Raw genomic sequence first — 243338 nt, 5'->3', positions numbered from 1 at the left:
GGGAGTCTTCACAGGGTCACATCTTGACCTCACACAAATCACACACACACACACAAAGGCAAGGTACTCTTTGTGTGTATGTAGACGTCATATGTTAATGAACTTATGCATATTCATGTAACCTCAATAAAAGAGCAGTGTTACGGGAGAACGGACGAGAGCAACTGGGGTCAAGCGAAGGAACGGCGTTTGTCCGGTTCTCTCCCGTGCACGAGAAACATGAAGAACTTTGCCTACTTCGTGTCTTGCTTTGCAGTGTAATTATATTGTCTTCAACGTTCCAGCGGATAGGTTCAAGCTACAAACCTATCAGAAACCCGATCCGTACCCCGCATGTCCAAAAGGCAGAGGTGTGGACTCGAGTCACATGACTTGGACTCGATTCATTAATTTTATGACTTTAGACTTGACTTGAAAAAATGTTCTAAGACTTGTGACTTGACTTGGACTTTTACACCAATGACTTGGGACTTGAATTGGACTTGAACCGGTTTACTTGAAAAGACTTGATATTTTACCCCAAATATAAAATTTAACATACATATTATATAGAGATTGAAAATGTGACGTCATTCAGGGGTAGAACCGCAAAGGATTCTGGGAACTCGTGGCAAGCGGTACTAGCGCACGCAGGCTTTCAATTAAAATCAGTCACACAGCGATAAAAAGAAACACAAAAATGTCAAGAAGCCGTTGTATTATTAACTGCAATAGCCGGTCGCATAACAGCCACGGGAAGCCGACGGGTAAAGAGATCGGTTGTTATCGGATTACGTCGTTGAAGAGAAATTGTTCGAGCCATGTTTCCGAAGTAACAAAGACGCGACTGGATTGCAGCCATTCAAAGATCAAATATAACGTCCCAGAACCCTCCAGCTCACAGGTTAGTCTGCTCCAAGCATTTACACGAAGGTCAGTCTGCTGTTGTAGTTAATACGTCATTTTTCTTAACATAATTGGTGATATAGGTTACAAGCAAGTCTGGTGCTGAACAGAAATTGTCGCGCTATGCTCCTTTGTTTATTGTGCATAAATAGTGAATTGTCCTGACACAATATTGCGTTTCACTTCTGTTATTATGGTACATTGACAAAAACATATACTTTTATTCACAGGATAAAACAGTTGTTTTGTATCACTAATTGCCCAGTACGATTACAGCATACAATATTATTGTCACTGCTACATTTCTGTGATGCGAACCAGAAATTATTTCCACTACTAATTAATTACCGTTGAGCTCAAAGGTTATATTAATAAACGGTTAACGAATCTGTATTTATGACGACGATTTGTGAGACTGGTAAACTTATGATACGTACGATGGTCTTTACTTTCTACACGGTGCATTTCAAGGTCCTGCACCCATCCGTCGGTAAACTGTACCTGGGCTTGTTGCAGTGACCTGAAGTTACTAAACTTCATGAGTGTATGCACTCACTCCAAGAACCGTATGATTATAAATATGCATATAAATATGCTAAGATGAGATAGCTGACTTCATCTAACTAGCAAATGTTGTCCAGGCTATGTTGGTGATGCAGTTTTTTTAATATGTATGATAATTTTGTCATGCGATTTTAAAGCCGGTCCTACAACCGCATCCAAGAATAACATGCAGCTTATCTCAGAACTGTCGGTGAAAATTATTCTTGGAGCTAGGTTTAATTGAGCTGCATTTTAAAGAGGTGCAATTTCACAATTTGTGTATATTTTCTAAGTTCACTATTTTGTCATGTGTTGAGAAAAACACAGATTTAAAAATTACATGGTCTAATATTTACATTTAGCATAACTGCAACATTATTTTTTCGTTTTGTTTTTTTTAAAGACTCGAAAGGACTTGAAATTCAAAATTTCAGACTTGTGACTTGACTTGGACTTTTACACCAGTGACTTGAGACTCGACTCTGACTTGCCTGACATTACTTGAGACTTGACTTGAGACTTGAGGATAAAGACTTGAGACTTACTTGAGACTTGCAAAACAATGACTTGGTCCCACCTCTGCCAAAAGGCCACTGCTTCCACTCGAAGCATTTTACAATAGTTACAGGTCAGAGTATCTGTTAAGATTTTAAGAATAATAAATATGTCTTAAAATGTTTCCAATAATGAAACATTTCAATATAATGTAGACAAAAACGAAAAATAAAAAGATAGTTACGGATCAGGACTCCCAATCCTTACTGCGCATGTGCAAAGTCGGACCGTACAAATCGGGTCTACCCGATCCGTACCGTGCATGTGCAGGGGTTTTCTTCTTCTGTTTTGTTTAATGGCAGTTTACTAGTGATAGAATTTCCGGCTCTTTCGGTTGTTAGGCCCTAAAAAAATGCACCCTTTAAAGGCTCTAAGGGACAGAAACGGCCACGCCCCAAAAAGTGCAATAAAAATATTATATATTCATATTTTTTTCCACTTTAAATTGGTCAGTCTTTTAAAACTACTTCTCCCTGAAATATTCATATAAATTTTTAATTATATTTTCGTTGTTTTAACCCTCTAAATCGCAGTTTTATTACATGAGCGCACTGTTTTTTTAGCCCCAAAAAACAAAGAAACTAAATATTTTCCATAAAAAACATTTGAAGTAATATTCGTTTGTTATTATAATTAGGCCTTTAGATGGACCAAAGATTGGCACCAACATTCATTCTGATCAATTACTATTTTTTCTAGGAGCACAGTAAATGTAATATAATGGTGATCATGTTTTCACTTTTTGATTATGTTAACTGCTTATTAGCACTTATTATTTACTTATTGCTTATTACCACTAAATACTATTACCTTGTTGTGTTCTAAAATAAAAAATAAATATATGAAAATAAAAATACAAGATCACTTTGAACCACAAAACATTTATTTTTAGAACTTTAGAACAATGAACATATACTGTTTGGAATGGGGAAAGGTATGAGAGATATGAGAAAGAGATAAAGAGTGAGAGATGGGGGCTGGGGGGGGCAGTCCTGCTCAGGTGGAGCAGTTGCTGCAGATGGTCAGGCTGTGGTCCTTGCATGTGGCCTTCCCACATTTGCAGCAGGTGGTAACGACCCTCCTTTTTCCTGCGCAAAGGTCACATCGCTTCCTCACCTTAGATTTGATGGCTGCAGAGGGGCCTGGAGAGGGACCTGCAGCAGCAGCAGCAGCACCCTGCGCATTTTTCACAAATGGGAAGAGCGGGGAAGTCGCTCTCTCTTGGCAATATGCGGTTGAACTAAGGTTTCTCCAACCTCCTCGATGTAGAGCCTCCTTCTGTAAGCTTTGCTTTGCTGCCAGGCTGGGTCAACCGCGGTCCACAGGACGTAACCATTATAGAGCGAAATGTCAATCAGATGGTGGAAAAGGGCTAACGGCCACCGCCTCGTTCGCCTTCTACAGGTGTAGGTGGCAACAGCCTAATAAAAAAACAAAACACACACACACAAAAAAAACATTAAACCTACGTATATTTTACACAAGAATATATGAGCAAGAATGAATAAATTCGTGCGCAACTGATGCGTAATGACACCTACCTGATCGAGTTTGTCCACACCTCCCTTAGATTTGTTATAATCCTTTATTATGTGGGGCTTTCTCTTCGGGTCGTCGCATACTCCTGGAGTGCGGTGTTTGGAGCTCAACAGGAGGACATTTCTGCCGCAGCGGGGGACGTATGACACGGCCGTGTGCGTTGTAGTGAAAGCAAAGACGGAAAACACTCCTCTCCCCCTTGTCTGCAGCAGTTGTGGCGGAAGCTCGGGCTTGTTCTTCCTAATGGTGCCAACCAGGGTATTTTTTCGCCTGAGCAGCTCCTCTGACAGAGGGAAGGAAGTAAAAAAATTGTCACACGTGACGCTGTGTCCCTGGAGCCCCTCTGTCAGCTCCAGAACCACTCGCATCCCCTGGTTGATCTCGCTCCCACCGACTGCTTTGCCCGTGTAGAGCTGCAGTCTCCAGGCATAAGACGTCTCTACGTCGCAGACCGCCCATACCTTCAGACCATACTTTGCTGGCTTTTTGGGCACATACTGCATGAAGGCGCACCTCCCTTTGAAAGGAATAAGTTGTTCATCCACACAAATTTCCCTGTTTGGGCAGAACATCATCTGGAGGCGATGGGTCCACATATCCCAGATTTTGCGAAATGGACCCAGTTTGTCATCACGGTGTCTTGGTCTCGGAAGTTTGTCATCGAATCGGAGAGCGCTGCTGATGTAGCGAAACCTTTTCTCGGACATGGTAGCCCGAAACCCACCCGGCCGGATTTCTCACTCCAGAGACTGAGTGTTGATTCGTTTCGGGAACGGTAAACACCAGCCAGAATTAGTAGCCCCACATACGCACGCAGTTCATCGCTGTCCACATCTTTCCAGTCAGCGATAGTACGTCTCCCCTGGATATTGGTCATTGAGACGATATGCAGGATAATTTCATCGGTGACAAAAAGAGAAAAACTGGATTGTGGGTCACTGATCCCGGCGGTGGCATGAAAAGTAGGTCCGGTGTGTCCCGTGGCCGCTGGAACGTAGCGGAGCGTCTCAGCGTTTGTCGGAGAACACTTTATTCCATTTTTGGAAATCCACCCTGCTGATTCTTCCTCCATCTCTCCGCTCTCATTTTCAGACTCTGATCCATATGAGTCGGAACCGGACTCCAGCTCCTCCGTTTCCTTCTCCGAAGAAATCTCCGCGTCATCCCCCGAATCCTCGGTGGATGATGAGGCGCTATCCTCGCACTCGGGGTCCAGGATCATTTGCAACGCTTCCTCCGTGTTGTACCGTCTTGCCATTGTGAAAAAGACTACTCCCGCGCTACTGCTCATTCTTATAACCACGGCTTTAGTGCAGCTGCATAAACAACCTGAGCTTGCAGACAAAACAAGTCTAATTTGGCTTTGGTATTAGTTTTATATTTGATTTGTTTGCATTGCAGTGTGGACTTCAAAAGGAGAAAAAACGTTTGAAATTAGACACACACTCTTTGATTCTGAGGTTAGACACACACTCCTTTATTTTATTTTAAGACACACCCACATTGATAGTGACCCAAACTCATCATTTGAGCATAAAGACACTGTGGTAAATGTGGGATTTTCCAGCTGTAAATGTTGTATTTTCCAGCAGGTGTCAAATGTGAAACAAGGGCGCCACCTGGTGGACAAATAAAAAAGAATTACAATTCTAAGACCCCTGCTTCAAAGTCACAGTGAAAGTAAAAAGATGACATTTAACTTGATGGTAATGATTGGGCAGTGAAAAATAGCGTTTATAATGGGTTTCAATGGGGCACAAATGGGCCACTAGGGCCTTAAGAGGATGTGCATTATTAGCTTAGCCACTGAAGCTAATTTAAGGAAGTCAGACTTAAATTTTGAAATAAAATTATACCAAACTTTTTTTTGTAAAATTTGGCTATATTCCATTCAACACAGTGCAAATGGCTTGTAACCGGAAAAAGAAAGCCAAAAAAGTCCCCAGGGCCTTTTTATTTATACATGTTTATATATAATATATGCGGTGGCCCCTACAGACAAAGCACGTACAAACTCCAAAAAGGACGTAAAAATTCCAAAACACATTTCTAGCGTTAACTGAACTTCCAAAACAGAGCTACCTAGACACTTAAATTACACAATTGAAAGCATATGTGTTTGTGTATTTATACACAAGCACTCATATATATTCAAATAATTCAAAAACATTTTCATTTACCTGTTACTACCACACACTAAATCCGATCGTTGGTACTTGCTGGCTTGTGTAGCCACTAGGTAACAAAAGCTCAACACTGCCCCCTAGCATCCTGGAGCACTTCTGTTGTGTTTTGTACGTGTTTCGGAGTTTTTACGTGTTTTAGAGTTTTTACGTGTTTTGGAGTTTTTACGTGTTTTGGAGTTTTTACGTGTTTTGGAGTTTGTACGTGCTTCTGGGTTTGTACATGCTTTGTCTCTAGGGGCTACCGTAAATATACTTTTATTTATTCACTCCACATAAAATGTAATAAATAAATCATATAATACAAAAACCAACTAGTCACAGTTCAACTTAAACAACACAAAACACTGCAAACCACAACACAATTAAATATAAATTAAAATATGAAAACAAAAAGAAGATGCATATTTTGTCAGATGGGCCTGCATGAATAAACTTTCTGAATCCTTTATCATCTGCAACTGAAAATAGTTGTGGATGATTACTATACCTTTCTAATGTGACGTTGTTGTCCCTGGCTCTCTCTCCCTCCAGCAGAGTGAAGCTGACCCCCCACCCACTTGAAACGTAAAGGCAAATAGCAGTTAGTGCTACGTTTGTGCAGATTTGTGCAGGTAAAATTAGCGTTTGTGCTGCTACGGTTTTTGAGATATTAAACATTATTTTATAGGTCATTCAAAGGTCACCATCCCCCCAGACTGCTCCAAAACGGGCCAAAATGGTCTACTTTTTTAGTGCTACGTTTGTGCTGATTTGTGCAGGTAAAATTAGCGTTTATGCTGCTATGATTTGAGATATCCTGTTATGGTTTACTGCTGAAAAATGTCTTTTTCATATGACCTTTCACTTTGTGTGTTCACTTGTTCAATAAAGTTCTGTTAAAAAAACCCTCTTGTTGTATTTAATCAGCTAAATTTGTAATGAGTGTATTTTTTTTTAACTTCAATTTCTTTACTCACTTTTTGTTCATAAAAACACGATGCAAATGCTTGAGTATTTATTTTTTTCAGAGTGGATTAAAAAAACTTTTTACACTCCCATGAACACTTTTTGAGAAACGAACAAGCTAGCAGTCTTTTGCATCAAATACACATTTTCTGGCAGAAAAAATATTATTTGGCATTACTGTGTCTGAAGGATTCTTAGAACAGCGTTCATCTGATTTCTGAACAAGGTAAGCTTACATTTAAAATACTGAGGTTTTAGTTACTGAGTTAATACATGATATAGCTAACTGGATCAAAAGGATTTTTTTTCAATGTTAAACATTTTCAAAAATGCCCAAGAAAAAAGTTTCTAAGGCTACGTTCACACTGCAGGCGAAAGCGCATCAAATCCGACTTTTCTGACCCTATGCGACCCATATCCGATCATGGTATGACAGTGTGAACGGCACAAATCCGATATTTTCAAATCCGATCTGGGTCACTTTCGTATGTGGTACTGAATCCGATACATATCCGATGTTTTAGAAAGCGACTGCTGTTTGAACGGTCAGGTCGCATTAAATCCGTCTTTTACGTCACCGACACAAGACAGACACCAATTATCAGCGCCAGAGAAGACATCGCGAACGCTTCCCGTGTAGATGTCAGTGAAACTGTTGGGAAGACAATGTTGGAGAAACGTGAACATTTTATTTGTACTGTATAATCTGCAGATTCTGACAGGAATCTGCAACTATCCTTTGAAGCACCGCTCCTCTAAAACAGCAATAAGGATCATTATTAGGTTATTTACATTATTATGTAAATAACAAAATAACTTAAAGCAAAAATTGGGAAATGTAAAGTCTTTATATTAAGGGCCATCTATCAAACAATACTGTTTGCTCTGGGTCTAAACAGAGCGCGTTGTGTGTGACGTCTTCTTTTGCGCATGCGGCCGCTTTGAGCGTTCACACTAGAGCGCGTTTGCTGTCGCATTTTATTTGTAGTGTGAACACACAGACAAAAAAATCGGATTTGATCAAAAAATCGGAATTGAGCATTAAGACCTGCAGAGTGAACGTAGCCTAAAGCTCTTTAAAACATGTAGCACACTGGACTAAAGTGCTGTACAGTACATGGGTTAAATACTCAGACTCAATTTAATAAACTCACAAATTCAATAGCTCCATCTTAAAAACAAAAATTCCACAAAATATGAAAGTGTAGATTGGTGGAGAACTTGGGGGAGGGGTTGCTCCTGGCTGTATACAGTGGGGCAAAAAAGTATTTAGTCAGCCACCGATTGTGCAAGTTCCCCCACTTAAAATGATGACAGAGGTCAGTAATTTGCACCAGAGGTACACTTCAACTGTGAGAGACAGAATGTGAAAAAAAAAATCCATGAATCACATGGTAGGATTTGTAAAGAATTAATTGGTAAATCAGGGTGGAAAATAAGTATTTGGTCACCTCAAACAAGGAAAATCTCTGGCTCTCACAGACCTGTAACGTCTTCTGTAAGAAGCTTTTCTGTCCCCCACTCGTTACCTGTATGAATGGCACCTGTTTGAACTCATCATCTGTATAAAAGACACCTGTCCACAGCCTCAAACAGTCAGACTCCAAACTCCGCCATGGCCAAGACCAAAGAGCTTTCGAAGGACACCAGGAAAAGTATTGTAGACCTGCACCAGACTGGGAAGAGTGAATCTACAATAGGCAAGCAGCTTGGTGTGAAGAAATCAACTGTGGGAGCAATCATCAGAAAATGGAAGACATACAAGACCACTGATAATCTCCCTCGATCTGGGGCTCCACGCAAGATCTCATCCCGTGGGGTCAAAATGATCATGAGAACGGTGAGCAAAGATCCCAGAACCACACGGGGGGACCTGGTGAATGACCTGCAGAGAGCTGGGACCAAAGTAACAAAGGTCACCATCAGTAACACACTACAACGGCAGGGAATCAAATCCCGCAGTGCCAGACGTGTTCCGCTGCTGAAGCCAGTGCATGTCCAGGCCCGTCTGAAGTTTGCCAGAGAGCACATGGATGATACAGCAGAGGATTGGGAGAATGTCATGTGGTCAGATGAAACCAAAGTAGAACTTTTTGGTATAAACTCAACTCGTCGTGTTTGGAGGAAGAAGAATACTGAGTTGCATCCCAGTGGCTGGCTAAATACTTTTTTGCCCCACTGTATACCAGTCACATCTGTGCCAAATTGAAACTCCACTCCCAAAACCTAAACTCTGCTGTCAAAACCTAACATTCCTTTGTCAAAATGTAACTCTGTTGACAAAATGACACATACTTGCATCATATGCAAACACTTACAGAGCAGGAGGAACACACTAGTCTTCTTTACATAAAGCACTGCAGTCCTTGATTTCCATTGTTTATTCAGAAGGCACATTTACAGGAGACACATTTTCAAACAACCAAAAACGCAAATAGACCTACTCAATATTGTACATTGCAGTACCATGAATTCAGATAAAGCAAAAAACAACAACAACACAATAATACTGCAATAGAAAAAACACTATACTGTAAACACAAAAAACCATGACAATTGTGCATAAGTGGGCTCATGGATCCCGCCGTCTGTTGGGGTCTGGCCACAGGACCTCATCAACATCGCAAGCAATGTCCTCTCCCGCTAGGCACCGGGGAAAATATCCTCTTGCATGTCGAAACCATCCATGGATTGCTGTCACCTGAATGTCGCCGCAGGCCTGTTCCATTGCCTGCAGAAGAGGCATGCGGGCATGTGGTTGGCGGTCATATACTCGCCATCTCCAAGCCGAAAAAAATTCCTCTATAGGGTTCAAAAATGGTGAGTAAGGGGGCAAGTATACCACTTCAAATTGATTGTGGTTGGAGAACCAGGCCTGGACCAGAGCAGCCCGATGGAAACTGACATTATCCCATATCACCACAAACCTGGGCTGATCTGGTCTGTTCTGTACAACTATATCATGGAGAGCATCTAGAAATGTGAGTATGTGTTGGCTATTGTATGGACCTAGTTTTGCATGATGGTGCAGAAGCCCTCGAAGGCATATGGCGGCACATAATGTGATGTTTCCCCCGCGCTGCCCGGGGACGTGCACAATTGCCCTTTGGCCAATTACATTACGACCCCGTCGTCTTGTTTTGCTCAGGTCGAATCCAGCTTCATCAATGAAAATGTATTCATGAGGCTGTGCAGCTCCATCCATGGCCAAGATTCTCTGGAAAAAAGGGGAACATATCACTGTACTACAGTGCTACACATACAGCACCCTCACCCCATCACACAGGTACCTGTGTAGCTCTCAGAATAGATCCATGTGGTACTGATATGGTACATATTCAGCTGCTACTGGACTTCACCAATACTCTATTGTAAATGTAAGGGACAGTTACACGTACCCGTACATATTCAGCTCGAAGTCCTTTGACCCCGTCACTGTTCCTCTCGAATGGGACTCTGTAGAGCTGCTTCATGGTGATGCTGTGTTTACCCAAGATGCGTCTGATGGTGGTGATGCTCACATGGTCTATGTTGCTGAACACTCGCCTGTCTGCAAGTATTTTCCGTCGTAGCTGGTGGAGACGGATGGCATTGTCTGCCCTCACTAGGTCCACAACGGGAAGTTCCTGCTGTTGTGTGAACAGGCGTTGCCGTCCTCCCCCAGAAGGTCTTCGAGTCATTCTGGAGGAATACAACCACATATTGTCATCGGTTTGCTTATTTTTCTTACAGTACTTTACTGTATGTACTGTGTCATCCACTGTACAACACTGTACTTCAATATAAGTAATCAGCCACTTTGGCTGCAAAAGGAGCATTAGCACCCCGTACACTTGATATGGTAATGTGATATACTGTAGAACAGTGCTATAAAACCATCTGAGTAGAGCAGAAGGTATGGAGGTGAAGACAGACCTGCTTTCTAGTCTGAATGTTCGTATTACAGATGCCACTGTGAAGCGGCTTAGATGTGGGTGGACTCTCTGCCCAGCTTCCCTCATAGTCAGGCCATGGTTGATGACATGGTCCACCAAAGTTGCTCTTATTTCGTCAGAAATATGGGTCCGTGGATGGCCTCTTCAACCTCCTCCTCCTCTTCCTCCTCCTCCTCTACCTCTTCCTCTTCCTCTTGGTCTCCCTCCATCCATGCTTGCAAAGTTCTTGAAATGGCTACGCTGAGGGCTTTTTGTGGTTGGCTAATTGGTGTTCGGTTTTGCAAGTAAGTGCCTTCAGGTGTGTATTTGAGTGGTTGCAATTACCCGATGTGTTTTGTATTTTGGATACATGTGTTTTCCAAACGGCACCCGGAAATTTCATTTTGTGAGCGAAGTGTCTTATGTATGAAATAGAGTGTAGCATGCAGGACCATGTGTGTTGCATAAAGGAGTAAGTGTGTTGCATAATTGCAACTAGGGTGCAAAGCAGCGCTTTTGTTTAAGGTATGGGTACATGTGTTTGAGGTATGGTAACAAAAGCTTCAACTTGTGTTACTTTAGTCTAGGCATGGGTTCATGGTGTTCAAGCAACGGGCAAAAACTGTATTACAGATGCCACTGTGAAGCGGCTTAGATGTGGGTGGACTCTCTGCCCAGCTTCCCTCATAGTCAGGCCATGGTTGATGACACCAAAGTTGCTCTTATATCATCAGAAATATGGGTCCATGCATGGCCTCTTCAACCTCCTCCTCCTCCTCTTCCTCCTCCTCCTCTACCTCTTCCTCTTCCTCTTGCTCTGCCTCCATCCATGCTTGCAAAGTTCTTGAAATGGCTACGCTGAGGGCTTTTTGTAGTTGGCTAATTGGTGTTCAGTTTTGCAAGTAAGTGCCTTCAGGTGTATATTTGAGTGGTTGCAATTACCCGATGTGTTTTGTATTTTGGATACATGTGTTTTCCAAACGGCACCCGGAAATTTCATTTTGTGAGCGAAGTGTCTTATGTATGAAATAGAGTGTAGCATGCAGGACCATGTGTGTTGCATAAAGGAGTAAGTGTGTTGCATAATTGCAACTAGGGTGCAAAGCAGCGCTTTTGTTTAAGGTATGGGTACATGTGTTTGAGGTATGGTAACAAAAGCTTCAAGTTGTGTTACTTTAGTCTAGGCATGGGTTTATAGTGTTCAAGCAACGAGCAAAAACTGTAATCAATAAAACTGTTTTTTAATATCTTGCTGCTTTTTGTACAAGTTAATACTCAAGTTAAAAAAACAACAACAACAACAATACTAAAGCTATTCTGTTATACCTGTATGCAAAAAATACACTGCACCCAAAATATTTCTAGTATTTTAAAGAGTACTTAGCAGAAATATTAAGCAACCTAACCAATAGGGTTGCAAACTCTCAGGAAAAAAAATAGGGAACCACCCCCACCCCATGATAAATGGTAAATGGCCTGTATTTATATAGCGCTTTACTAGTCCCTCAGGACCCCAAAGCGCTTTACATATCCAGTCATCCACCCATTCACACACTGGTGATGGCAGCTACGTTGTAGCGCACTGACACATGATGCTTAATCAACGTAATCAACTTTAATTTGATGCAATGTGGGAAAAAAATGCACAGAAATAAATTATTTTTCAAGAATAATTAAATAGATTCAACATCTTTCTTCAACAGAACTGCAGACTGCACAGATGGTACCTTTCAGCCACTGTTGAAGCTGAGTTCAAAAACAAAACACGGCCTTTTCAAACATGACAACTTGCCTCTTCGAGTCGATCGCTTCATTGCTCGTCATCTTTCCTTCATCGAGGGAAATATGCGTATTTGTTCTGCAAAAGAAAAGGTCAAAGATGAGGCAACAGTGGGATCACTGAAAGTCACAGATGCCAATTCTGGATCCATGTCGACTCACAATGCAGAAGACAAAATAAAAATGGATCCTCACCCGTTTGTGGGATCTGATGCTGCCACAAACATTCTTCCGGCTGATGGGGATGCAGTTGAGAACTGGAGGGGCCTAGCTGTTCCACCCAAAAAAAGGAAGAGGACTTCCTACCTCTCTTCATGTACCGAATGGCTCCATGCAGATGTTCATATTGAGAGCAGGTACACGGATTCTGCACAGAGACGTGAACACAAAGCGGACCTGACGCATCAGAATTAGCTTTGTCTTTCTCAGCTGTCTCACCCGACCACCCGTACACGGACGCGCCATCGGGGCTGAAAGCCGACAGCTCATGATTCTGATGCGTTGGGTCTGCGCTTTGTGTTTACATCTTTTTTGCGCTCGATTCTGAAGCTGCAGGTTTTGTCTCTCTCCGACCAAAATTCACTGAACCAGCAGCAAAAGAAGCAGCAAACTACGCTTCACATTTGATAAATACCGTCATGAATTCCCTCTGACTTTTACTATTTTGCTTCCACCACGATAAAAATCACACTTCCTGCACAGCTCTGTGTGTACTTCAAGAACAGTTTCCCATCTCAAATTTCTCTTTTCAGCATTATTCATTCGCTTATTACCCATCAGTCTACTGTTGTTCACAGCGCTGTCTGCTTTTTTTCATTTAAATGACCTCGGACAAGAAAGCCTCCTTTCTGCTGTTCAATACTGAAGAAATTTAAACATTTTAAAATGATGCAAAACTGCAGAATATTTTTATGGTTATCTGCCACAAAGAGCCAGACCAGGAAAATCTCCTTCATGTTTTTCTGTGTTTTATTCTGTTACTTTCACACAAAGGTCTCTGCTGTGATGTTCACAATGCTGATGAAGTCTCACATGTATCAGTACTGATAAATGTTCAGAATTATAATATTTCTGACTGTCTGAGGCTAAGTTGAATTGAATCGAACCGGGACCTTGTGAACCGGAATCGAATAGATTGTAGAAATCAGTGATGATCAGTGAGCCCCAGTGAGCAGCCTGAAAAGAACTATTGATAACTTTTTTGTTAAGGCCTGATCCGTCTTAAATTCATAGCCAGCTCTGACACGGAGCCATCAATATTTGAATGCTGAAAAAGCAGCAGTGTATCCAGAAACACATTATATGCTGCTATAAATGCACTGGCCAAGTCTCCCCTCTCTCCACTGCCTTTCAGCAGCAGACAACAGCAAACAGGTTGTCAGAGGAGGCCAAGATGATGATTAAGTTTAACATTTTCTACAATATTACCAAAGAGTGCCAAAGAATTTGTGACTCTGCTCTGGTACCTCAGGGGGCAGAAACCCAAGAAAGAGGAGGAACCATCGTGGAAGAACAGACTCCTGTACGTCTCCCGTCTTCCCAAATAAGGGAAACTGTATCAGACTAAATGTGTTTGTGGGTAAGAGTGGAGTTACATCAGAACCACCCCATTGCCATTTTAGTCACTGGATCGTTTAAGCTCTCTGTGACAGAGGATTATGAACACACGGTAAGTGGATCAGAAGTGAGAGGACATGGCTGCAACCACAGACACACAGGTTTGAGGAATAACAGGTGAAAAGACCTTACATAGTGAAATATGAAACGTTATTGTTTCAGCCATTATAGTAAAAGATGCAGACGCACAGTCAGCAAGTATCAATGAGTTCATTCCAGACGAAATGTCAAAGCACTACCTGCAGATGGCGCCACAGGAACATAATTACAGCAAAAGCAAAAGGGCTCAGCACTGTTTACTGGGTGTGCATAGGTTTCTATTTATTTAATGCATTAAAAAAGGATCTATTTATTTATGGATAGTCAAACAGAAAACAGTTACATGGGGAACAATAAATGTTCCAGTACAACAGACCTCTTTAGGACCCTTCTCAGAAGCATCCTGGTGATACGAACCTGCTCTTCTAATCCAAACTTATAATTAAACATAACAAAGTTTATTAATAGCTTCCTCCCATGAAACACAGAAAAAAAGGTCTGGGATTCATTGCAAATTAGCCTGGCTCTCTCAATTAGGAAAGCAACATTTAATCAGCTCAGTTTTCTTCCACTGGGATTTCTGCCTAATTCCATCCAAGAGCCCGTGGTTAGCAGGATAGTGTGTGTGTGTGTGTGTGTGTGTGTGTGTGTGTGTGTGTGTGTGTGTGTGTGTGTGTGTGTGTGTGTGTGTTTTAATGACTGCGTTCCACAGTTGTGAGACAGAAGCTGAAAGTACAGCACGACCTGTACACAGAACTAATTCCCTCACAGCTTCCTTCAGGGCTGGACTTCTAATCACACTGAAAGCATTCTCAAAGCAGTTAGAGCATTTATAAAGTGGATGTATGTGGAACTGAAATGTTTCAGTCAGGTCTTCTTATCTTCATTTGAAGATATAATCGACATCATTTGTTGAACTTTTGTTAAGTGTGTTTTTAACACAGTGGATTTTTGCTTTTGTGCTGTGTGAAGGAGTGTAATGAATAATTCTTGCTTAGCTGGCTGTTTAGGTCCCTGTGCAGAGATCAGCTAGTGGTTCTGATGTAATGCAAGCTTATATATTACATGTTAGCAAAAACATGAAAGAAAAAAAAGTACTGAGTTAATATGCAATGCATTAAAATTTAGCTAACTGACGAGTCAATATTCCAGCCTCATGTGAATTCTGATTGTTCCGTTATCACATCAAACACAACAACTAAAAACCTGTTACTTTTACATAATGAATAATGAAATGTAACACAAAGTAACCTGAAGCTATTCAGATTTTTTATCTAGCCTTTTGTTCACATGCTAAGTGTGTTTTAGGTCACTGAAAACAGAATTTTGAAGCTTTTCAGAAACTCTGTCTCTACATTTACATGCAGACAAAGGAACCAGCCGTGCGCCTGTTTCCCCTTTTTGACATCAGACTGTGTTATTGTCCGGAGGCTTCTGAGTGGCCAGCGATTAGGGTCATATCACCACCTGTTATAAAAACTACCTGTGTACATGTGGATGTAGTCTTGCTTCATTATTTCCCAACACTGCACCAAACTGCAAACTTTGAAAAATTGACTGTACGTGTCGACATCTGACCTGGAACGAATTCCACCTTCGATAATGTTACAGCGTTCCACTATTCCAGCTTATTATATTATTATTATTATTCCAGCTGTCTTAGAGGCTGTTGGTTCTGCTTTCAGTCATTTTTGTTCTTGGTTTATCCGTTTGTTAGCGGTCTAGTGTCCACAGATTTCAAGAAATCGATTTCAGCTCTGATGTCCTTTTAACAGGAAGAAACCTCCAGCAGAACCAGGCTCAGGGAGGGGCGGGGCCATCTGCTGCGACCAGTTGGGGGTTTAAAATACACCAGGAACAACAAGTAGGCCTGCAGTGTGAGAGTGAAGTGCTCTAATAGGGTGATATGGTACTACAAGGTCATTAAGATAAGATGGGGCCTGATTATTTAAGACCACACACACTTTTATGGATCATCTTCAAACTTCACAGCAATATTCTGGGTCTTGGGGGACATGAGTACCTAGGTTGGCTAAGTATTTCATCTGGACACTGACTAAACCGTATTGAGTATGTGGTATAAAAGGGCATGGAGAGAGCTGAACAACCACGTCTTATCTTTTCAATACGGTGTCTTACATCCCAGTGACACCATAACAAGCTGACGCCAGCATGTTGTCATAAAACATCATAAAATGCACTGTGAGCTCTTTGGGAGTTTAGAAAATATAAAGATGAATCATCCATTTACCATTTAGCCTCCAAAACATTCAAGTTTTTGTGTCCTCGTCGCTCTTGCTGTGTTCGTTTTTGGTGCTTCTGTACCGCCTGAGCTGATGGCTGTGCGTCTCTGGCTTTTTTCTCCCATCCTCATTTTTTCCACATAATTTAATGCTGTTCCTTTAACTGCTAGTTAAATGCACCTGGGAATAATTGAATGTGTGACTGCTTGGTAGTAAAGACAGATGTTTATGTTTTCATGCAGCGCGCACGCTTACTGATAGCGTTAGGTTCACCATATTTACATCCTGTGATCACATCTCTGTTTCCTACAATACAGAGGAAATACTCCAGCATGACTGACCTCTGACTGTTTCCCATACAGACTCCCAAGTTGCTGTTAATTGTAAGCTGGCTACCATTACCATAAATTAATACGTATAAATAAAAAAATGAATTTAGTATATTTGTTCTTTGGCCTCCAGGATAAAAGCTGTTTTGAAGGTAAAGATAACGTTGTTTGTGAGACACGCTGCTTCAAATGAAAATTTCTGCCTTTTGTCACAGAAACATTAGAGACTTACACACTTCATCAACCTGAGCCTGACTCACAGTACGGATGTTCAGCAAGCAGTGAGGATCTGCATAAAGAGTGCACTGAAGGTGATTATAGGAAATGTGTTCATGCTAGAAACTAACTGTCAGCTTCTTTTTCCTCCTTTCTGTCTCTCCTGAGTCTCTCAGCCTTAAAAAAGCTCAAAGACGAGTACCAGTTAAAGCAGATATATGACAACGGCATGCGGTGTTTTGGCTGAGATCATTTTGCACTCCTGCGGTGCAGGTCACCGTGTCACATCAGAAATAACACAAGCTTGCAAGCTTCATTTTGTTGTCATCATTTGAAGCGCCACTTGAAATGGCAGTGTTTCTATTTTAGGCTTCAGACAGAGACGTTTTCTTTTGGTCCCAGGATGTGTTCAAAGGCAGCAGGATGGTGCTGTCGGAGCTTTGGGATGGAGGCAGAGGTGCTGCGCTTCATCAGATATGATCGCAGCAGACAGCACTGAAAGTTCAGAGTGAAAGGGCAGAAAGCTCTCTGTCTGACTGGACCGCTGCCTTTGTGGCGCCAGTTCAACGACACAGCGACCCTCGTAGTTTCTTTGAAACTCACATTGTGCTATTTTGTATTCTATGAACTGTTCAGCTTTACATTTCTGTTGCTACTGTCCTTTTTATATTCCAGTGTTGTGTTTTCAGAGACGAGACTTCCTGCTGCTGTTGCCTTAAAAATGTCTCTCTGGGATTATTTTCAAAGCAGGTGAAAAAATGAGACATTAAAACAAATTCTTTAATTTTCTTTGCTAGAAAACAGAAACTGTAACCATACCCCGAGGCTGGGGGGCGAGCCCCGAGCAGGTCGGATTCTGCAGCTGAAGGACGCTGGCCTTCCAGGGACCCTGTGTTTTTTTAACTGTCCAGTTCCTGATAAAGATCAGCAATCTGGCTGCTCTATTTTTAGTAAAGATATTACTGGCAAGGAGGGGATGGAGACTCCAGCTTTGTATGCTGCTTGCTTCCTGCATCATCAGGGATGGCTGTTCATCAGCAAGCACTGTCTGAACCCCACTGCTGTGCCCGACGCTTCAAATTATATGATGATCGGCCTCATTAGCAAAACATTAAAGGGTCTCAACTCCCCACATTCAGAACTCAGTCGCCTGTGTTTAATTGAAATGGGATAAGGCACATTGTGGAAAATGAGAAACGTTATGACAGAAAGAGTTCGTGACCTGATCCGACCTCTGGTGGTGATCAACAAGAATTCCAGGCAAAGCCGACGCCCACTGTCCTAAAACCACATTCACTATATGGTGTACGGTACTGTGCCCCGCATTTCTTTTTGTTTGCCAGTCTTCTTGAGCCGTAGTTCTCAAATCTTTCAAAGTTTTCCTTTGGACATTGGCTGCTTTTTCACCCATTTTGAGTCCTTGTGCCTGAACATTTCAGAGGATTATTCTTTGTTTGGTTTTTGGTAGTTGAACTACTTAAAACTGACCTCCGAATAACTGAAATATAAAAAGACAGCTAACTCAAGAGATGAACCAGAGTTGTGTTTACAACATAAAAAGAACCTATTTTAAATTGAGCACCTTAGTTTTTAGCAGCCTGTTGCAAAAATATAATTTGCTCCCTTTTTTTTTTTTAAATCTATGCAAAATATCAAAGACTACATAATCTGACAGGCAAAAAACAGAAGTAGCAAAGTGTTTCCCAAACTGCTGCAATGTGTCCTAAAGAAAGTTGAGGAATGTAGAGGACAAAAATAAGTGTCAGGCCTAAAGAAGGGAGAAAATCTTGCAAAGCCCCTTGAGCTGAGAAATGATCGTTTGCATGAATTAAAACACTTTACAGTAAACACAGTTACTACTTCGCTCCTCCAAACACCTTGACTAGAAGCAGTGTGATTCTCTCCTCACAAGTTGTTCAACATGATTAACCCTTTGATTAGGATTGAAAATTCAAGTCCACCTTAAAACTGGTGCATTACATTAAAATCTGTCATAATTCATTATTCTTAGGTCATCCAGCTATTTAAGTTGATTTTGAAGGTAACATAATCCTGAAATGAGGTTTGCAAACATTTGATAGTATACTATGGAATATCCTGTACTATGTAGAAGTAGAAGTAGTAAGTAATTAGTAGTAATTATACGATGAGTGGGGCCTATTTCAATTTTCCCAGAACAATATAAAGAAATGAAGGGTGAAACGTGTCTGATTGTCCTGTGGTGTTTGTGTCTGACTGATGTGCTACAGTGTGCTGAATGTTTTGCTGCTGTGGGGATCATTCACAGGGGTTCGTAAAGAGCTCTGTTGGAGCTCTGTTCGCTCCACTTCCTCCCTCTCTATCTGCCAGTGCAGTTAGAAGCTAACCAAGACCAAATGAGAGACCAACATCAGCCCCACTAAAATACTCTGTGTTTCATTCTGATCCCAGATTTTATAGATGTGATGAAGAGGGAGAGTAACTCGGTTACTCAGAGTTTCACTGAACAGCCGTACGTCAGGGAATAATGATGCATGTAATTACAGACAGATCAGCTGCTGTGTCTACTTGTTGATTGAGCTGTGCTTGGATTGCTGAGAGATGTCACTGTTTCCTGCTCGTGCACTCTGGGGAGACGGCGACGGGCCTTCTGGTTGGCAGCGTCTCAGCTGTAAAACCTGCTGGCTGAAAACCACGCAAATGCTGTTAAATGAGTTTCACTGAGGAAAAGGAAAGTTCTTGGTTTTGTCACTGACGTTTGCCACCTGATGCAAAAACATCACAAATAATTTGTGAATAAGCAACACTTTACCTTGACACTAAAGTACATATACAGCTTATATTTGAACTGCTGCTATGACTTCTGTTCACACCATGAAGTACTTTATGGTACTTTTGTTACAAGTTGTACTACTGATGTTACCACTCCACGCATCTGAGACTCGATGGCAGCCTGAGTAAAGTGGGCTGCTGTGGTTAGGTCTCAGGCCTTTGAGGTTCCTTTTTTCAAAGGTTGAAGATGGGAACGGATGCATCGGTCACACAGATACACAGCTGCAGTGGTAACCAGTTCTGTGTGTTGGTTTTGACATGGAAGGATGCTCAGACTGGTGAGTCTGAGACAGCTCTGCAGGGCCTCGTTTGCTTTCATCAATAAATAAAGAATACATCAAAAACATAACAGTAGTAAAGGAAAATGCTACACAGAGTTTTATATCAGAGTAAAGAAAACTACATGCAGAGTTGCACGATACTGGCTCATCTGCAACCACAGTTATCCCAGACGATTATAGAATATGAATTTTATATTATAACTGTATGTCACTGAATGTTGTCAAGTATGATTTGCACTTTAAAATGTATATTAAAAAAACAGAACCCAATTTTTATGACACCTATTAAGCTGATTGTGAAAGGAAGTTACTGCCTTCAGTTTTCTCGCTGGTCACTTTGTTTCTTCGTCGGGATTGTGCAAAGATTTTCTTGTCCTTTGTAAAAAAAACATAAAAATGCTCCTTTGTGTGATATAAATGTGAAGTCTTTACTTTGGCTTTTCATTTACAAACATACTAAGTGCTGCTGTAAACAAACACTTTCTATGCAGGTTTTATTCAGTATCTGAGCCATAATTGTCTCTGTCCAGCTAGATTTTGTAATGCACTACCTGTACAATGCAGAGACAGCTGTTGTTGCTTCTTCTGCCACTGTTAACACAGTTTTGGTTTTGTGGTGGCAGAGGACGGATCAGCTCCTCCGTCCCAGCCTGCCCTTTACGCACTAAAGCTTTAATCGGTGCCCTGGTTACATGATTACTGTCTGTGTGTCGGCCCCTGTTATTCTCCTGTTTAGTTGAGCGTTATGACTAAACTAATACTTACTTTATTGTCACGTGTTTTCGCTACTGTGCGTGTGATGTGCTGTCAGGAGGACAGATGTCTTCTTTAAGGTCAGTATTTCATTCATCTGCAAACCTTTACAACAGGTGTCTCTGTGGTGTTGCCTCTGCATGAACACACATGAAGTCCTCGTAGATGGGAGTATTTAAACCATCACTCACAGCGAGCTGTGCGATCTGTGCTGAAACTGGAGCCTCCTGGAGGCTCTTTTTCTTTCCTGGGTGGAAATTTCCTCTTCAGATTCTTTGATCGAGTCCAAACCGTGACGGCACGGAAGACGGGCGCAGATCAACGTCCTGATTTTCTGAAGCAAAGAGTGAGGCGGTGCCACAATGGGTGACTTTAATCATGTGATAATATGTAAGGTGTCGACACGTTACACATTTTAAGTAACGAGCCCGACGATGACGAGCGGCTGTGCGTCTTGGACGCCGGAGACGCGCAACGGCATGAGGAGCTCAGTCTGTTTGGAGCCACCGGCTGAGATCATTCATCACTCCCAGCACTGACCGACCGGCCGACTGAACAGATAGCGGGATACAAACAGACTCCTTATGTCTCTGTGAAATATCCGTCAACAAAAGATGGATGTCCTCCTCGCCCCCCCCAAAAGATACGACAGCGACGGGTGAGTGAAATCGGAGATGCTGCGCACGGCGGCCAAAATCCCGGAGCTTTTGTGAACAGGGCTGTGGGTGTGTGCGCGTCAGGCTCGCTGTTAAACCTTCAGACTGCACTCGCCAACTTCCCCCGCTTTCATCAAGTCATGTCTGATACAGAGCGATGGGCAAGTTTGACGACAACGAGAGGATAATCCTCAACGTCGGGGGGACGAGGCACGAGACCTACAAAACCACCTTAAAGACGCTGCCGGGGACGCGACTGGCCCTGCTCGCCTCCGATTCGGACATCGACTCCGTGCTGGATCAGCTGCAACAAGTCCCCGGCTTCATCGAGTACAACGCGCGGACCAACGAGTACTTCTTCGACCGTCACCCGGGCGTCTTCGCCTACGTGCTCAACTACTACCGCACCGGCAAGCTTCACTGCCCGGCGGATGTGTGCGGACCGCTGTTCGAGGAGGAGCTCTCCTTTTGGGGCATCGATGAGACGGACGTGGAGCCCTGCTGTTGGATGACATACCGACAGCACCGGGACGCGGAGGAGGCTCTGGACGTGTTCGAGCTCAACGTGGACAACGGAGACGAGGACGACGAGATAGGGAAGAGACTCGGCATCGAGGACGTGGCTGCCGACGGGAATGTCAGCCTGTGGAGGAAGTGGCAGCCGGTAATCTGGAATCTGTTCGAGGACCCCTACTCATCCAGGGCGGCGAGGGTAAGAGCGCACCGCTGCGTCTGAGGCTCTCCAAAACACACAATGAGCTCCACTCTGCTAACTCTTTGCCTTTCATTCACAGAAACAAACAGCAGCTCACGCTGTTAAGGGTAGCTCCACAGTTTCACTGCATGAGTCAAATTCACAAGTTGGCAAGTTGTCTCGAAACTTGTCCACCTCCCCAAAATGTGAGCGTTGCGCTCCTGAAGTGTTTTCTTTGCAACCAAAGCTTTACTGTGAATAGGAAGAACCCATTGCTTTATAGCGAGTCCTGCTGATTTCCAGATTTAATTATGCCACTTTAAAAATAAGCAGATTTTTCCAGTCATGATCAAACAAGGTGCCAACACCGTCAGGGTGGATATTCATAGCAGCAGTGTTGTATCCTGTATCTGTCTCTCAGTGCTTCCTGTTTATCGGCCCCAGCTTGGGAAATATCACTCCATCACTGACACTATTTAGATCACAGCCAGCCTTTTCTAATAAACTGCATCTCAGCACTGCTCCAAAGAAATGTGTGGGACTTTCATCTTTTCTAAAATTAGAGCAGTGCCTCGTGCTGGGAATAATAGTGATGTCAACTTATAGGCCACATGTGGCATCTTCATCTTTCCTTTCTGCTCATCTTTTAGTTATTTTAGACTCGAGCACAATGTGAAATCAAAGGATTTAACCACCCGGCTCACGAGGCTTGTTGTTTACTGAATGTGCAACACCAAGATGTTAGAACCAACCCAGACAAGCACACGCTGCCCTCAGGTGTTATAAATCAATCAGCAAAAGTTTGGGAATAGTTCATTCAGTCTCTCTGCAGAAGTCCACATCTGGAACAGCTGCCTGTCTGCTTTCAGAGCAGGAGCTGTGGTAAGCTCGCCTCAGGCTGCTGGTATATTCTGGGGCAAATTGTTCCCTCATTGGCTGATTGATGTGCTGTAAGAGGGAATATGAGCAAGTTGTGATGTCATGTTGTGTAAATGGAAATGATGCCTCACAGTCTTCAGGATGTCTCAGACAGCATGCTGCTGCTGCACAGGTTTGAGTGATGTAGGTGATTTGAAGGGTAATTAAACACAAAGACAGCGACGCAGGAACAAAGCGCTCTGGCGAGGTTTGATCTAAGTGTCAGGGCAACGAACATCTGACCTGACATCACTGTTCAGGGTGTGGTTAGAGGTCAGGGGGGCTGGAAGAGCTCCTGAAGTGCTCATAGCTGAGGCCACATTTATGATATATATACAAACCAGGGCTCAAATCTGTCACATAGAAATGAACGGCATCATGTTTCACTGTGCGTGGTTAAAGGAACGTGCCAGTATCACATTATTCTTCCTCCACTCGTACCTGAGTGACCTGGCATAATTTACAGTTCAAATGAAACCTTGTTTATGTCGTGCTGGGACTCTGTGCAGTCTCTCTGCTCATGCACTGTCTGACATTTTTAACTAACTGTCTTCTGATTCGCTGTCTCATAAATGTAAGGCAGATAGTACTATCATGAGAAGACTACATCAATCATATCGGATGTGTTTGACATCAGAGAGCCACAGATAGAGAAGAAAACTGTCTGAAACGAAGCTTTTACAGTAACAGTATATTGTTACTGTTACATGCATATATTATGTATAGAAAAAGGCATGATAAATTAGGTCCACTTTGTTGTAATGGAGCTGTTTGTTGTAACCACAGTGAATGAAAAAGAAACATAAATAAAAAAACGCAGTGCTAAAACGAGGCTCCCACTGTGGACGTGAATCAGAGTTCTGCTTGACAGTATTGTGATATTTTGCAATGCCAGCGCCACTCCTCACACCTCCTTCATCAGCCTTTCAAAAAGAGCATTTTGTCTTGGTGTCCATTGTTGCTGCAGCTGCTGTGTCAAAGCTCTGATGCCAGCTTGTTTCTCTCTGTGACACCAGCGGCACTACTTGATCATCCATCTGTGGATTTAATAAAACTATTTGTTTCAACACACTGTGATCTTGATGTTAGTACAAGATTAATATTTCTCTTAGCATTATTTAAAATAAATACATTTTGAAAAAATACAGGCAGCGCAGTAAGCACAGCAACAAGAACGTCCTGGGTTTGAATCCCCACAGCTGTGAGTGGTTGTGTCTCAGCCTTGTGACAGGCTGGCCACCTGTCGCCTCGCGCCCTGAGCTAGCCGGGATAGGCTCCAGCACCCGCCACCCTGGAGAGGTTGGATGGACTTGAATATCTGTTAGCTGATATTGTTTTTATTTCTTTCTGAAGTTGGTTTTCCCACATTTGTAAGTTTTTACAGCATATATAATATCCAAAATGTCAACAACCACTGGTCTTTAAACCGGGGACAAAATCATCTCAGAGAAGATCGGCCAATAGAAAGGTGGTGAAGGCTCCTGCAGTGCCACTTGGAAACTGAATATCCTCACCACGGCACGATTGTTGCATCCAGTACAGCTCTTTAGCTTTTTCACCCATAATCCTCGGAGGCTCTGAAGGTGTCCGTAAGTCAGGCACAAATGCTCCGCCCACAGGCTGATATTAGGCTAGATATAACCTACAGCTGAGGGAAAATATGCTTTTATCTTTTTTGGTGAAAACATGTAAGCACAAAGTAGATTTCTGTGCTTCGAGCATTTATCGTACCGCGTCTGTACAGAACAATAAGAGCTGCTGTTATATATTCACCACACATCCTGCTCATTGATAAATTTCCCCTCAGTATGTTTGAGCGTTTGCTTTTCCTTTCATCAGTAAGCTGAATCAGGCTCTGCCTTCTTCACGCAGCAGCTCATCCATCTAAAAAGAGAACAGCAGAGTCCGTTTTCACCATTATATCATTCCTCCTCTTCAGCGTCTGCAGGACCACCATGAGGCTGATGTTTAAATAAAGAAAGCAGAGTTGTTGCCTCGCACAACAACTCATCAGACAAAGTTTGCCGTAACAGCAGGTGATAAGGCAAACATACATTTCTTAATTATGTTGTACTGATACGCTAATTCTATCATAATTCTGTGGTGAGATAAGAATTGTTCCAGTTCTGAAAACTGTGAAAAATTGCAGAAAAGCCAGAATATCAGTGTAAATTTGTTCACTCGTGGAATTGCTACGAGCCCATGTTCTCAGGTCAGAGGAGTCCTCAAAGATCAGCAGGAAATGTAAATGTCCTTTCACTCGTCATTTCAGAGTCTGACTCTATAATTTTACCAAAGTGGAGGTGCTGGGCAGGATGAGAGTGTGTGGGTGGGCAGGTGACCTCGCCCCAGATTGCTTGTCCTCCTCTTTCAGTCCATCAACAGACTTTGAGCGAGGATGACGGCAGGGAATTTTTCCTGTGTGTGAAAAGGCTGACGTTCCCACACAAATTTGAGCTTGGATTTATTTCATATCATTAATCTGTAAATGGAAACTCTAACTGATGGGGACAAAATTCAATCTTTCCAGCCTTTTGTTCCTCCAGACGTGGCTGCTAATTTCTTGGAAGTGTTTCTTGGCGATTACCCTGCTGACAGAGGAAGGAGCAGACGTGTAAGAGGTAAATATTGAGTTAGTCTCCGCGTCGCTTTAGTAGCAGGACGGAGTAGATGGAGATGAATGCTCGTGTTTACAACACGCATACGTCTGTCTTCCTGTAGCAACACTAACCAACCGTATTTTCCTGCCACCAGTACAATAGAGAAGCATCTGGCTTCTTGAAGTCCAGACGCCCACTCACATCCTGGGCCATCTGATCTCAGGAATTTGCATGATAAGGTGGGGCCAGGTTTCACAATGAGCTCACCTGAAACCAGGGCTGGACTGGGACAAAAAATCGGCCCGGGCATTTTGACTAGAGACCGGCCCACCAAAATTGTGATGTCATTCAGGGGTAAAATCGCAAAGGATTCTGGGAACTTGTGGCAAGAGGTACTAGCACATGCAGGCTTTCAATTGAACTCAGTTACACAGTGATAAAAAGAAACACAAAAAATGGCAAGAAGCTGTTGTATTATTAACTGCAATAGCCGGTGTTGTGCCAAAAAGTGATTGTCTGCCAAAAACTGATTTCCGGTATTTGCCAAAAACTGATTGCTCGTATTTAAATTGCTATAAGTAACTTGTTGGGCTATAATATGTGAAACATATGTCAAATGCATCCCTCACGGATGACATAAAGTCATCTCTCCATCTCCATCTCTCTCTGCTGCTCTTCTGTCTCCTCTGTCACAGACTTCTCCACTTTTGATGATAAATCAGCCTGGTGCAACATGTAAGGATTGGCACAATTTGTTAAGATTTTGAGGAGTTTGAGAAACTAACCTTAAGCATAAAATAAAATGTACTATCAGTAACTTCATAGCACCCGCCCAGCAGTATTTAAACTCCGTCATGCTAGCTAGTACGCAGTACCGGTTATTCTAAGCGACTGTAAAAAGTCAGCACAACGAAAACAAACTACAACTAAAATTAGTTTATATCTGACACAGATAGACAGCAGGTCATAACTTCTTACCTGAAGTTCAGTTCCTCTGCCACTATGACCGGCGGCCGCCTCGGTCTCTCCTCCTCTTGCCTCCCCTTTCCCTTATCCACCTGCTGGCCTCCACCACTTGCTGATGTTGCTAAATCTGTGGAAGCTATGCCATAGCTACCGCCAAACAATTCAGTTATTTTTACACATTTGGCAGCATCTGCCTGAAGGGCTTGTTTCTTTTTGGCCCTAATTTTTTCTGCACCTCCTTTCCATTTTGTTCTCCATTTTCTTTAGTTCGTCTATAAGATTGCTAAACAAGGGGGAGGGTGCAGCCGACCTCCTCGGCTGTAATTGGTCCAGCCCAGAGTCGATCATGACCAATTGGCCAATCCAACACCTTTCATTATTTATACCCTTCCAAAAAAAAAAAAAAAATCGATCGGCCCATAAAAACAAAAAATCGCCAGCGGCCCACCGGGCAAATGCCCGGTATGCCCGATGGCCAGTCCAGCTATGCCTGAAACTCTGGCTGATTGGGACCCACACCCAGTTTCACACCTTGGCTCAGGCGATTAGAGGATCATCAGGGGTCCTTTTGTCCCTCCGTGGGGGAAACTCCCACTAGGTTTATATCTGGGACTCTCCACCATTTGACCTTAGAACTGAAGAAGCTTCTCGGATGAGAGGTGAAACGTCTTCAAGCAACTTAAAGAAGTCCAGACGCTTGTCTTTGCAAGCTCCTTTGACTACGATGACCTGGATGACTGAGAACCTTCACAGATATATACAGCAGTAGATGATTTCCACATATTTTTCCTTTTGTAGTTGTATGTGATAAATATTACCTGCTGAGGAAGTTGTAAAACGTCTCAGGGTTGTGATCTGCTGCAGTCCCAGTTTTCTTTCTAACTCACTGTGTTCAGGGACCCATAAATCAAAGACAAGCTGAAATCCATCCTGCGACAGGGTTCACCTCTGTGCAGGGTGCCGTGCACGGCGTGATGTTGTAAGGATTTTCAGGGGGTAGCTTTGGCCAAACGAAGTGCACAGCTAACAACCGAACACTTTCTTTATATCCAGGGAACATGTCAATAATGTGAGTTATAACTAGAGATGGCACGATACCACTTTTTTATGTCCGATACCGATATCATAAATTTGGATATCTGCTGATACCGATATGAATCTGATATAGTGTTTTTTAATCAATAAAACAGTTTTTTTAATATCTTGCTGCATTTTGTATAAGTTCATACTCAAGTTTAAATAAACAACAACACTAAAGCTATTCTGTTATACCTGTATGTAAAAAATACACTGCACCCAAAATATTTCATAGTTCAGCAAAACTGATCAATCAAATGAACTTAAACCTGCACCATTCTCCCTATTCTGGTATTTTAAAGAGTACTTAGCAGAAATATTAAGCAACCTAACTAATAGGGTTCCAACTCCCAGCAAAAAGAAATAGGGAACCACCCTCCACCCCATGATGCTTAATCAACGTAATCAACTTTAATTTGATGCAGTGTGAAAAAAAATGCACAGAAATAAATAATTTTTCAAGAATAACTAAATAGATTCAACATCTTTCTTCAACAGAACTGCAGACTGCACAGATGGTACCTTCCCAAAGGAAAAAGTACTATAGCTTACTAGGGTATATTAGACTTAACAGTTACTATATACAGTAATTGACTTCTATACATTTTACATCAGATTAAAACTTTGGGTGTAAGATTCAGATAATTATTTATTAAATAGCCTTTGTCGTCGCTGGAGGGTCCATGGGACCGCTCCAGCCTTCATCCGCCTTCGCTGGAGGGTCCGTGGGACTGCTCCAGCCTTCGTCGTCTGCTGGAGGGTCAGTGGGACCGCTCCAGCCTTCATCGGCTTCGTCTGTCTGGATCAAACTTTTCACTTGGTGTTAAATGTTTGATTTTTGGGTGGGGGGAACTGTTACGTTTTGGTGTTGTCGGTGTGTTGCTTTTGGCGTGACTGTTATGTGTTTCCTGTTTTACTTTGAAAGTCTGTGTTATCTTAGTGTTTTCAGTTTACGTTTCCCTGTCTCGTCAGGTCTAATTTGCCCCAGCTGTGTTTCCCTCCTGTTGTCCATTCCCTGATTGCCCTTCTATGTATTTAAGCCTTGTGTTTCAGTGTGTCATGGTCGCGATCTTCCCCCCCGTTGTAAATAGTTTGACGTCTGGTGTTTGGTGATGTAAATAAATGTGGTATTTTGCTTTAAATCTCGTTTTGGGATTATTTTTATTTTCCTTATTTTTATTTTCCTGCGTTGCACCCCGGTTGCCTAGGCCGGGGTGTAACATATGGGGGCTCGTCCGGGATCGCTGGAGGGTCCGAAGGAGGGACAGCTTCGGCCTTCTGTCTTCGCTGGAGGATCCGAGGGACCGCTCCAGCCTTCTGCAGCTGGTGGGCTGCGTGTCCGTGTGTGCAGCTGGTGGGCTGCGTGTCCGTGTGTGCAGCTGGTGGGCTGCGTGTCCGTGTGTGCAGCTGGTGGGCTGCGTGTCCGTGTGTGCAGCTGGTGGGCTGCGTGTCCGTGTGTGCAGCTGGTGGGCTGCTCATCCGCCTTCGCTGGAGCGTCCGAGGGACCGCTCCAGCCTTCATCCGCCTTCGCTGGATGGTCCGTGGGACCGCTCCAGCCTTCGTCGTCCGCTGGAGGGTCGGTGGGGCCGCTCCAGCCGTCATCAGCTTCGTCTGCCTTCGCTTCAGCCATCCGCCTTCGCTGGAGCGTCCGAGGGACCGCTCCAGCCTTCATCCGCCTCTGCTGGAGGGTCCGGGGGACCGCACCAGCCTTCGTCGTCTGCTGGAGGGTCCGTGGGACCGCTCCAGCCTCCATCAGCTTCGTCTGCCTTCATCCGCCTTCGCTGGGGGGAGGGTCCGTGGGACCGCCCCAGCCTTTGTCGTCGCTGGAGGGTCCGTGGGACCGCTCCAGCCTTCATCCGCCTTCGCTGGAGGGTCCGTGGGACCGCTCCAGCCTTCGTCGTCTGCTGGAGGGTCAGTGGGACCGCTCCAGCCTTCATCAGCTTCGTCTGCCTTCGCTGAGGGGAGGGTCCGTGGGACCGCCCCAGCCTTTGTCGTCGCTGGAGGGTCCGTGGGACCGCTCCAGCCTTCATCCGCCTTCGCTGGAGGGTCCGTGGGACTGCTCCAGCCTTCGTCGTCTGCTGGAGGGTCAGTGGGACCGCTCCAGCCTTCATCGGCTTCGTCTGTCTGGATCAAACTTTTCACTTGGTGTTAAATGTTTGATTTTTGGGTGGGGGGAACTGTTACGTTTTGGTGTTGTCGGTGTGTTGCTTTTGGCGTGACTGTTATGTGTTTCCTGTTTTACTTTGAAAGTCTGTGTTATCTTAGTGTTTTCAGTTTACGTTTCCCTGTCTCGTCAGGTCTAATTTGCCCCAGCTGTGTTTCCCTCCTGTTGTCCATTCCCTGATTGCCCTTCTATGTATTTAAGCCTTGTGTTTCAGTGTGTCATGGTCGCGATCTTCCCCCCCGTTGTAAATAGTTTGACGTCTGGTGTTTGGTGATGTAAATAAATGTGGTATTTTGCTTTAAATCTCGTTTTGGGATTATTTTTATTTTCCTTATTTTTATTTTCCTGCGTTGCACCCCGGTTGCCTAGGCCGGGGTGTAACACTAGATATTTTAAATGAGAATAAGAAAGAAAAGTATGTCTTTGTGCCCCCTTTTCCCTGTTAATGCCCTATCGGCCCCCCCGGCTCCCGGTGGCAGTCGTCCCAGGCCTCAGTCAGGAGGAGAGGGCGCTGCTCTTGCGGCGACCAGCAGGTTGTCTTTGTCTGTCAGTGTTTTTACTTTTTTTATTTCATTCTTTTATTCCTTTATTTTATTTTATCTTTTTTTTTTTTTTTTTGCCTGAGGAAATCCTATAGCATCGGCTTGTGCTTTGTGGAACTTCTTTTAATGAAGATGGGTTTTTTATTTCGCATGGTTTTATTATTGGCAATCCTGACGGTTGTTTGGAGTCAGTGCTACTCTCAAACAATTACACATCATTGCTTGGTACGGTAATATGTCCCTGAATAATAAGACCAGACTTAACAACCTGGTTAAAGTGTCTGTCAAGATTTCAGGGAGGTCTCAGGTCCAGCTTGTGGACTTTTATAACAGGCCGGTGCTGAGCAAGGCAGCCTCTGTCCTGTTGTGTTCAGATCACCCTCTCTTTAATGATTTTCAACTGCTTCCATCAGGTCGTCGTTATAAAGTGCCTGCAGTGAAGACAAAGAGACATAGACTGTCTTTTGTACCTAGTGCTATTATCATGGTTAATAACACTAAACCATGAGTGTTGTTGCCATTGCACATTGTGCTTTTTTGATGAAAAATCTAGGTTGTTTTATCAGGCTTATATTATATTATTTGATTTGATTTTTATTGATTAGCATTCAAATATCTCAGTGAAAACAGAACAAAGATCTACCACCAAGCAAGAAAGCATGAGACAAGGCTAATCAAAAGGTATTGGCTGAAGCATTTGCTTATTACGCCAACCCTTTTAACAAAATATCTTTTTGCATGCAGCTCCTGTACACAGGGCTCTTGGTGAGGTGACGTGTTGGTTGTCTGTTTGTTTGTTTGTACGGACATACTGCAAATCAATTTCCCGTTAGGGACAATAAAGTTACCATTGACCATTGGCTAAGCTTTGCTAGATCGCCCCTGCACAGTTACGTCAGCTGCGTAGAAAAAGATCCTGGTGTAGAAAGTAATATAAAATAAATTCTAACAACAGCTTATCAAGCTTAAACGTTCTGCTGTTGTTCAGCTGCTGGTTTCCTCTTTCTGGCGCGAAGTGAGCAATAAACAAACAAGAGAGACGGACTCACGACGGAAAAGCTGATCAGCTGATCATTAAGCAGTTTCATGATTGAAGTAGCAGCAAGAAGACGCAGTTGCTCCATATATCGCTTGTTAAGCTTAACGCTGGAATGCTTTACAAACATTCAGAGATGAACTTACACACTTGCTTTACTTCTCTCTGGGGTAACTTCATCGGAGATGAAATGCTGGTTTGGTAGCGAGGCTACAAATACTCACAGCTGCTCTATCAGGTGAGCACACTGCTCCGACGTGCTACGGTTATGAGCCGAGTTACGCCGTGTCGCAACTTTTGTGAGATGCTTTTTTGATATTTAATGGATCGATTACATTTTTTATTTCTCTCCGATATCCGATCCAGTAATTTACGTCAGTATCGGACCGATACCGATACGTAATATCGGATCGGTCCATCTCTAGTTATAACACTGACCTCAGACCTCTACACTGCATTTCAATGAGCAAGCTGGATGAAGAAGCAACAGCTGGATGTGAACTGGGATTGTTTCTGATCACAGTCACTGAAACCACAGAGGTGAACCCTGTCACAGGAGCATATCTGCTTTACCTAATTTTATGCCCTTACATTTGTAGATGTTATTGAGTTTTGTGCTCTTGGAAGTAACTGACCTCTCTAGTGTGCAGTATCATCGTCTTGTGACAAAAACAGGAAAACTGATAGAAAATGCAAATTATATTCAATTATGTTGAACTGTGTGTTCATATGATATGACCTTCAAAACTGTTGTGCTTTCCTTAATAATCTCAAAAAATCTCAGTCCTTTTTTTTTTATTGAACAAATACGTTTTAATTTCTGATTGTCCCTCTACAGACACAAACTTAGAGATGTTCCCTAAACCCCGAGTCCGCTAGGGTGACCTATTATATATTCAGTACTGAAAGTAACTAAAGGTAATACTGGATCTGTGAAAGAGTGATAAAAGAACTATCTGGGCTTTAAGTGATGACGTATGAACCCTGCTTCTGGGTCCAAACTACTCAGAGTTTATTAAGGTTGTTGTGTTTTTAACATGTTTTAGTGCTTTGTATCTTGTTCTATTTAATCTCAAAAAGCCCCTAAAAACAGTCGGTGATCACTGTCGGCCTCTCTCCGTTTTTAAAGCTCAGTTTGTAAGCCCTTACGATGCAACTACAGCCCAGCCCATGCAGCAGTATATGAATGACTAACCTCGTATTGACCCTGTGCACGAGACAATGCTAACTTCCTGGTTTGAGACCGGATGTGGGGTTGTGCATTTCCGGTAGCTTTACTTTGCGGTCAATCGCTACTGCGAAGATATCCTCCAAAATCATGTCCAAAACTCGAAAACGGAAAGATGGCGTTAAGTTACAAAGAGCAGAGGTGGGAAAACTCACCGCTGTTGTGTCATAAAAAATCTAATGATCAATTTTGACGTTTAAAGCGTTTAGATCGATCAGTTGTTTACATCACTCAGCACAAGCAGAACTGCATCACTGCAGCAGAAGACACCTCGTCCACACTCAGAAGCACATCTCTGTATAGTGACTGGTCTTATGATTTAAACAGGCAAATGTTCAGCATTCAAACTACAGGTGAAGAACAGTCAAACCAGATGTTTCCCCATTATGTCGAGATCAGCTAGTCAAGTACACACCTACACAGCATGTTAACAAACCGTGAAAAAAGCCACACAAAAAACGAATGATTGCTGGTAACGGTTTCTATACATTAGTATGTACGAAGGGTATGTTGTGACTTACCTTCCAAATTACAGCGGTCCCTCGCTATAACGTTCACCTTTCACCTCGCTGTTTCACGGATTTTTTAGTGCAAGTTTGCATGCTTTTTTTTTACGTCACATTGTGTCCTGATCGCTGCAGACGATCTCCTCCGTGACGTCTCTCCTGTACAGTACAGAATTGCTGCATCGATCGTTAGCAGTGTGACCTACTTGATTTCACCTATCGCTGGTTATTTTTAGAACATAACACCTGCGATAAATGAGGGACAGCTGAGAAATATAACATTTGAATCCCTTTTCTCTTTTGCTCTGAGGCGCGGGGGAAAAATATCGACAAGTCGATGAACATCATTTACAGATATATTGGGTAAATGCCCGAGACATCTATAGAAATGTAAATCGCCGCTTGATTCATTCATTTGCTTAACTTGTTTTGGACCGTAAACCAGGCGCGAATAGGACACCGGAAACACAGCTCCCCACAGGAGTTTCTGCACCGGAAGTAGCATATGCTAACGTGCACATAGTCAATTGTGGATGGATTATCTCAGTTGTTCTCCTGACTGAAGTCTGGTCCGTTTACAGCATCCTGCCATGCGATTGCATTTGTCTCTAACCATCAGGAACCTTCACGTTAACTTTTATCGAGTGGAAAAAAGTTAGCGTTCATCCTCCAGCTTCACAGTTAATGTTATGCTAACATCCCTCTGTTAGCATAGCTAGCGATCACGTAGCACATCATTATATACCAGCTAGCTCAACTTCAGTGACCCTACAAACGTCACTGCTGTTTAGTTTTATGTCTCCATGCTTTACAAATACAGGCCATTTTTCATTTATGTTGGAAGTGATAGCAGAGCTGTACGTTTGAATTTTTTCAGAAATCTCTCAGTCAGAACATGCTATATCATGCTTAGGTGGAAACTAGCGAGCTAACTTCCTGCTAACTTCTAACTCCGTTAAATTTACTAAATTCTGTTTTCATGGATGCCTGGATGTTAAACTTAATTGTTACACCTGGTAGAGCAGAACGCTGATCATTCTATTACAGATGAAAGAATTTAGACGACTTTCAGTGATGCCGCAGTGTTTGTTTGACTTTGGGACCTGAAGCAGAGTTTGGGCTCAGGCACGGCTAATGATGTCACACTTAAAGACTGGATAAGCCACTGGGGAGATATTTTGGAAAAAATTTGTGATTGCTCACCGAGCAAAAGTTCTTTCCGATCATTCAAAGTCTTTAATGCTCGCAGATGGCAAATGCTGTAAAAGCATGCCCCATAATAAATGCACTATTTCACAAATGGACCGACCAAAACATCCACCTTGCAAACAGTGCTACAAATTTAAGGGTAAATTGCTCGATGTTTAGCTGATAGATTCAGTTCTATTCAGTTTTATTTATATAGCGCCAAATCCCAACAATAATAATAATAATAATAATAATGGATTGGATTTATATAGCGCTTTTCAAGGCACCCAAAGCGCTTTATAATGCCACTATTCATTCACTCTCACATTCATACACAATAGTTCCCTCAAGGTGTTTTATATTGTAAGGTAAAGAGGTACATTTTCAGATGCTATAGTTTTGTCTTGCACAAGATCATTTGTTTACAATGATATCACAACGAGTGTGGCAATTCTCCACATGACAGCTTCATTAACAGCAGAATGAGTGGCACCAGGGCATAGCTCTGTGTCAGATCAGCCGTCTATAGCTGTCAGAAAGCCTTTCATGTGTTTGTCTCTGCAGGTAAGCTCAAATCCCAAAGTCTGAGCTGTTCCTTTAACCAGCTCGTATGCGAGTGTTCATGTGCCAGCAGTCAGTGGTAGCAGGCGTGTTTCTCTGAGCTCCCCACACTGTTTCTATTGTTGTAGCCATCCTGTTCTCTTCTCACTCTCAGTGCTGTCTCTTTAATCTGCATGCAGTGTGTTTTAAGAGTGACTGTCAGCATGTCCACTGGTGTGTGTGTGTGTCTCTAATAGTAGGAAGTCTGAACATTTCTGGTTGATTATGATTCTGAAAAGGAAAAGTGAATGTATTTTGGTTGTGTGTCTCTGTGTGTATTTGTGTTAACCTGTTTGTTTGTCCCTCTCATGTCTCTGTAGTTGGCCATGGCTGGATTAGGAGGGTAACAAAAAAAAAGAACAAAACAGAACAAACAGCCCACCCACTAGCTTTTCCATTTCCCCTGTGTATGCTTTGAGGCACAGTTTTAAATGATGCCTGACTTTGTTGTGCCCCCCACCGACACCCCACACCCCCAATTCTTCACAAACGCCTCACCCATCCACCCACGCCCACAGCCCCCATTTTTCCATGATCCCATCTGAAACCGCAGCTTGCTTTCTGCCACTTAAAAGGTTAAAAACCCAAACCGTCTGGGTGCCGCCTGCCGCACGCCTGAAGATACCGAAGCCAGGCTGCACGCTCAGCCTTCCTGTTGTCATGGCAACATCATTGCTCATCACCACGGCCTGTTTTCATTGAGATGTGTCTGGTCCGTGAAACTGATTGATTTCAGAAACCTGCTCGACCGTGAACCCTTAATGTTCAGTAACCCCTTGCGTGCTGGCTTGTTAGTTCTGTGATGCCAAAAAAAAGGGTGTTTGAGAGTCACTTGCACAACAGATCTGCATTTGCATGTCTCTTTAACTGTTTTCTTATCACTGTGAGAGGTGACACATGTTGATTGTGATGTAGCTTCTTAACTTTTTGTCACTCTCTGTCTGAGCTACAGGTGTACAGGCCCTTGTGCCTCATCAGAAACACTTGTTGAATCCTGTTATGCAGAGTTTGAGGCTGTAAGACAGGAAATTTTCCTGATCCACTGCAAACAGACTGCAAGGCCACGCTGAGTAAATAGAGTCTGACATGTAAACAGTAGCAGACCTGACACTGGGTAGGAGAACAGGGCGAATGGCTGCCCGAGTGTGGGTGGTGACGGCACGCCGCTGGGCATGTTTGTAGCCGCTGCCAGTCACGTTAATCTGCCCCGCCAATCATCATCCTGCGCTGCTTTGGTGGACTATAATAGCTTGTGTGCAGGGGGAAGCGTGGGGGGCTGCAGCTGTGGTAATTAGTTTAGTATGAGTAAGATTAGGCATATAAAGGAAACTATCCTAAAATCATTGAGGAATATTAGATTTTTCCGCATTTTTATTCAGTATCCCATGATCCCATCTAAGGAATTATGTTATAAGTCACAGGTGTTACACAGTCACCCCTGAAAAGTTTTGGCTTTTGTCCTGATCAATGGGGGCGTGTCCACAGGGAGGTCATGTGATGGTACCGCCCTCCAAACTATGTCTGGACCCTCACTAGCCCATCTCAAATGGCTTTGGGCTAGAGTCGTTTAGTCTTACGATGCATCAGTGATAGAAAGTACTCAAGTACTTTACTGAAATGCAGTTTGACTATATTCTAGTATTTCTACTTATGATATGTGCTGCTTCTTTTACATTTCATAACATTCACTTTAAATCATTGTTTACTAATTTGTTTGAAGATTATAAATAAAAACACTTCTAACATGTTATATTATAAAATGCCACATAACTGTATATAAGCACATGAGATACTGCCAGGAGCTGAAGACCCATCTATTGTTTGCTTTATCACAGTCAAACAGAACATTTTGTATCCAAACCCACCAGACCAATCAGAATATCAAGCATTTGATAAATAAACACCTTTTTGTGCTTGGATAATAAAGTGGCTTCATTACTTTTGTGTTTTATGAATTGGCAAATAGATTAGCAAAGCGAGTATTTATCCTTTGTGAGAATGCAGTGAGCATTCACCACCAAAAAGATGATTTGGAGGATTGTGCTGTTGTGCACAATCAAAAGCAGAGGTAAGACAGAGCCTTTTGGATAGTTTATGACAGAGAGTGTTCAGCATGCATGGTTGGATCCCTTACCTCACAGGTCTCGCTGTTTGCTATATGCAGGTCTTGCACTCTCGGTCTTTCTGACAGACTCACCCTTTCTCACATATTCACAGTCACAAGCATTTCACTGAAGAACACAGAGACTTTTAAATTATTACCTCGCAGATGAAAGTGCCAGCTGTGGCATACATGATGACTGTCACTCTAAGACGCTAATGTGGGTTTCCGTCATTCTCTCTCTTTGTAAGAACTGTTGAATATTCACGGGGCGATTTGAAATCACTTTTAAAAATAATGTTCTTCATGAATTTTTTTTATCACATTTTGCTTGGAATTATTTTTAGTAACTGTTAGTTCTGACATATTTGTCTTTAATCTTCACGCTTTGCAGTCAGTTGTTTAAAAAAAATCCCAGTTGATGCAACGGCAGTTTGAATGAAAGAGAAGTAGTGGACTGTGCGTAATAACTTCGGTGGAGATTCAATTCAATTTTATTTATATAGCGCCAAATCACAACAAAAGTCGCCTCAAGGCGCTTCATAGATACAGAGAAAAACCCAACAATCATATGACCCCCTATGAACAAGCACTTTGGCGACAGTGGGAAGGAAAAACTCCCTTTTAACAGGAAGAAACCTCCAGCAGAACCAGGCTCAGGGAGGGGCGGGGCCATCTGCTGTGATTGGTTGGGGTAAGAGAAGGAAGACAGGATAAAGACATGCTGTGGAAGAGAGACAGAGGTTAATAACAGATATGATTCAATGCAGAGAGGTCTGTTAACACATAGTGAGTGAAGAAGAAACACCAGTGCATCATGGGAATCCCCCGGCAGCCTACGTCTATTACAGCATAACTAAGGGAGGATTCAGGGTCACCTGGTCCAGCCCTAACTATATGCTTTAGCAAAAAGGAAAGTTTGAAGCCTAATCTTGAAAGTAGAGATAGTGTCTGTCTCCTGAATCCAAACTGGAAGCTGGTTCCACAGAAGAGGGGCCTGAAAACTGAAGGCTCTGCCTCCCATTCTACTTTTAAATACTCTAGGAACAACAAGTAGGCCTGCAGAGCGAGAGCGAAGTGCTCTAATAGGCTGATATGGTACTACAAGGTCATTAAGATAAGATGGGGCCTGATTATTTAAGACCTTGTATGTGAGGAGCAGGATTTTGAATTCTGGATTTAACAGGAAGCCAAAACAGGAGAAATCTGCTCTCTCTTTCTAGTCCCTGTCAGGACTCTTGCTGCAGCATTTTGGATTAGCTGAAGGCTTTTCAGTGAGTTTTTAGGACTTCCTGATAATAATGAATTACAGTAGTCCAGCCTGGAAGTAATAAATGCATGAACTAGTTTTTCAGCGTCACTCTGAGACAGGATATTTCTAACTTTAGAGATGTTGCACAAATGGAAGAAAGCAGTCTTACATATTTGTTTAATATGTGCGTTGAAGGACATGTCCTGGTCAAAAATGACTCCAAGGTTCCTCACAGTGTTACTGGAGGCCGAGGTAATGCCATCCAGAGTAAGAATCTGCTTAGATACCATATTTCTAAGCTTTTCAGGGCTGAGTACAATAACCTCAGTTTGATCTGAATGTGTTCGCCCTCAATGGAGCAGCTGGGAAAAAAGACCACAAGGTTCCTGCATTTCATGTAAAATACATACAGTATGTGGAAGGCAGTCGGCATGATGTGCATTTGATTGTGAACGTAGAAGCATTTTGCAGCATGACACAATTACTGCATGTTTGACTTCCATGATTGCCACACTCCTCTGTGTCCTGATGGTAGTTAGAGTCTTCCATTAAAAACCAGACTTGGATTTAAGCACACACCTCAGGTGGGTGGGATGGGTTGCTGCACACAGCCAGTTTGTGTGACAGTCACCACAAAAATGTGGTGGTTTTCACAGAAAGCGTATGGCTCGATGTCGCCCAAACTGGAAGAGCTTTAATGTTCAATTTGCAAACAAAAAATGATGCGACCATGGGTGGAGACTGCGAGGAGTGCTGCTGGAACTGGAACGGATCAAAGCGAAGGAGATAGGTCTTGTTCTTTGATGTCTGTATCAGCAGGAGGACACCTTGAAAGATACTCAGTTATACAGTAGAAAGACATGCTTCAGAAGTGCACTTAGGAGTGGGTGAGATACAAGCTATGTATCATGCATTTATGAATGTAATGCGATGCATGCTAAAGGTGTGCTCCTCCTGTCTGCGTGTGCTCTACCCATCGACTGCCAGGAGGGGCCCTGACGCAGGCACCGAGACACTAGATGTGCCATTTGTTTGGGCTTACTGCTGAATAATTAATGCTTATCCATTCACTCTAAGAGACTGAGCGCTTCCCAAGGACAATGGATTTACTGAAACTTCTTTCCTCTGGCACCATTTGCACAACCTCAAGGCTCATGCATTAAAAGGTAATTAATAAATCAGGCTTTTAGTCTGATTTGTGTTCAAGTCTGTACTCCAGTTGGCTGACTGTAGCTCAGGTGCTCCTTACATAGCATAGCACGAGTTCACTGGGACCAGCTTAAGCTTGGTTTGATGATCCTGTTTTGTCCCTTAAATCTCAGCAGTTACTAATTTTGTGTAAATTGTGGGTCATAAACCCTTGACTCGTTAATTTAGCCAAACACATCACATATTTGTTGTTAGTAAATCGAGTCATTCATCAGCTGATGCAGATGATACTGAACATTTATGAATCTAAACAGTGTCTGAGAACCTGAGCTTCTGTAACAAAAGGGGTATTCATTGTTTTGACCATGTGTGGGCGCCACAACAAGAAATCCTCTCCATGCAAACATCCAGCACGCAGAGGAAAAGACGAGTATGATTTTGTATTTATTGCCACGACAGTGGAATGTGTAACCTTTGTACTGTAGCTGATGCCCCAGGGACAAAAGGCCACAACACTGAATATTGGATTTCTATTATAAAAGAGACATAAAGTGGTCAAAAAATTAGACCTTTACTTCTTCCTCCTTCAGCTGCTCCCTTAAGGGAACAACCTATTCATCCTCCATGTCCTCTTACATTACATCCATGAATCTTCACTGTGGTCCCTCTTTTCCCGTGTTCTACATGATTTGTCCAGTATATCCACAGTTCCTCCTTTGCAGATGTCCAAATCATCTCAGACTCACTGCTCTTTGTCTCCAAACTACTCCACCTGAGCTCTACCTCTAATCCTGTCTCCAAACAAGACCTCATAGCACATCTCACTACCATTATATAAATCTTCCCTTTCACTTTTGCTGCCATCGCTCTGTCACGCATCATCGCTTGCACTCATCTCTACTCAGTCCACCCTCCATCCATGTTTGCTACCTCTGCACCAGTCTCCCTCTCAGACATGTACTTTGTCTTGCTTCTGCTGACTTCCATTCCTCTTCTCTCCAGAGCGTACCACCACCTCTCCAGGCTCTCTTCCACCTGCTCTCACTACAGATCACAATTTAATCTGCAACCATGAATAATAACTTCATTAATGGTGGGATAGCTGAGTGAGAACAATGTGACACTGCCCATGATAATGGTGGTATTATAATACAACAGTTCTAAAGGGGGGGGGGCATGGATTCGATCAGTCTGTGGCACTGCTCCGGTGTTATGACAGACTCTCTGATAGGAGTCTTCAGCTGTTAGGTCTGGCATATATCGCATCTTCACAATATCCCATAGATTTTCAACGCGGTTAGGGTCAGGCGAGTTTTCTGGCCAATTAAGCACAGGGATACCATGATCCTTCAATCAGGTACTGGTAGCTTTGCCAATGTGTGCAGGTGCCAAGTCCTGTTGGAAAATTAAATCTGCATCTCCATAAAGTTGGTCAGCAGCAGAAGGCATGAATTGCTCTAAAACTTCCTGGTACATGGCTGTGTTGACCTTGGACCTCAGAAAACACAGTGGAGCAACACGAAACCATCACTGACTGTGGAAACATTTCACCTCTGGAACTCTGGGACCCTGATTTCCAAAGGAATGCAGAATTTTCCTTCACCAGAGAACATCACTTCACTGCTCAGCAGCAGCAATATTGAATCTTTTCACAATGATTCTCTGAGATACTGAATTTGGGGTTTTTATTAGTTGTCAGTTATAATCATCAAAATTAAAAGAAACACACTTGAAATACATCAGTCTGTGTGGAATGAATCACATTATACACATTTCACTTTTTGAATGGAATTAGTGAAATAAATCAACTTTTTGATGATGTTCTAACACCTGTATATATATCACAACAACAATCACCCCAAGGTGCTTTATACTGTAAGGTAAAGACAGTCAAACCCCAACAATCAGACGACCCCCTTTGAGCAAGCACTTTGGCGACAGTGGGAAGGAAAAACTCCCTTTTGTCACAGCTGCCGAGGCGAGCCGTGTGGTGTTGGAGGGAGAAAGGACTCAAAATGCAGGCAGTAGATGATAATGCTAGTGATGTTTACAAAGTGGTGTAGTGGCAAAACAGGCAGTGAGGGATGACAAAACTAAAGAAACTGGGAAAACTAAATAACAAACCTGAGAGGGTACCAGCAGGGGGCAGCAGGGGGGAGCGGCAGGGCGCCACGGACGAGGGCCAGGACACCGTGGACCACAAACGAACCGGCAACAGGCAGGAGAACACAGGGCTTAAATACACACAGCAGCAATCAGGGGATGAGAGACAGGAGGGAAACACAGCTGGAAGCAGTGGCGTCATTAGGCTATTTTAGGGGTGCTTAAACCTCCCTAAAATATTCTTAAGCCCCCCTAAATAATTTGTTTGTTTTTTTTTAGTTTTTTTTTTTTAATTCAACTTTTTTTTTTTTTACAGAACTTGCAGACAAATTCAATATAAAGATGCAGGAATATGAGTTTAAAGAAATAATAATATAAACCTGTCGCTATTCACATAAATATGATCATAACTCGGTTGGTCCCTTTCACTTTACACTGTTAAGGTAGCGTCAGTGCTTCGTTATGCAATCCGTTCCAGTTGTTCACAGGGGACATCCACATTACTGAAAATCCAGTCCTCGTTTTCACTGCTACTTTACACTCCGCTCGTATACACCTGCAGACACACTAGCGTGCATGCGCCAAACAGCAAGAAATCATGGATATACGCAAGTTTTTCAAGAAAGTAAGTCTTCATCACTGGCTGGTAGTAACAATTAGTTAGCTCCAGCTAACAGCAGAGAGTCCCATGTAAATAATGAACCAGGTGCTCCCCATTCTGATAAATAAAAACCTGGCTAGCGCATTAAGTTAAATTGTTAGCATAATGTTAATTTCTGTCACTCGTTGTAGCTCTGAAAAATCGAGCTGAGCTCATTCAGGTATGGTTATCATCAGTGGAAATAATAATAATCACTCCTCCATCCCCATTAACCTGTAGGAGTCAGGGCAGAGGAGCACAGAGAGGCAGAGGGGAGAGACGTCTGCTGGAGAGGTGGGTCTAAGATTTCGGTTGATCTGATATCCTCGTGTCGGTGTTGTTCCCAGATCATCATACTAAATGTTGTTCCAGGATCAACACTGCAAGTGACCAATCAGAATGTTGTGACGTCATACTTTTGCGTAAAAAACCGGCGTAAAACAAAAAACTGTACTAAAGCTGCATGAAACCGCCTCTGTCCGCCGATCAACGGACCCTGACCCTAACCCTAACCGTAACCCTTTAATAAACAGTAAGCAGAATTGATATTGTCCTTGCAACATTGGAATTTCATAAATTCACGAATGGCTTGGCGCGCAAAAGAATAACGTCACAACAATGTGATTGGTCACTTGCAATGTTGAACCTGGAACAACATTTTCATGATGATGTGGGAACAACACCAACACGAGGATATCAGATCATCCCTAAGATTTCACAGGATGGAGTCATTTGTGATGCAGACAGTCTGATTAGAATGTTATGGGACTCAATATGGATATGAAATATGAAACATTTCAGTCACGGTACAACATATAAGACCTGTTTAACTTGAGCTTTTATTTAGGAGAGTCAAGGTTAGAAAGTGGAGAGAACAAAGAGAGAGAGATATGTATATAAGTCAAATTAGCCTGACTCACATATTTTGAGGGTTCTATTTTAATATTACTTCAATTCAAGTAATTTAGTAATATTTTTCAGGGCTTTAAATTGCAACCATTTTAGTCACATGCGTGCTCAAAATGTAATGTTTGTAACTTCAAAATATTTGGGAGCAACAAATTACTGTGGCGCGTGAGCAGAACTCATGATATTAGCAATTTACATTACAATTCAGTATGTTTTAATGTATCTTGAAGGGTGAGGCAGAAGGAGTGGCTGAGGGAGAAAAAGGTCAACAGGCAAGTTCAAGTCAGAGAGAGCAAGGAGAGACAGAGGAGCTGCAGCAAATAGATCGAGAGGCAGAGGAAGATCAAGTTATTACAGAGAGAGGAGAGCAAACAGGCCAAGAGAGGGAAAATGATGAAGCAGCTGCAGCAACTCATTCTACTACAGGGTTTGATTTAGGTGACAAAGACACAGGGCCCAGACAGGTGAAGCTGAAGAGCTATCCACATGATACTTTTGGTACACAGAAGCGAGCATTTAACCACAGCTGGTTTGAATATTCAGTCAACCAGAATGCAGCTTTCTGCTTCCCATGTAGAGTGTTTGGCAAAAACATCAAACATGATAGTTTGGTCAGTAACGGTTGCAAGAACTGGAAGAAAGCTTTAGTCATCTTTGGCAAGCATGAGATGGCACAAACACATAAGGACAGTGTTGTTACATGGAAAAGCTACCAGGGAACTAGCAAACAGGGAAACGTTGCACAGATGATAGCAACTGCAAATGTGAGAGAGATAGTCGAAAGAAGAGAGTATCTCAGACGAATTGTTGCAGTCACATCATAAACACGATGATATGAAGCATCGTTAAAGTGTCACTTCAGTAATGTTGACTCATGTTTTTAATAATGACTTTAAAACACTAAACTCTAATTTCTGTGGTTATTTTAAGTTTACAGAATATAACATGTGGTAAGACGACGAGTTTTACTTCTCACTGTCCGTGTTATGTGTATCTATTTATCATGTGTGCTACTTTGCTCTGTGGACTGTAAAATGTTTCATTGTGTTCATGAAATAAACCAGACTTTCACTGTCTGCATCTTTTACTGTTTTTCTGCTTTTGTTCACTCCAAGTTTGACAAAACCTACAGATATCCAGAGTTAACTCACTAACAATGTGGAGCAGTCTCAGTGTATTTAGCTGCTTTTTCCCTGAACACAACCAACTGAGAGAAACGCCTGTAGGCCTCACTTTGGTCATTTGAACGCTGAAGGAGATTTGTTCCATAGACACATACTAGTGTTTCCTGCACTACTATGTTCTATATAAATCCAGATTCCTTTTATAGTTTGCAGTGAAATTTGTTAAACCATTGCTTAATGGGACAGAAGTACAAGTCGCTCTTTACTAACACATTTGTAGATGAGTTTAATGCTGAACAACACAGCTAGCAGTCTCACACACTCTTTAGGTTTTTCACGTTATGTGTGTGTAAGGGTTTAGTCTATCAGACCTTACCCTTTTTCCCCAGTATCACAACAGTATGACTCCCAAAGTACGGCTCAGTAAACAACCAATGATTCTAAAGCCAGAACAGAAAGATACAGTTGGAAGATGAATGATTGCGTTTTTATGATGCGTAGTAAAACGACCCCCTCTTCTTCTTCTCTGTGTTGTTGTTGTTGTTGTTCGTGTATGTGTGTGTGTGTGTGTGTGTGTGTGTGTGTGTGTGTGTGCCTTAGAAGTCAAATAATACATTAGCCATACTTAAAAAAACATCTGAATTTCATTTAGAACTGAGATTCTAAGTTGTAAGCAGAAATCTTATGCACAGCCAGAAACATGTTTCCCCACTTTCACAATGCTGAGGTGACAAATCCACAACCCCCAACAAATGGTTTGTTACACGTGGGTGTGAAGGGCAAGCTTTACTTACACAGCCTCACACACAGTAGATTTTTAAAGTTTTTGGGTACAGGGGTTTAGCCACAGATGCAACATCCACTTTTGATAAAGATCACTCCACCTGTTTATTTCTTAAGAAATTAAGCATCTTTATTAAGCTCTTATTTATAAAAGTCTACACAATAATAGACACCGTGTGCTCTGTGACATTATAGTCTTCTACTTCTGCTTCCATCGGTTTGCATTTTAAACTCCCGGCCTTTCAGTTTGTTATGAACGACTTATATTTCTAACATTTTGTGATATAAAAGAATTGTAACTTCACAATTCATCACCGATTACGTGGGTACATTTTCTTTTTAAATGCACTAAATGTAGAATACATTGTTTGGTAAAATGCTGGTTACACGTTCTAAGAATGAAAAAATCAGTCTTTCAGAGAAAAAATCAGACAGCGACGGTTGGTCGCAGAGTGTTACAAAGGTGGCTGCTAATGTTTTCTCTGAAAGACTGATTTTTTCATTCTTAGAACGTGTAACCAGCATTTTACCAAACAATGTATTCTACATTTAGTGCATTTAAAAAAAAATGTACCCACGTAACCGGTGATGAATTGTGAAGTTACAATTCTTTTCTGAAAAAGCATTTTTATTTTTGTATATAAATAAATGTTGATGTTGTGCTATGGGATTGTATGTTTCAATTTTACTTATAATGTACCAAATCACTACAACAGGCGGCTCAAGGCGATGCCATCCAGAGTAAGGATCTTGTTAGCCGCAGTGTTTCTAAGATTTTTACGCCCCGTTACAATAACCTCAGTTCTATCTGAACTTAGAAGCAGAAAATTAAAGCTCATTATGTGTCTAAGACATCCCGGCGGTTTAACCAATAAAAGCGGGTATCATATGCATAGCAGTGAAAATGTATGCTATGCTATGCCTTCTAAAGCGCGTATAATGTAAACAAAACTGGTCTTTGCACAGAAGCCTGTGGAGCTTCATAATTAACCTCAGTGTGTGAAGAGGACTCTCCATTTAATAATAGCTGTAATAAAATGTTATGGCCGACGGTGTTAAACGCTGCACTTGGGTCTAGCAGGGAAGATTTCAACTTTTCAATATGAATGAAGGCTGAAAAGTGATTAGATTAATGTCTGATGATCTTTTCTGTGCTTCTTCAAGTTTGTAACACCGAACATATTAAAGGATGATGTAAGGCTCACAGGAAGAGTTTAATTAGACACACGTTTACTATTTTTCTTTATACTCTTTCTTTCTTGACATGTTTAATATGCTTACTATCAGAGGAGAAAATGACCCTTGTGTAGTTTAAAAACTTTTTATTGAATCAAACTGTAATGTTGTTGAACTCTGACGGACGTGTCTTTTAATCTTGTCAACAAATCCTTAATCACCTACAGAGGGGCAAAAAAGTATTTAGTCAGCCACCGATTGTGCAAGTTCCCCCACCTAAAATGATGACAGAGGTCAGTAATTTGCACCAGAGGTACACTTCAACTGTGAGAGACAGAATGTGAAAAAAAAATCCATGAATCCACATGGTAGGATTTGTAAAGAATTTATTGGTAAATCAGGGTGGAAAATAAGTATTTGGTCAATAACAAAAATACAACTCAATACTTTGTAACATAACCTTTGTTGGCAATAACAGAGGTCAAACGTTTACTATAGGTCTTTACCAGGTTTGCACACACAGTAGCTGGTATTTTGGCCCATTCCTCCATGCAGATCTTCTCGAGAGCAGTGATGTTTTGGGGCTGTCGCCGAGCAACACGGACTTTCAACTCCCGCCACAGATTTTCTATGGGGTTGAGGTCTGGAGACTGGCTAGGCCACTCCAGGACTTTCAAATGCTTCTTACGGAGCCACTCCTTTGTTGCCCGGGCGGTGTGTTTTGGATCATTGTCATGTTGGAAGACCCAGCCTCGTTTCATCTTCAAAGTTCTCACTGATGGAAGGAGGTTTTGGCTCAAAATCTCACGATACATGGCCCCATTCATTCTGTCCTTAACACGGATCAGTCGTCCTGTCCCCTTGGCAGAAAAACAGCCCCATAGCATGATGTTTCCACCCCCATGCTTCACAGTAGGTATGGTGTTCTTGGGATGCAACTCAGTATTCTTCTTCCTCCAAACACGACGAGTTGAGTTTATACCAAAAAGTTCTACTTTGGTTTCATCTGACCACATGACATTCTCCCAATCCTCTGCTGTATCATCCATGTGCTCTCTGGCAAACTTCAGACGGGCCTGGACATGCACTGGCTTCAGCAGCGGAACACGTCTGGCACTGCGGGATTTGATTCCCTGCCGTTGTAGTGTGTTACTGATGGTGACCTTTGTTACTTTGGTCCCAGCTCTCTGCAGGTCATTCACCAGGTCCCCCCGTGTGGTTCTGGGATCTTTGCTCACCGTTCTCATGATCATTTTGACCCCACGGGATGAGATCTTGCGTGGAGCCCCAGATCGAGGGAGATTATCAGTGGTCTTGTATGTCTTCCATTTTCTGATGATTGCTCCCACAGTTGATTTTTTCACACCAAGCTGCTTGCCTATTGTAGATTCACTCTTCCCAGTCTGGTGCAGGTCTACAATACTTTTCCTGGTGTCCTTCGAAAGCTCTTTGGTCTTGGCCATGGCGGAGTTTGGAGTCTGACTGTTTGAGGCTGTGGACAGGTGTCTTTTATACAGATGATGAGTTCAAACAGGTGCCATTCATACAGGTAACGAGTGGGGGACAGAAAAGCTTCTTACAGAAGACGTTACAGGTCTGTGAGAGCCAGAGATTTTCCTTGTTTGAGGTGACCAAATACTTATTTTCCACCCTGATTTACGAATAAATTCTTTACAAATCCTACCATGTGGATTCATGGATTTTTTTTTCACATTCTGTCTCTCACAGTTGAAGTGTACCTCTGGTGCAAATTACTGACCTCTGTCATCATTTTAAGTGGGGGAACTTGCACAATCGGTGGCTGACTAAATACTTTTTTGCCCCACTGTAAATGTGCCATTTATCATCTTGTAAAATGTTCCCTCTGCTTCTGTCGCACATCTCCCCGGACACTCTCTGCTTCACCAGCCCTGTGCAGCTGGTTCAACCCCTGCCTGCCTCCTTAAACTGGGGTGTTTAAATCTCTTTACCTCTGTTGTGAACTTCACACAAAGTTTGTGGTAACAAAATCAAACTGACGAGGATCTCGTTTGAAAAAAAAAACCACACAGTCACGAGACAAAATAAAAACAGACTGCTCAAAGCAAAAGCAGAGCCCTCGCAGCTGGTAGTACAAAAACACAGTGACAACATGCGTATTAGATACCCTCAGTGCCAAAAGCCTAAATATGAAAAAGGTGGGATCACCAAGAATATCCTAAAAACGGCGTTGAGGTGCGTGTTACAGTGAAAAAAACAAAAAGCAGCCAAATTTTCATCTGAAAATGTTGAATTTTAGTAAAAACAATGCTCTGTAGTTTGATACTGTCGTTACAGACAAAGCAGATGTTTAAAGCCTTTGGACGCTCATTTGAAATGCACTCATTCTCCTTATCAGCTGGAAACATTAAAGCCGTAAAATGACTTTTTCGAACGGATAAAAACTATTGAACAGCAGCAATGATGAGCCTGTTCCAAAATTTGAATGTACATGTGTTGAAGGTGCGGGTCTTGTTGAATTATTAAACATACTTTCTTTAATTTTTCGAGCCACAAAAACAACAACTTTTAATTTTCTTCTGCTTGAGTCTCGGCCTCGGGTAGCTCTACTTATCATTGCTCAGTCTGTTGTCTGTTTGTGCTACTTTTTTCAAGGAGCAGTGGATTATTGGTTAAGGGTGACTTTATGTGTTTAGCTACTTAAGTGGAAGTACTGTGGATAGTTTTACCTTACATACATAGATCTACCAGTACAGCTTCTGAGGTAACTGTTTACAAAATGTTATAATCTATCCACAAGTTCTTTGCAATTTTACATTGATAAACATTATCCTTAACACATTTGGCCCACATAAAGTACTATGGCCATCACACGGTCATTTAGAATTGTTTAAATAACTCGTGTCTTAAGTCCTTCCATCAAACAGAAAATTAAAAAAAAAAAAAAAACATGGTTCACTTTTATATCACAAAATGTTAGAAATATAAGTCGTTCATAACAACCTGAAAGGCCGGGAGTTTAAAATGCAAACCGATGGACGCAGAAGTAGAAGACTATAATGTCTCAGAGCACTCGGTGTCTATTATTGTGTAGACTTTTATAAATAAGAGCTTAATAAAGATGCTTAATTTCTTAAGAAATAAACAGGTGGAGTGATCTTTATCAAAAGTGGATGTTGCATCTGTGGCTAAACCCCTGTACCCAAAAACTTTAAAAATCTACTGTGTGTGAGGCTGTGTAAGTAAAGCTTGCCCTTCACACCCGCGTGTAACAAACCATTTGTTGGGGGTTGTGGATTTGTCACCTCAGCATTGTGAAAGTGGGGAAACATGTTTCTGGCTGTGCATAAGATTTCTGCTTACAACTTAGAATCTCAGTTCTAAATGAAATTCAGATGTTTTTTTAAGTATGGCTAATGTATTAATTGACTTCTAAGGCACACACACACACACACACACACACACACACACACACACACACACACACACATACACGAACAACAACAACAACAACACAGAGAAGAAGAAGAGGGGGTCGTTTTACTACACATCATAAAAACGCAATCATTCATCTTCCAACTGTATCTTTCTGTTCTGGATTTAGAATCATTGGTTGTTTACTGAGCCGTACTTTGGGAGTCATACTGTTGTGATACTGGGGAAAAAGGGTAAGGTTTGATAGACTAAACCCTTACACACACATAACGTGAAAAACCTAAAGAGTGTGTGAGACTGCTAGCTGTGTTGTTCAGCAATAAACTTATCTACAAATGTGTTAGTAAAGAGCGACTTGTACTTCTGTCCCATTAAGCAACGGTTTAACAAATTTCACTGCAAACTATAAAAGGAATCTGGATTTATATAGAACATAGTAGTGCAGGAAACACTAGTATGTGTCTATGGAACAAATCTCCTTCAGCGTTCAAATGACCAAAGTGAGGACTACAGGCGTTTCTCTCGGTTGGTTGTGTTCAGGGAAAAAGCAGCTAAATACACTGAGACTGCTCCACATTGTTAGTGAGTTAACTCTGGATATCTGTAGGTTTTGTCAAACTTGGAGTGAACAAAAGCAGAAAAACAGTAAAAGATGCAGACGGTGAAAGTCTGGTTTATTTCATGAACACAATGAAACATTTTACAGTCCACAGAGCAAAGTAGCACACATGATAAATAGATACACATAACACGGACAGTGAGAAGTAAAACTCGTCGTCTTACCACATGTTATATTCTGTAAACTTAAAATAAACCACAGAAATTAGAGTTTAGTGTTTTAAAGTCATTATTAAAAACATGAGTCAACATTACTGAAGTGACACTTTAACGATGCTTCATATCATCGTGTTTATGATGATAAAACATGTTCTCTCATTAGTAGTTGTCTGCGCTGTCACTTGTCATGAAAATGTCCTGAGTCAGGGTTCCTCTTCAATTATCATTGATCATTAATAGGACGCACAAAAGATTTGTTACATTATCCCCATAAACAACACGCTTTTATAGAAATCATTGTGACACAGATATTTAGATTCTTGCTTCATAATGTGCACGAACTCAAAATCTTTAGCTTCATATTTATAAAGTATCGCAAAGAATACATTTATACCATTGTATGAGCTACACTTCTTGTAAAAAACTGATTGGTAATGCGTTTGAGAAAAGCTCCTGCTGTGACCTTCCTTCTGTGAGGGCACACACACACACACACACACACACACACACACACACACACACACACACACACTCACACACACACACACACACACACACACACACACACACACAGAGAGAGGGGGGGGAGATCATTAATACAAAGGATTGGAGCCGTTTTTGGATTTTCACTTGTTGTTGGCTTTAATATGAACAGTCACATAAAATTCATTCCATTTTTTTTTTTGCCTTTGCTTCAATTAAGATGTTTCTTTAAATCTACAACAGCTTCCTTTTCAAAAAAGTTTACTGACATAGTAAGGAAGTAGCTAGGGACCTCAGTAAGTATGAGCAACAATAGCTCAGGGACAGTTTCTACAATAAAGAGGATTTCATCATCTGCTGTTCGTCAAAAAGTGCCGTATTAAAAACAATTCAGCAGCCCCTCAGAGTGCGGATACAAACTGTTTTCAGCTGTAGAGGTAGAGGTACGCTTCATGTACTTATCAACATACAGTTTAGCGGAGTGGATTAGAGTGCATTGGTGCTTGGGCCTCTTTTATTTAGCACGGTTATACCATTGTGAATTTAGCTATACGAATATGCTCAAGAGTCTATCATATGTTTGACATGGAACTAAAAATTCAAAATATATATTTTTTAAATCAGTAACTTTGCAAATTTAGAGGAATTGTTTTCGGACAACATATGTGTCACATTTTAAACAATGTTTGAATAATCAGCACTGACATACAGACATTTATGCCCTGGGTATAACAGACATGCTTACCTTGTGAAAGGCCCTCGGATTTCTTGGAGCAGAGAAACACTCTGTATTGTTGCTTTTCTCTATTGTATAAGCAGCGCCCGACTGCCAGAAACGCTCTGTGCGGGTAGCAAAGTCGGCTCCAACGCACATTCAGGTGAAAAAATAACAAGTTAAAACGCTATACCTTGCGGCAGTTGGGAAGTGCTGAGGAAAATACTGTGTGTCTGATGGGGTGTTTTTATATAGGTGGGGTTACTTTCAGTTGACCTCTGAGATGTAGAGATAAAAGAGCATGATGTAAGGAAGAAAGGTGGCAGGCCTTTGGAGACTCTGTTGGACATGGTTTCTGCTGGCCTCTGACATGATAAGACTAGTTGCATTAAAGCCATTAACTGTTTGTGAAGAAACACCTTTGGGCTGAGATGCTCTTGATAAGGAGCATCTTTTGTTTGCTTCATGACTTCTTTTGCAGACTGTTGGGCCCCTAACTGCACCCCCTCTGATCAGCTATGTGTAATCATCGGGTCTAACTGTTGCAGAGTGTGGGAATTAACTATTTGTGAAGAAACACCTTTGGGCTGGGATGCTCTTGATAAGGTCTCCTCTTTTGTTGCTTCATACCTTTTTTACAGACTGTTGGGAGCCTAACTGTACCCCCCTCTGTCTAACTGTTACAGAGTGTGGGAATATGTGTTTTTTAGAAGTATCACAGTTTATTTCTAAAAGAATACATGTTGTTTGCGGTGCTCTATTTAAAACTATTGGCCTGTGAAACTTTTAGAAAAGTGAAATGCCCCTAAAGTAGTTAAATCATCTATGTGTAATCAGCGAGTCTAACTGTTGCAGACTAGTAGATAATTATAAGACTAGTTGCATTAAAGCCACATTGAGGTTGATACAGCTCTAGTGTGAATATGTACTTTTAGAAGTATCACAGTTTATTTCTAAAGGGATACATGTTGTTTGTGGTGCTCTATTTAAAAAAAAACTACTAGCCTGTGAAACTATTAGAAAAGTGAAATCTTCCTAAACTAGCTAAATTAAATGCTGTGTGGGAATACACGGTTTTTAAAAGTATCACTGTTTATTTCTAAAGGGATACCTGTTATTTGCTCCTAAATAGCACTGAAGAAAATGCAAAAGACTCCTAACTAGTTAAAATACCCCTAAAGTAGCTAAATTAAATCACCTATGTCTAAATAACAGAACTCTGAGACCTATACAATCCTTTAAAAAGAGTTGAATTAAAACACATAATGGTTTCATTAAATAATACTCTATTAAACACATGTGAACTCATATGACCCCTGGACACACACGCACATGCAAAAAGTCCGTTCTCGCGCACGTGCACACGCACATGGACGCGGCGGGGGATAGGGAGGGGGGAAAATGCCCTCGGGGTGGGGGGTGTGGGGGGAGAGGGGGGTGTGGGGGGGTGGGGGGGGAATGCCCTCGGGGTGGGGGGGGGGGGGGGAGTATAGGTATATTACTACTCACCTCCATGTTAGGGAGACAGGGACTCCCTTTTCGTGGCCATGATGAAGGTGAAGACAGCACCAACAGAGGGAATTTTCTTGCGTGCATGGAGCTTTTGAAGGAGTTTGATCCTTTTCTTCAAAAACATAATCCCCCATCAAATGCACAGTATATCTCGCCAACATCCCAGAATGACATGATTGACTGTTGTGCCCAGGAAGTTACTGGTTACTGGTGTCATTGTATCTGAAATGACAAAGTCTAAAGTCTATGCCATCATGGCAGATGAGGCAAGGGATGAAAAGGCAGAGCAGTTAGCTGTTTGTGTCAGGTACGTGTCAGAGGGGGCAGTGAAGGTTTCCTTGCACTAGCAGAGATAAAATCGTTTGATGCCCAGTCCATTGCAAATGAGATTCAGCAGCAGATCCAAAACTATGGTCTTGCAGAGCTTAAATGTGTAGCACAAACATATGATGGTGCAGTTTTTTTCTTGTTATTGATGCAGCAAACACATTTCCTGTTTTCTTGTTGCACTGTATTATAAAACAGACTGAAATAAAACAATAGATCTATTGGTGACCTAGGATGTTTAATTTATCCAAAAAAGTACGAAAACAATTTCTCAGTCTTGTTTTCTGTTTGTGAAATTTTGTGCTCATTCACTACGTTCGTTCATATCGTGTGCATCTCTTGGGGGCTAAGCCCCCCCTGTCCTTAAAACATAGTGACGCCCCTGCCTGGGAGAAATCAGAGCCGACGGGACAGAGGAAGCGTAATCTGAACACACTCACATGAGACAGAGACCTTCAGAATAAAACAGGAAACTCACAGACACAGAACTGGACAAGACGCTGAACTGAACAGACAGATTCACACACAGTGTGACACCATAGACAGAAGTGGCACCAGGACAGGCACAGAACAGAAACCTAACAAATGGCAAATCATAACAGAATACATGCTCAGGATAAACAAAAGCATGAAGAAACACAAAACACTGAGTCGGCAGACTCAGGACCATGACACCTTTTAACAGGAAGTAACCTCTAGCAGAACCAGGCTGAGGGAGGGGCGGGGCCATCTGCCTCAACCAGGGGTGTGGGGAGGAAGACAGGACAAAGACCATTCTGTGGAAGAGAACCGGAGATGAATAATAACTAAGGCTTAAATGCAGAGTGGTGTATAAACACAGGGTAAGCGAGTAAAGAAGAAACACCCAGTGCATCATGGGAATCCCCAGGCAGCCTACACCTATTGCAGCATAACTAAGGGAGGATTTAGGATCCTCTGATCCAACCACAACTATAATATTTAAAAAAAAAAAAGTTTGAAGCCTAATCTTGAAAGTAGAGATAGTGTCTGTCTCCTGAATCCAAACTGGAAGCTGGTTCCACAGAAGAGGGGCCTGAAAACTGAAGGCTCTGCCTCCCATTCTACTTTTAAATACTCTAGGAACAACAAGTAGGCCTGCAGAGCGAGAGCGAAGTGCTCTAATAGGGTGATATGGTAACATGAGGTATTTCGGATAAATGGACGCTGTTTATTTCCAGTACTCAGATAAAAAATTATATGCAGAACTGTTCTTTCTAATCTATTAAGCTGTGATGATGATCCCCCAGACTTCGGTGTGAGCATGTCATCTGTGGGTTTGGTTAAAGTGTAACTGTGTGAGACAACGAGGCCTTTTTAAAAAGCATTATAATACATCAATGTTTTATCATCAAGTTAAAACATCATCAAATAAAATGTAGCTCAATAAAAAGCTGGACATCCTGGTGAAGCTAATGTTTTGACCCAATAGTGAAATGCTTTCAGTCATGTAAAAGAATATTTCTGTCTGTCTGCTTCTCCTACCCAGGGTTTGAAATCCAGTCACTTAGCAACTGAAGGCTGATGAAATCTAATAAGCTGCACATCCTTCAGACCTTTTTTTTTTTAAGCCAAAGTAAGTGTTGAAGAAATGCTTTCCTGCTGCTTAGATTAACTCACATCTTGTAGGAGCGCACCATCAGAGCCTCTGACTTTAGGCAAAGGTCAGGCTGCATTTCTAAAGACGTGTTTATGCTCAGTGGCATCTTATTTATCTGCCAAGAGTCACAGTTGTTGCACACAGGCTTTTGGCTGACAGCACACTGCTCAGCTATCCTCACAGCTTTGAAAAAAGGCCAAATATCCATTGTACAGACTGTACACTGTCAGACACACAAGGGTCAGGCTTCAAAAATATCATACAAACAAGGAAAAGACAGACGTGTATGAAACGAGCTGCCATCTCCTAATAATGGAGCAAGCTGACCCCGTAACAGCTGAAGGTGTTGTTGGTGTTTATTTCTGTCCCTACAAAGTGAAGCGCAGTAACGTTGGTGACGTTTGCTTGGTCATTTTATCTGATGCTAACTGAGTGCCTGGTTACTCGGCAGCATCAGCCCCTGGATCTCTCTGTCTGTCTATGCTGGCTTAAAGGGGGTCCACTGTCAAATGCAGCCACATGTGAGCGAGCAGGTGTTCAGTTACATGGCGAGACAAATCCACACCTCAAAAAGACCAAAGTGACAGACCGCCAGACAACTGAGGACAAAACAGTCCTGTAACAAGTGTGTGGAAAGAAGTTGATCTTGTGAATCACACATATGTAGCTTCAGTGTTGATTTGAAGGTTTTCGCTTGTTTTCCAGCCTGTGGTTTCAGACAATGCAGAGAAAATATTTCATCATTTTGTGTCCTTGGACAAAATCAACGATTCACTTGGTCAGCAGCAAGCTTAATGCTCCAAATGAGTCAAATGTAAACTGAGCTATTGCTGGGACTGTCTCGCCGATAGTGTCACAGAATCCATCACAAGACAACACAAGGACAAAGACTGCAAAGCATCCACTGATTGGGCATAAGATTCACACCACTGACAGGTGAAGTGAACTCAAGACTTCTCGATGCACGTGGGGAGCAAAAGCTGCCCCCATGTGGTCCAATCCAACAGACGAGCTACTGTAGCTTTGTCCAAGTTGTCAAAAATGTAAAGCTGGTTCTGATAGGACGGTGCATCACAGTTTGTGGCTTATGAAGCTGCAAAGCCACAAAGCACTCTGGGTGCCCATGCTGACACCTGTCTACCACTGAAAGCACCAACAATGGGCCTGTGGGACCACAGAGCAATGGAAGAAGGTGGCCTGCTCAGGTGTGTGTGCATTGCTTATCCTTGGGAACACCTGGCACAAGGATACACAACGGAATAAAGGCAAGCTTTGGGTAACGTCCTGCTGGGAAACCTTGGGTCCTGCATCCACCTGGGAGTTACTTTGATTGTCTGAGTTCACAGTGAGTTATCAAACAGTAAAGTCAGACACAAACACCTTTTTTCTTTTTTTGGTAATTTGGCAACAGTTTATTAAAGGGATCAAATATCTTTATCTTAAACTACGGAACTTTTAGAATTAATTCTAAGGTGTAAGGTGACATGAGTGTGCCGGCTCGGTGTCCACTCAAAGTGTGAATTGTGCTTTCTACCAAAAGTCAAAGAGAGAAACAACAGTAAACATTCAAAGCGCTCTAAGGTACCGTGGAAGGTACCAGTATGGAAAAGAAATAGATTCATTTTGCATCGACTCCATCAGTCATGTTTGTTTCATAAAAGCAAAAGTAAAAATGTGTTTACATCTTGTCTGTTTTCCTGTTACCATTTATTCCATGTCTTTTCTCTTGGGCAGACTCAAGAACTGTAACCAGTTACTGTAAATACTTTTAATGAAACTTCTGTCATCATCATCAGGAGTCTCTCTGGCTGGTAGTAATAATACAGGGTGTGACTGCAGCCAGTGAAAGAGTCCTCCCAGTGGGTTGTTTCTCTGAAAGTCGACTACACGAGGCGTCTGTGCAGAGCCTCTGCCCTCTGACAACATCACAGTCAGGCCTGAGGTGGAGCTGCAGAAAGGTTTTTTATTTCATAGCTTCCTCCAGGAGGAAATCTGCATAAGATGTGAAATGGATATTGTTGAGTACGTAAGAAGGAATTGGATAAAAACACATTTTCACAATAATGTAAATAATGACTCAGATGTATAGCTGAGGCTTCAATCGCTGTATGAATCAGAGCGAAGACGTTCTCTTCTGCCTCTGCTGATGAACCTTCACCAGACTGCAGACCTCTACCACTTAAGTCTGTTTCCCTCCTGGGATCTGCAGCTTGTTTGATTTGAAGCGGAAAATGTTGTTGGGTAGATGTTACGCTCGGCTGAACAATCCACTCTCTTCTTACTCACTGCACACAGTGATAGGACGTCTCTCGTGGTATAAACCCTGCTGAGAGTGTAATTACTGTATGTATCCATACAGAAAAAGCTTTATGGAAGGCAAAGGCAAAATTTAATTTTACGGTACTCGATCTGTTCAGTGGTCAGCTGTCCTTGGGTTAGAATTAAGAGTACAGATTATTTTTGTTATTGTAAGGTTTTGGTTTTTTGTTTTTTTTTTTACAAGCTTTCACATTTAGATGTTCTCTAATTAGGAAAAAACCTGATTGGAAAAGGATGGATGCTAAACCCAAATCTACAAATCCTTTGGTTTGTCAGTTATTATCAACCATTTATTTTGTGCTCACTGATGGTCAATATTTCTATATTCTATTTATGTTTCTGCTGAACAGTTATTTCTGCACAGGGGCAGCCCGGTGTCATTGTGAACATCTCTGAGCACTCGGCTGCTGATCAGCAGCACATTCTTTCCACACGACGGTGGAGATCATGTGATCAATTGATCTCAAAGGTAAATGGGCTGATTCTGACATAGAGCTTTTCTACCCTCAGAGCACTTTATACAACAGGCCTCATTCACACCCACTCAAACAAACACTATTTAACACTGGAATAGCATGTCTGTACTGTCTGACCAGCCTGTTGCTGAAATAACAATACTGCTTTAAGTTTAGCCTTCTACAGTAGACGTATACATTTAGATCGAAACGCTCGAATCCAGCGATCAGCTTGATTAGTCAGTTATTCATCATAACAAGTTAACAGGTTTCAACGTCTTCAACCAAGAACATATTTGATGCATCTTGCCTGCATTATAAAGGAACAGGATGCAGCACATGTACGGACACAAAGTGGTGAAATTAAAGGTTACCAGAGAAAAGCTGAACTGTGCATGTTGGGATCAGTCTGAGGACAAAGTGTGCTGAACATATTAAATAAACAATATGCCTCAGATTTATTTTTAATGCAACCCTAACCCAACAAACCTAGCAGTGATGTTGGGTGGATCTGCAGCTCTGAGAGTAGAAGCATTCATGCAGCAGACATCCAAACGTTTGAATATTTTTAGGTACATTTAAAAATTCCTCATTGTTGAAGCTCACATGTGATGCTTGAGTGATGTTGGAAAATGATGACTTAAGCTTCAGTGACAGAAAAAAGAACATTTCTGTTGTTGAATCAGCTTCGTGGCTGAAGTGAAGGCGAGCTGACCCTAGCTTCTCAGTTTGCATTCTGTGGTTCACTGACACAGACCTGACACAATCCATCCCATTAGTAATTCTCTACCGGATTCAGGTTCCTGTGGTCTCAGAGGAGCCCTCTACTCACACAATCCTCTTCTCTCTGACGGGCACCAGGACAGAGGATATTCATGCCTGAGTGCTGTTCAGTAACAACCACACAAGCTTTGCCGGTACAAAGTTGGAGTCCTGTTTGTGAAGAAGGACTTTAAGAGGCCGCTGCCGGGGACGCTCTAGTTCTCTCATTGTGTTTGCAACATCCTTTAAACGTCTTTTATCCTCATTCATGGCAGCTGGTGGCCAGCTGAATTGCTCCTGCATCCTCTTGTTGATAAGACTTTTGTTGGAAGATGCATCATCACTGCGTTTATTAAGGAAAAAATCAAGATAAAACAGGACTAAGAGGAGTTGAACATATATTTCCCTCATGCTCTTTAAATATGTCAGATGTCTGCAGGTTATTTGAAGCCTCGGCATGTTTGTAAAGATTGCTATCATAGCTGAAAGGCTTAACGATGCCTTTGTAAATGATACGGGTGATCAATTGAATGTTTGGTGCATCACCACAGTCAACACGTTCTCACTCCCAAAGCGTAACATTTTACGCTAGGTGACAAATCGTCACCATATTACGTTTTCGGCTACCCACCACGTTCCTAAATGACGACCTCGGAAAAAAGAGGAAATATGAGAACCGTCTGGACTCCATCTACACATGTTCGCTCTTTTTCTTCAAATCGCTTAGAAACACGCAATTTAACATCATTATAGTCCTGGATAAGATCAGGAATAAGGTTAGGTTTAGGGCTGGAACGTCTATTACAACGGGAGCGTCATTGCACTGGATTCCAGCCATAACCCGCCGCGTACCATAAGAACGCCGAAGGTCTCCTTTCGTGTTCCTCAGGAACGCCGCGGGACGTGACAAAACGTCGACATGTTACGCCTCGGGAGTGAGAACGGGCTGCCACAGTAGATGGACTCTTTCCACCTGACGGGGATTTCTCTTCAAACCACAGATCTGTCACTTGTTAGTCAATGTGTTAACTACACTACACATCTACGTGACACAGTTGTGATTTGGTAGCAAAAAATACAGCAGCAGTCTTCTTTGTTTCGAACTGATGGTGCAGTGTTTGGGAAAGATCAGACCGAGCTTCGGGCAGGTGGATGGCAGGATGGTAAATATTTAATGATTTTTATGACGCCTTTGGTGAAATCTGAGCCTCAATCACAAGCCTCACTTTCCCAATTCAACCCAGAGATCAGTGTCACGGCCTGCTACAGAAATTCATACTAATTAATGCAAAGCAGGGAGTTTCCAATGAGACATTTAGTACTAATTATCCTTGATCGTTTGGCACCAATAAACATGTAAAAGATGTAAAAGAAGAAAGAAATATTATTTGAATTCTGCTCCTGAAGGAGAGACTAACATTAGCCTTGAAACAAAGACAGAAGCTGTGGACGTACAGTTTACATGTCTGTAGATCAGTATGTCATCAAATTTAGATTTCAGCATCCGCCCAGACTCCAGCGCTCTAATAAATGCTTAAATGCTTTAAAAAAACAACCATGGCAGCGTTTATAGGCTTCTACCTTTCAGAGTTCATTTTGGGCAGCTGCCCCGGGGCTTCTCAGCTGACTCCGCTCACTACTTGTCAGTTGGACGTAAGTGTCACCAAAATGCAATACTTTGTGACAATGTTGAATTTGAGTTATGATATCAGCAGGCCGCTCACTCTGACACACTCATTCCTCAGTTATCAGCGATAAAACCTGAAATTCAGCACTAACAGTCGGTTCCTTCATTTATCCAGGTAAAAATCTCACTGAGATTAAAAATCTCATTTCCAAGAGACCTGGCGTCATGGCAACAGCAGTCAAAGTACACGTACTACATAAGAATATAACATTTAAAACAAATACAATATCCTGTACAAACGTGAAAAATATACAATAACAAATCATTAAGAGCGACATTAAAAACAATCACACTGAGTAAAAGAGTCGTTCTCTCGTTCCTTTAAGATGGACTTAAACTCCTCCAAGGTAACCAGTTCTGATCATTTCATTCCAGGAAACAGGGGCAGTGTATTTAAAGCCTTTTTTCCTAATTCTGTTCTGATTTTTGGGACCATCAGTTGTATGATATTGTGCGAACGAAGGCTTTGTTGGTTGTGGTTTTTACCCACATCAACACATAATAAGAGGGAACCAGCCCAACTACAGATTTATAGATAAAGACCAACCAATGGAAAAGTCTGTATGAGGCAAAGAATACAAAGTAACAGCAATAACGAGCAGCATTTACACATGAACGACTTCATAAGAGTCATAAGCCCTGGAGCAAAAGTCACACTTTTAAAAATATGATCCATAACCTGAAGTACAATTTATAAAAGCCATATAAATGTAACAATGACCACTAAATGTTTTTCAATTAAGAGTTATTCTGTGTATTTTGAGAACATAGAACTCACATTTACTTTGGTACTTTCATACCAAAGTAAAAGAGCTCTAGATCAGAGGTGTCCGACTCCAGGCCTCGCGGGCCGGTGTCCTGTAGGTTTTAGACGTGTCCTCGATCCAACACAGCTCATTTAAATGTCTCGAAGTTCTCCAGAGGCCTGGAACTAATGAACTGATTCAGGTGTGTGAGATCCAAGTGACGAAGCGCTCTCCCACAAAACGCTACGTCCAGATGAACAGAATCAACTTTTGGAAATCTCAGTTTTAGTTTTGACTGGAATCATCTCCTGATTAAAAGCACAACCTCACAGATTGACTGCAGCTGTGTGCAGTGAGTTGGTGATCTGGTTGCTTTGCAGGTCTGTGATCCTCGTCAGAGCTACTTTGGTGCATCGAGATGACATGAAATAGATGTTGAAATAGTTTGTGACTTCATGGATATAAACTAAATGCATATAATGGGAATTATTTATTAATAATAATAAAGATCTGCAAACATCCTTCTGTCCAGGATGACAAAAAGAGTACAGCCAGCTGCTGCATGCACACACACACACACACACACACACACACGCACACACGCACACACGCACACACACACACGCACACACACGCACACACACACACACACACACACACACACACACACACTGCAGATGTGCACACATTAATACAAACTGACTGCAACATGACAACATTTTGTCTCTGTGTGTAAATTCTAATTATTTGCCCTGATGATGAGCTCGTAATGTTAAAACGTTATAAAGTTCCTGACACTGCAAACGACCGTCTACATGAATCTGAACACAACACAGCATCAAGTAGACCAACTAGTATGACAGTATTATTATTATAAATCCAGGTAAATAGTTCATATGACTTATGAAGGAAGGGCAAGTACGATTTATAAATGGTTGATATGGGACTAAATGGGCCAAAGAACACGGTGTTTGTGACTAACTGTTATTTATTTCATCATCAACAATGTGAAACTCAGTGTTTTAAAAACATTTACTGAAATCAAGTTACATTAATGAAGTCAACTTAATAATATAACTTAATTAGTTTATTAGCAGAGATTTGATTTATAAGCAAAGACATTATTTATATTTCTGCTCTTTAACTTATTTTGTTTAGGATTGGAAATATTGATGCGGTCATCTGTTGTTGTTTTGTCACTATCCACCACAGAGTCCTTCCCAGTATGTTTCCAGCATCATGATAAAAAATCATTTGCTCTGAATACACTATGGCCCATTAGTTATGATCACATTTTGAACACACCTGGAATGAAAATGTATTAAATTAAAGGTTTAGCAGCAGTTTAAGCAGTCTAATACAAGTGTTATAATGCTCCAGTGTGCGACTGTCCCACTGTTATCTTGGTGTTCGGTTAAAGATGAACTTATTGTGTTGATAGGCAGCACACGGGGCACCATGTTTGTAGTCTTCTTACATACAGTCCAAACAGCACCTGTTTATGCAGAGATGATATGGATGGGAGCCTTGATATTATCTCAGCCGGAGAAAAACTGAGTGTGAGTGAGGTGGAGTCGATCCATTTGGAAAAAATATTCTGCATAATTTCTGTGTAAATGTTCCAAAAGAGGAGCTTTTTTCTCAAAGGACATCGCTGATTCACTCCCACGTCAGTGTTGCAGGTGTGAGGCTGGCATGACATCACTGCCCCCGGCCGTTTCTATAAATGACTCCAAAATTCAGCTGTTTAATGATAACACTCTGAAAGTCATTTATGGTGCAAATGCCTGTGTCAGTGACGCGTAACCATGTGGCACAGAGAGAAGCACGCCGCTGCTGCAGGTCAGCTCACTGATTGATTGCACCTGGCAGACGGTTTCATAATCAGCCCGTCCTCTGAGGAAACGTTTGATGGTGGAACAAGCAGAGGACCTAACTGCTGCTGTGTCTTACTTTGTGTTGCATGATAGTGGCCGTGTCCATGTTGGACAGCAGTGTACTTCAGAGCTTCTAATACCTGTGTTAACGATTGAAAAATTATTTTTAACTCTCCATCTTTGATGTTTTTGGAGAATATCAGATCTCTATAAATAAAAGTGACAGGGAAAAGTGCATAATTAAGGTTGCAGTTAGCAGAGCTTTTGATTTTTCTGGTTTTATGGAAAGCCTTCACACAGACTGTGAAGAAACAACAGATGAAACCATTGGTGATGCAGTCACACATTTAAGCATTTCTTTGACTTTGTAGTGAATGACTGAAAGAACTGCTAATGCAGGGGTGTCCAACTCCAGGCCTCGAGGGCCGGTGTCCTGCAGGTTTTAGATGTGTCCTTGATCCATCACAGCTGATTCAAACGGCTAAATGACCTCGTCAACATGTCTTGAAGTTCTCCAGAGGCCTGGGAATGAACTGATCATGTGATTCGGGTGTGTTGATCCAGGGTGAGATCTAAAACCTGCAGGACACCGGCCCTCGAGGCCTGGAGTTGGACACCTCTGTGCTAATAGGAGTGAAGGATGCTTCCTGGTATTCTGTATATTTCAGAGGTTTTCTGTGACTCTGGAGCTGCACACTGTATGTATTGGAGTTTGAATACGATGAGGCACTTTTCACTTTTGAGTTAGTCTAAAAATGAATTTCAGCAGATTGCTTGATGCGCACGTCTCTATGAAACTCACTTCCAGCCTGAGCGCTCCCACCTGTTCCTTGAATGCTCCTCTGGAACAGTAAACTGAATGTTGTGGGATTATTTTCCCACATATGGCTCGGTGTAGAGGGTCACCGGGCGTCTGTTCCTGCAGGCCGAGGAGCCATTAAAGAGTTTGACTTCAAAACCACTCAAGTGCACCAAATGCAGCCTCTCGGCATTATGCCTACTGTTATCCAAGGACAACTGCATCGGTGCCAGGCTCCCAGTGTGTGGTAATCCTCACCTGACCAGGTGCATGACACTGTTTCACAGACGCTAGTGCCTCCTGCTGTGTCATATATCTTAAATTGCCACTGTTGTTTGCTGCCAGAAGAGCTGTAATGTTTCAGGCAGCAACAGAATGCATGCAGACAGTATTATGTGTGCATGCCAATACAATAGGAGTGTCAGTCAGCACAACTGCTATGGCTCAGTATGAGCAGGCTGTCTTTATGTCTCTGCTTTTGTCTTTTGTCACCAGTAAATAAAAGTGACTTTGGAAATTAGAAACCATCCATCACTCTGCCTTTGGCTTGTTTTACAGGTGTAATATGTCCTCACTATCCTTCTCCATATGTGAAAAAATGAAATAATTTTGACATCGTTTTATCCAAGTTTCTTTTGTCCAGAAAATACTCTTCTAAAGCTGCTTGGTTTAGTCTGACTCCGGGTGATTCTGTTCTATGAACTGGTCACAAGTTAGCACGTCGACTCGAACCTCTGCTTGTTTTCTTAACTTGGGTCGATGTTTCACAGGGTTTTTCTCTGCCATGGAAAAGATGATGTGATCATCCCCCGCTAAGAACCAGGAATTAGCTTTGCTTGATGCCCAAAAAAGTCTGTTTCATTTCCACTGAAACTTTATTTAACCACTTGTTTAATACGATTTACAGTCGTAATGTTCAACTGTTATTTTCTTTTAAAACCATGTTTATTGTGTAAGTGCGGGTTCCCATCTGTTCAAAAAGATACATCGAAGAAATAGAAATAGAAATAGAAAAGAATGCACTCAGTGCATGACAGTCAGGACTCGTTCCCCGACCCTAAGGCGCAGGGAACAAACCCTCTCATCCACCGGGAAGAACCCCAACGTACCGGCAGCAAGCCGAGGGGATATTAGAATACCCACCCCAGCCCGCCGCCTCTCACCAGGGGCAACTCCAGACTGAGACAGAGTCCAGCCCCTCTCCAGGAGACTGGTTCCAGAGCCCAAGCCATGTGTAGAGGTGAGCCCGACTATATCTAGCCGGTACCTCTCAACCTCACGCACTAACTCAGGCTCCTTCCCCACCAGAGAGGTGACATTCCATGTCCCAATTTCCAGTCTTGGTTGCCGGGGATCAGTCTGCCAGGGTCTCCGCTCCTGGCCGCCGCCCAACCCCTACGGCGCCTCCTGCGGGTGGTGGGCCTGTGGGAGGATGTGGCCCATGTCCCCTTTTCGGGCTGTGCCCGGCTGGGCCCCATGGACTAAGGCCCGGCCAGCAGACGCTCGCCTTCGGGCACCCTCCCTGGGCCTGGCTCCAGGGCAGGACCCCGATAACCCTATCCTGGGAGACCAATAATATTATGTTTAAAATGATGTCACAGCTTTGTGAAGACCAGTCAGCAACATTTCATGTGGTCTTCACCTGGAGCGAGGCATGTTGTTATTGTGCTGGTGCACACACTGATGACTGCGTGAGGCTTTCTTTCAAAATCTTCGCACATCATTCATAATTCTTTCCACCTTGACAATAAGCAGCGAATCTTCTCCTCTCAGCGTTTTCCTCGCTTCCTCTCCCTTCTTTCTCCAATCAGCTCTAGTTTCAATGACGCACTGTCTCTGTCCAGGTTGTCCCCAACATACTTCAGTCTGGCTTGAATGTGTCTTCACTTGTGTCTTTGGACACATCTCTCATTAGATTTCCTTCCTAAGTCTTTGAAACCATGCTTGCTCTGTGCTGTGTGGTTCTCTTTCTTCTCACGCCAGTTCTCGACACTTGGAAAAGCTATGAAAACTTCATATATGTGTTTCCTACTTTGTGAACATAAATCATTTGTTTTTCTCAACTGATGTCTTTCTGTTTACATAAATGACAGCTTCAACAAACAAGCAAACAAACAAACAAATAAACTTTATTATTTGCTGAAGTTTTTATAGTGTGTATAAATTGGGGAGATAATTCTCAGCTTGAACTTAATTTTAGAAGCAAAGCAAGCACAGCAGTGGTTTGTCAGCTTTTCAGGAGGTGAATGGTTTTGATTTTAACTCTGGAAAAGTTTCTGAAATCATTTTGTTATTGTGTGCAAATATAAATAATGGATGCTTTCTAAGGAAAACTAGCGTGTTAGAAATACTATGTTGAAAATCCCTTGGCCAATTACAACAGCTACTCCATAGTTTTATCAGGGTATAGAGCATCATGTGCACAGCAACACAGTCTTGTGAATATAGCTGTGATGAAATGTGTCCAACTGAAAATACTGTTGAAAGCAGAAGAGCCTGTGTGTAGCCTGTAGTCCGGCTGGACTGTGTGTATCTGTTTGTTTAGTGATGTGAGGTTTGTATGTCACACATAGTCACGGGTTTAATGAACACATTTATGTATGCATGCAGTAAGAATCAGCATACACTACTTAAAAATCTTATTTTATCATTTAGCAAGAAGATAAGAACTTTCGTAGTGCAACTGACAATATTAATATGTAAAATGACCATGTTTGTGAGAGCCCAGGTCAGTCAGAGACATGAGAGAAAAATGTGGATCCATCAGCCAGCGCTACCATCTTCATTTGGAAGATATAATAAAAAAAGAAATGGGTTATTTTACTAAAGCACCAACCTAAAATACCTGCAGCCTGTTGGCCTTTTATGAGCACTAGATGAGAAAGAGAGGACAGCAGGCAGGATGGTTGCTGTAAAAAAGAGAAAGAGCTAAGTCACTGCATGTCTGGAGTTTTATTTAAATGACCTCCGGTATCACATTCACCCAGATGCTGAAATGGGTCTGCTGTTCAGGTAAATGGCTTGACTTTGACGGGATTACACTTTTAAGTTGAGGTAGCAGAAAGTCAGAAGCCTTGCTAGGATAAGCCTTACTCAGGTGTGGGTCACTGAAGGACAGCAGACTATTTAGAAATCTGCTGCTCAGAATAACAGTCAACATGCTGAGTTCGTCCCACTGCACATTTAATGGTCTGATCTTCATAAAAACGTTGACTCAAGTCAATAAAAGGCCAGCGGTATATGCAGCCACGCTTTACAAGTGCATACTATTAAGAATACTGAGAAAGAGAAAAAGCTTCAAGACTGTAAATATTTGGGATTATGTTTTCAAATTCATCAGACATAAGCAGTGAGCGGTTAGCAACAAGGTTCTTGGTTCCAGCCGTTCTGTGTGGAGTTTGCATGTGCACATGTGGCTTTCCTCTCCCACAATCCAAACATGTTAGGTTCAGTGGTTAATCGAAGTTCACTGTAGGGAAGACTGTGGATGCAAACTGGTGTATGTTTCTATGTTAGCCCTGCAATAGGCTGACAACCCGTCCAGGACCTCCAGTGTTGGATAAGCAGGAGAAATAAAAATATAATCTCTTTAATCTGAAAGCTTAAGAATTGCATTGTTCTTTCCTTGAATAGTACCATCCCTTCACTACTCCAAGGTTTGTTTATTCATTTACCCTCCAGGGTTCTGATAAATAGATCTTTCTAGATTTTGTTCATCCCAGGCTTTTGTGATTTAGAAGCACAATAAAATCTTTCTGTGTATGTTCTCAGTCCTCCAGGTGACAGCAATCTAAGCAGCTCCTCAAGTCTTTCTTTGACTTGTTGGGGTCAATGTACTGGGAGGCTGTGGAGCACAAACTGGAGCTAAACCTTCACCCCTTAATCATTTTCTGAAGTCAGTGATGTCATCAATGAGCAGCGCAAGTTCCCACGTGTTCTACCGCAGCATGTTTGCACTAAAGCCATCCCACTGTTTATGCACCGAGCAGTCATGGGAGTAAAACACAACGAGGTGCTGTGTGAGATCTACAGGTCTGTGTGACGTGCAGTGTCAGATTTAAATGGTGTGTCTGCGCACCACCCAGCATGTAAATATAACCCTCTCCTCTGTAGCACCCTCATATCCCCACCCTCCTCAGACACAGGCAATTATGCTATTCATTCTCTGCCAAGCTCTACCTCCATCCATGACTCTCTTCACGTTAGAAGTCACTTAAGCTTGTTGAAGGAGGCTAGTGTGTTTGTGGAGAGGGTCTCTTTTTCACTTAGACCTACACTTAGAGTGTGCGTATAAGTAGCTTTCCAAACACTAAGACATCCTAATGAGGGTGACAGCCAATAAAGCTCCAGCTTCATCTCCTGCCCACTTCAGCTTTCAGCACTTGGTTAAATTGCGCTCAGGAAAGTTTTAGACATCCAACTTTTAATTTGCTTCGTTCTCATTTAGTTTGGGGCTATGCTTAAAGTTGCACCGTGCGCAACTCCTGTGAGCTAAGAACAGGAAGCTACAATTAACACAGGATCAATAGTATTGAACAGCAGAAGATTGGGAAAGAGTTTCCTGGTCAGGTGAGTCTCGATTTTTGCAGCAACATTTGGATGGTAGATGGTGGATGGTAGCCACGAAGCACCCTACCTCGTATCACCAGTTTAAACTGCTGCTGATGGTGCAGTGGTGTGGGGGACGTTTTCTGTACCTACTTTGGGCCCCTCAGCAAATGTCACAGACTACCTGAGTACTTCTGCTGGCCATGTCCATGCCTTTACAGCTTCCATAATTATTTGTGCTTAGCCTCGTTTTGGTAAATGGACTGGTTCTTATATAGCACTTTTCTACTCTTCTGAGCACTCAAAGCATCACACAAGTTGTGCATTCACCCAATCACACCCATTCGCACAAGCATATTTTCTTAGTGCTTTCTAACTAACATTCACACACACATCCATACTCCGATGGATGCACTGGAGTTTGGGGTTAGTGTCTTGCCCAAGGATATTTGGCATGCAGAGTGGAGGAGCCAGGGATTGAACCACCAGCCTTCCAATCAGTAGGTGACCTGCTCTACCTCCTGAGCTACAGCACCCCTTAGCAAGAAACACAATGAAAGATCATGAAATGTGACTTATGTTACATTAAATATTATATTCTCAAATTCAAATTCAGCCACTAGCTTCACAAATGTCCAAAATCACTAATCTTCTGGACTGGATCAGAAACAGCGGGTAGATTTTTGATAGACTGGTCTAGCCCGAGTACAGAGACCCTCAGAGTGAAGCAGGCTGAACAGAATCACCAAGCAACTGTTGAATTATGATCATAGCAGAGAATCATTAGAGGCAATGCAAAAAAAATTAAAGGATCTAATAGGCGCTGTTAAGGATGTTTACATCCTGAACGGTTCAACTGGTTTAAGTTCATCACTACATGAACTTTCTTCTTGTCAAGTCTAACAGTTTTGTGCTTTTTGTACTACTCAAGCTTTTGCACACTCATAAAGGATGAAAGTTATCACAAAAGGCAACACGTTCTCATCCCGACACTATGTGACAAATCGCCGCTATGTTAAGCGTTCGGAGGCACGAGAGCCGTTTGGAATGAATCTATACATGTAAATGTGTTTTACGCTCTGATCACTTTGGAAAACTCTATCTGATGGTTATGGTTAAGATGGCTGGAGCGTGTGTTACCGCTGCGAGCAGCATTCTATTGGATTCAGTTGAGAGTCTGGAGCGTATCACAAGGATGCCGAAGGGCACCTTTCGCGTTACTATGAGACGCCTCGGGACAAATCGTCGGTATGTTGCGGGAATGGGAATGCTCTGTCCTACCAAATAGTGAAATTACTTCTATTAATGTTTATTTGCCAACCAGGGTTCTCCCAAACCCTGATTACCGCTTCGCCTTAGCTTTCATCGGGGAGACCAGTCTAAAATCAGTGGATGGAGCCTTGTTTTAAAGACCCAAGAATGTGAACACGGTTAGCAGTTTCAGTCATGTGACGTATCTCTGCCATCCCTTTTGATCTCTTGCTCACCGTCTGTGAGCACAGACGGCAGCGGGGCCACGACACTGGAGGAGCCCTGCCTCGACACCATCTGTGCAGCTCTGGCTCTCCACGATCAACATCACATGATGACACTAACGTCACTGCACCACCTGCTGCAACACACATGCATTCATACACATTAACGGCATACATGCTCTCAATCTAACCAGCTCCCAGCACAGCAATGAAATTCATGCCCAGCATGTAAGTATAAGGCTGCTGTCAGAACTTCCTATCTGACAGGATGTAGTCTGGTTGTCTACATGTCTGTCTTGTTATCCTTCACATGAAATCTGCCCTCATGGACTCTCAGTGTATATCTTTACTTTGCTGTCATATGTTGCTATGTGATTCAGAAACATGCGTGATATCTAACTGGGTCCAGCTGAGTATGTGTTTCAAAGGCATATTCTCTAAATGTCATGGGTAAGCCATTTCATCACACTGCGTCCATGGAGTTGTCTCATTAAGGAGACATCACACTTTCTCTGTCTCTTGCTTTGCTGTGGAGCAGCCTCAGCTCACACATCTTTAAACCATTGCTTCAGTTCACTGAAGATGGTGGACATTTGTTTATGCACAGCTCTCTTAAGTTCCCATCACAGCTTCTCAGTTGAGTTCTTGGCTTTGATTGGGTCACTCTGTTGAACTATCCTGTTGCATGATCCAGTTCCTGCAAAGCTTTAGTTGTTATAGAGTTAGAGCAGCTGTATGCAGTCATGCAAAAACAACCCCTTATTCTTTTCTATGTGTATTATGCAGCAATTTTGACACAACTCTGTAAACCTGTCCTGTTTCTTTGTCGACTGTTGGTGACCGTTGCCCTCGTGCAGTTGGACCAAGCTTTATTAAAATACCTGATCTGAGTCCCAAGATTCTGCTTTGTTTATTTAACTGCAGTAAGAACTCGGTTCAGTTCCTCCAACCTGTATCCCAATAACCTCACAAATACACAAATATCAACTGAAATAAGAAAACACTGAGTCATTATGCCTTATATTGTTAAGAAAAAATCCCAAACAAAACCAGATTCAGATATCCTTCTGTATCCAAAGACTTGGCAGAAATATGGCAAGAAGTCAAAGTGTGCATTGAGTTTGGGTTTGAGTTTTACCGCTCACATATAAACAGGTGAGGTCTATGTCCGTGTTACTTTCAGATGCCATTAAAGTTTAAAATGGCTTGGGTGGCTGGTTTTTGTAATCCATGTATACAGAAGCCTTACATTTACTGGCTTGCATGAAACAAGCTGGAAAAAAAACCTTTTCTAAGCCCCGATGGGGAAATGAAAACATTAGAGGCAACTTTCAGTGGATCTCACCTATTCAGTACTGTGCTAACACGATATGGGTCATTCTTCTCCGATCAAAATGTAAAAAAGGAACAAGCTAAAGCAGCAGAGTCCCTTTGTTGTTTGTCTGATATTTCTTTATTGAAGTGAAATATACCCCAGTGTTTTCCTCTCACTGAGTGTTTCCGGTGAGTCATCTTCTGTGCCTTACCAACTCTTAAAATATGACTCAGGTTTAGCATCCCGTTATAGTCAAAATGCTGTCTCAGAGGTGCTTCCACACTAAGAAGAGTAAAAATCTGCAGAAAGCACTAAATGCTTTTAATCGAAAAATATCTGCAGTGCTCTTTTAAGTCAAACGTTCTGTATGGGCAGAAATCTGTGTCATCAGAAACTGAATCTGAATAAGTTAAATTTAAATTTGAATCGCTTGGATTGAATCTGAATTGTAACTTGAATAAATGCTTTTAAAAACTGAATATGAATTATCCTAATTTGAAATTCAATTTATTGGTTTGAAAATGATCATCACTAAATTGAAATAGAATTTTATATTTTTAAAATGAATTTTTTGCTTTGAAACTGTATTTTATCCTTTAAAAGTTTAGCTCTCGAATAATTTCAGATTCACTTCTAACATCCAGTTCCGGTTCAAGAGAAAATCGAGCTCAGATTAATAGAACTACGTTTTACTAGCGGACAGAAAGTGTTACTGACGGGAATCTACAGCGTCTTGAGCTGAATTAAGACTTCAGAAGTCATTCGTCATGTCGAATCACCAGCGGATAAACTCTCAGGTTGGTAATAAATGTATTACATGTATAAGAACAAGCATCATGTTAACAAATGATAGCCGTACACAGGGGCGATTCTAGGATCAGAGCTTTGGGGGTGCTGAGCTTTACCATCTCTGTGAAAGTAGGCAAATTTCTTTATTAAATCATAAGATTCTTAAATTCATCAAGTCTCTCTGTGCCTGGGTTAATTTGAATCTCCCCAATCAATGATAATGTTATGTTGGAATGTTGTTAAAGAGGGTCAAAATGCTTCAACCCAGTTTGTTTTGCAGATTCTGTACAGCAGCTTTAATATAGGGAGGACACAACTTCCAGATTGTGAGTAAAATCAGGTTTTTTGTCTTTGTCAGTTTAACAGTTTCTGCCTGTCACTGGTCCCTGTCTGTTTGCTTACCTGGTTCTTCCTGACCTTGTACTTTCTCCTCACGTTCCCTCTTTCCTCTCTCCCTCTTTGGACTGACAATCATACACAAATAGATTGTATTCAATTAGATGAAAAATTACATTAACATGAAAAAAATACTATTAAGATCGCTAACAAAAAGTCCTCTCAGTCTACTTTCAACCTATGAACCTGGCTCTCTCTGTGCACAACCACACACACACACACAACAGGAGTTATAAGGTTAATGGACATCCAGTCAGTTAGCTAGTTAGTATCCATTTCAAACAGGACAGTGGTAACAACAGCAGGCTACGGACAATTTTAAGTTTTAGATTTTAAACAGGCTGTATACATTTCAATGGGAGCAACAGGACGGTGAAATGTTAATGATTTTACTACAGAGCAGGACGGATTGTAGGGCAGCAAACATCGTTGGAAAACATGTTTCCAACACTGCAGGTTACCTGGTGTAATGTTTTCATGGCCTGACTCCTACCCAACTATATAAAGAGTAACTGAAGGTTAAATGCAGCTAATATGTCCTGTTTTAAGCCAGGCACTTACACCTCCACTCCGCTGCGTCTCAGCCACCATCGCTCTGGCAGCAACGGCGCTAGAGCCAGAGCAGGGGAGAGCTGGAACAAACCATTAGGGGGGGTATCTATACTTTTGTTGTTAAAATGTTACGTCTCAACCAAGTACTGTATGCTTTTTATATTTTTAGTAGTGTGTCACACAAACAGCAAATATTGTCAAAAAAGTAAGAAATCTTTGGGGGTGCTTTGATTCATTTTGGGGGTGCTGAAGCACCAAAAATGGGCTAAAATCGCCCCTGGCTGTACAGTAACTTTTATGCTTATTGTAGCTGTTAGCTAAAAACGCTAATTTAGCGTAGTTTGCCCTGGATTCAGCTTCGACAAACAAATATGATCGACTGTTTCTAGTAGAAATCCAAAGTTGTCATCTTATACCCTCTCAGAGTACCCCCTCTGTATGCTTGCAGAGACCCCTACAGTAGGGAAACATGCAAAACGGTGTCCAAACCTTTGTGTTTTAGCTTTATTTATGTCTTACACAGCATCCCAACTCTTTAGCTAACTTAATAACTTTAGCTAAAGTGAATAGTTGGTCTAATTCATTAGTGCAGCATTACTGGATCACCTGTGTTTGAAGTGATATGATATGTGACTATCACTGTGTTTAACTACCATAATAATTCTTAGGGTACTGAGGGTGTTGTTAGATTTGTATTGTTGATTGTCATTTATGCTTAGAAATATTTACTTATACGTGCTTAGAGTTTTGTAATTAGTTGTAGATTGGTAGAGGTTTTGATCCTTGATAGTCTGCAAACCTTGTGTGTATTAGACAGCACTCTGGGAGCATGAGAGGTCGTACCGTGTCTTATTGTTTTATGGTAGGATTAACGTAGTTGCGTCTGTTCTAGTCTAAGTGCTTTAACTGCTTGACTTCCTCACCGTGTTATCTAGGGTGAGGGGGGGTCTAGCCTCTTCCTGACCAAGGATGTTTGCCTTCGTGCTTTCATGTTATATGACCCTTTGAAAAGCAGTAACACACACACACACACACACACACACACACACACACACACACACACACACACACACACACACACACACACACTCACACACAGTATTCTTTGTTCACATGTATACCTATGTAAGATGTTATATGTTAATGACCCTATGCATATTCATGTAACCACAATAAAAGGAGTGCTATGGGGAGCCTGGCTGAGAGTCTGATGGAGGTCAGGTGGTGGGACGACGCTTGGCTCCAGCCAGATCTCCCATCATGCATGAGTAAACATGAAGAACTTTGCCTACTTGTGTCTTGCTTTGCAGTGTAATTATATTGTCTTCAACGTTCCAGCGGATGGGTTCAAGCTACGAACCTATCAGGTGTAGACATTGTGTGTAGACATTGTTGATGAATGGGAATTAATATTTGGATGACAAATGACACTTTTACAAGCATCTCTTAGCAGTTTATAGATTTTTTTGTTATAAGAATTTGTGCTTAGACACATAGAAAGTCAGATATTTGATTGGCTGCCACATTGTCCCTTTTATGATATTTATGTCCTAGAGCAGGTCATGTGCTTATGTAAGCCACTTCACCCAAAGGTTTCCTCAGGTCAGAGTGTCCAAAGCTTTTTCAGAATTGTTGGTTATTGTGTTGTTTATAGGTGTTGGCATGTAAAGTCACTCACATACGGGTGTTCTTGCCACCCCAACGCTCACACACTCAGCAACCTCACGACCAAGGCCACAAAGTGCTGATGGGTTTCCCAACAACTGCTTAAAGAGCTCAAAGCCTGCGGTATGACAGCCATGACAGGCACACATGTCAGACTTTTGTTTTTCCAATTCTTACACTCCAAATAAATAGTCCTTTATCTACCTATACAACTGCTTAGTTCCTCTATATTTAGAGGATCACTTAATTATTATTTATATACTTTCCTGGTCAGTGGCGTTGGTATCCTCTCAAACTGAAACCAACCTGCTAAACAACATAGGTATTTTGTGCCGTTATTCAGTGCCTTGTCAGTCCTTGTTCTTTAGGTCTTTGAAAAAAGATTTCCCCCTTCAACATTTAGAAAGCTTGCCATGCAGAAACACTGCAGATGATGTCACAATACGGCTGTGTGCAGGCAAAAGTAGGACCCAAACGCAAACTCACAGAGACAAAAGGTAAACTCAAAAAACACAGCTTTATTGCTGGCGTGGAGTGGGACACGAAAAAACAATACAAAGTAAACTAAACTGGGAAAAACTAAAGCACAAGGAGCCACAGGGAAAAATCACACAGCTATGAGGGAGGACGCAACACTGACAAAGAGAAACATGGGGCTTAAATACACTGAGGGATAACGAGGGGGAATGAGCCACAGGAGGAGAGCACAGCTGAGAGTAAGCAGGACGAGGCAAGGGAAGCAAAACTAGAAACATTAACATAGAACAGACTGTGAAAGTAAAACAGGAAACACACTGACGGAACTCAAGACATGTGGACTTAACAGACTGGGGGAGACAGAACATAGGGATCTGAAACATGGAACAGAAAGGCACAGTAGATCAACATGAACATAACAACGCCACAGGGGAAGAGTAAAACTGAACACGATGAACACAGAAACACCAGACCTCTTCACAATAAAACAGGAAACATAATGAGACGTAGACATGACAACCCAAACTTCACAATGTAAGACACAGACATGAAACACATGAAGAGCAGGGGAGATTTACCATAGTTGGAAACACGAGGGGGAAATAATAAGAACTAGAAACACTTAAGCATGATAACAAATGAACTTAGGAACCTGAAGGGCTTACATAAACTAAAACATCAAAATGAACTAAAACTCAAAACACTGGGTCATAAGACCCAGGATCGTGACAGATGAACTCTTGAGTACACACTTATGTCACTGCAAGCTTCTAGTTTCTCACTAAAGATCTCCTCAAGTTAAAGTGTATGGTGAGACTCTTGATGCTGGACTGAGTACTGTTAAATTAATGCAGTTTGTTACTATGCTTTCTTCTGGACATTGACCAGTTCCCAACTGTGCTCCCTGAACTAAAAAGAACAGATTTCCTATCATGGCTCATCTCCGAGCTACAATCTCAGAGAAGTTCATGTTAAGGAGGTCTCCATTTGTTACAAAGTACATCTGAATTAGCACCCTAACCCGTTCACTCCAGAGGAAGCCAGCCACTCCTGTCACTGTTGAAACTGTCAGTCACGATGAGTCGCACTGGATTCATGTTAATATGGAATATAAGAGTGCGGCTTGTATAACACATGACCATAACTCACCCATTGGTTATGGACTTTGCATTTTGAAGCCTTAATGGTAACATTTTGCAGTGTTGTTTTTGGAGCCGACATTTCCTCACTTGGATAGCAGGCCAGAGAAGTTTGCAGGTACTGTAATACTAGGAGAAAACAGGCTACAGCCATAATCCACCCATATTAAAGCTGCAATGCACTAATTAGAAATTATTGCTAATAATAACACACTAAACTTTATTGTCTGAAACTCAAGCACAAGTGTCCTGGACAGGATGTACCAGCCATCATATGGGGGGGGAGTATCCATACAGCCTGGATGCAAACATGGGTGTTTGTGGGAACTGTCTCACTTTGGAGGCAATGTAAAGCAGCCATAAGAGGAACTGCAGTGTTTTATTGTCAGCACTGGTGGTTGAAGCAACATGCTTCATCGTTTTCTCTTGTTCACTGAAGTGCTCTGACTTTATCGGCCTTTTACCGTCTCACATGTCACACATCTGTTTTCAATGTGAGAAATGTCTCGGCATATACAGAGACGACCAAAAAATTATCATCACTTCATGTGTTTCACTTACAAGTGTTACCTTTGCTTTTACACTGTAGGCTTTCACTTTCACATGAATGCAGTCATAGCAGCATTGAATGAATGATATATACAAGGTTTGCTGAAATCTGCTCAAAGACAAAGATGGTTACGGTGAGCTGATAGGAGGAGATATTGGCTAAAAATGACAGTGTTAAAAATAAATTAGCTGGACCAAATTCACAAATGTTTTTGAAAGGGTTGAAGTATGGTGGCCCTGAGAGGTCAAATGCACTGCAACTTTAGAAAAATAACAAAAACTCCCAAAACACAGCAGAATACATACAGAAAACGTGCTGGATAAAGGAAGTGTTTCAGTGCGTCATCATGTTTGGCGTATTTTTGCAGCATTTTCTATCAGCTGGTGTTTTCTTAAGTTGGCCACCATATTTAAGACATGAACTAACACTGCTTTTATTCTGTAAGTAAAAGAAGCAAACACTGAGCCAACACAACAAAAAACTTCTGTAGATGGTGGTTGATGACTGCTTTTAAGTACACTGTACATATGCTGGCCTTTATGTTAGTACAGGCTGTTCCTTTAGTCATTTACACACTAAAGTTTAGTGTGTAAATGAAAGATGACTGTTTATGTAATGGAGGGAAACTGAACCAGATGCTTGTTGCTAATCAGCATCTTAATCTCTCTGCCTTCTTGATGTTTGTCATAGTGCCTTAGACCATATGTCAGGAAGTCCTTCTATTGCCCTTCACCCCTCCCCTCCTGTCATCCCTGACTGTGTTAATCCGTAGTTATCCATGTTTAGTGACCATGAACACAGTCAATGGTGTCAGAAGGGACTTGTAAAAGCGTCACATTCGGAATAGCCCCAAGGACAGAGATTAGAGCCTTTGGAAAGGTCATGTTTTATGGCCCTTCCTTTAACCCCTCCAAATAGAGGTGATTATGGAGGAGAGCACATAGCCAGCGGCCTGCTGTCATGTGTTCCCTCTAACCTTATGCTCACATAACAACAATCACAGGGGCCTATTAATGCCTCAACAGTCATGGCTCTAAAATCGACAGTATAATGTCCCGAGTCTTGAATGGCACTCAAAGACCAACCTGCTGCATGCAGTAACCTGATAGGCTTCCATTATGGTCCCACTCCACACACGCCTCGGCCTCAGATGGCGAGCAGAGATTCTGCTCCATAAAAGGAAATTTGAACACAAACGGATAAATATTTGTAATCAAACATTTATGATATCTGTGATGATATTACTAACTGTCGCTGTCGCAGTGTTCACGATTTAGTGTCTTTATTTTCTGGCTGTTGGGTTGAGTTTTGATTCCTTTCTGATTTCTGATTATTTAAAGAATTGTGTGAACTCTAGTCTTTGGTTCAGCTTTGCAGCTACTTCTTGTTGGACTTTTTTATCAGCTAAAATGAATCATTTTCTTAAACACAGAACGACGTTGCTTTGAATACCAACAGTATCCACTTTGTTTGGATAGAGTTTCCTGTACAGTGGCATCATTTCTTTCAAGAAGCAGATAATTTCACTTTGAAACTTAAGACTGAACCTTATCTCACAGGTCAGTTCAGTTCAGTTCGATTTTCTATTTCAAGAAGGGCACAAAGGATCAGTTTGGCATTTAAGCCTGAAAAAGAATAGGGTAGGCAGAGTTCCTGTCACTGGGACAGACAAAGATAGCCACAAGGATTGGATGTGAATCACGTCTGAGCCACCGTGTACCTGTGCCAAAGTGCTACCACAGAATAACACTCCTCACTTAAATCCTATTCCTGGAATCATCATCTGTCTGCACCTTCTAAACTTGCCCTCTTTCCATTTAATTCAGGGTCATTTTGTGTTTAATCACATGCTGGACTACAGACGTTTTTTTCCTACAATGATGGAACCCTATGAAAGTGATGTTAGGTAATCAATGAGTAATTTACTGGCCTGTAAGAAGTGCCAAAAGCATCAGTTGAGCCAAACACCGGTGACTTCTACTGAATGTTAAGAGCAGAACAGTCGTTGATGATACTTGGAAGCAGCCACAGTTCATAGATGATCAAAGCTGTGTGGAAAGCGGTCTAAATCAATAGGTGTTAGAGAGCAAAGTCTAATGTTTAAGTGCTTTAAATGGCAGTAGAGCTCACAGTCTAAGCTGCTGGGGGAAAACAAAAGGAAGACGTGTCTATCATTACAGCTCAACGGTTTCCGGGGAAGCGCTGGCCTCCGTAAATCAGCTGACAGGTTTAATGGTCACAAAGAGAAACCCACAGGCCTAAGATGATTACCATGGGACAGGCAGCCATAATGACAGAATAATGTACACTGCTGTGACAAGAAAGATGACTTTTCCTTGGATTGAGAAGGCTGGGTGCATTCCCAGTCATTTTGGTGTGTCCTCTCCTCAAACGTGTCTGTGGAATAAATCACTTTGTGGGAATGCCACGAGAACATCGCTCAACAGCATCCCGAGTCCAAACCTTGATAACAACAGAACGTTATTGGCAGGATTTCATGCATGAAGTTTGTCACGGAGACGATGTTAATAACTGCTCTGCATTATGTGTTTGTCAGGCACAGCAATGATGTTCCTGGGTTAATCTGACCCAGGGCAGCTACACACAAGTGGGTTTATAGCTCATTATTACCAATCATGTCAATCAATATTTAATGAATACTGTTCTGTACCTCTCACACATCACGGTTCGATCAGTACGTATCACTCATTTTTCAATAAAAAATGTATAATGTAACATTTTTATTGAAACTTTAAATAAAACATTTTTCGTGACATTGATTTTTTAAAATACATTTTTATTTTTTTAAGGAATAATCATAGCTACAAGCTTGACGCCGCTCGTCTGTCAATGATCACCTCGATTACTCTTCAGAAAATATGAAGCCTTACAGACGTCGTGGCACAAAATACACAGAATCCCACAGACTGGCTGTCCGGCTTCCCCGGTCAGGAAGAGGACCCCCAAATATCCATTCCTCCAGTTCTTCCCCAAAACATGCGATCATTTGGAGAATGATTTTCTGTAGTGAGTTCATGACCAGCTCAACACCTTCGATGTCTGTCACACGACTCACTGCCACTACAGACTCGGAGACAAACAGAGTTAGGGCCACATGCACCTGCTGCATTATTTGCTTTGCCACCTGCATTATGCATGCCGTTATGGCACATGCAGCATTCTCCTGAAAGACAGGTGTCACCATTCATTCACTTCTCCTTGTTAGTACAGGTAGTAGCAGAGGAGAAGAAATTCAAACTGCTGCAACATCTCGCTCTGTCCAATCTGTGAATGTCTGCGCTTCTGATGTCACCAAAGCGGCACAGTAAGACGTACACGACTGGCAGCAACGGCGGCTTTGTCGTACGGCACCATGCACAACAATCTCAGCACTGACAGACAGGACAAACCTCATGCAGCCCTGATATAAGATAAGATAAGATAAGATAGAACTTTATTAATCCCTCGGGTGGGTTCCTCTGGGAAATTCGATTTCCAAAAAAGCACAGCACCGACAGAAGTTACAGAGTTATACACACACACATATATATAAATACAGAGACAATATAACCCTGAGCCTGGTTCTGCCGGAGGTTTCTTCCTGTTAAAAGGGAGTTTTTCCTTCCCACTGTCGCCAAAGTGCTTGCTCATAGGGGGTCATATGATTGTTGGGTTTTTCTCTGTATCTATGAAGCGCCTTGAGGCGACTTTTGTTGTGATTTGGCGCTATATAAATAAAATTGAATTGAATTGAATTGAATTGAATATAAATAAAATATACGAAGGGGATAAATAGAATAAATAGGAATAAAAATAAAAATAAAAATAAAACAAATATATATAACATATAACAAAGGATGCTGCACGAGCGCTCTTAGTTTTTAGTTTTTATTAAACTTTAATTTGATTTCTTGTAGCTTTTAACACAAGAACAAAAAAAGAACAGAAGTTATCAAAGACAGTAGTATTTTACCCTAAAGTATGATAACCTGATTTTACAAGCTGTGCACTCTTCAGTCTGTATGTACCCAACCAGTCACATGACATAATATTGTGCTAACGTCCTGTGTCTTTGATTCTGTTTTCAGTCATCACATCTCCCACTGTCCCCTCCTGTTGCCTGCCTGTCGGGAATATGGACAATCTTCCAGGCTTCAGTGAAACTAAAACTTCCAGTCGGCCATTTTGATTTGTATAAACAATGAAGCAGGTTTGCGCGGTGACTGGCTGTAGAAAGTTTCACAGGTATCTCAGTTGACTGAGCGCAGAATTGCTCTCTAACACCGAGCTGTTGCCAAACGTCCTCTTGGGTTCAGATTCTCAGAACTCCCTCGGCTCTGCAGGCAGCATCTATTCCCAGCTCAGGTAGCAGCGAGCAGCGGAGCAGGAAGCCTCACCTGTAGAGGAAGCAGGGTGATCAGTCAGGAACAGGAAGAACACAGACACACCAGGGACCAGTTTGAACCTCTGTTCTCTCTACGCTCTGTCTCTGACTTTGGCCCACATTCACAGTGTTCTTAGATGTGCTCCATCTGTAGAGTTCCCATGTTTAGGAGCTAATTTTGTGTAAAATGAAATGATCCCTGTCCTGTGTTTGCTTGGACTAGGCCTGATCTTTGATCTTTTTCCGTGTCTGTGTCAAAACTGGACGTCAGACGTTCATTCATGCAAACATACGTCATTATACAGAATCCATTGCATTCGTTCCTTCTGAGTTTAAGTCGGGTTCTTTAGCCTTCACCTCCCCAACATTCATGAACACATCCTTACATACATTCCACATCACTTTGCTTAGAGAGTAGCTTTCCCCCAACCAAGGTGACCTATGACCTGGAAGTGTTTACCTCAGCTGCATGCTCTCTGGTTATGTTCTCACAAAGCCCACAGGACCATGTGACCTGCTAAAAGCCTCCCATCCCTGACTACACTCACGGGCAGAATATATGGAATCACTATCATTAGATGACTTTCAGAGATTTCCTGTAGCTGTCTGAATGCTGTCTCTTATCACTGAGCATCAGACTCTAAACACATCTAAACTCCTGCTGCACTTTATCTGGTGGATGTGTTTGTGCACAGCATGCACCCCACGACACCAGCAGTAAGACTGATGTTGGCTGATCTGACCTCCCATTTGATCTCAGTCATTATTTTATTTTATATTGTTTCAGGTATGGTTTTAATGGCATTACTGTCAAAGCCATTCCTCACACAGTTTTCTAATTTCATCTTTTGTTATTTACAAACAGCCGACTCAGCGTTTTCATTTGGTACAAATGGCTCCAGCCCTGCAGTCAGCCAGCGTTTGACTTTTCCTCCACGATGTTTCTGGACAGGTCAGGGTCACGTAGTGTTTAAAGTGCTGAAGAATTAATAGCATTTAAAAACAAAGACCCAAAATAACTGACACGGGACACAGCTTTGACTCATTCCCCAGCCCTAACTTGATGTGTGCTTGTTTTGTATCTTCAGTTTTATTCTGAAGGAAAAGGTTTTTGCATAAGAAGACAGCATAGCTCTGCTTACCTCTGTGGCCACGCAGACACATCCTGGAAACACCAAAGTGTGTTTTCCAGCTACGCATAGCCGAAGTTCTCGATGCATATCCACTAATCCCCCCTTTTTTTCCAAGTGTTTGTTGCTCAGGAAAACACGGTTTTACATGGTTTCTTTGTTTTCCAACCTTCAGACATCTGGAGCTGTGCTGCTGTTTGAATGTTGGTATTTTTAGAGCATTAATGAATTGAGTTAAAGTGTAAAATGGCCTCTATGGGAGGTCAGACTTTGGCCATTTGTCATCAGAATGAAGTAAGCAAGCTTGAAAGACAGAAATAGCTTTGTTTGGAGTGCCACGTCATCTCAAGCCAATCTACTGGAACCAGTAGGCCAGTTTGGGGAGCCAGTTCTTTGAGGCTCTCCTTCAACTTTCCTGTCTCACATGGCATTCAGGCATTTTCCACCAAATGCAAAGGCATCAATATCTCCACCATGAGCTCACATCTTCCCCAACTGTGCAAAAGTGCCTGTGAATGCTGTGGATGTAAGTTGAATCCAGTCCCCAAGGTGTAAAACAGGCCGCTGGCAAAACATGTTTTCCTTTTTGTCCCACAGTTTGCAGGTATTCTCTATTTTTCATGCTCTAACCATAAACTTCAATTTCCCAAAAACTGGGTTCCATTATAAGGCAGATTCACCCAGATCGGTAATAATAAGACATTCGCTCTGAACTCTGTTATCACCTGCAAAGCAGTGCATGAATGTTGAAGCTGCAAGCAGCTGAGATTAGCAGGAGGAGGTCACTTTCTCTGTGCATGAAAAACAAGACAAGGCCAAACAAGATGCTTCTTGGTTTGAAATATTAACTGTGTATGGCATCCAGGTTGAGTGTATATTAGTATTCATAACTATTAAAAACCAAACAGTTCTTTTCCCTGTTTGCTCCTCAGACTGTGTGGGAGTGGAAGACCACTGACATCTTCATCAGTAGATAGAAACAAAAAACTGAAAGGCCACATCCTTAAATTCAGGGTACTAACCTGCTAATGCTAATGCTGCTTAATGAAACAAACAAAGTTCAGGAGATAATCCTAATCTCCAAAGACCTGAACTGCATTTTTATTTTCTCTTTGCTCTTTGGGCTGATTGGGACCTGATGAATGTAAAAACAAAGAATGATATTTTTACCTGATGTAGTTTCTGAGAAGATGACATCAGGGCCTTGTAGAGGAGAATTTAGTATTGTGGTCTAGACAAGCCAAAATGTGATGTCCACATATGTGTACGGCAGGTGCTAGGAGGTTAATGCTGGGCAGGAAAACTTATTTCTAAAGCAGAAGTTTTGTTCATGGTTTTCAACATGAGCTGGAGCAGGCTCAGGCGTACTCACACAACAGTATAATAGAGAGAAAGTAAAGGTGACACCCCATTATCTGTACCAATCAATCAAGTGATCAGGCACAGTGTAGCAGAAAGCCTGGCTGGATGGAGAATATTTCCTAAAATGTGAAACTTGTCCTGAGGACTACAGCTGCTCTGATGCCTATGGAGTCAAAATGCAACGTTCAGAATATGCCAGCAAACAAAACAACAAAACAACAAGCAAAATGTATTGTGCAGGTATACTTGCAATGTACATTACCAGATCGGTCCAGGACCTCAGACTACCCCCGAGGGTAGAACAGCATGTTGGCTCACTGCAGTTTTTTTTATTGTAGCTGCCAATAGGCTGACTTGGACACTGAGTGTGGTTTCACCCAGTGTAGAAGGACAATTCTCTATAAGTTATATGAGAAGGCAGGCAGCGGTGCAACTCTTTATTAATGCTTCCATACTTGTGTTAAAGACGTCAGTGTCTCAGGGCAGACAGCGGTTTGTCCTAAAATGATGTAGCTTTGTGATGATTATCAGCCGAAGTGCAAGTGGAGGAGAGTTTGTGCAGCGGCAGCTCTGATATCACTGGTTACAAAAATACAGCAACACTTCTCACCGGAGTGAAATACAGCTCTGCTCATTAACACTGGAGTGTTCATTAATTAGCAATAAAATGTTTGTGAGGCATGCTAGCTGCTTTACATAGCTCCTGGTTGCCATGAGTAACTGGATAGTCACAGACCAATTGTCTGCCTCAGATTGCTGTGGGTTAAATGTCAGCACAGTAAAGATCTGGCTTAAAACAGCACGTGTCTCTGTGTACGCTCTCTCTGCCACTGTGAACACAAATGTGAACCTTTGCTGTTACTGGGGTTGGTTTTGGGGCGGGGATAGGAATGATAAAGGATGGTGTGTGAGGTGTTTTTAACTCCATGTGCAGTGAATCGTTGCATGAACTGCCCTCCAGCACAAAGCCTCATTGGTCACCATTTACTCCAGACATTTATGTTGTTATGAAGTGATATAGAGTTGGTGGCAAAATCACTTTGTATAACAAAGAACCCACTGACACCACATCTGCTGCCTCTACATCTAAGGCTTCTACACTATGGCAGTTACATCAGTGGGTAAACCAAAGTAATGCTGGATTTCTAAAGATGTATATTTATGGTTTCACCTGACTGAACTGGCTCGGGCATGCATGTGTTCAGGTGCAAAAATGGGTAAGGTGCACCAGTAACTACCTTGTGATTGGTTTGTTGGAAAGAAGAAAGATGGGCAGAAACAATCAACAGGGTCAATCTGCACTTTGTACTGGACCCTAGACATACTTCTTAATGCTCTAAATTTGGGATTTTTTGGGAAACCAGCAGCATCTGGAGGAACTGCAGGTTTTGCAGCTGCATTTTTAAGCTCTATAAATTAGCTGTTTGTAAGTTCCTCTACATAAACAGGAGCTTACAAAGCTCACAGTCACAGCCCCTTCCCTCCTCCTGGATGGCAACGACCTTGAGACATTGGAGAATTTGGAAATCACAAACCCGTTAGACAGTCAAGGGAGGGATGGATGTCGATGGCAGATCCCAGGCCTCATTTGGAAGCTGGGTAGTGTGAGCAGGGGAAGTGTGTGCTTTCATTACGAGAAGCTGATACTCGGACCCACCGGTGAGAGGGAGACAGACTGGAGCTACAGACAGTCAAAGGAGGGGAAAGGGGCACAGGATCCCAGATGAGAGTACGTGTCCATTTTTGGTGTTCTCTTTCTGACTGTCTTTCACATTTTCTTGTCTTCAACTTTCTTTTCTCTCGCACTCTTTTTGCTCTCTCTACTTTCCCATAAATGCAGCGGAGGTGCATTTGGATACTGCCGTTGAATCTCACACGATGGTTTGCCGTTTGCTCTCAGAGCTGCTCATTCACAAACAATTCATGTTCCCACACACGCGTACGAATGGTGACGCACATGCCCACAACCTCCATCTCTGCTTGATCTCTTATCATATCTCCAAACACTATACAGCTTCCCTCCCTCTGGCAATTCATTTCATGTTAACACAACATCAATCTGCAGGGCTGCCCTCTCGCTCCACACATCCATCGCTGGGCTGCTTATCTCAGTCACCTTCAGGGAAAACAAATGATGTTTATATCCATCCTGCCTCAGCGCTTAGATCACCTCCACCTCGCAGTGCTTGTGAAATCCCTGCACACTGAAAGCAGTCTGGTTCGCTCATGCTACACACAGGTGCTGTAGTTGTCTGTCTGTGAAGTGCTGTTTGAAATCTGCAAGGGGAGATGGGAACAGCAGACATACTGTACTTATGGTAAACATACAGGACAAGAATATTGTTGTATCCTGGTTTTTTATTAGAGTTGTAATTCTGAGGCCTGTTTCTTAAATATTGATTATTGCCATTATTATTATAATGTATCATAATCAAATCCTGTTGATCCTGACACGTTTGACACACTCCTGGGGTGATAAATGCATTTGTCTGTTTGTGGCTGCAGTATAGGCGGTCCATTGGCTGGTGCTGTGACACAAAGGTTCATGGAGAGAGTATAATCTTATAATCTGACTTACCTGCGGAGCATATTTATAACAGGCGTGACAAACTTCAGTTCATGGGCAACATACGGACAATTGTTGTCTCAGAGTGGATCATTTACCATTTTTTAAAATATTTCAACTCTAAGTTTATTTATGAAGAACAAAATTTTCGGCCTGACATGTTGAGTGCATTTTCAACATATGACATCCAACGATGTGGTCTAAGGAGGCATCCTCGTCAACCACCACAGCTGGCTTCTTTAGATGAGGAGGAGTAGAGTAGAGACTTTGACTCGGTCTCACCAAAGACGTTTTTATGTTTTGGTTTTTGGGCCATTCAGAAGTGGACTTGCTGGTGTGTTTTCCAGTCACTTTCCTTAAGGGTGCTTGAGTTTCGGGGTGTGAATACTTTGAATTTTCATCTCCACCACATCCAGAAACACCAACGGCATTCCACAACTAAGTTTTTGAAAAGAAGAACATTCTAGAAGCTGAAATGAGTTACAATCTGCATGTAGCACCTGCACACCCAATCCATGGCCTGGAGGTTATCCACAGTAGCACCTTCAGTCAAACATTGATTTTTGTGAGCACAACAGGAGGTTATGTATATTAGCTTCTACAAGCTTTTTATCTATCTATCTGTTCAACATAGAAGATTAAGCTTGGACTTCATGGTGGGAAACAGTTCATTCTAATCACTGCCGGCTCCTCTGCCTTCCTACACCAGAAAGGTCCATCAGTGATGCCTGTGTTGATCTTTCTGCTGGGCAGGGAGGCTGCTCTTTTCTGTTTCAGCAAAAGCACCTCACTGCCTCAGCGTGAGACACAGACAGTGGAGAGGGGGGGAGTGAGGTAGTGGTGGCTTGCGTGTCTGCTTGTGCACCAGACTGTGTGTGTGGTTGCAATATTGTGTGTCTGTCTGCAAGTGTGTGCCAGATATCTCCATGGTACAGCGCTAACATATCGAATGGCTGCTCTGAAATGTCAGTTTGTGTTGTGCATGTTGCCTGGCAGAATGTTCAGGTTGACTGAGCACGTTAATTGGAGAAGCTGTAGTGAAATCGCTGCGTATTTACTCACTCTTTAGCCAGATTATCATAATTCCAAACCTCATTATTTAAGCCTAATACTGGAAATAATAACTCATCATTGTAATTGCTGTAGTCTGGGGGCTGTGAGAGTCTTAGTGAAAAAATAACAAACCTCCATGTGAAATTTGTTAAAGATCATAAAATAGCAAGCATGGGTGTTAGATTTGAAAGGGTGCCATTCTTTATTTATTCTTTGCAAGCTAAATAAAGTATGGGAGTGAAAGCTTCTGCACTTAAAGTGACAGTAGCTTCTGAAGCACTGAAATAAGCTGAGATGTCAGTAAAAGTCTTTCTTTGTTATGACTCCTGTAGAAGATTATTTTGTTCATTTTTTATCAAGTGCTGAAAGTAACTGAATTCTTGTTGAAAGGTTTGGGGTAAAGCCGGTCATTTGGTCGCTCAGTTATGTATCTAAAAGCAGATTTTGTGCAGTGCTGTTTCTGAGCTCTCTACCTAAATACCAACTGCACTGCAGTTCAGTTTATTCATTATCGCAGTCACATTAACAGCAAATCCAAAATCTGCCTTTCATTCTGCATCTGGCTTTCTTCTCATACAACTTTTGACTTTCTGTTCTCAGGTCCCATTGTCTGTGATTTAGTGCTCTCTCCTTGATAAACCTTCTGCTGTATAGCACCATCTATAAATACTTCAGTTTTGCATTGTTAATATGCTGGTTTTTAATGGCCAAACTCCCAGCAATCACAGTCACATCTCAAAAAGGGCTGAAAAGCTGCCGACTTGCTGGACAGAAGTGTAAATATTATTATTACATTGGTGGTGTAATACTAACATACACCCTATAACATACACCACCAGCAGTCATTGCTTTAGCTTTGCTGGGCAGCGAGAAGAAAGTGAGGACTGAAGGTCAAATGTTCGATCCATCATCTGCCACATACATAGTATGCATACTTTTCCACCTGCTCACCAACCCTGTTCTTTCTGTTAATGAAAGTCAAGCTTCATATTGCTATAGTTCAGCTCCTCACACGTCCTTTACTGAGGCTTTCTTAGGAAGTTGGTGTGATTGTAATGGGAGCTCATGAATCATTAAGCACTTTTTTCCCAGCAATACAGGGCGATTTCACTAAATTGATGTGGACAACAAGCTGCTTTCCTCTCTTATCTATATTATTTAACACGGAGCAGTTGGACCATGGAGGGTTAGGATTGTTCTGTGTGAGCACAGCCATCAACCCCGTTCATTATTATCATCACCCTCTGCCTTTCTTTGTTTTCCTCCTTTGTTACTTCTGATATCTTATTTTTCCCTCAGTCTTCGTGCCTTCCTTTTAGCATCACTCACTGTTACTTCCTGTACTCACAGCCTTTTTATCACTGACTCGATCTGTGTCTTTTTCTCTGAGGGTTTTAATCTAATTACAGAAATGTAATTATTGAATTAACTGTAAATTTTATCCCTGAGAGCTTTCTGGCACACTGCTATTACAACTAGGCAGGAAGAAGTTGTAACCATGGTGTAGTAATTTAAATTTAGAACATGTTTACCTCTTTTTAAAACAAGTATAAAGCTTTTTTTTACATTTTTAAGCAGTATGGCTACCTTTGTAGCATAACAATACATAACGCAATAATTTGAGGCCATTGTTCGAGACTAACTGACGTTTAAAGTAAAACAAAACAGTTCTGAAGGTTAAATTATGTTTCTGCATATAAACAATATTGTATGTCTGAGTATCTAACCAATCAAATGATTAAATTTGACAACATGTGCTCTCGTAACCCAAATCTCACACCGGTACCGAGCATGGAAATAGTAAAATAATACTACTTTATCTCAGACATACAGCTGATGCAGCTCCAGGTCAGTTGGCTCTCTGAAATGATTTCACAGATTGTCCCTACTCTGCTAACAAGAGCTCAAACTGCCCCACTAACTGAAATATCTACAAAAGTGGTTGTAATACAGCTTCAACTCCTGATAAAACCATTAAATCCTTTTGCCTTGCAGCTCCATCTTTAAAATCCTTCACCAAATTTTTATTTACAACTGCTCGAACTGGGGTGATACTCCTGTTTCTTGTCGTCCAGCCTGGTCACTTCTTATGAAAATATGAAAATCAAATTTCCCTATTTGAGAAATGGACTGGTTCTTTTACAGCACTTTCCTGCTCTACCTGAAACCTCAAATCACTTTCTAAAAAATAATATACCTATTTATGCAAGTACTTTTTATGCTTAAGTGCTTTCTATCTAGCATTCACACTCTGATGGATGCATCAGAGGTTAGTATCTTGCCCAAAGTATTTGGCATGCAGACTGGAATGGCCAGGAACTGAACACCAACCTTCCTGAGCTACAGCCACCCCTATCGACTAACCCCAGAAAATTATAGAAACAGGAAGACAAATGGCCAGATGCAACAAAGGGGGTGTCCAAATTCATGGGCTTGATCCTCCTGAGGTCACAGCGACGCGAAGGCTGTCCAAATGCGGCCGACATCCATTCCCCCAGATTTGAAGGATGGGTCAGGTGTATCCTTCATCGCCCACCATATCCCAGAATTCATAGCGCGGCTCAGCCAATTCCAGTTTTCAACAATGGCGGCAGCTACTTGTTTTAATATTGCTCTTATTACTCTTTCTAGGTAACAAAATACACTTTTAACATATTTTCAGGCGAGAATGTAGCTGTGTAAACTTCAAATATCTGCTCGGTTTATCAAGACACCACATATTTGCAAAAGTGCTCCGACGTTTTCAGAGACGTCTGTTACCCACCAGCTCCATAGCTAGCCGGGAGCTCGATGAGCCGGCGAGAACATCTGTGGCTGTATCTCAGGTGGTAGAGCAGGTCCGCTACTGTTTGGAAGGTTGGTGGTTCAATCCCTGACTCCTCCAGTCTGCATGCCAAGTATCCTTGGGCAGTCCAAGGATATGTGTCCATCGGAGTGTGATGTGTATGTAGTTAGGAAGCACTAAGAACCTTAGAAGACTGTGAATGTGGCATGTTGTATAGAGTCCTTTGGGTACTCTGGGAGAGTAGAAAAGCGCTTTATAAGCACCAGTCCAGTCCATTTAACATCGAGCTCCTGGCACAAAGTTTCAGACCCTCGCGGTCTTTCCCTACACTGAAAAAAATGCAATAGGGTGGTTGTTGAATTTGCATAGAATTACTTCATATATCCAGCATGACTAATTTAAATTTCACATCTAAACATATTTTTGTCTTTTAATTTTCACATATTCTTTAAGAATATTCATTCTTTTAGAACAAATCATGTTGAAAAGAAACAAGTTAGTCGTGTTTTATCCTCAAGCTCCGCCCCCTGGAAAGGAAAAATCGGCTGCACTGTCCGCCATTTTTGTCTCTCGCTTTGGAAAATCTACTACCATCTGGAGTTTTACACTTGAAGGTAAATAAGATTTTAAAGCTAACACACCAGTGAGAAAGAGTGTAGACCCTTTATGTATGTGGACTTTTACTGGGGTGTTGTTATTTTACAGGTATGTGGGCTGTTTATCGAAAACCATGAAAGGCTAATGTTAGGCTCCAGTTAGCTAATGGTAACCGAAATTATGCGATAAGCAAATTTAACCTGAGTATACTCAGGTTAAACATGATATACAAGTCACTCAGATAAGTTAAAATATTATTGTTTAGCTTTTTTCAGGGTCTTATTTGTTCCTGAGTAAAGTGTGAGTGTGAGATGGTCGAGAATTTACTCCAGTGTCCTGTTATACTTTAGATAGCAGGGAGCAGACGGATGAGTTTATTAAACTCCATCGAGACAGCGGTGACGCTAATCTTGAAGGCTAGACCGTCCCATTTCACTGCCTCGCACTTGTGGCCTTCTCGGCCTACGTAGAGGATGCAGCCTCTGAATTGGGACGTAGCTATTGTTTGTAGTTAATATTTAATAAGTCAACTTCTGATTATCTGATCTGAACCCGAGCGGTGCTTTGTTATTGGACTTCTGTGCTAATCACAGTTTGGCCACAACGAACACCCTGTTCGAACATAAGAGTGTCCATAAGTGCACGTGGCACCAGGATGCTCTAGGCCGTAGGTCGATGATCGATTTTGTAATCGTATCAGCAGACCTGCGACCATATGTTCTGGACACTCGGGTAAAGAGAGGGGCTGAGCTGTCAACTGATCACCACCTGGTGGTGAGTTGGATCAGGTGGCGGGGGAGGACGCTGGACAGACCTGGTGCACCTAAACGCGTAGTGAGGGTGTGCTGGGAACGTCTAGCAGAGGCCCCAGTCCGCGAGATCTTCAACGCACACCTCCGGCAGAGCTTCAACAGGAGACTGGGGACATTGAGTCCGAATGGACCATGTTCATGCCGAAGCTGCTGCATTGAGCTGCGGCCGCAAGGTGGTTGGTGCCTGCCGTGGTGGTAATCCCCGAACCAAATGGTGGACACCAGAGGTGAAGGGAGCCACCAGGCTGAAGAAGGAGTCCTATCGGGCTTGGTTAGCCTGTGGGACTCCTGAGGCAGCCGACAGGTATCGACAGGCCAAGCGGAATGCGGCTCGGGCAGTGGCTGAAACAAAAACTCGGGTGTGGGAGGAGTTCGGAGAGGCCATGGAAAAAGACTTTCAGACTGCCTTTCAGAAGAGATTCTGGCAAACCGTCAGGCATCTCAGGAGGGGAAAGCGGTGCTCTACCTGCACTGTGTATAGTGCTGGCGGAGCGCTGCTGACGTCGACTGTGAAAATTGTCAGGCAGTGGAAGGAATACTTCGAGCACCTCCTTAATCCCACTGACACGTCTTCCGAGGAGGAAGCAGAGTCTGGGGATGAGGGGAATGACCCGCCAATTTCCGGGGGCGAGGTCACTGAGGCAGTTAAACAACTCCTTGGTGGCAGAGCCCCTGGTGTTGATGAGGTCCGCCCCGAGTTCCTGAAGGCTCTGGACGTTGTAGGGCTGTCCTGGTTGACACGCCTCTGCAATGTTGCGTGGAGATCAGGGGCAGTACCTGTGGACTGGCAGACCGGGGTGGTGGTCCCCATCTTTAAGAAGGGGGACCGGAGGGTGTGTTCCAACTACAGGGGGATCACACTCCTCAGCCTCCCTGGGAAAGTCTATGCCAGGGTGCTGGAAAGGAGAGTTCGTCCGTTAGTCGAACCTCGGATACAGGAGGAACGATGCGGTTTTCGTCCTGGTCGCGGAACAGCTCTTTATCCTCTCCAGGATACTTGAGGGTGCATGGGAGTTTGCCCAACCAGTCTACATGTGTTTTGTGGACTTGGAGAAGGCATTTGACCGTGTCCCTCGGGGTGTCCTGTGGGAGGTGTTGCGGGAATATGGGGTGTCTGGCCCATTGCTACGGGCCATTCGATCCCTATACAACCGTTGCAAGAGCTTGGTTCGCATTGCCGGCAATAAGTCGGACTCGTTCTCGGTGGGTGATGGGCTCCGCCAGGGCTGCCCTTTGTCTCCGGTTCTGTTCATAATTTTTATGGACAGGATTTCTAGGCGCAGCCAAGTGGCGGAGGGCTTTCGCTTTGGTGGCCTCAGAATCTCATCTCTGATTTTTGCAGATGATGTGGTTCTGTTGGCTTCATCGGGTGAGGGCCTCCAGCTCGCACTGGAACGGTTCGCAGCCGAGTGTGAAGCAGCGGGAATGAGGATCAGCACCTCCAAATCTGAGGCCATGGTTCTCAGCCGGAAAAGGGTGGAGTGCCCACTCTGGGTCGGGGATGAGTTCCTGCCCCAAGTGGAGGAGTTCAAGTATCTCGGGGTCTTGTTCGCGAGTGATGGGAGAAGGGAGCCGGAGATCGACAGACGGATTGGGGCTGCAGCTGCAGTAATGCGGACGCTGCACCGGTCCGTCGTGGTGAAGAGGGAGCTGAGTGTAAAAGCGAAGCTCTCAATTTACCGGTCGATCTACGTCCCTACCCTCACCTATGGCCACGAGCTGTGGGTAGTGACCGAAAGAACGAGATCGCGGATACAAGCGGCAGAAATGAGCTTCCTCCGAAGGGTGGCTGGCCTCTCCCTTAGAGATAGGGTGAGAAGTTCAGCCATCCGGGAGGGGCTCAGAGTAGAGCAGCTGCTGCTCCTTCACATCGAAAGGAGCCAGCTGAGGTGGTTCGGGCATCTGACAAGGATGCCCCCTGGGCGCCTCCTGGGTGAGGTGTTCCAGGCATGTCCCACCGGGAGGAGGCCCCGGGGCAGACCCAGGACACGCTGGAGAGATTATATCTCTCGGCTGGCCTGGGAACGCCTTGGTATTCCCCCGGATAAGCTGGAGGAGGTGGCTGGGGAGAGGGAGGTCTGGGCCTCTTTGCTTAGGCTGCTGCCCCCGCGACCCGGCCCCGGATAAAGCGGATGAAGATGGATGGATGGATGGAACTTCTTGCTTGTGGGGCTCGCACACAAGAATTTCACTCGCATGTGCTGTGCCAGTGTGCCTGCACATGTGATGTGACAATAAAAGTGATTTGATTTGATTTGATTTCAAATTCAAATTCAAATTCAAATTCAAATTTTATTTGTCACGTACACAGTCATACACAGTACGATATGTAGTGAAATGCTTGGACAACTGCTCGTGACCTAAAGAGAACAAAAAAGGAAAAGGCTATGAATAAGATAGGAAATAAATATGAAAAATTAAAAAGGGTAAATTTAACTAGGAAGGAATAAAATATAAATTAAGGTTAAAAATGAAATAACTGTACAACACAAATTAGAATGAAGGGTAAATTTAACTGGGAAGAATAAGATAAAGATAAATATATAAATTAAAGTTGAAAATAAAATAACTGTACAACAAAATACACAATACACAATATAGAACTATATAAGAATGTATGAAGAAATCTAAATATAAATAAATATATATAAATATAAATTTGATTTGATTATTTGGTTCAATTCAATTTTATTTATATCACAACAAATCAACAACCAAATCACAACAACTGTGAACTATTAAAAAATTGCAAAATCTACACAAGTAAACTGTTAAAAATGACTTCATGAAATAAAGTGTTAGTAATACTTTGATCTTAGCCAAACACTTTAATTCCAAAATTACTTCTGAAAATCATCTACACCTCTAGACATAACTGTTTTAACGTGACCCTGTTTAAAGGTATCAGATATCATCTGATATTAATAATTCTGTTTGTTTACATTTACAAATTTGTTACTTATTTAAGACTAACTGGCAAAAAAAGTGTTACAGTTTAGACACACTGTGAGTGGAGGTGACACTAGAATACAGTAGCTTAATTTGGGTTTGTCAACATTTAGTTACAAATGGCAGGAATATATTTCAATTATTGCTCACTGAGTGTCGTCCATGGTTTATCACTGAGACATAAAAGCAGATGGACAGAAGGTGGAAAACAAGAATGCTTTCTGTCATACCGTGTCAGCACAAGGACTTTAAACATTACATGGATAAATAATTGATCTCCTTTCCAATTATTTTGCACGTAGCTCCCACGAGTAGAAATAAACCGAATGCTATATCTCCCTGTGACATGGCAAATGGAGTACATCAGATTGAAAAGGAGGTGTTCACATTTAGCCGGGGGACAGTCATCAGTCAAAAGGCCTAGATCCCCAGAGCAAAACACACTGCCGTGACCTTCATCTGCATTAACATTCAGGTTTTGTGTGTGTGTGTGTGTGTGTGTGTGTGTAGAGGTAAAAGGGGGATGTGATTGCAGCTACATCAAGCATGAATTTATTCATTGCTGAGGTTGTTAAGCCCAGGGGGACCTGCAGAATGAGCCCAGATCTACTCCATTTGGCAGCGACATCAAATTCCACTTCAGGGGAACAATGATTGTTAACAATCAACATTTGGGTCGTATTAATTGCTGTGCCTAAATCTAAGCAGATGTGACCCTTGGGAACTCTGATAAAAGACCTTGTTCTGTTTTAATTTTATTTTCAAAACTAACTTAATGTTAGTGTCATATATTTGTATTATAAGTTCAGAGGGAGCACATAGGCTGTCCTCTGCAGTTGTCTTGTTTATGCTACAAGTTGTCTCTTCTTAGCTAACTTGCTAATATTAGCTACTCATACATTCAAAATTCAAGAAATTTATTGTCAATACAACAATATACACATTATACAGCGTACTGAAATGCTGTTTCACCTGTATAAGTTCTTTTATTTATGTATTATTCACATTATTTTATTGTATAATGCCTTGGTGCCACTGGATTTTAACATGTCTCTTGTTGAGTCTTTTGTCTCTTAGGCTACGTCCACACTGGCCTGGATAGATACCAAAATGGTGTTTTTGTCTGAAAATGCTTCGCGTCCACACTCGCATTTTCAGTTGTTTTCACAGAGTTGAGCATCCACATTGAAACGCTGACGTTCCAGTCCTGCGCAAAAGTGAGTGAGAACTGTCAAAGAGCTGTCAAAATTGAGAGCAAACAAAACAACTGTTGTATAATGCACTCCGCTATCTTTGTTTAATTGGTCACATGACTGCATCACATGACTAAAATGCGTCATCGTTTTAGAAAGTCTGCATTTTCGAGTGTCCACACTGCGACGGGGCAGCTCCGTTGTATGCGTTTTCAAGAGCGTATATGAAGCGCCTTGAGGCGACTTTTGTTGTGATTTGGTGCTGTATAAATAAAATTGAATTGAATTGAAATTCAAAATGTTGCGTTTTTCCTTGAGGAAAACGCCATCTCAGTGTGGACGGGAGGCCAAAATGGAGAGAAAATGATGCGTTTTCAAATGAAAACGCATCATTTTGTGGACGTGGCCTTAGACGTGTACTGCCTTTTGTTCCTGGAGAAGGTATTTAACTGAGAGCCATGTTAGGCTCAGCGAGACTCTGCTGACCGTCTGCCCCGCAATCATGCATGCTCTCCCCCAAGCTTGGTTTTCTGCTCTTTGTTATAATAATAATAATAATGGATTGGATTTATATAGCGCTTTTCAAGGCACCCAAAGCGCTTTACAATACCACTATTCATTCACTGGGGCGATCATGGCTCAAGAGTTTGGGCGTTCGCCTTGTAATCGGAAGGTTGCCAGTTCGAGCCCCGGCTTGGACAGTCTCGGTCGTTGTGTCCTTGAGCAAGACACTTCACCTGTTGCCTACTGGTTGTGGTCAGAGGGCCTGGTGGCGCCAGTGTCCGGCAGCTTCGCCTCTGTCAGTGCGCCCCAGGGTGGCTGTGGCTACAGTGCCATATTGCGCCCCTCTGGCCAACACCAGTAGGCGGTAGGGTAAAGTGTCTTGCCCAAGGACACAGCGATCAGGACAGAGAGCCCAGGGATCGAACCGGCGACCTTCCGGTTACAGATGCGATTCCCAACCCCCTGAGCCACGGTCGCCCCATAACATTCGTTATGATTAAAGAATGTTGGCTATCGCTCATTGCTTGTCTGCAGGCTTTATTTAATGGAAAACTTCCATAACACACCCCAAGCCCCCCATGGTGCATTTATAATAATGTAAATGATATATCTCCAAGAGCTATAAAACTAAGAATTACAAATAAATAATAACTTGCTAAATTTGGGTGAGAATTAAGAGATAAAAATGTGCTATTATTAACTATATCAATGTATAATAAACAAAGACAGGACAGAGACGAAGTGGTCATGCGCAATTACAGTAAAGTGAGATGATTGAATACCAACATGCATGTCGTTGTTTTTTTGCAATGTTGCATGGAGGATGGGACAGTGAAGCGCCAGAGGAAAGTCTAGTGATTTTGTGCAAAAGCCAAAAAAGAAAAATAGATGAGATTAAAATAAGCGGGGAAAAAAGGGGGGACAGTAAATGATAAAAAATAAATTATTTTAAAAGAGTAATATACAGCGTGGGTCATTTATATGGATACATCGTAATAACTTAGGATTTGTTGGTGATATTAAAGTCCTGTTTGTGGCACATTAGTATATGTGAGGGGGCAAACTCCTCACGATGGGTGGTGACCATGGTGGCCATTTAGAAGTCGGCCATCTTGGATACAACTTTTGTTTTTCCAATAGGAAGAGGGCCATGTGACACATCAAACTTATTGGTAATGTCACAAGAAAAATAATGGTGTGCTTGGTTTCAACGTAACTTTATTCTTTCATGAGTTATTTACAAGTTTCTGACCACTTATAAAATGTGTTCAATGTGCTGCCCATTGTGTTGGATTGTCAATGCAACCCTCTTCTCCCACTCTTCACACACTGATAGCAACACCGCAGGAGAAATGCCAGCACAGCCATCCAGTATCTGTAGTTTCAGGTGCTGCACATCTCGTATCTTCACACCATAGACAATTGCCTTCAGGTGACCCCAAAGATAAAAGTCTAAGGGGGTCAGATCGGGAGACCTTGTGCGCCATTCAACTGGCCCACGACGACCAATCCGCTTTCCAGGAAACGGTTCATCTAGGAATGCTTGGACCTGCACCCATAATGTGGTGGTGCACCATCTTGCTGGAAAAACTCAGGGAACGTGCCAGCTTCAGTGCATAAAGAGGGAAACACATAATCATGTAGCAATTTCAAATATCCAGTGGCCTTGAGGTTTCCATTGATGAAGAATGGACCCACTATCGTTGTACCCCATATCAATCAATCAATCAATCAATCAATCAATCAATCAATCAATCAATCAATCAATCAGTCTTTATTTACCGGTATAAAGCACTTTTCATACAAAAAATGTAGCACAAAGTGCTTTACATAGTTAAAAGCAGCCCACCCCACCCTCCAACTCACTCCCCACACTGTCATTAACATAAATGATGTGAATATACACATATCCCCCCCCCCATCCCCCCCCCCCCCCCCACACACACACACACACGCACACTTAAAGAGTAAAAATTGGGCTGGGTTCGCATGAGCCAAGTGAGGAAACACTATCACAGGGAGCCGTTTGCACCGGGAGCCGGTCACAGACCGCAGCCTCCAGGCTGGGCACACAGCAGGAGGGAGGCAAAGGAGCCCCCCAGCCAGGCTGAGAGGACCCCCAGAGCCCCAGCTGCCACGGTCGATCACAGCCCCGGTGCAGAGACCCCCTCTGAGGAAACACTGGAGATATGACACAATAAGATATATACAGGGTAAAATGATAAAATAAATAAGAACAGGATACAATATAAATATAAATATAAATAGAGTAAGAAGATTAAAAAATGGATAAGAATAAAATCAATAAATATTAGGTAAAGCCTAAATTAATAATAGAATAACAGGATAGAATAAATAAGCATAAAATAAATAAACGCTAAGTAAAAGCTAAATTAAAAAGGTGGGTCTTGAGCCTGTTCTTAAAAAAAAAACAAAAAACACACCAAACCGTCACTTTTGTTGTTCCAACAGTCTTGGAGGGATCCATCCAATGTGGGTTAGTATCAGACCAATAGCGGTGGTTTTGTTTGTTAACTTTACCATTCACATAAAAGTTTGCCTCATCACTGAACAAAATATTCTGCGTGAACTGAGGGTCCTGTTACAATTTTTGTTTTGCCCATTCTGCAAATTCTGTGCGCCGATCTGGGTCATCCTCACTGAGATGCTGCAGTAGCTGGAGTTTGTAAGGGTGCCATTTGTGAGTAGCTAATATCCGCCGAAGGGATGTTCGACTAATGCCACTCTCCATTGACATGCGGCGAGTGCTACGCTGTGGGCTCTTGCTGAATGAAGCTGGGACAGCCACTGATGTTTCTTCATTAGTGACAGTTTTCTTGCGTCCACATTTTGGCAAATCCAACACTGAACCAGTTTCACGAAACTTAGCAAGCAGTTTGCTAACTGTAGCATGGGAGGTGGGTGGTCTCGTAGGGTGTCTTGCATTGAAATCTGCTGCAATGACCCGGTTACTGCGTTCACCAGATATCAACACAATTTCGATCCTCACGTGTTAACCTCTTCGACATGTCAATGGCTGTGAACAAAGAGAAACTTGTAAATAACTCATGAAAGAATAAAGTTACGTTGAAACCAAGCACACCATTGTTTTTCTTGTGACATTACCAATAAGTTTGATGTGTCACATGGCCCTCTTCCTATTGGAAAAACAAAAGTTGTATTCAAGATGGCCGACTTCTAAATGGCCACCATGGTCACCACCCATCTTGAGGAGTTTGCCCCCTCACATATACTAATGTGCCACAAACAGGACTTTAATATCACCAACCATTCCCATGTTATTACGATGTATTCATATAAATGACCCACGCTGTAGATTTTCAACTCACAGAAGAAAGTAGAGTGCAGGCAGTACTGTGCAATAGTCTTCAGCCAGCGCTCATTATCTGCATTTTTGTCCCAAGGAGCCAGGAGCTCCCCAGGCTTTCAACGCCTTTCAAATTATTTTTTGTTGGATATTAGCTGAATTTTCACTCCAGTCCTTGCAGTTGGCTATTTTCAGAGGAATTTTGCTTTGTTTCTTTGTTACCAACTTGCACTGACCTTTGAATCATTCATGCATTTAAGGGAGAAATCAGTGGCAAAAACCACATTTTAGTTGTGATGTATCCCAGGGTGATGCTCTTTCTCTGGCAGTGTTTACTGAACTATGGGGGTGGCTTGGACTTCGATATAAGCAGCTCAAATTGACAAGGAGAGAGAAGTTTATACTCCTGCAAAAGAAAGAAAGAAAGAAAGAAAGAAAGAAAGAAAGAAAGAAAGAAAGAAAGAAAGAAAGAAAGAAAGAAAGAAAGAAGTGTGTTAGTACTGTGATAGAAAAGTTGTCTGATACTATGAATGGAGATACCATAATATAAATCCTATGGGGAAAAATACTTTTGGTACTAAATGAAACTGTTCTTATCTGATTAGTTCTTCAATAAATGTCTGGTATTTACAGAGGTGGGTCGAGTATCCAAAAGTTGTACTCAAGTAAGGGTAGCATTACTTTAAAACATTATTACTCAAGTAAAAGTGAAAAGTAGTTGTCAAAAAAGTTACTCAAGTAAGAGTAAAAAAGTACTTGGTGAAAAGACTACTTAAGTAGTGAGTAACTGTTTGAAATGTCCAATTTATTTTTTAAATAACTGCTATCAAACAAAAATAAATAAATACACACATTTTACTATTTTCAAAAGGAATATATGTAAAAACAACAAAATAAGGCACAACAATTCTAATTTCCAGGTTTCAGTTTTTCACAACATAAAGCTTTTTTCACCAATACCTGCAGTAAATAATATAAATATATAAACAGTGCAAACAATTTCCAGTGACAAGATATACTGCAAACTTTATATTCATCTTTGCTCCAAATGGCACAGCAGCCTCAGAGAAAACAGAACGAGGCAGCTTCAAAGTATGTTCATACAAGGCAGCTCAGTTTACCATAAGTTGTATGGGTGTGCATCTATTTCTGCATATTCAGCAAAAATGTGCCATTTCTTCACTCAGTGAGGTGATGGTTAAGCTTCAGCAGCAGTTTGCTCTCAAGGTTCTTTCTGTGAAGCTGTGACTGTTCAGCAGTGAACAGGAGTCCTGCATGACTGAGAAGTCCTTCACAAGCTCCAGATGCAGGAAGAGCTGTACTGACTTTGATCGACAGCTTCTTGATGTGAGGAACGCCATGCAATAGAGCCACACCTCCAGTGAATGGACATGAAAGGTACCTCTCCAGCCCTGCTTCTGGCTTTCCTGACCCCATGGATCCATCATCTTCGTCGGTTAGGCCGCTGTTTGTGCTGGTCTCATCCAGCTCTGTGTCTATGTGATGTCTGATGAAGTGGAGACCTGTGGAAAGATGTAAGGTTTTCAAAAGAATCAGGTCTGGTCATTATAGTGCTGTATACACTGCCAAGCTGCAGATGTTTGGCAAGACTTCGGACTTAAGTAAATACCGTATTTACTTAAGTCCCCTCCAAAATGTGAAAGTTGTATAAAAGCAGCTGCTCACCTCTGATGAATCCAAGCAGCATGCAAAGCAGTTTCCTTTTTGAACATTTGCTATTTTTGCCAGTAAACACTGTTCTAATTTTATCCTGTTTATTATGCATGGATCTGCCAAAGAACTGTCAAATGATGGATGTTGGAACTTGTTAAGACTGTTTTTGTCATCCAGGAATACATATTGAAACTGGAGGCTGCAGAGAAACTCTATACCTCACCTGTATTACATTCTGTGTGACCCTCAGCAGTCCCACAGGGGACTGGATCACTGGCTGGATACTCTACAGGGAGTGCAGAATTATTAGGCAAGTTGTATTTTTGAGGAATAATTTAATTATTGAACAACAACCATGTTCTCAATGAACCCAAAAAACTCATTAATATCAAAGCTGAATGTTTTTGGAAGTAGTTTTTAGTTTGTTTTTAGTTTTAGCTATTTTAGGGGGATATCTGTGTGTGCAGGTGACTATTACTGTGCAGAATTATTAGGCAACTTAACAAAAAACAAATATATACCCATTTCAATTATTTATTTTTACCAGTGAAACCAATATAACATCTCCACATTCACAAATATACATTTCTGACATTCAAAAACAAAACAAAAACAAATCAGCGACCAATATAGCCACCTTTCTTTGCAAGGACACTCAAAAGCCTGCCATCCATGGATTCTGTCAGTGTTTTGATCTGTTCACCATCAACATTGCGTGCAGCAGCAACCACAGCCTCCCAGACACTGTTCAGAGAGGTGTACTGTTTTCCCTCCTTGTAAATCTCACATTTGATGATGGACCACAGGTTCTCAATGGGGTTCAGATCAGGTGAACAAGGAGGCCATGTCATTAGTTTTTCTTCTTTTATACCCTTTCTTGCAGCCACGCTGTGGAGTACTTGGACGCGTGTGATGGAGCATTGTCCTGCATGAAAATCATGTTTTTCTTGAAGGATGCAGACTTCTTCCTGTACCACTGCTTGAAGAAGGTGTCTTCCAGAAACTGGCAGTAGGACTGGGAGTTGAGCTTGACTCCATCCTCAACCCGAAAAGGCCCCACAAGCTCATCTTTGATGATACCAGCCCAAACCAGTACTCCACCAACACCTTGCTGGCGTCTGAGTGGGACTGGAGCTCTCTGCCCTTTACCAATCCAGCCACGGGCCCATCCATCTGGCCCATCAAGACTCACTCTCATTTCATCAGTCCATAAAACCTTAGAAAAACCAGTCTTGAGATATTTCTTGGCCCAGTCTTGACGTTTCAGCTTGTGTGTCTTGTTCAGTGGTGGTCGTCTTTCAGCCTTTCTTACCTTGGCCATGTCTCTGAGTATTGCACACCTTGTGCTTTTGGGCACTCCAGTGATGTTGCAGCTCTGAAATATGGCCAAACTGGTGGCAAGTGGCATCTTGGCAGCTGCACGCTTGACTTTTCTCAGTTCATGGGCACTTATTTTGCACCTTGGTTTTTCCACACGCTTCTTGCGACCCTGTTGACTATTTTGAATGAAACGCTTGATTGTTCGATGATCACGCTTCAGAAGCTTTGCAATTTTGAGACTGCTGCATCCCTCTGCAAGATATCTCACTATTTTTGACTTTTCTGAGCCTGTCAAGTCCTTCTTTTGACCCATTTTGCCAAAGGAAAGGACGTTGCCTAATAATTATGCACACCTGATATAGGGTGTTGATGTCATTAGACCACACCCCTTCTCATTACAGAGATGCACATCACCTAATATGCTTAATTGGTAGTAGGCTTTCGAGCCTATACAGCTTGGAGTAAGACAACATGCATGAAGAGGATGATGTGGACAAAATACTCATTTGCCTAATAATTCTGCACTCCCTGTATATCGCAAGTAGCTATAGTCACTGACTGTTAGTATGTGGGCATTCATCCTGCACAGCATGATGGCAATGTGGGACCTGCAATTTCAACTTTCCTGGGGTGGGGGAGAGAGGTAACACATGAGGCAGCAACCAGACTCGATCAGGGGCCTCCCTGCTCTCCAGCTGTAGACAGATAAGAAATGATAAGCTGCAGGGTGGTTCCCTCTATGTGACTGCCGAAGGATCATTTTTAACTCATTCACTGCCAGCCATTGGCAGTGAATGAGTTAAACCCATTGACTCATTCACTGCCATTGACGGCTATAGCCGTCAATGGCAGTGAATGAGTTAAGTGTATGCAGACACACTTCAGTCATAAAATCATCTTATGACAAAGGATTTGTGACATCACTGCCAAATGAGTTATTAAATCTAAATAAGTTTCATACAGGCCATTGTGTTTTGTAATTAAGCCTCTGTCCATTGGTAGAATTATACCTGTACAGCCTGACTGGAACTCCTGTCCTAAACTGGTATTCTGTATTCTGGCTTCCTCCAAAGTCCAAAGACGTGCGGTTAGTGGGGTTAAAGTGTGATTCTGAATTGTGTGAGTGTGTTTGTGTCCTGGTAAAGTAGATTTTGATGTGAAATAAGCTGCTGATGCTCAGCAACAGATTTGTGCTGATAGTTATTTCTGAAGTCTTTGCAGAAACCTCAGCACAGATCAGATCACACGGCCGGCCTTCAAAGGAACCAAGTCTGAGTTTGTCATTCATAAGCAAAATGTCAACATTTGCTTTTCTGATGAGTGATTTGAATTTTTTTTATTAAAATAAACTCTTGTTGTGTTTTCTTTTATAACAGCAAATCGAGCAATGCCAGCTTCACTGTGTTTGTGATAAGTCTCTATTGTGTTATTATTGAATTAAACATTGTTAAGCAACATCTGCAGCCTGACAACAAAACGAGCTATGGCAATACAGCAGTCTACACCGTATGATGTCAGTCGGTGTACACTGTGGTTTAGGTATTTTTTCTGAGATTATTTTACTGCAGTCTGACATAATGACATGCAATCAGTGTGTAAATGTCTAAATATCTGCTGATTTAGAGCATATGCCATGAGAGTAAAGAACCCGAGGTATGGCACTCCAGTTGGATGTTAGTTCAACACGGTGACGTGTAAAAACACATTAGCATTCAGTGCAGTCGTTGTTGGATTTCGCCTCGTCTTTTGTCAGAGTGCTCCTGAGCCACCGTGTTCACATTCCTCATCGCCATAGCAACAGTGCCTTTCCCTACCTCATCTCTCAGTTAGAGCCATGACCCTAAAGATGTTGAATGTTGCTGATCTGCTGTGGGAATCAGTGAATGGGGCAGATGTGATGACTTTGTCTTACATATCCAACAATTCAGACTTCCTTCATGACTGGTAGGATGTGACTCAGACGATGATGTCATAAAGTCATCATTACTCCTGGTATTCAGAATTGCACATTACCTTTGTGTGTCAGTGGAAAACACAAAACAAATCAACAAGTCAGAACCAAGTTTCAATAGTCGTTCTGAGACATAAAACTGCATGTATGGCATCACAAGTTAAATCAGACGAGCTTCAAATATGACAGAATTGCACAAAACATTGTTTAAACATTCCTTCCATTAGCTGTGTGCACACGCTCTTTCAATCTTAAGGTTTTATACACTAGTGAAAAAAAGGAAAGGAACACTTTTTAATCAGCTGTAGCATAAAGTCAGTTTCCGTTTCCATTAGTACTACTTGGATCGTCTTGCCACGGTTCACCACGACTCAACTTGGATGGACTGGTTTCCCATTACAATACCTCCAAACGTGCATGGTGACGTAATTAATATGTAACATGAACACTATAACAAAGGTGGACACCGAGGCAAGAAAATACCTGCTGCTTGGTTTGTGTCTTTTCGTCAGACTCGGGGACCACAGCGTCGGGTTTCTTTTAGCCATTTCCCTCATTGTCTTGTTTTTATTTCCAGAAATGAGATGCTCTCATCGAGTGACGCTACTGACCAGCCTATCTGAGACATGCAGTCTGACAATGTCACATTTTACTACCTGCTCATATCGCTGGGAACCTCAGCTGAGCAGGCTGAGCAGGTACTATTTTAGTACCTGGTACTATTAACTAACGGAAAACCCTGAAAACCATAGTGAACCGTCGATCCGAGTAGGTCCTAATGGAAAAGGGGTTTTACACTTCAGGGGTGTTGATCTGGTCACTTGTTAATCAGTTTCAACTGCTTCAACAGGGACACTAGAGGGGCAACAATGATACAGCCCCCAAAACAAGAATGGTTTTATGGGTGGAGGACACTTTTCCCTTCTTATGTTTTTTCACTGGTTTTGCATTTGGCTGCAATCACATTGACTGCTACTGTAATACATGGATATTATAGAGTTTGCACAGGCACTGCAACTCCTCCAGGATGCCAGATCAATACATGCCATTGCCAGCATGTTTCCTGTGTCTCCCAGCACGGTCTCAAGAGCATGGAGGAAATTCCAGGAGATAGGAAAGATCAAGATCAAGATTATCCACGAGGGGCAATCTGATTTGTAGCCAGCAGCATAAATATCACACATAACACATACACCCAAAAACCCACAAATCACATTATAGAATTTAAAACATTAATAGTGGTAGGAACAAATGTGAATTTAAATCTATTTGTTTTACAACAAGACAAAGAATAACTCCTCCCTGAAGGCAACTGCTCATACTCACACAGGATGTTTGCTCTCACCCCAACTCCTTTCTGCCTTCAGGGTCACCCTCCCTCTATACAGAAGGCAAGATCATTTAGCGTTATGCCTCACACTTTGAAACAAAATTTAACAATATGCTCCAACGTCTTTCTATTCCTCAAACTAAGAAACCCAAACCAGCAGATTAAAGGAAAGTTTAAAACATTTTCATAAACACTTTATTCAATTCGGGCTCAGGGAGGGGCGGGACCATCTGCTGTGATTGGTTGGGGTGAGAGAAGGAAGACAGGATAAAGACATGCTGTGGAAGAGTGGAAGAGAGACAGAGGTTAATAACAGATATGATTCAATGCAGAGAGGTCTGTTAATACATAGTGAGTGAGAAAGGTGACTGGAAAGGAAAAACTCAATGCATCATGGGAATCCCCCGGCAGCCTACGTCTATTACAGCATAACTAAGGGAGGATTCAGGGTCACCTGGTCCAGCCCTAACTATATGCTTTAGCAAAAAGGAAAGTTTGAAGCCTAATCTTGAAAGTAGAGATAGTGTCTGTCTCCTGAATCCAAACTGGAAGCTGGTTCCACAGAAGAGGGGCCTGAAAACTGAAGGCTCTGCCTCCCATTCTACTTTTAAATACTCTAGGAACAACAAGTAGGCCTGCAGAGCGAGAGCGAAGTGCTCTAATAGTGTGATATGGTACTACAAGGACATTAAGATAAGATGGGGCCTGATTATTTAAGACCTTGTATGTGAGGAGCAGGATTTTGAATTCAATTCTGGATTTAACAGGAAGCCAATGAAGGGAAGCCAAAACAGGAGAAATCTGCTCTCTCTTTCTAGTCCCTGTCAGGACTCTTGCTGCAGCATTTTGGATCAGCTGAAGGCTTTTCAGGGAGTTTTTAGGACTTCCTGATAATAATGAATTACAGTCGTCCAGCCTGGAAGTAATAAATGCATGAACTAGTTTTTCAGCGTCACTCTGAGACAGGATATTTCTAACTTTAGAGATGTTGCACAAATGGAAGAACGCAGTCTTACATATTTGTTTAATATGTGCGTTGAAGGACATGTCCTGGTCAAAAATGACTCCAAGGTTCCTCACAGCGTTACTGGAGGCCAAGGTAATGCCATCCAGAGTAAGTGTCACGGATTGCCGAGGCAAGCCGTGTGGGATTGTAGGAAAGGACCAAAAAGGCAGCAGCTCTGGTGCAGGTGAGTGTTTATTTACAGTGGTGGGTAAGTACAAACAGCGGTGGCGACAAAACATGAAACTGGAGACCTAAACTGGGTAAACTAAGAAGACAAACCAGAATGAGGATGCAGGGAGGTCCGGAGAAATATATACGGGAAGACGCAGGGAGACCAAGGGGAAACAACACAGACGAACCAGCGATTACCAAGACAGAAAATACAACTTAAATACACTCAGAGAACACAGGGAGATTACACACAGGTGGGAGACACAGCTGGGAGTGATTAACATGACGAGACCAGGGAGGCAAACTGAAAACACTCACATAAGACGCAGACCTTCACAATGACAGTACCCCCCCCCCCCCCCCCCCCCTCAAAGGCTGGCCCCAGACAGCCCAACAAGAAAAAAAACAGCCAGAAAAAACAGAAAACAACCCGACCAGGGCGGGCGGCGGGGGCCCAGGAAGGAGGGCTCGAAGCAAAACAAAACCGGAGCACCAGAAGGCAAAAAGACAAAAACAAAAAACGAGTCCAAAACCAAAAGAAACGAAGCACACCAGAACACAGGAAAAAACAGAGTTCAAAACAGAAGAGCTCAGGGGGCCGACAGCACAGGAGTCCAAAACAGTTCGGGGGGCCGACCGTGCGGACGGCAACGGCGGCGACGTGGACACAGTTCGGGGGGCCGGCCGTGCGGAAGGCAACGGCGGCCACTCAGGCGTCGGCGGTCCGGGGGCCGGCCGTGCGGAAGGCAACGGCGGCCACTCAGGCGTCGGCGGTCCGGGGGCCGGCCGTGCTGAAGGCAACGGCGGCCACTCAGGCGACGGCGGTCCGGGGGCCGGCCGTGCGGAAGGCAACGGCGGCCACTCCTTGGGCCCTCCAGCTGACGTGGCATGAGGCTGGTGTGGTTCTCCGGAACCACCAGCTGACGAGGAAGGCTGCTGGACGGGCACCTCGGGCCCCCCAGCTGAAGCAGGAGACAAAGGCCGGAGCGGTCCCTTGGACCCTCCAGCGGAAACAGGAAACAAAGGCCGGAGCAGTCCATCGGACCCTCCAGCGGAGACACGAGACGAAGGCCGGAGCGGCCCCTCGGACCCTCCAGCAGAAGTCATCACTAAGCCAGCAGTCATGGAGTCCTCTGGCAAACACGAAGGCAACTGGCAATGCACTGAGCACGGGCTCTGCACAGGCAATGCTGATATGGCGCAGTTCTCATGTAGCTGCTTAGACTTCAGGGGTCCAGAATCAGCTGGGGACTGAGACCTAGCCTCTGGGGAGGCCCTGGAGCGGCAAACTGTGCCAATGGCGGCTGAACCATGAAAAGCACCTTGAGGTGAAATTAAACTTTCTCCCTGCACGGAGTGAATGAGTGAAGCCGATGATACTGGAGCCAGAGCTACGGGTAGCGGGGGCACTGGAGCTACTGGGGCCTGCGCTACAGGCGGCACTGGAGCTACTGGGGCCTGCGCTACAGGCGGCACTGGAGCTACTGGGGCCTGCGCTACAGGCGGCACTGGAGCTACTAGGGGAGGCTCTGGAAACTGAACTGAGGGAGGCTCTGGAAACTGAACTGAGAGAGGCTGCGGGGGAGCTAACTGAGCTGAGGGTGGCTGCGGGGGAGCTAACTGAGCTGAGAGAGGCTGCGGGGGAGCTAACTGAGCTGAGAGAGGCTGCGGGGGAGCTAACTGAGCTAACTGAGCTGCCGGTAGCTGCACAGGCGATAAGCAGCTCGCGTTGACATCCGCCACACAAAACACAGCCCCTGAATGAACAGTCACAAAGTCTGGAACCGACACAGAGTCCTCACTCACCACAGCCAGCGAATTAGAAGTCTGAACGTCCGGCTGTGGGGTGGCGCGCCCGCGGAGCGATCGGCGTTTCTTCCCCGCAGATGGCTCCGACGGGCCGGGCAAGACCACATCCGGCGAGTCGGGCAGCGAGGCAGGAGTGGCTGAGAGAAGGTGGGGTGTGAGCCGGAGAAAAGCCTGCATGGTCGGAGGAAGCGAAGTTAGAAGCCATGGCAGGCCGGAAAAGAGCCGTTGTAGCCGACTTTCCACGGCGCGGCGAAGCTCCTCTGGAGGGTTTTCAAGCCACAGCCCGAGGAGAATCTCCACGTTATATGTAACGTCGTCCCGGAGCTCCTCGGACGGATTTACTGCTGCAGGGTCCATGGTGGCTGGTTCGTACTGTCACGGATTGCCGAGGCAAGCCGTGTGGGATTGTAGGAAAGGACCAAAAAGGCAGCAGCTCTGGTGCAGGTGAGTGTTTATTTACAGGGGTGGGTAAGTACAAACAGCGGTGGCGACAAAACATGAAACTGGAAACCTAAACTGGGTAAACTAAGAAGACAAACCAGAATGAGGATGCAGGGAGGTCCGGAGAAATACATACAGGAAGACGCAGGGAGACCAAGGGGAAACAACACAGACGAACCAGCGATTACTAAGACAGAAAATACAACTTAAATACACTCAGAGAACACAGGGAGATTACACACAGGTGGGAGACACAGCTGGGAGTGATTAACATGACGAGACCAGGGAGGCAAACTGAAAACACTCACATAAGACGCAGACCTTCACAATAAAACAGGAACACACGGGGGGAACAGGGTAAACACCAATTAGAGAACAGAACCAAAATCGCGAAGAGAAAACACAAAACGCTGGGTCAAAAGGACCCAGGATCATGACAGTAAGAATCTGGTTAGATACCATATTTCTAAGATTTTCAGGGCCTAAGACATTCCTGCAGTTTAACTAATTGGTGTGTGTTATCTGGCTTCATGGACAGATAGATCTGGGTGTCATTAAAAGTACATGGAAAATCCAAAAAAGTAAGCAGGAAAAGTTTTGCATGCCATCCAGGTGCTTCAGAACCATCTAGAGCAAGGTGCACACAGCATCGTCTACCCCTCTACCTGTTCTACCTGTTCTGTTCTCTAGCAAATTGGAGGACGTCTAGGTTTTCCTGAGTGCCATGTAAAAGTTACGTTTTTGCTAGTTTCAAGTTTTCATCACAAGGGAAGTCAAAGCAACAGGCTGAAAATCATTTAGCGTCAACCTGGAGCCCTTCCAGGTTGAAGGGACTGCGAAACTCAAGAGACTTTGAGAAAAGACGAAAGAAAAATCCCAGCCAACTGCTCAACACCGTTCTTAAGGATTTGTCCGTCTATTTTATCTGGACCTTCATATTTAAGACTTTTAATATTCCTTGACACCCTAAGTGTGCATTCCTTGGATTCATTGCCTGGATCCACGTGGATCCTGGATTCCTTCTGGTGCAACACAAGGCCTGGACTTCATGTGACACAAGTATGCAGGCAGTTCCTGGAGGATGACGGAATCGATACCGTTGACTGACTTCACACTCCTCCCGACTGAGGGTCACAATCAGCCAGGGTTTCAGGTGAACTCATTGTGAAACCTGGCCCCACCCTATCATGTGATTTCCTGAGGTCAAAAGGCCCAGGATGTGAGTGGGCGTTAAGGCGTCTGGGAAGGGATCTCATCACTGGATTATAGATGGCAGACAGTTGGTGTCGTAAGCCCCACCCTCTGTTCAAAGATGGTCGTTCCATCTTGGACCTCAGATTGTCCAGGAACTCAAAGACGCCCTGGTTCAGGTCTGGGAGGAGATCACCCAGGACATCATTCATGGTCTCATTAGGAGCATTCCTCACAACACTGGTGTCCTTTGCATGTATACAAGTATGTGAACGTGTACTATAGAAACTCCTGAGTACCTTGTTAGTGAATAAATGATCACTAGAAGCCATGATGTCAGAGTGAACACAGAAGGGAACAAAATATGATGAGTGACAAACAGCACCTCTTTCTGCAGTTTTTCTGTTAGTGCACCTCTAAAGTCTTAACTAACCTGCAGTTTTGGTATTCACTGGATGAATCGCCCCCTCCCAGTCTTCCTCCCTGTCCTTCATGGTGCCCTACGTGTGCAGTATATCATAATTTCAGGCTGCAGTTGTCTCACATTTTAGGATTTTATCAAAGCCTGAAAATGAAGAATATTCTAGTTTTGGGAGGCCACAGTTAGGATGCTTGGGGTTATGAATTTTCCATAGTGTGGTATTAGCTGTTCCATGATGGAGTGACAGAAATCTGTACTCAGGCTGCTCTGTTTTGGACACTGCCAGCTGGGCTATTTGTGTGTTTGTGATCCACTTCAGTGTAGTTTTTGTCTAAATTAAGCTGATGAAATCTGGAGCAGGAAACTTGTCACAACATAAATAATAGCAAAGTGACAGATAAAAGTATGTATGTGACGTAAAGGCTGTTTTTAGCAAAATGAGATTGACAGGAAGTGGTGCAGAAGTCAGCAGTGGGTACTGTCTGTATGTGTGTGTGTGTTCAGTCACACTCAAAGAGGGTATGTAGAGCCATTTGAATAGGCCTGTTTCTCTTCTTTATTCTTATCCTCCACATAATTGCATGTTTGTTTCTTTTAAAAGACAATAATGTATTCATGAAATCTTGGGAGGGACGAGTAAATGCCAGCTAGGCTTTTAATCACAACAGAAAAGAGGGCAGATACTGACATGAATTTTTAACATTCTATCACAAAGACAAACACACAAATCATATGTTCCTTTTCGCTCATCTATAAACTGACAACAGGAAAAAGGCACATAATCCATATTTATTACATTGCTATTCAATGTGTTTGAAAATCCTATTACACTGAACAACACAGTCTCACAGTGTGAAGGAAACAAAGTCTAACCTTGGTCATTGCAAGTCCTCAGTCAGTGCAAGCAAATTAGTCCCAAAATATGAAGATTTAGTCAAGTTTAAATGCAGCCCACTTCCAGCGCTGCTTATTGAATGAATACCATGAGCTCTCACAGTGGTGTGTAAGGAAATGTGCTTCACTGTTTGCTGGGGTTTTTCTCCAGTTAAAGTCAAGTGACAGATTCATCAGGATGATGGTCTCATGTCTTAAGTCAGGTGAGCAGACTCCAAGTTAATTTTCAAGTCTGGCAAGTCCAAGAAATATAGAGTCTCAAATCAGTGAAGACAAGTTTTCCTTTAAGAATCAAATTTGTTGCTACTGGACATCTCTACACTTGGGTCAGATCTTAAGGGAATCAGAACACGTTTAAATAATGAGTACTGCAACACCCCGCTAGACTTTAGAGTAAACATGTTGTGTCAATAACAGCTCCATTAGTTAATTCATAAAAACCCCATTTGAATATCCAGGATAGACAGACACTACTTTTGCTGTCTGACCTATTTCTTGCTTCCTATGATTTTGGAAGCATTTCTTAAAGTCTGTCAGTGGTATTTTTATTTGTCTTGCTGTTCCAAGGTAGTCAAAGGAGTGTGAAATTAGTTTTTCTGCCAAAAACGATTCCCTTCCAGCTCTGACTTTTCCAGCTCTGACTTTGCCAACTTGTCAGTATTTCTCCTGACAGAAGCAGGTAGTGTTGAATAAACCTGGAATAACACACGTCAAAAAAATCTGCTTCCTTTTCAGCAAAAACAGGAGTTCACTCTGTGGGTGGGGGAGAGATATAGGAGAGGTGGAGAATGACCCAACCTGGGTGTCTATTGTCTTGTGTAGTCTGGGAGAAGATTGGATGATGGGGTGGGTGCAGTTTTCTTTGCGGTGGGGTCAGGTGGGCTGCCCCGGACTCTGTGGGGTGGGGTGGTGCTGCTGCTGTGGGCCCCGATCCGGATGGGCCTGGGCCCTCTTGCCCTGGTGGATTCCAGAGTGTGGGGGTGCCTCCTGGGGTCAGCGGGGGAGCTGGCCCCAGGGAGGGGCCGCTTCCCCCTCCCTTTCTTCCCTCCCCACCCTCAGCTGCCTCCCTCTCCACCACACCTACACACACGCAGGGCTTGGGGTGCAGGTGTGTCACCAGGGTGCAGGCGAGGCACTCCCCCTCTGTCCCCTTCTGGCCGCCTGTGCCTCAATTTTATTCTGCAACCTAGACATCCACATTACTCACACTCTCACATAACACATACATATAGGGCCTTGGGGGTGAGCACGTTCTACAGCATCCAGAGGATGTTCTGTGTATTCAAACCCACCTCTGGCGCTGGTGCCCTACCCTCAATTTTAAATGCATATAGACACTGAGGGTTTTCGGGAGGAGCCGTGCTGCTCTCTGAGAGGAAGCTAGTACCATGCCCTCCTGTGTTTTAAATGCACTTTAGAACAGCACACAGCAACACTACATATCAGCGGGCGGAAGGAGGTTTGGGGTCTTGTGGTCTTCACTCACCCCCTTTCTGTTAACCAGAACGGGGGTGAGTTCCAGCTGGGGGGCTGGGAGGAGGTGCTGGCCGTTGAATTGGGGTCTGAGATGCGGGGCCTCCCTGCTACTGCAGATAAGGAGGCGGCCTGCTTTCCACCCCAGAGAGAAGGGTTACATCTCCTGGGTCTGGGTACGGTTTGCCCCTCTGGGGACGGGGGTACCTGGACCTGGGATATAGAGTATGTTTGGGGAGTGTGAATGTGTGCACAGTGTCTATTTGTGTCTGTCTCCACGTCGGGTGAGTGCCGAGTATTTTTTTGTGTATATGGGGGTGGGAATGCACGTTTGTGTCTGCGTGCGCCTGTTCGTCTGTGTCTATATGTCAGGTTGGGTCTTAGACTCGACCTCTCTGGGTACATCTCAGGCCCTCCAAAGTACGGAGGCCTAACTCCCCTCACCACACTCCATGCCGGTGGCTGACGCCCTCAGACGTTGGTGTGTTGGTGGTCCTTGGTGTCTGGGGCTGGGCGCTCATGCATGTACCGGCTCATTTCTGGTGGCCAATTGGCGGGGCCTGGGGCCTGGCTGGGCCCCTTCCGGGGGGTGGGGTGTCCTCAGGCCTCTGGGCATGAGGCCCGGTCCTCTTTGGCACAGCTGGCTGCCGGCAGAGCACGCCACTGCAACCCCCTCTGGCCTCTGCTCCGTGTCTGCTGGGTGACCTCTCGTTTGGGGCTCTACTCAGCTCTTCCCAGGAGGGTGGCATGGTTGCCCCCCTGGTGGTCCTCCTCGGGTCTTCGTATTCTGAGGCCTCTGGATGTCTGGGGCCTGGATCTCCTCCATACCTGCTTCATGCCCTGGGGGACGAGACTATGGCTCCCCACACTCCCTAGCAGATTGTTACATGGAGAAACCTTTGGAATCCAAGCGTGCTGATCCACACAGGTGTACACAGACACAAACTACACCTTTCTTGGCTGCTGCTCAAAGCACATTGTGCGTTGTCGATCTAGCTTGCTGCACAATGATCCAATTGGTAAAGTAAATCCGCTTGGCATCTTTCTTGGCTTTCAGACAACAATTCTGATGGCTAAAGATCCAAACGGGAAAGGCAAAAACAAAACAAAAGAAACACTGGCTTGTATGTCTGCCTTTTTCCACTGTGGCTCCAACCCGTTCTCACTCCCAAAGCGTAACATTTTACGCTAGGTGACAAATCGTCACCATATTACGTTTTCGGCTACCCACCACGTTCCTAAATGACGACCTCGGAAAAAGAGGAAATATGAGAACCGTCTGGACTGAACCTACACATGTTCGCTCTTTTTCTTCAAATCGCTTAGAAACACGCTATTTAACATCATTAAAGTCCTGGTTAAGGTCAGGAATAAGGTTATGGTCAGGGCTAGGGATAAGGTTAGGTTTAGGGCTGGAATACAGGGCTGGAACGTCTACTACCGCGGGAGCGTCATTGCACTGGATTCCAGCAATAACCCGCCGCGTACCATAAGAACGCCGAAGGTCTCCTTTCGCGTTCCTCAGGAACGCCGTGGGACGTGACAAAACGTCGACATGTTACGCCTCGGGAGTGAGAACGCTCTGGTGGCTCACACGACAATCCTGTTGTCAAATTGAGGCTCCTCAACTTACCAGACAGCCAGGCCCAGAGCGCTCTGTGCCATCCTGAATCAGATGTGTTGTGGACCACGAAACATCAAGGATGTTAAGTCAAATGAGGCTATTCGTCTTCCACTGGAGCCTCGTCTCTGATCCTGGTCTGTTTCACATGATCGTGTAGGACTTGTCCAAGCAATGAAATGTTGTTACTGCTGCTTTTAAGTTAAAGGAAAAGTATACATTTTTACTTTTTGTAAGTTTCTATTTTTTTAACTGTTATTTATTTATTTTGTCAAGATTCCAAACACAGCACAGTAAGAGAATCATTTGAATCCACAGGATTTTGCACCTACACAAGGCTGGAATGGGCTACAAGACCATCGTCAAGCAGTGGGATGGTGTCAACAGCTGGTGTGATTTGCAAATGGAGGAACCATAAAATATCCCCCTCAGTCTGGAATTCCACGCAAGATCTCACCTGGTGGAGTTTCAATGAAAATGAGAACGCTGTGGAACCAGCCCAGCACTACTCGGGAGGTGATGTCAAGGCAGCTGGGATCACAGTCACCAAGAAAACCACTGGTAACACACCATGTCGTGAAGGACTGAAACTCTGCAGTGCCCGCAATGTCCCCCTGCTGAAGAAAGCACAAGTTTGCCCCTGAACATCTCAACGATTCAGAGGTGAAAGTGTTGTGGTCAGATAAGACCTGCCTAAGAATGCTGCCCCCACCGTCAAACATGGAGGTGGAAACATTAAGTTTTGGGGTAGTTTTTCTGCCAAGAGGATGGGACAACTGCACCGCATCAAAGGAGGGTGGATGGGGCCATGTACCATCAAATCTTGGGTGAGAACCTCCTTCCCTAGGCCAGGGTATTGAAAATGGGTCGTGGATGGGTATTCCAGCATGACAGTGATCCAAAACACATCGTTAAGGCAATAAAGGATTGGCTGAAGAAGAATATTAAGGTCTTGGAGTGGCTGAGTCAGTCTCCTTAATCCCAAAGAAAATCTGTGGAGGGAGGTGAAGGTTCGAGCTGCCAAACATCAGCCACGAAACATTAATGACATCCTCTGCAAAGAGCAGTGGGACAGCATCCCCCCTGAGGTGTGGGCAAAATTTATAGCCGACTACGATCCACGCCAGACCTCTGTGATTGCCAACAAAGGTTTTGCCACCAAGTATTAAAGCACAGTTTGCAAAGGGATCAAATACTTATTTCATTCATGAAAATGTATAACTTTGTATAACTTATAACTAAATTTATCACTTTCTTGAAATGCATTATTGGTGCTTGTTCTGCCTCTCACTGTTCAACCATTGAAATCATGGACTGATCGTTTCTTTGTTAGCGAGCAAACGTATAAAACCAGCAGGGATTCAAATCATGTTTTCCCCAGCTGAACCTTTTTTTGTGACATACGGGTTCTTAAATACATCAGCACCATTATGTCTACTGTTCATGCCACTGTACTGTAAACGTGCTCAAATAAGTATCAACATTCATGAGTCAGTGATTTGTCTGAGGCAAAGAGCTGAAATATTGATGGTTAGATGAACAGATGAAAGAGCAAAGCAGTAAGAGAGGCTTGTTGGTTATATTTAGAAGCACATTCTCACTGGGATCTTCAAGCAGGAGTATTTTTGTCTGACTGGAGAGGTTGAATACAGCTTTTGTTGTAGGTTTTTGAGTGATGTTACGATAAGCGTTCACATGCTGTCTGCCTGCTGTTCACTTTAATCTTTGTCTTCAATTCTTTGTTTTTCTTTTTTTTTTTACCAGGCATTATTTGGGCCAGCTTTGACAGGAAACAACAGCTGAGAAATGTGCTTAGTTTAAGATACAAGGAACATTGTGGTGACACACAGTTTTATTAGCTGGTTTGCTCATTGTTCATGTAAGGGATGTATACGGGCATTTCAGCACCAGTGCTTCATTCTTAACAGGTTACACACCTCCCTAATCCATACTGCACAACCTATGGAGCCTATAGGCTTTAAAGAAATGAGTTAAAAGGATGCAACTTGGACTGTTTAGATATTTGTCCGGGTACAGTGAAGAGATGGCACGTTACCACTTTTTTTTATATGTCCGATACCGACACCAATATCATAAATTTGGATATCTGCCGATACTGATATAAATCCGATATAGCGAATTTTATAATCAGTAAAATGTTTTTTTTAATATCTTGCTGCATTTTGTATAAGTTCATACTCAAGTTTAAAAAACAAAACAAAACTAAAGCTATTCTGTTATACCTGTATGCAAAAAATACACTGCACCCAAAATATTTCATAGATCAGCAAAATCTAATAAACTTAAACCTGCTCCATCCTTCCTATTCTGGTATTTTAAAGAGTACTTAGTGGAAATATTAACCCTTTAAGACCTACCATAGAACCAAGTCCGCCAGAGCTTATATCATATTTTTACCTGCTGTGGAGCCATTTTTGGGAGCATTTCAAGTTGCTATACATCAATACAACCATTATAGCCCAGATTTTAATAATATGTGTTCATTAAGTGCATAGTAATTACATAAATTGCAAAAAAGTGCAATAAACTACAAAAAAAATTGAAAATCGTTTTTGTTTTTTTAACATATATTTCTAGTTAGAGAAATTTAAGAGGCTTATCCCTCAAAACTGTAAATACAAAAAAGTTGCACAAAATAGTTTCCCACCACAGGAAATTTATTTTGAGTGTCTTCATAGTTTTATTTTTGAAATACACCAATTTTTATACACTGCAGGAAAAACGAAAATAAATATTATACTGCAAATTTGCAAAAAAGCAGCATATGCATCAAAATAAACTATTTCCAGCAGTGCAATATGAGTCCTAAGCATCCCAGAAACGACACAGAAAGTCATAAAGTCAAAGATAACTTTTAAAAAGACGAGTATAGGCTCTGAGGGCCTGATAGTAAAAAAGACTACATTTCCGCGAAAATGACGTCACTTCCGGTTTTGGGCAGGTAATGGCGGAAATGCAAAAGTTCGCGCTGACGTCTATTCCAACGTAGGAAGTGTTATGAACAGCTGATCGGACCGGCACAGCGTGTTTCTGGAATATTATGTTTTTGTTCCTGCAAGCGCTTTTTATGCAGTTTTTGCAAAGCTTTATGTGGAAGGAAACTGTGACCGAGGACAAGCTGATGGCATAAGATGTGAGTACAACTCCTCCGGTTTCATATGCAAAAAATTTTTTTGCGCTAGCTTACGTGGTTGCAGTGCTACTGGGATTTAAAAATAGTTACGCAAAACAGAGCGTGCCCGCTCCGATCGGCTGTAAAGGGTTAAACAACCTAACTAATAGCAGGGCTCTAGAGTGCGACCAATTTGGTCGCAAATGCGACCAAATTTTTCAGTGGTGCGACTAAAAAAAATATTTGGTTGCACCTGTGCGACCAACTGTTCAGGTAACAAAAAAAATAAAAAATCTGCAACCTTCCCTGTGGTCAACAACAGACACACATTATGCCCCTATCGTGGACTAAACCAATCAGAGATAGTCAGGGGCGGGACCTCTCTGATTGGCCGTGGTCCAGTTGAAAGTGCAGGTGGAAGTGGGAGGTGAGTAGCTTGAATAAAGCGATATCGATTCATTAAATCCTGACTTTTAAATATTACTGTGTTTTGCCAGAAACGCCAGATTCTCAGATTAAAGCTCACAAAACCATTTCAACAACAACCAAACAGCAAATGAGAGCAGGTACACGGATTCTACACAAAGACGTAAACACAACTTTTTAAAGTTAGGCGTACTGGTACGCCCATGGCAAAAAGTTAGTCTAGAGCCCTGAATAGGGTTACAAACTCCCAGCAAAAAAAAAAAAAAAAGGGAACCACCCCCACTCTTCGCCTCGTGATGCTTAATTGACGTAATCAACTTTAATTTAATGCATGTGTAAAAAAAAAAATAAATAAATAAAAATGCACAGAAATCAATTGTTTTTCTACAATATTAAATAGATTCAAAATCTTCTTCAACAGAATTGCAGACTGCACAGATGGTACCTTCCCAAAGGAAAAAGTACTATAGCTTACTAGGGTATAAATTTGACTTAATAGTTCATATACAGTAATGGACTTCTATATATTTTACATCAGATTAAAACTTTGGGTGAAAGATTCAGATAATTATTTATTAAAAGCTAGACAATTTAAATGACAATAAGAAAGAAAAGTATTTCTTTGTGCCCCCCTTTCCCTGTTAATGCCCTATCGGCCCCCCTGGCAAAACTTTGCTAGACCCGCCCCTGCACAGTTACCAGCCGGTGTAGAAAGTAACATTAAATAAATTCTACCAACAGCTGATCAAGCTTAAACGTGCTGCTGTTGTTTAGCGCCTGGTTTCCTCTTTCTGGTGCAAAGTGGGCGATAAATAAACAAGAGAGAAAAGCCAATCAGCTGATCATTGATCAGTTTCATGATTGAAGTAGCAACAGGAGAGGGAGGGAGAGAGGCAGTCGCTGGGAATGCTTTACAAACATTCAGAGATGAACTTACACACTTGCTTTACTTCTCTGGGATAACTGTCTCGGAGATGAAATGCCGGTTTGGAAGCACGTAGTGAGGCTCCAAATGCTCAACCAGACCGCCGACAGGTCTCGCATGCCACAACCGCTCTATCACGAGACGCATACTCCTCTGGCGCGCTAAGGTTATGAGCTGGGTTACACTACGTTGCAGGTTTTGTGATATTGAATGGATCAGATTACATTTTTTATTTCTCTCCGATATCTGATCCAGTAATTTAGGTCAGTATCAGACCGATACCGATACGTAATATCGGATTGGTCCATCTCTAGGCAGAGACTCACAAACACGCAACAAGTAAAAGCTGTTGCAGTAAATGAAGGTACGCATTATTTGGTGATTTCTTTTGGTTCTAGACTTCAGCCATTGATTTTGACTGTGACGGATCCAAGACTTCAAACAGTCCTTATGTATAAAATTATATTAGTTTTTCCAGTTACTTATATAAATACTTTGTATCTAAATAAACAGATTAATATAGTGTTATGCTCAATAAGTTGAATTAAGTCTGCACTTCAGTTATATCTTGATTATTTGTGATCCACTGTGGTGATCCACGTATACAAAAATATGCAAAAAAAACCCTTTCTGTATGTAACACCGGCCAGTTTCTTTGGTTTTAGCTGTTCTGATTCCTTAAATGGAACTATTACTTCAGCTTTTGTTATTTTAACTTTTCACATCAGATGGTTTGTCACACAGTGCAATGAAAAGGCTTGGAAACAGGGCAAGCCCTACAAAATGCAGGCAGGTGACTGGAAGTAGCAAGCTATTCTGTTTGTATTAAAATAAAAATGTCCATGTAAAGGCTCTAACAGGCTGTGATTTTCCAAAAATACAGCCACTGTTGTGACCCTGTTGATCAGCAGTTCTCTCGAGATGCTGCCTGGTTTGAACTAGATGTGGTTTAATGGCAAACACAGGCTGAATCCTATCAACATAATCTATCTTAAATGCTCCATGAACCTAGCTTTGTCACATCGTACTTTTTATTGCACAATTGGCAGCACGGTGGCACAGTGGTTAGCACTGTTGCCGCACAGCAAGAAGTTCCTGAGTTCAATTCCAACATCAGGTCTTTCTGTGTGGAGTTTGCATGTTCTCCCCGTGTTTGCGTGCGTTCCCTCCGGGTACTCCGGCTTCCTCCCACCGTCCAAAGACATGCAGCTTGTGGGGATAGGTTAATTGTTTAATCCAAATTGTCACTAGGTGTGAATGTGAGTGCGAATGGTTGTCTGTCCCTGTGTGTTGGCCCTGCGACAGACTGGCGACCTGTCCACGGTGTACCCCGCCTCTCGCCCTATGACAGCTGAGATAGGCTCCAGCGCCCCCCACAACCCTGAAAAGGATGAGCGGAAGTGAATGGATGTATTGCACAATACCAAAGAAATCATATGAGCATAAATTAGGCCTTGTGCTCATTAAAGCTGAATCTCTCTACATTTGTCTTGACCCTTTGAGTCAACAGCAGGGGCTGGCAAGGATTCATTTGTCTCTACCTCAGCTCCCCAACATTTCCTCCAACGCTGACTTCATCCACTTAAAGTGACAACGAATTATTCAAATTAGCATGCCTGGAAAAAATGTTGATAGGCTATTTTTAGCCCCAACAAGTGGCTGGTTGCCAAAATCTGTGGATTTAGAAGGGTTCCCTCTGTGAGCTGGCTGTCATGTCACAGCGAGCAGTATAATGAGGGAGCTAATGCCAGAGAGAACATTCTGTGGTTTTCGGTTTGCAGTGTGGGGTTGGATGTTGCTTGCTAACATCTGTCCTGCATCATCTGTTGGTTCTCAGTAAGCGCTGAAACCAGTCTCTTAGGCTGAGAGACAGCAGCTAATGTTGCATTGTCATTAGTCTGTGCTAACAACAACAAAAACATGTTTTTAGTTCAGGGAGACCGAGGCAGGAAGTGACAGTGAGGGGAAACCCTCTCCCTGCTAAAGAACATGAGCATTCATTTACCCCTCTGCTGCCTCCTCCGCCTCCCATTCTTCTTCCCTTTCTCTCTCCTCATTTGCGATTCACCATCGTGAGCGATCACAAAAAGGAAAAAAGGAACGGTGCTGTTTCCATGGTGGCAGCTGACATGGATGAAGAAAAGTGCAGTCCTGTGTCTGACAAAAACATGCGTTTGGGGAGGACTTTACTGTAATGTAAGATTAATAGACTCTATTTTTGCCATCTCTGATATTCCCCAGGACTCATCACTGTCCTCGCAGCCCCTTGCTCTATTTTTCCCCTGCTTATTTTATAGACACAGGGCTTTCTTTTATTAAATAAAGGCTGAGATGGAAATCAGTTACTTGGCGGTTTAATTATGTATGTGGTACGATGATCTTTAAATGGTCCATTCAGTTAACTACACTGATTAAAGTTGATTTAGCTGCTGTTTGATTTTAGATTGGGAGCTGAATGCGACAGCATGCACAGTGCTCCTACAGGGTGGCCCAGCTAGCAAACAGCAAGCCTAAGAACATACACGAACTGTGTATACAGCTAACGGGCTGGACTCTCCGGATGCAGTCACCCAAAGGTTCTCGATCCCCACAGGGCGAGTGAGCTTTACAGAACTTTAGCTTTAAACTACTTCAAGATTTCAAAATCTTCTATATCGGTGCCAGTTTTCTATACTCTCTCCTTGTCTACTCAGTTCACTTAGCTTTCAGTGTTAGTATTCAGCAGACTGACTACACAGAGTGGACAGCAGCATGTTCAGCGTTTGAAAACAGCATCATTGGAGGATTGTGTCAGTCACTTGGCCTCTTATTCACACTTGAAAGGTCAAACAAGTGAAGAATATCTTCATGTAGACTGAGCCTGTCCTTAAAGAAAGGGCTGCCATCAAACTTGATGTTTCAATTCAAATCAACCCATATGGAAAAGAAATAGTAAAAACTTATATGTGATTACTCATGAAAGTGGCCACTTTCTCATTACTTTCATACATCGTTCCAGTAAGTATCCAAAACATACAAGTTTCATTATATAATTTTTCAAGGGATCTTATATCTGTTTTCACTCTTATATGCTTTTCATACAAGTTTCACACAAGACAGATACAAACTTTATACGATTTATAAATATCTTTTCCATGTGGGAATTTTCACATGAAAGCAGAAAAAGCTGAAATAGAGCCTGTTTGTGATTTGCAAGGGTTGTTTTTCCTCGTCTGATTGTCTGATGTCAACACTAAAACATTAGTTACCTGCATATGTGTTGTGTATATTATTACAAATTCGACAGTGAGTACTGTAACAATACAATCAATGATAATCATGTTTACGTTTATTATCAAGATTTGACCCAAATACATTTGGGATGAAACAGAATTTCTGTTTTTTGTTTTTTTAAATGTGTGTGGACACAAGAAGTAACGCAAATCTGACTCTAATGGGATCATGTAACTGGAAGCTCATTGCAAACACGTTTACAAGCTTCTTCCAAACTTTATGAAAAGTGTTTATAGCTCACTAGTTTAAGTTTCAGTAAGGCTACTGACAGTAGCTGCTAGCGGTCTGCTAGTCCTACGAATAAAATCCTAGTGTTAATTGTTCACTTGTTTGCACCTCTTTGCAGGCATCAGTGTAGACCTGTCCACACATGCAGAGCATCAATGTGTCTCGCTGATCAAGCTAACCAAACTTTTATCCAAATATGTTTTTGTTAAATAAACAAATGAATAAAAAAACAAAAAAAACAATGACAGTTAAAATGTCAAATGTGAACAACTCTTTATAATTTAATTCTCTGTCCATAAAAGACACTTAAAAGTGATTTGTGGCATAGATACATGGAGGTTTTCTAGATATGGAGACAGCTAACGGTTCATCTGGAATATGTGGTCCATCTGTTTTGTCCGTCTCTCTCGCTAGCTGCAAAAATCCCTAATCTGCTCGGATTACAGACTTCCAAAAGTCAGAAAACAAGCAGCTGTGGAATCGGTTTGATTTATGTTTACGAGACTCACTTCATTGGTTACTAGGCAGCGCAAAGAGAGGAAGAAGACAGGGTTAGATACAGCGCTAGACGCTCTCGTCATTATGTAGGTGATCAGTGTCGCTCCCTGGTGTGTTGTCAGAAAAGTGGGTTGTAGTGATGTGAAAGCAAGGAGGGGGAGTTGCTTTGAAGAGACACAACACTACTGAGTGACAGACGGAGGGATGTCTCTGCCCGGGGGTCTCTGCTTCCAGCTGGAGCTAAGCTCAGCGACTGAAGGAGCAGAAAGCTTTGGATGTCTGCACGCTGATCTCTGCCTGATCCAGCTAGAGTAATGCAAGGTAGCAACATATTTACACTGAGAGGATCTGTTTGAACTTTGATCAATTAAATTTGTGTTTAATGGAAAAATGCTTTTATTTTTACATTTTTTTCAACACTGAAATGAAAATGTTGTTGTTGTTGTTGTTGTTTTGCTCACTTCAGAAATAACAAAATATTTAACCATCACCAGCTCACCGAGCTCGAACACACGGAGCAGTTCTAGTATTTATTTGGGAGTCGTGTTTTTGGCTCTCTTTGAGAAATGTCTGGCTCTTTCAGCTGCGAAACCTTCAGTGTGCTCAGCATCTACTTCTGGATGCTGTGTTGTTATGAGTATTATAAATGAAGTATAAATTGAGTTCATCAGAGCTTTTGAAATCTGACTCTAAATGAATCTAATGACTGCAGCAGGTCAGTGCAAGCAGGTGCAGCACATAGATCCGTGTTTCCGTGTGACTTTCACCCAAACTGAAGAACAGACTTCTTGCACAGTCTGCATCACACAGACAGCCATATGATAGTCGTAGCATTCATTCAAACGTTCTCCAAATGCTGATAGGTCCAGTTCAGTTACTCCAGTTGGTGGGGGCGGAGCCTGGCAGACATTAGTTACAGCTGCTGGTGTGAAATGGATGAATCATGAATTTTAAAAAAGACCAACCCTACAGCTGGTCTGAAGTCTGAAACCATTTATGCAGCAGGCGACTGACTCACCTGAAGCCAAGTGGCCATTAGACGAACTGCATATTTATCCCTTTTTCTTCATTACAGTTGGTCACCAGAGGACTGTGGTGCTCACTCCCAGTGGTAGCTGTTATTCTGCCCTCACTGCTACACTCCATACAGTTATGCAGATAGATAAACTCCCCGAACACTGACAGGTGTATCGTCCCTTTTATTGACGCTGCCTTCAATTATCAACAGAGTGAAACTACAAACAGAAGAAATAAGCAATATTCAGTCTATATATTCACACGATAATGCAAATCAGTTGACTGAACTAGCTAACATTGGAAAGAAAGTAAATCTGAATACAGTACACCTTTAACCATAAGAGTGCATAAATAATAGCAAATATAGTTGCATTAACTCTTGTTCAACTTAAATACTCATAAGCGATGCTTTCTGTAAAACAACGAAGAGGATGGATGTAGATGTTTATCAGAACAACATGCTGAGTCAGTCTTTTCTCAAAGTATGCTGCATTACTAACTCTACAGCTAATAACAAACAAATCTTGGCATGAAAGAACTGTAGTGACTCTTGCTGGTGGGAAGAAGAACTACACCAGCACAGCTGTTCACCACTGGGATAAAGTTCATTGACTTGGTAACTGCCCATTTTGTGTTACAATGTCATAAACCTCATGTAATGTTGGATTGGACTAAAGAGCTAGTGGAGTAGCAGCAGAGCCAGAGGGATCAGGTGTCTCGAGGTGAATGCACCCTCCCAGTACATGCTATCTTTGCATACTGGGAGTTAGGGCTGCGACTATGTGGACGTGCAGTTTAAGCTGAGACATGGAAAAGCCCTGAAACTGAAATTATAACCAGACAATCAGAAGAGAAACACAAGACAGCTCACATACAGGCTCAAACCCCACAGGTTTCATCATGTCAGTGTGCACACGTGTGTGTGCATGTGTCTGACTTCCTCTCAGACTGTGTTAGCACCTCCAGGGTCCCCTTAGCTTCATCATGTCATAACAGCTTTACAGGGGCCTTCACCATCACAGTGGTGGATGGTGGTCTCGGGTCCAGGGACCGAACACAGAGCTTCCACTCATAGTGTCAAACAGATGGTGGACGTGAGGACAGCAAGCGTGCTGATTGGCCAAGCCAGCAGGGCAGTTTCTGAAACAGAGCCTGAGCAGCGCGGTGAGCTGGTTGTGTCTGTGCATGTGAATGTGGGGGATTTTTCACTGGGAGACTGCCAAGATTTGTCCATCCTACGTGTTGCTGTGCCAGTATACAAACAAATGTATTGTCCATTAGAGTCGTTCTGTTTTTAGCTCTATGACTGAGACCCAAAGCTACCGGGATTTACAGAGAATATCTCAAATCGTGGGGTTTAAGACATTTATCGTCACAACGGACTGTAAATGTCTTTCCAGACTGGCAGCTAATAATCATGGATCTCTCCATGACAGTTCAGCAGTACTGCAACCTCTGACACACGTTGAGCTCTTGCACTGTAGAGGATGTAGTTTTGTCTCTGTGGTATTTACTACATTTCCGCTATAATAAATCCAACTGCTGTCTGATCACTATTACAAATGGAAGCACCTGACCCAGTATGCATAGATGGAGGTGGTGAATCAAACACAGTCCAAAGTGTTTCTGTTTTTTAAAACCATGTACTCGAGCGAGAACACAGCAGATGTGATGTGCAGAGTAGACGAAGCCTTGACTTCATGTTTAAATCAGGACAAGGCTTTCTTTCATGTATCAACCCTGACTGCAGAAAGCTGTGGAGTCCACACACACTGGTGTTGAATGTGACATCTGTTGTGCTACTAGGCCAAAGGCAGTTGTGATGCACTGGAAGCTGGTGTGTTTGCAGCAGTTTGATCTGGCATTTTCCTCGTGTCTCTTCTCCTGGCTGTGGACAGCGAGAAGAGACACGAGGCAGAAATGTCAGGTGAAAAATTGTGTGATTATGTGGATGGCTTCCACGGTTCAAGTCTGACAACTATCAGACCCCATCAGGGTTTGGGGAGGTGATGGGGCTGCTGACAGAAACTCCTAATGAATCACTCTGTTTGTACAGTGCGTCTAACAGAGGTACTACATGGATGACTTGACATCTCCTGCTTTTCATTTCTCAGTCATTATGAAATCCTGGTTTCATGATGCTGCTTATGGTTTTTCTGAATAATCAGAGTTAACACTAGGGATGGGTATCGTTTAGGTTTCATCCGATACCGGTGCCAAATCGGTACTTTTGAAACGGTGCCGGTGCTTAAACGGTGCTCAAACCGGTGCTTAAAGAATGGAGAACACAAAATTGGTCCAAAAACCTCTCATGTTCAGCTGTTTTTTGTAAAAAGATAACAATGTTAGCCTTTTCTGCAGCTATGGGGCATATATGGTATCACTCTTGGCTGGAAGCAGTGCTTAAACAATGGAAAAAACACAAACTTTGTCCAAAAACCTCTCATGTTTAACTGTTTTCCACTTTTTCTTTGGTCATTTTAGCCTTTGTGGCCAGGGTGAAGGGAGTATCTGCCATCAAACAAGAAGACAGCCGCATGTAGCTATGATGATGTTTGCTAGTTCACCTTACATGCATTAATGTAATAACGTGGTTAGCCTACTCAACGTAAATTACACACGAACAACATTAAGCTACTCACGCAGAGAAGAACGGCTGCTGCTGCATCATCATCCTCATCATTTCTGCTACACTGGCAGGGCTAGGGGCCAGGACTCTATTCTTCGGGTTTTTGGGGATGTTGCATAACAGGCAACCCACCTGCAGTAGATGTGCTCGGTGTGAGGTCTCGCAGCAAGCTATCAAATACGGCGCATTTCTGGGCTTTTAAAAAAAACGCTATGCGTCGCCAGGTGTTTCATCAGATTCGAGGTGTTACCTCCTTTGACAGTATCACAGTATCAGCTTAAAGCACTTGTTGCTGCTGAGTTTGCATCTTTTGCTGTGAAGTACAACCAGACTTTTGACCGCTTCGCCTTGGACATTTTTAATCTGTAGCTCTGCTCTAACAGAACATACGTACCTGGGCCCACCTACTATCCTCGGAAACGTAAAGTGATTGGCTAGAAGTGTATCACAGCTCAGGAAAAAAAAGCACCGAAATAAAGCACCGAAATGTGCGCTGCTTTTCGGTCTGGTTACTACCGTTTATGTCAGAACCGGTGCCATCATGGCACCGGACACCGGTACCCATCCCTAGTTAACACTACATCATAAAATAATAAAATAAAGTCTTTCCTGAAGGAGACAGTTCTTCCTCTGAGTGGCAGATAGGGAACCAAGCCTAACGTGATGCAGCAGTGATATGAAAGCATTCAGCTCAGACACAATAAAATAACACAAAATCAGCGCCTGAGCAACATGAAGGTCTCATCTTTTTCCAAGCCACTTGTTGATATTCAGTAAGAACAAACGGCTGCATATATATTGTAAGGGGAGAGAAAGATATGCTTGAGATTTCAGTCATGCTTAAAGCAATGCCAAAGGTTATTGCTGTGCTAGTTGCCCTTGGAGACCAAGATGCTCAATTCAGTCTGCAGAATAAATCCACTGGACAAACAGAGCAAACAACACAGTGATGATGTTTTGTTTTTTTTGTTAGTGTGTTAAAAACACCAAATCAGCTTCAGAGGCACCTTTGAGATTCATCGTGTTTAGACCAAGAGTGCATTCAATCATAGAGACCATGTTAGAGTTCACTGATACAACAGCTCTGGTCCTTTAGTAGAACTGATGGATGTTTCCTTTTTGAGGGGAATTTTTCAATGCAGGAAATTAAAAAAAGGCCATATTCCTAATTTGTTTTTCATACAGTGTTCTGTAGTAGAGCCCTCCTGATTAACTGGACTGGTAAACTGGTAAAATAAAATCTAAATCTATCGATCCATTTTCTCACACTTATCCAACATGATGGCAGAAAAGGAGCCACTGTCCCCCCATTCTCTCTTCACACATAATGAAGAATGTTTCATACTTAATGTTTTTTAATTGATCAGCACAAGAATTAGACAAAAAATATAATTAGACAAAGATAACCCGAGGAAAATCAAAATCCAGCTTAAGTGAAAAGTTATTCAAACTACTTTATTAAGGGAACAGCTTTGAAAAACTGCATGTTGTATTTACTTGGGTTCTTTTTTTACTTTGTCTAATTTTATAATGTGTTTAATGAACTGAAACATCGACGTGTGACTGTAAGGAAGAGGACTGCCTTACTATTATTTATATTATAATCTGTATAGCACTTTAGAGAACACCTTGCACTTTATTAAAGGCACCTTATCAAGCACTTCATTTAGCATCGCACTTTCAGCATGGATTTGCACAGTTAAACATTTGCACACAAGAAGTTTAATTGAATATTTACTGGGAATTTCAAAATCAGTTGCTAGCCTTGTTTCAGATCCTGCACAGCTGCTCTTCATCTAGGAACGTGGTGGTGTCTGTGAGGAGAAAGGAATGGTGATTGAGAGAACATAAGCTTTTACCAGTAAGGAAACCTGTGTTCTCTCCAAGGTGTTTGGGCAAATGTTTCCCCGGGGTCCAGACACCATTTAAAGGTTCCGGGAGAGACCATGGGTTAAGGGAGTGTGGGGAATCCTTTGTGCTTGGGTTTTTGGGGTTTTATAATATTGGGTTTGGTGTAGGATTAAAGTCTATAATATTTATTAAATGTGAAATGTATGTATTTATTTATTTATTCAAATTGGTATATTGTATATTGTGGTGGAAGGTTGGGATTTAAGAATTCACCTGTGAGTGGAATAATGGTTTAGTCTGTGACAGCTGAAGGTATTTAAGGCTGCCAGCTCTCATTAGAGAGGGTTGATTGTGCTGTGAAGAAGCTCAAGAGTGAATTGTTTTTAAGGAGAGCTGTATGGCAAATAAATATAAGTTTGTTCCACTAAAATTGTCCCGTTTCTCACTGTAAATCCAGCTGCTAAGGGCTGCCTTGTTATAGTGACAAATAAGCAAATAGTTTTTGTCAGCAGTATTGGTGGACATACTTTTTCTACTGTCAAATCTACAGTCTCTACCCCATGTGCACGTGACGTGGCAGCCGTACATGAAGGTCACAGGTCGTAGCTCCTCAGCAGCCGTTATCACTGTGTCTGAAAAACTCTCTGAAGAAGCATGCCACACAAAGGGAGCTCGTCCTCTGGCTAAATTAGATCTGCATTGTTCAGAAATCGACTGAACAGTGTGTGTGTGTGTGTGTGTGTGTGTGTGTGTGTGCGTGTGTGTGTGTGTGTGTGTGTGTGATGCTCCCTGTGCTGGCTTTAAACAGCGACTCATAGAAGCACAGGACTTCTTCATCATGCAGAGTGCATGTGCTGCAATCACATGATAAGTTAGCACTTTTGCATTTTTAACACCTACCATAAATAACCTTGTGAGGCTGTGTGTAAACAGGGGCATCAGTGCTACACCAGCATGTGAGTGTGAGTTCAGGTCCAGCTGCTGTACTGTGACGTGATCCAGCTTTTAAAGGCTGCTGTATGCTACATCCTTTCTCTACAGACGTGAACACATCAGAATTACATCCCAGCATGAGACAGAACTAGTCATTAGTTGGCGCAGCATCCACACAGCTACAGGAAACAGCTCAGGCTGCTCGTTTCAGCCAATGTCATGATAAGACAGAGATGGAGACAGCAGGGAAGGTGAAATAAAGACATCATAAAAGAAACACAGGAAAAAAGAATGAATTTTGAAGTAGTGAATTTTTCCATTTTTCTGTTTAATGTACACAAAGAAGCGACTACAAAACAAACAAAACAAACAAACACTGTGAAAATTTAAAAGAGCTTCCACAGGAGCTCTGACCTATCGGGGCATGCAAACTGGAGCTATGGTGGCATCCTGTGGTGCTGGCAAAGGATTGTTTGGTCCTGCTGGTTAGCATGTTACAGTGCATGCCACATATGCTCCATCAGATTCAAATCTGCAGTTTCAAAGCTGGGTCAACACCTTGGCGGGGTGCAGTGTCTTGCAGGCACAGGCTGCTACCATGGGTTGGTGCCTGTCTTTGGTAGGGTTAAATGTAAAAATAATATCTACACGTACAGCAGTAGTCTTAGATTTCTAGCAATACATTGCATTCTAATAACGTGATCAGTATTTGTCATGTTGCCTGTTGTGGTTGTGGCTGATAAGCACACTTGTAAACCCTGTAAACCAGCGGTCCCCAACCTTTTTTGCGCCACAGACCGGTTTATGTCTAACAATATTTTCATAGACCGGCCTTTCAGGTGTCGCAGATAAATATAACAAAATAAAACCAGTACTGGTACCAAAAAATGTATTCAGACCCAGGGAAACAGAGTTAATGATAAAAATGATTAAAAAAATAACGCTAAAAACCGATAAAAACCTAAAACCCATGAATTTCACACCTGAGCCTCAACTCTCGCACGGCCCAGTACTGGTCCGTAGCCCGGGGGTTGGAGACCGCTGCTCTAAACCACAAAAACAAACTTTTTACTCATTCAGCTCTCAAAAACTACGCTTATATTTTGTATTCAAACCGTGCATGACGTGAAAACCCGTCTCAGTTGTTTAGATCTTGCATTTTGGAATCCTTCAAACAGTTTGGACAGACTCAGCCACGGCCCTCGAGAGGGAGCATTATTCTTCTGAATGATGTTTATTTTTGCAGCAGGTATCAGAATTTGATTGCATCCAGATTGAGTCCGATGATTTGCTTAATTTCTTAGCAAAATCAGAGTAAAATCCTTCACATGCAGTGCACTGTACTGCAGAGATTTATTGTGTTAGTTCAGAAGTGACATCCCACTGCAGCAATGGCGTCTTGTTTACCTTCTCCTACAGCTTGGATCAGTCTGTAGTAGAGGAAAAATAAACTCATAGCCCAATGTCAGAGGTGGGAACTGAACAGCCTTGTTATATTGCCTCTGTCAAACTTTTTACAGCACTTTCTGCATATCTATCTACATATACTATATAATCAACAATCTCAAAATACATATAAACTGAGTAATCCACAGTACATGGTGTTTAGTGATACCGACTTATCCCCACACACTGTGCTGAGGCTTTAACTTTGTGCCATTGAAAGTGTATGAACAAAAACACTTACAGGGTAGTAAAGATACATAAAGAGAGGCACTTGAGTGAATGCACACACACAGTTCAGGATCACAGTAACCCAAATAGTGGCAATGATATTTATGAGAGCGTGTGAGTCATGCAATCCAAAACAAGGCAGAGTGTGAAACGACTTCTTTAGAGCACAGTAGGTAGAGCACACCAGTGGAGGGACTGTGGGAGGATGGTGGAGAAGCAGCATACCAGGCTGTAAATCTGCTCCATCTAGCTCTTAGAGAGGGTTGAGCATGTCTTCTTCCACAGCAGCTCAATGTCTGGATTTGAGCTCAGGAAGCTGTTTCCATTAAGGATTTGCAAAATATGTCAAAAACATGAAGTAAAATAGCTTGGGAAATTATCGATGTTACTTTAATAACATGCAGACTCCCTCTGGGAAAATGAATAGATTGCTAATGCCAAACTGATGTCAATGATATTTTTATCGTAGATCTATAGATTTAGACTTTACCACTGTGCAACAAATTTCTATCTGCTCAAGGATGTCCAGTAAGGTACGCTACCAGTGAATGAGTTAAGAACAAGTCTGCAACTGGGTGCCAGTTAACCTATTATAGCATAGCAATTTACTATTGACCTTTCAAATAATACTGCATCTTACAGGGTTTGATAAGGTATGGCATTTTCCCAGTTGCCATACGTCACATCTTACTCCAAAGACGATTGCTTAGCACTAACATAAGTGACAGAAATAAGGCCAAAGTCAGTCGATCTATAATTAAGATGATCATTTTTTATAACGTGTTGCTAATAGACATGCCCAGATGTATTAGAGATCAGGGTTTGAACATCCTACAGCAGAATAGCCTTTTTAATTTGCCCTGTAAGCTTTGAGCTATTGGCTCTAGACTAATATAGTAACAGCAGCTAAACTATGAGGTCAGAATGAAGTATGTTTTTGAGAGCGGGTGTGTAACTCAATATGCAAAACCAAATGAAGAGATTCCCCGTCACCTTTCTCCACTGGGTTTGAAGTCTACTGGGCCTTTCTTGCTTTACTAGACTGGATCTGCATTCCCAGATTGAGTCTCCGCTCTTCAAAATGATGCAAATGTAATAAACCTGTTGTAGTTTGTCCCTTTCTCATGAGAACACTTAATGAAGGATTTTGGTGTCAAATCTATCCTAAATAGTATAGGAAGCCATGGTTGAAATGAAATGTAATGGCGATAATGTGTTTTTCTCTATTTTGTCTTCTTTCTCTTAGTTTATTGCCTTCGTGTCTTTGTTCTTCATCCTGGTTTCCATTACCACCTTCTGTTTGGAGACTCATGAGGCTTTCAACAAAATCATCAACAAGACTGATGTGGCGCGAGACAGCAACGTGACCGACTCAGGTCCACAGTATGAGATCGAAACGGATCCTGCTCTTACGTATGTGGAAGGTGTTTGTGTCTTCTGGTTCACCATTGAGTTCCTGGTGCGTGTGACCTTCTGCCCAGTCAAGTTGGAGTTTTTTAAGAGTCTTCTTAACATCATCGACTTCGTGGCTATCTTGCCTTTCTACTTGGAGGTTGGGCTGAGCGGCCTTTCTTCAAAGGCTGCCAAGGATGTGTTGGGTTTCCTCAGGGTGGTTCGTTTTGTTCGTATTCTGCGTATCTTCAAGTTAACACGACACTTTGTGGGACTTAGAGTACTGGGCCACACGTTACGGGCTAGCACCAATGAATTCCTGCTGCTCATCATCTTCCTGGCATTGGGAGTGTTAATTTTTGCCACAATGATATACTATGCCGAAAGAATCGGCGCCAAGCCCAATGATCCCACGGCTACCCTCCACACTAAGTTCAAGAACATCCCCATCGGCTTCTGGTGGGCCGTGGTAACCATGACAACACTGGGATATGGTGATATGTATCCAGAGACCTGGTCAGGTATGGTCGTGGGCGCATTATGTGCTTTAGCTGGTGTGCTGACGATAGCCATGCCTGTGCCCGTTATCGTCAATAACTTTGGGATGTACTATTCTCTGGCTATGGCCAAGCAGAAGTTACCCAAAAAGAGGAAGAAACATATCCCTCAAGCAGTGCAGGGAGGGTCCCCCACCTACTGCAAAGCTGATCTCAACACCACCTGCAACAGTACTCAAGGTGACCTGTGCCACGTCAAAGGGAGCAGGGTACTAGAACGCAACCGTTCAGGTAAGACCATATGTTTAGACAAAGGTCATATGGAAAACAGAACTAAGACGCTTTGTTTAACAGTTAATTCAGATTACACTGAAGGGGGTTGTTTATGTAGTGACAATGAAGAGAATTCATGAGGGACTTCCTTTCAGTTAGAAAGCCGTGGCCATCTGACAGATTCTACTGATTTCCCCATGTGACCCATAAGCTCCAAAGCAGTTTCCCTACAGATGACTGAGCTGTTTTTACAGCACCAATGCCAAAGGTACAGAGAGTGGGAGATAAGCATTCAGACTCCTTGTTTCCAAGTGTTTCTTCCTGTAAGGATTGCTCATTTGGTGCTCAGACCGTAGGTGGCTGTTTTTCCCTCCAGTACCATATCAGTAATTGACTCTGACACATCTTATATTGATGGAAATTAATGTTGACCTCTGTATACTCGCTTTCTTTCAATTCTAATACAGACATTCCTCAGGGTTGGTGCTCCCTACTATCTGTTTATTAAGTCCCTGAAACTTACATTTAATAACCGCAGAATATTTCATGATTCATTGACTGGATGCACAAACAGAATCATTCTGCCGTAGTCACCTCTCGGATTTTCTCAAAGGTCATTTAGAATTTAAGGCTGCAAAGATACTTTCCTCTCATGTGTCCTTTAGATAGGACATATAGATACCAGCTTTGTACTGAGTCTGATAGTTCATACAACCCCCAACCCTATGACATCAGAATATGTTGTTGTTTTAACTGTTGTTGGTAATGGCACACATATTTCTTTTCCAAATCATACAACTTGTTCTGAACAATTACATATTTTTGCAGTTTTTAAATCAAACAATCACAGTGTAATCAAAGTACAGAATTGTAGCTTTTAATTCAAAGAGTTTTACAATAATGTTTGCATTTACTGTTTATGAATCACAGCCATAGTTCCCATTGTCAGAGGCTCAAAGTAATTGGACAAACTAACATAATTTTAAATGAAAGGATTCAAAACAGTCCTTTCAAGTCTGGAGCCCATGGATCTCATTACATGTATATTTCCGCCACTGAGATGCTCTGCCAGGTCTTTATTTAATTGCCACTCGTTTGTAAGTTGTGCCTTCAGTTTTTGGTTTTGCTTTTTTGGGGGAGGGGCTCCTTGCACTGATGTCTCTTTGGATCAAATATAGAGAATTCACCTGTCCAGGTAACATATATGCGAGTTAATTCATTGGAGCCATGAAGGTGCATCTGAAATTAAGACTATGTCAAACAATTGACTCTAATTCCTGAACAGATAATACAGTTTTTGCACCCGTTCAGTTAAAGTCTGCACCAATCACGTCTTCACTGTTTGATTTAAAATCTAATACGTTTGAGGGCACAGATGTATAAATCTGTGTAGCTATGGTAATTGCTAATGCTCCACACTGGTGTTATTTAATCTTGATACTTTTTCATCTTCACCATCCCCCCCAAAAATTGATATGATTCTCCTGCAAAAGGAAACACTGCTATACCAAGGACCTCCACTGTCATCCACAAACTATTAGAACCACGTAAATGTACCAGCCCTTCAATTTTATTACATATTTAATCATAAAAATTGACATGGCCAATTGTGAAACTGTCAGTACGTGTCTTTAGTCCCCAAAGAGGAGCTCTATGACTGCCAGAGCATGTAGTTACACGTTAAGAAGAATGTATTCGCCTGATCTCCTTCCTAATAATGGATGGAAAATGTCACTCAAATACACAGTCATAGCTCTTTTATATAGACAAGGCAAAAACGACATCAGGTTTTGGCTCTATGAATTATGCTGTTTGGCAGGGTTTTCCTTTTTGGGTAAGAATGGAAACATCAGTCTCACCTGTATCTTTTCACAAGGTTAAAGTAAAAACAGATTTCTTGAAATCTTTGAAATCCACAGAGTGTCGTTATTCCATGGATTCAGATCGTAGTTTCTTTCTGTTGAAGGCAGACGTGAGGATTGTAGTTTCATTGCTTGGTAACTTCTTCTGTTGTCATGTCTATGAGGGAAAAGTACCACAAAATCATCAGCTTGGTGTAAATTGCATGAATGAACAAAAGCAAATATGGATGTGCAAATGGATTTTTCTCTCAGTTCTGTCTGTAGACTGCAGCGGGGGCAGCGACCTCACCATGTCTCCTGAGGAGAGGGTTCCCATGCGTAGGTCCAGCACCCGAGAACAGGACCGCCGGAGTGGGGGGACCTGTTTCCTGCTTGCTGCCAGTGATTACACCTGCCCTGCAGACGGAGGGATACGAAAGACAGGTAGTTTAACTGATATGTAAAATTTCACTTTTTTAATGTCATTTAATTCAACATCGAATTAGAACATTGTGATGTGATTTTATAAAGTATTCTAAAAAGCATGCAGATCTGTTGTTTATTGGGAAATCATTGTCAAATCCACGCTTGCTGTTGTGCACTGCTACTGATTAGTTGCTTGAATCATCAGTCATCATTAGTAAAGTTCAGTTTCCTGGAACCACCGGTCTGAATAAACCGCCTATCATTTTAGAAGGTACTATTAAAATCACAGATACTTGTCCAAATGCTCATCAGCTGATCCATGTCCTTAGTGAGTGGCACACCAACATCCCAGGAAGGGAGGAGGCTTTATGTTCAGCCCTAGTCAGCTCAGGTAACGTAACCTGTTGACGTGCTGTCGCGACTCTCCACAGACACACTGCATAACATTTTTGGCCTTTCTAAGGGGCAAACGCATCCCGGCAGCTGACTCAGAACTGTTGCTTTCTTCACAATTTATTCCTGTTTTCTGGTTGCCTGGAAACAGTTGAATACATTTCTGACCCAGTGTCTTTAGTCAACTCATAAACATATTTATAGGGTAGGGTATAAATCACCAATGGATATCAGTCTTATAGCTCTGGCTACCGTTCTTACAAATCCTGTACTGGCTGAGCCCTACCAAACATCATCATCAGAGGATCTGCAGGAAAGAGACGAGGTTTTAGTTTCTGTTTGTAACTCTTGGCCATAAAGCTAATATTTATTTCTAAAGACTGAAGCTAGCTAGGAAGAGAAGCTTACATTATCAGCTCCTGTTAGAATTGATAAATACACTATTTATCAGTTTCTTAAACTTTTTCCCTTGTACCTTTGGTTTTTACATTATTTAGCAAACCATCAGTTCCAATAAAGCAGTTCTTTAAATTTGAGTTTGCAGAAAAATGAAGAAGTCACTTTCCCAAATATTATGAGTTGGAAATAGCTCTGATTGCATGACTGAAATAATGTTTTTCATAAAACTACAGGAATAAAATTCATCTTTATTTGCTGTCAGACTTGCCCTCCTGAATTGCATAGCACATTTCACCTTGTGCCAGTACATTGTGAAAAGGTCAGACTCAGAAAGGGCTTGCTAACACTTTGACCCAGCCTAAAGGTTATTGTTAAGTTTGCACCTGCTGAATTTCCTAAAAGTGTTGTTGCTGTTCTGTATGATATCAAAGGCAGAAAAGGTCAGGAAACTAGTGATGGGATTTCCGGCTCTTTTTAGAGAACCGGCTCTTTCGGCTCGGCTCACTAAAAAGAGCCGGCTCGTTCGCCCCCTGAACCGGCTCTTCAGGTTGTTTTGTTGCTTTAATTAATTTATTATTAACAATAATATGAAATTATGCACAAAAGTAATTACTAATGTAAAAAAAAGAGTGGTTTTATTTATACATGTTTACATATAAACATATGTGGTGGCCCCTAGAGACAAAGCACGTACAAACTCCAAAACACATTTCTAGCATGAACTGAACTTCCAAAACAGAGCTGCCTACATCACTTAAATTACACAATTGAACGCAATGTGTTTGTGTATTTATACACAGGCACTCATATATATTCAAATAATTTAAAAAAATGTTCATTTACCTGTTACTACCACACACCAAATCCGGTCGTTGGTACTTGCTGGCTTGTGTAGCCACTAGGTAACAAAAGCTCAACACTGCCCCCTAGCATCCTGGAGCACCTCTGTTGTGTTTTGTACGTGTTTTGAGTTTTTATGTGCTTTGTCTCTAGGGGCTACCGTAAATATACTTTTATTTATTCACTCCACATAAAATGTAATAAATAAATCATATAATACAAAAACCAACTAGTCACAGTTCAACTTTTAACTATTTAAATTTTCAGCTTTTTCCTTTTAAACAAATTTCAAGTGAAACAACACAAAACACTGCAAACCACAACACAATTAAATATAAATTAAAATATGAAAACAAAAAGAAGATGCATATTCTCTGTCATATGGACCTGCATGAATAAACTTTCTGAATCCTTTATCATCCACAGCTGAAAATAGTTGTGGATACAATACCTTTCTGATGGGAGGTTGTTGTCCCTGGCTCTCTTTCTCTCTCTCTCCCTCCCGCTCTGTTCCTGTGCTACTGCGAGTTTAACTATCGCCCCTCCCTCCTCTGCCCAGCAAAGCACAAGGCTCGCGTGCGGAGTGAAGCGAAAAAAGTGCGAGAGAGAGAGTGAGAGAAAGAAAAAAAAAAAACCACGGCTCGCGATAAGGAGCCGGCTCACGTCGTTCACGTCAAAGATCTGGCTCTAAGAGCCATTTCATTCGCGACCGACACATCACTACAGGAAACAAAGCACATAAATCAAGCAGCTCGCAGAGCAGAGATTAGTTCAGACTGCAGTTTTTTTGATAGATGCAGATTATCTCTGCTAAATAGAGAACATACCAAAATGTCATTTGGATGCTATGTGAAACATATGTCATTCAGATTGCTTCTTCTATTTACCTGCAGAGACATGAATCTTGTGTTAATCTGCAAAGTAAAGTGGAAGTGTTAAGCCTTGGCTAACTGCCTTGTATGGGAAGGTAGCTGCATCTCCAGGAGCCTAGCTGAATATCCGGCTCCTAATGTTATTGCTGTAAAGCCACCTAGCACTCATTGGATGGCAGGCAAATCAGTGCTTCTGTTCCACTGATTATTTTGCTAAAGCACCCATTATACAAGAATTCTAATGAATGCAAATAATTCATTAGGCTTGCTAACAGAGCCTTATTTTTCATTGCATTAAGCAAAAGAAACAACAACAACAACAACAAAAAACAACTGCTGATGGCTTTGAGGTGATTACTGGAGTAGTCTAACAGGTTAACCTGTCCACATCTTCAGCGACAGCGCATCATGATTTTCAGTGAAGTCAGGTGAGCAGCTGTCCCTTTTATCCATCATGGTTGCAGTTGCCGCCACACTGACGGTAATGCATAAAACATGGGTTCCTTTCTTGTTCCCGCTACCTGTTGGCTCAGACCCAGGCTCTCTTTTGTTCTGCTCGCTTGGCTCATTCTGAAAGAGCCCCAGTTTAATTTGCACCCATGCTCTCAGTGAATCAAATGGTGGTGTATGCAGAGTGGTAATGAGGCAACATTTCCATTTGCTGTTCCTCATCAGCCGATTGGCATGCTCCATCACTGCGCTGGCTGCTGTGGCTTGTTTGGTTATTTTGAACCCAATGCAGATTTACTGATGTGCATCACATGCAGCATTTTCAGAAGTTTGAGCTGTTGTTGTTAAGATGATTGAATTACGGTGTGTCGATTATCATCATCATCAGTATGTGTCTGGATTCATACACACACAGTAACATTTGATACATAATCTAAGACACATGCATGTTGTTCATTTTAAGCTACATATTGTGGCTCAATATATGAATTGGTGGTTTATATGTGCACTTGTTAACTTTAACCGTTCCTTGGAAATTTTATCCATTTCTAATGGGAGAAAATACTAATGATGCTGTCACTGGTGCCACAACATGAACGACTTTTTTTTTTTCTTCAGCCCTAAAGTTAAAGAATTATAATATCTCTCATTTAGCTAAAACTCTGACAGAGTTCACAGAGGTATTTCTCAGGGGTGGAGCAAGTTACAGAAATACAATTACGAAGGAGCTCCGCTGGCTTGCAAAGTTCAAAGAACTTCAAGATACATACAGCTTCAAATGGCAACACATATAATAGATATGCTACTTACTAATTACCTAGCTAACTACAGGGTAGCACGACTGCTCTATTATTAGTTTAAGTTTTCATTACAAGCACCAAGAAACAGAAACACTGTCTACAATATAAACAAAATCAAAAGCTGACTCTTCCGTCCCATATCAACTTTTCATTAAGTAACTAAGCACCACTTTTTCAGAGGAAAGATTGTCAGTAAAGTGAAAGAGAAATGAAGTAGATTCCCAGCATCAGAGGACTGACTAGTGTGACTTGTGCGTCCAACACTGGCCTGATCACTGACCTCAGACTCCCTAACCAAAGATAGCTGAGCAGCTTCTTTCTTCAACTTAATTTCACCAAAGCTGCCATCTGTGACGTCGTGCAGCTATGAGGGGCATCTCTGATGAAATTATGGACATGTCGCTGCCGCTGATAGAGAGGAGCAGCCACACGCCAGTAGAAACAGATAACCTTTACCATGACTAATTCACTTGTTCACTGACCATCCACGAGTTAGCAAACCTGTGGTCCAAGATGCTGCAGAACAAATCACAGAGCTTTCTTTTCTGTATCAAGATCTGCAGATGTGGGTCAAAGCAGGAACAAGTTCATTAAAGCAGAATGTTTTCTTAAGAATCTACTTAAAGGAATATTGATCTTTTTAAATGACAGCATTTCGTACTGTTGAAATTCAATATTTCATCTTAAAAGTTTTAAATAAATAGCACAGCTGGCCAAACAGCAAACACAAGTGAGATTCAACTCTGACATGCTAAACTGCTGGCATTGTTACATTTTTGGACCCTAAAGAGAAAAACATGAATACTGTGCATGGTGGGGCTTTAAAGTCTTCCACTTTTTCATCGCTCAATTTTAAAACATTTAGACGATTTGATGTGGCATAGAGATTCTCTTGCCATCTGAAAATATAATATTATTGGGCAATAAATTGATATAGTAGTGCATTGTTCAACAATAAAAGTAGCCTTTTTTTCAACATCTGCTGTGACGACAAGGCTACCAGTAACTCCCTGCTAGCATAGCATGAATGCAGCATAAAGAACAGCTCGGGTTTAAAATGTCGCCACACAAACTTATTTTGTTTCAGAGTAGGCAAAGATTTAAATAAAGAGAATTTAATTTAATTATGCATCGATTTACTGCAGGAACTAAAGATGTGAACAGCTATCGGTGTATCCAGTGTTGTTTGTATTTGTTGTAGATGTAATGGATTTCATATTTCAGTTACTTCAGCAACAATATAGATAGTTTGCACTTAAAGCAATCTTAAGAAGCACTTTTGAGCCAGTCAGGTTGTTTCTTCCTCTCAAGCAGCTCCAGGCCTAAGAATTTCAATATGCTTTATGGCCAGTGTCATGAAATGTGCTGTACATGCACTCACCATACAGTATGCTACTGTTGCTATGTCTCACTCCTGTCTCCTGTCTTGTCTCGGTTCACTCGGCTGGCTCGGATTTGGATCGTTGCCTGCCTGCCTGCCTGCCTGCCTGTGTGTGTTCATGTCCTGTTCCTGCACAACCACCTCCACCACCACCACCACCACCTTTGTCGCCCCCCTCATCTGAAGGCTATGAGAAATCCCGGAGCTTAAACAACATAGCGGGCATGACTGGCATGGCTGGTAACACTCTGAGGCTGTCTCCTGTGACCTCGCCCTATGGATCGCCCTGCCCGCTACGCCGCTCTCGCTCCCCTATCCCTTCCATCCTGTGAGATGTCCACCTCTGGACCGCTTTGGCCCCAACCAACCCATATCCGTTCCACTAACAAACCACATCCCTCTGGCATCAAATCCGAACTCTGTTTAGTTCTTGTGACTAGTGGAGAAGTACTCCACCATCGTAGCCAAGAATCGTGTAAATGTCTCGAGTAACCTGAGCAAGTTCTGCGCTTTTCCTTCGAGGTACATCTGCTTAGCTCACATTCATCTCCTGATGTACCTTTTAGCTCGATATTATCATAATGTGAGTCTTGCAATAAAAAAACTGTTACTGGTGGCTTCAGAGGTAGCAGCCATAACATGTAATAAAGGACATTTAATAATCAGGGATATTAGATGTTGTTATATTTAGATACCTTGAAATAGATGTGCTTCCAGAAAAAGAAAGAGAGATGTCACTTTGTTTTAACCTCACACAAACTGTGACTTTGTTGATGGTAAACTGTGTTATAATTGGGTTGGAGTTGGAGAGGAGGGGCAAGTCGCTTTTCACCCGCTATTGGGCCTGCTCATGTTTTTGCATGGATCATCCTGTAACCATCGTCTTCAAGCAGCGTGCACAGAGGAGGGGAGGAGAGCTCGAGGATCTGTAGAACAGACTTGGAGTTGTTTCTAGAAAATGTTGTTATGTTGGGATTTAGGCGAGGGAGGGCGTACCCGACTCGTACCATGTCTCATTTTGCCATTGGCTTCAGCAACAATCCACGAGGAGACTGAAAACACAGAAGCCCAGCTGGGCGTTGCTTTCTGCTCATTTGCTGCTATTTCTGAATAACTTTCTCCTCCTCTGTGTCTAATTTTCTTTTTCCTCTGACGTAGTGCCACCAAATCTGTTGTGTTTCTGGTTGTTTACTCACAGATAACTGCAAAGAGGTTGTCTTTACTGGTTTTACACAAGCAGAGAGCAGCGTTCTATCTTAATGGCTTGAAGAAAGGCACCGCCATAGTGGAAAGGTAAAGGAATGAGGGTGCGGTGCCATCTCACCCTTTTCTTGGCTATTTTTCAGTGTGTGTGTGGGGGGGGGGGGGGGGGGGGGGGGGGGGCATAGACAGGTAGCATTTTATTCATGAGACAATGTCCACAAAAAATAAATAGATGTACGTCCCCAGACTACACAGTTGAAATTGAAGCTAATCAGTCTTTTTGACAATGACAGGCATAAACTGCCTCTGCGTACCAACAGGTGTGGGGAAGCAGACGTAACCATGCAGCAGTGTGCCTCGCCCATCACTACAGTGTGTCTATAGAAGTAGCAGGAGGTTGCTAAGCAACTGGCTCACAACTAGATGCATCTTCCACGTAGCTCGGCAAAAAGTCAAACTATCAGAAAGAGGAGCTTGTCTTTGTCTTTGCACCTAGTTATTGATTCACGCCTTACATGAACGACCCCAGCACACAGACGAGCCTTTAGAAATAAAATTTTGTACTGTTTTGATTTTTGTGCATATATTTTTAAACAGACAGCGTGTGCATGGTGAGATCTGATGCATTTCTTTCATCCAGACATGTGTTTATATTTTATTTAGACAATTCATTTCCTATTTGAATAACAGTGGGATAAATTGTCATCAGTATGAGGACCTATTGCAGTGGGAAGACCTCATTTGGAGCCATAAGGCCACGCCTACAGGACAATAAGGATGAGGACGCACCCGAGAGCCACTGACTGACAGGCTGTCGGTGAGCAGACTGGACAACTCACAAAAAATTCTTATTTTGAAAAGGAGAGGAAAGCAAACTGGGCTCGTCCTTAAAAGAGACTATCTAGTGTGTAGATTCTGCTCCTGTAAATACAAAACAACACAGCACATCTGGGCCATGTGGCTCTGTCCACACATCTGTCTTTTGATATAGCGAGTCAGGTACGAGGCGGCTCGCTGCTACGTTGCGCCGTTGACACTCTGAGTCGATCATATTTCTTGCTGTGATATCCCTCCTTGCAATAAATGTATTGAGACGCATCAGTCGAGGCACTTTGTGTTCAAAACAAGGAGTGTGTTCATATATGAAATTCCACACCGAGTATATACAGTGTAGAGAGGCAACGTTGAACAAATGTGACATTACGATCATCTCTGCTTTTGTTTCTCTCTGTAATTTCAGTAGGTTAATTGCTGCTGTGTGTAACTGTGTGTGTGCGTGCGTGTGTGCGTGTCCTAACAATCCAGGGTAAGGTCTATAGCTTGAAAGGCCCGGTCAGAGAAGACCAGCGAGTGGACTCGATGCTGTCACTCTTGTACATTTAGCACAAACAGAAATGAGACAGAGCTCCCCTGTGATGCAGTGCCGTTGTAGAAGTCCCCTCTCTACCCTGCGTTAGTGCTGCAGACGTTCATCTCTATACAAACCAAATTGTTCTGACCAGACTATTCCTCATGACTCCTGGTGGCTAACAAAAATAACTTGATTCTTCCAGATCTTTCCCCTTGTGGGGGTGAAGCAAACGTGTAGCAGAAGTTTGCCAAGTTATACAGCGGGACTTCTAGAATGGCTACATCTGCACCGTAGCAATCCCACATACCCACACAATCAGATTGGATTCGCAATAAGCACCCGAAAAACAAAAGCACCGATCCACACTGTGATTTCAGGAGCCTGTTAAAACAGGAAGGTGAAGGAAAACGAGTGAAAAAGCAGCTGGAGAAGCTGCCAGGCGAGATCTGAAAGTGGCACAACCGGCACAGTTGTAGGCTAGCTGTTCCAGTGTCGCCCTGAACCCACCATCCTCCTCATGTAGTACACACGCTGCTTCACTCTTTGAATTGACAAAGGGGTACCGTTCTTCGTGTATTTCTAGGATGATGTTATAACTTGAAAAAAAAGGTGTTTATTTTTTTGAAACCAGAACATGTATTTTTGTGTCTTACTGTGGAGTACTTTGCTCTTTCCTGTAAAGTCCTGGTAGTCTGATGCTGTGCTTCTACATCGTGTCCTCCAACTGTCAGGCTTTTGATCCAAGTTCATGTTTCGTATGTTTTACTGTGAGCATAATTCTAGTTTTTGTAATTCTGTATTTGTGGAGCCTTTTGTTGGCAAGTGCATGCTGAAAAGAAAAATCATTATGTCAAATTGTAAAAAAAAATAAAATAAGATGACATATTGTATATCACGTTCAAAACAATGTGTATAGAGTAAAGGTAAATACTATGTGAGAGACTCACATAAACTATTTATCTTTTAACAGATGGTCTCTGTCTTTGCTTAATTTCACCTATTTTCTTCTTGGTTGTCAGAAAAACACAAATGTGTGTTTAACCTTCACGCACACCACACAAACCCTCACTTTTCATATAGGAGTCAATCGTCTCCACTTTTCTAAATAGAAAATCGACTTATTTCTTTTGATAATGCTTAACTTCACCTATTAAACCACCTTCAAACTTTCCCCTTTACATTAGTGACTCAGGTCTCTGCGCACAGAAAAAAAAAAATCTAACCTGAATTGAAATTAAAATTAAAACTTTAACAATCCTGTTCCACAGTGTTAGTCAGTGACTGGCTGCTCCTGTATGGGATCAGAACGATGCCACCTTATCCCACAGTCCAGCCAATGATGCGATTCACATTCGTATATACGCAGCTAATCAACGTGGTTGACAGGCTCTGACAGCGTCCTCATGTGCCGGAGTTTTAGCGAGCAAAGCGGCTGATGTGGAGTGAAGCCAGGTTAATGACAACGTGTACAACCATTGGAGATGTGAGCAGGACAGACGGAACAACTGACGGACAAAGTGTGGACTTTATACCAGTTTTTAAATTGTGTTGATCGGCCACGTAAAACCAGAGTTATGATAAAATATCTGCAATGTTTGTTTTTCTTCCTGAATACTGTCGTTGTTTATATTTACTGCAGGAAGAAACGGTAAAAACGGCGTTTTATAAGGAAAACGCTCGAAAGCCTGTGAGCAAAAACAACGCCAAAAAAAACCCCCCAGCCTTTCCTATTGGTGGAAAAATGAAACCTGGTCGACCAATCAAAAAATGATATGGCAACATGGCATTTAGTTGTTTAGGAAGGGGGGAGTTTTAGGAGTGACGGCGGAGATTTGCGACATTTAGCGTGTTTGGAGTCTGAACATAGTGTGTTGTCTTGTGCAGTTAGTGTGCAGTTAGTGTGTAGTCAGTGTGTAGTCAGTGTGTAGTCAGTGTGTAGTCAGTGTGCAGTTAGTGTGCAGTCAGTGTGCAGTTAGTGTGTAGTCAGTGTGTAGTTAGTGTGTAGTTAGTGTGTAGTTAGTGTGTAGTCAGTGTGTAGTTAGTGTGTAGTTAGTGTGCAGTTAGTGTGCAGTCAGTGTGCAGTTAGTGTGTAGTTAGTGTGTAGTCAGTGTGTAGTCAGTGTGTAGTCAGTGTGTAGTCAGTGTGCAGTTAGTGTGCAGTCAGTGTGTAGTCAGTGTGTAGTCAGTGTGTAGTCAGTGTGTAGTCAGTGTGCAGTTAGTGTGTAGTTAGTGTGTAGTCAGTGTGTAGTCAGTGTGTAGTCAGTGTGCAGTTAGTGTGCAGTCAGTGTGTAGTCAGTGTGTAGTCAGTGTGTAGTCAGTGTGTAGTCAGTGTGTAGTCAGTGTGTAGTCAGTGTGCAGTTAGTGTGCAGTCAGTGTGCAGTTAGTGTGTAGTTAGTGTGTAGTTAGTGTGTAGTCAGTGTGTAGTTAGTGTGTAGTGTAGTCAATAGTGTTGTGTGTCAGAACAATGAGGCGCCTGCTGAGTGTTACAGGTGTTACAGCAGTGACACATCTGCTGCTGTCAGGCCTGCAGGTATCAGGCTGTTGTTCTCCTTCATCTCATAGTGGACAGAAATTATTTTTTGGAGCAGCACAAATAATTTGTGTGGCATCAGATTTGATGCAGAACAGCTGATTGTTCTGTAAATAGTTTGTTTATTTAAAAAACGCCTTGGCTGCATTTTCAGGTAAACAGCTGCAAAAAACCACAGACTCATAATGCAGTCAGAGCTTTATAAAAAAAAAGAAAAAAAAAAAAAAAGAAAGTTGTGTTTTCAAAATTGGAGTTGAAGTTATTTTTACTTCCAATAGCGTTAACATGCTGCACATGAACAAGATTTTTTTTGATTTTCATTGTAAGTGGGATAAAGCAGTTAATTAAAAGTCGTCTAACATAAATTTAAATGCTGTAATTTGATTATTTTAATAAACATGTGACTTGGATGGATTGGATGCTGGCGTGACCACAGTGCACACGTCTGCTGTTGCTCACAGTGGTCCAAGTGTCCGCTCAGGGAGTTTGTGTGAAACACCCCCAACATTGAACCAGCCGTCCAACCTGAGCCAACCTGCCCGACTTAAACTGACTGCAGTGAATCTCAAACAGATACATTTTTTTGCCATGATATATGATTTTCATCATTTATAGATTTGATATTTCTGCAAGTTTATTACAGTTAGTAGCCAACTTGCTCCTATTCAGTTAACTACTGAAACCAGACTGATCCATCTAATCGCTCATTTATTGACGCCTCAACACAAAGTGGATGTGAAGATGGCAGCTGGCTGTGAGTGGTCACACACCTGGTCCCCCCGTAATTTCGGTTGTGTCGTGGTGACCATGCTGACTGCTGTTGTCCTTAGTGTGACATTCCTTATGAGGACATTTGAGCGATGGCGGGGGTGTAAGGGTCATTTGACACTTGCCGTGAACACACCAACAGCGCTGGCCGACAAAGATGATGTAAAATTGTAACATCGCTAGTCCCATTTCTGCATACATGAAGCATAAATAGAGGTGGCAATGTAATGACGTCACTGACTACACATGTGACCAACGCTGGAGGTGTACTGGTGTATACTCTAACCTTGAATTAAAGCCAGGAGGCAAGTTTGTGTTCCATCACTTTATTCCTTTAGATTAATGGTATAGACTGGTTCTGATATTGCTATATAGTGCTCTACTCTGAGTGCTCCACAGCAATCTGATGGATGCATCAGAGATGAACTTGGAATTAGCATCTAAAAATAGTTCTGCTGTCTAAACATTTAGAACCACAGACTGCACTTAGTCTGGTTTCCAGAGTTTTGCTCATAATGTTTGAAAAACGTCAGAAAGGTTGCCAAGATGAGCAGAACACACATTTACCAAACAGATTCAGTCATGGACTTCAGCGATAACTGTCAGGAAAGATCTTTATGTAGAAAACAATTGGACATCTTCTTGAAAGAAGACCTGAAGACGTTCCTCCAAAATGAGTCTCTCCTCTCTCAGCAGAGGGGTCTTTATCCAGCTGTGCAGAGCTTCATCACATTTTGTTTTTTGAGTTTTTTTGCATTCTGCAAATAAAAAAAATAAAAAAATCAAGTCCAGTAATTATTATATGGCAAGTATATACTGCAGAAAGAATGGAAACTAGATCCCCAAAAATGTAAAAGTTTATTGGGATAAAGCTTTTGGGAGATTTTTTGGAGAGAAAATTTACTCATATCTTTAAAAACGTTATGTATGTGATCATATTTCACTGATGTGGTTCAAGCAAAATATGTCTAATGTATTGCCTCAGGTCAAACTGTCATTCAGTAAAATGTGCAGTACTCCAGTTTGATGGGAAGCTGATTGTTGTAGCTGCACTTTCCCATTTACTCCTATAACACAGGTGTGTTTAAAGCCAAGCCAGTGCAGCTGTGAATGAGAGTAACAGACAAACAAAGCAGCTGGTCTTTGTATGGAGACCAGCTCTGATTACTCCCACAGGTTCAGGCTGAGATAATGGTGAGTCAGCACCTTCCTCTCCCACTTCCTGTTTTCCCTGATCATTTCCCACTTCGGGTTCAACAGTCAACAGCACTCGGCACACCATATCTCTGAGACATCCCAACTTCCTTTACTCCAGTCGCTATGGAAACAGCCACAGACATGCCAAGGAGATGTAAACACCCAAAGCTGGGAGTGTGTTTTTCAGGACAGGAACTCTGCGTTTCCCTTCTTCTCCTCCACCCACCAACCCTGCCTCAACCTTGGCACGGTAGGGGTGGGGGACGCTGCTGAAATCCAAAATACCAAATTCGTGGCAGGAATATTGCATCATGGGCTGTTTTAAACATCTTTGGAAGGGGGGGGGGCAACTTTATTAGATAGATCAGTGGCAGAGAAAGAAGGTGGAAGACATGCGGCAGGTTGGACTCGAACCCGGGACGGCTGCTCTCAGCCATAATGCATGTAGGCGCCCGCTCATTGCACTCTGAGCTAAACCGGCACCCTGAAAATTCTTATTTTACCAAAGTAACCTCTACATTTTTACTGGTCTACTGTCATTGCATTGTACGATTACTTTAATTTTAATTGTATGATATGCTTAGTACTGATGACTACTACTGCAACAAGCCTTTCCATTGGCCACTTGAACCACTGATCCCTTTTGTATTTCTTGTAAGCAAGATGTGTTGCACATTAAAATTAAATGTCTCGCCTGTTTCTACTACAGTTCGGACTGGATCCCAATTGAGATCGGTCTATGAGTCAGAGTTCGTCACTTCTGACTGATAACAGACATAAAACTGTGAGTTGTTGAGGACATCCTCAACTGTCGTTAAGCATTTCTGGCACTGTTAGCTACTGTTAGCATCTGTTAGCTGTCGTTTGCCAGAAGTGAAACTTTCTTTGAAGTGGATGTAACATTGCTGGAGTCTTAGTGAATAAACTCATATGATATGAGAAAGTAATTGTTTATCAGAGTGAAAGTGTAATTTTTTAGGACACTCAAGCCTAACATTAGCTGGCACAATGTCACGTCATAAACCAGCTGCTGTTGTTTAGCCAGCTCTTGCCAGCTGTTCAGAGACGAGAGACTGCACGTCTACTCTCCTGCAAACAGGTAACTGTGACAATATTGGGAATAAGTAGGCATGTTTATGCGCATTTTGTATGTTAGTTACAACCCGGTAATAAAGGGGTAATAGTAGGGTAACACTCAATTACCTCGGGTAGTTTCTGTGTAATAAGTGCTTGTTTCTATTAATCAACACATTACTAACCAGTTAATAACCTTTTCAAACACACTTAAAGAATAGTAATGACTACCCGGAAACACCTGTGGGAGCTTCTCTCTAACAAGCAGGAGTTTAATACCATGGTCATGATAGATGATTAATAAAAGCATCAGGAAGTCTTAGAGAATAACACATATGAATACATTGGATTCACACAGGAGTGTAGAGGACCCTCCCTCACTGCATAGATTATACATGGATGACAACACATAATATAGTAAATATATTTCAGGTAAGAAAGAAAGATGTCCAGTACACAAAAATGACACGCCATCCATGTTCTCCTGCTCGTCCACTTCAGCGTTGTAGGGGCAGCAACACTATCGTCCTGCACTGCCTCAATCATTGATTGCCACCCTTCAAATCTACATCTCTTCTTAAAGACTTCACATGGTATACTTTACATGATGAGGAATGGAACTAGAATAGCTGAAGTTCATCCACGAAGTGTCATTAAAATCAACAGAAAATATCACATAACAACCAATCAGCCCCAAGCTTTTACAATCCATAGAACTGCAGCGGTTGCATTAAAATAAACTGACAAAAATAAATAAGGTTAATTTCTTTTTTTTTTTGCCTGTCCCGTTTGGCTCTTTTGCCATCAGAATTGTTGTCTAAAGGCGAAGAAAGATGCCCAACGGATTTACTTTACCAAATGGACCATCCCAGCCTTACCTTAATGGTCTATTTGATTCACCTTTTATTGTTTATTTTATTTTATTTTGACTTGCTAAATACGGGGCAGACTTGACTGGGGAAAAGAAAGGTAAGAAATAAGGTTAATTGCTAAGAAAGGATTCCCCTGGTAAGTGTCATGATAAAAGGTACCTGACAATGACTGTTGTAATCATGACCCTTTGTATATTTATACACACTGCTGAAATGCAAGCAAGATGCTAGGTCCTGGAGCTGCTACACAGCGGCAGTGTGGCATTTAAATCCTGATAAGTACCATGTACTGAGACTGGCGTAGTCGTCCAGGGCAGAGTGAGTCAGGGAGTAGAGTAGGGGCTCCGTTTACAGGCTTTGTTATAGGTAAATACTCAAAAAGCCACAGGGACACTGTAAATGACTCACACACTGACATGGAGACCCTCACTGAAAACCAGAAGGGCAGCATGTAGTGGCCTGCGCTAAGTGTTAGGACCTGCTAGGGCTCTAAATACCAGCATCAGTTTTGGGAGATGACAGAAAGTTAACAATTAAGATAGAAAGAAATACACCGCAGAAATGAGAGGAACTTCAAACTGCAAAGACACTCCAGCTGCAGCAGGAAATGAGTCCACACATCAGCTTCGCAGGGAAGCGGCCCTTGAGCGATCCTGCGCACCACTTCATGACTGTAAGTATGTGGGTTACCAATGTGTACTCCTCCATAGTTTAGAGTTTTCATCCTTTATTTAGCTGCAGGAAGAGGGAGTCATGGCAGTGCAAATGTTCTCTTCAGCTACATTAAATCGGTTTCATAATATTTGTTTATGTACTGCTTTGTGAAGGTTTGCAGGACTTTAATGGTCCCTGAGCACACCAGGAGAATGGTGTAGATACAAAATAACAAAGAAAGTATTTCTCATCACTTCAAGGCTTTATTATTATTATTATTGTTGTTGTTGTTGTTGTTGTTGTTGTTGTTGTTGTTGTTGTTAATAATAATAATAATAATAATAATAATAATAATAATAATAATAATTAGTATGTTATTATCATCATCATTGTTGTGGTTGTTTTGCTGTTATTAATTTTATTAATTTCCTACATAGAATTGTCTCTCTTTTCACAGAGAGGTCAGAGGTCACCCTGTGGCAGGTAAATGATCCCCAGAGAGGGATGGATACTAGATAGATTTACGTTGACGTTAATGCCATCCTGCTTCTTCATCTGTATTACTAAATAGTGTAAAGCGTCACAGCAACGTCTCACGTGTCTGTCTGAATACAATGGGAACATCTAGAGGAAATCAATGTTTGAATGTGAAACAGGTGTTCGAAACACGGGACGTTCTAGCAGGAACTGCACACTGCGAAACACCTGTCCTCCTGATTCTTGTTCTGTTCCCATTAACATTTTCATCAACACTTATGGGAACTGAAAGAGGTTTTTGAGGCCTTGTTTGTGACACAGACAATGAGAGCCACTGTCTCAGCATACCACTTCTAAAACGAACTATCCCCTCTGGGCCCTGAGGGTTAAACTGACCAGAGCTGACCACTATGTCTGATGGAAGAAAAACAAAGCGTTTGACTTTGTGAAATAAGCTGTTGTTTGGTTCTCTCACCTTTCAAAGCTTTTGAAATGTTCCTATCAAGCTCTACATTGTTGAGGCTGCCTTATTTTGATGTGTTTTTTTATACTTCTTAGTGTAAATAGAAATGCAGATGTTTAAAGTTACAGTCTTTAAAGACAATGTAGTGTGTGGTTTGTCGGTGTCATGGGTCAGGCACACTAGAAAAGCTGTCCAAGAAACATTAGTATTGCTATTAGCTGTTGCAACCACTCTGTGAGGTGATAGCGTAGGTCACCTGGTGGCAAAAAATCAGAGTCCTGCATTGGGCGAACTGGAATCTTTCTCAGACAGATTGGTTGCGGTCCATCCCAGTTTCTTTGCAACAGATGACTCAACTCAGCTTTCATGATTCGGCTGTGTGGCAGGCAGGAATTGGACCCAAACGCAAACTCACGGGGACACGGGTGATAAACTAAAAAGCACAGCTTTATTGCTGGAAAAACATCACAAGTTATAAAAAACTAAACTGGGAAAACTAAACATAAAGCTCACCAGGAACCACAGGGAGACTCACACACAGCATGAGGGAGATCACAACACTGACACAGAAACACAGGGCTCAAATACACCGGGAAATAACGAGAGGAATGAGACACAGACGGGGAGAAATCAGACATAACGAGACCCAAGGGAAGCGAAGCTCAATACATTCACGTAGGACACAGACCTTCAAAGTAAAACAGGAAATGTAACATAGACGCAGACTTGACTAGGGGAGACAGAGCAACGAAGAAACACAGAGGGCAGCTATGAAATACTCGAATACAAGAAAGCCAAACTAAGACACTAGACTAAAGAATAAACTGGGGCAACAAAGAGAACTAAGATCATAATACAAAAACTCAGACACAAGAAACTCAAAACACTGGGTCACTGCCCCAGGACCGTGACACAGCTGCTTGCCAACTGGTTGTAATATGGTTATATTCCTACTTTCTATAAAAGCATGGTTGCCAAGCCATGTCATTTTGCAGTTAAATCATCATCCTGAAGCAACTAGTTCACTATTTATGGAGGAATTTCAGGATTTCCTTTCCTGAGTTTCTATGACTGTCAAGGTTCTGGGTCATATCGACCCAGCATTTTGAGTTCTTATCTTTTGGTTTGATTTTGTATTATGGGCTATTCTTAATCTCTGGTTGTGTCTTGTTGATTATTATTATTCTTAGTCTATGTTTCAGTTAAGGGTTTTGTTCTTGTACACTCGTGTTTTTAGTATAGCTTAAGTCCTGCGTTAACCCTCCTGCCATCCTTTAAAAAACTCACACCCATCACCCTAGGGACCATTCTCAGCCACGCCATAAAAAGACCATATATCCATATTTTATTCCACTTTAAATTAGCCAACCTTGTAAAACTACTCCTCCCTGAAATATTCATGTAAAGTTTTAATTATATTTTCGTTGTTTTAACCCTTCAAATCCCAGTGTTATTACATGAGCGCCCTGTGTTATAAGCCCCAAAAACCAAAAACCAAAACTAAATATTTCCACAAAAAACCAGTTGAAGTAATATGTGATTGTCATTATAAGTAGGCCTTTAGATGGACCAAAGATTGGCACCAACATACATTTTGACCTGCCATTATTTTTTTTGCATTTTTTTTGCAATTTAAAAATTAAAACTTCAAGGCCCTGAGTCTTCATTGACATCCAAGAAAAGAAGAAAAAATAAAATCATATGATGATAATTTGGGGTTGAAAAATAGCATTTATAATGGAAGTCAATGGGCAGAAAATGGTCCCCAGGGTGATGGGTGTGGGGATTTCTGCTGCTCAGCCATTTTAGGCTGATTTAAGGAATTCACACTGGAATATTAACATTGACAGGTAAAAACTATCCTGTGGCAAGTTTGGTTATATTCCACTGAACACAGTGGAAATAGCAGCCATTTAACACATAGCAGTGGCACAAAAAGGTCCCAAGAAGGCAGGAAGGTTAAGTCTGTGTCATTGTTTCCTGTTTTACTTTGAAAGTCCATGTCCTTTGTCAATGTATTGAGTTTTGCTAACCCTAACCCACCCTAACCCGCAGACCGTGACAGTGACATTTTGGCTAGACTTTCAATGTTTTATGTGAATGCCAAATTTGCCACAGATGACGATTTTTGCTTATTTGTCACAGTTTATCACCATCTGATTATAAAAAAAAACTGGTAGTTGCCAGCTTGAAGTCACAAACTGACAGCAGACTGGTAGCAGACTAATCATTTTGTTGTCACATTTGCTGCCTTGACTCGAAGTGACTTTGAAAACTGCAACAACCTAATGGTCACAGACGTCTTCTGCATCTTTTTTAGCAACCATTTCAAAATCAATGACAGTTGTTTTTCATAGTGTCGCTGTAGCATGAGAACACTTTTTGCTACAGTCACACTCGCAGGAGCTTTCCGAAGTGACAATAACCACAGATGAGACACAAATATCCAGAGACAGAATAAGACCATTAAGATGAGGCGAAATGAGTGTCTCAGCTGTTTGATGAGTACTTTTTCAGTGCCTACTGTATTGCTGCCAAAAATACATTAAAAGCCTGTACTGAAAAGCAAATGAGATCACCGACTGAACAAATGATGAAGATTTACAACATACTGAGTCAATTTCGAGTATCTTCAGGTTCCCAGAATCATTTTATGTACTGTAGAAGTGAAGCACCTGACATCCTGAGCCTTGATATCCTGACGATAAGCAGAGTGGTGGGTAGGGGTTGGCGTCAGACATACCCACTGATCAGCCCAGCCTTTATCCAGCTCAGCTGCCTCTGTGTTATAACACAAAGAGAGATCACAGACAGCATGTGCCCAGCAGCATGCTAATGAGCCAGTCGGAGTAAGGTGAGCCGATGCACACCGTTGCATCAGGCATTGCGAGGGGCACTCATATCAGCCAGTTAAATTTAGCATGGTGGATTTTTGATCTCACAGTGGTTGCTGAGCTTTTCTCCTGTTGTCACAGTTAAGCAGCCAGAGTACCTGAGGATGCTCTGAAGCTTTTAAGTGTCTGATATTTTTGTAGTGTATAGAACAGCTTTAGGCTCTTAATTTTGAATGTGGAGATTTGAGCCAAAAAGACATTTTGTCAAAAGTATTAAGCATAAAAAAGTCAGTTTGAGCTTACAGAACTGGAACAACTCAAAATTAGTACACATGCAGTATGTGATGAGGGTATGTAGACAAGGTTTACTTTTAAGGGGAAATATTATTATAAGATTAGAAACTGGATAATCAAGAGAAGGTAAAGGAAACTTTTAACCTATTTGCAACTGTAGGTTTGCTTGTTTTTACACGTGTGCCACATGTAGTAGGAATGCAGTACCTCTGGTAATTTTAGCTCCTCATAAGAAACGGTATAATTTAATTTAATCAAGTAAACGTGTGTGGAGTCTACTCTGTTCCTACACTGTGAAAAGATCAGAAAATAAAAAGTGAAAGCTTCTGTGTTAACCTGGACTGCTTTAAGGACAGAGTAAGGTTTAGGTGTTTACAAGTGATCCACTGCGCCGATCAACGCCGACTCTGCATTCACCAACGAGCTGAATCAGTTCTACGCCCGTTTCGAGGTTAGCCAGGCGGCTAATGCTATCTACCGCTTGACTACCGAGGACAGTGACGTCATCAGCGAGAGACCGGTGACCAGCATCGCGGAGCATGACGTCCGAGCGGCACTGAGGAGAGTGAACACAAGGAAAGCGGCGGGGCCAGACGGCATCACCGGCCGTCTGCTGCGCTGCTGTGCTGACCAGCTAGCAGGTGTGTTCACTTACATCTTCAACGAGTCCCTGGCAAAGTCTGTGGTCCCCACATGCTTCAAAAGATCCACCATCATCCCTGTGCCCAAGAACAGCAAACCCTCATCCCTGAACGATTACCGGCCAGTTGCACTGACCTCGGTAGTAATGAAGGTGTTTGAGAGGCTGCTGAAGAACATCATCTACTCCTCCATCCCAGACACTACAGATCCGCTGCAGTTCGCCTACAGATCCAACAGATCCACAGAGGATGCCATCGCCCACGTCCTACACACCACTCTCAGCCATGTGGACAAGAAACAGGGTAACTATGTGCGAATGCTGATGGTTGATTACAGTTCAGCGTTTAACACAATAGTGCCCTGCAGACTGTTCACAAAGCTGAGGGATCTGGGACTTAACAGCCGTCTGTGTGCATGGGTGTTGGACTTCCTCACTGGCAGAACTCAGGTGGTGAGGGTGGGCAGGTGCTTCTCCAACAGCATCACCATCAACACAGGAGCACCTCAGGGATGTGTCCTCTCGCCACTGCTCTACTCCCTCTACACTTCAGACTGTGTGGCCACCCACGGCTCCAACAACATTGTGAAGTTTGCTGACGACACAGTGGTGTTGGGTGCCATCTCCAACAACGATGAGGCGGCCTACATGGATGAAGTGAAGAATCTGGCATCGTGGTGCCAGGACAACCACCTCCAGCTGAACGTCAGCAAGACCAAGGAGCTGGTGGTGGACTTCAGAAGGGGTCAGCACAGAGACTACAAGCCCATTATCATCAATGGAGCTCCAGTGGAGAGGGTGCAGTCCTTCAAGTATCTCGGTGTCCACATCTCCTCAGACCTGACATGGGCTGCCCACATTCAGGTCCAGACCAAAAAGGCTAGGCAGCGCCTGTATCACCTACGACAACTGAGGAAGTTCAGGGTCTCTCCAAAGATCCTCAGGATTTTCTATACAGGCGCTGTGGAGAGCATCCTCACACAGAACATGACATCGTGGTTTGGGAACAGCTGTGTGAAGGACCAAAAAGCTCTCCAGAGAGTGATCCGTACAGCAGAACGCTGCTGCAGGATTGCTCTCCCCCCGCTTCAGGACACCTACACCAGGAGATGCCGGACTAGAGCAGCGCAGATACTGAAGGACCCGTCCCATCCAGGCAACAAACTGTTCCAACTTCTGCAATCTGGTAGAAGGTTCCGCATCTTCCGGGCAAGGACAGAGAGACTCAAGAGGAGCTTCTATCCCCAAGCCATCCGTGCCCTAAACACACACACCCGCCCTCTCACATCATCTATAATTGACTGAGACAGGACTCTTCCAGACACTAAACCAAGGCACAATGTACATTTCAATTCCTTTAATTTTAAATATGTTTATATTGTCTATCCTGTAAAATAGTCAGATGTCTATTCATATTAATGTACAGAATTCACCTGCTTGCTGCTACTACTGCACATTCACCCAGTGTATATACTATATTTGTATATATATATATATAAAAACACCCAGCACGCCCCTGCGGGCGGTTTATCCTTCAAGCTCGGGTCCTCTACCAGAGGCCTGAGAGCTTGAGGGTCCTGCGCAGTATCTTAGCTGTTCCCAGGACTGCGCTCTTCTGGACAGAGATCTCCGATGTTGTTCCCGGGATCTGCTGGAGCCACTCGCCTAGCTTGGGAGTCACCGCACCTAGTGCTCCGATTACCACGGGGACCACCGTTACCTTCACCCTCCACATCCTCTCGAGCTCTTCTCTGAGCCCTTGGTATTTCTCCAGCTTCTCGTGTTCCTTCTTCCTGATATTGCTGTCATTCGGAACCGCTACATCGATCACTATGGCCGTCTTCTTCTGTTTGTCTACCACCACTATGTCCGGTTGGTTAGCCACCACCATTTTGTCCGTCTGTATCTGGAAGTCCCACAGGATCTTAGCTCGGTCATTCTCCACCACCCTTGGGGGCATCTCCCACTTTGACCTCGGGACTTCCAGGTTATACTCGGCACAGATGTTCCTGTACACTATGCCGGCCACTTGGTTATGGCGTTCCATGTATGCCTTGCCTGCTAGCATCTTGCACCCTGCTGTTATGTGCTGGATTGTCTCTGGGGCATCTTTACACAGCCTGCACCTGGGGTCTTGCCTGGTGTGATAGACCCCAGCCTCTATGGATCTTGTACTCAGAGCTTGTTCTTGTGCTGCCATGAGTAGTGCCTCTGTGCTGTCTTTCAGTCCAGCTTTGTCCAGCCACTGGTAGGATTTCTGGATATCAGCCACCTCCTCTATCTGCCGGTGGTACATACCGTGCAGGGGCCTGTCCTTCCATGATGGTTCCTCGTCTCCCTCCTCTTTCTTGGGTTTCTGCTGCCTGAGGTATTCACTGAGCACTCGGTCATTTGGGGCCATCTTCCCAATGTATTCTTGGATGTTCCTTGTCTCATCCTGGACTGTGGTGCTGACACTCACCAGTCCCCGGCCCCCTTCCTTCCGCTTAGCGTACAGCCTCAGGGTGCTGGACTTGGGGTGAAACCCTCCATGCATGGTAAGGAGCTTTCTTGTCTTTATGTCAGTGGCTTCTATCTCCTCCTTTGGCCAGCCTATTACCCCAGCAGGGTACCTGATCACGGGCAGGGTGTACGTGTTGATGGCCCGGATCTTGTTCTTACCATTCAGCTGACTCCTCAGGACTTGCCTGACCCTCTGCAGGTACTTGGTGGTTGCAGCTTTTCTAGCGGCCTCTTCATGGTTCCCATTCGTCTGCGGGATCCCCAGGTACTTGTAACTGTCCTCTATGTCTGCAATGTTGCCTTCTGGTAGTTCAATCCCCTCAGTTCTGACTACCTTCCCTCTCTTTGTTACCATCCGACTACACTTCTCCAGTCCGAACGACATTCCAATGTCATTGCTGTATAGCCTGGTAGTGTGGATCAGTGAATCGATGTCTCGTTCACTCTTGGCATACAGCTTGATGTCATCCATGTACAGGAGGTGGCTGACAACTACTCCGTTCCGTAGTCGGTATCCGTAGCCAGTCTTGTTAATGATCTCACTGAGGGGGTTCAGGCCTATGCAGAACAGCAGTGGGGACAGAGCATCTCCTTGGTAGATCCCGCACTTGATGGTGACTTGTGCTATGGGCTTGGAGTTGGCCTCTAGTGTTGTCCGCCACATCCCCATTGAGTTCCCGATGAAGGCTCTTAGGGTCCCATTGATCTTGTACAATTCTAGGCATTCCAGTATCCAGCTGTGGGGCATTGAGTCATAGGCCTTCTTGTAATCAATCCAGGCAGTGCACAGGTTGGTCAGTCTGGTCTTGCAGTCTCGGCTGATTGTTCTGTCTACCAGTAGCTGGTGTTTTGCGCCTCTGGTATTCTTGCCAATTCCTTTCTGTGTCCCGCTCATGTATTGACCCATGTGCCTGTTCATCTTAGCCGATATGATGCCTGACAGGAGCTTCCATGTAGTACTGAGGCAGGTTATTGGTTGGTAGTTGGAGGGGACCGGTCCCTTCTTGGGGTCCTTGGGGATCAGGACCGTCCGGCCTTCAGTTAGCCATTCCGGGTGTCTCTCGTTAACTAGCAGCTGGTTCATTTGTGCTGCCAGACGCTCGTGGAGTGCAGTCAGCTTCTTCAGCCAGTAGGCGTGAACCATGCCGGGCCCTGGTGCTGTCCAACTCTTCATACTGGAGACCCTTTCTTGGATATCTGCCACTGTGATGGTTACTGGACCCTGTTCAGGGAGGTCGCTGTGGTCTGCCCTCAGATCCTCTAGCCACTGAGCATTGCCGTTATGGGTTGCATCCTTCTCCCATATGCTCTTCCAGTATTGCTCCGTCTCCAGCCTTGGTGGTGCTGTTCTCTTATTGTTCCCTTGCCACTGAGAGTACACCTTTGCTGGTTCTGTGGAGAACAGCTGGTTTATTCTCCTGCCTTCTATCTCTCTGGTGTACCTCCTCAAGCGGCTGGCCAAGGCTGTGAGTCTTTGCTTGGCAGTTTCCAAGGCCTCAGGTATGGACAGCTTGCTGTATTTCTTAGGCACCTTATTTGTCGCACCTTGCTGCAACTCCGTTAGTTGGCTAACCTCCCTCCGTGCTACTTTGATCTTGCCCTCTAGCCTCCTTCTCCATGGAGGGTACTGGCCCTTGTCGCTGTTCAACTTGTAGCCAAGCATCTCACTGATCACTGCTGCCGTATTGTAGATCAGCTTGTTAGTGTCGGTAATCGTGGTTGTAGGTATTGCCCGTAGTGCTGCATTAACATCATCTAGCAGACCTTCTGAGGGTACTTCACGTAATCTTGGTAACCGGCTACGGGGGATCCAGGTTTCAAGCTTGGCCATGATCCTATTTTTCAGGTCAGTTCCTCTCGCACTCAACGATCCTTCTCCTATCGCACTTGGGGCTATGTACCCAATCTCGGGTGGGGGTGATGATATCGCCCCCCTGACCTGGCGTCCTGACTCCCCCTTGCCGTAGCATTTGTGTTGTACCTCGTCAATCTCTTGCTGTGAGAGCAGTCCCTTCTTCCGAATGTTGGAACACTGAGCTACTAGTTGTTTCGCCGTCATTGTGGATGTTGGGTTTCGAAGAATCCATAGGTCCCTCATCCTAATCATGTAGCCCCTTCCGCCGGGGTTACTTGCGTAGTAGCATTCCAACAACGCCCTGTTTTCGTCTCCTGCCCACCGATGCCTTCTTGTTCCAGTAGCCCACTTTTCGTCAGGGTGCCCTGGTTCCTCAACACCTGACGCGGACCTTGTTGATCCGGGCGACGTCCGAGCCGGCATGCCTTCATATCTATCTGTCTCGCTAATGTATATATATATATACATTATATATATATATATATATATATATATATATATATATATATATATATATATATATATATATATAATGTTCTTCCTCTACCCCTCCCCCCCCCCCCCCCCCCCCTTTTGTACATGTCGAGGAGCGTGTCAGGCTACATTTCACTGTGTGTTATACTTGTATAACTATGCATGTGACAAATAAAGAACCTTGAACCTTGAAGGTGTGTTAATGGAAATGTTTGACCGTTCCTCCAGAAGTGCATTTGTGAGGTCAGACACTAATGTGGAACAAAAAGGCCTGGCTTGCAGTTTCTGTTCTAATTCATCCCAGAGGTTTTCTATTGGATTGAGGTCAGGACTCTGTGCAGGCCTGTCAAGTTCTTCTGTAACAGACTCGCTCATCCATGTCCTTCTGGACTTATGGACGTTTTGTGCACTTGTGTGCAATCATGTTGGAATAGGAAGGGACCATCTCTAAAGTCTTCCCACAAAGTTGGGAGCAGGAAAGTGTCCAAAATGTCTTGGTATGCTGAAGCATTAAGAGTTCCTTTTACTGGAACTAAGAGGCTGAGTCGAAAAACAAAACAACCTGACACCAAACTTTCCACTTGGCACTATACAGTCACACAAGTATCATTCTCCTGGCAACTGCCAAACCCAGACACCTCCATTGGATTGCCAGGTGGAAAAAGGTAATTTACTACTCCAGAGGACATGTCTCCATTGCTCTGAAGTCCAGTAGCAGTGCCCTTTAAACCACTTTGGGTTGTGTTGGGTTGGATGCAGGACTCGGCCACTGAAAGCCATTCCTTGAAGCTGTTTGTGAGATAATCTGAGGGTCACATGAAGTTGGGAGATCTGTAGTCAATGCCTCTGCAGAAAGGTGGCAAACATCTGCTGACTATGATTTTATTTAGTAATACAATATTTAGTAGTGAGAAAATTTCACAACTGGTCTTGACATCCTGTCAGGGTGCCATGCTGAGAGTGACTGAGCTCCTGAGAGTAACTCATTCTTTGACAAATGTTTGTAGAAGCAGTCTGCATGATTTGGTGGTTGATGTTATACACCTGTGGCCATGGAAGTGATTGGAACACCTGAATTCAGTGATTCGGAAAGGTGAATACTTTTGGCGATATAAGCGGTGTCCCAAAACCCAGGCCGCGTCCTTCAGAGGCCGCATTTGTAGGCCGATTACGTCACAGCGACGCGACAAAGGCTGTCCCAATTCGAAGGCTGCTCCAAATGCAGCTGACAAATGCGTCCTTCATTTCACAGATTTGAAGGATGGGTTCGGTGTGTCCTTCGTGGCCCACCATATCCCAGAATTCATAGCGTGGCCCAGCCAATTCCAGATTCTAACAATGGCGACAGCTACTTAGTTTTAATATTTCTCTTATTAAACTTTCTGGGTCACAAAATAAACTTTTCACTTTTTTTTTTTCAGGCGAGAATGTAGCTGTGTAAACTTCAAATATCTCCTCGGTTTATCAAGACATCACATATTTGCAAAAGTGCTCCGACGTTTTCGGAGACGTCTGTGACCCACCAGCTCGATAGCTGACTGGGGCGATAACAGCAAACTCCCGGCACATCGTTTTCAAACCCCCGTGGTCTTTCACTACTCAGGTTAAACATGATATACAAGTCATTTACATAACTTAAAGTTATTGTTTGGCTTTTTTCAGTGTTTTATTTATGAGTAAATCAGTTTGCCTGAGATTAAAGTTCTAGTTTTCACAATAGTTTATAGCTTTCTGAATAAACGTCAAGCAGACAACTGGTTAAACAGAAGTGTGAGACGGTCGAAAATTTACTCCAGTGTCCTGTTATATTTTAGATAGCAAGGAGCAGACGGCCGAGTTTATTAAACTCCACGGCGGTGACAGCGGTGCTGCAGATCTGAAGGCGAGACCGTCCCATTTCACAGCCTCGCACTTCCAGCCTTCTCGTTCTTCGAAGGACCCGGCCCACGTAGCCCGTGAAGGCCGGGTGCTCCGAAGGATGCGGCCTAGGTTTTAGGACACAGCAATTATGCATTATGACTCCTGTCACACATGAATATGAAGTGCAAATGAAATGGTTGACACTTATGGAAAAAAGTGATTGAAACAGACTGTCAGCTTTAATTCTTATATTTTCTAATACTGTCAAAATGGAACTATACAAGTTGAAATAAATTCCTAGTTATGACTTTTCTGTTAAATACTCAACTGAACCACACCATCTCCATCTTAAATGTTCTGGCACAGGTGCCTGGTTTGCAAAAGTGCCTTTAAATTCCTGCACTTTTGCTGGAACGCCAACTTCTGGTCTGTTTTTGGGGTCAAGTAGAAGCCTACTATTTTGCAGTTTCTAAAGCGCAGCCCTATACGACTCAGTTTCCAAAGCCTTGCATTGGGACCTCATCCCCAACCATAAATTGCTGTATCTAGTTGATCTCCAAATAGTGAGGAAGATTGCAACTTTCTTATTATGCCTTTAGAGGAATAAGAAAGTTGCAGTGAGAGGCCCATTCTGCAATGTATGAATCAGTACTGTCCAAAACAGTGTTCCCCAGAGAGTGGACCCGACTTTGACAACAGCAGATCACGTCAGTGTTGTACTTTTCTAACATCCACTGTAGAGTGGAAATGTGTTTCAAACGTATCTGTAAAACTATAAAACTCATGTGCATCTTTCTACTCATTAAAACAATTTTAATGTCATATAGGAGACACAACCTTTAAAGGTGGATTCTTAGACGTCTGACTGGCAGGTGTCACACAGAGCTTTAGCAGGTTTTCTGGTTATGGAGGTGCACTTAACCAAAATTTTATAACATCTCTTCAGTAACCATTTTTACACATGATATTCATAGAAGTTTCAACTTTAATCAGGACATACAAATTTGAACAATTGGACTAAATTACCATTTTGAATCTCTTAGCTCAGCAACATCAATTAGTCATCATGTCTGGGAGACAGAGAGCACTGAGGGTTAGGGTGTTTAATATAGAATTAGAGGTGTGGGAGCTGTAATTCACAGAATCCATTTTTGCTGTTCTGGATTATTGCCAGAAACGGTGTCAGAGATAAATTCTAATATATTTAATAGTTATGCTAGGTTTTAAAAAAGGCAGTAATTACAGCATGGAAGCCTCCCACACCCAGTATCCTTCTCCTCCCTCCTCGGAATTGTGAATAATTCAGATGCCTGTGATTTAAATGCAGCCAAACAACCGTGAACTTACTAGTAGCTTGCTCTTGTGCCCAGGTCACAGTACTTTGCTTTTCCATTCCAGCTGCCTTACTTAAGCACTTTGAGCTTATACATTCAAACCTTTTTGGCTTTTACAGAAGAGGGTTGTAGAGATCACATGGGTAAAAAACTAATTTCAGTCAAAGTTTGCGTTCTGTCTTATACTGTTTGTTTTTAGTTGATGTTAGTATCACGAGGTGTTCTCTGAGAAGGGAAACTTCTGAAACAGTAAGAATGGGAAAAGTGGAGCGAAGGCAGTAGGAAAGATAAAAACTAGGTTTCTAAAGTATAAGTTATTTAACTTAAAACCAACAATTAAAATACCCTGGCCAGGGACACAAGGATTTAAATATATAAAACAGCACAACTACAAGTCCTAGTCTCGGCCGATCAATTAAAATCAATAAAAGTCTAATTAAGAAAAGTCAACTAAAAAGGCGGCAGTGCCCTCAGATGTCCTCTCCATCACTTCGCACCAGCGTCCACTGAAGAAAAGGGACAGCAGCAGTCACGTTTCTTTATTTACGCGGAGCGTCTCCATTAATTAACCGGGTGGGAACTTATCCCAAACAACACGCGTGGGTGGTGTCTCGTTATCTCCCGAGATGGGACGTCCTTCCACCCCCACTTTGTTGGCCACCACCAGGCTTCCTTTAGTCGGGTCTCAGTGCCCCTCACCACGCCAGCCATCCTACTGCCAGTTACCGCTCCACGGCTCTCCCTCTCGTCCATTCCGCCGCGCCTTCTTATTGGCCTTCGGCGGCCAAAAGGGGAACCCTCATTGGTTGTAGTCCGCTCAGGTGTGCCGAATTAGTGATCAGTAGGGGTAGGGAGTGTGCCCGGAACAATATGCACAATAAAACATGCGATAAAAATGTAGGAATAAAATACTCTACGTTATTAAAAGATTAGAAATGATAAAACACAGCAACCCATGCAGAAAGATTAGAAAAAACCCACCAAGTTAAAACATGTCAATTCCACCCTGTGACATCACATGCAGCTTACAGTCCGTACAGACTGAGTAAAACAACCAACAGAGTCACTGTGGTTCTTCAGAACAATGTATCCAGTTACATGTGGTATAAAATCATAATAGCATTTCATAAAATGAACGTCACCAATAGTCAAGCAGGGTGGTGGTGAAGTGAACTTACTGCTTCAGGACCTGGACCACAACTCTGCGAATTCTGCTCACTAACAGAAAATCCCGAATGACAATGGTTATGAGCTTTAGAGCATGAAGGTTATGCAATAGGACACTGATCTGAAACGTATCAGGGTGTTCACCCCTGAATTGTTAAACTAAATCAATGAATGAACATTATGGAATGGCCTATTCAACGTTTAGCCTTAAATCCAACTGAGATGGTTTCACACAACCTCAAAACAAGCTGCTGACAGGTGTCCTGCATGAAATGCTACCAGGAGAGAGGAAGGCAGACAAAAGGCCGTCCCAGAGGGGTTATGCTTCTGAATGGAGCGTGGAGGATACGTAATGAAGGCAGCTGTTGTTGTCATTTGGCATTTTATAAATCAAACTGAACTGAAGTGAAAGTCCCCCAGCCTGGCTGAATTCAAACAGTTCCTCCACACCCATGTAAAAGACTCATTACCGTTATCACAAACATTCGACTGCAGTTCTTGCTGCCCAGGGTGATTAGGTTCAGGTGGTAATTACTTTTTTGATAGGTTTGGATCTCTTTTTTTTTTCTTAATAAATAAATCATTTAAAACTGTTTATTTTTGCCGAAAAAGAGAAAGAAATGAGGAAAGGACAAACCCTTTTTCACAGAACTGTAAATCTGCATACAAAACACCTGTTTTGCAGCTCATAAAAACAACACAATGGATTTCACTGGAGTCGCAAATTAGATCAATTTGTGAGAAATGCAAATGAAAAGAGATGATACACAGAAGATAAATACTGGTAATCTATAAGCAATAATCGTCATCCACACCCCTCAGAGGATAGGGACCGTTTTCATGAACATCCTGACAAACCTGGACATGAGAGTAAAGCAGGTGTTCGTGTGTTCACAGAACGAGAGCTGGGTTATTGATCCGGAGGCACCAGGAAACCCTGTCCTCCCATTTCCACTGTAATGAAACATAATCACTTTAAGAGTGGCAACTTTGCCATGCACAAGCCTCCAGAAGATCTGGGCCTGTGTGTGCTGTAATATGTAATCTGAATACATAAACATAGACTGAAAAGTAACTTCTCTATGTATTGTGTTTGGCACTGAAAAGGTCCATTAATGCTTAAGTAAACAGTAGCCACTGAAACACAAAACAAGGACAATAAAGTCAATAAAGCATATTGGTGTGACTGCACTGCACGTTATCTGGTGCTTACCATGATTTAAAATCTTATTTTTAGACAGGCCAGGTAATTTGCCTTCTTTTGAAAATGATATGTTTGTTTCTAAGCCTTGATTTTAGATTATAAAGTTAAATCAAGAATAACCATATAATTGTGTCTGTATTAGTACAGAAATCCTGAAATGGAAAGAATAACTCTTAAAATAGCCTGCATTAGGTCTCTCACCGGATCTCTCTCAAAATATAACTTGTTTCAAGATGCAGTGACAAACTCCATTTGCTTGATTTAATAAAAATTCACACAAGGCATCTGTTGAATGATTTATACAAAAATCATGTCTGACTTCAAATTTTTATATAAAAGAGAAAACATTTTACCAAAATCCATGATACAAATCTCATTTCAGAGACAGCCGTTTGTCCCAGCATGCCAGCATTATTGTGGCACAACCCTAACATTGGTTTAGGGAACATTTGATGAGGGTTTGTTAACCGACATCAGAACACTACACTAAGAAAATACGTTGGTGCAGCTCTAATCTTAAGGCTGATTTCTATGGGAAATGATATCAGAAAGACTCTATGTTATTGGCACAAACACAATTTCCCTGAAACTAACAGAACAGTATGAAGTATAATCAATGAGCTCGTGTGCTAATTCTGTAGCATGAACTGATACAGGTGTTCTTCAATCTTACTTTTCAGTCGCAGTACAGTTTATAAAGAAATAATGGGAACTTATTTGTTCTTGCTCTTTGTTCTTGCTTTTTCAAAAGAATCAGCATCTGTCCACAAGACTGTTTCAATTTGTTGTCGCTGTATTCACAGTGTCTGTATTTGCTATAAGCAAAACCAACCCCTTCTTTAAAGCCAGCAATCTCATGCTGGGATAGCATGTTTCTGCAACTGGCTATAAAAAACACCAAACTATTCAATTTCACCATTTGACATTTCAATCCTTACACCGGTAAAGCAGTGATAGATCTTGAAGAATTCTTTTCGGTACAACATCAACACCCCACTGAGCAATGTCATTTCCTTTAGCGATAGCAAGAAAGTCATATTGCAGCTAACTTTGACCTAAATTTGGAATCAATATTTTCTAAAGTACAATAAAACATAACCAATGTGTTTGCAGAAGCATGGGACCCTAACGGGTTACATATTATAATTGTGTACAGTATTAATTGCAATGCATTTGGCCTGTAAATATGGGGTGAGATGTAAAGAGGGATCCGTTTGTTAAATCATGGAAGAATCCCTCTCTGCTTCTTTGTGGTGCAGTGTTCAACAGATTCTCTCATCAGTCAATAACTGCTTTACACTTTCAATTAATGGTACGTAGTAAAAACTTTTGTTGCTTATGGACATGACCCTTCAAAGACCTTGCTTTACCCAACAAATCTTCTGGGATACTACTACTTCCTGTGAGTTGACTGGGCTGAACAGTTCCCCTATGGCTCTACTCTGTCCATAGCAATGCTGGAGAAAGGATCCATGAACTTATCAAATGTAGCCAACGCCTCATCTTGAAGCTGAGTGGTTCTCTCAGCATGATCTTCAAACACTGCCCTCAATTTTTCCTTGAGCGTATCCAGAAGAACTGCCTGATATTGTTGCACTCCTGATATGATATGTTTGACCGTTCTCTGTGAAAATATTTGACAAACAAAGTTACTCCAAACACTTGGCCAATTCTAAAATTCTTACACAACAGGTATAATCAGTTACACCTGATGATTAGACCATAAAAACAAAGAAACAAAAACAAAGTGAATGAAGTGATTACTGTTAAAGCTGTGAAATGGAAGAAATGGAAAAGTAGTTAAAGACAATAAAAAAGGGGTTGCCCATTTTCTGATGAGACAAGACAAGAGATTGTGTTCATGAGAACGAGATTTTATCTTGTAATTAAGGAATTTTTGTTCGCACTTAGATATTAGTTTGTTTACATGTTTGTTGTATTTATTAAATTATTTATCCATCCATCCATTCGCTTCCGCTCATCCTTTTCAGGGTCGCGGGGGGCACTGGAGCCTATCCCAGCTGTCATAGGGCGAGAGGCGGTGTACACCCTGGACAGGTCGCCAGTCTGTCGCAGGGCCAACACACAGGGACAGACAACCATTTACACTCACATTCACACCTAGTAGGAACTTTGGATTTTCCAATTAACCTATCCCCACAAGCTTCATGTCTTTGGACGGTGGGAGGAAGCCGGAGTACCCGGAGAGAACCCACACAAACACGGGGAGAACATGCAAACTCCACACAGAAAGACCCCGGCCTGATGTTGGAATTGAACTCAGGAACTTCTTACTGTGCAGCAACAGTGCTGACCACCGTGCCCGTTATTTATGTATTTTAAAATAATGTAATTTAGATTTTCACGTAGAATTGATGTTTATATAAATATATATGTCATATTTTTATTGTATGCATTTATTATTTTATTTAATTTTCCAAAGAATCATGCGCATACGTTTTGGCAGTATTTCTGGCCAATAGATTTTGTATTTTTTTGTTTACTTTTTTTACAGGGCTTTCAAATACTGTCTTATCTGTAACTGTATTGAGCATTTGTAACTCCTACGAGATGCCCAAATTGCTGCCACATGAACGATTTAAACAAGCAAAGTGTCTTTGATGCAAACTACACCAGGAGACATGCCAGCCGCAGAGTGCGTGTCTGCTCCGGCTGCAATGTGACCTTTACACTCATCCTGGTGATTTACAATCCAACCATAGTGAAAAACACTTGAAAATGGAGAAAATGAGTAAAAGTAATATAGGACCATGGCTGTGTCATCAGAAGTCACACTACATTTTATTTAGGTTAACACTTACTCCTTTGTCCCACACGCCATCAAACTGTTTAACTCCTCTCTGGAGGGGAGAGGGAGGGGAAACAGGAGGACAAAGGAGGGGGGAACAACTAAGCTGTAGTGCCTCTGCACCTCACTGTACAATACCTTGTGCAATACTTTTTGTAAATAGTCAACAGTGCAATAGACTCAATACTTGAAATGTGCAATTCACTTGTATTTTTATTTTTTATTCCTATTTATTCTATTTATCCCCTTTGTATATTTTATTTATATTTGTCTCTGTATTTATATATGTGTGCATGTATATATATATATAAAAACACCCAGCACGCCCCTGCGGGCGGTTTATCCTTCAAGCTCGGGTCCTCTACCAGAGGCCTGGGAGCTTGAGGGTCCTGCGCAGTATCTTAGCTGTTCCCAGGACTGCGCTCTTCTGGACAGAGATCTCCGATGTTATTCCCGGGATCTGCTGGAGCCACTCGCCTAGCTTGGGAGTCACCGCACCTAGTGCTCCGATTACCACGGGGACCACCGTTACCTTCACCCTCCACATCCTCTCGAGCTCTTCTCTGAGCCCTTGGTATTTCTCCAGCTTCTCGTGTTCCTTCTTCCTGATATTGCTGTCATTCGGAACCGCTACATCGATCACTACGGCCGTCTTCTTCTGTTTGTCTACCACCACTATGTCCGGTTGGTTAGCCACCACCATTTTGTCCGTCTGTATCTGGAAGTCCCACAGGATCTTAGCTCGGTCATTCTCCACCACCCTTGGGGGCATCTCCCATTTTGACCTCGGGACTTCCAGGTTATACTCGGCACAGATGTTCCTGTACACTATGCCGGCCACTTGGTTATGGCGTTCCATGTATGCCTTGCCTGCTAGCATCTTGCACCCTGCTGTTATGTGCTGGATTGTCTCTGGGGCATCTTTACACAGCCTGCACCTGGGGTCTTGCCTGGTGTGATAGACCCCAGCCTCTATGGATCTTGTACTCAGAGCTTGTTCTTGTGCTGCCATGATCAGTGCCTCTGTGCTGTCTTTCAGTCCAGCTTTGTCCAGCCACTGGTAGGATTTCTGGATATATATATATATATATATATATATATATATATATATATATATATATATATATAACAATTCTGTAACTGTAACTTCGGTCGTTGCTGTGCTTTTTGGAAGTCGAATTTCCCAGAGGAACCCACCCGAGGGATTAATAAAGTTCTATCTTATCTTATCTTATCTTACTTACTGTGACCGGGCTGTCAACCTGAGGCTCCTGCGCTTCAGGCAAAGATCCACGAGTTGATATTTCCACAGTGCTGGTTGTTGTTGTAGTACCACGGTTGGCCAACACAGAACCAGACAATTTTTCCGATCCTACAGAGTGGGACGTTGGGGGGATCCTCCATCCTCTTGGTGGGTTTCCATTCGTCAAATACAGAGGGTGCGTCCGTTTAATGTGGCGAAAGAACGAGTTAAAAACTCCTGTTCACAGCCATCTTTTCCACAATAAACCACCAAATCCTGCCTTCGACCACGAGCTGCATTCATGTGGCTTAGGAGCACATTCAGAGTTAAAGAAACAAAGATCAAACAGATCATACATCTCCAGAGCGCCATGGTGAACTGTTTATGTGCTGTAGCCATGCGGCATACTTTACCGCTCTCCACCGAAGGCCACAGATGAGAGCGTGGGACCATGGGAAATGTAGGCAATTTTAAAAATATATTTTTCCTTAATTATCCAATTTTTCAGTTTTAAATTATGTCAATTATTTTTATTTTTAGGCAATAAGCATTTTAGACTTCATTTTTGAATTTTGTGTACTTTGAAAAAAATATATAAATAATTTTCTGCACATTCTCAGTTCCTGTCATGACCTTACTTTCTTGGGACCAAATCATTTTCCCTGCTTTGTTAACCAACTGGACCGTTACAAGATAAAAATCATTTATTTAAAAAACAAACAAACAATAGTTTAAGGTTGGTAACATTAAGTTCAATAATTACATTTATGAACGACACTATAGTATAACTGTGCTATTAAGATAAAGTCGTGTTTTGTGAGGGCCGCTAGTTAGCAAGCTAGCTAACATGATCATTAGCTAAATGACTTCAGCTGTGGCATATTGCTACTGTGAGCGGAGGCTTTGGAATCGAGCTAGAGAACCGCTGTCACGGCTTGGATGCGTTTGACCATACTGTCTGTGTTGTAACTAAGAATATTATAATTAATGTTATCATTAATATTATTAATATTATAATTAATGCTAGAATATATTACGGTCTAGCATTAATTTGCCTAATTGTGTATTTTTTTTATATCCCGCAACTGTTATTGCTTAAGACTGCTGAACAAGATGCCAACACTTGCCATCGAAGTGGGAGTAACCCCTTAGGCTTTGATGTGTCTGAATGTCAGCCTCAAACTTCCAGTCCCATTTCCTACACTGCAGACAAAACAATGAAAATGCCAGACCCACCGGAGTATGTGGTGTATACAGATTCAGAACTGGACATGGTGCGCAGTCAGTACTTTGCATTGCTTCACAGTGGAAAGGAAAAGGACTGTAAGATGTCGAAGGAGCTCTGTTGCAGACTTATAAGGAGCACAGTCACCAGCATGGTTGCAATCCTCCATGCTAGTCCCATGAGGAAAGAAGTAAGACACCCCTCCAAACTTGAAATGAGAGCAATGTCACAGAAGATTGTCAACTATTACCCCATGTTACGTGATGCTGACACACACATGCCATATGTAAGTCATTCTTTACCCATTACAATATCTAAAATTGAGCGAGATAACATATGATATATCCCTCATACCATCTTGCCAGTTAGCCATAGCACACACACAGTGTTGCACACAATCACCAGACAGTAGTATATACACTGAACAAAAATATAAACGCAACACTTTTGTTTTTGCTCCCATTCCCCATGGGATGGACGTAGAGACCTAAAATTCATTCCAGATACACAATATAACCATCCCTCCCAAACAGTGGTCACAAATCAGTCCAAATGTGTGGTAGTGGGCACATCTGCTATATTGAGATAATCCATCCCACCTCACAGGTGTGCCACATCAGGATGCTGATCTGACATCATGAGTAGTGCACAGGTGTACCTCAGACTGCCCACAACAAAAGGCCACCCTGGAATGTGCAGTTTTTTGCGCTATTGGGGGTCTGGGGACCCAGAACCAGTCAGTATCTGGTGTGACCACCATTTGCCTCATGCAGTGCAACACATCGTCGCATGGAGTCTATCAGATTGTCAATTGTGGCCTGTGGAATGTTGGTCCACTCCACTTCAATGGCTGTGCGAGGTTGTTGGATATTCGTGGGAACTGGTACACGCTGTCGTATACGCCGGTCAAGCACATCCCGAACATGCTCAATGGGTGACATGTCCGGTGAGTATGCTGGCCATGCAAGAACTGGGACATTCTCAGCTGCCATCTGCCCTGAACAATGTGAACCATGATTCATCCGTGAAGCGCACACCTCTCCAACGTGCCAGACGCCATCGAATGTGAGCATTTGCCCACACAAGTCTGTTACGGCGACGAGCTGGAGTCAGGTCAAGACCCCGATGAGGACGACGGGCATGCAGTTGAGCGTCCCTGAGACGGTTTCTGACAGTTTGTGCAGAAATTGTTTGGTTGTGCAAACCAATTGTTCCAGCAGCTGTCTGGGTGGCTGGTCTCAGACGATCTTGGAGGTGAACCTGCTGGATGTGGAGGTCCTGGGCTGGTGTGGTTACACGAGGTCTGCGGTTGTGAGGCCGGTTGGATGTGCTGCCATATTCTCTGAAACGCCTGTGGAGACGGCTTATGGTTGAGAAATGAACATTCAATGCACGGGCGACAGATCTGGTTGACATTCCTGCTGTCAGCATGCCAATTGCACGCTCCCTCATTGCTTGTGGCATCTGTGGCATTTTGCTGTGAGACAAAACTGCACATTCCAGGGTGGCCTTTTGTTGTGGGCAGTCTGAGGTACACCTGTGCACTACTCATGATGTCAGATCAGCATCCTGATGTGGCACACCTGTGAGGTGGGATGGATTATCTCAATATAGCAGATGTGCCCACTACCACACATTTGGACTGATTTGTGACCACTGTTTGGGAGGGATGGTTATATTGTGTATCTGGAATGAATTTTAGGTCTCTACGTCCATCCCATGGGGAATGGGAGCAGTAACAAAGGTGTTGCGTTTATATTTTTGTTCAGTGTATTTTAATACCTTGTGTTGTAGTGGGTGTTATTCAGTACTGATTATTTACACATGTAAATCCTCATGCTGGTCACATCTATCATGCTTTATCACAGTGTTTCTGTCATAGATCAAATTACCTAAAAGATTTTTATCCATCAGCTCATAATCACTGTCCACACTGTTGTGAACGGTATACAGAGTAAACAAACTGTACCTTGTTTTCACAATGATTTTATTCATGGGCATCTTTAACTTTCCTTTTAATATTTGATTCTGTTCGAAGTAACAATTAACATAAATCCATGATCATTATAGGACAAGGACATAAAGGGAAATCATCAGGACATGTAGGGTCAGTTCATTACTTAAACATATTTAACCCAAACATTAATTCTCATAAATATTAAACTGAAAACAGTCACTTAAAAATAATCCTACAACCTTGTTAGAAATGACTGATTAGAAAAATCTGGATTTTCTGAAGTCTAGTTACACCTTGTCTTACAATTGCTCTTTGCTTTCCCTAGCAGACCATGACAACCTGAAGATGCAGGCAAGACATTACAAAACCTTGAGCAACATGTACAGGAAACCCAATGCAAAACCCAACCAAAGTGACGTTGCTCAAATTTTGGACTGGAGTTTGGGGCCACACGAGCTTTTATTGATGCAGATGTTACAAGGGAAGAAGACAGGCCCACAAACATATTTGAAGCATACCTGTGCTTCAAAGACATAGGAAATGTAAGTTCAACTACCTTCAGTTAAATTCCTTGCTTTTCTCTGGATAGGTTTAGTTAGTTCTTGACTAACTGAGCACAACCTTGTCATAGGCGATGGATGAACTGCATCGCATCGTTGGTGGTTCCAAGTGCAAATACATACCGTATTTTCACGACCATAAGGCGCACTGTACTAAAAGGCGCAGTCTCAGTTATGTGTGCCCTTACTGTATTTAACACACACATAAGGCGCACTGGATCGTAGGGCGCATACAAGTACCGTATGCGTATTTAAAAATAAAGCGGGAGCAAACCTGAGTTCGGTACCTTACTCACATTTTTATTACCAGTAATCGTCATCATCAACAACACACAAGCATACAAGTGTGCGTATTTAAAAATAAAGCAGGAGCAAAACAAAGTTTGGTACTCACATTTTTATCATCAATCAAACCCATCGAAGTCCTCATCCTCTGTGTCTGAATTGAACAGCTGCGCTAAATCTCCATCAAACATGCCAGGTTCACTTTCTTCACCGTCAGAGTCACTTTCCGTGCCGTGCGGCTCCTCGGAAATGATGCCGGCTTTTGCGAAAGCTCGAACAACAGTGCCAGCAGACATGTTAGCCCAAGCATCTACAATCCATTGGCAAATTGTGGCGTAACTCGCCCGGCGCTGCCTTCCACTCTTAGTGAAACTGTGGTCTCCACCGGTCATCCATCGCTCCCAGGCCGCTCGCAGCCTTACTTTGAACGGGCGGTTCACACCGATGTCCAGCGGTTGGAGTTCCTTTGTCAGGCCTCCTGAATGACAGCAAGCTCACAGTTCATTTGTTTCACTAGTTTTTTTCACATCGGCTGTGAGATGGGCACGCATAGAGTCACAGATTAAGAGCGATGGTGATGCGTGGAAAAAACCACCTGGTCTCCTTACATACACCTCCCTCAGCCAGTCTTTCATCATTTCCTCATCCATCCAGCCCTTTTCATTTGCCTTAATGATGATTTCTGCTGGAAACTTCTCTTTAGGCAAAGTCTTTCTCTTAAAAATCACCATAGGCGGCAGTTTCTGTCCATTAGCATGGCAGCCAAGCACAACAGTAAAAGAAGACTTTTCATACCCCGTTGTGCGTATCGCTACCGTGCTGGTCCCCTTCTTCTCCACAGTGTGACTCACCGGGATGTCAAAAGTGAGCGGGACCTCGTCCATGTTTGTGATGTGGCTGGGCTGGATGTTTTTGTCGCCGATGTGTTTGCTGCAGTAGGAGCGGAAGATGGCCAGCTTTTCCTTATAATCCGCTGGAAGTTGCTGCGCTACTGTAGTCCTGGTCCGGATGGAAAAATGGCACCGTTTCATAAAAAGTGAAAGTGAAACTGCTTTTAGCCGAATGGTGACCGTCGAAACGCTTCTCCCGCTCGTTCTTTGCTCGATGATCCACCGCTCGAGTCTTTCCTCCAACTCGGACACACTTCACCCTTTAGCGTTCTCATTGTGTTCTCTACTACGTCCTCATTACAACACACAGGGCGCACTGCGCTATAGGGCGCGCCGTACTTTTTGAAGAAAATCTAAGACTTTTAAGTGCGCCTTATGGTCGTGAAAATACGGTAGATCACATGGAGGGTCGATGGGCAGAGTTTTGATCGAAGGTGCAGTTCTTTGGCATTTAGAAGAAGGTCCTGAAACCTCCTCTCCCCTTGGAGGTAAGTGGCCTTTTCATACATTAAATCCATCAGATATGTTCAGATTACTTTATTAAGATACTTTTCTCTGTCCACGGTTGAGTTTACTGTCACTCTCTTCAATGCACTTCCATCTCTTTTTCCTTCACCAACTACACCACCGAAGTGCCAGTGAGGCTTTCCTTCATATCCTCAAGGTGAGAACAGCTGCAATACCAGCCACTGTAACTTGTACTCCATTTACTTGTATTATTATTATTATTATTATATTATTATTTTGCTTTTCATGCTTAATAAGAGAGGGTCAAAGTTCAATTCAGCAGGGATTAAATTACTCCTTATTCAGGATTTCTAAATTGTCATTTAAAACCTACTCCAGAGAGGCAGCACAGAGCAAAAGCACATTGCAGTCGGGATACAAGTAAAATGGGTAAAATTATATATTTAAAAAGGCCTTCAAAAACTAGAATATGTAACAAAGTTTTTAAAAAAAGCACAAATATACACGATAAAAAGGCTGTAAACTAGAGAAAATTCATGCTCAGAATTAATACATTTCCAAAATTTCATTTATTTCTTCTATTCCAACAGTAAATCATTCTAAACATTCTTGCTTTTGCTTTTTGTGTCTTAAGCTGTTTGGATGCACAGCAACCCTTTCATTTAAAATCGTGAAGAATTTGTCCTTTTTTTGTGCTTTTCTAGCCGGGTGAAGATGCCTGTTAGGCCTGAACACCTCCCTCTGCAACTGGATCCTGGACTTTCTGACCGGAAGGCCTCAGTCAGTACGGATCGGGAACTGCACCTCCAGCACCACCACACTGAGCACTGGGGCCCCACAAGGCTGTGTGCTCAGTCCTCTGCTGTTCACACTGCTGACTCATGACTGTGTAGCAACACACAGTTCAAATCACATCATTAAATTCGCTGATGACACGACCGTGGTGGGTCTCATTAGCAAGAACGACGAGTCAGCGTACAGAGAGGAAGTGCAGAGACTAACGGACTGGTGTAAGGACAACAACCTGTCTCTGAATGTTGACAAGACAAAAGAGATGGTTGTTGACTTTAGGAGGACACGAGGCGACCACTCACCACTGAGCATCAACGGCTCCTCTGTGGAGATCGTTGACAGCACCAAATTCCTGGGCGTACACCTGGAGAAGGACCTCGGCTGGTCCCTCAACACCAGCTCCCTGCACAAGAAAGCCCAACAGCGTCTCTTCTTTCTGAGAAGACTGAGAAAGGCCCGGCTTCCACCACCGATCCTGACCACCTTCTATAGAGGAACTATTGAGAGCATGCTGAGCGGCTGCATCACTGTCTGGTTTGGGAGCTGTGCCATATCAGACCGCAAGACCCTACAGCGGATAGTGGGAACAGCAGAGAAGATCATCGGGGTCTCTCTACCCTCTATTGAGGACATCTACACCACACGCTGCATTCGCAAAGCCACCAGCATTGTGGCTGATCGGACACACCCCTCTCACACACTCTTTACACTCCTGCCATCTGGAAAAAGGTACCGAAGCATTCGGGCACACACATCCAGACTGTGCAACAGCTTTTTTCCACAAGCCATCCGTCTCCTCAGCAAAAAGGGACTGACTGATAAACACGCACACACACACACACTAACATTATCACTCAGCTTAACTCAAATACCTCAAAACATTGAGACTGGACTGACTAACCAACACAAGCGCAAACACACTGACCTACACCACCAAACCATCGCACACACCAACCTGTAAATGCTCTTTTGCACAATATTATTACTAGATATATTATATATTATTATTTTTTTTGCACTAACTTGTCTTGTAGCACCTTGGTTCCTGGAGGAACGTTGTTTCGCCTCACTGTGTATTTTTAAACTGTATATGGTTGAAGTGACAATAAAGTTGAACTTGAACTTGAACTTGAGATGATATACCTGGAGAAGCGGCCTCTCTCCTCCCCAGTGCTGCTTTTTGCTGGGACAACCAGCATTGTTGCTGTAGGAAACATACCAGTGACCACTCTCCCCTTGGAGGATTTCTGGGAAGGAATGTTGGTGTTGATGGCATATTACTACACCTTGCACCTAACATACCCTAAATGTGTTGCAACGGTCCTCTCTGCCATACAAACTGAGGTAATCACGGATGCCATCCATGATTGCTACTTGTGCATACAAGAAAGCAATAGCTGAGTGGAAGTCGTTCTTTGAAAAATAGGTGAATACCAAGCAGGATTTTATCAGGTCATTTGCAGTTTGTTTAGTTTTGTAGTGCGTTTGTACAACTTTGTTCCTAATTTGCCTAGAAATGTCCTGAGAAACGGCTCTACTTATAATGCTTTACAAATGAAAGTTGTTTTTTTCTTAGTGACACTTGACCTGAGGCATGTAAAGTTTTAAGTCAGTAATGCCGTTATTTACAAAGTTTAGGGCCAAAAATGTAATTTGTTTCTCTGTTTAGGCCTTTTAAAGGGTTGATTTAGACTTTAGAGATTGTGCAGCAGCCCTATATTGTTTACAAAAAGGATTTTGTTCTCATGAGAGGAATGAATGTTGACATATATCACTCCTGTCCTGGTTGTGATTTCAGTAGAAGCCAAGGAGTATTCTAGGAAAAAGGTCTGTTTTAAGGTTTTTGTGCTTGGATTTAATATGGATTAGGCTCTATTTTAAGATAAGCCAACCTGAATCAAGAAAGAAATTAATCATACTTCATTATTGAGGAGATTTTCATAGTATTAGAACTATTTTAGAACTAGGGCAGGAAGACCTGAGACTGTAACTGGCTAAATTCTGGGTTGAGTCATGAACTAACTAATGAAAGCTTAAGCAAAAGACAGCAGGTCTCAGCAATAATCACAGAAACATTCACATTGGAAACCAAAACACAAAGCATAAGCTTAAAATGCAATGAAAAACATAAAATTAGATACACAAAGTAGCTCACCTGGTTTTTGCCTTGTCAGGTTGTGTCTGAACAAACAGAAAAACAAGAGGGAGTGAGAAAAGCCTCAGAGTAGGAAACGTAACCACAGATTAAGCTGTGTGACACAAAACACTTAAACCCCATTTATGGAAAAGGACGAAGGAGCAGAAAAGGAATCCCGGGCGTTGTAGTCATCTGCTGTTGCTATCACAAGTAGAGAGGCACAGCGACGAACACATGACTGGGTCCTTACCTGATGTGATACAAACAGCACCTAGTCTTAATCCACTGTAGAGAATGGCACAGCCTTTATGTTTCCTGGTAATAAAAACTGAATTCATAGAGTTGATGCTTATTCACCAAGATGATCTGGAAAAAAAAGCTTTATTTCATTTCTTGTTGTGCAAATTAAAATTGGGAGAAACAATTGTGAAGGCTCCATGCAACCACACAGCTGAAATACTAATAATAATATTCATGTTTACCTTTCTTTCCTATTTTTGCATTGTGCTGTAAAGCTTCAGTGATTATATATTAACCAATTTAAACCTTTGAGTTAGTTTGTAATACATGACAGCAGTAAGCTACAGGCCAAATGATGGCATAGAGTCTGTTTGTTATGGTTTCTTTTTGAATTAGCTGGCTGCCGCTGCAGTCCTTCCTGGTTAGGGTAACAGAGGAGGTTGAGGGTGGAGCTGGTTTGAATGCAGAGGCCAATAACATGGACTTAACCATCTATAGTGTTCACGCAGGGGGGCTGGGGTTCCTTCTTGTATTATGGTTAGTTACTATCTCTGTGGTTTTCACCTTTGGTGTATACAACGGTTCATTCACTTACTGAAGCTGTCTCTCATTTGGGCAGGTCAGTTTGCTGAGTGAAGGGTTGTGTCCCAATAGAGACTGAAAATGTGATGTCATTTCCGGGGTGAAACTGCAAAGGATTGTAGGTACACATGGCAAGTGGTACTAGCGCACAGTAATGTGCGCTAGTACAGTAATGTGAGGAAAGTAATGTGAGGAAACACTGATCTGGTCTTCTAACCTTCCCAGTGACAGACGATGCATGACTCTCTCATGTGCCTCAGAGAAAGATGATCTACCACAGTCCAAGCACATGTGCCAGGTCCCATACTCCTTCAGTGGCTTTTCTACTCGAGTACTGAAAGCATTATACACAGTGTATTCTGCTTGTATTCTGCTTTTTAACGTTCACATGCCAATGGATGCATCAGAGACCAAGTTGGGGTTCAGTAACTTGCCCAAGGACACCTTGGTAAGAACTCCAGACTAGAGCACACAGAGATTGAACCAACAACCATCCAATTAGCAGATGACCTGCTCTACAGCCAACTCAATGATGAACAAGGAGGGACAACAAGAGAGGAAGAAAAATGGACCGAATGCAGCTGTAGGCATATGTGGGTGTGTTGATTCTTACTGCCGTGCATCCAGTAGAGTCGCTACGGCCAGTTTATGACATCCTGAGTCTGGTAGAGAAGTTTTCATGCTGACACAAGATTAATCATAGAAGCACAAAAAGGATATAATTTCTTGATAAAGACACAATAGATGATCGTCGTTCATGACACAAACGTGCTCCTGTGAGGTGTATGGAACACGTGGGTGTTCCTCCTGCTGTGATGTAAGATCCTGGTACTGATGTGACTGTATGAGCACCAAGTCCCCTTCAGAGGACTCTGTCCCCTCCAACAGAACATCCAAGTAAACCAGGGAACTTTGAGACAAAAACATGGGCAGCATGTGATGCAGGTCCAGCTGTACATGGAACATGCTCGTGTGCGATGGCAAACCGTCTGTCCTGCAGTCAGGACACGCGAGTTGTCCCTAACATTGCAGGTTTCCAAAAGACAATCACCTGTAACAGCTTGTTTACTGTATATGCCCCTTGGCCTGCAACTGCAGAAAGAATGCTGTCCATGATGGGACCAGTGCAGAGGAATAAACCTGAGCTTCCTCCTGCACTTGGGTCAAATATGGACACGCCTTTGTCCTCATGAAAGTTTGCCTTCACTCAGACTCATGCCCTGGTGTTCCTACCATGCCAAAATATAGAAAACTGTCAGGCAATGAGTTGGAATAAAGTTGAATAAAACCTTGAAACACAGAGATGGATGATATTTTATACTTGTTGCTTTATAAACAGTCAAAGCAAACGGGGTCATTTTTGAGCCCTGAGGACCACAGGTGTGATTATGTGCTGCCATTTAAAATTTATAAATGGTTCAAAAGAAAAAATTCTCACTAAAGTTCAACATACAGCACTCTCGATGTTGAACTTTATTGAGAATTTTTTTTTAAATTTTTTTTAAAAATTTTTTTTTAAATATTTAATTTAATTAAATATTAAATTTTCTTGTTTTATTTTCGCTAAAAAACAGGGTGTATTTTTTGTAAACAAGGTCTGGTGGCCCTAAAATGTAAAATGTTGGGTAAATTTTGTTTTAATGTGTTGGTCTTAAGTAAAACTAAGGTGTAACACTGAATTGATTGACAATTTATACTTTTTACTTTAAAAAAACAGTCAAATGAAGTGGGGTTATTTTTGACCCCTGAGGACCACAAGTGTGATTATGTGCTGCCATTTAAAATTTATAAACACTTGAAAAAAAACTTTCTCACTAAAGTTCAACATACAGCACTCTCTAGTTATTCAGATAGTCAAAATTATCTAAACAATTAAATATTTAATTTTCTCAATTTGTTTTCGCTAAAAAACAGGGTTTATTTTTTGTAAAGAAGGTCTGGTGGCCCTAAAATGTAAAATGTTGGGTAAATTTTGTGTTAATGTGTTGGTCTTAAGTAAAACTAAGGTGTAACGAAAATATGTTAAAAGTTTATTTTGTGACAGAAATATTAATATGAGCAATATTAGAACTTAGTAGCGGCCGCCATTGTTGGAAACTGGAATTGGCTGGGCCGCGCTATGAATTCTGGGATATGGTGGGCCACGAAGGACACACCCGACCCATCCATCAAATTCAAGGAAATGAAGGACGCATTTGTTGGTCGCATTTAAAGGAGTCGACGAATTTGGACAGTCTTTGTCACCTGGCTGTGACATAATCGGCCTTCAAATGCGGCCTCAGGAGGATGCAGCCGACGTTTTGGGACACAGCTCGCGTACGTCGGGTACTATGAAGTGCGGAAGTCAGAGGCTCGTGAAATGGAAAGGTCTAGCCTTTGTCGCGCTGCTCAGGTTGCCTAGCAACCATGATACTAACCGCGAGAAACGTTTCATACGGGAGAAAAAATGATTTTTTGTTTGTTTATTTATTTTATTTATTTTATGAAATCACTTTGATTAGTTGAGTATCTGAGGCTGAGACCACAGGACTGTAAAACATGATTGTTGGGCTTCATTTCTGTACTGAACAGTCATTTAAGATTAGTTAGTAAAGCTCCCCCGCTATTGGTGAGCTGGCCCCTCCCTTTCTTCCCTCCCCATCCTCAGCTGCCTCCCTATTCCCGCTCTACCACACCAACCCACACGCGCAGGGCTTGGGGTGCAGGTGTGTCACCAGGGTGCAGGGGAGGCACTCCCCCTCTGTCCCCTTCTGGCCGCCTGTGCCTCAATTTTATTCTGCAACCTAGACATCCACATTACTCACACTCTCACATAACACATACATAGAGTCTGTTTGTTATGGTTTCTTTTTGAATTAGCTGGCTGCCGCTGCAGTCCTTCCTGGTTAGGGTAACAGAGGAGGCAGAGGGTGGAGCTGGTTTGAATGCAGAGGCCAATAACATGGACTTAACCATCTATAGTGTTCACGCAGGGGGGCTGGGGTTCCTTCTTGTATTATGGTTAGTTACTATCTCTGTGGTTTTCACCTTTGGTGTATACAACGGTTCATTCACTTACTGAAGCTGTCTCTCATTTGGGCAGGTCAGTTTGCTGAGTGAAGGGTTGTGTCCCAATAGAGACTGAAAATGTGATGTCATTTCCGGGGTGAAACTGCAAAGGATTGTAGGTACACATGGCCTTGGGGGTGAGCACGTTCTACAGCATCCAGAGGATGTTCTGTGTATTCAAACCCACCTCTGGCGCTGGTGCCCTACCCTCAATTTTAAATGCATATAGACACTGAGGGTTTTCGGGAGGAGCCGTGCTGCTCTCTGAGAGGAAGCTAGTACCATGCTGTCCTGAGTTTTAAATGCACTTTAGAACAGCACACAGCAACACTACATATGAGCGGGCATAGGGAGGTTTGGGGTCTTCACTCACCCCGGTTCTGTTAGCCGTTAGGGCTGGGGGGCTGGGAGGAGGTGCTGGCCGTCAGACTGGGGTCTGGGATGCGGGGCCTCCCTGCTACTGCAGATAAGGAGGTGGTCCGCTTGCCTCCACCCCAGAGAGAAGGGTTACAGATGGAGCGGGTCAATGCTGGGCTCAGATCTACCCCCCGGCCCAATCCCTCTTTGTCCCCCATAAACCCCCCACCAGAGCGGCCAAAGGTTCGCCATCGAGCCCCACCCTCAACAGAGCAATTGAAGTCACATTGCCCAGCCTCGCCCCCCTTAGTTCCTCCTTACCACCTTCATGCTTTGTCTCCGCAGTCTGATGTGTGATGTGTGAAGGGTCCGGGCTGTGAGGATTATGGCAGTGGTGACTTTTCCCAGGAGAAGCTGGGACCCTGTTTACTAGAAGGTTTTAAAATCTCTGTACTTTTAGGTGACAGGAGACATGTGGCCTGGTCAAAACACAGAGAGCTGCACTCTAAAAGATCTTTAAACATAGTAAACATACCTTGTGTGCCACAGACTGCTCCCAAACACGATGGGACAAGTAATACCTCTAAAACACTTAAGTTGGCTTTATTAAACGTTAGATCTTTAGCTGGGAAAACATTTTTAATTAATGATTTAATCACTGAGCACAGCCTTGATTTTATGTTTTTAACTGAAACTTGGTTGGACCAAAGTAACAGTGGAGCTGTTCTCATCGAGACGACCCCTCCTAACTACAGTTTTATCAGTGAGGCCAGGGTGAGCAGGAGAGGAGGAGGGGTTGCTGTCTTATTTAATGAATCATTTCAATGTAAGCAGCTATCTCCTGGAAGTTTTCAGTCTTTTGAATATGTGGCTTTACAGCTGAAGGCCCCATCCAAAGTTGTTTCTTAATGTTTACAGGCCTCCCAAATACTGCACAGACTTTTTTAATGACCTCAGTGAACTGCTGTCTGTGATCTGTGTTGATTTCGACTGTGTAATTATTGCTGGGGATTTTAACATCCATGTGGACAACCCTCAGGACAAAGGGACTAAAGACCTGAGTAACACTCTGGGCAACTTTGGGCTGACTCAGCATGTAACAGAGGCCACACATAATAGAGGACACACTCTTGACCTACTGATCTCCAAAGGCCTGAGCATTTCAAAGGTTACTGTGTCTGATGTGGGCCTGTCTGATCATTACTGTGTTTTCTTTGAAAGTAAAATCTCAGCCCACACAAATATATCAACAGCAGTGATCACAAAACGGTGTATAACTGAACACAGTAGTGCAATTTTTAACCAGGTCTTCCCATTAACACCTGACCTGCCCAGAGGGTCAGTCAATGAGCTCGTCAATAGCTTCAATGCTAACATGTTAAATGTAATGGACACTATTGCTCCCATTAAGGTGAAGGTTATCTCTGGAAGGAAAAAGTCTCCATGGAGAAACTCCACACTGGTGAAAAATGAAAAAAGAGAGAGTGTAGGAAAGCTGAGCGCAGATGGAGAAAAACAAACCTCCAGGTTCATTATGACATCTATAAAGAGAAACTTCACAATTATAATTTACAACTGAGGAGTGCAAGGAGGTCCTACTTCTCTGACATCATCACTAAAAACAGCCATAATGCTCGGGTCTTATTTTCTACAGTTGACAGGCTAACAAACCCTCCTGTGCCAGCGGCAGCTGAACTTCATTCAACCATGGCCTGCAATGACTTTGCCAAATTCTTCACAGACAAAATCCAAAAGATTAGACAAGCAGTTGGTACATCAACAGCAGATCCAGGATATGTACTGTGTCCACCAAAAAACTGTTTAAACACCATGAAACAGTTTCACCCTATTAACAGCAAAGACCTGGAGGACATCTTAGGTCAACTGAACTCCTCCTCCTGCTGTTTAGATGTCCTGCCAACAAGTTTTTTCAAAAAGGTCTCAAAGACTTTAGAGTCAGACCTGTTACAGATCGTCAACTTTTCTTTATTATCAGGTGTGTTTCCAGAATCACTAAAAACTGCTGTAATCAAACCTATACTGAAAAAGGACAATCTTGACAAGACACAAATGAACAACTACAGGCCGATCTCAAATCTCCCATTTTTAAGTAAGATCATTGAAAAAGCAGTTTCCCAACAGCTCAGTTACTTCTTAAAACAGAATAATTGCTACGATGCCTTCCAGTCAGGTTTTAGACAGAACCATGGTTCTGTCTAAAACCTGACTGGAAGGCATCGTAGCAACACTTTGGTCAGAGCAGTTTCAGTGCTGTGCACAGCACTGAAACTGCTCTGACCAAAGTGTTCAATGACATATGTCTGAATACAGACAGTGGAAAAATGTCAGTCCTAGTTTTACTGGATCTCAGTGCAGCATTTGATACAGTTGACCACAACATATTACTCAAACGACTGGAGAACTGGACAGGTCTTTCAGGAACTGTACTAAACTGGTTCAAAACATACGTAGAAAACAGGAAATACTTTGTATCAATAGGTAACTTCACATCTGAGCAGACAAGTATCACATGTGGAGTTCCCCAAGGTTCCATCTTGGGACCCCTTCTGTTTAACATTTACATGCTCCCACTTTCACAGATTATAAAGAACAACAAAATAAACTACCACAGCTGTGCAGATGACACACAAATATATATCACAATGTCACCAGGAGACCGAGGCCCTGTACAGGCTCTTGGTAAATGCATTGAGGAAATCAATGACTGGCTGTGCCACAATTTTCTCCAGCTAAACAAAAACAAACTGAGGTAATAGTCTTTGGCGCCAAAGAAAAACGATTACAGGTCACCAGAGAACTTCAATCTATACACCTAAAAACCACAAACCAGGCGAGAAATTTGGGTGTAGTGATGGATGCAGACCTAAACTTAGAAAAACACATTAAGACAATAACAAAGTCAGCTTACTATCAAGAATATTTCAAGGATAAAAGATCTGATGTCTCAACAGGACCTGGAAAAACTAGTCCATGCATTCATCTTTAGTAGGCTTGATTACTGTAACAGCATCTTTACAGGTCTACCTAAAAAATCAGTCAGACAACTACAGCTCATTCAGAACTCTGCTGCTCGAGTCCTCACTAAGACCAAAAAAGTGGACCACATCAGTCCAGCTCTGAGGTCTTTACACTGGCTGCCTGTCCGTCAGAGGATAGACTTTAAAGTTCTGATGCTGGTCTATAAAGCTCTGAATGGTTTAGGACCAAAATACATCAGTGACCTCCTGACCCAGTATGAACCTTCCAGATCCCTCAGGTCATCTGGATCCGGTCTTTTATCAGTTCCCAGAGTCAGAACCAGACACGGAGAAGCTGCATTCAGCTTTTATGCTCCTTATATCTGGAACAAACTCCCAGAAAGCCTCAGATCAGCTGAAACACTCAGTTTATTTAAATCCAGGTTGAAGACTCACCTGTTCTCAGCTGCATTTGAATAAAGCACCAAATCCACACTTTAAGCTTAAATTTCAAAACTTACATTTAACTACTGATTTTATCTACTGTTCTGATTTTATCTGTTTTGATTTTATATACTGTTGTTTATTGTTTGTTTGTTTGTTAATTAGTTAGTTTGTTTGTTTGCTTGTGTTAATCAATTTTAAATCGTGCTTTTTATTTGTTTTTGTTTCTAATGTCTCTGTAAAGCACTTTGAATCACCTTGTTGTTGAATTGTGCTATACAAATAAACTGGCCGTGCCTTGCCTTGCCTTACATCTCCTGGGTCTGGGTGCGGTTTGCCCCTCTGAGGGTACCTGGACCTGGGATATAGAGTATGCTTGGGGAGTGCGACTGTCTGTGCAGTGTTTATTTGTGTCTGTCTACACGTCAGGTGAGTGCCGAGTATTTGTTTGTGTATATGGGGTGGGAATGCACGTTTGTGTCTGCGTGCGCCTGTTCGTCTGTGTCTATATGTCAGGTTGGGTCTTAAACTCAACCCCTCTGGGAACATCTCAGGCCCTCCAAAGTACGGAGGCCTAACTCCCCTCACCACACTCCATGCCGGTGGCTGACGCCCTCAGACGTTGGTGTGTTGGTGGTCCTTGTCGTCTGGGGCTGGGCGCTCATGTATGTACTGGCTCATTCCTGGTGGCCGATTGGCGGGGCCTGGGGCCTGGCTGGGCCCCTTCCGGGGGGTGGGATGCCCTCAGGCCTCTGGGCCTGAAGCTTGGTCCTCTCTGGCACAGCTGGCTGCCGGCAGAGCCCGCGGGCACGCCACTGCAACCCCCTCTGGCCTCTGCTCCGTAGCTGCTGGGTGACCTCTCCTTTGGGGCTCTACTCAGCTCTTCCCAGCAGGGTGGCACGGTTCCCCCCCCCCGCCCCTTTGGTGGTCCTCCTCGGGTCCTTGTACTCTGGGGCCTCTGGATGTCTGGGGCCTGGATCTCCTCCATACCTGCTTCATACCCTGGGGGACTGGGCTGTGGCTCCCCACACTCCCTAGCAGATTGTTACATGGAGAAACCTTTGGAATGCAAGCATGCTGATCCACACAGGTATGCACACAGGTGTACACATGGGTATTCACAGATGCGGACTACAGCTTTCTTGGCTGCTGCCTCAAAGCACATTGTGCGCTGTCTATCTTGCGTGCTGCACAATATCGTTTATTATTTAGTATCTACTGATATCTACTGCTAGCTAGTTTATAGTGATGGTGCTGTTTTTATTATGTTGTTCTTTGTTGTTTGCTTTCTCCTCTGTTTTTTTTCTCCATACAGGTGATCAAGGTGTTTTGTTTGTTTTTTTTCTTTCTTCCCCCCTTCTCACCGTCTCTTCTCCCCTCTGTTTTTCTTTCTCCCTGTCCTATCCCCCAGTCATGTCTGTCCTGTTTGTAGCAACCGAACATAAAATAAATTCATAATTATGATAAAGGTCAATCAAATGGACCAATATGGCAAGGCCATGATGATCCACTTGGTAAAATAAATCCGCTTGGCATCTTTCTTGGCCTTCAGACAACAATTCTGATGGCTAAAGATCCAAACGGGACACACAAAAAAAAACCAAAACATTACTTAGTAAATAACAATTAGGTAATGTTGTTCAGGAGACTGAAGTCATCTCACTTTGGCAATGTTAATATAATATGGGCAATATTATATTTATTGTCAGATTATTATGATATATTATACAGAGCTTGAACTCTGTGTCAAACACTGAGATTCAGTAAAGATTCAAGTTGCATTTATTTATATTTCCTATCACCTTAAATCTTCGCTCAAAAACTAGTATCTTTGACAGTGTAACTGTGTCTGATAGAATGAAGAGTAGACTGATATATGAAATATTCCTTTATTGGGTGAGAAAATCAGACCATGTCATAACTGCTGTAAGTCACACAGAATAGATATCAGAGCCTTAAACAGGCTGACGTCTGCTAAATGGGTCAAACTGGGCAGAAAGTCTACAAACACATAACATCCTTATAGAATATGATGTAACACTATAGATCAACTTAGCTCAGAATATATAAAGCATATAAACAGTTACAGCAATATGATGCAACAAACACAGCAGCTACTGATCCAAAATACTCAAAGCTTCATAGAACTGAAACCAACATTTATTTTAGCTCCATTCTGCTGCTGATGCATACTTTAGGTTTCTGAACATTAAACTTGTTGCTGCCTTTCATAGTGTGTAGCTTGAAGGCCCTGAGTACTTTCTCTCACACTGGAAACACTGGGATGATCACATTATTTGAACATTACCTAATAAGACTGATTCAGCACAGACAGTTATGTTAAACTTTCCTAGCAGTCCTTCACAAACAGGGAACAGTCTGTCTATTCTCTCCATCTGTCAGCTGCTGCTGGCTCTTCCTCCTCCTCTTCCTCACACACTGCTGAGTTTGTCCTGGTGGATCATCAGGGCTGCAAAGCCTCACAGATGATGTGCAGCAGTGGGTCCCTCAGTCTGTCCTCACTCTGGACACTTGCAGTCGTCACACATGGAAATCAAATGTGTGATAAGCTGCAGGATTCAAACACAAGTGTAACTTATAAACACATGTTCATACTTTTATTCCACAATCAGAGAGAAAGAAACAGAGAGAGAGTGCAGGACAGACAGACAGGTGACAGTCTCAGGTGTACACACTGCTACACAACAGGAGGATTTAGTGTTTGTGTTATTACGAGTGTAAACAAGAAGAGTTCCAGATGGTGCAGTGGACACATGTGTGACTGCTGTGATTAAAGCATCTTTCTTTCAGCTTAACGAGTGAACCGTCAGCTCGTTCAAACACATTCATTATTAAACATTTGCACATAAATAAGTGACATAATATTCAGTACTTATGTCTGTGAAGGTTCTCAGTCATCCAGGTCATCGTAGTCAAAGGAGCTTGCAAAGAAAAGCGTCTGGACTTCTTTAAATTGCTTGAAGACGTTTCACCTCTCATCCGAGAAGCTTCTTCAGTTCTAAGGTCAAATGGTGGAGAGTCCTAGATATAAACCTAGTGGGAGTGACCCCCCACAGAGAGACAAAAAGACCCCCTGATGATCCTCTAATCGCCTGAGCCAAGGTGTGAAACTGGGTGTGGGTCCCAATAAGCCAGAGTTTCGGGTGAGCTCATTGTGAAACCTGGCCCCACCTTATCATGCAAATTCCTGAGGTCAGATGGCCCAGGATGTGACATTGTGCACATTGAAGAGAACGGCAACCTCAACATCGAAGTTTACCGGAAGCCCACACACACGGACCAGTACCTCCTCTTTGACTCCCATCACCCTCTGGAACACAAACTTGGAGTAATCAGGACCCTACACCACCGGGCAGAACATGTTCCCTCTAAGTCTGAAGGAAAAAAGAAGGAACACGCACATGTAAAGGAAGTGTAGCACTTGGTAAAGTGTAAAGCTAAAATATGTCCAAAACATTGCACGAATCTGTTGGTATTTGTGTTATTCAACTATATGTTTGGATTTTTGGTTGCTACATGTTTTTCCACCAGTAGGGTGCAGTCACGGAAAAAGAAAAACAATGTTCGGAGAAAAAGAAGAAGAAGAGTGTATTCTTGGGCTCTGTATGTGAAAGCCACGGTTCTGAAGTACCCAAATAAACTCGGTTCTGCTGTTTACACCAAGTTCTCCTGGAGTGGTGTAACATTTTGGAGGTCCCACCGAGATAGTTTTGGGACTACTTCACACAGAGGAACACGGTAAAGGAGCGTGACAGAGCAGAGGAGCTAATGCTAACGGATTGCGACAGTCTAGCTAATGCCACGCAAACTGTTTTTTCTCCGGTCGGATACACTGAGAGAGTTTTATTCGTCTTAGTTATCTTTCAAGCATGTCTGTGAACCGTGAAGATTTTTTGTTGGAATTGGAGCAGAAGGTATGTGGACTTTCTTTGGAAGAACTGCTGAGTATGTGAACTATGTAATATTACAGAAAAGGGCAGCGAAGAAATACAAAGCAAATCTCGCAGAGCTCTCGTTAAGCTTATTAGCCAGTTATGTGAACGAGAAGAGTTTTTACAGCGAGAGGATGAAGGCATGTCGGTGCTTCTCGAGCTAAATGATGTGCTGGTTTTGCTGGTGGAGGCGCGGTCAGTGGCTGTCGGCGCAGGAGCGGTGGTCCGGTCTTCATCTTCAGACAGAGCGGAGATGACGGCGGAGGCTGTGCACGAGGAGCAACTGGCAGCGGCGCGGGCACCTCCGGAGCGGCGGACAGGGCCGATGACATCGCTGGAGCATCAGGCGGCTCAAGGGACATCAGCGGAGCAGCAGGTGGCCATGAGGACGTCGCTGGATGGCGAAACACAGCGCAGGGGGAGAGACTGTATTGGCAACAGCTGCTGTAATGTTTCATCAGGTGGATTCAGAAAAGACTTCAGGATAAGTGGGCATGTGGGTGAGTCGACAGCTAAAGACACGCTGAGTTTCAGTAGCTTAAAGCACCAGATGGAAAGCGGCTTAAAAACGGACTACTCTGAAGCTGAGATTGTGGAGGCTGTCATAAGTGCCATCAGTCCTGGGTTAAAACTAAGGAGCTATTTGGAAGGGAAAGAAGATCTCACATTGACCAGCCTGAGACAAGTTCTAAAAGCCCATTATGCAGAAACGGATGCAACAGTACTGTACCAGCAATTAACCAAAGCTACACAGGGGGCAAATGAAACACCACTTGAGTTCCTGATTAGAGTGCTGGATTTGCGTCAAAAAATCCTTTTCGCATCTGAGCGCACCCAGTCTAGCCTAAAGTATAACAAAGAACTTGTTCAAAGTCAATGTTTTCAGTCCATTAGAACGGGTCTTCTAAATGACAATGTCAGAGCAGAAATGAGAGCATATTTGCAGGATGAAAACTGTAGCGATGAACTCTTATTAATGAAAATGCAAACAGCCCAGTACAATGAAAGCGAGAGAGCGTTAAAGGCAAAAGCCCACAGGTCATTTAGAACAGGACTAAATGTAGTTGAGCAGAATGTAGCGCTTACTGATCCCCGCACAAGCCAGCCTGACACAAAGCTGGCTAAAACCCTCAAAGATAACTCCTTATTTGCAAAAATTGAGGAAAGTAACTCAGCAATCAGGGAACTCACAGGACAGGTAGCTTCACTAGTGCAAACTGTCCAACGAGATAGAAGTGGTGATGGTGATAGACAAGTCAGGGCGTACAGAAAGGCAGCTCAGAGACCAAAAAGGCGATGCTCTGCATGTCAACAAGAAAACAGGGACTGTGACCATTGTTTCAAATGTGGCAGTGACTCTCACTGGGCAAAGGGATGTAAAGTAAGGGGAGCTCAGAAGCAGGAAAACTGGGCGGGGCTGTGACTGCGGGACAAGCCACAGCTTTACCACCAATGTCCCAATGTGATAACATTCCCAAGGCCCAAAGCTTATCCCTCGCATCACCAACTGACTCAGGAAATCCTAAAATTAGGAACCAACCACCAAACGTGTTAAATTTAAGTACCAAAAAAAGAAAAGTAGCACAGCTCGTGGGCAGAAAGTGTCTAGTATGGTGTAGAATGAATAACTGCAAAACAAAGGCACTGTGGGACACGGGAGCCCAAGTTTCAATAATGAGTGCATGCTGGAAATCAGACAATTTACCTCACTTAGAAGTTCACCCCATCAGCGATTTACTAAGTAAGGATGAACTTTTAGACTTGAGAGCTGTAAATGGATCTGAAGTCCCTTTCCAGGGTTGGGTAGAAGTTAGCCTTAGCCTTTGTGATTCGAGAGGAAAAGCTGTAGCTCAGAATGAGGTTCGGGTTCCAATCCTAGTATGTCAGGATGTGATGCAAAAACCAATAATAGGGTTTAATGCTATTGAGGAACTGATCAAAAAAGACACTACTCAGTCCAGTGAAAGCTTGTCTCTACTCAGAAACTCTCTAAGAGTAGGATCAAGCAAAGCAGAAGCACTGTTGAACCTTATCCACACCACCAGTAACGAGATAGTTACTTAGTTGCACGAGTAAAAGTTCCTGAGCACCTTGGAGGGCAGTTGGAAGTCTCTCAAGCGTCTGAGGTGGTAGAGACGCTGTCGGGCCTGGTCCTGTCACATCAATAATAATAATAATAATGGATACTTTATTGATCCCCATGGGGAAATTACTTGTTTTTTCTCTGCATTTGACCCATTCACTCAGTGAAGCAGTGGGCAGCCCACTAAGCAGGCGCCCGGGGAGCAGTGTGTAGGGACGGGACCTTGCTCAGGGGTACCTCAGGGTAGCCGTTAAGTGGATTCGAACCGCCGACCTTCCGATCATGGGGCGACCACTTTACCTACTGAGCTATCCCTGCCCCTAACCGTGGTGAAAAAGGCCCGACAGCGTCTCTACCACCTCAGACGCTTGAGAGACTTCCAACTGCCCTCCAAGGTGCTCAGGAACTTTTACTCGTGCACCATAGAGAGCATCCTGACGGGAAACATCTTAACCTGGTTCGGGAACAGCACCATGCAGGACAGACGAGCTCTACAGAGGGTTGTGCGGTCAGCTGAGCGCACCATCCGCTCCGAGCTCCCTGACCTGCACTCAATCTATAGCAGGCGGTGCTGGACCAAGGCCAGGAAGATGGTGAAGGACCTCAGCCATCCCAACAACAGACTGTTCTCTCTGCTGAGGTCAGGAAAGCGATTCCACTCCCTGAAGACCAACACAGAGAGACTGAGGAGGAGCTTCTTCCCGCAGGCGATACGGTCTCTCAATCACACCACCACACAGTACTGACCCACACATACAGTTCTTACACACACACTGGACTTTCTGGACTTTGGTTTTGCACAACACTGGTCACTATATTCTTCATTTCCGGTTAATACTTGTACAGCTGCTGTTATTGTGTATATATTTATTTATATTTAGATTTCTTCATACATTCTTATATAGTTCTATATTGTGTATTGTGTATTTTGTTGTACAGTTATTTTATTTTCAACTTTAATTTATATATTTTATCTTATTCTTCCCAGTTAAATTTACCCATCATTCTAATTTGTGTTGTACAGTTATTTCATTTTTAACCTTAATTTATATTTTATTCCTTCCTAGTTAAATTTACCCTTTTTAATTTTTCATATTTATTTCCTATCTTATTCATAGCCTTTTCCTTTTTTGTTTCCTTTAGGTCACGAGCAGTTGTCCAAGCATTTCACTACATATCGTACTGTGTATGACTGTGTACGTGACAAATAAAATTTGAATTTGAATTTTATCCTATCAGATCAGGACGCAAAGCTATTGTCGTACCGAGTGGACAAATGTACGGCGTTAGTTGTTCCATCAAAACAGACCTAAAGGTAAAAAGTGAAATGCTTTTTGAGCCAGATGAAAACTTGTCTTTAGATGAGGGTCTGAAATCTAACTGCCAGTTGCTGTCTATATCAGGCAGTACCCGCAAAGTCAATATCTATGTTACTAATGCTACCAAACATGACATTGTGCTGCCACCTAAAACCCTTCTAGGTAACATAGAGAGGGTAACACATAGTTATCCTGTAAATCTCAAAGAAGCTCAGATAGGCTCGATTGTAGAAAAAGACAATCAGAACCCACCTAGCTCAGCAGAAGAGCCTTGGGAACCACCTGTCAATTTGGGCCACCTTAACACAGAACAACAGGCAGTTGTCTTGGAAATGTTAAGGGAGGAGTCAGGCGCATTTGCTAAACACAAAGAGGAAGTTGGTTACATAAAAAATTTAAAAATGGATATCAAACTCACTGATCAGATTCCTGTAGCCAAATCCTATAATGCGGTCCCACGTGCTCTCTATGATGAAGTAAAAAGTCACATTCAGGACTTGTTAAAAAAAGACTTTATTCACAAATCAACCTCACCATATGCCTCTCCAATAGTGTGTGTGACAGACACCCTATTCCACGAATACAGGAAATCCTTGATGGACTTGGCGGCAATAGGTGGTTTAGTGTGCTTGACCAAGGCAAAGCGTACTATCAAGGTGAAATCAGCGAAGACTCAAAAAAATATACCGCCTTCACAACACCCTGGGGGCTGTATGAATGGAATAGAATCCCATTTGGACTCACCAATGCACCTGCAGCTTTCCAGCGGAGCATGGAGGAAAGTTTGGAAGGCTTGAGGGACAAAATATGCACTCCATATTTAGATGATGTTTTGGTGTACAGTCAAACATTTGAACAGCATATTGAAGATTTGAGATCAGTTCTCAAACGTCAGCGGGCTTGGGGAGTAAAACTAAGACCTGATAAATGTGACTTGTTTAAAAATGAGGTCCGCTATGTGGGCAAAATCATTTCAGCAGACGGCTACAAAATGGATGACAAAGAGGTACAAGCAGTACGAGCTTTGAAGGACAACCCACCAACAAACATTAAAGAGCTGAGAAAGCTTTTAGGATTTTTAGGATACTACCGAAGCTATGTACAAGATTTTTCAAGACATGCAAAGTGCCTATATGATTTACTCTCAGTTGACCACACCCAAACACCAGCGCGGTCAGCCAAGGCGGGGCATGCTGCACCCACCCAAAAAATCATATGGAGTGACAGCCACCCAAAAAGCACTAGACTATTTGGTGGATGTTTTGACTAATCCACCTGTGATGGCTTATCCTAAGTTTGAGGAACCCTTCATTCTGCACATCGATGCTTCAGAAGAAGGCCTTGGTGCAGTTTTGTATCAGAGGCAGGACAGTAAATTAAGAGTCATTGGATATGGGTCAAGAACATTAACACAAGCTGAGAGGAATTACAGGTGGCACTCAGGGAAACTTGAGTTTTTGGCACTAAAATGGGCTGTGACTGAGCGCTTTAGAGACTATTTGTTCTATGCTCCCTCAGTGACAGTGTACAGTGATAACAACCCTTTAACCTATGTTTTAGGCACAGCTAAACTGAATGCAACAGGACACAGATGGGTTTCCGAGCTGGCTGATTTTAACATAACACTGAAATACCGACCCGGAAAAAGTAACGTTGATGCAGACTTTTTGTCCAGAACACCTTCTAGTATGGATTCATACATGTCAGAATGTACTGAGCTGTGTTCGCCTGAAGTGTTAAGTGCAGTACTGAACGCCATTGAAACACAGGAAGACAAACAACTGGATTGGATATCAGCCATAACGTGCAATCCAGAAGTAAACAAAATACTTACAGAAAATCTGCCAGATGTGAGGATCACAACGCAGGAGCTATTGCAAGCTCAAAAGCAGGAGCCTGCCATAGCTTATGTCCTCAACTTAAAGAGTACTGGTGCGAGTTTTGACAAGACATCAGCGCTCAAAACCCCTAAAGGAAAACAGCTACTACACGAGTGGAAAAAGCTGTTTATCTCAGATGACGGGTTGCTGATACGAAAGACTGTGACTTACACTCAGATTGTGATTCCGGAATTGCACAAAGAACTGGTGTACAAACACCTTCACTGCGAAATGGGTCACTTGGGGGTGGACTGTGTGATGAATTTGGCAAGGAGTAGGTTTTATTGGCCGAATATGTACAAAGATATTGAGTTTTTCATTACACAGGTGTGCAAATTTAATATTCAGAAAAAACCTACAGTTCAGTGTAGGGCCCCCATGTGTCACGTGCCGGCTACTGCACCCTTTGAAATGGTCTCAATAGACTATGTCCATCTCGAAAAGAGCAGGGGAGGGTATGAGTATATTTTAGTGTTACAGGACAACTTCACCAAGTTTGTTCAAGCCTACCCTACACGCAACAAATCTGGCAAAACAGCAGCAGATAAAATTTTTAATGACTTTTCCTTGAAATTTGGTTTTCCTGGTAAATTACATCACGATCAAGGCAGAGAATTTGAAAACCATTTATTCAAACAGCTGCAGAAGTACACAGGAATAGCCAATTCAAAGACTACACCCTACCATCCACAGGGGAACCCGGTGGAAAGGTTTAATCGCACTTTGCTGTCAATGCTGCGGACCCTGGATGAGGAAAAGAAAGGAAACTGGAGTGACTATGTAAACAAAGTTGTGCATGCCTATAATTGCACAACTAGTGACTCGACAGGATATTCGCCCTTTTATTTACTCTTTGGTAGACATCCACGTCTCCCTATTGATGTAATTTTTGGACTGAGTGAGACAAACAAATGCAAATCATATGAGGATTATGCTCACAAATGGCAACAACAAATGAAAGAAGCATATGACATTGCATCCAGAAACATTAAAAAGACTCTGGCAAGAGGGAAATCACATTATGACCTGAAGAGACAAAGTGCTGTACTCTCACCTGGGGACAGGGTACTTGTCAGGAACATGTCAGAGAGGGGAGGCCCGGGAAAGTTACGCTCCTATTGGGAGGATCAAGTTCACATAGTGATCTCTCAAAAGGGGGAAAACAGCCCTGTCTATGAGGTTAAGCCGGAGCGTGGTGCTGGGCGAGGCCGTATCCTCCACCGCAACATGTTAATGCCCTGTAATGCATTACCGCTTCCCACAATAACAAGAACTGAACGAAGCCACACTACACAGACACAAAAACAAAGAGACCTACAAGACGCATCGAACCATATAGAGAGCTCAGATGATGAAGAACAGTATTGGTCTCAGAGAGTGAGGCACCACCACTGTCAGCCTCAAGGGGATTTAATGGTGTCTGCACCTGCTACTGAACTGGACCAGGACCTTCAGCGAAAGAGCACGGAGCTTAGAGTGGATGCTGAAGAGTTTCAAGTAGATATGGTGAATGGACAAGGTAACGCTAAACATGACACCTCAGCATCACCAGACACTGTTGCTTCGCCAGGTCAGCCCAGTGAAATGAACCCAGAACTGTCAGAACCGCAGCCGAGAAGATCTCAGAGGGAGAGATGTCCACGGAAAATATTGACTTATGATGCGTTTGGATCGTTATGTTTGATGAGGTAAATTGTGATTAAATGGTTACTATCTAAGTTGACAAGCTCCGGAGCACGTGGTAAAGTGATAGTAACGTCTTAGAGGGTAATATTTGTATGTGGACTGTCGGAAACAACTCAGCACTGTTGTAAGCCGATGCTTATCTGGTAAGAGAGTAACATGTGATTCTGTCACCTGAGGTCCAATAGTGCATTGTGAAAGTGATCTTAGAGCACTGCTAAACCCTATGCCGACTTACGCCATCTCTACGTTGTCACAAGGAAAAGAGAAGTATAGTTGTTTATTTTTGTTTCTTATTGTCATGTTTTCTCAATGTTGGGACAACATTTATTTAGCAGGGGAGGAATGTAGCACTTGGTAAAGTGTAAAGCTAAAATATGTCCAAAACATTGCACGAATCTGTTGGTATTTGTGTTATTCAACTATATGTTTGGATTTTTGGTTGCTACATGTTTTTCCACCAGTAGGGGGCAGTCACGGAAAAAGAAAAACAATGTTCGGAAAAAAAAAAGAAGAAGAGTGTATTCTTGGGCTCTGTATGTGAAAGCCACGGTTCTGAAGTACCCAAATAAACTCGGTTCTGCTGTTTACACCAAGTTGTCCTGGAGTGGTGTAACAGAAGCACTTAAAACATGTGGTTATCCTAAATGGGCGTTCTTAAAGTCAGCAAAGAGGCACAGAAAAGAAGACCAGACACCAGCGAGGGAGGATAAGAAGGACAGACGCAACAACATTGTCATCCCCTATGTAGCCGGTGTATCAGAGAAACTCAGGAGAGTTTTCTCCAAGCATGACATCCCAGTGTATTTCAGACCCAGCAACATACTCAGACAGAAACTGGTTCACCCGAAAGACAAAACGCCAAACACAAACTTAACAATGTGGTGTATGCTGTACAGTGCAGCGAGGAATGCTCAGACCTCTACATTGGAGAGACCAAACAGCCACTTCACAAGCACATGGCACAACACAGAAGAGCCACCTCCACAGGACAAGACTCAGCTGTCCATCTGCATCTAAAGGATAAAGGTCACTCTTTGAGGATGCCAATGTTCACATTTTGGACAGAGAGGACAGATGGTTTGAAAGAGGAGTGAAAGAAGCATCTATGTCCACTGTGAGCGACCATCTTTGAACAGAGGCGGCCAACTGTCTGTGTAAAGGGTTAGGGGGAAGGAAAGGAAGGCTCTTGGCTCTTTCTGCCATCTATAATCCAGTTTTGAGATCCCTCCCCAGACGCCTTAACGCCCACTCACATCCTGGGCCATCTGACCTCAGGAATTCGCATGATAAGGTGGGGCCAGGTTTCACAATGAACACACCCGAAACTCTGGCTGATTGGGACCCACGCCCAGTTTCACACCTTGGCTCAGGCGATTAGAGGATCATCAGGGGTCCTTTTGTCCCTCTGTGGGGGGAAACTCCCACTAGGTTTATATCTGGGACTCTCCACCATTTGACCTTAGAACTGAAGAAGCTTCTCGGATGAGAGGTGAAACGTCTTCAAGCAACTTAAAGAAGTCCAGACGCTTTTCTTTGCAAGCTCCTTATTCAGTACTTACTTTTAAAAGTTTACTCTTCGGCCGCCCCGCTTCAGGCATCCGCCGTTTTTTTCAGAAAAAAATATCCACACCCACCACCGCGCTATGAATCCTGGGATATGTGGGGCCATGAAGTCTACACAAGACCACACTTCAAATTTTGGAAATCGATGGTGCATTTCTCGACAGCATTTGGAGTACACTTGGGACACCCTTCGTCGCATCGCTGTGACGTAATCGGTCTCCAAATGCGCACTACGAAGCCTGCGGTCGCTGAATTGGGACACAGCCAAGGTTTGTTAAATGTTTGTTAAGTTGACCTCTTTCATGAGCCCACTTGGTTCTTAAAACAGTTTGTTTCTGTCATTTTGAATTTTTCTAATAGTTTTGTCTTTTTGGGGTATAAAACCCCATTTTGTGAAGATTATACCTGTGCCTGTATGTTCTTGGCGGCTTGGTCCCTGATAACAATCCATTAGAAACACAGAGAAAAGGAGCTGAAAGAAGGCAAAGAGCCTTACATTACATTTACTGCTATGCAACTCAGACTTCAACAACCACTTGGATGACACATATAATTAGTCATTAGCCTGCTAACAAGTGCAAATGGAGCTCATGTTGTTGGGGAGTAAAATAAACAAGCTTCTTTATTAAACACTTTTCACAGATACATACATAGATACAATAAAACAGAGTCAATTCAACAAGAAAATAAACTGCTGTAATAAAAGATTAAGACACAAAATTAAGTGAACAGGCAATCAACAGAAAGCCTGGTTACATTAAAAAAAGACCTGTTAACTATTTGTAAATCCACAGTCAGCTAAGCATAATTACAGTGAGAAACTGTTCCACAGTCTCGGTGTCACAGACTGAAGGGCTCTGCCTCCTCTACTCTTTAATCTTGTACAAAGAAGATCAAATTCTGAGCCTGTGATCAAAGACTGCAGGCTGCAGAGTGTTTAGCACATTTAGTGCTCTGTGTGTATTTTAAAACAAATCCTAAAATCTACTGGGAACCAGCATAACGAATATAAAATAGGAGTAATGTGAGCTCACTCATTAGATCATGTTCGTAGTCGGGCCACAGCCTTTGTATCGCTTGGAGGCACGAAAGAGATGATTTATATAAGCCATTAAATAAGGCATTACACTAATCTAAGCACAATGACACAAATGCATGAATTATTATCTACAGTTAAGCCAAAAAGACCATATGTCACAACTTATAAATGTCCCTTAATCGAAGGAAACAGGAACAAGAACTATATTTTACACGTGAAACAGAAACTAGCAAGGAATCAATATAAAGCACTGATTTTAACTTAGCAGTTAAATAAAAGGAGGTAAGACCCTGACTGGTTTTAGGAGAAACAATGACCATGGTCTCAGTCTTGATGGTATTTTAACAAGTTAATTGCTAGAGAGCATGTATTTGCTCTAACAGTGAAGGTCCTATTAGATAAATAAGAAAACCAATGTAACACAGAGGCAGAGATCACAGTCAGAACATTAAGCATATGCAGTGATATGTCATCATGGGCGTCAGGAGCAATCACAGATTAGTACAGGCCTTCAAAGGAACAGTTTTAGTAGGATGTTTCTTTTGAAAACCAGACCGAAACAGGTTTAAAAAAAATCCCAACACTGTTTATAGATTCCTGTAAGTAGCTTTGTTAACAGCGCTGCGACCCCTCAGCCTTCTCTCAGTGCGCTTCATGATGTAGTCACCTGAAATGGTTTCACTTCACAGGTGGACCTGTCAGGGCTCATTTTTGGAATTTCTTTCCTTCTTAATGGGGTTGGGACCATCAGTTGTGCAGCAGTCAGGCTGGTACACAGCTGACAGCTCTTTTTGACAACTGTTAAGAGTTTATATTACAGGAAGAACCAATCAGCTTAAGTAAGTAAAGGTGAAACAACAGTTCATCATTACTTTAAGAACTGAAGGTAAGTCAGTCCAAAAACCTTTTATAATGTTGAATGTGTCCCTAAGAGCAGTCGCAAAAACCATCAAGCACTACAATGAAACTGTCTCACATGAGGACCAGCCCAGGAAAGAAAGACCGAGAGTCCCCTCTGCTGCTGAGAATACATTCATCCTAGTCACCAGCCTCAGAACATAAACAGCAGCTCAGATTAGAGCCCAGATAGATGCCACACAGAGCTCCAGTAGCAGACACATCTGTACATCAACTGTTCAGAGGAGACTGTGTGAATCAGGCCTTTATGGTCAAATAGCTGCTAAGAAACCACAAATAAGGAAAAGCAACAAGCAGAAGAGATTTAAAGAAACACAAGAATGGACATTAGACCAGTGGGAATCTGTGCTTTGGGCTGATAAATCCAAATGTGAGCTCTTTGATTCCACCTGCTGTGTCTTTGTGCTGAAAAGGTGAACGATGGTCTCTACATGCATGGTTCGCACTGTGAAGCATGGAGGAGGAGGTGTGATGGTGTGTGGGGGGGGGGGTTTGCTGGTGACACTGTTGGGGATTTGTTCAAAACTGAAGGCACACTGACCCAGCATGGCTACCACAGCATCCTGCAGCAACATGCCATCCCATCATTTATTTTTCAACAGCACAATGACCCCAAACACACCTCCAGGCTGTAAATAGTTCTTTACATTGCCAGTGTTGATGTGTTTTCTGTTTTAATTGATTCGTTGATTTAGTGTAATTAATGGTTCTGTTTGCTTGCCTGACCATATTTCATGTTTAGTCAGTCTGTGTTTTAGTGTGTGTGTGTTTCCTGTTTTATTCTACGTCTTCTGTCTTTCATGCATTCTGTTCTGTTTTGCTTCCTCCCTGTCTCGTTGTCTCTGATTAGTTCCAGCCATGTTCCCTTCCTGTTTCCCATCCCCTCATTATTCTCTGTGTAGTTAAATCCTCTGTCTTACTCTGCTTGCTGTCATGTCCTCCATGGTGCTTTGTGTTTTCCTGTGCTCCTCATTTCCCTTGCTATTCTTAGTTGGAATTGGGAAACTGGGAACTGAGTTCCCTGTTTTTATATATTTACTGTTTGGGTTTTCTGCAAAGCCAATAAAGCTGCCTCTTTCACTTAACCTTTTTGTTTGGGTCCTGTGTTTGGATTCTACTCCTGGCTCCCACACAGCCAGCCATGACAATAGTCATGAAAATAAAGGAAAAACCATTAAATGAGAAGGTCTTGATGCATGCCTAATCATCCAGGTAAGTAAATCACCGATCAATCAAACAATTTGCAGCTAGATGTAGCGTTTTTTTTCTTGAACACGCTACATCTAGATGAACATTAAATGAGAAGGTGTTTCTCAGTTTCACTTCAGCTCCTTGTATGTTGTAACTTTACTCTTCTTTGCAGCTGGCTCACGGACCAACAACAGCACGAGCAAGAGTGGTCCACAGACTGGTGGTACCACATACTTTTCACCCTGCCTTTATCTGGCAACAGAGCTCTTTTCAGGCAGACAAGCAGTCCGTGGAGTGGAGTGGATATTGACTGAGCTACATCTGCTGGACCATAAACTCTACTTAAGTTAGTGAGAGGGAAAATGCAGCAAGGCAGTATTGGATGGATGGCTGTACAATGGTTATTGATGTTAAGGAGAGGAGGTGAGTAGAGGCAAGAACCGAATGGTAAAAGTTTTAAAAAAAGGAGAGGTGTTGCACAGAGTTCAGGGAAGAGTTTAAACAGACTGTGGATGCTATGGAAGAGAAAAGTACATCTGTAGTGCTGCTATATTGCCAAGAAGGTGTTTAGTGTGTGTTCTGGACAGACAAGTGTTGAGAACATTAAAGAAGTACTTTGAGGAGCTAATGGAGGAGATGAGCGTGAGAGGAGGACAAATGGAGGACAGTAACGTGTAAGGATTAGTAAGGAGGAAGTGAGGGCAACTATGAAGAGGATGGAGAGTGAAAAAGCCTATGGAGAAGTCTAGGAAAGAGGACAGTGGACTATGTAACCAGATTGTGTTAAACAATCTTGAAAAATTATAAGAGCCCTGAGGAATGGAGAAGAAGTGTATGGTATTGATTTTCTCCAGATACTGTGGTAATCCAGAGAAAGAATATGACAGGGTGCCAACAGTGTCATGGGCCGAGTAACCAGTGTTTTTCTGTGATGTTGCTGTTTCCACCCCTAGGTGAAGCATTCATCAGTGCACCTGCCACAGTCACCTGTGGAAGATCCTGGTTAATCTACAGGTGGTATTTAAGACCATCGTTTCTTCGTTAGTTTGTCAGCTACCTCGAGTTTGTAACAAGCCATTTTTACTCGTTGTGTTATGTGTTTTCTATGTTTAACTTACCATACTCCACTAGTGCCCTTGTAGTCTCTGGATCCACCACTTGCTCTGACAGCAGCTCACTCACTTCTTGGATGCTGGTCACCATTTTTCGGATCTCCCTTGCGATTAACTGCTCTCGGACTTATCACCACCTGTCTGCCCTCCTGTCTGCACCGAGAAGTATTGGCGAGTGGTGCAGGAGATTTAGGTGGGCAGCAAGACTGTGGTGAGGTGTGTAATAGCAGTGACAAATAGGTTTAAGGTGATATTACCACAGGTGTAGTAGTGATGGGGAGGTTGATAGATCAGAATTAGAATACTTTAATAATCCCTAAGAAAGTTATGTGGGGTACAGATGCTCCAAGACAGTAACAGTAACAGACTAAGCTATTTAAATAATGGAATATGTTACAAAGTTTACAGATTTAAGAAATGGCAGTAATATATACAAATCGCTCAATTATAAATATCAAGAATATTACAGAGGTGAAATATATATTATTGACATTTAACTCTAACCAGTGAACTTTGTCATTTGTTATTTTACTGTAGAGCATGTGCAAAAAGGATGTGTTATGTGAAGGCTGTGTGCAGGCAGGAAAAGGACCCAAAGTGCAGACAGTCGGAGGCACAATGTAAATTCAAAACAGCTTTAATGCTGAACTCAAAAAAGGTAACAAAACTGAGAGTCCAAATAAACTCAGGCAAGCAGACCGAACACACAGCATAGAAAACGGTAGATCGCGACACCAACAAACTAAAACACAGGGCTTAAATACATAGAGGGCGCAATCAGGGAATGGGCAACAGGAGGGAAACACAGCTGGGGCAAATCAGGCCTAACAAAACTGGGGAAGCAAAACCAGATACATTAACATAAGACAAGGACCTTCAAAATAAAACAGGAAACATAACACAGACTGAACTTACAGACACAGACTCACAGGCAGGCACTACAACAGAGGGAACAGAGACGTGGGACCAGGGCAGACAGACACTGACTGGACACGGGGATATAGCAGACAGGGGAGACAGCAACTAAGGACAACACAGAGACATAAACCATAAGAAAGAACTCTAACAAAGAAACCAAACACTAGAAATGATAAATAATATAATAAACTCAAAACCCTGGGTCAACGACCCAGGCATCCTAACAGGATGTAACTATTGCAGTATTTACAGTGTGTTAGATGGAGGAGTTGTACAGGGAGATGGCCATGGGCAGGAATGATTTCCTGTGTCGTTTAGCAGTGGTGCTTTTTTGTAGTATTACTCTCTCACTGAGAGCTGTTACAAGAGTTTGGTCCGCATAGTTCCTGGTGGATAATGGCTCCACCAGGTCTGCTCTTCATCACAGATTCTGTTCATAATTTTATGGACAGAATTTCTAGGTTTAGCCAAACCTTTCCAGGGACGCTGAGGAGTGTGATTCCCCTATAGTTGGAACACACCCTCCGGTCCCCTTTCTTAAAGATGGGGACCACCACCCAGGTTTGCCAATCCAGGGTTACTGCCCCTGATCTCCACACAACATTGTAGAGGCATGTCAACCAAGACAGTCCTACAACATCCAGGGTGGACCTCATCCACCTCAGGGGCTCTGCCACCAAGGAGTTTTTTTTAACTGCGTCAGTTACCTCCCCCAGGATTGGCGGCTCCTCCCCTTTGTCCCCAGACTGTTTTCTTCATGGAAGACATGCCAGTGGAATTAAGAAGGGCCTCGAAGTATTCCTTCCACCGCCCGACAATTTTCTCAGTCTAAGTCAGCAGTGCTCTATTCACACTATACGCAGTACAGGCAAAACACCGCGTTCCCCTCCTGAGTCACCTGACGGTTTGCCAGAATCTCTTCAAGGCAGTCTGAAAGTCTTTTTCCATGGCCTCTCCGAACTCCTCCCACACCCGAGTTTTTGCTTCAGCCACTGCCCAAGCTGCGTTCTGCTAGGCCTGTCTGTACATATCAGCTGCCTCCAAAGTCCCACAGGCTAACCAAGACTGGTTGGACTCCTTCTTCAGCCTTGTGGCTCCTTTCACCTTTGGTGTCCACCATTTGGTTTGGCGGTTACCACCAAACAGGCACCAACCACCTTGCGGTCACAGCTCAATGCAACAGCTTCAACAATGGAGATGTCCATGCGGACTCCATGTTCCCAGTCTCCCTCGGAATGCTGTTGAAGCTCTGCTGGAGGTGTGCGTTGAAGATCTCGTGGACCAGGGCCTATGCTAGACATTCCCAGCACACCCTCACTATATTTTTAGGCGCGCCAGGTCTGTCCAGCATTTCCCCCCACCACTTGATCCAACTCACCAGCCGCTCTCTTTATCCGAGTGTCCCGAACATACGGCCTCAACTCTGTGATACGATTACAAAATCGATCATCGACCTGCGGCCTAGGGTGCCACGTGCACTTATGGACACTCTCATGTTCAAACATGGTGTTCATTATGGCCAAACTGTGGTCCGTAGTCCAATAACAAAACACTGCTCAGGTTCAGATCTGGGAGGCCGTTCCTCTCAATCACGCCTCTCCAGGTCTCGCTGTTGTTGCCCACATGAGCGTTGAAGTCTCCCAGTAGGACAACAGAGTCCCCAGGCAGAACACCCTCCAGTACCCCACCCAGGGACTCCAAAAAGGCTGGGTACTCTGAACTGTCACTCGTTGCATAAGTGCAACCGACGGTAAGGACCCATTCCCCAACCTGGAGGCACGGGGAACAAACCCTATCGTCCTCTCTGAGAAACCCCAACATACCTACAGCAAGATGAGGGGATACCAAGACACCCTCCTCAGCCCACCACCTCTCACCAGGGGCAACTCCATACTAACACAGAGTTCAGCCCCTCTCCAGGAGGCTGGTTCCAGAGCCCAAGCTGGGCTTTGAGGTGAGCCCGCCTATATCTAGCCGGTATCTCTCAGCCTCATGCACTAACTCAGGCTCTTACCCCACCAGAGAGGTGACATTCCATGTCCCAATTGCCAGTCTTGGTAGTCGGGGATCCTCCTGGTCCCCGCCCGGCTCACAATGCACCCTACCCTACAGCGCCTCCTGCGGGTGGTGGGCGTGCAGGGAGATAGGCCCATGTCCTTTTTTCGGGCTGGGTCAGCTATTCAAGAGTCTGATGGCAGTGGGGAAGAAGGAGTTAGTGAGTCTCGATGTTCTGGATTTCACATTTCTGAACCTTCGTCTTGAGGGCAGAAGTGTGAGCAGTCCGTATTGGGGGTGTGTGGGGTCTTTGAGGATGGAGGCAGCTCTCCTCTGGACTCCACGATGGTAGATGCTTTGCAGAGAGGGCAGCGGAGTTCTGATGATCTTCTCAGTGGTTGTTATCACTCTCTGCATTCGTTTGTGGTCCACAGCAGTAGTGCTGCTGTACCATGCAGTGATGCAGCTGGTCAGGGTGCTCCCCACAATGCAGCTGTAGAACCTGTGAAGGGCAGCGGCAATGGTGTCTGACGTGGGCCTATTGGATCGGTAGGCATACTGCAGGGGGTCCAGAGTGTCTGTGATGTTGCTCTGGATGTAGGACAGCACCACTCTCTCAAAACACTTCGCAATGATTGGTGTGAGTGCAACTGGTCTATAGTCATTCAGGCAGGTGGCTGGGCTTTTCTTGGGGAGAGGGATGATGGTTGTGGTCTTGAAGCATGTGGGGACAGTGTTCTGGCTGAGGGAGAGGTTGAAGATGGAGGTCAGAACCTCCGCCAGCTCATTGGCACATGCTTTAAGAGCCCGTCCCGGGATGTTGTCTGGTCCTGCCGCCTTGCGGGGATTGATCCATTAATTAACTGCACATTGGACTGGGACTATCAAGGGGTGTCCAAATTTATAAGCAGCATCCTCCTGAGGACCGACCTGGCCTTCGGTGGACCAAGCTCATGTACACCGCAAAGGCCGGGTTAGCCGGTAGTGAGCGGTTGTGAAATGGGACAACGGTTTAGCCTTCAGATTTGCGTCACCAGCTGTCTCGGTGGAGTTTAATAAATTCAGCCATCTGCTCCCTTTTTTTTTCAGGGTTTTTAAAACAGCTTTATTCAGTCTTTTTATCTTGTTACACGTCTTTTCCAAAGCAGCGTTTTGAAATAAATCCCACCTCTCAGTGTTCTGTTCAGACACTAATTTTGCAGCCTCTGAGGAACTTTAAGCTGAACTGCTAAAGCTCTGCAAGATATTTTCAGTCTCATCTTTTATTTATAAAAACATCTTTATGAAATATTTTCAAAATATCGGAGTAGCTTAATTTTCATGCTAGTACATCGATCAATTCCTTTTGTTTTTTTCGCCTGTCCCGTTTGGTTCTTTTGCCATCAGAATTATTGTCTAAAGGCCAAGAAAGATGCCCAACGGATTTACTTTACCAAATGGACCATGCTGGCCTTGCCGTTTTGGTCTATTTGATTCACCTTTGCCTTATTGTTTATTTTATTTTTATTTTCGCTTGCTACACACAGGAAAGACATGACTGGGGGAAAGAAAAGGGAGAAAGAAAGAGGGAAAGAAAAACAGCAGGGAAGAGGAACGGTGATAAAGGGCAAAAAACAAAAACAAACAAAACAAACAGACAAAAAATACATATATCAATCACCTGGATCCCCTGTTGAGAAAGAAAAAGATAAAACAAGCAAAAAAAGAGAGCAATACAATAAACAACATCATTGCGAGGATATATGTGAGTATAACAGTGAATACTAAATATTAAACATTATTGTGCAGCACATAAGATTGAAAGCGCACAGTGTGCTTTGAGGTAGGAGCCAAAAAGGGTGTAGTTTGTGACTGTGAGCATGAGCGCGCTTTTATTCAAAAGGTTCCTTCATGTAATGATCTGCTAGAGGGTGTGGGGAGTGTTATGTAAAGCAGTTTCATCCCAGTTCTTTTTTATTCCTCGGGCATCCAGAGACGGCACCGGACTCAGTAGTCATTTCATAAAACCTTTATTCATTTTCAGTTATGCATGGACCTTCTAGAAGGGGAGACGTGCATGGCCAGTGTCCCTCTGCAGATCTTCACTTCTTTGTTTGTCACAGTTTTATAGAAGCGACCCCATCGTAAAACCCACATGGTGTGTTGTAAACTCATTGTGAACGTCGGTCATAAAGAGGGCCATCTCCCCTCACCCAAGCTACGCCAAATTCCTCTACAAAACATAGTTAACAGATTACAAGCACTGAGACCCCCACTCTGCATCCACTGGGCCATTGGCCTCTTGTTGTCTTACTTTTACAGGTAAGCATGTGGAGAGTCTCCTGCAAACCTACTTCTAAATAATGATAATTATGAGCTTTTATTACATTCAGGTACAAGCATTAACATCAGCATCCCCCAAATGTAGCTTCCTGTCTCCTTATATGACAGGCTGACCCCCAGTGTCCATAAATTCCCCTCCCTCTACACAATTACACACACTCTCAGGCCTATAGCTAAACCAAACTGAAAGACACAGACAAATCCTTCCCTATTCCTCTGATCTACTGCTGTACCCTCTCATCTAAGCAGCTTTAAGCACATTATATTCTAATTATGTTTTCTTGTACTAACAGGAGCCACAGCCCCGTCCTCCAGGGCATGAAGCAGGTATGGAGGAGATCCAGGCTCCAGACATCCAGAGGCTCTCAGAGCACAAGAGACCAAGGAAGACCAACAGAGGGGCAGCCGTGCCACTGTCCCAGAAAGAGCTGAGGAGAGCCCCAGATGAGGGCTCACTCAGCAGCCGCGGAGCAGAAGCCAGGGGGAGTTGCAGTGACGCGCCCGTGAGCTCCGCCGGCCGCCAGCTGTGCCAGAGTGACCGAGCCCCAGGCCCAGAGGCTGAGGGCACCCCACCCCCCGAAGGGCCCCAAGCGAGCCCCAGGCTCCAGGCCCCGAAAAGCAGCCACCAGGAGTGAGCCGGTGCGTATCTGGACGCCCACCCCCGGACACCAAGAACCACCAATGCACCGATGACCGATGTCTGAGGGCGTCTGCCACTGGCAGGGGAAGTGGTGGGGGGAGATAGGCCTCCAAACCTTAGAGGGCCTGAGATGTCCCCAGAGAGGTGGCGTCTGATACCCGACGCCAGGGGTGAGGTTGTACACCCTGATGGTACTTTGGACTCCGTGTATCGTGCCCACCCCCAAGATCCTATATGTATGTGTTATGAGAGTGTGAGTAATGTGAATGTCTAAGTTGTGAGATAAAATTGAGGCACAGGCAGCCAGAAGGGGACAGGGGGGGATGCCTCCCCTACACCCTGGTGACACACCTTTACCCCAAGGCCCTGCATATGTGGGTGATTGTGGTGGAGCGGGTAGAGGGAGGCAGCTGGAGATGGAGAGGGAAGGAAGGGAGAGGCTCTTAACTTTAGCTACGAACCAGATGTCGTGTAGTTGATAAGTCGGTGGGAGAGGGCTCTGTGCCGCCTGTCATCTGGGACAAAGCTACGAAGCTGGTCTGCATCACTCACGGACCCGATAAGGTTTTGTTTTTTGTTTTCTGTTTTATATCGCTGCCTTGCAGCAAACTAAGGTTTTCTTTCTTTCTTTCTTTCTTTCCCATTTCAAGTTTATAAAAATGTTTTCTCTGTTCAGGGGTTTTGGCTGGTGGCAATTTCTGGGGTTAGTCAGTTGGGAAGGGAGAATGATCACTCCAAAATGCAGGAGCACTGGTTCCAAATTACTGCAAATTTTCTCGCAAAATGACAGGAAAATTTATTAGAATAATAACATGGAATATAAATGGATGTGGTAGTCCTGTTAAAAGACGTAAAATATGGTCTTATTTAAAAACAACACAAGCGGACGTAGTATTTCTACAGGAGACACATTTAAAGCAAGGTGAAGTCAAAATTAAAAACTGGGTGGGCAGGTCACATTTTCTACAGCTCCTTCTCAAGTGCAAGTCCTTCTCAATGGGGTTATCATCCTCATCAGAAGAAATATTAACTTTGTACTGGTAAAAGAATTTAAAGATGCAGAGGGAAGAATAATATGTGTTCAGGCACGGATTGAAGGTGTGATGATGATTGTTTGCAATATCTAGCATATGCTTCTATAAAGAAGAAAGAAAGTTTCTTGATGAAATCAGGGAAATCACTGGGTAACGATGGCCTAACAGCTGAGTATTAAAAAACATTTATTGACATTCTTGCTCTGGTCCTACAAAAAGTGTATAAAGCTTATGAAAATGGGCCGATCTCAGCTACATTTAATTGTTGGAGGTTTCTTTGTTTGTTTTTTGTTGCTTGTTTTTTTGTTTTTCTCCCTCTTATACAGGTTTAATTATATGTTGCAAAATCAATAAAAAACTTAAATGTCAAAAAAAGAGAGAAAGAATAAAGGTGGTCAAACAAAATGTTGATTTTCAAGCTTATTAGAATGATACAAAGTCTTCTTTTGTCTTCTGTACCATATTATGCTTTCACATTTCAAAAATAACTGCACCTAGTTTGAGGAGAGGCTTTAGACTTTTGCACAGTACTGTATACGATTAGTAATTAGTAATTCATAAACCATAATGTCACCAGTTTGAGTAAAAGCATACTTGTGCTCTCAGACACTTTGTGTAGCTGCGCAGTTACTTTAAAACAACACCAATTCTGAGGATGCTTGCAACATCTACCAATCTACCAATTCACACCCATTGGTTACTTAGGCTTTAATTTTGATTTCAAAAGGTATGTACTGCATGCTTTGAAGCTCAGAGCCTGCAACTAGCTGCACTGCTATGTGTTTGTCCTTTATGCATGATGCATGGCTAATACCCAAACTGCAGGTTTCAGTTTGTTCAGGCACTAATGCTCGTTTTTGCTACCTCTTCTGCTGAAGGTGTTAAGTTGTCACCCACTCACATATTTCAAATATCAGTCAACCAATGAATATAGTCGCTTAATCCCCTGTGACTTCATGTTAGAAATTAGAAGAGCTACAGCCATCTGTTTTGGTTACAGACTGAAGGGCAGTGAAGGACATGCATCCTCAAGGAAAGTCAGTGTTGAATTGCACAGCGACCTGTACACATACACATTAGGTTGAGCATTTGTAGCCAGTGACACACTGAGTAAATCTACCAGACCACCCAATTATGCAGCCCCTGTAGGGTTGGTATCGGTCATAGGATAGGTCATTGACAAACAGATGGGTCAAGACTTTATTTAAATGTGTAATGTATGCATGTGTTGGTGTTTTTCTCTATCTGTTGTGTAGGGTCATGCAAACAGCATTCAAGCATGGCAGTGCTTTGTTGTTTTCAAAGTCAAATTGGGTGTCCCCCATTCTGTAGTTCATAAATCCTCACTTATCCATCCAGTTAATGTGTCCACGTGGATGATGTTTTACAAATGACAAATTTGATTTCCAATCCTCACCACAAGTTATATCCCTTGTTTAATTGTCCGAATTAAAACCAGCTTCACCTCTAACAGACCAATCAGGCAAAGAAATTACTTCCATTAGCCCATTTTCACCTGCTTAGACAGTCAGGATTCATTAAGGTTGTCAGTTTTTTAATCCACATGTAATTAAGCACTGAGGACCTCCAAGGTCCTACTGTACAAAGATAATATTGCCTGTCCAGTTATCAACCAGTGAGCATGACCCTATATTTTGGCTCAATTCAAGGAACAGTCCAACTGGGTCACCTAAATTGAAGTTTCTCTTTCCGTAAGCAAAGTTACATTAGATCAATCTCCTTTTAAATAAAAAATAATTTTAAAAAAACAATTCCCCCCTCGCCCCTGCGGGCGGTTTATCCTTCAAGCTCGGGTCCTCTACCAGAGGCCTGGGAGCTTGAGGGTCCTGCGCAGTATCTTAGCTGTTCCCAGGACTGCGCTCTTCTGGACAGAGATCTCCAATGTTATTCCCGGGATCTGCTGGAGCCACTCGCCTAGCTTGGGAGTCACCGCACCTAGTGCTCCGATTACCACGGGGACCACCGTCACCTTCACCCTCCACATCCTCCCGAGCTCTTCTCTGAGCCCTTGGTATTTCTCCAGCTCCTCGTGTTCCTTCCTTCTGATGTTGCTGTCATTCAGTATCACTACATCGATCACTACAGCCATCTTCTTCTGTTTGTCTACCACCACTATGTCCGGTTGGTTAGCCACCACCATTTTGTCCATCTGTGTCTTGAAGTCCCACAGGATCTTAGCTCGGTCATTCTCCACCACCCTTGGGGGCGTCTCCCATTTTGACCTCGGGACTTCCAGGTTATACTCGGCACAGATGTTCCTGTACACTATGCCGGCCACTTGGTTATGGCGTTCCATGTATGCCCTGCCTGCTAGCATCTTGCACCCTGCTGTTATGTGCTGGATTGTCTCTGGGGCATCTTTACACAGCCTGCACCTGGGGTCTTGCCTGGTGTGATAGACCCCAGCCTCTATGGATCTTGTACTCAGAGCTTGTTCTTGTGCTGCCATGATTAGTGCCTCTGTGCTGTCTTTCAGTCCAGCTTTGTCCAGCCACTGGTAGGATTTCTGGATATCAGCCACCTCCTCTATCTGCCGGTGGTACATACCGTGCAGGGGCCTGTCCTTCCATGATGGTTCCTCGTCTCCCTCCTCTTTCTTGGGTTTCTGCTGCCTGAGGTATTCACTGAGCACTCGGTCAGTTGGGGCCATCTTCGTGATGTATTCGTGGATGTTCCTTGTCTCATCCTGGACTGTTGTGCTGACGCTCACCAGTCCCCGGCCTCCTTCCTTCCACTTAGCATACAGCCTCAGGGTGCTGGACTTGGGGTGAAACCCTCCATGCATGGTCAGGAGCTTTCTTGTGTGGATGTCAGTGGCTTCTATCTCCTCCTTTGGCCAGCTTATTATCCCAGCAGGGTACCTGATCACAGGCAGGGTGTAGATAGCCTGGATCTTGTTCTTACTGTTCAGCTGACTCCTCAGGACTTGCCTGACCCTCTGGAGGTACTTGGTGGTTGCAGCTTTTCTAGCGGCCTCTTCATGGTTCCCATTCACCTGCGGAATCCCCAAGTACTTGTAACTGTCCTCTATGTCTGCAATGTTGCCTTCTGGTAGTTCAATCCCCTCAGTTCTGACTACCTTCCCTCTCTTTGTTATCATCATTCTGATTGCTGTTTATCCTAGTGGTTCTGCTCGTCAAGTATTAATTTTGACTGTCTGAGAAGGCTCTCATTCCAGGTCATCGTAAATGGCCTGCATTTGTATAGCGCTTTTCTAGTCCCTAAGGACCCCAAAGCGCTTCACACTACATCCAGTCATCCACACATTCACACACTGGTGATGGCAGTTACATTGTAGCCACAGCCACCCTGGGGCGCACTGACAGAGGCGAGGCTGCCGGACACTGGCGCCACCGGGCCCTCTGACCACCACCAGTGGTCAGACTGGACTCTCCACCAATTGCTCTCGGAACAAGAAATAGTTTGGATAACTGGAAATGGAATTAATCCACCAGGTTCTTAGCTCCTCAGATCCCAGGGGTGTACCATTTGGACCTGTGCTAATGCTGAAATGTAGAACTTATCACAATGCAAGGAAATGTGTCACTAACTCATGACTGACACATGGAGCCCTGGCAACCCTGTCATATACTCCTGATTAAACCACCAAGAAATTCTGGATTGTAACCAATTACTACAATTACTGAGAGTAATAGAGAATGTATTCTTAGGCCATTGTAGTGGTGCATGGGCTGTGGTGCAGCAGCAGGGAAGACGGACACCATGGCACCGCAATCATGCCTCGACAGCTTAAAATCTGTGTAGGGTCTCGTGTTTGCAGTTTTTGGTGTGTATGTTCAGCTGGCGACTGGAAAGTCGCAGTCACGTGTAACAGCAACCGCTAATAAAGTGTGTTAGATGCAGAAAAGCATGAACATGTGGACTGGGCTGTCCATTAGGGTGCCTGGGTTGTTGACCCAGAGTTTTTTTTTTGTTTTACATTATTATTGAACTTTGATTTTGACATTAGTTATCATTTCTAGTCTTTTGGTTTCTTTGTTAGAGTCCTTGGTCTTCTGGTTTCTGTCTCTGTGTTCCATGGTTGCTCTGTCTCCCCTGTCAACTGTATCCCCTTGACAAGCCCGCCTGTCTGTGTTATGTTTCCTGTTTTACTTTGAAAGTCCGTGTCTCGTCTTAATGTATCTGGTTTTGCTTCTCTTTTCTTGTTAGTCGTTAGTTGTTTTGAATTTGAATTTGAATTTTTTTGAATTTGAATTTGAATTTAGTCCTGATTTGTCCCAGGTGTTTTTCCCTCCTGTTTCCCATTCCCTGATTGCTCCCTCTCTGTATTTAAGCCCTGTGTTTTCTTTGGTCTGTGTTTTGAGCTCCCTAATCCTGTACTGTGTGTTCCATCTGCCGAGCCTGTTTAGGTTATTTGTAGTTTCAGTTTAGTTAGTTTTCATGTTCTGTCACGGCTGGCGGAGTGAGCCGTGTGGTGTGGAGGAAAAGGAGGACCCAAGATGCAGCAAACTGATGATACGAGTGACGTTTATTTACACGGTGGCAGTGGCAAAAACAGGCAATGAAGCATGAGTAATGACAAACCTAAACTGGGAGAAACTAAAGAGCAAACCTAAAATCTACAAAACGGAGAGCGGAGCAGAGAGACGCAGACTAAGGAACAGGATACCAAGAAACACAGACGAGCCGACAACGAACACAGACCGACACCCACTATATATACACACACACACACAAGGTAATCGGGTAATCGCACACAGGAGGGAAGAACAGCTGATCTGAATACACATGATGACTGGAGGACACAAGCTGAACACAATGACAACAGACACAGACCTTCAGAATAGAACAGGAAATCTAGGACACGAGCCTTCAAAGTAAAGCAGGGAACACAGACTGATTTACAACACAACACGGGAACAGAACAAGCTCCAGCGAACCGAGGGAATTGACCAAAACAAAACACACGCTGGAGCACAAGAACAACAACACAGTTCAGGAGGCCGGCCCAGAGGCTGACAGCTCAGAAGTCCAGGACAGTTCATCTTCTGAGGCCGGCCACGTCGGCGACACAGCTCCGAAAGCCGACCGAGCGGAAGGCAGCGGTGGCGGAGCGGAGGCAGTTCAGGGGGCCACCCGTGCGGACAGCAACGGCGGCGACGAGGAAACCGTTCAGGCGGCCGACCGTGAGGACAGCAACGGCGGCGACGAGGAAATCGTTCAGGCGGCCGACTGTGCGGACAGCAACGGCGGCGATGACACAAGTCTGGAGGCCGACCGCGCGGAAGGCAGCGGCGGCGTCTAGGAGGTCGTCCATGTTGACAATGACACTCCACCAGCGGCCTGGCAGATGACCGCCGATGTCGAGGCGGCAGTTCAGGACCCGAAGGTGGCGTGGCCTTCGCAGCACCAGACGAGACCGAAGCAGAGGCTGGACCAGGCACGGCTGAAGCAGAGGCTGGACCAGGCGAAGCTGAAGCTGAAGCGGAGGCTGGGCCAGGCGAAGCTGAAGCTGAAGCTGAAGCAGAGGCTGGACCAGGCGAAGCTGAAGCTGAAGCCAGACCAGGCGAAGCTGAAGCGGAAGCCGGACCAGGCGAAGCTGAAGCCGATGAGGAGACTGGACCAGGCGAGGCAGATGATGATGCTGAAGCCGGGCCAGACCAGGCGAAGCTGAAGCGGAAGCCGGACCAGGCGAAGCTGAAGCCGATGAGGAGACTGGACCAGGCGAGGCAGACGATGATGCTGCAGCCGGGCCAGGCGAGGCAGATGATGATGCTGCAGCAGGGGGCTGGACGGGCTCCTCGGGCCCTCCAGCTGACGAGTCATGGGGCTGGACGGGCTCCTCGGGCCCCCCAGCAGGCGAAGCAGGAGGCTGGACGGGCTCCTCGGGCCCCCCAGCGAAAACAGTCTCTGGACCAGTGGGCACCGGGGCCCCTGGAACACACAGGTCAGAACCAGTAGGCGCACGGGCCTCCGGCAGGCACAGTTCAGAGCCAGCAGGCGCACGGGCCTCCGGCAGGCACAGTTCAGAACCAGCAGGCGCACGGGCCTCTGGCAGGAACAGATCAGAACCAGTAGGCACACGGGCCTCTGGCAGGAACAGGTCGGAACCAGCAGGCGCACGGGCCTCTGGCAAACACAAAGCAGACTGCAGCTGCACAGAGCAGTGACTCAGCTCAGGCAGCGACAGTGACAGCTGGCTTCTTAACCTCCAGGGGTCCAGAGTGAATGGGTGGATGACTGAATGTAGTGTAAAGCGCTTTGGGGTCCTATGGACTAGAAAAGCGCTATACAAATGCAGGCCATTTACCATTTACCATTTCCCCCTCATGCTCGAGCCATAGGTTGACCAACCTGGAAACAGAGTCAATTAGTTCCTCCCGGAGCTCCTCGGGAGGTGCGGATGCCGCTGGGTCCATGCCTGGTCGGCTCGTACTGTCACGGCTGGCGGAGTGAGCCGTGTGGTGTGGAGGAAAAGGAGGACCCAAGATGCAGCAAACTGATGATACGAGTGACGTTTATTTACACGGTGGCAGTGGCAAAAACAGGCAATGAAGCATGAGTAATGACAAACCTAAACTGGGAGAAACTAAAGAGCAAACCTAAAATCTACAAAACGGAGAGCGGAGCAGAGAGACGCAGACTAAGGAACAGGATACCAAGAAACACAGACGAGCCGACAACGAACACAGACCGACACCCACTATATATACACACACACAAGGTAATCGGGTAATCGCACACAGGAGGGAAGAACAGCTGATCTGAATACACATGATGACTGGAGGACACAAGCTGAACACAATGACAACAGACACAGACCTTCAGAATAGAACAGGAAATCTAGGACACGAGCCTTCAAAGTAAAGCAGGGAACACAGACTGATTTACAACACAACACGGGAACAGGAACAGAGCACCAAGGACAGACACAGGTAGGGCTGACAATACACCAAACTTCAGGTTAACCCCTAAACTAATACAAATCAGAATAAACACAAAACGCTGGGTCAACGACCCAGGACCATGACATGTTCAGCAATAAAGCTGTTTTTGAGTGCAGCTTTGCCTACCGGTAGTCTACACTTTGGGTCCACCATTCCTGCCTGACACTGCCGTAGTTTCATTACAACCATGAACAGTATAAAAGTCAGACTGAGTCACAACCAAAACACCTTAACATAGTTGGATGACGGGACGGCTGACTGCTCTCAAATGCTGTTATTTGATGCTCATGATCTTCACCTTTGCTGGGTACAGCTGGTAGAGTGGCCCCCAAACATTCCTCCATGTAGGACAAACCCTACATTTGTATGTAACATAAGATAAGATAAGATAAGATAAGATAAGATAAGATAAGATAAGATAACCTTTATTAGTCCCACACGTGGGAAATTTGTTTTGTCACAGCAGGAAGTGGACAGTGCAAAAGTTATGAGGCAAAAATTAGAATACAATAAGAATAAATACAGTACACAACTGTACAGAATAGAATAAAATAAAATACTACATACAGTAGAATAAAATAAAATAAATATACAATAAGATAAAAATAGAATACAAATACAAATACTATATACAACTGAGTAAAAATACAACGATGACAGAAAGGATTATTGCACTTAGTATTATTGCATATGTATGGATGTGTGTGTTTGATCAGTTAAAGTCTTTATTATGGAGTCTGACAGCAGTGGGGAGGAAAGACCTGCGAAATCTCTCCGTCCCACACCGTGGGTGCCGCAGTCTCCCACTGAAGGAGCTGCTCAGTGCTGTCACAGTCTGCTGCATGGGGTGGGAGATGTTGTCCATCAGGGATGACAGCTTAGCCGCCGTTCTCCTGTCACTCACCACCTCCACTGGGTCCAGAGGGCATCCTAGAACAGAGCTGGCCCTTCGGATCAGCCTGTTCAGTCTCTTCCTGTCCCCAGCAGAGATGCTGCCGCCCCAGCAGACCACGCCATAAAAGATAGCAGAAGCCACAACAGAGTCATAGAAGGTCTTCAGGAGTGGGCCCTCCACTCCAAACGACCTGAGTCTCCGCAGCAGGTACAGCCTGCTCTGCCCTTTCCTGTAGAGGGCGTCTGAGTTATGAGTCCAGTCCAGTCTATTGTTCAGATGAACACCAAGGTACCTGTAGCTGTCCACAGCCTCAATGTCCATACCTTGGATGTTCAGTGGTTGCAGTGGAGAATGCTTGTGCCTGCGGAAGTCTACCACCAGTTCCTTGGTTTTACTGGCGTTGATCTGGAGGTAGTTCAGCTGGCACCAGTCCACAAAGTCTTGGGTCAGACCTCTGTACTCCTTGTCGTCCCCATCAGTGATGAGGCCGACTATTGCAGAGTCATCAGAGAACTTCTGCAGGAAGCACTGGGTGGAGTTGTGGGAGAAGTCTGCAGTGTAGATGGTGAAGAGGAACGGAGCCAGAACCGTTCCCTGTGGGGCCCCCGTACTGCAGACGACCCTGTCCGACACACAGCCCTGAGTCCTCACATACTGTGGTCGGTCGGTGAGGTAGTCCAGGATCCAGGTAGTGAGGTGATGGTCCACTCCAGAGTTCACCAGCTTGTCCTTCAGAACCGAGGGAAGAATAGTGTTGAAGGCACTGGAGAAATCAAAGAACATGATTCTCACAGTGCTTCCAGCGGTCTCCAGGTGAGCGAGGGAACGATGTAGGAGGTGAATGACGGCATCATCCGCTCCAATGCCAGGCTGGTAGGCAAACTGAAGTGGGTCCAGTGATGAGCTTATTAGGCGCCGAAGCTGAGCCAGGACCAACCACTCCAGGGTCTTCATCAGGTGGGATGTCAGAGCCACCGGCCTGTAGCTGTTGAGGTCCTTGGGGCGTGAAGTCTTTGGCACTGGTACAACACAGGAGGTTTTCCAGAGCTGTGGGACTCTTCCCAACCTCAGGCTCAGGTTGAAGAGGTGCTCCATCACCCCACACAGTTGGTCCGCGCAGGACCTGACGACCCTCGAGCTGATGCCATCTGGACCCGCTGCCTTCTTGCCATTAATCCTCCTCAGTTCCCTCCTAACCTGGGTGGTTGAGAGAGACAGGCTGGAGCCTTGTGTTGAGTGTGTATTGGATGCTGCAGTTGGGGGTGGGGGGGAGTGAGCAGGGTGAATAGAGGAGGTGTGAAGGGTCTGAGGTGGAACAGCAGCAGTGGGGGTGGGTGAGTCTGCAGCCGATGTTGCAGACTGCCTCATGGCTGAATCAAATCTGTTGAAGAAATGATTCAGTTCATTTGCCCATCTCACATCCCTCCCAGGCAGAGAGTTCTGATGTTTGTGGCCCGAGATGGTTCTGTCCGGTGGAAGCTAAATGTTTGAACCTTGTATCATCAGTCACTGCTCCGCTGCAGCAATAATAGAAGTCGTACATACAGAGGTGTGAAAAGGCATTTGCTACCTTCCTGATTATTTTGCTTGTTTGTTTTGTTTTGCACACTTGTCATCAGAATATTTTATTAATCCCAGAGGAAATGATGTGGTCACAGTTGCTCCAAGACGGTAAGTAGACAGTAGGTGAGTAGACAAGTTAAACAAGTTAAAGTACCATATTAAATACTATAATACATTACAAAATAGCTCTAATATTTAGCAATGAAAATATAAATAAAATTGAAATAATGCACCCCTCTTATCTTACTAATAGTTATTTTCTCTGTAGTGGATTTGCAGATATTATGTGTGCACTGTTTTGAGATGGAGGAATAGCCAGATAGCATCAGGCAGGAATCACCTCCTGTGTTGTTCAGTGGTTCTTTTTTGTAATCTCAGTCTCTCACTGAGCATGCTCCTGGGGCTGGCCCGCACTTCATGGAGTGGGTCGCAGGTATTATCCAGCATCTTCATTTTCTTGGAGAATATCTGCCTCTCTGACATGACCTTCAGACAGTCCAGTTCCATTGCCATAATGTTACTGGCCTCGTGGATCAATTGTGGATCTTGTGGATCTTGTTGGCATCAACCTGCTGCTCCAGCATGCAGCAGCATAGAGTATGACACTGCCCACAACAGAGTCGCAGACCATCCTGAGCATCATCCAACAGATGTTGAAAGACCTCAGCCTCCTTAGAAGATACAGATGATTCTGGCCCTTCCTGTACAGTGCAGTGGTGTTTTAACCCAGTCCAGTTTATTGTCCATGTGTACTCTGAGGTATTTATAGTCCTCCACTGTCTCCACATCAACTCCCTGGATTGGAACAGGGGTCAGTGGATTCATTTGTCAGCATTTCCTTGTTTCTTATTTGTTATGTATAACTGTAGATGATTCTACTCACACCACATGATAAAGGAGACCAGCCTGGGGATCCATCTTAACACCTTCACTGATGCATCCACCCACAGGAGAGTCATCCGAAAACTTCTGTGATGGCAGGTCTCTGTGTAGTGGCTGAAGTCTGTGTTGTAGAGGGTGAAGAGGAAGGGGGAGAAGATAGCCCCTTGTGGTGGGCCTGTGTTGCTGACCCCCTTGTTAGACACATACTGTTGAAGATGCACATATTCTGGTCCTCCTGTCAGGTAATCTACAACCCCCCCAGCTTGTAGTTTGAAGAATGACAGATGCGCAGTGAGATTTAAAGTGCGCAGAATGAAGGCTGATTGGCATGAAAAAGCCTGGCAGAAAGCTGATTGAACCCGACCGTGATGTTACAATCAGCTTGACAGCGTGAGAAAGTGGAAGTGATGTGATTCGTAGATTAGCTGCCAACACTTGGGGAGCAGACAGATTGGTGACTACAGAGGGTTGGTTGGTTCAGGGGGTTGGGAAGCTCATCTTGTAACCGGAAGGTTGCCGGTTCGGTCCCCTCTTCTGTCTGTCTTGGTTGTCGTGTCCTTGGGCAAGACACTTCACCTGCTGGTGATAGCCAGAGGGGCTGATGGCACGATAAGGCAGCCTCGCCATATCGAGGCTGCCATTTGAGTTGAGGGTCTCGAAAGCGCTATATAAATGCAATCCATTATTATTATTATAACGCATAAGCTTCATTTCTGCTGTCTAGGATGGCACAACCAACCATTAGATTTAGGAGACACTTACCTTTTCTCACAGGAGCAGGTGGGTTTCGATAGCTTTTTTCACTTAATAACCTAATTGATCATTTAAGAACTGTAATTTTTATTTTCTGGGGTTGGTTTTTGCCAAATACTAAAAACGTACGACTTGAAACATGCAAGTGTGATAAATATGCACCCAAAATAAGAAATGCGAATACTTTCTCAGAGCACTGTATGTTTGGCTCAGACTGAACCCAGGTCTTAACACCTGCAGTCTTACACATCTCATGGTTGTCAGCTGGTGGTAATCTGGTTAACACTCCTGCTGTTGTTGCTTTTGCAGCTTCAAAGCTCTTACTGGATTTGTCACATGAGTTTCTGCTGGGAGGTTTTTTAGACTGCTGCCTGTGCTCGCAGAACATGAGAGCACACACACACACACACACACTATAAAACACACTATAAAATGATAATATTAAGAGATAAAATGCAGTATTTGACACATACGTACTTGCAAATGTTGCCTCTTAGCTACTGTAGCGTGAGGAGTAGTTAATGTTTAAGAAGAATTAACTTTGTGATTGTTCTTTTGCTAGTAGTTCATTTTAAACAGTTGACAAACTGACACCTTTTTAACTTTTTGTAATTTCAATATGACACCTAGATGGTAATGGGACGAAGATAGATAAAAAAAGAAAAAGAGTTACATAACTGATTTTCCCAATTTAGCTGCAGCTACTTCTGCAGGCTTAGATTCCCTGCAAATATTAAGCAAACATGCGTTTCAAAGTGCTATCTAGTTGTGTTGCTGCACGATGAACCGTCACAGATCGTCTGAGAGGTCTGGGACCGGTCATGCCACTGTGCAAGTCAAAACTAAACATCCAAAACAGCAGCTGTAATGAGAGCGCTTTAATAGATCATCTCCATCTTGTAGTTTAACCTGAGTTTCTGATTTAGTTTCTTTACCTTTACAAGTCTCCAGTAACACAATAGAAAATAAACAGGTGGCTATCTATTGGACACATAAAAGTGAAATCTTTTGTCTACTTCCTTTCCTGCCTGCGGCTGCAGGGCTGCTTAAATTGCCATGAAGTGATTGGTTGTGTTATTAGCTGAAGAGGGCCGACGGCGGACCCGAGGCGCTGCAGACCTCTTTCTTTTATTACCATCATTTGATTAGCGGTGTCTGAGCACTGAGTATCTTTGGCATTGTGCTCACAGCTGAAAGCATCAGTCTGTGTGTGAGTTGGATGATAGTGGTAGGAATCTGACTTTGGAATATCTCAGGTACATGAAACATCATGCTGGTACTGGAGGGGAAGCTGGTATGCTCAGTCTTTAAAGCAAAAAAAAAAAAGGGGGGGGGGGGGGGGGTTTCACTGTATCTGGGCTATTCGAGTGCAGTGTAGCTGTTCTGACATTTAGGTGGATAGATCCAGTTCTGAAAGGATTCACTTGAGGTGGTTTGGGTTTGTGATGAAACCTCCTTGAGAAATGCTCCACCGCTTTTTACAGGCAGGTGCTTCAGATCAAGAACACCAGAGGGCTCACACCACCCATCTGGCATGCAAAACTTTAAAGGATCCTTCAAAAGTTGCTGGAGATCTGGATGAAAAGAAAGATAAAGGTGTCCTCATTGATGTGATCGGTTGAACCACAGCAGAAACTGGCTCACCTTTGGCCTAGCTGCAATGCAACATCTACAAATGGCACTACATGGCCAGTTAAAGCAGTCAAAGCATACAAGGGGCTAACAGAGAGACAACATAAAAGCACAAATCTAGTGGTTTAGGGCACTTTGTAACAACACTGATCCATCATTTACACTGATCTTGATATATGCATGTTTTAATATACTTGTCTACCCAAATATGACTGCGTCTTATAAGATTAATGAGAAAATGCCAAACTGAAGGTTAATGTATTATTTTACCAAAAATATGAAAATGGACACTTCAACTAAAGAGGGGACATGTTTTATCCCGTGTTTTTCCTGTGTAATATGCTGAATAATCTTATATTTGCTTTCTGTTGCTGGTATATTCTCCAGCTGCCATCAGACTATTTTTGCTATAACTGTTGGAGTCAAATTGTTAAATGTTGTCATTGTGTTACTTAAATTTACAATTCTTAGTTCAAACAGCATGATCAAAGACATTCTTTTGTTTCTATTGCCCTCCCCAGCCAGTCTGTTGGTGTGGGAGGCTGTAGTGTTTTATTATAGGCACATCCTATGTGAGGGTTCTGTTTTCTTGTTTAGTAAACTTCCTGCCTTTATGACCCTTTTGTGGGCAGGAGGTCACACAAACGCACCCCCAAACACAAACACACACTCCCATGCACACATACACACACACATTCTCGCACATGCATACACACACTCACATACACACACGTGTTTACACATGCACACACATACACACATAGAACTTTATCTTTTAGAACCATAGGGGGGTTTTACAATGGGTGGTGCTTGTGTGTACTGTAACTGTTTTCTTTTTTTTTTTTTCTTTTTTTGTTTTTTGGCCTGTCCCGTTTGGCTCTTTTGCATCAGAATTGTTGTCTAAAGGCAAAGAAAGATGCCCAACGGATTTACTTTACCAAACTGACCATCCCAGCCTTGCCGTAATGGTCCATTTGATTCACCTTTTATTGTTTATTTTATTTTCACTTACTGAATACGGGACAGACTTGACTGGGGGAAAGAAGGGGAGAAAGAAAGAGGGAAAGAGAAACAGCTGAGAAGAGGGACGGGGGAGAAGGGCAAAAGACAAAAACCAACAGAACGGGCAGAGAAAAAAAATGCATATATCAATCACCTGGATCACCTGCTGAGAAAGAAAAAAGAAAACAAGCAGAAGAGAACAAGAGTAATAGAATAAACAACATCACAATGATATATGGGAATATGACAGTAAATACTAAATATTAAACATTATTGTGCAGCACATAAGATCAACAGCGCACAGTGTGCTTTGAGGTAGGAGCCAAAAAGGGTGTAGTTTGTGGGTGTGATCACCCGTGTGTACACCTGTGAGCATGGACGCGCTTGTTTTTTGTTTTTTTAAAAGGTTCCTCCATGTAATGATCTGCTAGAGGGTGTGGGGGGGCCACAGCCCCGTCCTCCAGGGCATGAAGCAGGTATGGAGGAGATCAAAACTCCAGACATCCAGAGGCCCCCAGAACACAAGAGACCAAGGAAGACTAACAGAGGGGCAGCCGCGCCACTGTCCCAGAAAGAGCTGAGGAGAGTCCCAGATGAGGGCTCACTCAGCAGCCGCGGAGCAGAAGCCAGGGGGAGTTGCAGTGACGCGCCCGTGAGCTCCGCCGGCAGCCAGCTGTGCCTGAGTGACCGAGCCCCAGGCCGAGAGGCCGGGGGCACCCCACCTCCGAAGTGGCCCGAGCGAGCCCCAGGCTCCAGGCCCCGATAAGCGGCCGCCAAGGAGTGAGCCGGTGTGTACCTGGACGCCCACCCCCAGACACAAAGAACCACCAACGCACCGATGTCTGAGGGAGTCCGCCACCGGCAGGGGAAGTGGTGGTAGGGGGAGATAGGCCTCCAAACCTTGGAGGGCCTGAGATGTCCCCAGAGAGGTGGCACCTGACACCCAACCTGACATATAGACACAGACATACAGGCACACACAGACACAAACATCCATTCCCACCCTCATGCTCTCATATGCACTTACTCCACACTCAACCAACGTGGAGACAGACATAAAGAGACGCTGTACACACGATCACACTCCCCAAGCGTACTCTACAAACCGGGTCTAGGTACCCTTGCCCCTGGAGGGGGGAACTGCACCCAGACCCAGGTGGTGTTACCCTTTTCCCTGCGGTGGGGGGAGGCAGACCGCCCCGACTCCGCAGCAGCAGGGAGGCCCCACACTCCAGACCGCAGTCGGACGGCCAACTCCTCCTCCTAGCCCCCCCGCTCCAGCAGGTCGCAGAGAATGGGGGTGAGGGAAGACTCCAAACCTCCCTCCACCCGCTCATTGTAGTGTTGATGCATGTGTGTTCTAAGGTGCATTTAAAACCCAGGAGGGCATGGAGCTACCTGCCAGGTACTGTAACTGTTTTCAACAGAAGGCAGCAAGGTTGGATTCAGAGTGCTTTCCTGAGACACCAACTGGGGCCTCCCTTACGCAAGTAAAATCGATCGATCGCTGATTGCCTTGCTTCCTTGTCGTTAATGGGAATAAGTTTCTAAACCAGCAGGGCCTGTGGGAAGCCCCGACCCAACAATAACGACTGGCATTTGTTTTTAGTATGTGATGGCAAGCCACACAGGGTAAGCGCCACACCTCACCACTAGCTGCTTTAAATATATTCTACTTATTGTCCAATATTGTTTCTTTATTAAATTTATTTCTTCATCACACCTTCCAGTGTTTATATGGCATGCACACATATTAACACTGCAAGGTCAAAGTTCTATTTTTTGTTATATTAATACATCTTTTTTTGTTTGAGTTACCGGGGCTTCTCCTTCCTGGCTGGAAAAGAGCTGGGAGAGCTGAAGTACTGCTGACAGCCTCATTGGATGACAACACATGTTTCATTTGAGGTGTGTCTCTGTTCTCCTTGACCTCCACTCCTATAATGAATTCTGAGGTGAGCACTGGGGGAAAAACAAACACTTGGGAAGTTGGTGAGGTTTTATTCCAACGTCATGCTGGAGGTACCTGGCAGAGGCGGAGGAAGAGTGAAACTGTACAAACTATAGAATCGCACAGAGTTAACAATCCCTGACAGAATGTGTCGAGTTGATGCTTACTCTTGACCGCAGTTTCATCTTACTGAGAATATTTCTAACAAAATAATCTAAAAGTAGATTTGATCAGGTCACCTCTGCATGTTTGTCTGGTGGGCCAATTTACCTTCAAGCCTCATTTGTGCAAAGAAACTCTAAATACATTCTGTCAGCTCTGACTTAACCTCTGACATAACAATCTTCCACAGGGACACGACCTTTTCAGTTGTGTTTCCATCTAGTTGGGACTGGTGGTATAAGGGCTCACTTTACTAATATAGATTATTAATCATTTTAACAAAGGATTACGGTGGGGTTGATGAGCACTTCAGTCTTCTGACTGAATGGACACGTTGGGGTAATGGCTCGATGCGAAACATACTTTTAGGGATGATTTGAGCTCACTTAAAGGCATGTATGCTTAACTTTTGTGGTTTTCACTTTGCTATTAAATACAAATAATTGGTCCACTATGTATTGAAAATATTCTGCTTATGTCTGCCTGTTTTAATAAATTGCTGCATTTCTACATAAAGAATATGAAATGAAGCATTTCTGGTAAATTCCGTTTGCTTTGTTTTCATGGACCCTGGCACGACACGGTTTTATATATCAGGAAATATTAGAATATGTATCTGTGACAGCAGCCTTCCTACCAAATGTGCTGCGATATCTCGGTCGTTGTGTCCTTGGGCAAGATACTAACCCCATGTTTGCCTATTGGAGGTGGTCAGAGGGCCCGGTGACGCCAGTGTCCGGCAGCCTCGCCTCTGTCAGTGCGCCCCAGGGTGGCTGTGGCTACAATGTAGCTGCCATCACCAGTGTGTGAATGTGTGTGTGAATGGGTGGATGACTGAACGTGTAAAGCGCTTTGGGGTCCTTAGGAACTAAGTAAAGCGCTATATAAATACAGGCCATTTACCATTTACCATTTACCATTTATATCTCTTCCTATTCCTGTTATAATGCACAGAGGTGTTTATGTAGTTATCTGTTGTGTTTAATTAAAAACCTTTAGATAATAATTTATTTCGTAGTATATGTTTCACATGTTTTATCCAAAGCACACTCTCTGCTGAATCAGTTGCTAATAATATTCACAGTATTCCCTCATTGTGTAACTAGCCAGGCCCCCGCAGTCAGAGTGGGGAAAGGTCACTTAGCCACTGTTTGTCATAGTTAGATGTGAGGCAGGCAGGATGAAGGACCCAAATGCAGGACTCGAAAAATCAAGGAGTGAACTCAGGGAGGCAGCTTTATTGCTCTAGCAAACAATGCAAACAAATAAGCGCTAACCAAAACTCTGAAAACTAGGATCATGGAACTGAAACTGGGAAAACTAGAACGAGGAATTTACAAGGCACGCAACAACAGGCAGGGCAAAACACAGGGCTAAAATACACAAGGGAAGGGGAAATGTAGTCCTAAACAGAAGCCCACGCCCATGTCTCTAATCGAGCCCTACCATTAATTAATGCTTCAATTTTAAATATGATCAGTCTGTCACTAAAGCCTCCAGTTTGGACATTGTCGTTATGTCAGTCTGTCTGCAAGGGTAAGCCACTGGAAATACATGAAGTATATCTGCTGTTTCAGATGAACAAGTGTGTAAGTTAACTAGTTAGATTTGTTTACACTCTCTGTGTTCCAGATATATATTTGCTCCTTTTAATCTGCCAGTGCATCATGTAGTTTGACAAGATTAAAGATGTCAATAAAAAATACATCTCCAGCTCCTGCAAATACATATAGCTTACATATCAACATTATCTTCAGACAACAATAAAGCTACTTTAATTAAAAACATATATATTTTGTTTCTTTTCCCCAGAACACCACCAATCATCTCGATCCAATCTCGAGTTTACCTGTTCATCCTGTTCACTCCGTCAGGCATTTAGCACCTGCTGATCATTTAGGAAGCGCGCCCATATTAACTGGGGAAAGTCACAATTTACTTAAGGTGGCTGCTTCATTGAATTGCTAAATCTCTATTAATTTTCATAACCTTAAGTGTTTTTTGTGATGTTTCCTTTTTATTATTAAATAGTTAAAACCTAGGAAATGATTCGGACAAAGTTTATAATTAAATAAAAAATGCTTTATTATTGTGGCAGGGCGTGGTCTGTGATGCCATGCAGGGTGACATGGATTCAACTACAATCAACATGTGCTCTGTTCTGTGTTGTTCTTGGAGGTGGTGATGTGTATGGCTGGCAGCGGCGAGTGTGGCGAGCTGGCTGTTTCGTCAGCATTAATTCAATTGAATTTTATTTATACAGCGCCAAATCACAACAACAGTAGCCTCAAGGCGCTTAATATGGTAAGGTAGACCCTACAATAACACATACAGAGAAAAACTCAACAATCATATGATCCCCTATGAGCAAGCACTTTGGCGACAGTGGGAAGGAAAAACTCCCTTTTAACGTTGTTCAAACGTGAAAGGTATATTGCATGAACATGAAAAGTATATTGTTAGAACAATAAACGTTTCACGTTATAACGTGACATAGCTCTATTTTTCTTTTGCCTGGGTGGCAGCTCTACACTTACGTACTCAGATGAGCTTGCTTCATCCTACAAGTTGTGCCTCCATCTCTTCTGTGCAGATCACACGCTGCACTGCTGTGCTGCTCCACCTTTTCTTTCATTTCTGTGTTTGTGCGTGTGCAGTGTGAGAGGCTGCGTTGAGGGGCGACAGGATTTCAAACAGGTTTGATTATCATGCGACCAAACGATTGATGATTGGGAGCTGGTCGTTAACTGCTTTTCGTTACCCCATGTATACGACACGATGCACACACGATTAAGGCAAAACACGGCCGATCCCCAAAACGGTTGCGCGACTGAAAAATCGGCTCAAAATGGGCCAAAAATCACACAGTGTATGGGCAGCTTTTGGAGGCTAGCTCCAAGCAAACATCCACAGCTTGGCAGTGTATACAGCACTATAATGACCAGACCTGATTCTTTTGAAAACCTTACATCTTTCCACAGGTCTCCACTTCATCAGACATCACATAGACTCAGAGCTGGATGAGACCAGCACAAACAGCAGCCTAACCAATGAAGATGATGGATCCATGGGGTCAGGAAAGCCAGAAGCAGGGCTGGAGAGGTACCTTTCATGTCCATTCACTGGAGGTGTGGCTCTGTTGCATGGCGTTCCTCACATCAAGAAGCTGCGATCAAAGTCAGTACAGCTCTTCCTGCATCTGGAGCTTGTGAAGGACTTCTCAGTCATGCAGGACTCCTGTTCACTGCTGAACAGTCACAGCTTCACAGAAAGAACCTTGAGAGCAAACTGCTGCTGAAGCTTAACCATCACCTCACTGAGTGAAGAAATGGCACATTTTTGCTGAATATGCAGAAACAGATGCACACCCATACAACTTATGGTAAACTGAGCTGCCTTGTATGAACATACGTTGAAGATGCCTCGTTCTGTTTTCTCTGAGGCTGCTGTGCCATTTGGAGCAAAGATGAATATAAAGTTTGCAGCATATCTTGTCACTGGAAATTGTTTGCACTGTTTATATATTTATATTATTTACTGCAGGTATTGGTGAAAAAAGCTTTATGTTGTGAAAAACTGAAACCTGGAAATTAGAATTGTTGTGCCTTATTTTGTTGTTTTTACATATATTCCTTTTGAAAATAGTAAAATTTGTGTATTTATTTATTTTTGTTTGTCTGATAGCATTTATTTAAAAAAATAAATCGGACATTTCAAACAGTTACTCGCTACATGAGTAGTCTTTTCGCCAAGTACTTTTTTACTCTTGAGTAACTTTTTTGACGACTACTTTTCACTTTTACTTGAGTAATAATGTTTTAAAGTAATGCTACTCTTACTTGAGTACAATTTTTGGATACTCGACCCACCTCTGATCATGGGAATCCCCCGACAGCCTACGTCTACTGCAGCATAACTAAGGGAGTTCACATCACGCAGGACCTGTCATGGTCCTGTCACATCAACACCGTGGTGAAAAAGGCCCGACAGCGTCTCTACCACCTCAGACGCTTGAGAGACTTCCAACTGCCCTCCAAGGTGCTCAGGAACTTTTACTCGTGCACCATAGAGAGCATCCTGGCGGGAAACATCTTAACCTGGTTCGGGAACAGCACCATGCAGGACAGACGAGCTCTACAGAGGGTTGTGCGGTCAGCTGAGCGCACCATCCGCTCCGAGCTCCCTGACCTGCACTCAATCTACAGCAGGCGGTGCTGGACCAAGGCCAGGAAGATGGTGAAGGACCTCAGCCATCCCAACAACAGACTGTTCTCTCTGCTGAGGTCAGGAAAGCGATTCCGCTCCCTGAAGACCAACACAGAGAGACTGAGGAGGAGCTTCTTCCCGCAGGCGATACGGTCTCTCAATCACACCACCACACAGTACTGACCCACACATACAGTTCTTACACACACACTGGACATTGTTTTCACTTCATCACTTAATCACTTTAAGCATATTTGCACTGCACAAGACATAATGTGGATTGCACAACACTGGTCACTATATTCTTCATTTCCAGTTAATACTTGTACAGCTGCTGTTATTGTGTATATATTTATTTATATTTCTTCATATATTCTTATATAGTTCTATATTGTGTATTTTGTTGTACAGTTATTTTATTTTCAACTTTAATTTATATATTTTATCTTATTCTTTCCCAGTTAAATTTACCCTTCATTCTAATTTGTGTTGTACAGTTATTTCATTTTTAACTTTAATTTTTACATTTTATTTTATTCCTTCCTAGTTAAATTGACCCTTTTTATTTTTCATATTTATTTCCTATCTTATTCATAGCCTTTTCTTTTTTTCTTTAGGTCACGAGCAGTTGTGTAAGCATTTCACTACATATCGTACTGTGTATGACTGTGTATGTGACAAATAAAATTTGAATTTGAATTTGAATTTGGAGGATTCAGGGTCACCTGGTCCAGCCCTAACTATATGCTTTAGCAAAAAGGAAAGTTTGAAGCCTAATCCTGAAAGTAGAGATAGTGTCTGTCTCCTGAATCCAAACTGGAAGCTGGTTCCACAGAAGAGGGGCCTGAAAACTGAAGGCTCTGCCTCCCATTCTACTTTTAAATACTCTAGGAACAACAAGTAGGCCTGCAGAGCAAGAGCGAAGTGCTCTAATAGGGTGATATGGTACTACAAGGTCATTAAGATAAGATGGGGCCTGATTATTTAAGACCTTGTATGTGAGGAGCAGGATTTTGAATTTAACTCTGGATTTAGAGCAAGCATTTAATATTGATGTTCAGGACGCTACAACAAAGAGCGAACACCAGCCCCACTGACACAGCAGCCAGGGAAGCAGAAGAACATCAAGAAGGCCCTGAGTAAATGTGGTTATCCCAGCTGGACATTTGTCAAAGCTGGGAAGGCACATAAAGAAAGTTCCAGCTGATCCAGGAGACTAAGCGAAAACCTGTAGTGATCCCGTACATGTCAGGAGTCACTCACAGTTGAGTCACATTTTTTCTAAACACCGCATCTCTGTGGCTTTTAAACCCCAAAACACGCTGCGCCAAAAATTGGTCCACCCCAAGGACAGGGGCGATTCTAGAATCAGAGCTTTGGGGGTGCTGAGCACCCAGAGAGCTGCCCATCCAGGCAAGATAAACTTTACTCATCACGATGAGACTTCTTCCCCGTCTCTGTCAGTCCCTGCATCCTTAAATGCCTCCAGTAGTCCCGAGTTCCCTCTGACTGTCTCCTTGGTGCATTTAAACCCCTGTTCCTCCCTGTCCTCGTCTCTGTTATCAGTCATCATAATTTTACCATCTCTGTGAAAGTCTGCAAATTTCTTTATTAAATCATAAGATTCTTAAATTCATCAAGTCTCCCTGTGCCTGGGTCCTCGTCTCAAAACATGACATCACTGATTTGTACATTTTAACACAATTTAATCCCACATTTGTGAAAGAAAAGCAAAACACTTCTTTGAAAAGTCTGTAACAAAACCATCAAATCAGATAAAGGTTATTTTACCCGAGGCGGCCGCCAAGTGTCAGGTGAACTGAACTTCAGGTAAGAAGTTATGACCTGCAGTCTATCTGGGTCAGATACAGTGGGGCAAAAAAGTATTTAGTCAGCCACCGATTGTGCAAGTTCCCCCACCTAAAATGATGACAGAGGTCAGTAATTTGCACCAGAGGTACACTTCAACTGTGAGAGACAGAATGTGAAAAAAAAATCCATGAATCCACATGGTAGGATTTGTAAAGAATTTATTCGTAAATCAGGGTGGAAAATAAGTATTTGGTCAATAACAAAAATACAACTCAATACTTTGTAACATAACCTTTGTTGGCAATAACAGAGGTCAAACGTTTACTATAGGTCTTTACCAGGTTTGCACACACAGTAGCTGGTATTTTGGCCCATTCCTCCATGCAGATCTTCTCGAGAGCAGTGATGTTTTGGGGCTGTCGCCGAGCAACACGGACTTTCAACTCCCGCCACAGATTTTCTATGGGGTTGAGGTCTGGAGACTGGCTAGGCCACTCCAGGACTTTCAAATGCTTCTTACGGAGCCACTCCTTTGTTGCCCGTGCGGTGTGTTTTGGATCATTGTCATGTTGGAAGACCCAGCCTCGTTTCATCTTCAAAGTTCTCACTGATGGAAGGAGGTTTTGGCTCAAAATCTCACGATACATGGCCCCATTCATTCTGTCCTTAACACGGATCAGTCGTCCTGTCCCCTTGGCAGAAAAACAGCCCCATAGCATGATGTTTCCACCCCCATGCTTCACAGTAGGTATGGTGTTCTTGGGATGCAACTCAGTATTCTTCTTCCTCCAAACACGACGAGTTGAGTTTATACCAAAAAGTTCTACTTTGGTTTCATCTGACCACATGACATTCTCCCAATCCTCTGCTGTATCATCCATGTGCTCTCTGGCAAACTTCAGACGGGCCTGGACATGCACTGGCTTCAGCAGCGGAACACGTCTGGCACTGCGGGATTTGATTCCCTGCCGTTGTAGTGTGTTACTGATGGTGACCTTTGTTACTTTGGTCCCAGCTCTCTGCAGGTCATTAACCAGGTCCCCCCGTGTGGTTCTGGGATCTTTGCTCACTGTTCTCATGATCATTTTGACCCCACGGGATGAGATCTTGCGTGGAGCCCCAGATCGAGGGAGATTATCAGTGGTCTTGTATGTCTTCCATTTTCTGATGATTGCTCCCACAGTTGATTTTTTCACACCAAGCTGCTTGCCTATTGTAGATTCACTCTTCCCAGTCTGGTGCAGGTCTACAATACTTTTCCTGGTGTCCTTCGAAAGCTCTTTGGTCTTGGCCATGGCGGAGTTTGGAGTCTGATTGTTTGAGGCTGTGGACAGGTGTCTTTTATACAGATGATGAGTTCAAACAGGTGCCATTCATACAGGTAACGAGTGGGGGACAGAAAAGCTTCTTACAGAAGACGTTACAGGTCTGTGAGAGCCAGAGATTTTCCTTGTTTGAGGTGACCAAATACTTATTTTCCACCCTGATTTACGAATAAATTCTTTACAAATCCTACCATGTGAATTCATGGATTTTTTTTTTCATATTCTGTCTCTCAACGTTGAAGTGTACCTCTGGTGCAAATTACTGACCTCTGTCATCATTTTAAGTGGGGGAACTTGCACAATCGGTGGCTCACTAAATACTTTTTTGCCCCACTGTATAAACCAAGTTTAGGTGGAGTTTATTTTCATTGTGCTGACTTTTTACAGTCAGTTACAATAACTCGTACTGTGTACTAGCTAGCATGATGGAGTTTCTATACAGCTGGGTGATGCTATGATGTTACTGAACTTTATTTTATTCATAAGGTTAGTTAGTAGAATTGCCAACCTTTGCGCCAGAAAGAGGAAACCAGCGGATGTCGCGCTAAACAACAGCAGCACGTTTGATCAGCTGTTGTTAGAATTTATTTAATATTCATTTCTAGTATCAGCTGATGTTTGCTGGAGCCACAGCTGTAAAGCTGCTGGTCATGATGGTTTGGATATGTGGTGAGAGGGAAACATGAAGATGAAACCAGGAGATGTCCTTACTGAATCATCAGAGCTGAACAGGTGACGGAGAAACAGGTTCACCTTTTAGGTGACATGAATGAGTTGAAGTTATGAACTGTTTCTGAGAGACAAATAACACCAGGATCCTTTTCTAAGTAGCTGACAGCTGGTAACTGTGCAGGGGCGGGTCTAGCAAAGTGTTGCCAGGGGGGCAGGTAGGGCATTAACAGGGAGAGGTGGGCACAAGGAAATAAGGCTTCATGGCTTTAACACCTGGGGGGCCGGTCTCTAGTCAAAATGCCTGGGCCGATTATTTTGTCCCAGTCCAGCCCTGGGAAAAACACGCAGTGAGTTAATGTGAGAGGGTGCATTAAAAAATAAATGGCCGGGCCAGCGGTGCACATTGCAAATTAGCTCGCATAGACACATTGTGCCTCTTCTTAATGACAGTATCTTAGCTAACAACCCCAACTACCAGATTCAACTTGTAATTGGCTAAAAATCACTTAGCCTACCGGTGAGAGGGACGTTGCTAGCATCAAGCGATGCTGAAATTTCCACATTCCGACACTTCAAAAGATTCAGCAGCTGTCCGCTCAGCGCTGCATCAGCACCACGGAAACACACGGATACATCCGTAGACTCGAGACAGAATTCACAATGGATTTTCTGGACTTTCAGGTGTTTGGACCAATGTTTTCTTTTCTGATCAAACCAGAAAGCTTTAATGAGCAGCTGGATTTGTCTCACATTAACTGGCTGAGTTAATGCCAGTTAATGTGACATCAAAATGCAGCTGCTTGAACTGAAAAGCTCGACTCTGTGGGGTCAAAGTTTGCAGAACTATGAACGCAGCTGAAATCCACAGCTGTGCGTGTTCATGGAGCTGCATGTTCACCTGCTGGACGTCACTACCTGACAAGTTTAACTGTCTTCAGAACATTGCAGAGGCCTTATTGTGTTTGGCTCTACATGTCTGTGTGAGCAGATTTTCTCTCACATGAGTCCTCAGGTCTGAATGCTGGACACTCGGAGACCTGTGTCTCTGAGTGGAGACCAGTGATCACATTAACATGTGTGTCTCTGTATTAACAAACATGCCATATTGGCCCAGTTTATTTTTCTTATCATTGTTGTGAGGAGACCATAAATAGCATTTGCACTATCTGTTGTACAGTTCATTTGCTGTTGTGGATAAAAAGTCTTTTTTTGTTTGCAAATAGCTGATAACTATTCGCTGATAGCTGCCAACATCTGTGAACAAATATAATTCTATAAAGTTGTTCTATATAGTGAGTAACTGTTACTATAGAGCGTTATTAAATTTATTGCTAATGCAGTCATATGGCACACTGACTTCTGAGGAAATTTTAGATGCACTCGTCATCAGAGAGGTTGCCGACCCCTGGTCCAGACTATCGCAATAAAATGGTAAAAAGAGAACATACACACACTCAAACAGGGAGACATGAAATGCTTTTTGTAGAGAAGTTTGAGTCCACAGCTCCACGCCATACACATACATTGAACTGCCCACTAACCCACACATGGAATGAAAATCAGCTTACACTCATAAACATGTCAAATACTTTTCAGCAATATTAAAGCAGGGAAACCTAACACACACTTGTTGTTAAATGCTGAGTTTATCCACTACTGACAAAACAAACTCTCCGGGTTGCTGGACAACAGCTTAACTTTAAAAAAGAAAGAGACTGGAATGACTAGCCAGTGACGAAACAATACATTTAGTGGTTAAGAGTCAAATTGTAAGATGTTTTCTGCTGATTGAGCAACAAAAGTGATTACTGTATGAAGAAAATTCTATTTTGTGGTAATATGGTAATATGCATTTCTGTTGTCCTGTCATCTTGGCGAGCTATGAGTTGATTATATTATTTTAAAAAAAACAAGGAGGAGAGAGGGCTGACACAGGGCTCGGCCCAGCGTTTCTCCCCTCTCCATGTAACACAGCAAACAAAATCATTTTCCTGTTCGTACACTCCTGTCTGTTTTTGTTTTGTTTTGTTTTTGTTTTCCTCTTTATGCTTGATTACAAGCTGCTTTGCAGGCCCTGAAAGCCGAGGCTGACCTGGACTCCTGCTCTCCCCTCTACCATCTTCGACGTGACCCTGACCAAATGCTGTAGCAGCTGGACCCACAACAAAAACCTGAAAATGTCGACAGTGCTGCAGGAAAGGGATTTTATGCAGCAGAGAAGGAGGGTGCCAAAGCCCGTTTCACTACACGGAGGAAATTCCCAGATAACTTCAGCGGACAGAGCTGTGCCGAGACGCCCATTAAGCCTGGATGAAAAGTGAGGCCGAGCAAAAGAATGCTGACCTTGATAACTTTGTATTAACACAGTGCAGGGAAGTGACGGACCAACATAGATGATCGGGCAGCAGAGAGCAGGGCGCAACAGAGACATAAGGAGCAACTGAGGTCAGAAGCCACCTCAGAACAGACAAGACACAGAAGAAGATGCAGGTTTCACCTGCGGCAAGCATGGACACTGGAGAAAGGACTGCCCCAATGGGGGTCAGAATCACAGAACTGTGAGCAGCAGCAGCAATGGTCACAAACAGACTGAAAAGGAGGAGGGCAGGACCCCAGGGCACGCTTCAGGCCGTGGATTACCCAAGACACCAGAACAGGAAAGTGATGAACACACACATCTACACACAGACTGACTTAGTATGAAGTGATATATACATACAACACAACACAAACACATGTGCACTCGTTGATTGAGTGAGAAGTGACACACACACCTAAATCGAAATGCTGATCCACTGAGAAGTGATCTGTTAGGTAATGTATGTGTTGTAGGTTGCCATTTGAAAAGCTACACAATGCCATTTAGAAAGCTAGAATTCATCTGTTTGCTATCTAGGTAACCTACGCATATGACTACGTGCATGACATTGATAAGGGGAACAAGCAGCCTTGAGAAGAACAGATTCTACCAACAACAATCTGGGAGAGCTGCACTCCCATCCGGGGCGATCGTGGCTCAAGAGTTGGGAGTTCGTCTTGTAATCGGAAGGTTGCCGGTTCGAGCCCCGGCTCGGACTGTCTCGGTCGTTGTGTCCTTGGGCAAGACACTTCACCCACCGCCTGGTGTTGGCCAGAAGGGCCGATGGTGCGATATGGCAGCCTCGCTTCTGTCAGTCTGCCCCAGGGCAGCTGTGGCTACAACTGTAGCTGCTTCCACCAGTGTGTAAATGTGTGTGTGAATGGGTGGATGACTGGGTGTGTAAAGTGCTTTGGGGTCCCTAGGGGGGACTAGTAAAAGCGCTCTACAAATACAGGCCATTTACCATATAACCACACACAATGTATAATCATGCTTGCACAGCACAATCACACTTTATAACCAGTTATAGTAATTTCTCATAGGTAATACAGCAACAAGCTTTATGAATATTCATGTGTGTAACCAATAAAAGCAAGTTGAAGTGGGTTGGAGACAAGTGCTTCCCTCTCGCGAGTGAAAACTTGAGCTCTGTGTGACCTCGTTCCTGAGTGAGCTTCTGTTTATCCAGCAGTATCAGGGTAAAACTCTGACATGATCCACAAACAAAATACACATGCACAAGCTCATGCGATGAAGAGTGATGCACGCACACACACATGCTAATGCAATGAAGAATGCTTTGCTAACAAATGCTCATGCTGATGTGCAAAAGTTGGGGTTGGGGGAGGGAGACAGGACAAAAGACAAACTGTGGAAAGGTTTGGGGTGATATGATCATATGAGGACCTTTAGATTATTCAAGACCTTTTACGTGAAGAAAGGATTTTAAATTTGATTCTGAATTAAAGAGGGAGCCAATGAAGTAATCTTGTGACATTAATCTCACTCCAGTTTTTCAGATCAACTGAAATATTTTCTAGGGTTTGTACAACAGCCTGGTAATGAATCACAATAGTCCACACTGGAAATCATAAATACATGAATTATTTCCTGTAGGTTAAGACAGGTTGTTTCTAATTTGTGCAAATGCTAGTGATGTGCAGATCGATACTGAAATATCGATTCCTTTGATACAAGTCATTTATGTTCTAGAATCGCTTCTCACATTAAAATATCGATATTTTAGTAATTTAGGGTAAATTTGTAGTTTATCGTTAACAGGAACACAGTGGAAAGAAACTATATCATTCGGATTGTCTGCATTCAAAGGAACTACTTCCTCTTCCGCCTGTCATAATAATAATCAGAAATCAGAAAGGGTTTTATTGCCAAATGTTGAGCGGGTTTACAACATTAGGAAATTGCTGCGGTGCTTCAGTGCAAACATACTGTTATAAATTAAGCTTAAATAGACATGAAAATAAAAATAAGAATAAGAATTAAAAGTGCTAAGTAGATAGATAGATATATACATGATATATACATGAGTGCAGGTGGTGATCAGTGCCAAACATGGAATGATGCAGTGAACACAGCGTAGGGTCATGTGTTAGTGGTGGGAACAGTCGTACGTTTATTGTTCATGTCTCCAACAGCAGAGGGGAAGAAACTGTTCTTATGGCGAGAGGTTCTGGTGCGAATGGACCGGAGCCTCCTGCCTGAGGGGAGCAGGTCAAACAGACTGTGTCCAGGGTGAGAAGGGTCAGCTGAGATCCGAGCTGCACGCCGCAGTGTCCTGGAGGTGTACAGGTCCTGCAGAGATGGGAGTCTGCAGCCAATCACCTTCTCAGCAGAGCGCACAACACGCTGCAGTCTCTGTTTGTCCCTGATAGTGGCTCCAGCGTACCACACAGTGATGGAGGAAGTGAGGATGGACTCGATGATTGCAGTGTAGAACTGCATCATCGTCCGTGTTGGCAGGTTGAATTTCTTCAGCTGCCTCAGGAAGTACATCCTCTGCTGGGCTTTCTTGATGACGGAGGTGATGGTGGGCTCCCACTTCAGGTCCTGGGTGATGGTGGTACCCAGGAAGCGGAATGAGTCCACAGAGGTGATGGGGGTGTCAGTCAGGATGATGGGGGGGAGTGGGACTGTGTGCTTCCTGAAGTCCACAATAATCTCCACTGTCTTCTGGGCATTCAGCACCAGGTTGTTGTGGCTGCACCAGGACACCAGACGTTCAACCTCCCTCCTGTAGGCAGACTCATCCCCGTCCGAGATGAGTCCAATAACGGTGGTGTCATCTGCAAACTTGATTAGCTTGACAGACTGGTGGGTGGAGGTGCAGCAGTTGGTGTACAGGGAGAAGAGCAGAGGAGAAAGAACACAGCCCTGAGGGGAGCCGGTGCTGATGGTCCGGGAGTCCGAGACATTCTTTCCCAGCCTCACATGCTGCTTCCTGTCCGTCAGGAAGTCAGTGATCCACCGGCAGATGGGATCAGGCACATTCATCTGGGAAAGCTTGTCTCGGAGATGGTCTGGAAGGATGGTGTTGAAGGCAGAGCTGAAGTCCACAAACAGGATCCTGGCGTAGGTTCCTGGGGAGTCCAGATGCTGCAGGATGAAGTGTAGGGCCATGTTGATGGCGTCATCTACAGACCTGTTGGCTCTATATGCAAACTGCAGGGGGTCCAGGAGGGGGGCCGTGAGGGTCCTGAGATGGGAGAGAACTAGGCGCTCAAAAGACTTCATGACCACAGATGTCAGAGCCACGGGTCTGTAGTCATTTAGTCCAGTGATCCTAGGTTTCTTGGGGACAGGGATTATGGTAGAGGACTTGAAGCAGGCAGGCACATGACATGCCTGCAGTGAGGAGTTGAAAATGCCAGAAAACACTGGGGCCAGCTCGTTTGCACAGTGTCTGAGGGTGGCAGGAGACACACCGTCTGGGCCGGGAGCTTTCCGAGCATTCAGACTCTTAAACTGCTTCCTCACATCTGCTTCATGAATATGAAGAGTTGTGGTGGGAGGAGGTGGTGTGAAATCCTCTTTTGTGTGGGGTGAGGAGGGGGGTGTTGTAGGTGAACAGTTTGAAGGTGGTGATGGCTCTATGGAGGGGGGAGATGTGGGGGAATTAGTGTCCAAAGTGTCTCTATTGTTGGGGCCGTTGGAGGTGTGAAGGCTGCCTGATGGCTCGTCAAAACGGCAGTAGAAGTCGTTAAGGGTGTTGGCTAAGAGCAAGTCGTCAGTGGAGTGGGGGGTTTTAGGCTTGTAGTTTGTGATATTCCTAAAAACCTTTCCACACAGAGGCCGAGTCATTCTCTGAGATCTGCTGCTGCATCTTCTCAGAGTGCTGATGTTTAGCAACGTCCACTTCTTTAGTGAACCTGTACTTGGCCTCTCTGTAGCAGTCCCTGTCTCCGCTTCTGAACGCCTTTCTCTTTTCCAGCCACAGCTTTTTGAGTTTAGGAGTAAACCAGGGTTTGTCATTGTTATAACTCACCCTGGTGCGTGATGGCACAATGCTGTCCTCACAGAAGTGGATATAGGAGGTGACAGTGTCCGTAAACTCGTCCAAGCTGTTAGAAGCAGCCTTCAATGTGTCCCAGTCTGTGGTCTCCAAACACGTGCGAAGCTCCTCCACAGCCTCGTTGCTCCACAGTTTTTTAGTCCTCACGACGGGTTTGGAGAGCTTCAGCCTCTGTCTGTACGCGGGGATTAGGTGGATCATGACGTGGTCAGAAAGTCCGAGTGAAGCGCGGGGCACCGCGCGATAGGCCCCGCTGATCGTGCTGTAACAGCGGTCTAATGTCCTCTCCTCTCTGGTCGGGCATTTAATATACTGCTTATATTTTGGAAGCTCATGGCTCAGATTGGCTTTGTTAAAGTCCCCAAGAGCAATGATGAGAGAGTCCGGGAATGTCCGCTCCGTGTGGAGAATCTGCTCCGCGAGTGCGCACTGAGCTGCCTGCGCATCTGCGTCTGGCGGGATGTAAACAGCGGCCAGGATGAATGAAGCAAACTCCCGCGGTGAATAAAACGGTTTGCAGTGGATAAAAAGATATTCCAGAGAGGAAGAGCAGTGCTGAGCAATCACTGTCACATCTGTGCACCAGCCACTATTGGTGTAGAAGCAGAGACCTCCACCTTTGGACTTACCGGAGAGAGCGGCCTGCCGGTCCGCGCGCAGCAGATGGAAGCCCTCCAGCTTGAGCGCGCAGTCTGGGATGTTCTCACTGAGCCACGACTCCGTAAAACATAAGACACAGGAGGAGGCAAAGTCTCTGTTCATGCTTCTCATCAGGGCCAGTTCGTCAATCTTATTGCCGAGTGAGCGTACATTAGAAAGGAAGATCCCAGGAAGAGCAGTTCGCAGTCCGCGTCTCCTCAAACGCACGAGTGCGCCGGCTCGCTTCCCTCTCTTTCTGCGTCTCGCTTTCCTGGTCAGAGTCAGCAGTAAATCTGCTGCAGATGCGACAAATATTGGAAATAAATCCACAGGCGTTGTAGTCCTGTAGTTAAGGAGCTCTTCTCTGGTGTACGAGTATCCAGAGGAGTGCCCAGTGTTTCCCGGCAGTCGAGGGCCAATGGAAACAAATTGGGTTGAGCATGGGCAAGTCTCCTCCCCAAACACGATTGGTAGAAAAATCAAGGATAAGTAACTTAAATAACCATATAGTGGAAAACACTCTTTTAACTTGGCATGAAGTTGTTAACAAATACAATCTGGGGAGCAATATTAAAATTTTGTCATGGCCTTCCTACTTCCTACCTGGAAGGTTAGATCCAACATTCTCATGTTGGATTAAATAAGGTTTAACAGCTCTGTATCTGCCTTTACATCATTTAAATAAATGAAAACAGAATTTAACCTGGAAAATACGGATCTGTTCATATATCTGCAGATTCGTCATTTTTTCAGTACAGAAATAAAGGGCCCCTCCTCCCCAGAAATTAACCTTGTCAAGGTTTTTACAAATGTCTGCCCACCAAAAACATGTCTAAACTCTACAAAGGGCTACAAAAGCAAAATGGCAACAACACACTATATGTGAAGTCAAAATGGGAAGCTGAGTTGAAAATCGGATTGTCAGAGGGTGATTCGCTCTCAATGTGCACCACACAACAAACATCAACTAGCTCCAAAAGGTGGAGGGAATTCAGGTGGAAACCTCTGTGAAATGCACTTCACACAAACACAGTTCGTTAGAGCGAGATGTCACGTTTATTTCTGGTTTTTGCTTGTTGTGACAGTTCACAGTCTGGTCAGCTCCGGTCTCAGCGGTTCCAAGCTCTCCTCCGCTCCTCTCACTTAAAAAGGGGAAGAAACTGTCATCAGACCAAACGCCACCAGTTGTGTTCTCACCTGCCTCCCCAGCACCGCCCCGTTGAGCTCACTGCACGACTCCTCCCCTGCAGCCGAGCCCGGGACCACACCTCCGCCACGAACTCCAATTAGATTCTTTATTACTCCACATATTACTAACAAATTTCAAGGGCACCAGCAGCAGTGTTGGAGACAGTGTGGCCACCTGAACACCAATCACTCTCATATCTTTTGGACAAGTACACAACAGACTTCCTTTTGGGACAGTATATCCAAGTTAACAGATGACATCATGCCCTATGCCATCCCTAAGGATCCCAGGATCTTCTTACTGGGCTTGCTACCCAGAGATTCGATTCTAAAAAAGGACAGATATATTTTTAAAATCCTGTTGATCGCATCTAAAAAGGTCATAACAAGGAATTGGCTTAAGACAGATCCTCCCAGACTAGAGCAAGTGCTAGAGATTATAGAGGAAATACATCTTATGGAGAGACTGACTTTCTTTCTATGACTAAAAGATCATCGTCTTCAACAACGTTGGATTAAATGGCATAAATATAAGCAACGTCTTGAAGGTTCTGTCACTTAATTTTGCTTATCTCTCTGTTTGTATGATGCCTGGAACAGTAAATGGTAAATGGACTGATTCTTATATAGCGCTTTTCTACTCTCCCGGAGTACTCAAAGCGCTCTATACAACACAGTGACCCGTTTTGTGCCTCTTTCACTTTTGTTGTTTGTTTTTTTTTGTTTGCTTTAGTTTTTTGTCATATTTCTGTCACAATGAAAATTCAAAATAAGAAGTTTTAAAAAAGTAAAAGAAAGAAAGAGACCCAGCTAAACACAATCTGATGTTTGTAGGATTGGAACAAACACTGAAGAAGGCATTAAAAACAAGTAGAATAAAAGTCTACTCATTCGCTGCTTTCTTATTTTTGTCTCCTCAGATTTTTGAAAAACACAGCCTGTCAGGTCAGGAGTTGCTTGGCAACAGGCACAGAGGTGAATTTCAGTGCTAAAATGGTGGCATTTGAAAAGCAGAAGAGCAACTTTTCTGTGTACAATAAGCACTATGCTGTAAAGGGTCTAGAAGACAAAGGAAAAAGATAATGATGGAAATACAAGCAGCTGCTGATGTCACCACGGTTTGTAGTTTTCACAGCAGATTCAACCAAACTACCGATGAGTGACTCAGCTGTTTAACCAAAACACTGAACGACTGCACTGAAAATCTCTCTCACACTGTGCCCGGGCATCTTCAGCATCCTGTTCTCTCTTCTGGTTAAGACGTTTGGGTATTACTGGACTGAAAAGCAGTGTACAGAACGTAAATCAAAGAAAAAGAAAATGCACCCATGATACTGTAACTAGTACAACCTTTACTAGCAGATCATGATCATTTTCTGTATTGCTTTATCAGTCTCACACGTAATCCTTGATGAAATCTGACCAACTTTTCTTTACGTTTCGTTTGCCGTTTGTAGGCATTTGTTTGTGCACTGCTGTCCTGTGCTCTGGATGCTGACCATGATTGCTTTTCATATCGATGTTTTTTCAGCGAATCTATTGTAGATCTGTTGGTTACCTTGGGATCCTTGTCCTGTTTCCTGACATAATTTCAGTCAAAGTTTGGCAGTCAGACAGAGGGCCTCATATTTGGTGTACATGTTTAAGGCTGACTCAGTGATTGTGTCCAGGTCCTGAAGCCAGTGTGTGTCACACTTCTGGGTTATTTTGACCCAGTGTTTTGAGTCTCTTATTTTTTGGTTTGATTTTGTTTTTTGTTTTTTTTCTTGATCTCTTGTCAAGCTTTGATGATGATGATGATGATGATTATTTAGTATGTTTCAGTTATTCTTGGTGAGGGATTAGTTCTTAGGTTTGTGTGTCATGTTTAGTATAGGTTTAGTTCAGTATTAAGTCTGTTTCTTGTTTCCTGTTTTATTGTGAAGGTTTGTCTTATGTCAGCGTGTCTAGCTTCGCTCCCCTGTCTCGTTAGCCCTAATCTCTCCCAGTTGTGTCTCCCTCCTGTTTTCCATTCCCTGATTATTCCCCTGTGTATATAAGCCCTGTGTTTGCCTTTGCTCTCTGTCATGTCGTACCCTCAGATTTTGTATGTGTGTTTCTGTGCTCAGTGTCATTGTTCAGTTCATGTGTTGCTCATCGCCAGCAATAAAGCCGAGGTTTTCTGTTGCAATTCAGTCTCCGAGTCCTGCGTTTGGATCCTCATCTCCGACTGCCCGCACACAGAGCCCTGACAGTGTGGCTTTCTCCTGGCAACCTTTCCAAGATGTTTGGAAGGCCTGTTTAGTCTTTTTCTAATTGTATTGTCATGAATTTTAAGATTTAACATGTTAGCTGAGGGCTTTAAAGCCTGAATGAATT

At 43.2% G+C, this 243338-nt stretch overlaps 1 protein-coding gene and 2 pseudogenes across 4 annotated transcripts; 2 read left to right on the top strand and 1 right to left on the bottom strand.

Moving 5' to 3' along the window:
• Nucleotides 1–9016: 9016 nt before the first annotated feature.
• On the bottom strand, nt 9017–10333 carry LOC146554822 (uncharacterized; annotated as a pseudogene).
• Nucleotides 10334–20945: 10612 nt separating this feature from the next.
• On the top strand, nt 20946–144081 carry kcnc2 (potassium voltage-gated channel, Shaw-related subfamily, member 2). 4 transcript variants are annotated; one of them, XR_014889325.1, is made up of 6 exons: nt 20946–22003; nt 132243–133176; nt 135273–135443; nt 140747–141082; nt 141759–141853; nt 142454–144081. XR_014889325.1 is itself a non-coding variant. In XM_085252869.1 (5 exons), the coding sequence occupies exons 1-4, from the start codon at nt 21449–21451 to the stop codon at nt 141818–141820; spliced, it is 1722 nt and encodes a 573-aa protein (XP_085108995.1). In that variant the 5' UTR covers nt 20946–21448; the 3' UTR covers nt 141821–141853; nt 142454–144081. The 4 variants fall into 4 exon arrangements, 2 of the variants coding, with proteins under 2 accessions (XP_085108995.1, XP_085108994.1); XR_014889324.1 differs by having other exon boundaries at nt 140747–141853; XM_085252869.1 differs by lacking the exon at nt 140747–141082.
• A 26506-nt stretch (nt 144082–170587) lies between these two features.
• Nucleotides 170588–176967, top strand: LOC146554820 (uncharacterized; annotated as a pseudogene).
• Nucleotides 176968–243338: the final 66371 nt, after the last annotated feature.

The sequence above is a fragment of the Mchenga conophoros genome, linkage group LG17, assembly GCF_057382185.1.
Source record: "Mchenga conophoros isolate Kocher_MC1m ecotype Shallow Benthic linkage group LG17, M_conophoros_male_GT1.1, whole genome shotgun sequence".
Taxonomy (NCBI): domain Eukaryota; kingdom Metazoa; phylum Chordata; class Actinopteri; order Cichliformes; family Cichlidae; genus Mchenga; species Mchenga conophoros.
Note: the sequence above shows the minus strand (reverse complement) of the source record. Positions and strands in the feature narration are given on the sequence as shown.

What these genes read in the sequence shown, in the direction of transcription:
- kcnc2 (XM_085252868.1), top strand. Translation starts at nt 21,449, where the DNA reads ATGGGCAAGTTTGACGACAACGAGAGGATAATCCTCAACGTCGGGGGG. An exon ending in ACTCATCCAGGGCGGCGAGG is followed by an intron (nt 22,004 to 132,242) that starts GTAAGAGCGCAC and finishes TCTTTCTCTTAG; the next exon opens with TTTATTGCCTTCGTGTCTTT. An exon ending in ACTAGAACGCAACCGTTCAG is followed by an intron (nt 133,177 to 135,272) that starts GTAAGACCATAT and finishes TTTTTCTCTCAG; the next exon opens with TTCTGTCTGTAGACTGCAGC.